The 229,313-nt window shown below is 40.1% G+C and overlaps 6 protein-coding genes across 10 annotated transcripts; 1 reads left to right on the plus strand and 5 right to left on the minus strand.

Annotated features, from left to right (window-relative positions):
• The first annotated feature begins 5,766 nt into the window (after positions 1 to 5,766).
• Positions 5,767 to 36,598, plus strand: phyhipl (phytanoyl-CoA 2-hydroxylase interacting protein like). The gene is made up of 5 exons (XM_022763689.1): positions 5,767 to 6,242; positions 30,299 to 30,495; positions 31,888 to 32,062; positions 33,621 to 33,738; positions 35,189 to 36,598. Exons 1-5 carry the CDS (start codon positions 6,137 to 6,139, stop codon positions 35,730 to 35,732), a joined length of 1,140 nt encoding a protein of 379 aa, XP_022619410.1. The 5' UTR covers positions 5,767 to 6,136; the 3' UTR covers positions 35,733 to 36,598.
• A 208-nt stretch (positions 36,599 to 36,806) lies between these two features.
• On the minus strand, positions 36,807 to 51,362 carry LOC111235280 (protein FAM13C-like). Of its 2 annotated transcripts, none has more exons than XM_022763687.1 (15): positions 51,254 to 51,362; positions 46,844 to 47,071; positions 46,578 to 46,650; positions 45,850 to 45,944; positions 45,031 to 45,088; positions 42,813 to 43,020; positions 41,717 to 41,966; positions 41,405 to 41,537; positions 40,884 to 40,965; positions 39,802 to 40,037; positions 39,477 to 39,560; positions 39,194 to 39,298; positions 38,507 to 38,721; positions 38,146 to 38,247; positions 36,807 to 37,690 (listed from the first exon to the last, which is right to left on the minus strand). In XM_022763687.1, the coding sequence occupies exons 1-15, from the start codon at positions 51,337 to 51,339 to the stop codon at positions 37,564 to 37,566; spliced, it is 2,082 nt and encodes a 693-aa protein (XP_022619408.1). In that variant the 5' UTR covers positions 51,340 to 51,362; the 3' UTR covers positions 36,807 to 37,563. The 2 variants fall into 2 exon arrangements, with proteins under 2 accessions (XP_022619408.1, XP_022619409.1); XM_022763688.1 differs by lacking the exon at positions 51,254 to 51,362 and adding an exon at positions 48,372 to 48,508.
• A 474-nt stretch (positions 51,363 to 51,836) lies between these two features.
• Positions 51,837 to 56,886, minus strand: LOC111235172 (protein FAM13A-like). Its single transcript, XM_022763507.1, has 5 exons — positions 56,710 to 56,886; positions 55,917 to 56,118; positions 55,583 to 55,804; positions 54,539 to 54,719; positions 51,837 to 52,026 (listed from the first exon to the last, which is right to left on the minus strand). The coding sequence occupies exons 1-5, from the start codon at positions 56,731 to 56,733 to the stop codon at positions 51,837 to 51,839; spliced, it is 819 nt and encodes a 272-aa protein (XP_022619228.1). The 5' UTR covers positions 56,734 to 56,886.
• A 436-nt stretch (positions 56,887 to 57,322) lies between these two features.
• Positions 57,323 to 65,570, minus strand: slc16a9 (solute carrier family 16 member 9). 3 transcript variants are annotated; one of them, XM_022763862.1, is made up of 6 exons: positions 65,424 to 65,570; positions 63,889 to 64,146; positions 61,983 to 62,126; positions 60,778 to 60,873; positions 59,198 to 60,076; positions 57,323 to 58,913 (listed from the first exon to the last, which is right to left on the minus strand). In XM_022763862.1, the coding sequence occupies exons 2-6, from the start codon at positions 64,085 to 64,087 to the stop codon at positions 58,729 to 58,731; spliced, it is 1,503 nt and encodes a 500-aa protein (XP_022619583.1). In that variant the 5' UTR covers positions 64,088 to 64,146; positions 65,424 to 65,570; the 3' UTR covers positions 57,323 to 58,728. The 3 variants fall into 3 exon arrangements, with proteins under 3 accessions (XP_022619583.1, XP_022619581.1, XP_022619582.1); XM_022763860.1 differs by lacking the exon at positions 65,424 to 65,570 and adding an exon at positions 64,919 to 65,229; XM_022763861.1 differs by lacking the exon at positions 65,424 to 65,570 and adding an exon at positions 64,256 to 64,396.
• Positions 65,571 to 70,360: 4,790 nt separating this feature from the next.
• ccdc6 (coiled-coil domain containing 6) lies at positions 70,361 to 84,782 on the minus strand. 2 transcript variants are annotated; one of them, XM_022763791.1, is made up of 10 exons: positions 84,438 to 84,782; positions 83,128 to 83,277; positions 81,198 to 81,326; positions 80,494 to 80,597; positions 79,282 to 79,442; positions 76,687 to 76,843; positions 75,381 to 75,481; positions 74,385 to 74,506; positions 71,776 to 71,821; positions 71,292 to 71,352 (listed from the first exon to the last, which is right to left on the minus strand). In XM_022763791.1, exons 1-9 carry the CDS (start codon positions 84,690 to 84,692, stop codon positions 71,780 to 71,782), a joined length of 1,221 nt encoding a protein of 406 aa, XP_022619512.1. In that variant the 5' UTR covers positions 84,693 to 84,782; the 3' UTR covers positions 71,292 to 71,352; positions 71,776 to 71,779. The 2 variants fall into 2 exon arrangements, with proteins under 2 accessions (XP_022619511.1, XP_022619512.1); XM_022763790.1 differs by lacking the exon at positions 71,776 to 71,821 and having other exon boundaries at positions 70,361 to 71,352; positions 84,438 to 84,692.
• An 856-nt stretch (positions 84,783 to 85,638) lies between these two features.
• LOC111235209 (ankyrin-3-like) lies at positions 85,639 to 180,162 on the minus strand. The gene is made up of 45 exons (XM_022763577.1): positions 180,040 to 180,162; positions 147,244 to 147,345; positions 146,847 to 146,945; positions 144,623 to 144,721; positions 143,982 to 144,080; positions 142,412 to 142,597; positions 139,951 to 140,049; positions 137,868 to 137,966; positions 137,602 to 137,700; positions 136,799 to 136,996; positions 135,842 to 135,940; positions 135,512 to 135,610; positions 135,275 to 135,373; positions 134,981 to 135,178; positions 133,285 to 133,383; positions 130,716 to 130,814; positions 128,424 to 128,621; positions 127,998 to 128,096; positions 126,961 to 127,059; positions 126,735 to 126,833; positions 126,509 to 126,604; positions 124,680 to 124,752; positions 124,426 to 124,482; positions 119,788 to 119,911; positions 115,792 to 115,894; positions 114,009 to 114,118; positions 112,015 to 112,239; positions 111,708 to 111,862; positions 111,133 to 111,344; positions 110,657 to 110,864; positions 110,196 to 110,292; positions 108,852 to 109,080; positions 108,548 to 108,673; positions 107,948 to 108,070; positions 105,732 to 105,813; positions 96,214 to 96,288; positions 95,701 to 95,832; positions 95,155 to 95,298; positions 91,324 to 92,794; positions 90,993 to 91,155; positions 90,546 to 90,626; positions 90,004 to 90,087; positions 89,764 to 89,877; positions 88,563 to 88,654; positions 85,639 to 87,697 (listed from the first exon to the last, which is right to left on the minus strand). Exons 1-44 carry the CDS (start codon positions 180,160 to 180,162, stop codon positions 88,583 to 88,585), a joined length of 6,747 nt encoding a protein of 2,248 aa, XP_022619298.1. The 3' UTR covers positions 85,639 to 87,697; positions 88,563 to 88,582.
• Positions 180,163 to 229,313: the final 49,151 nt, after the last annotated feature.

Genomic DNA, 229,313 nt, shown 5'->3' on the forward strand with positions numbered 1-229,313 from the left:
GACTCGCTTCTCTAGTTTAAAAAAAAAAAAAAAAAAGGAACAATGGTTACTCAGCAACACATCATTACATGTTCACAAATGAATTCATTACTTAATTACTGGTGGTTTATTTGTGGGACTTAACAAAAATGCTTGAAAAACAAAATGCCATTTACTGAGACTGGAGACTTTGTAACTAACAAAACATACAGTAGGCATCACTACTAATATATATCTTACTTTGTGATTATAAGAATTTAGCTTTTGAAATGTAGAGATTTTAGAGGAAATTGGGTGTGTGTATTTGCGTGTGTGTCTGTGACTGCATGCATGTTGACAAAATATAAAACAAACACTTTCCCAACCAGCATGTTGGCTGAGGTGAGGAAAGTGATTCAATTTTCCATTTCATTTATGCTCATATTAACTGCTCCAAACCTCAGCCACAGGCCTCTGTGGTTATGGCGGCAAATTAATGTTCAGATGGCACAGACAGAGCAAGAGACTCTCATCCAACGCAAATGAGCCCTTAACAGAAACAGGTGGTGCCACTGAACTATGTTCTGTGGCAGCTTGTGACTCACTCACTTTCTCCCCCTCTGTCATTATTTTCCACAGGAGCTTTTGCGAGGTGAAGAACACAGAACGCCTTCATGTTTACATAACACCAGAGCACTGAATAGGATGTAAATACTGGTATGTCATCCTGAGGAGTTCGGGGGTAATGTGTAGGAAGGATGTTAAGAAAACATTCGTTATGATGTCAGCTGCCAAGTCCTCATGATAAATAGATCAGAATTACAGTAACCTAAAATTCCAGTTTTACCATACTCAGAAAATAGTATGATTAAAGTAGATCTGGCTTCCACAGGAACAAAAAGAGATTAGCATTTTACCCCATAAAACACCCCCACGTGCACCAAATGTAATAGTAAAAGCTTTAAAATCACAAATATCAAAGTCTTTCTTTGTCTCACTTAGGGCAGTTATATGTATGGCACAGCTGGCAATCATTCTCAGTGGCCAGCATGACTAATTTCAATTTCATGTTCTATTGTGAGAGACAGGGAGAGTGAGAGCTGACTAAATTGCAGAGAAAAGAAGCGATGGGCTTTTTATCACTAACCAACCATGCATTTATTCAGTATCCTGGTGGCCTCCCCACTTGAAGACCAGCAGAGTCGACAGCATCACATATTGTTCTCATGGGCAGCTTGCTTCTGCAGGAAAGGTGTAAATGAGAGAAGCTGTGACTTGGTTGCTGCCTCACAATACCTGGCTCTTATCCAGTGGAAAATATGCTCACAGGGTCTGATACAGTAAGTCTGGCTCTTTGTGTCTGTCTACCTTCTTTTTCTTTCTTAAGCAAAATGACACAAATCTCTCTAAGACAGAAAATGTCCCTACTGTTTCCTACTGCCACTCTTAGTGCACTCAGTCACATGCTTTCAGTATGAGATTGAGCAGTAATAATGCAACTGATGTTCACTGAACACCTTAACACTGTGAATATGTACATAGAGGCTGACAATTTCTTTCTAAGAAATAAAGCCACAAAGCCCCAAAACTGTCTTTTTGTATTACTTTCATTTATTTGCCTTTTTTTCTTTTCAGCATAAGCCAGACTATTTAAAATATGACAGCTATTTTGGTTTCAGCCTTACAGGCATGTTTTCTTAGGAAGAAAAATTTTGGTCCAACCCCAAGTGAAGCTTAGTTCAGTCAGGAAGACAACTTTTCATAACCTTACTGTCTCTTGTTTAAGCTTTTCTTATTCCACTTCTAGTTCAGGTTATTTAATCCATTTACTTCAACTGGTCCAGTTGTGCCTCAATCTGTGTTAACCAGTCATCTTGTTGCTGTCACAATGTAAAACCTAACCTCTTTGGGCTGCTGTCATTTCAGTGTCTGACTGATCAACCTCCATCTCCAGTCTTCATTACAGCCAGAGATCCATGAGATCCCCAGTAATCCCCCTCCAGGTCTCATCCATCCACATCTGTCTATGCAGCTCATGACAAAAACAACAATTCCACAGTGAGGTATGATTGGCAAATACTTTTCATATACATATACATCTCTTTAGAGGACTAGATTAACATTTTGGGAAATATGCTTGTTCACTTTGTTGCTAAAAGGTGGCTGAGAAGATTGATACCACTCTTATAACTGTGCACTAAATATGAATCTAGAGCCAGCAGCAGCTCAGTTTAGCATAAAGACTGAAAACAGAGACATAGCTAACCCACCCTTACAAAACCCACCTACAAGGATCTTTAAAACTCACTAATTAGCACATTATATCTTTCTTGTTTAATGTTTTTTAGCCAGGCGGCCAACAGAGACTCCAGGATGTTATTGTTCCCAGCCAAGTAATAGTCAGGCACATAACTCTATGTTAAACAATGAGTTGTTAATTTTTGTACCAGTTAAACAAACATTAGTATATATATTATTATATAGATATTATATGCTAGTCAGTTAGCTTTAAAGATGCTGGTAGATGGACTTTTGTCACCTTCTGACAGAGCCAGGCTAGTTGTTTCCCCCAGTTTCCAGTCATTGTGCTAAGCTAAGTTAGCCAGCCACAGACATTAGCGCAATATTGATATTGATCAATACTGATGAATATCGATCATCTAACTTTATGCAACAAAGCAAATGAATATTTCCCAAAACCGTCATACTGTTTTTCTTATGTTGTGCACCCTCAGTTAAACTTGTTTTATTTATAAATCTTTCAGCCTTGCTTTTAATTAGTCTCCCTGATTAAAGTGTGTGCCATTGCTGCTGAATGCTAGCAAAACACTGAATTTCATTAGTCATTATATTTTACTGTAACAACAGGATGGATGATGAAGGTTTTTCATTCTTGAAAAGCTCAGATAAACTGGGATTTCATTTGGAGACTGAGGGATACACATGGCCATTATCAATCAAACTGGGGCGAAGCTAAGGCAGAGCTCACACTGCAAATCAATGACACGCTTCATTTGCTGCCCGCAGACAATTGTGTTTATGGTACGGAGTAACGCACACACAGACACACACACACACACACACACACACACACATACACACACACACAAACACACATTGAACCCTGGAGACTTGATATTGTTTGCTGCTAATGTAAAATGCTGTGGCCTCCATATACTGGGTCATAACTGACCTATTGGATGAGAAGTGATGTGTAGTGACTGCGGGGCTGTGTGTGTGCATGTGGGTGTGTGAGGGACGGAGGAAGACGTTGTAAATATAGTGAGGGAGATATTTGGATTCAGATCACTTCTTTTTCTTCATCCTTTTATAATTTTCAAACCTATTTGGCCTGTTTTACCCCACTCTCCTCTACACCTCTCTCCCTGCCATTTCTCCATCTGTCACTGTGTTCACGTGGTCTCAGAGCTCTAAGCACAGCAGAGTGAGCAAATCAGAGTGGACTGCCAATACAGGGCACACTATGACATATAGTATACACACACACAAACACACACACACACACACACACACACACACACACACACACACTGACACTGCAGAGTGATATACACTTCAGAGATTTGGACTACCAGAGGAGAGAATGTAGGAAAAAAAAGAAAGAAAAAGGAGACAAGAGGGTAGAGGTGACTGAAAATGAAGAGAAAAAAAGGGTAGAAGAGGTGAAGAGAAAAAGAGGAAGGATGCAGGTGAAGGAGGAGAAGGGGGGGAGGGGATGAATTTGGCTGGGTGTGTGTTACGTGGTAGCACAGTGTCTCTTTCCCTTGTCCTCCTGCAGTTCTACTGGAAACACTGACACTAACACAGGATGACTCTCGCTGGAGGGGATACGGCTGGGTGGAGAGAGGGATGGCAAAGAGGACGGGTGGAGGTAGGATGAGAAGGAACCCTCCAGAATCGGTCAGCCTCATCCTCCACCTCCTCCTCCTCCTTCTCCGCTCCCATACCAGATAAGCACAGCAGGCGGAGTGTGGAAATGGGAAGGGGGAGGGCGACAAAGAGAAATAGATGATGGCATACATGACAATGAGCTTTTAAATTTGGCGTACTTTGGGGCATTAGCTGAGCTCTACTTCTTCTTGTTTATGTTTCTAATCACTGTCAATAGACGTTTGATGAGCTTATTCTCTGTTTTGTGGAATTTTAGAGTCATCTAAATCGATGCTGTGTAATCAAGCTATCTTAGACTGCAGGGTAAGTCATATATAGTAAACATATAAAAGCATAATGCTACATATAACCCTCTTATAATGCAGCCACAAATAACTTTGGTTTCAAATTAGAGATCATTTCATCTGTTGACACTGAATCTAGCAGCATCCTCTGCTCAGACACAGATGGCCCTGTGTTTGCAGGGAGTGATCAGCATGCTGACCTTCACTTTTAATGACTTGTATTTCCCAGGCAGGAAATTTGAGCCAGATGCAGCATAGCCCTCATGAAATCTGAGCGTGGAATATATTCAGGCCTTCAGTGGTGCCTCTAATATGTTTCTCACTGAATCTGAATGCCACAGTGATTATGAGCTTACTAGGACTTTAATTCGCCTGCCCGCCACAACCCCATTTTCTAATCCTGCAATGTGCATGAAAATACTCACCAACTTCTAGTTTACTGTATCTCATGTATGGGCAGTTAAAATGAAATGTAGTTCTGTTACTCTTACTCTCCACCCTCCTCTGCTCCAAATTCAGTGGTGATGCTGAAGCTGTGTCAGAGATGAGTTAGGTTGGCTTCCCTACTATAATTCGTGATTCAGTGTAGACTATAGTGCGGCAGTCTCTCCTCTGCTGTTTGGAAGCATGACTCAGGGGTCCCAGGGGCGCAGCTGCAGAATCCGTTGACCGCTGAATAGATAAACAGTCTGTCGCTTCTCCTCAGGGCGCCTTGTATAACACTGAGAGAGACAAAAACAAATAGAAAGTGACACCACCCTCACTCTGACGCTCCCCTGTGGAGTATGAAGAGGAGATGAGACTACTTTAGGAAATATAACGATGAAAATGACACCATGATGATCAGAAGTTACTGCTGAATGGTTAAATAGTGTTTTAAAAGGGGCTTGCAGCCAGAAGAGTGTGTTAAGTCACAGTTTACCCTCGCACTTGACCTTTTGTGCCTTGGCAATCCCTCTCTGTGGGCCACTGATAAAGAGGGTGTAGTAGTCCTAAGGGAGATAACTGCACACACGCGCGCGCACACACACACACACACACACACACACACACACACACACACACACAGCATAAACAATGGCTTTCAGGCCATGAACTGACAGGGTTTTCCATTTTATTATGTGCCATTATGTCTGCAACGCAAGAAAGATCGTCTGCGAGACAGAAAAGCAGAGGTGCGGCTGCTCATTCATTATGTCGCTCATTAAGTCAGAGTCATCCCCCAGCTCATTATTGTGTGGTCCACTTGCACCTGCGCTCCTGCTAGAGAGGGCTACACCTCACCAAATAAGGACATGTGAGAGACCCTTGTTGGGGCGACGTTGAACGTGAAATAGGGAAGAACGGGAGTGTGTGTGGACGGTCTGCATGGAGACTTAAACCGAAGGGGGAACACCGGGCTAATCTGGTTACATAAGAAGCCATTGAATTTGCGGAACGTCTCTGCACTAATCCGCTGAACTATTCATGTTCAACTGTCCCGCGGCAGAATAACACACAACACACACACACACACACACACACACACACACACACACACACACACACACACACACACACACACACACACTTGTGGCTCTGAAAGGCACAGGGGCGCTGCATGCATGAGGAGCGCATGATCTAAGATAAACGCACAGACTGACTGGCATCTATGAGGTTTACAGGCTGCTACATTTCAACGCATCTCTGCAGAAACTGCTATGCTTCACGTTGCAAACACAAACTGTGGCGGCTTGTGCTGTTGTTCGCGCCCGTGACGATTCCGCTGACGCGCCACTAGCCGCACCACCCAGGAGACAGAGAGGAGAGCTGTGAGCGACGGAACGAGCAGGGGGCTGAGTGGAAACCCGTCTCTCTTTCTCTTTCTTTTCTCCTTCCTTGACGACCGTGGACCGAAAGCCTGTTGTTGTGCAAGTCCCGTGGACAATATTTAGCCAGCGACAGCAATTCACCAGTAGCATCACCCAGGCTCTTCTGCAGAGATGGAGGTACCAGGCTTGGCGCACAACATCACCAGTCCATTAAGTCCCTGCGAGGGGATGATCAAGGACCTGAGCTTAGACGCCATACAGTTATGCGAACGAGATGGTAAGGAGAGGTTTGCCTGCTTTTCACTGGGGAGATATTCGCGAATTGTATCGGTGCAGTAGGCCCTATTTTTAATGTCAGAGTCGCTGCAACACATACAGACTGTTTGTCATTGATTTTAGCTGCATGAGGTACCCTTATTGTGTGTTTGAAGGGAATAGGGGCCGGTGGCTCCGCCGGTTCCTTGGATGGATGGTGCGCTTGTGCGTGTGTGGAATAGCTGACCGTCTTTACAGTGGCAACAAGGTTTTGTTCATTCATAAGAGAGGAGTCCCCGCGCAAAAGAAATGCATATTCCTGCAAACAAAATACAGTACTCGCACAGACGAGGAAACAATGTTAAGCGATGAATGACTTTATTTCAGCACCACAGATATGGACAGAGGCCGGCAGCCACCCCGCCTATAACCGCTGCTTCTTCTCTTTTCTTGTCGTAGGGGAGCTGCCTTAATCAGTTTGTTTGCACATAGTGACATGACAAGTTATAGTTTTTTGTGCCCGTAAATAACTCTCTTTTTAATCTTATATCCCATCCTCAACTCACAAAAACTCTCCCCCTTGGTTTAAATATGTAATTTATCAAGTCATCCACCTGCATCTATGCTGAATAGTCTGTGGCTGAATCCAAAAGTTTTCTGGATATTTACCATCAAATAAGGAGTTGATATAAATTTGATCACAGATTAGAAGGCATCTATAAGCCAGTTTTACAATGTCAAAATGGATGAACAGTTTTTACATGAGCCAGGCTTAACCCTGATGCGAATATAATGGTGAGGAGGGGAAAAAAGCAAGTCATCATCAGGAGAGAATGAGAGGCTCAAACATGGCTGCACCCACATGTGTCTGTGCACAGGCGGTGCAGCCCTACACACCCATCAGTGAAATTACAACCCATTGATTCCACATCTGAGTCCAGACTCATGGTCACAGAGATCCCTTTTTAATTAAGATTGTAGATTGATTCACATCCATGACAATGAAATGAGATCACATCTTTTTTCATAGCTGAAAGGATTTAATTTTCTTAGCTACCAGATTTTCTTGATCTGTGTTTGGATTGGCCAGTTAAGGTGTCCATGGAGTCAGTGTTGTGTCTTCATTGAGCCTTCAAATGACCCCCAGCTTCTGATCATAGTGCAGTCATTGAACCACATTGACTCATTTTCTCATCTGCCAGAGCTGCTTCTCATAATGTAATACAGCAGGATGCAGTTTATATCCTCTTAGTGCTTTGCTGGCCTGATTCTAAAGCTGTAATTTTAATAATGGTGTACAAGCTGAGGCTGGACTGGTCTCTAATGGACCCCTGTGCCAGTGTTGTGCTTCCTATGCTGCAGGTTTACTGGGGAGCTTTTTTTTATAAGCCTGGTCTTTGCAGCACTTTCCTATGTGTCAAGTAGACTCCCCAGTGTAAATAGTGCGTCTGACACCCACATACTCTGTTTATGGAGCAACACAGTTCTCTAGAACAATTGGTAGTTGGCATAAAGCCGAGTAGTTTCTAGAAATGCTAGTTCAGATACATTACTTCATGTCCTCTAAATGGTTTACTTGAAACACTCCTATTATCTTCAGTGCAGTTTAAGTATCATCACTTCACAGTGCATGCCAATGCCATTACAATTTGCCAATATTGCCTCTTATGTACACAAAAATTCATTCATTCATGATGATGGGTGAGAAACGATTAATTTGTAGTAGTTGCAGCTTTCTATGCAGGTGATCTGCTCTGATTTTGTTTTGACAGACACACAATAGACACAATAACCTGATAAAATACAATCCAGGAAAGTACTTTTTCAGTAAACAGTAAGTGTGTGACATTAAATTCTGTTCAGGTTAGTGGTTGGATTATAGTCGTGTTCCTGCTATTTTGACCACCTCCTGAATGTTGATGTAGTCGTTTCTTATTTGACCTCCAGAAATATTGTATAGTTTACACTTTCCCTGCCACACCCCATGTAGAAGACTGCATAGCTCACGTTTAGCTTTCTTGGAAATGGACTTTTATTATCGGGTCAATATACACATTCTTCCAAGGACCATATTCATTTCAGTTTCACATAGCTTTCTAAATTTATCTCCCAAATCCATTAATATTTAATTGCCAGCAGGAGAGGCTTATGTGCCTATGCTGACCTAGCAAATGGAAATGCATGCAACTTCAGTAGTCTGTGGGAAAGAGCTCTCTCACACACACTGAGGACTGTTTGAGCATTTCAATGCACAAAAGGAGTGTGTGGGCTACAAATTGTTTCTGTGTGTATCTTGTGTTAGAGGGTGTGTTACAGCCTTAATGGTTCAATTTAGTGATGGGATTGTGACATGAATGAGTAGGGGGTAGGGAATGTTTTGCTTAGATTGGTAAGCAGTGGGAAAATTTCAGAATCTGCACTTATGAATAAGAAGTCTCTGCTACTCGTGTGCAGAGGTCAGGGGACACAGAGAACTACTTCTATTATGTTGTAGGCTACTAGATACAAATTTGTCACCAACGTCTGCAAGGCTGACTTGGACCACCATTTTGATTTTATATCCACAGTTAGCGCATACTTACAGGGGGTAATGAAATACACACAACATGTCTCACAAGACCTTTGCGCAGTGGCTGCTGACATAATTAAGTTGCCTTGATGGATGACTGCCATTTACGCAACCAAGTACTGTGTCTGCACTCTGTGAAATCTCTCTGCCCAAAATACTGCCACTCCAGCTGTGACATCCTCAGTCTGGCAGTTTGTGTGCGTGTGTGTGTGTGTCTATAATAAATAGATAGACAGATAAATAGATAGAAAACCACTCTGCCTTAAAGGTGCCCCCGTGTTGAACCTGCCAATTACTTATCGACGATGGCATTGTTTCCTGAATGCAGTGTCACAACACTTAAACAAAAGGCTTACTTTTTAATCCCTGCAAAACCACGGTGGAGCTGAGAAACACCATGAAAAGAAGTTTTGCAAGATTAAATAGGCAGTGGAAGAAACGATTATTCAGGGGCCTTTTTTTCTTTCACTGTTCCAATTGTGCTGCATTTCAGACAATTCTAGTAACCATTGTAGCCATTCTAGTAATGTGCCTCTATTGATGGCAATGTTGGTCTAATGGTCAGTCCACCACTTTGGTCCTAACTGAAATATCTCAACAACTGTTAAATGGATTGCCGTGAAATTTGATATACAGTTGATATCCAACAAAATATATCAACACGCAGATGACACCCAACTATATCCGTCGTTCCCGCTGGATGATGGTCTTGGCGTAGATCTCAGCTTGTCTCTCAGACATATCCACATGGATGAAGGAACACCACCTTTAACTAAACCTCTCCATCATAATCTCAGCGTCAAAATCGCCTCTTCATCTCTCACCCCAACTAAGGCCACGGGAAACCTGAGTGACTCAACTAATCTTCTCTAACTATGTTGCATCTGTCTCTTGATCATACCATTTTGCACTATAAGAAAAATCAAGTCTTTCCTGACTGAGCACACTACCCAACTCTTGATACAGGCCATGGTTATCTCTCTCCTCAACTACTGCCGCACAGTGAAACCCTTATCAAACATATCACTCCACTGCTCATTGACCTCCACTCAATCCATGGGCATCTGAATCAAATACTATTGCTTGTCTACAGAGTAACTACTGGGTCTGAACCCATCTACTTGAGCTCAATCATATATGCTTACGCTCCTTTTTAGCCACTGTGTTCCTTCAAGGAATATCGTCTGACACTGCAATCCCTGCACACAAGGCAATCGCAGTCCAGACTGTTCTCATTTATGGTTTTCCACTGTTGCAGCAAGCAACAAAAATCTATCAGAGCAGGGGCATCCCTCTCTATCTTCAAAAACCTCTTGAAGACTCATCTCTTCAGAAAGAACCCACTCTCTTAACACCACACCAACATGCCTAACTAGCATTTACTATGCACTTTCAGTGCACTTCTTTACCTGATCTCCTTGCACTTCACCTCAATGAACAGTAGTACTTACTTCAAGGTCTCCTATTGCACTGAAGCTATAGTGTTGTCCTTGACTTGTAAGTCACTTTGGATAAAAGCAAATGAGTAAATGTAAATGTAAATGCAAATACCTGCGAATGACATTACTATCAGCCTCTGTATGTTTACTGCTAATTAGCCAATGTTAGCATGCTTACATGATAAGCTAAGATGGTGAGCATGGTATACACTACCTACTCAACATTAGCATGTTTTTTAAATTGTAATTGTCAGTATGTTACAGTGCTGATGTTAGCATTTTGCTCAAAGCACTGCTGTGTCAAAGTACAGCCTTACAGAGCTGCTAGCATGGTTGTAGACTCTTAGTCTTTCATACATTGGTAACTCCTATGATAACTGTTACTTGGTGGACTTGAGTAGAGCTTATCCAATATGTTCCAACATGGTGCAACAGCAGGCCGGCCTTATGACATAAAGCATCAACTGAGTAAGCTGGCATTTTAGCTTGGCCAGTTTTCAATGTGAGCAGTTGTGCCGTGACTGTGCTGGCAAGAGGTACAGGTACCAAGCAGTCATTTATCAGCTGCTAATATGTTCACTTTCAATTGACTTTACTGTATTATTTTAGAATGATTGTGGTGTCTGGCCATGAAAATCAAATTTAAACATTCATGCTAATTTTCCTTTTTCCTCAGTGCCTGACTGCCGGAGCATAATATCCTTCTATTCAGAAAATGAAGACTTGTACTGCAAAAATAGCTGAAGGATTTTACAGCAGCCTTTTGTTTGAGAATTCAAATTCTATGCAAATGCGTAACGATGACTCATTCTACTTTTTGATCAGGCCTCCCAAAGGGTTTTCTCTTTCATTAATTTGTAAGAATAGGTATGGGTCAATTCTGAACCAACAAGCACTTTTTTCCACTGAAGTTTGTATTATTAAAGTGTGTCTACTATGTCTTTGTTTGCTATTCAAGAGCTTATTGATTTGTAAAAGGTGGAACACAGGCTGTGTAACCCTGACGAACAGTGCATTGTTTGTCTCACTCTGAGAGAAAGATGCTTTTCTTTTGGCAGCTTCTCTCATTCTCAGCCTGTGCATTGAGAGAAACAAAGGCGTGATTTTCAAAGGCCTGAAAACATCAGTGAGTGTCCATTGTTCTGCCAATGTTTACAGTTCCATTTTAGACCTAACACTGCAACTTAAAAAGTAGGAGGCTCGTCTGTCTCAACTGAGTGCCCACTTGTGCAGTCAAAGGCAGTCAGTGCTGCTGTCACCTGCCAGTTCTTTTTTTTCACATTGTACACCCGCCAACAATATTTAGCAAATTGATTATTCAACATTAACCTTGACTGAAAGTTGACTTGTTTTGAAATTAAGAAGCATGGACCTTCATATGGAGCACCATAGTATCACATGGTTGATGCTTTTATCAGCAACTACTACAGTAGTTGTGAGTATTGTGTAGATGGGTGGAATGGAAATCACTTGATTCTCACCAGTAAAGAGAAGTAATTCACAGCGCCAAGCCAGGTGTGACTGTAACAAATCCTACCACAGAGAGCCATTAGGATGGACCTACGTGAGCATGTTAACAAGATTTTTATTGATCCTTCTGCATCTATTATTATTCCACACTGGCATTTGACTGCACACTGAGTAAAAGGGCAATATACAATGAGGTCCATTTGATAAGGTTTAGCAGAATCGGCTTTCCATCTGCAGTAATGCAGAATTTTCCTGTGTGCTGCATTTTCTCTGCTCAAGCATGTACAGTATATACAGTGCTCTCATGTATCAAGCAGAATGTACCTATATGTCATGTTGCACTTATGCGCACAGCATGAGTAATCTGTGCCCCTAAGCTCCTAAGCAAGGTCTCAAGAGGTGACTCTCGTTTTGCTTGATCATGATTAGGCAAAAATCCCCCACCCTTTACCTCATGCATAGCATATCCCAGATAGCAAAAATTATTTGGGCCAGCTCTGGGCTGGATGACTGTTCTTTCATGGTGATCCTCCCAGATATGTACTGGATCTGGCCCAAATCTGTTCTGGTTCAGACCCAGATCTGTACAGAATCCAGCCCAGATTCATACTGGATCCAGCCCAGATCCACATTTGATCCATACTGGAACTGGCCCAGATCCATACTGGATGCGTAGTGGATCTCATTTTGTATGCATTTGGCTACAATATGGATTTTATAATTAGTCAATATTACTACTGAATCAAAGGGTAGTAGCATACATTTCTAGGATGTCAAGCTTCTTCACATATACATTATGAGGAAATTAAATGTCTTGTTTTCTTTAGCCACTAATACTCAAATGTGATAAGTAATCATAGGAGAATGTTTTGGTCTGGTACATTTTAACATGAAACCCTTGAATAAAAAAAAGTTTGTAATGATTTAGGTGTGTGTAGCAATTATGGAATTACTATACTGACATTTTTTGTTTATTGGCCAGCCAGTGAACGGATAAACAGAAATACAAAATTAAGCTAATTTATTTTGTATATAAATGAACAATGCAAAAACAGTGCTACGGCATCTTTTAACATTTCTGTAATTTTTTCATCAGAAGTCAAATGAGAGTTAATATTAATCAAAACACTTCAAGTCCCTACTGACTAGCTCATATACAAATTTACTGAGCTGATAACAGTGCTGAACAAACAAATGTCAAATGCAGGCCGTTGACAAACATATTCCTACTTGTACTACTGCTTAAAAAGTATATAACAAAGGACTTAAAATGCTGCAATGTGCCCAGAAGCTGTTAGATGTCCTTACTTTAATGACTCTAGCTAAGGAACAGTGCATTTCAGTAAATTTTTACAGATCCACAGTGCAAACTGGGTAAAAAAAATGCACAATTGTAGTTGTAGACATACGGTGCATTCAGAAAGTGGTCAGACCCCTTCAATTATTTCACGTTTTTATGTTGCAGCCTTATCCTAAAAACCCTCAACCCTCATTTACCCTCATCAATCTACACTCAGTACCCCATAAAGACGAATTGAAAACAGGATATTTAATTTTTTTTTTAAATATATTAAAAAGTGAAATATTACATTAACATAAGTATTCAGACACTTTGATATGACACTTAAAATTTAGCTTAGGTTCCTCCCATTTCCCCTTTAAGACTGTAAAAGGTTTTATTCTCTCTCTCTCTCTCTTAGTGTTTGACCTTCATCATGCTTGGCTTTGGCTCCTCCATCTTTCATCCTATGCTCTCAGACTCCCCAAGGAGCCAGAGCAGAGCTTAGCCACTAGATCTCACAAAACTGCTGTGTTTGCCTGCAGGCATGGCAGATATTGTATTCATATTCAGATTCACTTTCAAGTTGTAGTTAATTGTAGCCTATTTAGTAATTTTGATAATGAATTGGTTGGCATACTGCTTAATTTAATTCTTTAACCTTAGAATATTGTGTTTGTTAATTAAATTCATGTTTTTATTTTGTTTTCTCTTTTTTAAAAAAAACAGGGAACAGTGGTGGTAGCAGTTCTCTGACTGTCTCATGAGCATTTCTTTTGATTTCTGGGTGTAGGCATAGGTTTGCATATGGACGGTAAGGACATGTTCCTACCATTATTTTAGGAGGACAAAATTGTTCCTACCAATATTTGAGTGAACTCATTCACACTATGTTTTGAGTGAAGTCGTATAGATCATTCCAATGTGTGTGTGAGGCTATGTTTCCAAGACACATTTTGGCATGCTAGCATCTTTATTGACTGAAAGGGCGGGGACTATCTGAAGGCTCGCGTCATGTGAGAATATCAAAGTGGTACCTAACGTCACCAAAAAAAATGTCAACTGATGTTATTTAACCATGTTAACTAAAGTTAACCCTGGCTTATGCCTTATACGCTATGAGTCAGGTTGCTAGCAGGAGTAATCAGAAGATTGTGGATATATCAAAGTATGAAATGTCACAATGAATACTATTATTTTTTTTAAGCCTTGCTATACTATGACATTTTCATGCCTCAGTATACTATGACTTTTTTATGACTTTCTATATGATTACTTTTTATACTTTCCTTTACTAATGACTTATTATGCCTTATACTATGACGTTTCTATGCCTTACTATACTATGACGTTTGTATGCCTTACTATACTGTGATGTTTTTTTACATTTTTATGCCTTACTATAGTATGACATTTTTTGAAGTTGTTGTGCCTTACTAAACTTTGACATTTTTGACATTTTTATGCCTTACTATACTATGACCTTTTTTTTGACATTTTGATACCTTCCTATACTATGACATTTTTTGACCTTTTCATGCCTTGATATGATGTTTTTTGACTTTTTCATGTCTTTCTATACTATAATGTTTGTATGCATTGCGATACTATGATGTTTTTGACATTTCTATGTCTTACTATATTATGACATTCTTTGACATTTTTGTGCCTTACCATACTATGATGTTTTTTGGGTTTTGATGACTTACTAGAGTATGACCTTATTTGACTTTTTTATATATTACAGTACTATGACATTGTTATGCCTTATGTGCTATACGTTTTATACTATTTTATAGTATGACGTTTTTTAGCAATTTTATGCCTTACTATACTATGTCGTTTTATTCCTTACTATACTAACACTTTTTTATGATCTTTTATTCCTTAATATACAATGATATTTTTTTAATGTTTTATGCCTTATTATACTATGACATTTTTATGCCATAATATACTATGATTTTCTTTGGGCATTTTTATGGCTTACAATACTATTTCATTTGATGCCTTACCATACTATGACGTTTTATGCCATACTATACTATGACGTTTATTGACGTTTTATACTATTTTATAGTATGACGTTTTTTAGCAATTTTATGCCTTACTATCCTATGTCGTTTTATTCCTTACTATACTATGATCTTTTACGCCTTTATACACTATGATGTCTTTTTGCTGTTTGGTGCCTTAATATACTATGACGTTTATTGACGTTTTATACTATTTTATAGTATGACGTTTTTTAGCAATTTTATGCCTTACTATCCTATGTCGTTTTATTCCTTACTATACTATGATCTTTTACGCCTTTATACACTATGATGTCTTTTTGCTGTTTGGTGCCTTAATATACTATGACGTTTATTGACGTTTTATACTATTTTATAGTATGACGTTTTTTAGCAATTTTATGCCTTACTATCCTATGTCGTTTTATTCCTTACTATACTATGATCTTTTACGCCTTTATACACTATGATGTCTTTTTGCTGTTTGGTGCCTTAATATACTATGACGTTTATTGACGTTTTATACTATTTTATAGTATGACGTTTTTTAGCAATTTTATGCCTTACTATCCTATGTCGTTTTATTCCTTACTATACTATGATCTTTTACGCCTTTATACACTATGATGTCTTTTTGCTGTTTGGTGCCTTAATATACTATGACGTTTATTGACGTTTTATACTATTTTATAGTATGACGTTTTTTAGCAATTTTATGCCTTACTATCCTATGTCGTTTTATTCCTTACTATACTATGATCTTTTATGCCTTTATACACTATGATGTTTTTTTGCTGTTTGGTGCCTTAATATACTATGACGTTTTTTGACATTTTTATGCCATATTATAATATGATATTTTATGGCATTTTATGGCTTACAACACTGTATGATTTGATGCCTTACCATACTATGACGTTTTAAGGACCTTTTATGCCTTAATATAATATGATGTTTTTTTGACGTTTTGTGTCATACTATAATGTGTTTTTTTTTCATTTTTATGCCATACTTTACTATTACGTTTTTATGCCTAACTGTGTCAACATGATGGTGTAGTGGTTAGCACAGGTGTCTCTTATTCATAAGGTTGTAGGTTCAAATCCCACTGCCACCCCTTTATGCATCATCATATTATGACTTTTTTTGGCATTTTTATGCCTTATTATACTATGACGTATTTTAACATTTTTATGCCATAATAAACTATGACGTTTTTGGCCTTTTTAATGCCTTACTATGCTAGGATATGTTGATGCTTTACTATACTATGACGTTTTGTACATTTTCATGCCTTAATATAGTCTGATGTTTTTTAACATTTTTATGACATACTATAATATCAGATTTTATGGCATTTTTATGGTTTACAACACTATATCATTTGATGCCTTACCATATTACGACGTTTTTATGACCTTTTATGCCTTAATATAATATGATGTTTTTTTGACGTTTTGTGCCATACTATACTATGACGTTTTTTGACGTTTTATACTATTTTATAGTATGACTTTTTTTTAGCAATTTTATGCCTTTCTATACTATGTTGTTTTATTCCTTACCATACTAACACTTTTTTATGACCTTTTATGCCTTAATATAATATGATGTTTTTTTGACGTTTTGTGCCATACTATACTATGACGTTTTTTGACGTTTTATACTATTTTATAGTATGACTTTTTTTAGCAATTTTATGCCTTACTATACTATGTCGTTTTATTCCTTACTATACTAACACTTTTTTATGATCTTTTATTCCTTAATATACAATGATTTTTTTAATGTTTTATGCCATAATATACTATGACGTTTTTGACCTTTTTAATGCCTTACTATGGTAGGATATGTTGATACCTTACTATACTATGATGTTTTTTGACATTTTATGCCTTACTATACAATGACATTTTTATGCCATACTATACTATGATTTTTTTAATGTTTTATGCCATAATATACTATGACGTTTTTGACCTTTTTAATGCCTTACTATGGTAGGATATGTTGATACCTTACTATACTATGGCGTTTTTTGAAGTTTTGATGCCATATTATACTACGACATATTTTGACATTTTGATGCCTTACTATACTATGACGTTTTTTAAAATTTTTATGCCATACTATACTATGATTTTCTTTGGGCATTTTTATGGCTGACAACACTGTATCATTTGATGCCTTACCATACTATAACGTTTTTAGGACCTTTTATGCCTTAATATACAATTATGTTTTTTTGACGTTTTGTGCCATACTATACTATGACGTTTTTTGACGTTTTATACTATTTTATAGTATGACGTTTTTTAGCAATTTTATGCCTTACTATACTATGTTGTTTCATTCCTTACCATACTAACACTTTTTTATGACCTTTTAAGCCTTAATATACAATGATGTTTTTTGGACGTTTTATGTCATACTATACTATGACATTTCTTGACGTTTTATACTATTTTATAGTATGACGTTTTTTAGCAATTTTATGCCTTACTATACTATGTTGTTTCATTCCTTACCATACTAACACTTTTTTAGGACCTTTTATGCCTTAATATACAATGATGTTTTTTTGACGTTTTGTGCCATACTATACTATGACGTTTTTTGACGTTTTATATCATTTTATAGTATGATGTTTTTTGACATTTTTATGCCTTACTCTACTATTCCGTTTTATTCCTTACCATACTATGACGTTTTTTGACATTTTTATGCCATACTATAATATGATATTTTATGGCATTTTATGGCTTACAACACTGTATGATTTGATGCCTTACCATACTATGACGTTTTTAGGACCTTTTATGCCTTAATATAATATGATGTTTTTTTGACGTTTTGTGTCATACTATACTATGTTTTTTTTTCATTTTTATGCCATACTTTACTATTACGTTTTTATGCCTAACTGTGTCAACATGATGGTGTAGTGGTTAGCAAAGGTGTCTCTTATTCATAAGGTTGTAGGTTCAAATCCCACTGCCACCCCTTTATGCATCATCATATTATGACTTTTTTTGGCATTTTTATGCCTTATTATACTATGACGTATTTTAACATTTTTATGCCATAATAAACTATGACGTTTTTGAACTTTTTAATGCCTTACTATGCTAGGATATGTTGATGCTTTACTATACTATGACGTTTTGTACATTTTCATGCCTTAATATAGTCTGATGTTTTTTGACATTTTTATGACATACTATAATATCAGATTTTATGGCATTTTTATGGCTTACAACACTATATCATTTGATGCCTTACCATACTATGACGTTTTTAGGACCTTTTATGCCTTAATATACAATGATGTTTTTTTGACGTTTTGTGCCATACTATACTATGACGTTTTTTGACGTTTTATACTATTTTATAGTATGACGTTTTTTAGCAATTTTATGCCTTACTATACTATGTTGTTTCATTCCTTACCATACTAACACTTTTTTATGACCTTTTATGCCTTAATATACAATGATGTTTTTTTGACGTTTTGTGCCATACTATACTATGACGTTTTTTGACGTTTTATACTATTTTATAGTATGACGTTTTTTAGCAATTTTATGCCTTACTATACTATGTTGTTTTATTCCTTACCATACTAACACTTTTGTATGACCTTTTATGCCTTAATATACAATGATATTTTTTTGACGTTTTGTGCCATACTATACTATGACGTTTTTTGACGTTTTATACTATTTTATAGTATGACGTTTTTTAGCAATTTTATGCCTTACTATACTATGTTGTTTCATTCCTTACCATACTAACACTTTTTTATGACCTTTTATGCCTTAATATACAATGATGTTTTTTTGACGTTTTGTGCCATACTATACTATGACGTTTTTTGACGTTTTATACTATTTTATAGTATGACGTTTTTTAGCAATTTTATGCCTTACTATACTATGTTGTTTCATTCCTTACCATACTAACACTTTTTTATGACCTTTTATGCCTTAATATACAATGATGTTTTTTGGACGTTTTATGTCATACTATACTATGACATTTCTTGACGTTTTATACTATTTTATAGTATGACGTTTTTTAGCAATTTTATGCCTTACTATACTATGTCGTTTCATTCCTTACCATACTAACACTTTTTTATGACCTTTTATGCTTTAACATACAATTATGTTTTTTGGACGTTTTATGTCATACTATACTATGACGTTTTTTGACGTTTTGTATCATTTTATAGTATGATGTTTTTTGACATTTTTATGCCTTACTCTACTTTTTCGTTTTATTCCTTACTATACTATGATCTTTTATGCCTTTATACACTATGATGTTTTTTTGATGTTTGGTGCCTTAATTTACTATGACGTTTTTTGACATTTTTATGCCATACTATAATATAATATTTTATGGCATTTTATGGCTCACAACACTATATCATTTGATGCCTTACCATACTATGATGTTTTTAGGACCTTTTATGCCTTAATATAATATGTTGTTTTTTTTGACGTTTTGTGCCATACTATACTATGACGTTTTTTGACGTTTTATACTATTTTGTAGTATGACGTTTTTTAGCAATTTTATGCCTTACTATACTATGTCGTTGTATTCCTTACTATACTAACACTTTTTTATGATCTTTTATTCCGTAATATACAATGATATTTTTTTAATGTTTTATGCCTTATTATACTATGACATTTTTTGACATTTTTATGCCATAATATACTATGACATTTTTGACCTTTTTAATGCTTTACTATGGTAGGATATGTTGATACCTTACTATACTATGACGTTTTTTGAAGTTTTGATGCCATATTATACTAGGACATATTTTGACATTTTGATGCCTTACTATACTATGACGTTTTTTGAAATTTTTATGACATACTGTACTATGATTTTCTTTGGGCATTTTTATGGCTTACAATACTGTTTCATTTGATGCCTTACCATACTATGAGGTTTTTAGGACCTTTTATGCCTCAATATAATATCATGTTTTTTTGACGTTTTGTGCCATACTATACTATGACGTTTTTTGACGTTTTATACTATTTTATAGTATGACGTTTTTTAGCAATTTTATGCCTTACTATACTATGTTGTTTCATTCCTTACCATACTAACACTTTTTTATGACCTTTTAAGCCTTAATATACAATGATGTTTTTTGGATGTTTTATGTCATACTATACTATGACATTTTTTGACCTTTTATACTATTTTATAGTATGACGTTTTTTAGCAATTTTATGCCTTACTATACTATGTTGTTTCATTCCTTACCATACTAACACTTTTTTATGACCTTTTATGCCTTAATATACAATGATGTTTTTTTGACGTTTTGTGCCATACTATACTATGACGTTTTTTGACGTTTTATACTATTTTATAGTATGACATTTTTTAGCAATTTTATGCCTTACTATACTATGTCGTTTTATTCCTTACTATACTAACACTTTTTTATGATCTTTTATTCCTTAATATACAATGATATTTTTTTAATGTTTTATGCCTTATTATACTATGACATTTTTTTACATTTTTATGCCATAATATACTATGACGATTTTGACCTTTTTAATGCCTTACTATGGTAGGATATGTTGATACCTTACTATACTATGACGTTTTTTGAAGTTTTGATGCCATATTATACTACGACATATTTTGACATTTTGATGCCTTACTATACTATGACGTTTTTTGAAATTTTTATGCCATACTATACTATGATTTTCTTTGGGCATTTTTATGGCTTACAACACTGTATCATTTGATGCCTTACCATACTATAACGTTTTTAGGACCTTTTATGCCTTAATATAATATGATATTTTTTTGACGTTTTGTGTCATACTATACTATGTTTTTTTTTCATTTTTATGCCATACTTTACTATTACGTTTTTATGCCTAACAGTGTAAACATGATGGTGTAGTGGTTAGCAAAGGTGTCTCTTATTCTGTCATACTATACTATGACGTTTTTTGATGTTTTATATCATTTTATAGTATGATGTTTTTTGAAATTTTTATGCCTTACTCTACTATTTCGTTTTATTCCTTACTATACTATGATCTTTTATGCCTTTATACACTATGATGTTTTTTTGACGTTTTGTGCCATACTATACTATGACGTCTTTTGACGTTTTATACTATTTTATAGTATGACGTTTTTTAGCAATTTTATGCCTTACTATACTATGTTGTTTCATTCCTTACCATACTAACACTTTTTTATGACCTTTTAAGCCTTAATATACAATGATGTTTTTTGGACGTTTTATGTCATACTATACTATGACATTTCTTGACGTTTTATACTATTTTATAGTATGACGTTTTTTAGCAATTTTATGCCTTACTATACTATGTTGTTTCATTCCTTACCATACTAACACTTTTTTATGACCTTTTAAGCCTTAATATACAATGATGTTTTTTGGATGTTTTATGTCATACTATACTATGACATTTTTTGACCTTTTATACTATTTTATAGTATGACGTTTTTTAGCAATTTTATGCCTTACTATACTATGTTGTTTCATTCCTTACCATACTAACACTTTTTTATGACCTTTTATGCCTTAATATACAATGATGTTTTTTGGACGTTTTATGTCATACTATACTATGACATTTTTTGACGTTTTATACTATTTTATAGTATGACGTTTTTTAGCAATTTTATGCCTTACTATACTATGTTGTTTCATTCCTTACCATACTAACACTTTTTTATGACCTTTTAAGCCTTAATATACAATGATGTTTTTTGGACGTTTTATGTCATACTATACTATGACATTTTTTGACGTTTTATACTATTTTATAGTATGACGTTTTTTAGCAATTTTATGCCTTACTATACTATGTTGTTTTATTCCTTACCATACTAACACTTTTTTATGACCTTTTATGCCTTAATATACAATGATGTTTTTTTGACGTTTTGTGCCATACTATACTATGACGTTTTTTGACGTTTTATACTATTTTATAGTATGACGTTTTTTAGCAATTTTATGCCTTACTATACTATGTTGTTTCATTCCTTACCATACTAACACTTTTTTATGACCTTTTATGCCTTAATATACAATGATGTTTTTTTGACGTTTTGTGCCATACTATACTATGACGTTTTTTGACGTTTTATACTATTTTATAGTATGACGTTTTTTAGCAATTTTATGCCTTACTATACTATGTTGTTTCATTCCTTACCATACTAACACTTTTTTATGACCTTTTATGCCTTAATATACAATGATGTTTTTTGGACGTTTTGTGCCATACTATACTATGACGTTTTTTGACGTTTTATACTATTTTATAGTATGACGTTTTTTAGCAATTTTATGCCTTACTATACTATGTTGTTTCATTCCTTACCATACTAACACTTTTTTATGACCTTTTATGCCTTAATATACAATGATGTTTTTTGGACGTTTTATGTCATACTATACTATGACATTTTTTGACGTTTTATACTATTTTATAGTATGACGTTTTTTAGCAATTTTATGCCTTACTATACTATGTCGTTTTATTCCTTACCATACTAACACTTTTTTATGACCTTTTATGCCTTAATATACAATGATGTTTTTTTGACGTTTTGTGCCATACTATACTATGACGTTTTTTGACGTTTTATACTATTTTATAGTATGACGTTTTTTAGCAATTTTATGCCTTACTATACTATGTTGTTTCATTCCTTACCATACTAACACTTTTTTATGACCTTTTATGCCTTAATATACAATGATGTTTTTTGGACGTTTTATGTCATACTATACTATGACATTTCTTGACGTTTTATACTATTTTATAGTATGACGTTTTTTAGCAATTTTATGCCTTACTATACTATGTTGTTTTATTCCTTACCATACTAACACTTTTTTATGACCTTTTATGCCTTAATATACAATGATGTTTTTTTGACGTTTTGTGCCATACTATACTATGACGTTTTTTGACGTTTTATACTATTTTATAGTATGACGTTTTTTAGCAATTTTATGCCTTACTATACTATGTCGTTTTATTCCTTACTATACTAACACTTTTTTATGATCTTTTATTCCTTAATATACAATGATATTTTTTTAATGTTTTATGCCTTATTATACTATGACATTTTTTGACATTTTTATGCCATAATATACTATGACATTTTTGACCTTTTTAATGCTTTACTATGGTAGGATATGTTGATACCTTACTATACTATGACGTTTTTTGAAGTTTTGATGCCATATTATACTAGGACATATTTTGACATTTTGATGCCTTACTATACTATGACGTTTTTTGAAATTTTTATGACATACTGTACTATGATTTTCTTTGGGCATTTTTATGGCTTACAATACTGTTTCATTTGATGCCTTACCATACTATGAGGTTTTTAGGACCTTTTATGCCTCAATATAATATCATGTTTTTTTGACGTTTTGTGCCATACTATACTATGACGTTTTTTGACGTTTTATACTATTTTATAGTATGACGTTTTTTAGCAATTTTATGCCTTACTATACTATGTTGTTTCATTCCTTACCATACTAACACTTTTTTATGACCTTTTAAGCCTTAATATACAATGATGTTTTTTGGACGTTTTATGTCATACTATACTATGACATTTTTTGACGTTTTATACTATTTTATAGTATGACGTTTTTTAGCAATTTTATGCCTTACTATACTATGTTGTTTCATTCCTTACCATACTAACACTTTTTTATGACCTTTTATGCCTTAATATACAATGATGTTTTTTGGACGTTTTATGTCATACTATACTATGACATTTTTTGACGTTTTATACTATTTTATAGTATGACGTTTTTTAGCAATTTTATGCCTTACTATACTATGTTGTTTTATTCCTTACCATACTAACACTTTTTTATGACCTTTTATGCCTTAATATACAATGATGTTTTTTTGACGTTTTGTGCCATACTATACTATGACGTTTTTTGACGTTTTATACTATTTTATAGTATGACGTTTTTTAGCAATTTTATGCCTTACTATACTATGTTGTTTCATTCCTTACCATACTAACACTTTTTTATGACCTTTTATGCCTTAATATACAATGATGTTTTTTTGACGTTTTGTGCCATACTATACTATGACGTTTTTTGACGTTTTATATCATTTTATAGTATGACGTTTTTTAGCAATTTTATGCCTTACTATACTATGTTGTTTCATTCCTTACCATACTAACACTTTTTTATGACCTTTTATGCCTTAATATACAATGATGTTTTTTTGACGTTTTGTGCCATACTATACTATGACATTTTTTGACGTTTTATACTATTTTATAGTATGACGTTTTTTAGCAATTTTATGCCTTACTATACTATGTCGTTTCATTCCTTACCATACTAACACTTTTTTATGACCTTTTATGCTTTAACATACAATTATGTTTTTTGGACGTTTTATGTCATACTATACTATGACGTTTTTTGACGTTTTGTATCATTTTATAGTATGATGTTTTTTGACATTTTTATGCCTTACTCTACTTTTTCGTTTTATTCCTTACTATACTATGATCTTTTATGCCTTTATACACTATGATGTTTTTTTGATGTTTGGTGCCTTAATTTACTATGACGTTTTTTGACATTTTTATGCCATACTATAATATAATATTTTATGGCATTTTATGGCTCACAACACTATATCATTTGATGCCTTACCATACTATGATGTTTTTAGGACCTTTTATGCCTTAATATAATATGTTGTTTTTTTTGACGTTTTGTGCCATACTATACTATGACGTTTTTTGACGTTTTATACTATTTTATAGTATGACGTTTTTTAGCAATTTTATGCCTTACTATACTATGTCGTTTCATTCCTTACCATACTAACACTTTTTTATGACCTTTTATGCTTTAACATACAATTATGTTTTTTGGACGTTTTATGTCATACTATACTATGACGTTTTTTGACGTTTTGTATCATTTTATAGTATGATGTTTTTTGACATTTTTATGCCTTACTCTACTTTTTCGTTTTATTCCTTACTATACTATGATCTTTTATGCCTTTATACACTATGATGTTTTTTTGATGTTTGGTGCCTTAATTTACTATGACGTTTTTTGACATTTTTATGCCATACTATAATATAATATTTTATGGCATTTTATGGCTCACAACACTATATCATTTGATGCCTTACCATACTATGATGTTTTTAGGACCTTTTATGCCTTAATATAATATGTTGTTTTTTTTTACGTTTTTTGCCATACTATACTGTGACGTTTTTTGACGTATTATACTATTTTGTAGTATGACGTTTTTTAGCAATTTTATGCCTTACTATACTATGTTGTTTTATTCCTTACCATACTAACACTTTTGTATGACCTTTTATGCCTTAATATACAATAATGTTTTTTGGACGTTTTATGTCATACTATACTATGACATTTTTTGACGTTTTATACCATTTTATAGTATGACATTTTTTGACATTTTTATGCCTTACTCTACTATGTCGTTTTAATCCTTACCATACTATGACGTTTTTTGACATTTTTATGCCATACTATACTATGACTTTTTTTGGCATTTTTATGGCTTACAATACTATTTCATTTGATGTCTTACCATAGTATGATGTTTTTAGGACCTTTTATGCCTCAATATACTATGACGCTTTTTGAAATTTTCATGCCATACTATATAATATGACGTTTTATGGCATTTTTATGGCTTACAATACTATATCATTTGATGCCTTACCATACTATGACGTTTTTAGGACCTTTTATGCCTTAATATAATATGATGTTTTTTTGACGTTTTATACTATTTAATAGTATGACATTTTTTAGCAATTTTATGCCTTATTATACTATGTTGTTTTATTCCTTACCATACTAACACTTTTGTATGACCTTTTATGCCTTAATATACAATGATGTTTTTTGGACGTTTTATGTCATACTATACTATGACATTTCTTGACGTTTTACACTATTTTATAGTATGACGTTTTTTAGCAATTTTATGCCTTACTATACTATGTCGTTTTATTCCTTACTATACTAACACATTTTTATGATCTTTTATTCCGTAATATACAATGATATTTTTTTAATGTTTTTTGCCTTATTATACTATGACATTTTTTGACATTTTTATGCCATAATATACTATGACGTTTTTGACCTTTTTAATGCCTTACTATGGTAGGATATGTTGATACCTTACTATACTGTGACGTTTTTTGAAGTTTTGATGCCATATTATACTACGACATATTTTGACATTTTGATGCCTTACTATACTATGATTTTCTTTGGGCATTTTTATGGCTTACAATACTATTTCATTTGATGCCTTACCATACTATGACGTTTTTAGGACCTTTTATGCCTTAATATAATGTGATGTTTTTTTGACGTTTTGTGCCATACTATACTATGACGTTTTTTGACGTTTTATACTATTTTATAGTATGACGTTTTTTAGCAATTTTATGCCTTACTATACTATGTTGTTTTATTCCTTACCGTACTAACACTTTTGTATGACCTTTTATGCCTTAATATACAATGATGTTTTTTGGACGTTTTATGTCATACTATACTATGACATTTTTTGACGGTTTATACCATTTTATAGTATGACATTTTTTGACATTTTTATGCCTTACTATATTATGTCGTTTTATTACTTACCATACTAACACTTTTTTATGACCTTTTATTCCTTAATATACAGTTATGTTTTTTTGACGCTTTATGTCATACAATACTATGACATTTTTTGACGTTTTTTACCATATTATAGTATGATGTTTTTTGACATTTTTATGCCCTACTATTCTATGACATTTTTATGCCTCACAGCATCACCATGATGGTGTAGATGTTCGCAAAGGTGTATCTTTTCCATAAGGTTCTAGGTTCAAATCCTACTACCACCCCTTTATGCCTTACCATATTATGACCTTTTTGACATTTTTATGCCATAATATACTGTGACATTTTTGACCATTTTAATCCTTTACTATGCTAGGATATGTTGATGCCTTACTATACTATGACGTTTTTTGACATTTTTATGCCTTATCATACTATTAGTTTCTTTCACACTTTTATGCCTTAATATACTATGACGTTTTTTGATGTTTTTATGCCTTACTACACTATGACATAACATTACAACATTACCTATTTATCCCTATATCAAGAGTGATTTTACCATATATGTCATTTATAAGAGGCTATATTATTATGAGATATATCATATATCACATATCATACCTCTGAATATACAAGGATATAAGTTTTTAAGATATAAGTTACTCATAGTAAAAGGCAACTTCATTAAAACAAAATGTTTATTAAAAAATTTTATGTGATTTTCTTTACAATTTCTTATTAAACTTAAACATACATGTCTATCTTTTATACTTAAATATATAATATGAACATATACTGACAGGTTTTGGGTTGGATATATATTTATGTCACATGTGTCTATAATATAAACAGACATACTAAATTACCTGTTTCTATTATTTACACATCTATGTCAATATATCATATTGTTCCAATTTCTAATCAAGTTCATATGTAATTTTTACATATCTGTAATATACTTTATAGTTTAAATACAGACATGATTTTACTTTATATGTACATATATTTCATTTATGGATTTTCAACACGTTTGCACATATTACATTTGCATATGGGCATTCCTGAATATAAATTCAGATTATATATGTTAATAAACCGTTTGGTTTTGGCATTAAAAAGCCAATCTCTTTGTTTTGAAGTGGGGGGCAGGGTTGTCCCTACCAATGTTGAGACCGCACCTACACCCTTGATTTCTGCCTCCAGAGCTTCTTTTCCCTGATAGCATCAGTGTTAGCTTGACTGAGTAGCCTTCAGAGTGTTATGTCTGCAATATCTGACTCCATTTAGAAAGCCTTACTGTGCCTCCATTTGCAGGTTCATTAGGAGAACATTAGAGTAAGGAGGAGCTACGTCAGCATCGTGGCATCTGAAGGAGGTGGGAGGGCAAAGACCTTCATCAGGTCTCCTTTCAGAGTGTTGAAGGAAAACGTCGGTGTTGACATTAAACATTTTGTGGAGCAGAGGATAAGGAATTTACTCTGCTTCTACATAACAGCAACTGAGTTAGCAGGTTTTTCATCTTTGCTATTTGGTTAGGGTTTACATTCATATATGCAGGTATGAGTAATGAGGATTTGGAATCCAATGAGTAACTTGAAAGCTTGTTTTTTGATGAATGATCAGTGATGAATCAGTGCAGCTCAAGTGAGTGATTAATGATAAAATAAATTATGAAATAGTATCAACCTTTAAAATAACCATATGCTATCTGCTCTTTCAGGCCTGTATTACTCGCATTTTTGTGAAAATGAGTGAAAATCTGATCTTAGGTATTTTTGAAAACTTACAGAAAAAAGTCCCTGGCAATATTTCACCTCCTGTGGGTATATTTCATCTTTCCCTGACTTGGATGTCAGAGAGTGACAACAGGCCTCATCTTTTTCTTTTTGTTTTGCCAGAGGTCAGCAACAGTAAGTCTCAGGGGGAACATTACAGTGCTGAGATCACTGTCTGGTCCGTGCATTTTCTGACATAGGTCTGCACTGTCATGACCCCTCTCAGTCTTAGCCAAACTTATCCACTCAGTGAGGTTTAAGTACAATGAGATGGTCTTTAAATGTGAACCAGAAGCAGGATGAGATGTTTTTACAAATCGAAGCAGAGAGGTCTAAAAATGCCCAGATAATGTCTGAGAACCGAGCATAGTATAATTCGGCTGAGGATGTAACTGGCCTGTTTACATGTTTACATACTCATGAATACCCCCAGTGCCCCTAATATATAGTTGCATGTGCATTAGGTCCAGATAATATGTTTAAATACACTGACTTGCTGTAGTGTTAAGATTTATAACATTTATTTTCATCTTTCATCATCTTTTCCACATTAACACACAACTTTAATTTAGATTCAGCTCATCATGAGAAGCAGTATTGTCCAAGCATGTAACAATAAGAGGTCTTTCCATTTAGGTTAAAGATGATTATTTGCTGTAATCAGCTAGTAGTGATTAGGAACTAGTGATTAGGACAAAAGTAAGTGGGGGGTCTGGTCTGGTCTGGTCTGGTCTGGTATGGTGGTAAAGACCATACATTTGTCTCTTATGGACTTTATTTTAAGACAGTCATAAGTCATGATCTGAAAAAGACCCAAACCAGAATAAAATTGCAAGGCAACTCTCAAGGGCATGAAACACACTGAGTGTAGGAATGTTGTGTTTGGCTATTTCATAAAGTGAATATGTCTACAAATACTGCACTGGTAGATAGTTGTGTGGAAGCGAGACAGGAGAGTCGACACAGCCCAATTATGGGATTCCTCTTTAATCCCGCCCTCTCTCAGCTGATGAGTGGAGATGGATGTTCCATGCTCCACTGCTTCTGCCTTTGTTCACTCTCTATAGAGTTAAGTTGTGTTGTGCATTACTCCCAAATTCTGCATTCTTGTATTTTACTCACTCTCATGTTTAGACCCCAGAGTGCACACAGAAAACACATTATTGCCATGCCAAGTGGGCGTCTCCAAGTGTGACGCAAAGTCTATATTCATCCTAATACTACAAAGCTCTCATTCAACCATTGACATTTTCATTGGCCTCTTTGTGGCCTTGGGGTTGTACTCCTCTGCTACATGTTGTGTTACTCTTCAGGGGACCTGACTAATTGATTAGGGAAAACAATGTTGTAATAGCCTCTCTGTCCAGGCCAAGTGGGAATGGAATGACATGACAAAATAGTGTGAAATTGAAATTTACCCTACTTAATTGAATGGCTGAAGTTCTGTGACTTTCATCACTACTTTAAATTATATTACTGCTGATTATAAATGAATCTGCCCAGAGAGGAGGAGATTCAATCAGCAGCGTTTGAAATATATAATGCCACATATGCTCTGAGAAGCACACAGGTGTATGTGTGTAGTGAGGGACTGATGTGTTTCCATGGCAACATATATGGTAGCTGGCAATGCAGGCACTTCTTTGTGCATGGGTGATATGGTAGATATGCTACTGTGAGTGCTATCTGTAGAATAATTACTGAGAGACTGTATGGAGGTTTTATAGTCAGTAAGACAGAAAATAGGGGAAAAAATAATATTCTATATCAACACTGCTTATTGTTTTTTCAACTTCACAGGAAGTAAATCCCAGGATGGCAGCATCTCTGAGATGGAGGAGCTACCTGTTCCTCAGAATATCAAGATCAGCAACATCACCTGCGACTCCTTCAAGATCTGCTGGGACATGGAGGCGCGCAGCAAGGAGCGCATCACACACTACTTCATTGACCTGAACAAGAAGGAGAACAAAAACTCAAACAAGTTCAAGCACAAGGTAACGCTTGAATCAGCCCAGATAAACACCAACACTACAGAGAGATGACTCAACAAAAGGCCTCTTGTTGAAGTCTCACTGAGTGGAATTTGATGCATTTCATAAAAAGGAATGTGTTAAGAACAGAGGTTTTCTAGTAATGTCATTCACTGTTCAAATCACAATAAGCCCCTAGAGCACAAACTAGTGCCAGTATAAATCAAGATAAATCTTGAAGTACCCTTCAGCAAATTATAAAAAAATATGAATAATTCTCTCAATAATCCAATCCTTTATTTAGCAAGGTAAAAGTGCCCTTGAGATTGAAATCTCTTTTTCAGCAACTACCTGGCGTAGAGAGCAGCAAAAAAGTGTTACAACAATAAATACAAACAATATTATTCTCAGTATACAATCTCCAGTTCAGGCCACGAGGCCATAACTATTCTCCAGCATCATATTACTAATAATATTTCAGTGCTACAAAAATCTGAAGGTATGATGATCTTTGATCTGGAACACGTAACATAGATACACCATGTTTTACCTCAAGATAACCTTTCTTTTCACACTTGAGGCAAAAAGACTAATTTCAAGGTGGTTTTGTTCATAGACTCCAACAGCAAGCTGTTGCTCCATGCTCTAATAGGCTAATATCACTCACACAGCCTGAGAGCAGCAGCAGCAGCAGCAGGAAGACTGCAGCTCCTTCAGAGGATAGTCAGTCATCTTGATCTTACGGACTCCTTTTATCGGTCCACTTCTTTTCCTCCTGTAGTCACTTCCTGAGTGCTGTGTAGTTAAGGGTTTCTTCTCTCTGATAACCATTGCATCTCTCGTACTGTTTGTTTATTCCCTCAAGCACATGAGCATCCAGGCTGTTTTGCTCTCTCTCTCTCTCTCTCTCTCTCTCTCTCTCTCTCTTTTTCTATCCCCTGATGTTCTCCTCCCATTCTCTCTCTTTTCACTCACTGTGCTGGACCATTGTAGATATTTTGGTTCTGGATCTTCGTCCTCCAGGGGTCCCAGCCCCATCCTTGTCTCTTTCTTCCCTCTGTGTGTTTGTTTTCTACTCCTGGACTTGTTAATCATGTGCTTGGTTTTGCCACTGGTCAGTTTGTGTAGTCTGTCTTCTTTCCATGTCCTCATGGTGGAGCTTGTGTGGCTCAAGTCCTGTCTGTCAGCATTGCTCGATGTCCCTCCCAGATCATGTTCTTCATAAATGTTTACAATCTATGATGTTGTCATCCTGATTGTTCAAATGTTTCCATATGTGTGTTTAAAAGCAGGTGTCTGCAAATCCCCTCATGTGGTGGAAAGAAAGCCATAAATGGAGTATCTTTTTCTGACTCATTCCTTCCTGTCATCATTCACCTCCTTTTGCCTTCCCTCCTCTCCTCCTGCACATCCCAGGATGTTCCTACCAAGCTCGTGGCCAAGGCAGTGCCCCTGCCCATGACGGTTCGGGGCCACTGGTTCCTGAGCCCACGCACAGAGTACACCGTGGCCGTCCAGACCGCATCAAAACAGACTGACGGGGACTACGCAGTCTCCGAGTGGAGCGAGATCATCGAGTTCTGCACTGCTGGTGAGTTATACAGCTTACAGTACCACGAGTGCATACGTTTTCAGGATGTGTGACATCAGCGCTGCCTTTGATTTTGGATGTGACCAATTGAACCACAGAGGACAATAGGGTGGGTGTTTAGAGAGAGGGATACAATAGAGTAAAGGATAGAGCACAACACAGTATGAGGGTGAATATTAAAGAGAGGCTAATTTACACTGAGTGGATGGAAAGATGGATGGAGAGATGGAGGAGGGGATAGGGAGGAAAAAGAAGGATTAGAGGAAGGAGGGGAGCAATGCTGTATATCTTCTGATGCAGAGGTCACTGAGTTCAACATCGCTGGCTAGAGGCTTAGAGTGGGGGAGGGGAGAAGGGGAGAGGGATGATGGCATTGAGACTTGAGGATAGAATTTATCAGAGAGGGTGGGGAGGCTTGTTGCGGTCTAAGACAAACACCATGTAATCACAACATTAGCATGCTAGCATTTGCTGCAATTTAGCATATTAGTGGTACACCGACCGATTGACCGACTAACTTTGCCATCCCTAGAACCGTGGAGCTTGCATTGCTAAAACTGCTGGAAAAATCCAACTGGTGTGTGTGTGTGTGTGTGTGTGTGTGTGTGTGTGTGTGTGTGATGAAGGCATAGTAAGAGAATATGATGAAGGAGAATGCTTAAAGATGCTGCCAAGACCTTCTATTACTATAAAGAAAATAGGTTAAAGGTCTAAAAAAAAGAGAAAAAGCAGCTACACTGCTGAATGACTTTTTTCTTCAACATGGAGAATTTTGGAACCTGCTTGACATTACAGTAATAATAATAATCAACCTTCATTTTTGTTCAATTCAACTTTATTGTTGCAGTAGAGAGCATGGTATTTTTCTCTTTTACCCAAATCTTCCTAATCGGTGTGTTCAAGTGCTTGTGGCAATATTGGAATGGGGGAAAATTCCTGCATCATTCTGATTTTTTTTTTTACTATATGTTTTGGATAAACTCCACACCCATTTGGCAGAGCTGCTTACATGGTGGTGAGTGAAAGTAGATTATATTACAAGACTGACTGAAAATGATTTTGGTGTTAATGCTGAGTCATTTCAACCTATGAATATGGAGAAGTTAGGGAGGGAAGAGTCTCAGCGTCCTTGAGTACATTTTATACCCTTGATACTTAAAGAATTTAATTAAACTACTGACATTTTGTTAACTACAGACATTTCTAAATTTCCAATCCTCCTGATTATAACCCAATCAGGCAGTGGTCTTTTCGCTGTACCCAGAATTAGATCCAAGTCTGGTCAGGGTGCTTTCAGTTACTATGGTCCTGCTCTCTGGAACAAGCTGCCTGCTGATTTGAGGTCCATCACAGCTATTTCCACAGCAGGGGTTTCTATTTGGTTGTGTTAATGTTTTGGGGTTTTTTTAGTGCTCATGTGTATGCCTATATTTTTATATTTCAATGTAAAACATGTTGAGTTTACTTGTAATTAAATGTGCTATATGAATAAAATTGGCATTACCATTGATGACAGTATATTAATTTTCAGGATGATTTGTGCTGTGTCTTTTTGCAGATTATTCCACAGTGCATCTAAACCAGCTGTTGGAGAAGGCAGAGGTCATCGCTGGCCGGATGCTGCGTTTCTCTGTCTTCTACAGGAACCAGAATAAAGAGTATTTTGACCATGCCAGGTAGGCAAGTGATGACGTAGTTTTAGATGAATGTATTCCACTCCAGAGAAAGCTGCTTTTAGCCAGAGAAAAATGGAAATTCAGCTGAGTGCAGCTGCACAAATCATGTTGGTTAGTTCCATAAATCCACACATGTACATCAAACTACTGTAGCAGCAAGCTCTGCCTGATATTAATCTGAAGAGTCATAGACTGATTCTTCCAGTAACTTCCTCTGCACACTTCCAGTAGAGTACAAAAGAAAATACTGACATTTTTTTTCTTTGAAAAGGGCCAAAGCCTTGTGTAACTGTGCCAGACAATAGCAGACAGTTGTTAGGGGATGTAGGGGAAAGAAAAGAGGAAAAAACTTGCCTGTGGCAGCAAAAGTTGCACAAGCCTGTTTTGATGTTGGAGGAGTGACAGCCAGAGGAGAGAGAGAATTTAGCTGGAGTAGCCTGTTTTAGTTGTTTGCTGAAATACTGTCACAGTTACAGTGTGTACTGCTTTTTGTCTGTGATGATGTGAGTGCATTTTCTCTAACTTCCTGTCTAGTCCTCCTACTGTAATGGTGTTGTCTTTTCTCCAAATGGCCTCTCTCTGTCCTCTCCCTGGGAGGAAAAGCTCACCACCCAACAAAGCGCACACTCTCTGTACTAAAGCCACAGCTTGTTAGCACTCTTTTGTTGCTTTACAGCATGACGTCATCTGGACAGTCCTATCCCCTTGGCTGAGTAGCAGCTGCTACAGTATACTTAAAGCTTCTGTTTAACTGCTCCACCATGTGGGGAGTAACAGTACTGACATTACTACTTGATGAGGCCTCTGATCATGTGACCTGGGGTCAGAGCTGAATAATTTCATAATGCCCACAACAAAGCATCAATTATGGATATAATGACAATCTCTGGAGTGATAGCAGTATAATTGCAATTCATAATTGGAGCTTGGGAGCTCAGATTTACTCTGTGGGGAAGATATGCAGCTGCCACAGAGGCATTCACTGCTTTGAATGTTCATCTGTTAATTTGCTCTCTGAAAGCTGCTTTTGCTTTCTGGCTGTTTGTCATAATGATAAAGAAATATTGAGTTTTTCAGTTAAGTAATTTTCTCTCTTGAGGTTTCTGAGACAAACTGGACTTAATATGCTAATATGATTACAGCTCCAGAAATAGTGAAACTGCATCTGCATTCCATTCAGAGTTATCTCTGTTCATTGTGTTATGAGACTCAGGCTGCATCTCACACATTCAGACCATGTGTCACACTGTCTCATGATATTTTAAATAAAATTGATAAAGTGATGCCTCTGCTTTCCAGCTATTCCAAAATTATTTTGATTGGCTGAGACTGAGAGATTGGACAGATTAAAACAATGTGTAGCTTGTTACTGATTGGCGCTAAAGGGAAACTGATTACATGGCTGCTTTTTGTTCACAGCCTATTTTGTTATCTTTCATCTAAATTCCAGGGAGGTGCAGGGGAACCGAATGCTGCCATCAGTGAAGGACAACAGTGGCAGCCATGGCTCACCCATCAGTGGCAAGCTGGAGGGCATTTTCTTCAGCTGCAACACAGAGTTCAACACAGGCAAGCCTCCGCAGGACTCCCCTTACGGCCGCCACCGCTTTGAGGTTCGGGCTGATGCATTCTTCAACCCTGACACCAACCTGTACTTTGGAGACTTCTACTGCATGTATACAGCCTACCACTATGTTATTCTGGTCCTCGCACCAAAGGGCTCCAGAGGTGACGAGTTCTGTAAGCAGCGGCTTCCTGCACTCGACATCAGCAACAACCGTTTCCTTACCTGCAAGCAGGATGAAGAGGGTGATGGAGGTCTCGTCTTTCATCACGCTCAGGACGTCATCCTGGAGGTGATCTACACAGAGCCTGTAGACCTGGCACTGGGCACTGTGGCTGAGATCAGCGGGCACCAGCTGATGAGTATGTCCACAGTAAATGCTAAGAAGGACCCCAGCTGCAAGACCTGCAACATCAGTGTGGGACGCTAAGAAACAACAGATTGTAGGAGAGGAAGGGAAGGACTAGAGGTGACTGACCTCTACACACAGGAACACCCATGTACTGAAGAAGCAGACCAACACATGCATGAAGCAGCAGATTTAGTAGGCTCCCAGACATGCACACCAACATATCTCTGACACCGCTCTGTACTCTCAAGAGACCAACATTCCCAAAGAAGAGTGGAGAAAAATAAAGGAAGGTACACACACTCTGACACCTGCACCATTATTTCCTCATCTTAGAAGGGTTACCTTAAATGTTGAAAACATACATTAAAACATACTTAAGATATCCACATAAGGGACCGCCAGCTGAGAAATCTAAACCTGGGACACCAACAACACAAATTCATCCATCCACCCTGCAAGTCAACACTGGCGTACTGACCAAACCCTTTAAACTGTACTACAAAACATGGGCTGCTTCTTTTCAATTTCCTGTTTTTTTTAATTTAATCTGTTGTCCCATATTTTATTAATGACCTTTGCCTTGTTATTATTGATATGCTGTTGATCGAGTGTCCACGGTCTGTGTGGACAAGCATTTTGTTGTTTCCAGTTACTTTGACTGTTTGTCTTTCTAGAAATGTTTTATTCTTATTCCACAGTAGATAAAAATCAGACTTCTTTTTACCTCCTACTAGTGGCACAGACTGGTACTACAATTTCCTAGGGCTGCAGCATCAATAGTCATCTTTCTTCATACCAAAGGTATTAAAAACCAGACAGAAAACCGCTGTGGAATCTAAACCGTACTAATGCAACAACCTCTAAAATGTGTACTCACTGAGTCTCTGATGACCAAGTGTGAATTACCCATTAACTTGTTAACCTTTAAAAAAAAAAAAAAAAAAGCATGATGCAGTTCTGTACAGCATGAGTATGAAAGCTGTCAGTACCTCTACCATAGCAACCATATCTGCTACATTCGCTCTTATTTCATTGTAGTCAGTGGAAAGAAAGTAGAACCATAAACTGTGTTTAGCAGAATAAATGTGAAAAAATATTTATTTTTATTGATACATTCATATATATATATATATATGTATATATATATAGAAAATTATATAGACCAGAAGTGCACAATGTCAAAAGCTCTGATCATTGTCAACAACGGCATTTAGTGGGAATTAACTTAATATAGGCAAAATGGGGGGATAAAGACAAGTTCAACAGCAGATATAACTTGCACTACAATGCCAAAGTTCACCAACATTCACATATTTTCCAAGGTGAACATGTAAATTGAATGGTCACGATTCAGATCAACCATGAAATTCTTAATGCATATCATAGCACAATTCAGGATTAAAAAACTGACATGCACAAAAACTACAGGATTGTCTCACTGATTGCATATAAGCTTACACATTTTTTGCCAAGATAGCACTTTTTAAAAATGCAGTTTCCACATTAACTATGGACAAAGCTGTCCAAAAATTGTATTTTGGCAAGGAAAAAAGCAAAGTGCCATAATATGCATACAGTATTTAAATTACTAATATGTAACTAACACCAAGTTGTTACAGCTCTTCATCTTTGACACAGATTAGTGCTACATAACATACACTTGCTACATCAGGTTTATAATAAGATACGTCATATGAATGACATGGAACGTGTTTTGTGGACTAAAAAAACTCCGCAGTTGCCCAGCATTTCAGTCAGATCATCACCAACTTCCATCACTGTTTCCCCTCATGTAAAGTGCATCCACATAATGAGCATGGCATGAAAAAAGACCAGACTCATCATCCTGATTTTTTAAAGATATGATTGAGTCTTGTTAGGTTAGATAAAAGTCCCACTGTGAGTTAACTCAACTGGTCTTGGTTGAGTCCTGTTGTTTACTGAGCAGGGCCTCCAGTAGACGGACCTTCGCTTTGAGGGTCTTATACTGGCAGTACTCCTCTGCCATTGGTCCACGGTCCTCCTTCTGACAAGCCCTGTTAAAAATATACGGAGGAAAGAAGATGCAAACAAAAGGCAAAGCTTCTTTTTGTAGTTTCAAAACAACCTGCAGCAGCTTCCATAACTCGTTGATAGTCCCTATGTTGCCTTACTCAGATAGCTTTGTACAGTGTGTATTGTAATCAAACTCTTACTGTATTTACTTTGGAGGACTAACATGTACAGTACAAGGATGTGTACAGTTCAGAGCAAATGTCTTCTATCTCTTCGTCCCTTTCCTGAGCTCTCTGTGCTGTATTAACGTTACGTGAGTGTGCATTACACTGTCGTACCATTATGATGGAATTTCTTTTGTGGATGTTTTTTCTTTGTTTTTCACAAGGCATTGTTGAAAACCAAATGTTCCAAGTTTATTAAAAGACAAAATAAAATTCAAAAAGCCAAGTAGTTTGGATGTGCTGTGTATGTTATTTGTGTGTGTAACCTTTACCTGCCAGTCTGTGTGTAGAAATGGTCTTCAAACTCTCTTAGTGCTTTGTGAAGCCTTCGCTTCTCTAATCGAGCCATCCGGAGGTGATCCAGTAATTCTTGTCTGTATGAAGACAGTGTCAAACAATTTCAATTATTGTTTAAATTGTCTATTCATCTGTGAACTCAAATTAACTGTAACTGTAATAACAATTAAGTTAAAGCAAAATAAATGTGAACTTCCAGCTAATGATAAAAGATACAGTACTATAATTGATACAAAAATGATGAGATCATTTGATTCAACAGTTAATTCTGAGAGGTAAAATAAACTGGAAATCTACTGTAGACCTGTTGATGCTACATACATGCACAAACCATACCTGGAAGCTTCATGTAATGTTGCCATGGAGATGATCTGCGGCTGGAAATCCTTCACCTCCTCCAGCGGGGACACCAGAGGTGTTTCAGGCATTTCCATGGAAGACAGATGCAGCATCTCATCTGAGGACACACACCTGGGAGGTTTCATCCAAAGTGGCTGCGGCCTGGGGCTTTGCTGTTTGGGACACCCTTCATCTGAGCCCTCCTCTTCTTCCTATGCACACCCACACACACACACACAGGGATCAGTTTTCTGTCACAGTAAACACTTGACAAAAAAGATGAAGTGACCCATACAAGAGCAGAGAGCAGCATTACTTGTCAAGCCTTTATTGACCTGAATACAGCTTGTCTAGCCTTTTGTTTGATTAATTAGTACTGTGTAGTCAAAGAACAGCAAGATCTGGAAATGTTGAACAACACCAACTAATCCAGAATATTAGTTTCAGAGGTATCTGTCCTGTGATCAAATTATTGTCAAGTTTTTCGAGATAATTTGATGTAGCTCTTATATCAAGCCACTAGATGGCAGTAGAATAACACTCTTCTGCATTGGCCTCAGAAGCCACTGTCAGTTTTATCTTCATTGGTGAAATACAGAGGGTTTGTGTAGAGATCTCCTCATTTTCTACAAGACAACCCTCTATTTTTCAAAATTCAGTATTCAGTATTAGATGGTTACTCACAATGGTCGTAATGACTGTTGAAGCAGCAGAGAAAAGTAGGAGCTGCTTAAGAAGACGGTAACGATCATAGAAAGGTTTCATCAGAGTCCGCTCTTGCCTGGTACTCTGAGGACATACAGATAGAAAGAAACACAAACAGAAACCACTTTGTTACTGGTGGTAATATACAAATAGAAAGAAAGAGAAACCAATTATGTCAGGACATAGAGAAAAAAAAAAAAAAAAAAACTACTCAAGGGAGCCATAAACTAAGAAATAATAAACACAGCCAGGCTGGTCTTACCGGTCGGCCGTGCAGACTCTCAAAGTACAGCAAACACTTCTGCATGCTAGTCTTCTCCATAGTCATCTGGTAATGGGTCATCTCCTGCACATGTAGGCAAAGGGAAAATCGTTAACAGATAATCACTTACTTTCCCCCTGGGGATCAATAAAGTATTCTGATTCTGATTCTGATTCTCATCAGTCTGGCCAACAAATTTCATAAATGATTATGATGCTCTGTTTTCGTGTTTTCATGTTGCACGTATATAAGCCCAGGGAATCTGGCCACTAAACTTTTATAACAGCATTTCTGTGTGTTGTGAAGGCATTTCTACAATACCAACCTTAATATCGTCAGGCAGTCCCAGCTCACGCCGTCTTTCCTTCAGCCTGTTGGTTATAATGTTGACTGTTTCCTCCACATTTGGCTTGGTGTTGCTGTTGTTGTTAATTTGCTGCAGCTCAGTTCCTGTAAGCGCTGCCTCTCTCTGGTCTATGTTGGCCCTTCGTGTTTCAGCTGGTGGGTTAAAACGCCCCTGTCCTCTCAGCCCCCCTTCTTCTGACTGTCTCAGCTTTAGCTCTGAAGGGAGGATGGCAGTTCAGAAAAATATGACGACATGACAACATTGACCCTGTATATCTAAAATATGGACTCTTTGTAAACATGAAATGTATTTTCCATGTTTACAGGTAAAAAGTGGCTTTCATCAAGTTGATATAAGTTTCCTTGACAATGAATCATGTACATGTTGGTATTGTTGCAATCATTCAGGGACTACAACTTTATACTTCTACTCCACTACATTTCAGAGGCAAATATTGCACTTTTTACTCAACTACATGTATTTGACTGCTGTAGATCCTTTTCAGATTAAGATTTTACATTAAAAACATATGATAAGCTTATAAAATACAATACATTTCCATTCAAGAGTGAATTCTCCTTCATTTAAACCACCTGAGGGTTTTTTTATTTTCACAAAAAAGCAAAGATTATAGAATATCCGTTCATATACACCCCTAGGGCCAGACGCCTAGGTTGGGAACCACTCAGCTAAACTACCTGTTAATGAAAGAGTTCAAACTAGCTCCACCTCGACCAGCTACAACAAAGAAATGGTACTTACTCACTGATGCATCATTATAAACAATCTAATAATGTCAAGTATTATAACACATCAATCACAGGGGCCATTTTTTTGCAGAATGAGTACTTTTACTTTTGATACTTTAAGTACATGTAGCTGACAATATCTCTGTACTTTTAATTAAGAAGGATTTTAAATGCAGGTCTTTTACTTCTATGGGAATATTTTTTACATTGTTGTATTTGTACTTTTACTTGAGAAAAGATATTAATACTTCTTGCACCACTGCAATCAGTAATACATGTGTTTGACTGTGTCTCCATGGTTTTGTAACTGACCTTTAAGCTGCTTGCGACTCTTGATGAGCTCCTTCATTAGTCTGGCAACCTCTGGGTGGGCTGTCTTGTCATTATGGGCCGGCTGAAAAACATTAATAACAAAGTCTCATCATGAACAGAACAGGGACTGTCTTTTGCACTACTTGGTCCCGTATTCTGGGTCTAGCTGGCATCCAGGTTTACCAATATCCTGTGTGCTGCAGCAGCCCTATTAACCAGTTGATTGTGTAACAGTAACTGTAATTTTTCCAATACACCAGTAGAGGGAGTAATTCACTCTAGTATAATGTTTGTGGTTAGCATCAGCAGCATCAGTTTAGAACTAAAACATTAACACACCCACTCAGGCATGCACTGAAGACAATAAGAAAAATTGAACCCTTCCATTGCTCTGAGAGCTCTGGTTATTTGTTTTGGAGAAAGACAACAATAGAGTTTTACACAGTTTTTACACTCTAAGGAAATAACTTCCAGTCCAATAATGACTCAAGAGAATCCAGCTGTCTGCCTTCCTTCCACACCTTATAGTGCTTCTCCTGTTCAAAACGCTCCTCAAAATGTCTGATCCTCTTCCTTAGGGAGTGGATGTGTCTGTTGAGCATTGAGATGGACACAGAGCCCTCATCTGGCTCCGTATGGATGCCGCAGCGAGTCCTGAAGACAGAAAAGTACACATCAGTTCATATCTTGACATTCTGCACATTAATGCCTTACTATGAAATAATGACTCCAAACCAGGTCCAAAAGTGCATCAAGAACATAAAAATGTAGACCTGATCATATCTGTGAGCCACTATTTCTGAATAAAGTTAGTGAGAAAATTGTCGTCTTACATGCGTATGTGCTGTGAACAGGGTGGAGAAGGGGCTGTATCGGGGTCTAAGTTAAACCGCAGGCTGTGGCTGAGGTTGGGGCAGCGCGGGGAGGGAACCGGGCAGTCAGTCGTTGTAAAACGAGAGAGTAGCGTGCTGGTGTTAGGGCCTGTTGGGCTCGACGGGGTATCATCTCCTTTAATTTCCGTAGAAAGAGTGATAGTGGAGAGGACAGGACTGGATTCCGATGAATGAGGGGACGGCGTGTGTACTGTAAGAGAGTTAGCAAGGACAAAATATTAACTGAAATCAATAAAATTAATTTTGATTCTTTGTTAGGACAGATGGGACAGCATGAGAGATGGGAGAGAAGGGATAGAGAGGGGAGGATAGAAAGCAAGAGGGAGAATGAAAGAACGACAAATAGCTCTTTCCTAATCAAGCTACTCATATCTTTCCTGGGAATAATTTTTTTTGGTCTGTCTATTACAAATAACAGCACATTTAACAGTTATAATCCATATGGTTCTTGCAGTCTTACCCAGGACAAAGACATGAAAATAAAGGAGAGCAAGAAAAAAATCTACATTAGTGTCTTGATATCAAAAACATGATACATTATATGTACCAATTAATACCACAGGCAGCTGTACAGTGATTCAAGAGCACTGTACCTTGGTACGCTGTTACTCAACTCATCAAGAAAAGACACAACCAGCTCTGGGAAATGATGAAGCTCATAGCTCGCTGTAAAGCTTTACTGACTGTTGTTTTAATTGCACCAAAGGAATTTCAGCAGCTAGGAAGATGCTCTGAATGAAAACAGATGATGAAGTAGATACTATAAATAAAGATGCTAATACAGTATGTATGGTGTGGCTCTTGCATGGGTTTGATTTCCAATGTGATCTACTGGTCTACTGTGCTTTGAACAGCACAATAAATTTGTGACAAAAGTAGATAAATTAAATCACTGGCAATGTGCTATTTTACATCAACTATGCAACTTTTACATAAGTTTTCTCTTTGCCCCACAGTGCAACACTGGAACACTGGAAATTCAGGAACTTGAATATTATCAGTTCATTGTATCAGGATGTCATTGCCAATGTCTTACCAGGCTGTGATGAGTCGACCGTGTGATTATCCTGAGCAGGTGGTGATGGTGGCAAGTGGAGGAACAGCTTGTGGGTCAAATACAGGCTCTGCTGTTCAGTAGAAAGAGGCTGTTGCTGGGCAAGTAAGTTGTCCCCAACTTGGGGGTCTACCTGTGCTGGTGAGGGTCCCAAGTCAGCCTCCAGGGCTTGTAACTTGAAGGAGGGGCTCTGGAAACAAAAACAGAACATGGCTTCAGGCAGACAAGCGGGGACAGGAGAAGTCAGTAAGATGTGTCGTAGTTTGCTTGGAGGGAGTCTTCAGCATTTCACATGCTGATCAGGAATCTTGAAAAGTCCTGTAAAACCATTTTACTCGCTCCGATGAAAAGAAATACTCTGGGGCTGAAGCTTGGTTGGGCAGAGAGTTGCAGGATGAAGTGTAATGAGTGGATGCCTTGTCCTCCTGAGAAAGGTATGAGTCAAAAGGCAGAATACAGCTCTATAAGCAGGCTGCTTTTCAAAAATGGTCATTAAAAAAACTGTCTTTCCTCTGCTGTAGCTCTCCTCAGGTCTCTGTGCAGCTAGAAGCTAGTCAGCCAGCCAGGCATTCAACCAGCTAGATGTGACTCCCACTGACTTTTGTCAGTTAGTGAATCTGATTTCTAATGTGCATCAGCATCCAGCGTGGGATCCCTGATGAACAACGTGCTTTCCATTTAAAAGTATCGCTTTGATTTCCAGATCCACTGAACCGCGTGTTTGTGGGTGTGTGAGTGTATGAGAATATAGCAGGCCCCCCGAAGAGAATCCCTATATCCACATGATTTTCTTTCTGACTGGCATTCCCGGCACTTCAGCTGCTGAACTGCCTCCACATAGATTATTCATCATGCACGGAGGAAGGGAGTCGGCGGGAATACCGCTCATGTCGGTGCGTGTGGTGTGGGTGTGTGTGCAAGGGAGGAGAGAGGTACTGTATATGACGAGGCGTTTCCAAGGCAACGTTGTCAGACTGAGCTAAGGAGTCTATGTGATGGAGGTGCACAGAGTCACGTAGCTGTTTGGCTCAGTATGAGTGTAGGTGTGTGTAAGTGGGTGTATATGCAATGAATTCTGATGGTGCTATGCAAAGTGAAAAAAAAAAAGATTTGTAATTGAGCTGGACCAAAAACACCCTGAGCTCAGTGAGGGGGTTGGACTATCAAGCATATTGGTTTTGGGCTGTTTATTTTTGTTAATTTAGGCGCTCTGACATCACTTTCAGCATCATCATCAACAGCAGCAGCAGCAGCAGCAACAGCAGATAAAGGATCGGCTTCTCCTTTCTCACCCTCCTCGGTTGTTCATTCATAAAAAAAGAAACACTTTGTGCGTCACTGGGAGGAGGACGGATGGAAGGGACGGAAAGGAGTGAGGCCGGTATTACTGAAGCAAAACACCCACAGGCAGGCAAGCTCACACCTAGCAATACACACGCAGGTGTGCACATAAACACACAAGCGCACAAACACACAATCACTGGAGGTATCAGCGCTCCTGTTGTCATAGATACCCTCAACCTAAAAAAAGTGTGAATTTGTGTACCTAAAAACACTGAGGGGAAGGAGAACTTGCGTCACAGCTGTTGTTCCTGCCTCTGTAATCATTGTCAGGAGAACGACTATATCTTTCTCCTCCTCCTCTTCCTCCTTTTATCCCCTGAAGGAACAGACAGCATACAAACTGATGTCTCATTCCCAAAGGCCACTTAATGATACATACCAGTGTGTCACACATGCACACGCAAAAATGTAGGTTACAGTGACAGATATAGAGACATAATTCATTTATTTCCTTTAATCTTTTTCACGAGATAACTGTTTGAATGATTTCTTTAACAAAAGTCAACACCATTATATTTTCAAATTTAACTAATTTCCCCAGATTGGAAAGCAGTTACCATTGTAGTCATTGCCATCATCATCATCAGGCAGCTGCGTGTCCCTCAAGATTAAAGAGGGCGTTTTGTGTGTCTATTTTTAGCCACTGCTAAACAAAACCATCTATCATTACAGATATTGTAACCCCTTTGTACGCCTGGTGTCATTACTGAAAATCTGCTCAGCTATGCTACCAGCTCTGTCTACAAACACTCAAACCTGACTATCACAGAATGATCCTCACTGACTAGAATTTAAGTAGTTGCTCGTGAAAATTATTTGAAGATGGAAACCATAGGCTTAACAAAGGTTTATTTACCTTCCATTCAGATGCTTTGATTTTGTCTTCTGTCTTGTACTCTGTGCAGCATAGTGGACTGAAAAATAAAATTCTGTCAACAGGCAAATACAATAAAATCACATTAAATGATAGTAAAATATAGTATTTTCCTTCTGGTAAAATCACAGTCCATGTGACTCCAATACACATTGTGCTCTGTCAGTATTTATGATCAATAATGTATCAAATCTGCTCACAGGCAGGACTGCCAGTGCTCTATGTAGCTTTCGGGCCAGACAGTCATCTGGCTCTGCCATTAAGGTTATTGCTTATTCATGTCTGACACTAATGAGGCATAACTGAGATGAACTGTCCTGCGGCTCTCTGGAGGCAAACAAAAAGTCAGCGGGCCACCATGCTAGGTCAACCTAATATAGCTAGCTGGTTGGTCTGCTCCACGTGAGCCCCTGTGGCAGTCAGTGTTATTTGGACTGGAATCATATCAAAACCATGACTGTGAGCAGCACACTGCTCCGATAACCTACTTCCCAACTGACTGCAGGGCTGAGAGATGAGCTGAACTGAGAAACCAAGTACATGAGTGGAGGATGTCAAAAACAACTGTAACATCCAGAGCAATCAGATACAATTAAATCTGATACACTAACGGCTCCAAAACTACTACCACACCCCCTTTCACAGCAGCACTTCTCTTTGATTCTTGTTATTTAAATGCTATATGACAAGAACTAAGAACAAATGTTTGCTGTTATGAAAGCAGTACAAAGCAGAAACAAAGGAGAAAAACACAACTGCAGCAACATATTTGTAGTCTTAATGCGGCAGCTTTCCTCTCACCTCTCTGCGTGCTGCCTCTGCATTTGGGTTTTTCTCTGTGATTCATTCGCCATGCAGCGGTCTGAAATAGATGTCTGCCCTGCATCTGTGGAAGCCTGAAAAACAATTTAATCCATGTCATAGCACCTTATGTGCTAAAAGATTTTCCACTTTAAAAATCAGAAGTATAATTGCACACTACACACTCTAGCAAATGTATCTTTCAGCATATGTGGGAGGAAGCAGCTGTCTGTACTGTATTGTATTAACCACATTTCTATACACTGTTGCTCATAAAGCTGGAATAAAATATTTTTGACCACGTTCCATAAAATGATTGTGACAATGTGATTTACTTCATTTCACCTGGGTAATTGGGACACATAATGTAATCATTGCACCTGGTCAAAAGTGATTACTGATGCATTTAAATAGGAAGAAACAGAGGATTGTGTCTGAAAACAAAATTGTTCCAACTTTATGGGCAACAGCGCAGATGTGGAGATAATTGTGAAAGACCATATAAACAGTTGTTTCTGAATGATATTCACAGCTAGAGATGTCAGTGCCTGAGGCCCAGTTTAATGGGCTCAAGAAAGGTAGAGAAAAAAGAAATAAAAATATCACCAGAAAAGAAAAAAACAAGAATCAAAGAATATTAGAGCTAAAAAATATAAGAAAAAATCAACAATGCACACCATTAAGCAGACATCATTGATGGCTGAGGAAGGTGTCCTTCTATCCCCTACCTCGTTTACTTCTGTCTCCTCTTTCTCCATTGATATGGAGGTGAACGGTGTCATCTGTGAAAAGGTCCTGTTGCTGAAGAATAACAATGACCTTTAGAGGAGTTACACAATTACAAAATGTTGTATCAATGAAAACTTATTGTACATTTGGGTTTTGAGAAAGGCAGATGGGAAGAACTAAAGGGTCAAATGTTTTGACATAACATTTGAGGGGAAGATATCATCTGTGTGTGAGAAAAGAGAACACAAACAGGAAAGACACTCACCCATGTGTGGTATACAACAATTCCAGTGGCTTCACTTGGACCTTTTGAGACGGTCCACTCTGGTGCAGATGCTGCTCTGGCCCTGGGTCAGTGGGGCAGGACAGCAAACGGCCTGCCTTCGTACTTTCACCTTTCTCCTCCAAAACCTCCTGGTCTGAAATCAGTTTCTGAATGTCAGCACTGACGTCAGAGCTGGTTTCACAACCTTCGCACGCCAGTGTGTCAGGACTATGGAGAGACAGAGACACAGAGAGTGAGGCCTGGAGGAGAAGAGGAGAAAGGAAAATACACTTTCTAAGGGAATCCTTTATTAGTGTTTATAAGTTATTAATGACTTTCTAATAGTTAATAAATCACTCACTTCGGGTTTTTTTCTGTAGATCAGTAATAACACATAAATAAGAACTACTATTCTGTGGTTACAAATGTTGATAACATCATTAATAGGGCTCTTACAATAATTCATGACACTTGAAATAAGTTGATAAATTGTTAATAAATGGATTTTGTTCCAGATGCTCAGTGGCCTTTTATCCAGAAGACTTTTGTTGAACCGTCCATTGTAGAGGTCTTCCTGAAGAACAATAGGGCTACGTAAAAACAATGTCCAGTGTGACAAAGAAATGTCATACAGGAGGAGGATAATTACCAGGCAAACAGATTTTTCACAAACTGCCAAGCTCAAATTCGTTTTTTATTCATTGTTCATTTCTGCTTTATAAAGCATTAGTAAAAGATTTATTGACTATTAATAAAATTCACAATACAACATGTTCAAATTTATAAACCCTCCATAAAGGGTGCCTAATGAGAAAGTGTTATCAAAAAGGTGAAAACAGCCAAAAGGAAGAGAGATGAGAGAGATTACAGTGAAAATCGAATGAGGTAGTAGGCTGGACATCAAGAATCGCAAGGAACTTTTCTTATGACAAAACAATACTGATAGATAGACTTGAAGACAGTGGGGAGAGAATAATAACCCCAACTAAAGCAGCAGAATGTAAAACAAATACTTTGCTGCCTCTACAGCAGAAAACAAACATTCAGCAGGTCATGAATCAGCAGTGTTTCATCAAAAGGTGCACTACGACATGTCTCATGAAGCTCTAATGAGCTGCTCCCAGCAAAAACAAGCAACAAATAATTTGCCGCGATGTGAACCAAAAACAGCCCAGCAGTCACGTACTTGCTTAAAGTGGCGTATGACTCTAGAACTGTAACATACAGCATCAGAAACTAATGATTGTTGCTTAGGATATGAGTCAAAGAATGATCCGAGCAGACAGCAGGCAGCATTATCAACATTAATTACTTTTCTGCTTCAAGTTTCCCTTCCTCAAACATCCTTCATCTCAACAAAAGCTGGTCAAAAGTGGCAAAAACAAACTCTGATCATCAAATTCTAAGATGCACAAATTAGTCAAACCACAGATTTCTTTGTTGGTAGATACCAGCATGCTAAGAATAGTTTTATGCATTATTGACCCCTGCTGCAAAGCAACTGCCTGCCTGGCATGAGCTCACTCACTTGTGGAGAACTGTAGACCCATGGTTGTTGTCATTGATGCTGAAGCAGATGAGACAAGAAAACATCCTTTCCTGAAACGCCTAACCTCACAGCAGTCTAACATACGAATTACATGTAACAGTGAACAGCTTGCTGCTTTAGAGGGACGGAGAAAGCCAAAGACATAAAGAAAAGAGAGCACAGATGATAAGTACAAGATAGTCAACAACACAAGTGACACCCAGAGGCAGAGAGCTGACCCACCCCTTTCAATTACCCATGCCCACACACAAACACACTACTACACACAGGCACAGATATAAAGTCACATACAGCAGCACGTACTCATATTTGGGGTCAAGAATACCAGTTCTAACTCTGTAATATAGGTGGAAGTAGGCCAGAGAGGAAGAGACAAGAAAGCACACACACAAATTGGCAAATAAATACAACGGTGCATGGAGCTACATACATTCACACTCAAACACATCAGTTTAAACTCTGACTGATATGCACAATCAGAGTTACTGCTGTGAAGTTCAACACTGAATTTTAAAAAAAAAACAAACCGACATAGAGATTATTCATGTGTTATCTACCAACAAATATATTAAATATATTTCTTGACCTACAAATCAAGACTTCATTATTTTAGGAATGTGTGAAATGACTGATGTGAAAGGAACATTCATAAGTGAACCCTCTGTCTGTCTGTTGGAACTAAATCAACAATTTTGGAATATTATCTTGTGTAAATGGTAAGAGACAGAAAATGAAATCAAATCCTTTGCTGGTATAATTAGACTAGAATCAATATGGACTGTGACGTTAGTGGGAAGCATAGGGGTTCAGACATGGCCAGACGGAACAGCATGCAAACGGCAGACATTTTTAGAGAAAGCACAATACCGACAGTGACAAATCCCAGGCTACAGACATACAGAAGCAAATAACTGAAAAAGGCCCTAAAACATTTTGTAACAAAGGAACCATGAGAAATGTGGTTACTTGTTCTCGATCCTCTGCTGCTGCTCTTGTCACAGTATAAATAAATAAATAAATAAATAAACTGCACTTTTATACGCCAATATGTACTGTAGTTATTTAATCTGGACCCCTCAGTTGGAATGATGTAGCATCTTCTGCCTATTAAACAGATGAGAGTGGGAAGCTGTTAGATGAAAAATTATTGATATTTGTTTGCCCTAAGAGTGCTAAAAAACAAACACATAGAGGCGGTGAGAACACGCAAACCTGGCTTGGCACTCTTCCTTAGCAGGTGTGACAGATTTTACAGCTTAGAATCTAATATCTGTAAGTGGTGTGTCCACATTTTACACAGATGAACCTTTTCTTTCTCTCGGCTACATGGAGATATTGCCTCAGTGTCTGGTTTTAATAAACAGGGTGAGGGCAAGCTGATGGACGAAAACAGTCATCTGGCAGGTGGGTCCCTTCACCAAGTGTCGTGCATCAATGTGAGCTGTGGAAATAAATAGAGGGCTGTGTCTGCTGGTGTGCTGCTATGCAGAGACCTGGACAGCCACCAACCCTCTCCCATGTCAGCTGGGAAAGACACACACACACACACACACACACACACACACACACACACTACACATTTCATTCCACCTGTTGGACTGGTACAACTTCATCTACTGATGACTCCTCTTTAAACTGACACGTGACAGTAGGTTAATTATGGGCTGGCCAGTCTGACATCTGTCTGCCAGGCTGCTGCCTTTGAATATTTCTGTGACCTTCATATCTCATTTTACCTTCAGTCAGCAACAAAAAATCTTTTTCATCACAAAGTAAACAGAACCACAGCACTTGTCTGCTTAAAATCACAACAAGAAAATGTTTTTGTCTCCATTGGCGTCAAGTAGAACTCCCTTCAACACACAAACACAAATGAAGATACCAGACAAACACCTCTATTCACACATATGGCTGACAGCCACAAAATTAGTCAGTGAGTGCACGTGAATGCCATGTCGCATGCTGCCTGGGGGCAAAAAAAACCAGAAAGCATATAAAAGTAACGATTTAAAAATAGAAAATGGCACAGTAGCATTTACGTTGTGAGTGGGAAAATTTCCCCACAAGCATGTGGTTTTTAGTATGTTGATTCTGTCTGTAGGACCAATTTGTCATTGTTTCTACTTCTCTGGTCCTTCCAGCAACAAAAGAGTGATGCTATTTTTACTTGCCATTAGAATGAAAGGACAGTGAGCTGTACAAGCAACAGAACCTTTTCCTGTCGACTGCAGATACTGGGTGTCACAGCTTGTGTAGACATGTGTTGATCTCTAGCCAACAAAGTGTTGCTACCTGCCTTAAAGGTAACAATTTTTTTTGCAACTTGTCAGCCTTAGGCTATTAAATGAATGAATGAATAACTGACTTTTGTAACATCTCATTAAGCTTGTCTGAACCTTTGAACTTTAACTTCAGTTGTTAAAGTTTGAAGGATCACACATATGTTCTACTGATTGTTCATGTGCTTTCTAGTAAGCCTGAGGTCATGAGACAACAAAAAATACCCAAATAACTGAAATATTTCACAAGCCAGACAGAGGGGTCATGTCAAAAACAGAAGTGGTGTCCTTTGATTAGGTTTTCCCTTCCTTCTAGAAGATCATCTCATAAAATGTGTAACACTGATGAAAAGCTCTAGTTTCCAGAGAAGAAGTGGGACTGTCTGACACTGACAAAACAAAACTACAGTTTGATACAACCATCAACCTGATAACTGACTAAACAATGCTAAATATACAGTGAAATGCTACAGGAAAAAAGCACAGGTCCTAATTATTCCCTCAGGAAAAGATACAATACATAAAGGGAGAGCTATCTATCTTACGCAGTTACAGTTACTGCTGCTAAGCTAATGACAGTACCTGTTGAGTTGAGACTGCATCCATATTGTTTGGTTAACATCACTGGCCACTGAGGCTGAGGTGGCCTCTCCCTCCAACCTCTCCATGCTACTCTGTTCGGAGTGACAGCTGCTGGGTCGGATCTAGCAAGAACAACAGGAGTGAACAAAAACAGACCACAATAGAGAGACAATAAAACTTCAAAGCAATTTTGCATTATCTGCATTTACTATACACAGGGTTTCTGCTGTGTTCCCCAAATTAAAATTTGGCCTTTTACAATCTTTTTCATACTACACACAAATTTGACATCGTTTGACATCTAATTCATCAATTAGGCCTAATAATTTATAAAGAGTATGAATATATTCGCAATCCCTCCCACCTTCTTTTTCAAGGCAACTGAAAGACATCACAACCTTCAGATAACCTGTATATAATACGTGAGTTCAAAGATTGGCATATCTGTGGCCCACAGATAAAATTGTTCTATTTGTTGGTAAGTGCTGTGATTCCTTACTGCAATATTGATGTAATCAAAATGTACATATAGACAGACCATGAAATTGAATTAATGACATAACAATTTATGTTGAAGGGAATTTTAAAAAATTATATGTATATGGTTCACCTCAAAGTGTGAAAGAGCAGAGAGAGTAGGAGGAGGGGGTGAGGAGGAGGCCAGTGTGTTCTCTGCTGGGATTGGAAGGAGAACCTTCTGATGCAGGAGAAGATGGAGCAACAGGCCATTACACACAGTCTGCTCTTCTAGCATCCTGGGTCCTGCAGGAACACTGCATAAAGAAGAGATGGGACAAAAATAACACAATCTCACATGCACAATGTACCGTGTATTCAAAATCGGCCTCTGTCAAGTACTGCAACAACCATAATGGAAAATGGTTCCATCTAGTGGAAGGAGGCATATACAGCATTGAACGAAGATACTGGTCAGACTGTGTATGGTGAATTAAAATCACACTTAGGAAAATAAATCTTCCCATAACAAACAAAACTAACAGCCAAAAGTGACAAAAATAAACAGACAGGCAGTAAAAGCTTTTAAAGCTTTTTAAAGCTACATTGAAAACTTCTAAAAGAGATATGTGGAGTTTCTGGTTACAACATTCACAATACAATAGTAAGTGCCACCTCAGACCCAAATCTTACATGTTAACCTGGAAGCAGTTATTTGTCAAGTTAGTATGTGGTAGTATGTTTTGTTGTTGTTGTTGACATCACCCATTCTGGGTTTTATTTAGATCTTATCCAATGTATACATGGTAGGTAACCCTAAGCCATACACCCAGCCAAGAGAATGTGAAAAATCTGAGTATTAATAGATGTGTGTTTATGTGGCAGGCAGGTCAATTGGAATGGGCAGCCTGTCACATGGATTACATAACAGACACATACAGTGGCGGTTTAGAAATAGGCTTAGATGACAAATATGTAAGGGGGGGGGGGGGCATTGCCAAAGAACTTGTCACACATGCTGCATGGGAAGAGCATGTGCTACAATGTTTGTCAACCGTTGAAAAGGGAGTTGCTAAACATATTTTAGAGATAATGGCAGGAAACAATATATTCCAATCTAAACCAAAGCACAGTACAAAAACAGCCCTACTCAGAGTAAGAAATAACATCCTAATGAGTGCAGACACTGGTTATCTCACTATTTTAATTTTGCTGGACCTGAGTGCAGCCTTCAATAAAGTTGATCATATGATTCTGCTCTGGGTGGGAACTTGGGGTTTAGCTCTTCAACTGCTTCCATATGCTTGTCATATGGGTTCCTACAAGGCTCAGTTTTTAGCCCTATTTTGTACAGTTTGTATACTCCTCAGATCTAAGAATTACATGTTGTTAAAAGTTTCATGGTCCAAGCTTAAAGTAAAAGGGAACCATGCTTTTACTGTCTTAGCACTGTGGAACAAGTCAATGCTTCAGTTTAAAAAGCTTTTAAAAACTGTACAGACTTGTACACACTGGCATTTGGATATTTTTTAGGGTCTTTTCAAAATATTTATTGTTGTTCTCCCTGTTTTTATGTATGATGTTCTTTTAAATTTTTTGTTTTATTTCTCTTTTCTTCCTATTTTTGCACCTACAGTCTGTTGTATGGTACTATACTACTGTACTTTTGTGAAGCACTTGTAACTTTGGTTTTGAAAGGTGCTATAGAAATAAAGCTTATTATTATTATTATTATTATTATTATTATTATCATCATCATTAATATTAAATACTAGCTTTGTTCAACTGAATATTTTTTGCAGCATGTTCTCTCATTCATTCTATAATCATTTTCATTCAAACAATTATACCCTTCCTCTCTTCCGCTGTTGTTGTTGCAGGACTTCCTCCAACTCTCTGAAGTTACCACAACCCAAACCCACCCCCAACTTTTTCCAAGCCTCTGATGCCAACTCCACACCCCCTGACAAACTCTTCTTCCTCTGGCTATAATCATCTGACATTTTCCCCACATATGCAGAACAGCGTGACTAACACAACATTTCACCGACATGCCATTAACTTTCAGAAGAAAACAAGACTGACATACAGAAGATGAGACTGGGAGATCAAGGGATGGGAGAACAGTGAAAGGGTGTTGAATCAATAAAATAAGTCTTTTCCACAATGGCAGAAACTCAAACAACACAAATCTAAATGGTAGTGTGTCCCCCCTAGAGAGAATATATTTGTTTACAGTGAAAGCAGAGTTCTATAAACAGGAGATGAGAAGCAACTGACAAAATCCTGATGGCCTCTGTTATATCTGTCTGTCTTTCAGTGTGTCATGTTCTGTTATCAATCATAATCCACACCCATTTCCTTGAAGGAACAAACCCAACTCCACCCCAACTTAGTAGTGCAGCTTTGGAAAAATGGAGCTGACACATAACAACTGGGGCTTATGAATTGGGCCAGACATTTAGAAGGTTGCTCTCATAACAAACAGACAAAGTATTTTTTCTACATCTGGATCTGACAAAGACAAACTTGAAGAGAGACCATAACCATTCACTTCACCATTTGCACGCTCATGTGTTGAACTCCAGATTACTCTTGACCAAACTTTTAGAGAAATCTCTCCAGCTGTATCTCTTTTCAAAACTAAGTGTGGAAACCAAAGTTTTACAATGTATATACAGGGGAACTCTTTTTTTGACAAGTCACTAAATGTTTGTTCAAGGTTAATGTCAGAGTGTACCCAGACTGTACTTATTTGATTGGAGGAACCATTCGTCCTAGTACTGGTCTGGCGAGGATTTGAATGAGGCATTAACAACAGCAACTTACTGGAATATACAAGGCCCAAAGATGGTTGCCAGATTTTCCACAGGCATGTGATTTGACTGGCTGTGAGCGGCCACTCTGGACAAAAAGTGGATGAGGTAAGACAAAATAATGAGGTTGTCAGCAGGGAGGTGGTGAAGATTTTCTCTTAGAGACTGGTTCATCTCTGTGTCAACTGTATATCCTGAAAATAAGCAAAAACATCAAAGTAATATTTATTAACATACAGTTCAGTCACTAGAGTCTTTGGTATTTAGGAATATACAGCATATAATCTAATATATATTGCATTAGTTGGTATGTTTGATTACTGGACACATCACATTTTGACATTAAATATGGCATGAAATCTAAAAATATAATAACAACCTAATAAAAAAGGACCAAACCGCCCCATTATAAACAACTATAATACACACATAAAACATACAATTTGAGTTCCAATTAAGTAATTAACAGTAAATTAAATTATCAGTACTAGTTGCATTTTATTGAGTAAATATTTACCTGGTTACTCAAATCAAAATCATTAGATGAAGTTATATTTGAAGCCCTTGCTGTGTCTATTGTTACTGTACTACACTGAGCACAGGTGACTGAGATTTATACTCAGGAATGCACAAGACACTGTAGACCTCTCAGCTGATTCCCCTTAGCTTGGGTCAACACTATTAAAATTACCCAATGACTCCCTTGTAGCTTATACTGTAGTCTATATGAATGTGTTATTCTTTGGGACATGCTCACTTCCCTTGTCTTCTCCCACATGCAGGCTAGAATGCAAGATTATTACTGCTGAATCAGTAAGGGATTCAGCCACTTGCTAAGGGACACTTCAGTCAGGCAGATGCTTGCCAACAACAGGCCTAGACTGACAGCTTCCCTACAATGCTAATCTCCTGTCACAGCAGTTTAATGCTTGTACTATAGCTTTCAAATTGATGGAGCTCAGAATTGACATACTCAAATCTAAAGAACACCAATAACCGCATTTAATTATGCATACAATTATACTCTACTATAAAGTCCAGTATCATTTCCAAGTACCTTTCCTAGTACCCATGAGACTCAGAACCAGCTGTTTGCGCCGGGGTTCTGGAACTATGGGGGTGGGCAGCTCCCGTAGGAAGAGTTTGAGGAGCGAAGCCACAGTTGGGACATCTCCCTCAAGCTCCAGGTCCACCCTCTCTCCACTGTCCCACTGCTGTCTCAACTGCCTGGTCCGCGCAACTGAGCTACACAGACGGAACAGACCTCTGTGGTGCATTCCTATTGTTTTGCATTGGGAAAGCGAGTGAAAGAAAGAGGGAAGGAATTCAGAAGGTAGATGTGTAGGATACAAATGAATGAAAAAACAGCAGAAAGGCTGTGCCTCCATTACCATTCTTATCCAGGAACTCCACCATGTCTCTTAACACAAGGGGTATTCCACAGACCATCTGTCCTTCCTCTCTCAGTATTTCCAAGGCGACACCAAACACACACCTGGCGGCCAATTCAGGCTCTGAAACCAGGGTGGGAGCGATGAGCTCTGGGCTGACCTTCGCGCTGGGCTTCAGGATTCTCACTGAAGACGGGTCGTTCTGCATCGAAAGAGGGCATGCAGCCGATGACTCAAATACAGAAATCAAATAAGCTTATTCTAGTAACATTCCTGGATGACCAAAGGTGTTTTAAAAAATAGCGGGTGCCTGTCATGTCAAACCCTCCTTCATGTGATCTAGAGGTGCCCACTTGCTTGAGGATCTTTGACAAGGACCCCAATGATTCATGTTATGATGCGAAGACGTTAGCTGCTTCTCAAAATATACAGTCAGTCAGGACACAGTTAATGGCATATTTCTCGAGAAAGCAACATGAAATTGAATGTACATTTAACAAGTAAAGACAACAACATATAGCTAACGTTAACTAAGATATACTGTTCAACCAACTGTTCAAATACTGTTCAACCAACAGTTTCTTTTTTGTGTAGATAGATAGATAGATAGATAGATAGATAGATAGATAGATAGATAGATAGATAGATAGATAGATAGATAGATAGATACTTTATTTATCCATTGGAGCTACTTGATAAAACAGTGAGCGAGGTGCTCTGCCTCTCGCGATATTAGCAGCTAAACACAGAAGAATGTATTAAGATAGTAACGGCTACCCGAAGCTAAACTTACACAGAGCGATACTGATGCTCCCATTTTTCAGCTCACCGGACCGGGACAGCTCTCCATTTTTCACTCGTAAACGTGTTTTCCTTCCTCGACATGATGCTCCCCTCTCTGAAACTATCAGGAAGTCCGACGCAAGAGGACTAATTACTTCGATGGTCCTAACTCCCAACTTTAGGCTTGCAATAAGTGGAAATACCGTTGTCAAAATGGAGCAGCGTTAGCATACCTCTCACCCTAACGTTAGCTCCCTGAAAAATTGTTTATGTTGCTAGTCACGTGACGAATGTGTAACCATGGCGACCTGTGTGGCGTTGCCAAGAAAAGAAAAGATGCTAACCGCAATGTGTACCGACTTTATTTGCTATTTACTTTATTTTTTACTAGGCTATTATAGAAGAATATCAAATGAATATAGTCAGGCCGAAATGTTTTTCATGTTTTCATGGCAGCTTTGTTCGGGTACTTCTGACAAATATGATCGCAAGGTTATTTACCTTTAATTTAGGATTCATAATGCAGTTCAAACTCCATGATAAATATGTTACAAACAAACACACTCTGCATTTTTAATCCAAATACCTTTTATTGGCACTTTTTAAATAAAACAATAAATCAGAAATACAGACATAAATATTATAATACTGCAATAAAAAAATAAGAGTAGCTAAAAAGATGACAAACAAACATACTGTCTCTTAGTACTAATTGTACCTCATCTTCACCTTGTCAATATCCTCTACAAACACAAAAAGCAAACACTAATGTCCCAGATTTACTCCTATGCCTGAAACTGGAGCTATCAAAAAGACATTTTTAGTGGTCTATTTAACAACATTCAAGTGATTCTAAAAGTCTGTTGTGACATTTTCATTACAATTATCACAATAATCAACTTCCAACTTAAACAAAAATATTTTTACAGCTCTATGGCCGGTTTTGTGCATATAAAAGTCACTAGCACATAGAACTTTACAAATTAGTGCTAATACAAAAGTTTATCAAACAATGTACACACATAAACCTGTGCACGTATGCGAACATGCATGTGCAGACACATACACACACAATGTACAATAAACATACACATACACAACATGATGGAAAAGGACCAGCCTGGTCAAAATGAACGCCAGCAGAGGTCATGATAACCATGCCACAAGAGAGTCAACATGCTTTCAAGGTTGGAATTACAGTAGGATCTCTTCAGTGATTTTACATGTTTTTGAATCAGCCTAACTTATTCAAAAAGTCTCTGTCTGATCCATAAACAGGAGGTATGTGGAGCTCAAACCATTTAAAAAAAGTATAAATTGTGATGCACTTGAACATAAAAAAAAATCTATAAAGCAAGGCTTTTGTATTGTTCCAACAGGCATTATGTGTTGACAGGCATTGACTATCATTGATGCTTTGGTAAGATAGATAGTGGTGCAATTAAGATATATATTAAAACCAAAATAGAACATAAAAATATGCTGCTAAAATTATGATTATCAAAAAAAGGCTCCCTCCTTCATTCCAATCCCTGTATTCTCTGGGAGATTGTTGTGCATTTGCAGAGTGGTTTCAGATGTTGTTACTGTGTGAAATTAACCACCAATTTTACAGATGTTTTTCTTCCCAGCATTATGAATGGCACCATGTCTTTTTTCAGCGCTACTGTGAAGTTTACATAAACACAGTGTAGAATTTGGGAGTTGAACAGTATTGTTCAGTTTGCCTCGTAAAATGAGGCAATAATAAAAAATAAAATCAACACAGGCATCAGAGTCAAACCTTTAAAAAGATATGCAGTATATGGTTTGAACCTGAGAAATGCAGGCAAAGTACAGAGGAAAGGCCTGTATTTCAAAACCTCTGCAAGTATTTTGGTATATTAAAATCTGGCAGCAGAAATAAGGGGGAAACCCCTGTATACTCAAAGAAAGAAAATTCCTGCTATGTGGTTCAGGTACAGTTTATCAGCGGATAGTTGCTGGGCAGTAGGGGTGAGATCTGAGTCCTTTTGAAAGGAGCTTATATTCAGGCTACAGAGGCAACTTTGTCACAGTTGCTGGTGTAATGGACGTCTGGTCTGTCGGTCTCGGAGTGCTTCCTGTTCCAGCAGGGAAGGGTGAGCAGAAAGAGAATGAATGCTCCCAGCACAACACAACTCCCACTAAAGTAGAACGCCAAATCATATGACTGCGTCCAGTCAAAGAACCACCCTGGAAAGTGATGAGAAAAACACAAAGTCAGCAAGGATTCCTGCCAGATACAGCAGTCAGCTAAATAATGACATACTGGCTCCTAATTGAGGATGACGTGCCCTTTGACTTGCTCTGCCTGCCAGCCTAATTTAACATTTTGATTTTTTAAATGTCTCCGAAAACATGACCTTACAACAGAGTTTATTGCTACACAAATAAAAAAATATGTGTACCTCTTCTACCTAAACAATAATTTCTAGTGTAGCAATGTTTACAAATTAAGATAAAGACAACCCTCTTACCTACAACAGGGGGTCCAAGCATGATCCCAAATCCCCCAAAGAACATGAGGATGCCATGGGCTTGGGTCAGTCTGTCCAAGCCGACAATCTTAGTAGTGATGTAGGAGGTAAGGGACCAGTTTCCAGAGAAGAAACCCAGGACAGCAGACAGGATCTGCAGTCCCACATAAGTCTTAGTGATGGGGATGAGGAGTAATGCCACACCTCCTGCAAACATGGTGAATGCGTACAAATAGATGCTGTTGATCCACCTTATGTCCACGAGAACACCCAGCACTAGCTTACCCATGCAAGTGGCGATGGCGCCTATTGATACCAGAGGAATGACACTAACTTCTTCAATGAGTCCCTCGCTCTGCGCCACATCCTCTATAAAGAGCACAGGAGGGAATGCCCCCAGGCTGAACAGGAAGACAGCGATACAGAAGGCAACCATGGCTTGGTCCTGCAAGATCTCATACATGGAGTGCATATACCTGGAGTAGGCCTGCTGTTTCTTTTTGATGACTTTCATGATGGCAAACCCGGCAAGGAAGCTGCCTTTCTTCTTCTCTGTCTGAATGGCCAAGTCCTTAGCATCGATGGTGATGAGCAACTCCTTCACCATCAGATTTTTGTCTGGAGTGGTTGCACTGGAACCTGTTGTGATCTTCAGGTCATCTAACTGGGGCTTCTCGAAAAGCTGCTCCTCTGTGTTGCGCTCCAGGGCGGCCTTCTGTTTGAGGTAGTACCCCGGCATGTTAAGGGGCCTCATGAAGCCGGCGCACGCCATGAGGTTTAGTGCTACAGCACCGATGATTAGCAGGCAACCATCCAAGCCGTACAACACAATCAGCTCGTTCTGAGCGGTGGCATAGATGAACGCTCCAACACTTGTGCCTGGGTGAGGTAGAGGAGGACAGAAATTCAGTGCTTGTCCAAAACAGTGACAGATTAATCAATTGAAATTAAAGCCATTATGCGTAGAATCTTATATGAGCGCAGCACATTTCAAATTATTCTCATGCCATGAATTTTAATTTGTAGAAAAATTAGACAATCCTGATTAAAACTGGTGCAGTCTCTCTATTTTAACTCATTCATCTCTGTCTTCACATCTGTCTTTTTTGATACTGCCACTGGTGGAGCCGAGGTCAGGAGTAACCTTAAAAAGTAAGTTAACACGTGCCCTCTCTGGTTGAAAGTTTCAAGTCTATTTCACCTGTGACCGTACCGAGCATTACTGTTGTTTGTGGGTCAGAGGTGGGTTCTTTTGCAGCTGTAACCACATCCACACACTGATGTAACAGTGTACTGACACCATGGAGTACTTTTCTACATCACCGCAGCAAGGCAAGAAGTTAGGATGTTAAATTACACTTGAAAATTTAGACTGTCTAATACAGCATCAGAATATATAGTCATTACCATCAACATTTTGATTCTCAGCTGAACCAGAAGTGGTCACTGGTCACCAGTCCACGTCCCTACCTAACAGACAACTCTGCCTTTGCTTTTCTACAGATGTTTACCTCGGCTTCACAAGGCTCCAAGCAGCTCATACATGCAAGACGTATGGAGAACTGGTGGGGCAGCAGTACCTGTGGTGACAATGCCAAGGGCAAGGCCGCGTCTCTTGTCAAAGTACTGGCAGGTGATTGTCAACGTGGCTGCGTAGACCAGACCACAACCCAGGCCTACGGTAGGAGAGAGGACAAGGACAGACAGGAGAAGAATTTCCATTAGCTCAGGTGAAAGGGGTAAAGGCTTTTCACTTCTAAAAATATACCAGAATGGGAATTCAATTGCAGAGTACATAAAAGGAAACTGCATTATGTTTAATGTGTGAAGGGCACTTATGTTTCTTCCAAATTCTACAAATATGTATATTATCCTACTACTTCATAGTTTTTAGTCATGTAATGCTGCAGAACAACATGCATGTGTGTGGTGTATGCCCTCAAGAAACCATTACAAGCATGAATTTACAATTTACATAAATCTGTAAGTTCAGAGGGCACTGTGCACAAAGTGTCTTGTGCAATACAATTAGCAAAACATTAAGGAAGCATATGATGAGAAGTAAACAAGCTGCACGTGCATGTACAGTCACAGCCACCGTCTAAGAAGGGCATCTCTAAAAATAAATGACTGTCTTCAAATATGCATGGCCTCCCCTCTCCAGCGCTGCTTGTGCGAAAGACAGTGCTGACTGTAAGGGGTTCACCAGGATTAAGCAAGGCTGGGCTGTCACTTAATGCGCGATAACAGGTGGTGTTGGGCCTACGCAGGCAGACTAGTGAGGGTGCAGAGGTAATAAAGGGTCACATGGGGATCAGGTAAAGCAGCAATGTGGTTTTTCTTTCAACATCTCAAACAGTGCTGTCAAATAAATAGTGCAAAGCTCAAACGTTTATCTTGTCTCAGCGTTATTCTAAATACTTTCAGTGTCGATGATATTCATTAACTGGTAATTGATGAAACTGTCAGCCTTTGATGTTACATAATAGTTGGACTCGACATGTGCCCCTGCTTGTTTCAAATGATTATACAATGTGTTGCAAGATTGTCATATGATTGAGGGATAAGAAGCTTAGTTAACTGCCATGACTAAGAAATCATCAAACACATTTTTTTTCTCAGGCTGACAATTACTAAGCCTCCACCTTCTAGTCTGTCTGACAGTCAGGTTAATTAGGTCTCCAAACCGTTTGCAGCATTAACTTTGCAGGCTTGTGTCTTGTAGAGTACTGTATAAAACACACAGGGGGACTCCCCCCAGTGTTATCATCAAATGTTTCCTTACCAACCACAATCCCATAGGAAAAGATGAGGAACTGCACATTTGGAGCAAAGGCACTGAGCATCAGGCCGCCCGCCACCATTACGCCACTGAAGATGGTCACTGGACGGGCCCCAAAGTTGTCCACGCAGGCACTGCAGACAGGACCTGAGGGGGAAGAGGTAGAAAGGCAGACAGGAGCAGAGAAGAAAAGATGGAGAGAATCAGAGAATAGAAGAGACACAGAGAAGGAAAAGGTGAGTGACAGAGGTATAAAAATATTCAGGGAACAAAGGATAGTGATGATATTCTGCTGCTTAATTTGCTGTATTCTGGATAACAAACAGAGTTTCTGAGAAAATCAAAGCCCATCTAACAAAGCACTGCTGGGTCTGACCATGACACCGACGCATCACATTAGGTTCAAACCTGTCAGACGTGTTGCCACATCATTCAAGAAGATCTTGTAAGGTCCAGTGTTTATGTTTTACTTGAACATTTTACATAAATCAAATTAGTTCATAGTTTAACTGCTCAATATCCAGTTTCCTTTCATTTCCCTTTCAACTCACTTTAAAGTCGGAAAATTCAACTACGTGATCTATCATCTACTGTTTGTATTTATTTGCTTGTCCCAGCTTTTTCACTACAGGTACATTATGTATGTACTGAGTGTAATGTTCATGTTTTCTCAGTGCTTCCTGAATACTCCAATATCCTGAGGTTGTTTGACTCACAGACTGTGACATTTACAGTTTCCTTCCCCTCCAACCAGGGGGAAGACCCTGCTGTTGTGCAGCAGGAACTGCAGTGCTGCAGCTGTCTGATAGCTGGGACACGTGTCCACGACTTGGCCAGGCCCAAGGCCAGATCTGTCCAGTCATGATTTTCACTTCACTCCTTTGAGAAACAAGACAGCAAGAAGCCAGGCTGAGAGGCAAGCTGTGCCTTAGACAGAAATGTCAGCCAACACAACTATCTATCACTGATCTTGTCTGCTCAACACAGTCATGGAGCATAGCTTTATAATATCATTCAGACATTACTGAGTTTTTGTTTGCTTTGTTTCTCTTAACAAGTAATTCTTACATTCACACTCTACCATGCTGCCAAATTTTTAGACTCCTCGCTTTTCTCATTTAATTTATGACTGGGTTCATGTAAGTTTATATACACAACCTTGCTCAACAAATATGGTATTTGTTCAGTCTCTGTTTCTCTCCCAATCTGTGTCTCAATCGGTCTTTCTTCTCCTCCCTCTGTGGTTAGATTAAGGGCTAAGTGATCCTCCTACATTCATGGCATGGATGACTTGCACTTGCTTTGCTCTCCTAGAAAATCAATAACAGCAACTCTGCTAAGGGAGCCACAAAGTGCCCATCTTTGTGACAGCATTGTCTTTTTTTTCTCCATCCTATTGAAACATTACAGTAAGGAGAACTCTTCAACACCTGTTGCTATAGCAAACATATTCCTTGGGGACAGTTTGATTGCTGCTTTATATGGCAGTCATTCTTCAGACTTTGAACATGTATTGTTTCTGCTGTGTTATCAGTGGCATCATGTGGTATGATAATTGAGAAGGAGATGGTAAGAAAATAGGTGTAAAGGTGAGTGTTTAGTGCTCTACTTTAGAACTAAGCAGATATAATATCTCTCCCTCAATCACTCATGTCAGCAGATATATTGCCCATAATGATATCCAATGCCAAAATATGAATAATCAGATGCTAAAAACAATAAACTGAATGAGAAGAGTGCTGCAAGATTGCACACATTTTCCTCAATTTCCATCTCTCTCTCTAAACATGACTCAGTATCAGGATTTTCCCAGACCCATATCACTGATCCAATTCATCTGGCATTTAATTTGGCTTTTTAACCCTAATGTGGACCCATGTCAAGGATTATTACATTGCATGCTACTCACTGGCTATGAGTCCCACTCCAGCCACAAGGGAGCCCACCCAGGCCGTCATTCCCTTGCCCTCCTGGAAGGCATGCAGCCACTCAGGGTAGAGGACACCCACTGACTGGGGTGATCCATAGGCCAGGAGCTGGGCCATGAAAGAGGCGACAACAATCGCCCATCCCCAGCCTCCGTCCAGCACTTGATTAGATGGAGCCATGGTGCTGAGATTACTGCTGCCCTCTGTGATCTGCTACAGCTGTGACAGAGCAGAGGTTCCTGGAAAGAAAATAACAACAAACATGACAGAAATAAGGTTAACAGCAACATAATTCAAAAGATGATCGTTTGGAGCACATGAAGAGTCACTCACAAAATATACACTTACACAGAGCCTTGATGTAGTGAAGGCTGCTGCAGCACTTGGCCTGGCTGGACAGGCAGGTCACCTGTGTGAGGTCCTGAACACAGACTGACTGCAACTTAGACATAGCCAGCTGCCCTTTTTGTTCCTTTCTCTATAACCACACCTTGGAGGAGGAGAAAGTAAAGAAAACTACACTGCTAGGTGCCCCCCCCCCACCCCCCTTTTTTTTTGTACCTTTAACCCCCCTCTTCCATGATTCAGCTCTGGGTCTTATAAGACACTTGGAAGAGGCTTGTCTCTTGTGCTGACCAAGTTTTTCAGACCTCTTTCATGAATAATTTGTAGCCCAGAGCAACTTTATACATCCTTGCAGCAGCATTACTTTGTTTACAGTGAGGCTTCTGTGTGGGGGGGGGAAAGTTGGTGCAAAGCTCTTCAGATTTGTTTGCTGACAAAGCAGGATTCCTTCATGTTGCCAGTAAATATTATACTTTTTTTCTTTACCAAAATCTAAGACAATAATATCCTGAAGAGAATCACTAGGCTATTTCCCCATGGACTAATTTAAACAATGTCTTCTCTATATTCATCAACAACAATACCTGTCATGTATCGCATCTTATTATTTCAATACAAACATAAGCATATTTTGCTTATTTTATTGAAAACACATGCGACACTCACCTCAGCATCTACAAAAACAGCAGCAGGCGCGTGCAGAGCTGCGCGCTCCACGGGAACTTTCCATGTAGGATGGTTTCCCTATTAAAATCCCTTCTCACAGAATCACTTCAAATGACATAAACAAGAAAGCATCGTACACGGATGCTGGTCTGTCTGAGCTGGGATCTATGCTGCCCGTGTTTAAAGAAAGCACCCTGCATCATCTATGCGCATTTTGCGTCCGTTTCAGTCTGCTTTGTAGCCGGCGACAAAACCGGTTCAAAGCTGTTCTTGCTGGTCCAGCAGCAGCTCGAACGCAGCTACAGGAGGAAAAGCGCTGCTTCCTCTTGCGCGCCTGGAGCGCACAGCAGACAGAGGAGCACAGTCTCCCCCTGGAGAGTCTCTCCCCTCTGGATTATACTGTATATATATTATATTTTCTCTAGATACATCTAAAATTTTAAATAATTAAGAACTCAACGAGAAGCGTGCACACACGCACATGCACAAACACAAAACGATTTACCTGATAGGTGTCCGGGCTGTACAACACAAATTAGCCTCTTTTTATAAAGCACCTCTAAAAGCAACATGAAAAGTTAAAATAATAATAATAAATATATATATAATTTAAAATGAACCCACTCTGCTTTATTAACTTCTTTAAAATATCTTCCTGGTCAGGCTGAAAGTCGCGGGTTCACGTGTTTACAAAGTGGGTTGGGAGTATGGGCCACTTCTCTCCTGGAACATTGTTAATATTGCCATCAGGCCAGTCTGAACCGGTTGATGGATGGTAATAACAACACCACAGTGCACCAGCAGGGCGCAGTGCCTGTAGTTCTGTCCCTGGTGAGCACTGGCTAATGCAACACATGCACAAAACTCCTGAATCAAAACCTTATCAGCCTTCACATGACTGAAAAAACAACACGAGTTTGATTAAACCTTAAAGAATGTGAGAGTGATACACGATTAAGCAGCAACATGTAGACAGTCTTCCGCGCAGCTACCATGAGTTAAAAATAACCTGAAGGGAATCCTGCAGGAAGGGAGGTAGATGACTGCAGGATACGCTGAGTGTTTAATAAAGACAGCTCCTCTGTGAATATTACAGGAATAAAATACACTATAATAAATGTAAGTAAAATATTAACGAAGAGGCATTAACACAGAGTGGTAAAGTAAAATAAATGTAACCAAGGAAACAGGTGAATAGCCCTACAGAAAGTATTTATAGCTTAATACTCCAATTTCTAATTTAATTTCTACATTTTTTATTTTTTTTATAAAATCTACATTATCTGGTGGCGTTTTATCAGCTCTAACTTAATCAACATACCCTGTCTACTCAGAAAAAACATACAAGAACTGGACACAATTTGAATTACATTTCAATGAGCATGCATTTATACTGCTGTGTGAGAGCAGAGAGAATAGTTGTTCTTCCTCACACTGCAGCAGCATCATAAAGTTATATCCCCATGTGATTGCACTCATTCTCATAACCTCAGGTCAGAAAAGAATGTGGAGCCATCTCCACTCCTCTCCTCTGCTCTATTCCACAGCAGAGGAGAGGAGTGGAGAAAAGTGAATGGAAAGAAGAATCCAGAGAAAAGTGGACACAGAAGATGAAAGGACAGGGAGCAGAGTAAGAAAGAGGGGAGGGATGTAGAGAACAGACCAGAGGTCAACCTGGTTTTCACAATGAATGCACCTAAAACTCTTCAGGAACTTTGATGCTTTTTCCCATAGCTGAGGTCTGCTGCCAGGAAAGGTCTTACAGAACAGATTTAGGCTTTATAATCCCCTTCTGCTTGAAAAATGAAGGGAAAAAAGAACAAGCAAGGCACAGTTAATTGTGCTCTACACTGGCATTACATTGACATGTTGCTCTAGACCAGTTTCAACCAGACATAGTGCATGTAGGGGACAGTGTGTATGAATCAGAGGGAGGGCAGGGAGTGGATTACAGAGCGGCTATGATACACTTTGAACACTATTGACTACAGTTTGAATCAATGTTGGTGCTGTATTTCCCTTGCTTGCATAAGTTATTCAGTACATTTATTCGACACATTTCCGGGTTCTGTATATGGTTCACTACATCTACTGGGTTAGAAAAGTGGTTTCGTAACCTTGATTTTCTACCCTCCTTTTCAATTTACAGTGAAAATGACAGCAGAGACTGGAATCTATTATTTATAGAGGCAATATAACTGAAACTTTGCAAAGCCTCATTGTTTCCTCTAATCATGATATATTTGATAACTAATCTATGTTCAGTATCTAAGCTGACAGTTCAATATGTCAGGTCTGAGAGGACACAGGGCACATGAGGGCATATAGTCTACCAGAGAAAAGCCTGAGAGGAGACAGGGCACATGAGGGCATATAGTCTACCAGAGAAAAGCCTGAGAGGAGACAGGGCACATGAGGGCATATAGTCTACCAGAGACAAAAAAAACCTGGATCTGTGCCTTCTTTGTCATAATGATCCTGATATTACAACATCAGGTGGTACCACGGCATAAAGGCGGAGATATCGTTGACCTAAATAATTATTGGCCTATATCTAAGCTGTCAAAAATCATTGACTTACTAGTAAACTCAGAACTGTGCTTTGCTGGAGGTTAGTAAAGTCCTCCAGCCACAGCTGTCAGGATTCAGACTTTATGGCAAGAATGAGAACTGCTGCAACAACTAAATTATATATAATCAATAATGATAACAAGCAACAGAGTGCTGCACTCTTTCAGAATCTGTCGAAGGTTTTTGATACAGTTGATTAAAACATTTGGTTATATATGATGCATGTCTAATTTAATTCATAACTTGCTTGTGGATGTTTTGAATCAAGCCCCTGAAATGTTGATGGTGCCCCACAAGGATCAATTTTGAGGCCGATAATATTTGTTTTATATAGTAATATTTAATCAAATCAATAACCTAACCACATAGTGACTTGAAAGCCAGTGGTCTATGTGACAGAATATCACATGCAGTATATGCAAAAATTGACAGAATATAGTAAAATGGTAGTGAAGTTCAACAAAATGAAATTTGAACCATTGCAAAATAGATTAGTATAATCCTAATATCCTGTTTTGTGGACCACTTTCGGTCATTTGCCTGCCACACTTGCAAACGTGAACACTGAGATTTCATGTTCAAACATAACTGAGCAATGAATAGGCAACCTTGTTAGCAGTCAAATCCTCAATTATTACTCTATTCACTATGCTCAGGACAGTTTCTTTGGTCTTTATAAAACTCAAAGTCAAGCTCTTTAAGTTGGTGGTCCATACAAGACGTAAAAGCATGTGGTGTGGTACCAGCTGTTTGCTATTTATCATAGTACAGCTTTCAAAGTATCTTGATAAGTGGAGATAATCTAACCTTGCAAGATTGCTTTGCCCAGGAACACAGTTTTGGTCTTTCTTTATATGTCATGTGCCATCTCAGAATTTCTCGTCAAAATGAAATTTCAATGGGCAAACAGGATAAATTGTTTTATTTTGAACATACCCCATCAAGACATATTTGTTTACTTCTGCCCTAGCTGCAGGGCTCGCATTACCCATCCGCAGCCCATTATTAAACACACACTTCCCAGCAGTTTTACATGAGCTGACCTGATATTCTTTAAGTATCTTTTCTTTTTTCTCTCGCACCTTTGTGACACCTGAGAAGCAGCAACCTGCAGTTCATTTACGCAAGAGGCTTGGCAGGTGTAAACCCACAGAGGCACCCTGCAGTCTGGATAAATCTCTCTTGGTGCGGCCACCTAGATCCATAAAGCTGCAGAGGTGAAAGGCCACTTTAGCACCCAGCATGGCCACACTGAGCCTCCAGTCCAGATTCCTGCTTGGATTAGTTCAGGTTGCTGGCTTCAAGCAGCAAGAGAGAACACTGCAACATAGTAGAAAAACACAGGAATCCACTTTAGTTGTATCAGAACTCACAGCAAGTCTTTGGACAAAGATATACTCATGTCACTCTTATGATGGTGTATATTTTGATCTTGTTGAGTTTGAACTGACAGTATGTGTGCATGGGCTTCAGTTACCTGTAGGGACCTAATGGAAGCCTAATGTGTTGCATATATTGTCATCTCTTCACTGTTCTCCTCCTTCCACAGGTTATTGCACCCACATCACAAAGGTTTACCATGTTAAATGATCCTGGAATGATTGACTTATGAAACACTCCTCCGGTTCTCAGCCAGTTAGAACCGGTTAAAACCACGTAGACTAGGAAATGAAAGTTCGATATGGGCATAAAATCATGAGTCAGTAGAGCCGACGCGTTAGGAGGCTTATCACATGATGTAGTTGTGTTATAATAGATAAAGAGAGAACTGATTTGATTTGTTTTTGCGTTATGTGCTAGCAGCATGGCTTTATTTTAACTAGTATTAATTTGAACATACTAGATTATAATAAACCAAGGCCACATATTTGACCACAGGTTATAGGCTGAAGGCAGAACTGCATATGGCACAGAATGACAGGATTGTTAAAAAAAAAGAAAAAAAAAAAAAAAGAAAAAACATGGTGGTAGCATGTATTCACCATTTCCTTCTTAATAATGAGAATGCCAACATTTGCTAATTAGAAGTTAACTAAAAGGACAGCTCAGACTGATGATATTGAGATATTTCAGGAAGATATCATTTTAAGTCATGAAGACAACAATAAAACATCAAGTCTTACCAGTTCTTAAGTGTAGAGAAGCCTGGGACATCAGTTTCACATGTGTCCCGTCTTCAGATCCCTCCGTGCACATGTAACACTAATCGTCATGAAAGGTAATTCTTCCATTACAAGAAATATTAAAATTTTTCTGCCTTTCCAGATAGCGTGTGGGGTTTTATGGTGCAGATTTATTTAAGGCACAAACATTATCCATCAGTGGCTGTAGGAGTTTGGTGGGATGTCAAATTTTCCACAAGGAAACATTCCAGTGAAGCTAAATGCACAAAAAGATCAATCCAATATGGAAACTGTGCACCTGTTATGATCTGTTCAATTCAGCTTGTGGAACACATCTCAGTCTCCTGTCGGGAAAGTACGATCATTAAGAAAAGACTGTTACGTGCAGCAGTTCTGAAGTACACAAAGCTTACTTATCACATTACAAATGAAGTGCAAATACTATCCATAAATTTGACAATTAAAAACAGGAGTTGTCATCTCAAGAGCTTTAATCATACATAGAAATTTAGTTCAACAGTACCATTCATTTAGAATGTTTTAGCAGTATGTATATTTAGTGTAAAGAGCATTATGTTTTTTTTCCTTTTTCTGATGAGGAATATCCATAAGGATGATAGAAGCTTTCAGAAATACACCAGAGAGAGAGAGAAGAGCAGAGAAGAGACTGAGTACATGACTAAGTTGTAACACCTCAGACTACATTTTTAAACACCTCAAAAGGCGACATTTATCTGTGGTTTATGTACCAGCGTCCGTCCTCCTTGATGTTTTTTTTTTCCTTTTTCACTTTAACTGAAGAGCAGCAGAACCTTGAACGCTTTCAGAAACTAAAATAACTGTGGCACGTGCCCCATTTGATCAATGCCCTATAATGGAGAAACTCCTAGCAGTCTTTGATGACACCTCTTGCTGACCTAGCTGTTAAAACTTTGGGGTTGGGGTGAATTGTTGACACTGCTTCAGAGACAAAAGGAGGAGGGGTGAGCTGGAGTGGAGGACATTACTGCAATCGAGTGTCGTATTATAGGCTTGAAAAGAATCGACCACATCCATCTATTAATTCATCTGTTTCCTTAGCCATACATCCATCCATTGATCCAAACATCCAACCTATCAGAAAACACCACCATGAAACATACTGTATGTGCTGTTTGTGCTATCTTAGAAGCGCCACAACAACAATTCCAACCAGCTAAAGTCCCAAGCAAAGAAAACAAAAACATAACATGTACAAGACAGAAGGTGGAACAGATAATTGGCCTACAAATCCCAGAAGCGATTATTTTTCTGTCCATCCATTCCTTTTAAGAGTAGTTAAGTAACGCCACATGTGGATTTGGCAGGCGGCTAGCTTCACTGAGCTGCCATCTTGTTTCTTTCCCCTCTAAAACTTTTGAAGCTGCTTCTTTTGTGGAGTTGGTAAAGAGTAAGAAACTTGACTTCCAGAGCTGGTAATGATGGAAGCTGCTGTTGCGGTAGCGTCGTGGCATTCAGTGGGCGCACTCACGTGCAAAGACAGAGACTGTGTGTGTGGCGTTAAGGCTGGGAGGGAGGCTGCTGTGCTGCTGCTGCATGCTGCGACATAGCTGCCGGGGAGGACATGGACTGGACCATGGGCTGAGCTGGTGGGGGTAGCGGAGGCTGAGCCTGCTGTGCCCCTGAGTGCGTGTTGGGGGAGGGTGGGGGCGTTGGACGTTTGAATTTGTCAGGGCTGGTGCTTCTTCTTGGGGAGGGCCTCTGTTTGAGAAGGAGAGAGAAAACAAATGAGCCTCATCTTGTACAGAACAAGTGGATGGTAGCATTCTAAACATTTGGTACAAAAACTGGAATTTGAAGAAAACTGGGGTGTTTGTAGAAAGTTGTGGTGCTATTCTCATTTTAAGGCTGATACAACTAGAACATGCATTTGTATAACGGAGTGTTAAATAGAGGTAATTGCAACAATACTTTTGTTTGGACAGTGTTTTCTAGGTTACAAGCCATCGGAGGGAAAATAAGATTGAGTGGCGAGGTTACTCAGTCATGTTTCCCCCACTGAGCTATTGGTAATGACCTGACAACTGAAATTCCATTCAAAGGAATGAAAAGAGAAAAGAGAAAAGTGGTTTAGAGAAAAATTAATCTGTCTGAGGTTCTGATCTCCCAGAGAGAAATATTTGCCTGTTTAACTCCTGGGTGGGCTGCATGATGATGGATGAGATGTGGTCTGTACCATCCACATGCATCAAGAGAAAATGAAAGAGAGAAAGAGAAAACTACAGACACAGCTATACAATACCACGGAAGAGTGGGAGGAAAGGATTAAGTATGGAAGAAAACATTGGTCAAAAGTTTAAAGACAAATTGCTATAAAGTAATCAAACTGAAGTGGCCGCTTCAAACTAGTGTAACACTAGTAAACATAATTATAGCAGTGAGACAGTTCCTATTAGGTCACATATCTGCACATGGTGAATTCATACATATTATAATAGGGAAAAAAGTAATTTATGAAAAACTAGAATTACCACCTTGTGACTGTTGCAGGGAATATGGTCACAATCGAAATGATCACTTCATCATTTTATCATACTAGCAATATGTGTTTTCAATTGTGTGATAATTAGCAAATAAACTCTTGAGTTATGGCCAAAAAAGTGTTTTGTGAGGTCACACTGACCTTTGACCACCAACATCTAATCAGTTCATCCTTGAGTCCAAGTGAACCAAATTGAAGAAATTGTTGAACGAGAATGGGACGGACGGACAACACAAAAACATAATGCCACGGCTGTCACACAGGCACAAAGAAAAATTTACATTTGTAGGAAACTGTGAAATCTTAGCAAAAGGTTAAAGAATTAGTCAAAGGTGTCAAGTCACAGTGACCTGAATAGCACGTAACTGGCAGTATTCCCATGAGAATGAGTGAGACAGGTATTTCATAAACCCAGGAGTAATGAGCAAGTACAGAAGAGACAGGTCAAAGAGGACTCTTCTTCTGCACTGTTGTTTTTAATCACATCATCAAAATGGCTTAAAACCAACAGACAGCCATCTGACTAACAGCACTAGAGACTGTTCCTGCGAGCGTGTTTTTTCCAAAACATGAAGTGCTATGTCACATATCAAGATCAACATGGGTGACAGCTGTGTAACCTCTCCTTGGTGTTCTCTGGGTGTGGAATATCACTGCTAAAACAACACAGTGGCAGATCTTCATTTAAGCATGGTTTGTGTAAAAGGACACAAATTGCATGCAAGCTAACACAAGTTCAGCATTATTTGCACATATACTAAATTTTTTTTTCAAAAATAGGTGCGTTTCTCCTCCTGTCCAGAAATGTGGGCTTTTCTTTTGGGCCCTCCACTTTTACCTAGCTTTTCAAACTGTTGTCTTATCGGTTTGTGTACAACATACAGGGTGGACAGTAAACAGGCAAAAGGCTGTGTGTTGCAATCTGCTGTTAAAATCCCAACTGAGACACATATTTGGAATGTGCTGTATACACATCCAAAGAATGTTCATAAAACCTGAATGATATTGGTATAGCCCACATGTCTTAATTGCAAATTGCTAAATTCTGAAAAAATTTGGAATATCCAAACACAATATGCTGTTAACATGACAACAAATTCTGAATACTGTCATATTTGTATAATAGTGGAATATTATTGTACATGTAAACGTACTGAATGTCATTTACTCTCATATTTCATAAGTCCCCTTTTCCCTGAGAATACTACACTTATCATTTTGGTAGCACTTCTGCCTTAAATAATACTGTCAGAGAATTCAGGCTTATCACTTTACAAAGCATTGTGAAACCAATGTCAGACTGGTCATCAGTTATACTGGGAAAAATCCCAGTGGGCTATCACATCAGTGGGCAGGTGGACCATCAAAAAAATCTATAGTTTTTACTGGCCCTGTCAGCCTCTACTGGCCTTCTCTCTGTGCCTACTATGGGGCACGACTGAGGTCACAATTAAAATCTAATTTATTTATCATTTCTATTGGGACACATTTTGCTTTACATCCCTGGTAAAATATAATACATTTTGCAAGCAATTTTACAATATACAAGACTAAGTCACACCCTAGTATTTGGCTAGACCATGTATGGTTCAATGTGTGAAACTAAGGGCATAGTTAACAACTGTTGTGGAACCACGGTAAACAATTGATATCACTGCACAGTATTTGCCTAGTGTCATTCGGTTTCAGCACTTTATCTGTTTGTTTCTCTTCTACCCTCTCTGCTCACATATGCTGTAACTGAAACGCAGCCAGTTAAGACTACGTGTTAACCAGCAGTCACTTCTGGCTACACTGCAGGATTTAAGCACCACAGTAATAGAAACTGTTTGTACCAGTTCATTTTGAAAGAGCAACTGGAAAACTCGGCTGAATGAACGATGTTCTAACTTCATGACATAGTCTGGTGGCATTCAGCTGACCAATGGAATAAGTTGATCACTCAACTCTATCCTTCAGTCAGGCATGAATGACATTCACGTTTATAGGGCTGGCCGCTCTGTTATGGTCCAGCAAAAGAAAATTCAATAGAAAAATGATACTTGTTGATTGTTCACCTGTATTTTTATATCTAAACTGGAGCAACTAAAACTGTGATTAGATCTCTTTGAAATAAATATTTGAGCTTTGGGTTGCAAACTCCATCCAACAAGAAATCCTAGTAAAAATTGAAACAAACACCTGTGACATCTTGAAAAACTCACTATTTAAGAGATGTTTGGTCAAGGATGTGTGGGTGGATGTTACTTACCGCTACGGCGTGAGAGGAGCTTCCGTGGACGTGCAGGGCAGGAGTGTTATAGTGGGAGATGGCAGCTCTGGACAGTGTAGCTGGAGGGGTGAAGCCAACTGTGTGGCTGCCATATGAGAGACCTGTGACAGAGTGGGGGCAGACAGGAAGAGTAAGTTGTACATACTGTATGTACTTTTTTATAAAGTCATTAGATTTGACTGAGAGTCAAAGTACAGCAATTTCTCTTCTTAACACCAGTTGCATAATTATTTCATCCTAGACAGAACAGAAACAGAGGTGCTTTGGAATCTCAGGTCTGTTTCATCACTAAGCAAAAACATTGAGGCTATAATCTGACATTTTACTGAATCACACCAAACATGTCTTAATTTCCTCTGAATTGCATTTGCCATTAGGGCTCTAGGATTTAAACATCCAGGGCTTAAATGTATTTTCTAACTCTGTGTCTACACAGAAGGCGAAGAATGAGCAGCATGTTAGCTGAGCAGCAGCAGCACCTCTAGTGCTCCATCTGTGAAACCCTCTCTGACACGCTGTAACATATGCTCAGTCACTCAGTATTAACTTGCTTTAAATTGCTTTTGTTGCAGATATCAAACAATTCATTATTACCTGCAGTAATATAAACAACAGCAGGAGTACAACCGTTCTGAGTGAATCCTTTAAAGACTTTCTTAAATATCTGATAAATCTAAAAAAAAAGTAACCATGTTTTTGTTATTTGGTTTTGAGTTTAATAATTCAGCAGATGCACTGAGTCTGTGTCATTCTCTATTATGAATTTTAATCAAAAGAATGAACTTGTTAGGAGCATTGCAAGATATAATGGGTATTAATGGTAAACTTTGTAACAAAGATAGTGTGTGCTGGCAACAAGTCATATCAACTGATATGAAAGGTGCTTTTTATTATCGTGTTGGCCATTCCCAGTGACATAATATACCCTGTGGACTGCAGTATTACTTGGACAGAGGCCATCTCAAAAGTACCTACCAGGTGATATGGGTCGGCTGGAGCTGGGGGAGGGGGTGTAGGGAATAGGGCTGGACACAGTCCTTGCTCGCAAGCCCTGTGCAGACATCTCATTGAAGTACCTGAGAGGGTGAGAAGAGCAGTTTATGAAAATCAAGTATGATTCATGTATGGCAACATGAAAATAAGACACAGTATTATTTATCATTATATTATGTTGTTTTCATTCAGCTGCCATACCCTCAAATTTTTCAAGTCTCTGAAAAAGAGAAATCAATGAAGAATCCTACAGGTTTATGTACATGTGCCTTCAAATACCATTTATTTAAAACTGTTCTGTTAATATGGTGATGATAAGAAAAATCAAGCTTAATTATGGTACCTACGCAAGTGGTAACATGTTAAAATTATATTATATTAGTATTTTAAATTATATATATTACAAAACATCTTTTATAAGCTACAATATTACTAGGTGATCCAAAAACAGGAGCATAAACCTAATAATAAATGTTAAAGAGAAACAATACTGAACCCTGCAAGAAGATCTCATACTAAGGGGGAAAGAGCAGTTTTTTGTCAAGCTTAAGAGTCATCACAGCAAACACAGTCTTGTCTTGATTTTAGACAGGGGGACCATCTGGATACAACTTGCGCAATTAGGGTAATGACTACCAGTAGTAAAAGGGATCACACAAAGTTTAAAAAGGCTTTGGCGTAAATGATCCTGATAGCTTCTTTTCCATTCTATCAAGATAACACAGATCTGGTAGAATTAAACTATGCTACTGTTAATGATTTTCATCTTTGCCTATGTTAACACTGGTGCGTGAAGCAAACTGTATGGCAGTATTTAGGATTCACAACATTCATTTTATGATTGTAAGAAAAAACACAGAGTGGGTTGTGACATGCAGACAACAGCTTTGGTTAATGGGCACCATGTTGTTACCTTGCTAATCACAAAGAAAGCCTATACAACACTGACAAATACTGGCAATTACAAGAGTGACTGTTGCATGCTGAGGTGGCACACATGCTTGTTGTCTTTTGCATCTCTCACTCTTTTGTTCCTTCATCTTTTCATTCTGACAGGTTCAGGCCCCCTTCATCCAATCAGCCATGTCAGCAGTGTAAATGGCCAATGGAGCCAAATGCCTCTCCAGCCACTCTGCAACATTATACTCCAGTGCACAGGCCAAGCCATTTAACAAGATGAAGTCTCTCTCAGCCATTTGCCTTGATTTCCTAACACATGTGGTTTTGTACCCCAGTGTTATTGTGCCATTTTTGTAAATCTGCCCTTATCGTGTGTCCCATTCTTTACCTCTCATCGTCCATCTCCAGACTGGATTCACTCTCTGACAGTTGTCTGCACAGGGCCTCCCTGCGCTCCATCTCTCTCTGAAGCTTCCTCTGCAGTCGGATGTTCTCCTCCCTCATGTGTCGCTCCTCCTCTATGTACTGGGCACGCTTCTCTGTATCTGAGAGGGCACATGCAGAACTGACATCAGTTGAGATATCCACTTCGTGGCCACTGTATATCAACATAAACACCAACATTGATCTTCTTGTAAAATAAAAAACAAATAAAAATAAAAGGGGCTATCTAAAAACTTCAGATGCAGCACAATATCCTCCTAAGACCTACAAGCACAATTCAGTTTGTGCAGTAAAATGTTTGCTTTCCAAAAAAGAAGGTGAAAGCCCGTTGAAGACAACCTCTACTAACAATAGATCATCAGTAAAGCACCATCATGATGATGTAATTGTTTCCAGTAGCATTGCTGTCTTGCTACTTGTCTCAGCTTCTCAGAACATTGTGTTAAAGGTTAGACTGATGGCTCCCTCTAGTGGAAAAAACAAAGCATAGACTACACAGTGTTGAGGGACCATCCCAGACAAGTGTTTAAACTTTAAAATTTATCTCCATCAATTAATTTCTTGGCTTAAGCTGAATCGACACATCTGACTGTCTGAACAAATAAGGGTTATTAACTTCAACATAATGGTGTTTACTGCTGTGCTAGAAGCTGTTTTCAATGTGTCCGCAAGCACCGTTCATAATGCAATGGCCTAATATGGATTCCTCTTCCTAGTACCACATGCCTTCCTGAGTGGCCTCATGTTTTAAAGAGACAAAGTAGAGTGATGGTGGGAGGAGTATATTAAGACAGGTGGGACTAATCAGTGACATGTTCATTAAGAGGCACTGGGAGGAGATAGTTTAGTACATTGTGTTACATGCTATGAAAATAAGTGTTCAAATGTCAATGCACTGTCATAGACATCAATATAAAAAAACTGCATAACAGTTCTGATTCTTTTGTTTCAATTACTAGATAATTTTGCGAGAGGCAGGATCTATTGTGCCTGTCTATCGAGCTTCTTTCTGAACTAACCAGTCAGTCAAGTCAGTGGCTCCTGAAAATAAATTATTCTCCCTGAAATGTTAAAACAAGTTATGTCACCAGAAGGCAGGGGCTGTGAGGATCTTTTGGTTTTCTATTGTTCTTGCCATTCAATAATTTGCCCCACAGAACTCTCATGATCCAAGAAATGCTGTCATCACCTCACTGAACACAATTTAAACCTGAATTTTACATGCACTGAATTTTATTTACAATTTAATGTATTGAAATCTACTTTCATAGACATGAAACTTCTATAATATTGCCCATCAATCACAGAGAACATTTGTTTACATTTATGGTCTAAGTATCTTCTCAGCATATGATAAGAAAGGGTACAGCTGTAACTGTTTTGTAAACTCCTTCTTGGTGCATTAAATGGTAAATGCTTTTCTAGTCCTACCAACCACTCAAAACATAGTGCATACAGCAGGACACATGCGGACTGGACGAGCCAGGAATCAGGAACCAACCATCCTATTAGTGGACAAACTGCTCAACCTCCAGAGGCATAGCCGCTTGCCATTAGTGTTTAAGACAACCTAGTGTTACATCATCTCATCACAAATTTTATTAACCATCTATATTGTCACATAAAAACCATGAGACAAAGTGTCAGTAAGTGTAGAAGTCATGAAACAGATATTGTAAATATGGTAATTTTATGCATTTAAAATGTTACTCTTAAAATAGTCTCAGATGTTGGCGTGCTCTTGAATGCATCAACAAGATCACAGTTCACAACAATCCCCCAAAACATCCTTGAAGGCACCATGGACACGAATGGTGCCTTCTTGCAACTGTATTTCCACGCAGTATTAATGTAATATATAGTGCAGACTAGGGTTGAGAATTTTGTTGGACATTATCAGCACTTGAGCTCTTTAGAAAATGACACTAAATTTACCCTTAATGTTTTATCTTTAGTGTAGTAAGGTGTAGTATTTACATCTGTGTCGCTTGTTTCTAGTTCACAACTTTCTACAGATGGAGTGGAGGCGTAACTTGCTATATTAATAATTCTAATAATACTACTAATAATAGTAAGTAACAATGATAATACTCAATAGATGGGCTTTTCACAAGAAAAAAACCTTCTGCCTCGTCTGAGGCTCACACAAGTCAAACTCAAAGTAACAACACCAATAATAAATACTCAGAACAATGAGACAGAATATCTTCAGGGCTAAGACCTTTCAGAGAATCAACAACATCAAGACAAAGCTTGTCGCTGACCACTGTGTAGTCTTGGATGTCTTTGGGTGTAATGTGACCAGTGAATGACAAGGAGGTAACGAGGCTGTAAACTATGTCACCACAAAGCCAGAAAGTATCCAGTTCTTTCATGTCAATGTAAAAAAGCCAAGCCTGGGTTTAGGTTGAATTTGCCCTTCACTGCTTATCTAAGGATCAGTTTTACCAATCACATCCTTAATCAACACTTAATCAACATCTGCCATTTCAGAGCCCACACCCCCATGGATCATGTGACAAGTTGAGAGGCCACTTACGCTGCAGCTCAGTGGTGCGCAGGCTTTTCTTAAGCCTCTCCACCTCATTCTTCAGGAAGCGGATATGCCGCATCATGTTCTCTGGCGAGTCTATCTCCATGGAAACATCTCTTGGGGAGGGAGGAGCTGATACAGGCTGGTCCAACTTCTCCTGAAGGATTCTAGTTTAGGAAACAAACAAATCCCAATGTTACTGTAATTCATCAACTGAAATAATCGGCATGGTGACCAGCTATTTAAAATAAAATACATTTAAGATCCCTAGCTTTAACATGGGTCTTAACAAAAGCCTAGACTTTACAACTATAAGACAACCTATTTTATTCTCAAAAATGAAAACTTTTGAACCTTTTCAACCCTTCCTCTTTTACAGCAAATTTGGATTGAAAATGGCTCTGAAATTACCGACAATTTACATACATAATCAGGCCTTCAGGATGTTACTCCGCTAAAAACCATTACCCTGAAAATCTGTTACCTAGAACAAAAAGCTACTGTTAGTCGATCACTGGTAATTTTACTCTGCATCATTCTGCATAATAGCAGCTTAGTCATTTGTTTAGAGTGACAGACAGGCATTTTATGTGTGCCTCTGACTGGGCCCGTTTCTGTCAGACACAGAAAAGGGACATGAAATATTGGGTATACTTACACAGAAGCATTATCAGTCCAGTCAAGATAGACTGAAATATGACAACGATTTTGTAATTTTTACCAAAATATTGCTGAAATTTGCTGTTTGGCCATGTCAAGATATTGTGTCTACCCTAATTTAAATGGAAACATCTTTGGGAAAGCAGAGCACTGCAGGACAGCTTTAAGATAAGTTTTATAAGTTTTAAGCCAAGATAAAAATATTACACAGAACATGAGCAGAGCGTTTTTATAGACTATGCGTCACAGCCAACCCATCAGGCTTTATATTTTTAATAAGCGCTACTAGTGAAACTATTGACTAATTTAAAGATTTGTTGAGCAACAGATGATCCATTGATGAAAGCAACAAGATGTGGGTGAAAGCTATGGAAAATGTAAGTTAGAGTCTTTGACCCATTTGCTAATATTACTGAAGAGGTTTTGGCTTTCAAATTTGTTCAAGTATGAATATGGGTGTAAAACAAGCTTTGAATTCAGGCCCACAAGTAGCAGATTCTAAAACATCTACCATTTGTAGATACTGAATGGGTTGACACATATAAGATCATTCCACACCTTTTTTCAGCCTCCAGTTTGTCCATGCGTTTCCACAGTCTGTTGACCAGGGCTTCTTGTTCCTGCTCTAATGTGTTCTCAAGGTCGATCTTCTCCCGCCTCAACTAGAGAATAAAAGTATGAGAGAGGAGTGACGTTCAGAGATAGAAAAACCTTGACGTTGGAAAACATTCACAGGACTGCACAGAAGTACACTGTACTGCAAAACCAAGCTTTAGTCCCTATGTTGGCATGTGAAAGAGCCACATGGTAGAAAAACAACAAAGCAGCATAGTCTATATATAAAATAACCCTAAAAATAAAATAAGCTGTTCAGTATTGTTTTTTGTGGTGAAATTAGGTCACAGTTTTTGGTGAACATGTCATTTGGTTACATCTCCATTTGGGCAAAATGCACAGTAGCATAACATAAGCATCATTCAGACACATACATTCATGAGTGAACAACAATGAATGCATGCAAGCACATCTACAGAAAAATCCTGTCATCATAGCATGGAAATATTATGGTGTGGCTTCAGCACACACAGGTTTGACCCAGCCACAGACCAAAATGTTCTTTCCAGCTAACATTCAGTGGGAAAAAGTAAGGGTGGTGAAATTTTAGCGTCTGACACTACTACAACAACTGGACACACAAAGTCAGGGATATACTGTACCATACTGGATCCTGAAATCTTTTTACTCTACCATGTTAAGCATACCTGTTCCAGGGTTAGTTGCTTTGAGATGGTTTCATTCTCCATCTTCTTGATCTTTTTCATGAGCTTGTTAACCTGGAACTCTTGTTCCTGTTCCAAATGCTGCTCCAACTCTGCCTTCTCATGCTGGAGCTAGGATGGACAAGGGGAGGAAAGTGCATGGACAGAGGAAAAGAAGAGGGGGTGAATGAAACCACAGCGATGAGAGAGAAGGGAGAGGAGCAAGAGCACAAGAAGAGGCTCATGGTGAGTCATATAAAAACAATTTGATGACCACAGTGAACAAACACACTGGTGTCAGATCATCACATTTAGCTTACACATTGAGAGTGTAGCAAAATGGGAAGCCAATGTCACAATTCCTCCTGAATCATGGCTTAACTTCTCAGAGGAATAAACAGTGCAAAATAATGATTTGGCAACTAAAGTAACCACCTCTGGCAGCTCACCAATACAAAGAAAGGGTGCGGCTCAGCACTGATTCAAAACGGGACGGCTGTGTGATAGATTATATAAGTGATTACTCATTACGGGAAAAGGGATGCAAATTCATTTATGGGAAAAGACTGGAAAGAGAAAAAATAACAATTTCCATTATGCTACGACCAGAAACAACGAGAATACCTCAAAACAACACAGTTTATTTTAACTTACAATGACTGCATTCACATAGAGTTGAATGCTTGTAGTATCCTGACTGAAAGAACAGGCCACCAAGTTTTGCCACACCCAGTGCAGCCAAAATTCTTCTAATTAACAATTAGACAATTAATTAGAAATTGTTTCGATAATGTGCCTCCCTTTAGCGAATACAATTACTAGTTACTCTATACCAGGGCTCCACACCACTGTACTGTGAGTGGCAACTATGCCCAAGTGTGTGTGAAAATATATCTGTTCATTTTCAGCCTATGGACACCTTGCAGAGATATTTTATTCCACTTGGGTTCTTGTGTCCTTCAAGTAGAGGCCATTTGTAAGCAACACCAGCACAGTGGCAATGTGTGAATGTGTGTACATACTGTATATAATGGTAACTGTGCGAGAGCTTTTCCTTTTATTACTCCAACTGTAGATGACTTCAGTTAATAAGTCCATCTTCAAAAGTAATGGTGGGGAAAACGCAGGTCACACAAAATCATTTTCAAAAGTGTTTCCTCAGAGGAGCATTTCAACACCCAGTAAAATAAATGACCACATTTGCTCAATTCTTACTCTATCATCACAAAAGTAAAACACATGCCCATGTATAAAAGCATACACATACACACACTATGGGCCATATGTCACATCAAAGTCTACAGGCAGAGGCAGGCACAGGTTTGTTTCATGTTAAGTGAGAAGGCAAGACAACAAAAGTTCATCTACATGACCTTAACAAGGGTCTGCTGATGTCCCTTTCAAATTCCCACTTCTCGACATATCAACAAACCATTAGGATGCATACAGCTAGCCATTCAAAGTGTGAGAGTGTGCATGCATGTGCTGTGTGTTCTGCAGTTAGGAAAATAAGATGTGGAAAACAGACTGAACCAAATAACCGACAGACGCGATGAGAGTAATTTGAGAGTCATTTCTAGTAGCTAGCAGCCGCAGTGAAGTCATCTTGAGCCTTTCCAGGCTTCAGGCAAGTACCAGGACAATTGATGATAATGCATTAGCTGCCGCACGCTCATACATGAGGTGGTGTGCAGACACACACCCAGCGAACTTATGCTGAACATGCTTGACAATACTGCAGCCAAAAACTTTATAGAGCATAATAGAACAGTAGGAAAAACTCTGTACCACAGTGATGTTTGTTATCAATATAATAAGTCATCAAACAGGGTGAAGGTTCAAACTGATGTTAGACTATCTTCCATTGTCCCCGGTATAAGCAACTACAACCAGTGAGGTAAAAACTGGTATTTCGAATCTTGTTCCCACTCACTTGCATGAGTTTCCTTGACAGTTCATTGGTGAGAAATTCCTCCTCCTTCTCATAGTTGACTGCTAAGGTCTCCTTCTCCTTCTGGAGGGCCTGGATCTTCTTAAACAAGGTGTTGCTGATAAATTCCTCCTCCTGCTCTGCTCTTGCTTGCTGTGGGATGGAAACAAATGGGAAACAATGGTAGAGGCAAACATCAGTAAATTAGACTCTTAGGTCTTGCAGATCAAACTGTGATTTTCACTTTTATCCTGAATAAATTGTAACAGCCAAAAGTGCATTTAGATATACTACAAACACAAGTACACCACCCAACCAAATCTGCTGCAGTGAAGTGTGTCAGCCAAAGAGGAAGCAGAATTTTCCCTAATGACTCAAGAGACATTGCAGTAATGGGTGACTGACAGCAAGGGAAAGAGTGAAACATGGGTGCACTAAGGAAATGTGTTTGGGCAGCTACAACAGCTAGCATTACAGTGTGATGATACGTCTGTCCTTGTTAGCACCAGTCTCAAATTATCCACCCTCATTCTCCACTGCCCTCAAAGCTAAATTCTGTTTTGCAAGCAGAAAGAATATGTTAGTAGCTCAAAACAATGAGAAGGACAATAGAAACCGAACAACTAGTTAAGCCTCACATTAGGGTGGACTGGGTGCAGTGTGGCTGATTTGCCAACATTAGAGCCAGGTATTTAGCTAGCTCGCTAAGTTTGGCCTGCGCATCTATCCAACAGATCGGTTACACATTTTATGAAGCTGAGACTGATTAACCGAGCATGAAGACATATGACGCATCGGTCTATGCCAGTGCTGCGGCTGGGTTATTTATTTCATAGTCGGTTACCTTATCCTTGTTGGACATAACGTGGTGACAATGTTTAGCAGTGAGTAATCAGCTGACCAAATAGCTAACATCAGTCAGGTAACTTGCATCGTGAGGTGCCCACCTAATTTTTAACGCCTTTTAACATGACGTTCGCCGTGGAGCTAATATTAGCCAAGATTAGCAGCGGAAAACAAAACAAAGCAAACTAGCTGGCTATCTCTGCAAAAACCAGCTAGCAAACGTTAGCCCGCTGGCTAAATTAGCAACATATCCAACTAACGCTAGCTAGCTAATATTAGTGGAGCTAGCAAAACACCAGAATGTTGTGTTCATATACAGATAACCTTTCCATGGAATACATTAAATGTGTCAACATGGACTAGTTAGCACTAAACAAACAGCACCAGCCACAGTTAACTTACTGACAAATACAATATAGTAAGTGGCGTGATAGCATCTAGCTAGTTAGCCAGCTGCCGTTACTCACAATGGTGACGCTAGCTTTGCGGAGGTCCCGATTCTCCTCCTGCAGGGCTTTGCACTTGAGTTTGAACGTCTCCAGCTCAATTTTAAGAACTTTATTTTCTTGCTGTAGGGAGGCCAGGCGGTTCGTCAATTCCTCCAAACGAAACTGTGAAATGACTATGCTCGGTTTCCCCGAATTTGAAGCGGAGGACGACATCGGGGTGGCCGAGCTGCTCCCAGCTCCGTCGGTGTCGCTCTCGCTTGCGCTGTCCGCCATGGTTGTGCGACAGTGTGGAGAAGAGAGGGCGACGGCGGCAGCAGCAGCGTTTGAGGGGCGCACACAGCAGAATGGTACACCGTGTGACCTTGCTCACGCGTGCCGGCATAGCGCCACCGCCAGGATGTCTCCAGTACCGCCCAGTGCACCCATGGCAATCTGTAACACATCCTTATCAACTACATCCAAGACGGTGGGTTGCTGAACCTAAGAACATTTTAAGATGAAATGATAAGAGCCTTAAAGCGTCTCTTATATCACTACTTGACTTATCCACCTGTCTTTTAGAGCGGCCTTGTGTCAGAATTTACGTGCTGTGTATTTCCTAAATAGATTTATGTTTAATCAAAGTAAAAAAAAGACGCGGTCAGTAGGGCCCCAGAGAAGAGACACTCTTGCCATGACTCCATGACCTGATCATAAGGATGATGTAGAAATTTGCCATCTATGATAAATAATCAGTAGGTGGCTGAGCATTTCCCTATTGTATTCCACCTCTAAGAACACACTACCATTCTTATTTGAACAGTACCTTCAGTATTTATATTAGTCATTAGGACTCCAGTAACTACAAATTAGTGTTATCATCATCTGCATAAAATATCCACTTAAAGAGGGTTATGTGATGTTAATAAATCATAGAGCTTCATGAGAGACAGGAATGCTTTGAAATAACTTTTCTAGTTATCATTTAACTCATTCAACAGAAATCAGCAATATCCTCATCATGAACTGTTGTTGTCTGGCCACACAAGGCAGTCCAAGCATATAAACAAGCAGCCCTGGAGATTTTTGCTCAAGTACAGTTTGGTGAAGAAGAAGCACGTAACTAGTTGAAGGACAATGTCTCTCATGACATAACTACCCTGCTTCCATTACATTACTTACATAATAAAACAATGTTCAAGGACACAAAGACAAGAACAGAAACAATTGTACTGCAAAATCAATGCATTTTTATTTTTTTATTTTTAGGTTGATTTTTTTTAAAGACGTCTGAAACATTTGTGGTGGCATCATTGCTGCTATAGCCTCTAAAAGACCTTGAATAACCAAAGTGCTAGAATAGTTACATTTCAATGGCTTCACGCTGTTAGTAAGAATTGTACATCAAAAAATCTGCTCAGGTGAAAACACATATCAAACAAAATTGACAAAATTGATAGTTCAACCATATCAAAGGATCCTCTTCCCCTTGATTGACATAGTAGTATAAGGGGATGTGGTACAGCACCCTACCTGACTTTCTTCAACCCCCCTCCCCCCTCCCCCCGCCAAAAAAAAAAAAAAAGTTACATAGTTTTCATGTCCACAGCATAGACATCAGCATACTGAGCCATCGCACCAGTAGAACACCACACTTGAACTACATGGGCATCTAATGAAAACCAATACAAAGATAATTCCTAATGTCTTGTAAAGTAAAATTTTGCCAATGAGCTAGTGAAAACAATTCTATTCGACACTGCATATACAGACTCTCAAGCCTAAAAAGATCACACAGTTTCAGAGTTAAACACAATTTATTTAATGCTTAAATAATTGTTTTTGACCATCCAGTGTTTTTGTCATACAATATGCTATTTAGAGCTACAATCAAATAATGTCTTTATGTGTCCTTAATGTGAGTAGGATTTTAAATTAAGGAAATACTTCACCAAAAAATCCAAAATGAAATGCCCCCGTTTTCCTTTAATACCACAGCAGCCGTTAGAAAACCAAATTGACACACTGCTAAAATGATTACGAACAGTCTAACAGTGTACAGAGACTCCTACACCTTATAGCCAATACGCACAATACAGTTATAATTTTACAGCGAGCCAGCCTACTAGCATTTACATTCAGATTATTTCGTTCTCGTAGCAGAAGCTGCCCTCCGGTTTTACATACACAGACAAGACATCACACCCTCAAGAAGCTATAGAACTTTTTTTCATTCTCACCCCATCATGATAAATGCTTTAATGGTATCCTTTTTCAATTTAAAATATAAAATCGGTGACAAATGTTTGGGCTATATGTGTACACAGATAAAGGGTTTTTATTTGTCATTTGAATACAGTGTTTGCAAACTTGTAAAAATTGTACTTAAAATAATGTGAACAGCATGCATGAAAATATGAGTACTCTGAAAGGCTGCTTTTTGCAGGATTAGATCCACTCCCACTTTGGGAATTACTGAAATTTGATTTTCTGGAAATTTCTTCTGTTAAAATCAAACCAGCTTTTTTTCATGTACAAACATTATACCTGCTCTAATAATTAATTATACAAGAACCTGTGAAGTTACACTCAAATCTTTAAAAGTGGAACTGTTTCAATAAATTTTGAAAGCACTTGAAAAGGTTACTCTCCTCAGTGCGTTCTCAACCAGTAACTTACCCTTTTTTAAGAATTTTACACATTGTAATTTTATATACAGAAAAAAGCTTTTGTGTTAGTTTAAGTTTTAAAAAGGAAGAAAAAAATCCCAAAACAATTTACATCCTGACAACAATGGGTTCAAGAAAAAACCATAAGGCGAGTGTTGAAGTTGAATCAGAAGTGTTCCATTAGATTTTTTTGTGTTATTGTGTCTACTTCATTCTTTCCATCCACCATGTGGACTGAGCTCTTGTGCCATCTTTGGTCACAGTTGCACCTGTGTGGTTGTCAGTAACGGAGTCTTTTTCGTTTTCACCACAAACGATGCTCTTCAAAAGGCTCTCACTTCACCAGTGGACCGATGGCACGTATTGTCTCACACAAAAACAGGAAGCAGAATCATTGTCCACGAGTCCACCGCAGTCAGAGAGTGAGAACCTCCTGGGTCTTTTTGATTGACAGGAAGTGAGTTTTTCATGCTCATGCGTAAGTCAGAAGGGTCGACTCCTCTCACATGAAAACCATTTGTTTGAAGCAGATAGTTGCAGACTGGACCCTTGTCTGAAGGCCTCACACTGTAGCTCTTCAGCCCTCTGAACACTTCTTCCCAGGAAACATCTAACTCAGTTCCTGTACATCTGCAAGACACAAAACAGTTCATCACATATTGAAGCACATTTAATATATTAACAAGTTTATAGAGTAAAATTGCCAAGGATACATTTCCTTCTATCTAAAATTGTACAATATTTTTTGAACAAAAATATTCTCTTAATTTACATATTAAGGGTGTAACCTTCCTCTCACAAACAAAAATTTTTCTGTGAAAAGTCTTTTTAAACAGCAAAAACTGTTGTGATCTAACAAAATGACAACAAGACCTGATGGTCTGTGGGTTGTTATGGTGACCTCTGTTACCATAGAAACCCCTTGCCAGGCTTCACAGCAGTGCCATATTATTTCTAAGTCAGTTTTGTACAGATGGAGTGATTCACTGCAAACATAACATACGGGTGAACAGCAGTAGGGATTAACAGTCTGGCCAGTGGGATAACAAAGTCTTTTTGGATGCTACAATGCTGTTACGAGTTGGGGATTTAGTGAACAAAAACAGGCATTGAGGGTATCAGTGGGGCAATATAATGCTGAGGTGTGTGCCGTCCATCAGCCCTGTTTCCTTTGTAACTGTTCTCTATTCACACACACTCGTGAACACGGAGGGCAGAAATGTTGCCAGAGGATCAGTCAGCCTTTTGGAGTCTGTGGGACAGAGTAACTATCTGAGGAGGGGTAAATTACAGGAATAGTTTGACGTTTTAAAAAACACCCTTATTCTTATTTCTTCTTCTGAGAAGATCAAAACCACTCTACCATGTGTGTATTAGGTACCCGCACGTCTTAAGAAGGTCATTGAGTGCACTGAATAAGAAGAGAATGAGTAGAGGAGTGATTAACAAGAGAGGAGCTGATTGTGTTACAGAGAAAAGCAGTAAGCTACTGTACCTGGTAGAGCACAACCATCCCTATGAGTGGAACTTCTTATCTCCTGATCTTCTGTCATCCTTTCGCCTGCTATTCCTTGAAACTTCTCCTTGCTAGAAAACACAGACAAAGAAATATAGTTGAGTCATGGTATCATTTTCTTCTCATTGGAGGAAAACAAGTTGCAAACCAACACGCAAATGAGAAAGTAAACTACACACACTATAGGAATGTGAAACTAGCAAATGTTAGTAGTATAATTATTGTTAGGAATATAATTAGGACCCAAACCACACACCAACCAGACACCTAGAAGAGAAATTATATTATTATGTAAAGTGTTAGAAAGAAAAGAGGTACACTGTATTTTCACAACAGCCATGGCACTCATTAGCCATACTGTTGACTAATCAGTTAAACACTTTAAAACACCATTAAAACCATAGTCAGGAGGAGCATAGTCAGCATCCCCTTTATGTAAACACAATACACACCACACAATGTCAAAACATAAAATGCAAGGTTGCACTTCAAATGGGAGCATTTTTGCCCAGAAGAGAGATAATGAGGACAGTTTTCCCAAACCAACTAATCCAGTGTTAATCGAAAATTCACCTGCACCACTGGATATAAACAAGATCAGATCAAAACTGATTCCATTTTTGACTCAGTTTTTTGACTTAAAGCTGCACTAAAAGAACAGTGAGATGTAACTCTGAGGTGTTCGATACCTAGAAATAACGTGGTGTCAGTAAACTCTTCTGTTCTGCTACACCAAAATACATTTGAAAAATTCTGTATATGTTTTGTGTAGAATAGTACATATATTTCTGTTCATCATCACATATTTCAAATCATTAGGAACCTTATTAATAAAATATTGTGGGTTTGAGCAACGCTTGGCCAAAGACAATTACTTTCTGATGATGACCTGCTGGTGGGTCTCACAGGATTGAAGAGGTTGCTCATGAATGTATTTTCTCATTTAGGTAAGATACAATGTTTTTTTTGTTGTTGCAGCTCCACTTTGTGTTTTAGGATGGTAAAATTTGTGCTTTTTCACATGCAGTCTTTCACAGTGCAGCTTTAAGCCTAACGTCTACATTAGCTGTGAACCTCCCACATGCTGATTGTTTTCTGACAGGAGGGTAACAACATCCCAGGCCTCCCATCTAGATTAGACTTTGAACCCAGGCACACAGTTAGATATCTTCATGCCAACCTCAGACCAGTCTTCCTGCAGAATGGGACTGTGCTGAAGGTCTCTGTGCCACCTGTCGCCTCCTTGGTTTTCTGGTGTGGGAGTAGAAACCCTCCGAATAACCTTCCTTATTACCTGACCAAGGCAGAAGGATGTTGATAAAGGAAGAAAAAATCTGATCTGCTTTTGTGAAAACATCTCTCCCTGTGGTGGGTTTTATTTCAGAGCTGAATGGGAAATGAAAATGAAGTTGTACATTACTTTTCTACTGATGAGGTTACCGTCTTGGTCCATATAGTGTTCCTCTGTAACAGACTCGCCTGGAATATTCTTTGCCTCTTCTCCCTGGAAGCATTTGTGGTTAGGAAACGAATAAAGGCTCACAAAAGACGCATTCAGAACTAATAAAACAATCCGTTACCATCACCACACCGAAACAGCACCTCAAGAAAAACAAACATCCATGTCAGAAAGAAGCTGAACACTAGGTTAGTCTTCAACCATGACCTGAGACGGGCTCGGTAGTGCACGTACACAAACATATCTATGCATACACATATCCACACCTACAAAGAGAGTAGAACTATCATTAACCAAACACGACTACTATGATGCACACCAGAATGACCAGTCTAAACCAAGCCAAGCCAAACCAAACCAAACCAAACCAAACCAAACCAAACCAAACCAAACCAAACCAAACCAAACCAAACCAAACCAAACCAAACCAAACCAAACCAAACCAAACCAAACCCAACCAAACAAAGGCTCAGCCCAGCCTCTGCTCCAGGCTTTCAGGGTACCTTTAAAATGAGACGGCGTCTGAAGATTCTTGTAGTTACAGTCTGTTCTTCCTCTGAACCAGAATCTACACTAACCCGCTGCTGAGAAAGGTATTATAAGGTCATTACACAAACACATGGAGGGATTCAGGAGGAGAGAGAAGTACATGTATAGGAAAGAGAATTAGTTAGCTGTGACATGTAGCCTTTATGAAGGCCTACGTCATCTCCATGGTCTGCTGGATCAAAAAGAAGAGAAACCTGGGACCAAAGACTGAAGTTTGTTTCTTTAGCACAACTTCTACAATAGGTTTAGGCATTTCACCTGCAATAACAGAATCACAATGAAGTATAGTGCTGCAGTAAGTACAGACAATAAAGAGGACTAGATTCTTCACTGCACTACAACCACTGTTAAGGGTCTTTTCATTTGATTGTTCTCATTATTGTTATTGCTAGTAACATTACCTGGACTTTTTTCTCTGACACCAGCGCTCCCTCTTCTTTTCTGCCATTCGATGACTCAGAGGAGCCGCCCTGAGGTGAGTGCTTTGAGCTGTCGCCGTTCTGTCGGGACCTCCCTGATTCGCCCCTAGACGAGGATGTGATGGAGTCACTAGAGTTCTCCTGGCTGTTGGGTAAGATACAAATAATTAGGACTGTAGTTACAGGATACCGTAAAGAGCTGAAAAATACATAATCTGAGAAGATTTCTGAGAAGGATGCACAAGGAAAAGATGGATTTCAAATTCAGGCTGGCAAGAAATTGTGGTAATTCTGGGAGACTTAAGAGACTGACCTTTCCCGTCTGTCGAGCAGGTCTGAGCTGACACTTCGGCCTGGCGTTGGTGGTTCCACATTGACGCTTGATGAATCACTGTGCCAACCTGAAAGTGAACACATGTCTTTTTCTGCCTGTTCAACCTGATCAAGAATCTCCTGAACCCTGGCCTCGGTCATCTCTTTGTCCTCCTCCTTCTCCTCTGAGCCTTCTTCTTTCTTCACCTCCTCCAACAGAGATCCTAATGCCTCTTCTGTGCTTTGTTTGTCTCCGTGTCTCTCCTCCTCTTCCTCATTGGATTCAGACTCACTGGACTGAAGTTCTCCAAGTGCCTCAACCCAGGCCTGAGGGGAGAGACAGGCTACAGCCTGGTCCTTGGTTGCATGGTCCTCTTCTGACGTCCCGTAAATATCTCTTTCACTGCCACACAACTCTCCTTCATCCTTAAACTGCAGTTCTCCATCTGTGTCACCCTTGTAGACTCTTTCCTCACTGTCCCCATCCACCTTTTGCACCTCTGGTTTTTCATCAATACCCTCTGTGACAGTCACCGCTTCTATTGTGGTACAGTCTTTTCCCACTTCATGCCAAATCTCTATCAGATTATGCTGCTCCTCTGACAGATTCTGCACATCTCTCACCTCCTCCACCTTACAGGCTGTCCCCTTCTTCTCATCTTGAACAAGGACATGCTGCTCATCTATCACATCTTTCTCTTCCTCTGCAGACCCCTCCTTCTGTTCCACCAAAATGTTTTTTTCCTCTGCCAACTTTGACCTATCTTTTGTTATCAACTCACATTTTCTTTCCACATTTTTAATCAGGTCCTGCTCTACCCACTTTTCCACTAATCCATTGCCCTCTGCTACCTCTGTTGCAACCATCTCAACAACCTTCTCTATTTCTTCTGTCACTTCCATTTCACCTCCTTTTAAACCTACATCCTCCTGTACCCCATTGGGGGCACCCAACTGCACTCCTGCATCTACCACTTGTGCTCTGTCAGGCGATGAAGGGGTTATAGATGATACTGATGATAGAGAAGGGGAAGATGTGGAGTAAGCCATGTCAATGTCTAACTCACACATCGCTGGGAAAGAGTGAGACCTGGGCTTGTGGCTCAGCTCCATTTCATGACAAGACCTGTCCTCCTCTTCGCTCAAAAGCAGCTGGTCGTTCAGAGCGATGTGGGGCTTTCTGACCTTAGAAGGAACAGGGTCAGGGAGTTCAAAGGCCGGGAAGGATAGGGCAAGCTCACAGGGTCTGGGGGGGCTCCTAGGAGGGCTGTCTGGCTCTTCGCTACCAGGCTCTATCTCCGGGCTCCAGGGCAAGGGCTGAGGCTGGGAGTCGGCCAGCAAAGGGGTGTCTGGCTCTGGTTGATGGTGAGCAAGGGAAGGGTTGGGGGTGATGGGGAGTTCGGGCTCCAGGAAGTGGGGGTCAGAGTGCAGTGCAGCAGGGGACTGCAGCTCCGCTAGAATGCTCTGATAATCTGTAGGTGACAGGATGACAAATGTAGAGACATACGCACACACCAAAGCATGCCACAAAAGAATATAACACACCGAAAAACACACACACCTTAACACATACACCGTATGAGCTGACAATGGCACAGAGGTTGAAGTGCAAAGCATGTCTCCAGATAACCACTAGCTGAGATGGTGATTTGTCAGCGGCTACTGTATAATGGCAGTATGACTAATCCAAACTCAAACATATGCAGTAAAATATAATAAATACATACAATACATTTTACTGTATATTTTTGAAAATGTCGTATTGAACACAAATAAAAAATATAATGAAATATTTAAGATATATAAAGAAGTAGTAGTATAGTTATAATACTTAGTAGTATTCAAATTGACAGTAATCATAAAAGCAATGTCATGTTTGTCAGTAATGTTTCTGATTTTTAGTGAGTGTTCATTCAACAGCTGTGGTGAGGTAAGACGTCAAAAGTGGCAGAGCATTAGAGACATAAGGCCATATTAATCATGTAGCGTGGGATGTTATGAATGCAGGATATTACTTAATTATTTGCCAGGGTGTTCTGTTACATGCTCACATGAATAAGTTGACAGATGAGAGATGTGGGAAGGAATAGAGGAGGAGAAGGAGCAAGATAAAGGACAGAGGATGCTAAATGAATATTTCCATTGTGGAAGGGTCAATGGGAGTTCGAGTGGGAGGTGGAGGGATGGAGGGCGCACAAGTGCACTGGCAAGCAGGACAGGGGGACAGGGAGCGGAGGGGAGGGGAGGAAGGACTGGGGCTAGGACATCGGGACCCAGAGGGAGAGACGGGAGGGAGAGTAGACAAGGAAAGAGGGGAGACAGGGCGGGAGGAGGAGGCCAGCTGCATCACTATAGACTCTCTGCTTGGAGAGGCCGTGACAGAAGGTGAAGCCCTACCTAAGGGTGAGGAGGGGTTGGTGATGGGTTCCGATAGGTCAGGGATTGGGGTGGGAATGGTGAAAGTGGGGGAGGTTGGGGCAGAGGTGGGAGAGGATGGAACAGAGGTAGCTAAAGAAGGAATGGGTGATGAAGAGTTAGCAGCAGGTGACAAAGGTAAAGGTGAGGTGATGAGGGGGATTGGGGAGGATGGGTGGGGAGAGAAAGGGAAGGCAGGGGATTGACGAGGGTCAGCAGGGGGACATTGAGGAATGGGGGAAGGAAGGGGAAGGAAGTTGAACCTTGGTGGTTCAAATGGCGCTGGAGGTGCCAAGTCTTTGAGCGAAATGGAGGACTCATAACTCGGAGAGCGGCGTGGGGGAAAGGGACGGCAGTGAAGTGCTACAGTAGGTGAGAGGGGAGTGGGTGGGGGAGTTGGGGTCTGTGTTGGAAAGAGGGGGCTGGGTGTCTGCAAGATGAAGGCAGCTTCATTGCTTCGGGGGGTTAAGGGGATAATAACGCAAACTATGGCAAAGGGATAAGGCACGACATGCAGAGGAGATGAAAAGGAACAAAAGTGCATTGGAGAAAGATGGAAAAAGAACACATGAAACATGGTTTAATTTGAAACATGCTTGCACAACAAGACAATGAATGAATAACATGAATGAGGGATATGTGGAGGAGGAGGCATGTGAGGGACGGATAAGGAGAGGGCACATGTAGATATCAGCAACTATGACTCTTAACTTGTTAAGAGCTGTTATGTGCTGTTATCAGCAGTGGATACTGCTGTGGGGAGGTGATGGGAGGCAGGAGGAAGAAGAGGAGGAGGAGGCAGTCTGGTTTCACAGAGGAAGAGATTCTCTCATCTATCCAAGGAAGGCTCAGAGGAACTGGAGGAGAACTAGGAGAACTAAACTAAATGCAGAAAGGAAAGCAGACTCTACAGGATTATAGATTATATTTCTAGTCAGACATAATTGAAAAACATTTAAATAAGTATGCAGCATGCACTTAGAATGGGATTTTAACAGTGGATATTGCTCATTTGTGACAACTGGATGCACTATGGTGATTTGTAGAGTGGTATTCACCCTCTGCAAGACCTGATTAATATGAAAATGGTGGTTAATTAAATATAAGCCAATTCACATCAGTATGTTCAAGTGCTATTAAAACTTATTTAAAATTGATTGATTTAAAAAAAAAAGCAAGGTGCATTAAAGTAGAATACTATGATTATTTCATTGGCATATAAACTGTAAAATATGAAAATCAGGAATGCATTTGGGAAACAGCAGGAGCCAGTTGTCCAAACAAAATCCAAATCTGACAGTAAATCAGTTTATCTAGAGATTTGCACTAGGACTATTTGCATGTGATCCATGCATTGGCACAACAAAAATGGTAGCAGGGAGAGGTAAGAGGTCAGCTAGACAGAGCTAAACTTTACCATCAGCCTGATCCCGGAAAACAGCGTTATCATCGGCAAAACATCTCGTGCCTGAAATGTTACCATAGTCAAATATTGGGCCCTCCAGTAAAGTCACAATATCCATCCGATTGACTTTGGTCAGCACTGTAGTTAAGGCATCCGCTGTGGAAGAGAAGATGATGACAAAAAAATTTAATTAAGTTTTCTGTAAAATTATGAAACAAAGTTTGTAAATTTGAGCAAAACTGCTTATCTCAATGGTTTACTAAGGAAAAAAAAAATATATGCAAATTTGGGTGTTTGATGTCTGAACAGGGAAGGGATGAGAGTGATTAAAAGACAGACAGAAAGGGACTGAAGAGGATACACAGGAAAACAGGCAGGGAAAGTACTCAGACTAAGATGGACAACACAGATGCATGTGAAAATACCATCAATTTTGTGAGCTAGCATTAGAAGTTTTCTTTGCCGTAAATCAAAAGCAGAAAGACTGAAAAGAGAGAGCAGACGAAAGACATCGAAAGAGAGGAGAAAAAACATTTTTAGATATAAAAATAGTCTTACTTGTGGCGTTTTTCCCTTCCCGACTGACCCATTTCTTAAGTAGCATGAAGCTCTGTGCTGTCAGAGAGTTGGGGTTCTCTAGTCTGATGTGGTTGATCTCATCCACTGTGAAGTTCATCTCCCGGGCCAACTCTGTGATGGGACAAGAATAGCAACTCTTCTAACTTTAATGTACAGTATTTAATTGTCTGTCATTTTATTCAGAGTGCAAACACACAAATTACACAGAAGTTAAATAACAATATAAATATATGTATTTCAAAATCATTAAAATCCTGTTATAAAACAGTTTCAACTTCAGTTGCCTCATCACTAAATTTAAATTCCACTTTTTTTTTTTTTTGTCCCCATTAAATGACATGACATTTTCAGGGCCACATTTAACAGTATGATCCTTTGTAGGATATTCCGTTAGCCTGAAGATGGCAGTAAATGCCAGGGTTTGAGAATGAGAAAGAAAGCAACTCAGGTAAAAGGGACCTGAGAGCTAGAGTAATGTAGAATGTGTCCCACCTGTCCAACTGAGTCCCAGGTGATCTGCAACGATGGCCATGCGCAAGTCCGTCCGCTCACAAGGACTTTGGGGACCTGGGAAGAAAGAGGATAATGACTTATCAATACCGTTCACATTCCTCTTCCCCTAGATACTAATCTAAGAGAAAAATAAACATGTACATATTTTTCCTTTTCTGGCCACTTATGCATCAGAATTAACAACATCAATCAATGTAGTGTTCAAAATAATTAAATTACAATAGTGAGCATATCACTGTAATATAGCTGTAATCTAGGTTCAATTACTCTCACAGGATGGCAAGAAAAGGATATTTCACACTAGAGACATTATGGGCAACTTAAATATGTTCATAGATTAAGTGGTGTTCTGTGACTGTTTGTGGTATGTATCCTCTGAGCAAGCAGTAACTGTCATGAGAACCACACAAAACAAAGCATAACATGACTCTCAACAACAGACTCGTAGTTCTACAAATCTAGGGTGGAAAGGTCTATGTTAGAATCTAAAATGCTGACATGCGAAGACGCTTTTTGTGTGTTCTTTGCCAACACTAGTTAGTTTAAATGACAATTGAAAACATGAAAAATTCTGTAAGAACAAACTACTACAATAACTCAGTAGCCACCCCGCACAGACAGACAGACAGACAGACCAGGAAGTTGTCAAACAAGGGACTGGTTGTGCCAGTGGACCAGTCACTACTACTGGCATGCTCACGCTACCAAACGGGGGTTAAAAAGGGTTGAAAGAGGGGAACAGAGGAAAGAGAATCTTGCAACAAGGACAATACAGTACACAGTACATCAATGACAAAAAAAGAAATTTAAATGACAGCTACTGTTCTGAAGAGAATATGTAAACACGCCACAGGCATTCCAGTCAATCCATTAAACGATCACAACGATGTCATGCAACTAAAAGTGAAATATATAAATATATAGATGTATTTTAAACATAGTGTGAAAGTTTTACAAACTAGGCTTGATCTCCGCGATGGGAGGCGTTCGAGACCCTGTGAGTCCCTGACTGCCCTCCTTCCCACCAGTCCGCCTACTCCTCCTGCTCCTCTCACTGCCGGAGGCCCTGTCCGTCGTCGCCACCTTTGCCCTTACGGACGCGGCCCCGGCCTCAGCCCTCGAACCTCTACCAGACCTGGATGAGCGGGAGGGCTGGGAGGGCTGGGAGGGCTGGGAAGGCTGGGAGGCGTCCGACAGAGAGGTGCTCCGGGAGGTGCTGTCTTCCTCCGACTGCTCTGTCTGCGTCTTTTTCTCTTCGTCTGACAGGCGGTCCACCAACTTTAGCGTCTCCCCGCTAATGTCTTTAAAGTACTCGATGGTGCGCTTACAAATTTCACTAGGGTTTTCCTGCCTGTCCTGTCTACATGCTCCCTCATTTGTGACATTGCTGACCTGATGCCTGTCCTTCAGTGGGAGCCTTGAGGGCAATTGTATGGCTGTTCTCTCTGAGTCCAATGCCCTTGTTGGCTGTGAGGTAACCCGAACTGAAACAAGTGAGCTAGCTGCAGCAGTGGGGCTGCTCTTTTTAACATCCTTGATTGGTATTCTAGACCTGGGCTCTACTTTGGCTATGGCTGGCTCTCCCCTTTTCCTGACCTCAACCGTTACTGCTTGTTTGGGCTTCTGTTTGCCAATGGCAGTTCCCTGTGTGTGAAATGACCACCCTGATGCTTTAACTGGAAGCCTTGACCTCGGCTGCTTCACTTCACTTTCTTTAACTGTTTCACTTTTCTGGTCCTGCACCTGATTGCTGCTGTGTAAATCCACCCTCTCTTCTAAATCCCTACAACACAGTGTTTCTATCCTGCTAGCTTTTTGAAGAGTGGGCTCAGAGGAGGACTGCAAATTAAACACCACACTACCACATTGAATGTAGTTGGCCTGAACACTTGAGGACTCGAGGTTGTTGTTGTTGTTGCAGTTTTCAGAAGGATAATCTCTACTCTCTAACTTGGACTCAGTGTGTCTGCTAGACTGACTCTCTGTACACTGACCCTCTATACTGATGTATTCTGGCACCATCTGACCCTCTGACATCTCAGTTTTACAATCTGTGAGATCCCCTGAGTCTTTTTTCACAGTTATAGAGGCAGCTATGCCCATCTTAATAGGAGTGCGTAATTTGGGATCAACCTTAGAGGCTGTGATTGTACATGACGAGGCGGTCTCAGCTATGGCTTCACAGGAGGGAGCATCAGTACTGGTATAGCCAGTGTCACTGCCAGGCTGCGCAGAGCTGCATTTTGCTGTTGTTGCTGCTGGTGTTGTTGGTGTAGTGCTGCTGTCTGTGGTAGTATCTATAACCTTCACATTCCCATCTACTGTGGCCCTCTCCCCTGTTTTTGACTGAGAGGAAATTACCCCCAGGATCTTGCCCCCTCTCCCCTTTTCCCCTGTTTTAGGGTCAGAGGAATGCTCACCAATCTGGAAAAACTGAAGCCTCTCTTCAACAAAGTCCCGCTTGCTCATGTCAATAGCACCACTGCGGGTCATCTCAAACATCTTCCCTTCATGGAAAGGGAAGGGGTTAGGCTCACTAGTCGGTGTGCTCTCATCAGTCGGTGTTCGAGCGGGAGTTGTGTCAGGTGTTGTAGCCTGTGATTTGTCCTCCACCGATAAACCAAAGGGCTTGGGATCCTCCTCTTTTGATTTGGGCTCAAAAACTCCATCATTATCACCCCCTTTGGTGGACCAGGGGTCAAAGTCCAGGCCTTTAGTAGCAACAGTTTTGAAGGTTGAATTCAGCTCCTCTTCAAGTTGGTAGGCAAAGTAGTTTTCTCCAAAGCCCTGCCTATCTGGATGTCTTCCTTCTAGGGTATAATCCTTTTCATCTCCACTGCTTTTTGCTGAAGATGTGCTGGTTTTAGACTTTCCATTATCCCCCACTTCTTCACATTTCTCTTCCTCTATCACTTCAAGCTTAGACTGACTAAATGAGCGGTCAGTTGTTTTTCCATCATTAGACAGACTGGATGTTTTAGGATCCTCACTCAGTCCATCATCCTCATCCTGAAGGTCATACCCGTCCAAAGAGTCTATTTCAGTTGCATCTGTGTCATGGGAGAACTCAGCAGTGGTTGCTATAGAGCAGTCAGTGATTGACTGGTCATTGCCATTTTGTTCAAAGTCAGCATCCTCCCCCTTTACTACACCATTGATCCCAGACTCCTTATTATTTCCGTTTTTCTCTGTTCGTTTGTGTTTTGGGCGTTTATCCCCCTCCTCTTTCATTTTGAAGGTGTACCTTTTGATGGGGATGGGATGGAAGACAGACTCATCATCACTTGAATCGCTGTTATCAGCTCCAGGGGGTATAGGGGATGGAGGCTGTACCCTGATGATTGGCTCAGCTAAGAGGTGCCTATCATGTTCCTCTTGGAGGTTCACCTCCATCATCTCTGTCTCTGCCTCAGAAGAGGCACACGACCCCCTTTTCTCAGGGTCAGACTGCTCTGTCTCTAAAGGAGGAGGAGGTGGAAACTCTATATAAGCAACTCTTTTCTCCTTTGACTTCTGTCTCTCTGTATCCTGTTTTCTACTGTGATTCTCTGAGGAAGCTGGTTTAGATTTTTCCTTCAAGGGCTCCTTGTAGATGAAGGTCTTTCCTTCTTCCTCCTCAGACTCCTCTGGGATAGGGCTTGGCATGCCTGGCATGAAGCCTATTACAGAGTCTGGTGTTCTTGAGGTCAGACTCATTTCCTCTGAGCTGGGGGCCTCAGGGGTTACAGGACTTTTCCCAGAGCTGTCCATGAAAGTCACTTGTTCTAGAGTGTCATCTTCCGGACTTCCTTGAGGAGATGGAGACTGTTTTTGTTTGACAGTGTAAAATGCACCCCTAGTTTCATGCACTGTCCTACTCTCATGGCTTACTATCTTTTTGTATGTTCCCAGCTGCCCCGAGGCTGTTTCTTTCTCATACTGCTTTCCTACTTGGATGCTAACATACACAGGTAAGGGTTTAATATCTTTGAAACCCTCCGTGACAACTACAGGAGTTACTTGCTCCAAATACTCTACTTGGTCAACACCATTACATACTATGTTTGACTGGCTACCATCTGATGAGTCTGTGGATTTTTCTACTGATGATCCACGAGTAGACTTGTTGGATTCAGAGCTACTGTGTAACCGATTACTAGCTAGAGTAGGAATATGAGACCCTACCTTCTCATATGGTTCAACAGAGGCATCTAATTTTAGAGAGGTGGATTTATGATTTTCTGAGAAATTAGATGGCTTTTTAACAGGAATTTGTGATTCCGAGTTTTTTTTTAGACTATCATTGCTATTCGGGCTTTCGCGAACAACAAATTCTGTGTAGATTATTTTCTTGGTTGTTTCTTGTCTTTGGGAATCACTATTATTGCCATCTTTCATAGAATCATGGATTAAAGAATGAGATAGTTTGGGAGATTGGGGTTTATAGCTCCCATACCCTTGACTCTCCCAAGTTTTGAATAACTTTTTCTCCTCCTGATCTTTTCCACTGGTCTCATGCTTGGGTGAGAACTTACTTGATTCACTATCTAGACATCTCCTCTGGTTTCCTGGACTGTCTGGTGTTTTTGGAACATTTGAACCAGCAAACACCTGATACACAGGTAATTTACTTTCCTGGAGTTTCCTAATAGGAGGATTTGAGTTTTGGCCACCCTGAGGACTCCTATCTTGCCTCTGAGCCTCTTGCTCAAACTTTAGCCTTACTGCACTCACTTTAGAGGAAGACATTTGAAATGGTTTAGAGCCTTCACCTGTGCTTCCCTGTGATTTACCATCTCCTTGTTTTCTTGGGTCGGATTCACTGTACTGCAGCAGTACTCTCCTCTCTGGACTGCTGGGTAAGCTGGCACATTTCCTATCATTCGAGCTGAACCTGTCTCTAAGCCTCTCTCTGGTCCACTCTTCCCCACTGCCCCCATTCCTGTAGGCTGACCTCTCTGGACTGCTATGTGTAGAGCTCGGCCCTGATCGTGATTCTCTGAAGTCTGGTCTGCGAGATTTCTTCTCTGGAGATGAGAGCTCATCGTTGAGCTGTTCTGTTTTGTCACGAAAAAACTGAGAAACCTCACTGAGTTTTTCCTCTGCCTCCTTTACAGTCCTGTCCACTCTGTCCTCATACATAAGCTGTTCTCTCTCCTTACTCTGTGTGTCATCTGACACACGCATCCAAACAGATTGCTTTGGGCTACCAGGTTCAGAAGAATACTGCAAAAGTGTCAATTTGTCAAAGTTATCATCAGCACTGGCCATTCTTCCAGATTTGTCAAACACATTTCTCGGCGACCTGAAGACATACTCTGTCCTTGGCCCAACTGATCTACCCTCACTATGACTGCTTCTGTCTGGTGAGTGGAAACGAGACCTATCTCTCAGATATTCCTCTGTGTCAGAATGAGACTGGTCAAATTTCTCAGAGAGTAGCATTTTCTCGGCAAAATTATAAGATTCTCCCCTAAGCTCTGACGATTCATCTTCATTGTACTCTACAGATTGCTGGCTAAGTAGCTTTAGAGTTTTGTAAGAGTCATCTGCCATGAGCTGCGCTGAACTAGGGCGACTGTCTTCCTCTTGTGACATGGGTGTGTTCACTCTGGGGGAGTCAAGGTACACTGGAAGTGATTCCTCAGGCTCCTCCTCTTCATGTCTATTCCCTGGGTAGTAATACATTTCCTTCTCTGCATGGTTTTTTGTCTCTCTGATGATGACCTCTGTTGGTTCTGTTTTATTTCCTTTTTCAATATGAACCTCAATTATTCTTTCAACTTTAGGTTTGGAGTTGATGTCCTCAAGAACTCTTTGTGATGTTTCCTCATTGCCAGACTTGTGTTCAAACAGTCCAGCCAGCTCTCTAGATGGGTCCTTGCCTGACTGAAAAGCCTTCATTATGTCATGCACAGACATAGTTTCCTCACACCTCTCAGATGCAGCTTCTTTGCCAGGTGGTTTGTGGTACACCATCCTGGTGGTGGTAGTGATGTGAGTCTCCTCCTTTACTCTCATCCCTTTTCCAATTGGATCCTCATCAGGGCTGACTTTTATTGAATAGCATTTATTCTGCTCTGGAGTTGATGTAGCTTGATTGAGATGCCCTTTAGAATCCGAGTCAATATATCTGACAGGATGTGCATCCTCCATTGCAAGTTGTTTGTTATCCTCTGGGGCCTCATAGCTCCTGATGACATGGACAACCTCAGTCCTAGTCTCAGTGATCACTGGTGGAACTGGGATATCCTGAAATAGGGCCTTGGGACCCATGCCTTCTGCACTCTGAGGGGCAGAGGGTGTCCTTTCACTCCTGGTCTCAAAGCCACTGTCTGAGAGGGGGCTTTTATCCTGTTCATGTGAGATATCATCAGGGGATTCAAGCACAGTGTCTGCTCCAAAAAGCGCATCTGCTACTTTACTGATCTCTTTGTCTGAAGCTGAAGAGCGCATGTTTGTTGGAGGCATTTTGAGCTTATGCTCTTGAACTGCTATGGTGGGTTTTAGGACACGTTTCTGTTTCTCCTTGCCCTCTCCTTCTCTCTTGCCCTCATCTGCTTTATGCTTTGTGTCATGCATTTTGGAGAAAGAGCTGCTACCAACATCATTGGCCAGGTAGTCAACCACTTTGGAGAGATTGAAATCTCTATCTGGTATTGTTTTTGATTTTGTTTGAGGAACCACAGTCTCATATCTTGGCGGATAGCTCCAGTTGCTTGGTGGTTGTTCAACTTGTACTTTTGAGAAGTGTATGTCATCCAAAGAACCCCTTGCCAGAGAAACCCTACCATCCTTCACAGCATCTTTAGTAAGGATTTCGCTCACTTTTACCAAATCTTGTTTTACTTTCTCCACAATCCTATACGGCTCTTCGTCCTCTATCTTAGCCTCTTTGGGAGAATCAGACTGAAATCCTTTATTGGCTGTGGAATTTGGGTCTGTCTGCAAAATGGCTGACATTCGTATCAAGTCCTCTTTCATTTCAGCTACATCCTTCAGAATCTCTTGGCTGGATGACAGTGGTGATGTGGTGTTTGATTTCATGCCAGCAGAAAAAAGAGGGGCTTTGATGGGGGAAAGAGTTCTAGCAAAGGAAGACTGCAACTGAGCATTCACCTCAGCCGACACAGTTTTCCGCGGGGACAGGAGGGCAGCAGCTGACTTGGACACCTCAGGTAACTTTTTAAACTGGGGCTCTGGCAGGACATTAATAACGGAGTACACTGGAACAGTCATTGTACTGGACGTTACAGCAGTGGTGGCATTTGGAGGGGTTCTTAGAGAGGCATAAAGGGAACTAGAAGCTGAAGATCTCATGGACTGATATGAGGAGGATGCAGAAGAGGACAAGGACTTCAAGGTGCCATAGCCTGCAGAACAAGAATTAAATGTTTTTTCAACCTCATCAAAGGCTGCATTGACACTTGTAGTTGCAGCATTGGTGGTTGCTTGTATTCTTTCTTGCAGACTGCTGGTGAGAAGAGATGTTGGGGATGAAGAGCGGTACTGTGTAGGTGACACAGTTCCATTGATCAGAGCTGCAGCACTTGGAGAGGGGTTGGATTTAAGTGGTGAAGAAAGAGATGAGAACAGGTTTCTTGCAGGGCCAGTGACATCTGAAGCAAAGGAACGCACAGAGGAGAGACCAGGGACTGTTTTTATGGGTGAGGAGGAAGATGCTGTGCCACTAGAGCCCCCCATAACAGTCTTGTATGGTAGGGGTGAACTGAACATACTCAGAGAAGACTTGGGAGAGGTTGGTGGGGTCATGCCTATAGATGTTCTCTCAAGAAGAGTGTTTCCTCCTCCAGAGACTGTTATTGGAGAGGTCCTAGCAGATAATGCAGCCAGTCCTTTCATAGATATAGGGTCTGGGGCACTTTTCCCTGGTGAGGCCAATGGACTTGGGGACACCTGGGTTGGGTACTGGGCTTGTTGGACTACAGTTTTTATAGGAGAGGAGATGGTTCTGTAAGATCTGATGGGAGAGGCCATGTCACTAACTGACTTAACAGAGGAGGCAGGTGATCCAGGGATGTTGGTCTTGATTGGGGAGGCAGAGTTGATGGACCAGACAGACTTTAATGGAGAGGCAGAGGGTGTGTTGGATGATGAACTGGAGAGGGAGCCAAACCCAGACTTGGCTTGGCCAGGGACGGCGACAGGAACAGGCGACCACGCCTGATAAGATCTCGTTGAAAAGACAGGTTTGTGAGGGTAGCTAGAAGGCTGTGTTCTCGGCGAGCTTCGATCAGTTGTTTCTTCAACAATAATTTAAACCAAAAGCAATAAGGAAGTAAACATAAAATGTAACGTAAAATAATTTAAAATAAAACATAAAAACCAGAAAGAGAAATTTGAGTCAGTCAGAAACAGCATTATTCACAGCAGCAAGACAGAAGTTTAAAATAACATAACAGTTGAAACAGGGAGACTTTTTGTCAAAATGAAATGCAGGACAGGCCCTTGTTCAAAAATCCAGAATGATATGGAAAGTGATGGTCTAAAATCAGTGACTAATGGCAAAATATACCTGATAAAAGAATGGAGTGTGTATAGGAACAAAAAATGCTTGACATATGATAAATGTGACAGAAAATGACATGAAAACCAAAAAAAAATTCCATTGACTTTTGATGTGTTCTATTCTATTGTAATCTATTTGCCTCCTTGCAACAGTGCCTTTTACTATACATGTTTTATTGACATGTGTTTTTGCTTTCATTTAGTTCATTTCCAATGCCAGAGATGACCCCACGAATGTATACCATTAAAAATGACCACTTTACTTGTTGGTCATAAAATAAAATATGAGGTTGCACTTTACAAGAAATTAGTCATCATAGTTCAATTGTCAACAACATGATTGTTTTCATGTAAGATTCAGATGGACAAGGCTGGAATAATAAAACAAAACACAGACAGTACTGCAAAATTTGCACAACTTCTGTGTCCTGATAATACAAAGTGCAGTATGAAAACTGTACCAAAAATATATAATGGTCAACATTTTGTAAATAGCAAAATGCTCACTCTAACATAGTCTCAATGTAGGGGAAATCAACTATAAAGTGCAACCTGTTACCACATTAATATACACAGCCGCACACAATCATAAAGCCAATAAGAGTGAAATGGCCACTAAAAGAATGAGAACAATTCAAAAAAATATTTTTATTCAACATGAATTGAAACATTTTTTGTTCAAATGATAAATGAACAGACAGACATTGATTCCCAGTGTTTTCACAAATGTAAAATAACGTAACAGTAACACTTTTTTGTCAACATGGGGTGGGTAAGCAAAGCGTAACACACAGTAAACCATGCAAATGTTTGATGAATGACAAATGATCAAAGAGTATGTGTAAGGTGAAGTGAATAAATGATTGATGAACATGTCTTGTCAGAACTCGTTCTATACTAAGGGACCTTTAGACACTAAAAGTGATTAAAATTATGTAAATATCGAAAATCAATTGAAATGTTCATGAAAGTAAAAATGGGAAACTCACTCGCTGCTGGGTCGGTCAAATAGCTGTAGCGCTTACGCAAAGCTAAGGAGGCAAAGGTATGACGTCGTTCTGGCTTTTCAGTCTGAAACAAACAAAAAAGAACAAAAGATGCTTTAACATAAAAAATATGGTGAAATGTAGCTCTAATCTCTCAGAATTAGGTCTAAATAATCTTGTTAGGGTTAGGGTTAAGGTTAACTTGTTAACTGATAGATACTGTATTGCATGGATAGTGTCCTGCTTTTAGTGAATCAGTACATGCTGTTAGTACTGTCACAAGGAGGCACTGCAGGTGTACTGTAGTGTCTCCTCTGGAGAGTAACGGACTGTTTCTCTACATCTCTTCACTCATTGCATTTCTCAATGTCACTGCAATGAAATAACTACAAACAATATGTGTTTTTTCTGTATTGCTTGCTACAGTAAGTAGTAAGCATGGGCAAAATTCAACTTCCACTTATGTACACTAGCTAGTTAAACAAATGTCCTGTTATCATGAAGATGACTTCCTCAGATCATCATCAAATGTGGTGATATGGTACACCTTATTAAAATGACAAAAATAGTAGCAGTTGTGTCAATTTCAATTTTAGGACAGTGACACATATTCAGTCCAGTCTGCAGGAATTATGTTCCTATTGGACAATTCTGCATTTCATGACTTACAGTATATGCCAACATTCAGTGCCTGTGTAGATAATAAGAGTGCCCATTATGTAACAAAGTGAAAGCAATGGTGTAGATTGTAGGTTGTCATGATGAATGTTGGTCTGTTGTTGTTGCCAGTAGTTTGTGTGCTTTGTGTGTGTCCCTTTCAGACGATCACTACAGTCTTTTGGAAACCTTAAGCATGTCATTTGCCTAACTGTAGTTGCAATGTGTGGTTATGGTTGGAATACTTTTTTTATGTTGGCACTGAACATTAAAAATTCTGCCATTGAACAAAATCTGGATTTAATACTCTGGTTGCTGAATTGCCCAATGTCAACAGTCTGTCTGACCAGTGGATTAATATATTTATGTAGAAAGAATATAACACACATGGTCACTACTTATAATGTAAATACTCAAAGATAAAAACAGCCTTATCTCCCTTTGATTAAACTAACTTGTAAATGTTTTGGCATGCAGCTCAGAGTGTTAGTATTCTCTGTAACACACAAGCCATGGACAAGAGTGAGGAAGGGAAACCCCAAATACAACAAAACAATGACTAAGTGGACAAATGATAAGAGTTAGAGTTTCATCTTTAGCTTCCAAGAGATACCATAGTCCTGTATGAAACGCTCTGGTTAATAGGAAGGATGGAGATATGGTGATTTCCTGCTGAGTATGTATGTAAAGGAAGATAGAGATGAAAAACAAGCCGAGGTGTGGCACAGTAATTGGCTCCACTGGACTTGAGATGAAGACAACAATAAATAAATCCTTGCTGATTAAAACAATTGCCATTTCCACTCATGCACTACATGGGGTCACTTCAGCAATGATGTAGCTGTGTAAAAAACGTGCAGTCAGAAGCATCTTTCACACGCAGGTGCTGTACAGAGACAAAATATTTGCAACGCGCATATTTACTTCAGCATCTGCAGTATAGCAAACAGAAAGGACGACAAAGAAGAAGCAGTTCCATGTGATGATGAAGAATCTGTTTACCTCATCATCAGGATCAGACTCCATATCCTGTGGTATTCCAAGATGCATTGCAGGAGAGGAGAGAGATGACACAATGGAGAGCAGGGAAGTTATAGTGAGCAGGGCGGTGGAAATAAAATTCAGGGGATGAAAATGGAGCAGCAAAAACAACAAAAGCCATCAGAAAAAATCTATGAGATTAATAAAAAAATAAACAGCAAAATAACAAAAGCAGAAGCAAAATAATTACAGTTTCTTGTGATCAATCAACACCACAACAAACAAATCAGAAGTGTTTTTTTTTTTGCATAATTCTTATGTACCCACAGTGAGCCAGGCAATACAACAAAGCACGATGTGCATGTGTGGCTGCATGTGTACGTTGTGGGGTCTTATGACTGGCACAGGCTTTAACACTTATAAAAGACACAAGCAGCAGGCAGTCACTTTTAGACCAAATGAACTTCAGTGGCTCCTCTTGATGTCAGGACAACACTGCTTCCTGTTTCTTGAATGTAATTTACATGTAGATGATATGATATGGCCTATAAGGATGACCTATTCAAACATGGTGATCCTACCTTCTTGTGGGTTGGCAGTGTGATATTCAAATTGCATATGGCAGTCTGTGGAAGGCCTTTAGTGGATTTTGGCTCTCTCAGGAAGGAGAGGCGGCCACATGGCTCCTGGCCCATGTCTCTGATCTGTAGAAGATAGCCAAAAGATCATGAGTTGACTGTACAAACAATTTCAAGAACAACCCTGCAGAATTTAAAATTTCTGTATTTTTTTCTACTTCAACCTATTGCACTTTCATAAATTGGAAACTGTCATACAGTATATAGATGTAAAGATTTAACAGGGAGAATGCATTTCATTTGTCAGTTGGCAGGAGGACAAAAATTACCAAAAAAGAATAAAAAAAAATCACAAAATTAACAGCATGTACTTCTGATCTGTGGGAAACTTTCAGTGTGACACTGTGTCATTTAAATTTTCCTGGAACAATGCATCAGTCACAGCAAAAATAAAACTGTTATTGTTATGAATGTCAGCTAATTAGGAGAGGATGATCATTTCTGACATGATTTAATCAGCAAGGCACATTTACAAATTAGCTCAGAACATGCACAGTAAATGCTGGCAGAGAGAAAGGGTGATAGGAGGGATAAATGTTATACCTTCACATTGAAAGGAAGTCTGTTTTCCTTGAAGGAGTAGAAGTTAAAAACCAACTGCTGGCCACTTTTGGTGAGAGGGGACAGGTTGCCATAGCAGTCCACATGGATAGGCTTGCCCTCGAGAACCTGCAGAAGTGCATTGACCAAAAATGGAGTATCACGGCTTAAACACATTCTTCAGATGAGGTTGATGAATTGCATTTCAATAACATATCGTAGATTTATAAATTTGTCTATTTGTTCTTTTTGAGACTCTCTTACTGCAGTACAGTGTTTGCAAGTCTACATGAACACACAACCCCACCTCAATATCCTTGCTCCGCGCCACTTCCTCAAAGTTCTCCTGCTGCTCAAGGGTCTTGTCCACCTTGTCGTCTGTCATGCAGAAGCAGCGCAGCCGAGCCTCAACAGCGTCGTTCATCTTGGCGAACACCACAAACTTGGCCAGGTACGGCACGCAGATCAGTTCCCGGTATAACTGAGACGCTAGACTCACCGTCTCAGGAATCTGGTGACAGTCTGCGAGCCAGAACCTGTGGAGGAGAGATCAGAGGAGAGAGGAGAGGACAGGAGAGGAGAGGAGAGGAATTTGAAACTCTGCACTGCATATTTAAGCCATTTTTGTATCAAACCTTTCATCGTGCTGCAACACTGTTGTGTAAGTGCAATAATCAATCATTTACATAGTAAATCAAACCAGCTGGGTCATGTCTCTGAAGGGTCAACACAGACACATGACAGCTGTGTAAAAATCAACAAAGGGCGCTTTGTTAATATAAAGCTGCATCCTCGCCACATGATCCCAATCTAGTTAAGATAATAGGAGGATCACTGGCTGAGGTCAGCTTAGCAGTCTTATAGCTAGGCATGCCTCAACAATATATTGCTGACATGACATTTTACCACTTGGGTAAATGTGTATGGAGCTGTAACCCTGTTAGTATACAGGGCCACAGAGAAAAATGTATATCTAAATACTAAAGACAAGATCAGGAGGAGAAAAACTATCTAATGCCAAATCATTTAATCAACTCAATAAATCAGTTGTTATGTTATTTAGCCAATAACATGTAGAGTCAAACAAGAGGGGAACTCGCTTTCTTTATGCGTGTAGTGAAAGAAAGAGGAATGGGAAAAGAGATGCTGAAGTCAGGAGAATAAACGGCTGTGGATTTAAGTGGCAGATTTTCCCTTGTGATAGATTTTAGGATTCACTGCCAACTCACGATTCATGGTACTGCACTGCACCTGCTGAGATGTCTTCTGGCAGTGATAGGTAGTAGGACAGAGCTGCAACTAACATTTATTTTTTATCGATTTATGTGTAAATTATTTTCACAATTAATCCTTTGGTCCATAAAAATGACAGAAAACTGTGTGTATATATAGATCTATAGATCTATATCTATATGTATGAAAATTTCCCCCATTTTAATTTATAGTATGTTCTTGTATTAATATTTCATATTTACTGCAATTTGGAAATTGGCTTAAAAAAATCAACAAGTTATTTAATTATGTGGCATTCAAAATACTTATTATCTCCAGCTGTGGTTGACTATGTGTATTTATTATATCCAACTGGGGTCTGCTACGTGCATGTAGTATGTTTGTGCACTATGTGTATATGTATATGTGTGCGTCTCACCTGGCCGACACATTTGTGGTGAAGGAGACACAGTCGGTTACAAAGGACAGTGGTGTGGTCCCTGTGATGTCCTCCCACTGGGCAGGGGACGTCCCTCCTGTATGAAACGGGGCAAAAGATGAGCTCACTGCCTTTCCACCAGAGCCAGGTTTTTGGCTTTCATAATCCTTATCCTTTTATCTTCTCAGTTCTTCATCTCCCTCTATCGACGAGTGGCCTTTGACATCAAAGTAGCCCTGATGTGCCAACTGCTATTCAATTCATAGTGATTCTGAGTCACTGACTCTGTTTCATGTATAATAAATGGATGAACAACTATGTCTGGTGTCATAAATAACATTGATTATCATCTAAGCATACAGTGACTGTAAGACTAAACTCAAAGCTAGCCCTGGAGAGGCATTTTGGATGGAGGTACCCCTACAATTTTTCATGCTCTAGTCATCTGCAGGTCGACTTGCCTGTGATGCTGCACAGCAAACGTAGGCAGGGTGCAGAGTCGCCTCGGTGGCCACTGGGATGGCCTTCTGCCGATCTAGGTGGAACGGGGATCGTCATTGTGATCGGCTTGTGGAACTTCCTCCTCCTGGGCTCTACAGTGACGATGGGGCTGAAGGTGGCTCTGTTACCAAGGACTGCCCTCACCATGTCATCTGGTACAGGCTGGGCCTAGACAGGAATGCAGGATGACAAAAATGTGTAAAGTGCAAAGACGCAGACCCAACGTTTGTTGATTAAATTTTGAGAAATGCTCGCTTAAAACCTTTCCTGAACTTTCTATTGAAATAATTGGGCCAGGCGTGTCAGACAGAATCATATATTCAACCAAAACTAGGTCAGGTATTAATATATAATACGCCTGTGGACAGTATTTGCATCAAAAAAAGCCAAGTCATGAAACATTCAATATGAGCTGATCAAAGGAGTCTTGCTGTACCTGCAGGCCAACACGAATCCTCTTGGTGAGCGCCCCCTGTGGGAATGATGCCTGGACCATGGGCACAGTGGTGCTGGACAGCATGCCTCCATCAGGACCCATGTGGTTAGACTCCTGCTTTATCCGTGACACCACAGCAAAATACTGAGGAAAATCTCTGGTGACAATGCGGCAAATACGCTTCTTCTCCAACTCAGCAGGGCTGTCCAGCTCTGTGACAGAAAATAGTTCTTTATAAATGTATTTTTATGAAACATTTAATGGGTGTTGTCATTTTCCTAAGAAGTCGGACTTTAAATGCATTTAAATGTTAGACATGGCATTTTGGTCAGTGTCACTACGAAAAAGGACACTAAATAGGCTAAACAGATTGAATAAAAAAATTTAAAAAAAAACTTCTGGAGTGAAAATCAAATTATCTAGGTCACCAGCTGACATAGCCCTGGGTTATGTAGTATAAGTTTTCCTAATGAGTTCAGTTCACCTTCACCCATTCAGTCATACTGTGGACTAACAAACTGTTATTGCAGTCTTCTTGATTAAAGTTGGGCTGTACTGAATAAGCTTTCCTTTACCTTCATCCATCCCAGTGAGCAGGTCAACAAGGTCCTCTGGTCTGGCGTCAGACTGGTGCTCCTTCCATGTATCACCATTGTCACTCCTCAACACGATCAGCTCCCTCTCTTTCCCCCGCATGGAACCAAAATGAGGGATCTCCACAATAACAGGACTGAAAGAGAAAAGAGAGCACAATAAACCAGTCAGAACAGCTGAGAGTCATGATCCTTTAAGTAGATATTAGGAAATATCCCCTTTGATTTGTAAGTGGCCATAAAACAGCAACTCATCAACACAGGAGAGAGAAAGCGCCACGCGACCTACCCGAGGAACTGAGCCCCGGCTGGACCGACCTCCACCAGCCGGCTGACCAGACCCTCTCCCTCCACCATGGGAGGGGGGTAGGCCAGCTTGTGCCTTTTGGCCAGGCGACAGGTGATGCGTGTGGGCGCTGTGCACTTCCTGGGAGGGATGATGATGCGCATGCCATTGTGGCGGCTGCCTCTCATGGAGCCGCCACGGGCGTCCACCATGAAGCTGACCAAGAACCTGCAAGATGAAAAAGAACAATGTTACAGGAGGAACAAAACACAGACAGAGAGAAAGATAGACAGAAGCCATACCACGGACACAAGTGAGGAGGACGATTCCCATGCTGTGATCACCGTACACCCAAACAAAGTAAGGGAAAGAGAGAAAATGACAAAAATAGAGAAAGAGCAAGAGACAGAATGATAGAAAGAAGAAGAAAAAAAAGGTGCTTTGAGTTCTGAAAGTTGGAAGTTCTCACCTTCACATGCCTCCATTTAGAACATTAAACAATGAAACTAAACAGGGTGCTAATAAGGTGCAGAAAGTTTAGTTTCCAGTTCTGAGGCTAAAGGTGAGATGGTTGCCAAAGTTTCAGTTCCTCTAAAGCAGCATTCAGTGATCAAATATTAAACACCTGCACAGATGTTTCACCAAGATAGGGTTAATGTGATTAATATGTAATGTGCCCCATTCTTCAAATCAAGAGCACGTTTTTGGCATCCCATTAGTATAATCACTGACACAAGAAAAGAGTGAGGATGGTGTGGGGAGTGCCCTTCTTTTCACTACGATTGTTGTGTTATGTACCGTATAGTTGCTTTTCTCTATACTGTAAATAGCAGAATCGCTGTAAGGTTTTATTCTTAATGTGCACTGTGAGAAAGGAACTGTGTGAGAGAGACAGAGATGGCATGTCAAACTCCAAAAACACGTTGACTATACACTTCTAACGTCTAGGCAGTGCAAATGAAACACCAGACCACACGGATGAGACGAGCACAGACTGGAGGGAGGCTAAGAAGAGAAGAAACAGTGGCGAGATGTGAGGGAGACAGAGGTGGAGGAGTGAGTGACATCACTGCGGCATCATGGGTGAAAGCAGCAAACTCAGTCATCACCTGGAGTCATACTGAGGGAGCGGGGAGGAGAAGCTGCAAAATAAACACATGGAGACAATGCAGGAGGCAAACCCCCAGAACCTAGTTTTAGTATCAAAGTTTCACAATCACTGTCAGGATCTGTAATAACTAATGAAGATGAAAGGAAGGTTAAAAATAAAGGGAAACAGAAAACATCAGAGACACTGAGGACAAAATGACAATGAATAAAATAATACATAAATAGACAGACAAACACACAAAGCGTAATCATGAGTCAAAAATAGAAAAAGAACCAAAAGTGGATATGACAGATCCCGGTACTTCATTTCTGAGTATAACAACAAAGTTAAGCTCTGTGCAAAGACAGCACCATTTATTTATTTAGATCAGACTTAACATTTTATAACGTTGTATATTCAAAGTATGTGAATGACATGAGAGCAAAATCTTATCAGGTTTTCTAAATGAAACACATGAGCCACTGTGCCATGAGCTCACACAGAGCCTGTGCTTTGTTTCTGCGGTGATAGAAGTAGAGCATATTCATGAACATGGGGGTGACTTCTGGACCATGTCTCTAGACTTATGGTATGACATGAGAGCATTAGAGGATGGACTGTGTTGTTTAGTTGTTGTAATGTATGTGTACAGTAGCAGCACTGCAGAAATCCCACAGCCCTGCCCCTTGTCTGCATCAGTTCTGCAGGGCTTGTAGAATATTGACTCTTAGGGAGAGAACAAAAGACAATACAACAGATTTGTGCAGTAAGCATATAAAATGTGTGACTCCTGCAATAGTTACATGGATGTACATGCAGTATATGTATCCTGAGTACACGCATTGAGTTTGTGTGTGTATGCTGGTAAATCTTGACAGACCAGATGAGACAGTACAACTGTTCTTACCCAGAGTGAATGGGGCTGGACACAGTGTTGTGGCTGTGGTCCATGGTGTCTGGAGTCCAGCTGTAGCGCCGCATGCACTCTGAGCTGTAGTCTCTCGTCACAGCCAGATGCTGGAAGAAGACATAGGTGAAGAGAGGAGGAAGAAGAGATTTAACATTGGGGGATTGGCAGATAGAGATCAAGGTGAAAAAAGAAGAAGGTGAAGGATGGGTGAGAGGAACGAGGAGGATAAAAAGGGAAAGAGTTGAGATGGAGGAGATGACAAAGATCGGTAGCAGATAAATCGAGCAAAACAGAATGAAGTATAGAAACCAGAAAAATAGAGAATGGAAGGAATGAGGTACACTAAGAAGACAAGAGAGCTAATAATCACTGCATGGACATAACTGGTAACTTTGATCATCTTTTCTTTTTTCATAGTCCTCAAGACATGTATGTTATGGAGCAATGGGCTTATAACATTTACAGCTTCTTGACTCATCTTTCAACACCATTTGTCACTGTTACCCAAAGTCTCACAACAACAAACACAGTAAATGTGCTACTATAACTTTGCAGTGGAAATACACTGAAACATGCAAATATAATGTGCCACAATTATAATGCTTGAAAAACTACAAAACTGGAAATCAGCTTTTATCAAATCATTATGTACGTGAACACTGATTCATGGGAACTTCTGTTCTCTAAAAGAAGCATGGGAATGACCATTCACTAGACACAGAACAGCAGTAATGAATGAGATGAGAATGGCATAGACCCAAAACAAACACAATACAAAGACCAGAACTCAGGAGAAATGGGAGCTGAACCATTGTGACTGAAAAATAACAAAACTGACGGATGGGTCAGACATCCATGAACACTTTATACCTTATTCAGTGGGTCAACCAAGTAGGAAATGTCTTTACAGACACTCTGAAGCTTAGGGGAGAAGAGAGACGGTTCAAAAATCACACTTTGTTTCACTAAAGGTTCAATTTCAACCCAAAAAAAGCATAACCTTATCTCTGTGAGGATGAGATGGTACTACGATTTAGGCATCTAAATTCAAACAATCCCACTGTATCAGATGTCACAGTAATTGAGATGGCATCTACCAAATATGGCAGATTATAGTACGATAGCACTGAAAAGAATCACTAAGGAGAAAAAAACAAATTGAGCTCATGTAAGGTTTCAGGCAGATAAAATACCAATTTAATGGAAAGCTCTTTGGCATAAGACAAAGAGGAAGACCAAAACAATGCATATTTTGACCATGTAGAGTTTGAGATCTTGGGTGATGGTGTCTTTGGAGTTGTAGGTCATATTACTAATATTGTTTATAAAGTAAGAGGTTACAGTTTCTGTTTTTCCTCCTGACCACCAAAACAAGCGCTGGACAGGCACGGTGAGCTGTGCAGAGTACTGCAGTTTTCCATGAGAAAGCAAAGGATAAACTCTTCGTCAAGGTGCTATACACTCACCCTCAGCATTTTAGCAAAAGCAAGCAAGGCATCAACACTGTTTCTGTTATGACCTTTATGCTAGACAAGTAAAGCTTCCCTGCTCCACCCTAATTCCACCCAGCCTGTGTTTTTTACCAGGCCGTTGACAGAAAGACAGAGGACAAAAGTGTAAAAGAAAATAAGAGCTGTACCAGGAAGAGCCGTTTAAGCTTGAAAAACAGACAGCTAAAGATACCAAGGAAAGAAAAGGCAAACACTGAGATAAAGAGAAAAAGGGTTGGATTTAGAGGGTGAAAAACAGGATGATGAGGATAACAAGAAATGGATCTTACTGTGTCCTTCGTAGGGGCCAGAATCTCTTCAATCATCATGCTGTCTCGTGCAAACGAGCTCCGGTTGAGTGTGTTGGACCTATCCGAACTGAAGGAGCGGAGGCTACATGTTACCACGCAACCCAGCGCCGCGGGCAACAACAAATGACGGGTAGGGGAACACAACATAAACAAAAAGCAAGGAATCCATTACTACATGCAACCTCCAGGGAACCAGGTTTTTACTTACTGGACAGAGAGAGTCCAAAAGTAGTATGTGGAAAATAGAGAGAAATGGTAGAGTCCGCAGTTGAACAAGGATAAGATACTGCAGCAGGTTATTCAGAGATGGAAATGAGAGTGCGGTCAGTTTGTTTGCATTAAGAGATAGACGGAAAGAGGAAGAGGAGAAGCGGGCAGACCGCGAGAAAACACAGACAGCTGCTGTGTACATTTCTATATGAAGGTGTGGTTGGTGGAACACAGATGTAACTAAGTGTGTCTAAATGATGAAGTATGACAGATTAGGGGACTGTACATATATACACCTGGCTGGCAGGTGAGAGTCTGAAAATCTCTGTGCAAATCTTGTATTAATGACAATGAAAGATACTCCAAAGTGTTTCAAACTGCTTAATCTGACTCATGCTCAGAGACTGACATTGCTTTATTCTAAGATTAGCAGCTGACCCAGACCTGTTTCAGAGCAGCCTAATACAAAAGGGAAGCTGGTCTTTTCTATCTGACTTGCTGCAGTCTGCTTGATGGCTGTGTGTATGGTGACGTGTGTCTATTTTTGCAGCCTCTCAGGCTCAATGCGGTGCTGTAGATTCCTTTCAGGGTTTTTGTCTTGTGCTGTTTTTCCTACAGGGATTTGATCAGCACAGAAGAGCTAAAATGTTTGCGTAAGCACATAGTCACTGTACAATCACTTAAAATGTACATTTGTGTGTATAGGCAGGTAAATAACATATATGATGATGTGTGTTTTTGTGTGTGTTTGTGCACTGTAAGGGGCTTGTAAAGTGACCCAATCCCAGTGACAAAGCCAACAACTCCTGCCTTAGTTTGTCAGGATGTGTACTGTAAGTGTGTATTGATGTGTCGTGTGTGTGTGAGTGCAGAGGGGTCGGGGGGAAACAAGCGAGCGAAGGGGAGAAAATGCAGAGCTCAGCATGTTTGAGTGGGCACACTATTCAGCACAGAGAGAAGCCCTTTATTCAGCACAGCCTGCTTACCCCACCATCGAAGTTACTAAGCAACTCTGTACGGCCTGAATGGACTCGCTGGTCCCCCCACCCCCACCCCACCCCACCCGCTACCCCCTCTGCTCTCACCAGGACTCTGTTTGTTCTTCACAGGTCCTTCCTCTTTCTCATTCTGTCCATCCTCCTCTCCCCCATAGACATCTATGCTTTTCCATTTCCTTCCTCTTGGTTGTCCTCTTTATTGTCTGTCATTTTTTTCTGCATGTCATGGCACCTACCACCACTCTTCTACTGTATATAATGCTGTCCCATCATCTCTTCCCCTCTCTACCATCCCCATTCACTTTACTCTGCAGTTTGCCCTACAATTCCCTCAACTGAACACTTTTCTTTCACTTTTTCTCTACCATGCTGCATGCTACTGTTGATCAAACAGTCTTTACTGTAAACTACACTTCCACCGAACAAACTTTTTGTCTTTATTTTTGTCATCTCCATGTATATAGCAATGGTCCTATTTTTTTTTTTTTTTAGAGGCACCTGTATTGACTCAAAGAGACAGCTGTTTGAGTCATTGTGTGTCCAAGTGAGTGTGCGTGCATTGATGTGTCAGTGTATGTGTCGCCAAGTGTCTGTCTTTGATGTATGTGGAGGATTTCTAAATGCTGGACCAAAATTCCCAAGCAATCTCAGGCCACAAAGTTTCCATCTCTGCAAACCATGATTTAAAATCCAGAATCATCCTGGATAATACTGGGGTATCTACAATTACTAACATGTAAATAGGGTGAATAAAATGGATGGATTATGATGTTTTTTAATCCCTGGAAGTTACACTTATGGCACGACAAAAATAGAGATAAAGTGCCATTTAAGAACAAGCGACATCAAAAAGTTAGGGGATTATTTTCTCATTCCCAGCAACACTGCCTCTTTTCCACACCTGCAGTAAAAAAAATAAATACATTTTCATTTTGCAGATATGATGATTTTTGTTAGATGGATGAGAAAATAAGGCGAATGGTGATCGGCTAAAATGGATCTCAAAATACAACACGTTACAGCAACAAAGTGACAAATCTGCTACCACAGACAGAGAAACGGCAACACTGGATGACACCAATGTACAATGGATGACTCATGGTTAGAAGTTTTATGGATGTAGGGTTGGAGTTAAACAGTAGTTCAGGGTCACAAGGGAGGGACACCAATCACAGCTAATGTTGCCTAATACTACTACAACTACTACTCTTTTCTTACCTGATTCTAGGGCTAGAATGAGGGAGAGGGTGCAGGAAAAACAAGGAAAAGAACAAAATAGAAGAGTGAAAAGCAAAGCATTTTGAAGACATTGAAGCATGATGTGGCTTTCTTTTTTTCCCCATATGACATTGATGCTGTGCTTTTGCATGGTTGCAAACAATTTGGCTCAAATGTTTCAAGGTTTACATGAGTGTGATTGTGTTTGAGTGTATGCAGCCCAGTCAAAAAGCAAACCATGCAATGTCGATGTCATAAACAGAAAGATAAGGAAAATAAAAGAACTTGCTCAGCATCATGCATTCACTGATCAATAAAATACTTTATATTTTTCACAGCATTACACGCACACCCCTGCAAAGAGACATGTCAACAATTTTCAAATCTATTTCAGCTTGATACTGTATATGCAATTACAGAAAAGCAGCAGTAAAAAGGGAAGTTTTAGTAACTGTAGTTGTATTTCTAGTAGATTACCACATGAATAATTGTTTCAATCTGTCTGATTGTAAACATAGCAGTAAATCATAAACACTGCTGTTAAATGGAAAGATAAGTCCACAGACATTATAATTTGAACTCAGAAAGGCCCACATTTTTGCAGTTTGTGCAAATCACTCAAAATTCAAACTCTTAAATGTTCTCACCAACCTCTTGTATTTCCTTACAATGTTCTTATTCTGAGCTAATAACAAACAATTCACATAATTACATTCGTGAACTCTGTAAAAACTCTTTCCAATATCAGAAGCCTCATGAAACAGGCTTGTTTACATGGAATCTCTCCATTTAATTCAGTGTTTCCCTTGTTTTGCTGTGGCCCGCTGATGTTAGCAGCTTCCTGTCACTGTTAGTGTAATTGTTTTTATCAATTCACCCATCAGAGTGCATCTGCCATCTGTCAGTGTGGCGACAGAACACTCTGGGGCTGCACAACACTTGTCCTGTGTGCCGCTGATGTGTTTTCAGTGGAGCCTGCCAGTTTTCCACTACATACTTTGTTCAGCATTAAAGGCTGTGGCTAGGCCTGTGCTGAATCTCGCAGTGCAGCTGTTCACTGAGAGTATCAAAGGTAGCAAAGTTCAAAGATACATCTTATATCTCTTGTGATATAATATGGGCCATTTGTAATCTTTGCATGGGTTTGAATGAGGTCACACAAAACGCTGAATCATTTTGTCAGGTTGAATCATTAGATGGCAATTTTCCAGCTGCTTTCTCTGGCAATTTCCATTATTCTGTTTGTGTGTGTTTGTGTCTGAGTTTGTGTGAATGTTGAAGGGACTGCCCATTATAAAGTCTCTTTCAGTCAAACATACACTACACAATCTACAAAAACCATATCAGATATATACGGCATCAGAAATCAGTGTACATAGGGTGAACAGCCACAGCATCAATGGCAAACATGATGTCACCTACTTCAGTTAATAGAAACACAATCTGGCCTCAGTGTTATAGAGACAAGTTGGGCCAAGTAGTTGACAGCACTGCACCTGAGTACATTAATGATTTTCATATGTATCTAATAAAAATGAGAAGTGCTTACCTGGCTGAGCGGGCTCCTATGCTGAAACCCATGTACCCCTCCTGAGGGAGAGAGTCATCCCCAAGCTCTTTGAGGTCCTGAGGCCGCAAGTATTTGTCCGTGTCCCCGGTCATCGCATCCTCACCTGGTGGAGGGATGAAATCATAAAATCCTCCAGTTAACTAAGAAAAGCCAATCCGGACGAGAGAGGCGATGCGGCAACTCAGGGAAGAAAAACAAGCCCTCACTGCCGACATCAGTCTCTCACTTATTTGATTATGGTACTTAGAGGAGGCCTTGGATAATTTATCAGCATCACTCTGTCGTTAAACCCAGCATACCTCACTGCAACTGCATAGCCCACTGCAACTTTTCTTTTTGTCTATTCATCTGACTGTGGCACAACAACAACAACATGAAGCTGAAACCCTGAGCAGCGCCGATGTGTGACTGTTTTATAGGTTAGACAGTCATAATAACAGAGAAAATGCCATCAGAGGCAGCAGCAAAGCCACTTTGCGGTATATCAAGAGCTCTCCTGTAAAACCAAACGCAGCTCCTTTCACAACAGTCAAAGGCAGAGCGCAGCGGAGGGTTTGACAGCCACCAAAGCCTGAGCACATTAAGCACAGAATACGCAGAAACTGCAGAACCCGCAGAACCCCACCGCACCTCGGTCGGCGGACCGGTGGACGATGACACGCCGGTCAATGAAGCCGGCGGAGCGGCTACAGTGCTTCTCCTTCTCCCTCATGTCCGGCTCTGTCCTGCCTGCAACACTCTGCTCCTTCACCGCAGCCCCTCCCCCTACCTTCAGTACTGCCGCACTCCGATCAGACACCAGAACCACTGTCAAGTTAGACTACACTAAGAGCAGGCGTTTCCGGCGTCACATTTCAAAATAAAACCAGGAGTGATTGGGATTTACTTGTCGAAACTCATATAAGACAATGAAAATAGCCAACACCTACTGTCCAGACAAAACCCATGGAACCACGTCACCAAATCAATATTCACCAAAAAATTGAGGTTAGAGAACTATTGTGGTCATGGCTACATTTTCATGCTTGCAATATGTTTTAATATATGCTGCTGGTTATTTAGACATTAATACATTTACCATGACTTAGCCTACATCCCTCGTTCTTGTTGCAATGTCTATGTCAGCAATTTAGGCCAACAGAAAAGTAGCACGCAGTTGTTCTGTGCAGCCAAATAAATCCAAACTTGAAACATAAATTTTTATTTCCAGTGCATTCCAGAGTTGTTTTATTCAGAAGTGTGTAGTAAATTATTTAATAACCCTGCTCTTCTCTTCTCTCCGTTTACCCTTAACTACTTTAATTTCCAACTCCCAAAATGACTCTCAACTAATCTGCAAACCAGTATTAGTATAAGACAGTGATGACAAATGCAGAGAGTAACGACAATTTACCAATGTTTCCAGTTATGAAAACACTGACATTAATTGTTTAAGAAACTGTTATCTCTGGACATTTAGTGTATTATTTTTTCATTCACTGGTGGATGTCAGAGTAAAATGCTGAGTCTGGTGCTTTTATTCTAAAAGACTGACACAGAATAACACACTGCTGCTGCCACTTCAGCCATCAATTTCAAATACTTTAGTTATCCACTCAAGAAGAAGGAAACAAACATATATGATAGACATTTTTCTGAGGCATGTTACGCTTTTATTGTGATGGTTAAAATGATCACCTAATTGTGCCTTTCTAGCCGTTTCTGTCTGACTTGACATAACTGGAAAACAATCGGCCCCTCACTGCTGTTACACACACACACACACACACACACACACACACACACACACACACACACACAGTATATTTTGAACCCGGACCATGTTCTAGGTTACAAAGTCATCGAACGACTCTCTGTCTCTGACATGAGTAGTAAATAAAAGACTAAACACCAAAATACTTGCTGAACTGAAAAGAGAAAAAACAATATCGAGTGGCAACATTTCACCTCAGCTATTATGACACTGTCGGTAGATCCTGTGTCTTATTACACCGCTGCCTTCAAAACATCAAACTCCGGGCACTGAAACTCCTGATTCTCTATCAACTTACCTTTGACCGGCTCAGCCATATTCACAGATCACAACTCTTCTTATATTCCCCGAGTTATTTCTATGTTTTTAAAAAAAATCCACACAACGTTGCCAGGATGGAAAGTAAATCCAGAGAGAGGTGAAGACTATCAAGTAGTCCATTCAGTGCTTGGTGCTGATGGAAAATGTTGCCCTCTTTTCACCCCACGCACTTAACTCCACTCAGACCAACTTGCGCTTTTGTTGCTGGTGCGCACATCTCTGCCGTCTCCTCTCCGCAAAGAAATAAAACTCAAACTCTAAGTTCGGTGCCTCCTTGCTACAAAACAACACACAGAGTTGAGGGGAAACAGCAGCTCTCCTAACCATCTGACATCGGCGGCCACGCCGGGGTTAATTCTCCTGCAGGCTGCTCAAAAAAGCTCATCTCATTGGATTTAAAGAGAGAAAGTCTCGGCGCGTCCCTGGCTCAACGGCATCGACAACAAACTCTGCGCTAGAAGTGTTTACCGCTCTGTGGAGAGCACAGTCAGCTGACAGGTCGTTTGAGCGAATGCTTGGGAACCTCAGTGGAGGAGACAGTGACGGAGAAAAGAAAACCGTCACTGACAACTCCTCATACTTTTTTCCTCCCTCAATGGTGGAGATCACTGAGAGAGTCTGGCTGCATGTCAAACTGGGAGTGGGGCTACAATAATGATGAAATAACCACATCATAAATCAGTTTTTTTTTTTTTTTTTTTAAATTCTTGAGCAACATTTCTCTGTCTAGTTCTTCCTTCTTCATGTTGCACACAATGACTAAAACTTGCACAAGAGTAAGGACATTTAGAACAATTATGCAAGAGGTGTTTGACAGTTAAAGACTTTAAGAGTGCATAACACCACCTGTAGTAATAATACCCTCTAAGGCCAGCGCTGTAAGGATTATGGAGATACTCTTAACTGTGATGACAGCAGAGCACAACAACTTAACTCCTTGTTAAGTTGTTATCTGATGATGATACAATTAGTGGCCATAGTAGTCTATAGAAAGCATGAGATGAGTGTGTGATTGCACAGGTAGGCCACACACAAACACACAAACACACACACACACACAAACACACACACACACACACCCGTCACACTCACTTCAACGCACAGCTTAATAGGATTTGCCTCCCCCATATAGGATTAAAGAGAGAAGTGGAAACTCCTTACTGCTTCTTTCACACACACACGCATGTGCGCGCGCGCACACACACACACCCACACACACACACACACACACACACACACACACACACACACACATCAAAAACATGGGCCACTAAAAAAGATGAAGGAGTGCAGGTTTGAATGCAGCAGCTAACTGAAGCCTGTCTGGTGCTGCTACTATTGGTCAAAGTGAATATCAAAGCTTCATTGCACAAGTGCAATGTGGATGAATTATGCACACAGTATAAACTGTTTATGTTGAGCACATGAGGCCATGGATACTTTTATTTATAATTCCTGCATGGTGGTGATAATACACTAAATCATAGATATGCCAATGGAGGCTCTCATACAGCTTCATTACAAACTCACCCTGGTTCACCTGATATGTGTGTGTACGTAACTTGTTGAGTCTAGCTGTATCACCTGACATAGAAACTCCACACCCCCCCTGACTGTCCCCTAAGCAACAGCCCATGAACAAGCTCATCAATTTTACAGGCCTGTTGTTGGTTCTGTGGTTCCAAAACAAAGGACAGACGACTGAATTGGGCAGCCTAAAACAATGTGACTTGTACCATAAACTTGACAGTGCTGTTAGGCTCTGTAGCACTACAGCAGCTTTTGAGCGGGTGACTTTGTTATATTTAATGGTATGTAGGTTTTGCATACAATAGGACATGATTATTTCATTGAATGTATGCAGATCTCTTCATAGTCTAACATCTGAAGTGAGTCACATTGTCCTTGTTTTTCTTTTCTTACAGCAACTTCTTTAAAGAGATTGCAGGCTTGAAGTGAGGATGATACTTCACAAGTTTTCTTTGATTAAGAGGCGTGTGAGATTTATGGTGTGCAAGTAGTTAAAAATAACACTTTTTTTAAGTTGCAGTGAAAATAGCTAAATGACATCAGCAGTGTCAGTTTGTGAACAGAAACATGACACTCAAACCTGCCAGAAAACCAAGACCAGATTCAAGGCTAAAACAGCTCAAACAATTAATGTTTGCCGGTGGATTTCTTACACAAAATGGAAATAACTGAGACTTTATTCTTTGTTTGAGGATGGCAGGCTTTGAATTACAGAATAAAAAACAAAAACAAACCTCTCCTCCACTGTCTGACCCTCTTATTGGCTCTTGAGATGAGAACGCAGTATTTCTATCTGATTCATGGTACTTTAAACAGCATAATAGCAAAAGTGAGCAATGTTGGGTGAGTATATTTTGATTTTGCCTGGAGACTTTCTAGTGAAAATGAACAGCAAAGCTGAATGGTAGAATAGCAAAGGTTAGCTCTTCAACAAAGCAGGTTAGTTCTGCTACATCAGGTTAGAGGACAACAAACAAACTACAGGACGGTGGAGGCAAACTGGTGACAAATACCTTCATCAACATCAGAAAAAGATTCCTCATCGAGAATTTCTGGCACATTGGCCCGGACTGTGTGATTTGGATACACATACAGTGAAACATGCACATGTTAATGAAAATGACATCACATAAGCTCACTGTCAGAAGTATGTGTAAATCATGCAAGGTATTGATATTAAAAATAAGTCAAACAAGTATGAGTTGATTTAATTTTAATACCTAATGGTTGAAAATGAGTAGAATAAAGAGAAGCATTTTTCACATACCTTCATCGTCTGACATGTCAAGGAACTCATTCATGGTCTCTGGGACATTGATTTTGTGTTTTTCTGATGCACTCTGCAAAGAAAGGGACATCTGAACAATTCCCTTCTGCCAGAACAATATTATAAAATAAATGTCTATAGTCTAGACCAAACAGAAACCCTGAGTTACAATGCCTTAATAGATTTTTAAAAGAATATTGTCATTATATTATAATATATAATATCATCAGTTAAGCTCACTGCTGATTCTGAACTATCACATGGCATAAGCAGAGTTTTGTCTTTTCTGCATATTTACACATCTTGACATCTTAAACCTGAACCTTAAAAGTATGCTTCCTGTATTGTTAAAGTGCCGAAACATCACCAGACTTCCTGCCACTTCACTGTTGATGTTTGGAAACTCAATGCAGTTTACACTGGACTTCAAAAAAAGCAGCACTGAGCTGCAGAGATATTTTTGTATATCTCTTATATATTTTAGAGATAACTGTAGTCAATTAATGAAAATTTCAGGATTTACATTACAACTAGTGTGAAGTGTGACCTTAACATGTATTTCCTAATGAAGACATTTAGCTGGATCCTAGCCGTGACCTCTGTCACAATAATGATACAGTATGTTTGATTAACCAACATAACTAGCTGCAACAGGTTGAAGACGCAGGTTCAATACAAGCATAAACAACATCAGAGAGCTCTGCACTGTAAATAATACATCAATCACACAAAGGAGTGGGGAAACGACCTTAATCTTTAAGTTACAAGTTACGTCCCTGTGGATAGCGACAGCTATGACTAATACACTTTGCTGCTGATTGTACAGGATCCTCAGTGACCTTTCTGTCCGTCTCTTCACTCACTGTCCCCCCTACCACTCCTGTCACCTCTCCATCATCACACTGCCTCTCTTTCTTTTGCACATTCTCCCTCTCACTCCTCCTCCCAGACACGTGTGTGGATCCGATCACAGTTAGTGACCTGGGCTATTTGAGGAGAAACCGTAAGCTCCAATCTAAGCCCCCTCTCTCTCTTAATCAGGACTTCACACGTGACATAGCGTGGCTGACTGACTTTCTGGCTGATTTTGTAGGATTCACTTAACGTACAGTATGCTGCTAGCTGACTGGCCAAGTTTTAATTTGGGCAAAGAGTCGGTCACACAATTCAGTTCAATACAGCTCAAGAAGGAACACTAGTGGTTTAACCTGTTTAAGTCCAATACTGACAAATACTTAACATTACTGCAGACCTCTTCTAAAGCATATCCCAAGTTCCTAGCAAAAAGCAACCCTCTTACACCCACAATTATACTATTTTAGTCATTACTTGCCTTGTAGTTTTTGGCTGCAAAATCAGACACTGTGCTTGCAACTGCAGTAACATGCCAGAATATCCAAAAGTGACAAAACACAAACAGTGTTGAAATGTTCACTGAGACTGATTAACTTTTCTCAAACTAGGTTCAAGTTGATTTTCATACAGTTAATAAAACTGTTAAAGAAAATCAGTGGCTGTGTGGATGGTATGAAATCAATAAAAAAAAAAAAAGACTACTTTTTAATTGTTTTTATAGCGCCTCATAATGTCTGGTACTAAAAATTAAACCTCAAAAAGATGAGATACAACTTTTCAATGATAAGCATACTAATTTCCTAAGTACCACATGCTATTATTGTATTGGCCTGGCTCTAGAATTCAACCTATTTTCCAAGTTACAGAAGTAAGTAATATTCATAAGAATGAAATTAGTTTGGAATTTATTGGTGACATAATAGATACTGCCTTTAACCATATGAGATGCCATTGACAGGAAGACAGTGTCTCACCATGGCAGTCAGGTTTTCATCCGTCATGGGCCTCAGAGTGTCCACCACAGAGATGTACCCGAGTCGATGGGCGATGGATAGGGCAGTGTTCCCATTCTGACCAGTTACAGACCAACAGGAAGTTATTCACAGGAGGCGCATAGAAAACACAAAGAGCAGTCAGTATTTCATCAAGCTTCAGTAGCTCTGTGTGTGTATGTTTGTGCCAGTGTGTTTGTGCACTGACCACGGTGAGATCGTTGGCCGAGGCCCCGTGCTGAAGCAGCAGGTTGATGATGTGGGTGTGGCCCTGCTGAGCTGCCTGGTGGAGAGGAGTGTATCCGTTCTAGAAAGAGACACAGACAAATAAACACAGGCAGGGAAAGAGAGGAAACATTAACTTTGGATGCATAAGTTTGTATTTTAAGGAAAGATCTAAGTGCAGTTGGGTGAGCAAGCATTTATTTGTCTACCTTGGTTCTGCCATTGACTCTGGCACGGTTCTGCAGCAGGAAGTTTGCCATCTTTGCGTTGCCATAGTGACAAGCCACGTGCAGCGGAGTGTAACCCATCTGCATGAAGGAAAGTAGATGGAGGAACAGACACAGACATGAAAGGGCGAATAGATGAAAAGAGAAGGAAAAGACGGTTTCATATGCTGACTGGAGGCCTCGTCTTGTTACAGAACAGGCTGTTATTTTGAAAAGTGCGTTTGTAAGAATTATTGTGCAAGAAAAACCTATTGGTTTATATAGGAAAAATGTATTTGTCTCTACTTCTTAGTACGGCGTCTCTGATTCTGAATATAAATTCAAAACTGCATCATATTTCATGTCCCTGTTGAATTATGTGCACAGTGCATAATGGTAATGGAGAAGATCAGCGAGTGAATAACCTATTCGCTGTAAATAATCTGTCCTGTCAGCACAAATACACACACACACACACACACACACACACACACACACACAGACAAACAAACACACACACACACGGCACATGACACACACCATATAACCTTGTGTTAGCCCAACCTTCAGCTACAGCATGCTTGTCTCAATGAACATGGGCAGTGTGTTATGTGGCCTGTGTGTGTTTGTGTGTAAGTGAATGTAACTGACAGAGTGTGACTGAATAATAGATCATGTGCGTGTTCATGTGCGTGTGCGTGTGTGTTTGCTGCAGTGTGTGGTGCATCCATAAAGACATGCACACCTTCCACTCAGGTATCAATCCTTTATTTATGTAGCATCTGAGATGATTGCGGACGAATGTGTGGGTCTGTGCCCAAGAGTGTGTGAGTGTGTTTTTCCAATGCCATAAATAGACAAACTACACAAGAAAATCCGTTCGACTGGCGAAAAAGACAGATCATGCATCAAACCTCAACTACAAAAGGAGATTTAAAGACCCTTATCTGTGTATGTATTTATAGTGTATGTGTGTCTGAGTGTGTGTGTGTGTGTGTGTGTGTGTGTGTGTGTGTATACACTATCTGAAAAAGCTTTACCTTTGTTTGTGGGTTGACATCAGCCCCGTGGTTGAGGAGAACTTCTGCAACATTGACCTTGTCCTCCTGAGCTGCCAAGTGGAGTGGTGTAAGTCCACTCTACATATGAGGAAAGGACACACACAAACACATGAGAACACATAAATTTGTTTTGGTGGAAGCACATAAGATTGAAACATGCTCTCGTCTCTCAGGAAAAATTATGCTGGAAACTAATTTGAAAAGCCTCAAGACCCTTGATTTTCTACTTGTCAAAGAGTGATCAGGTAAAAATTAGTATGCCAGTGATGAAACTAGTGAGAAGTCATTAAGGTAATGCTAGAACAGATTACAGACTGGGTGTCTGTGCATGTGCAAAGCAGGTCTGCATCTGTGTGCACAGTCTGTGTAAATGAATAAATATTGTAGCTATGGGACTGAGTTCACCTTATTGCACACGTTGACATTGGCATTCTTGGTCAGCAGCAGTGAAACCAGGTCCACGCTGCCCTCCTGCGCTGCCAGGTGAATGGGGCTGATGCCTTGCCGTGTCACCGCGTTGGTGTCTGCGCCGTACTCCAGCAGTGTGGTCCCAATGTCCATTTGGTTCTTTTTGGCAGCAATGTGGAGTGGGGTGTAGCCATTCTGAGGCAGGCAAAAGATATGCAGGGGTTAGGAGGTTGGATTGAGCTCTTCTTGGATTTGATAGTTTGGGTATTATTTTTTATTGTACTGAGAAATGGTGGTTATGCTCAGTGTTACATAAAACAGGGACTGTTTTCATTAGGTGTCTTCTTCTATAATGTAGTTTATTCCATTCATAATCAAAATGGAATTCACATCATACATTATAGACCAAAGTGTGTATGATGAACACTTTGGTTAGACCAGGCTGTCCGACAACTGATTTCTGCAGTCGTGGCTGTGGACTATAAAGACTTAAACTAAGAACCCAACATAGTAATCAACTGGTGCCAAGAAGTTCAGAGGGTTCAATCATTTCATTTCAATCATATGCTGCAACAACCACATAAGTAATTAATAATAAAATCTGCTGGCATTAGGTGCGACAGCGTCAATATATAACAGGAATTGTTTGGGCAGATAGAGGTCGTGCTACAGATATTAAGGCAAAAGTGATAAAACTCAACAGTCATGGCAGCAAATATACAGTCATGTAACCTGGTCTCAGCTGTGGATTGACCCACAGATGCCATATATAGATATTATTAAACATTAAATATTAATATCACCTCCATCTCGGCAAACTTAAAGATGATTTCATATTTATCATTGGTTGTGGACTACTGCTCCATGTAAAACTTGCAAATGAGATCATCTAAGACCTCAGACAAAAGGTTTGCCTCAGCCGACTGAACACATACACAATAGTAAAAAAAAAAAAATCAGGAGGCAAAAAGAAGAGACAGGGAAGCAGCTGAAAAGGGGAGAAGTAATATTCTTCATAGACAGCATTAAAGATGGCATTTAAATTCATTTCCCTGTTAGGAACTCCATCGGTGGTAATGTGAGCTGCAGGTGAGCTTTATTCAACACCCTGGGAAGCCTTGAAGTCCACAGAGAGGTGAAGTGACTTTAGCTTAAATAAGAGTGAGTAAAAGCAAGAGGTGAGTATAGTATGGGAAAAACTGTCACATATATTTCTATGTCACCATGTTACTTAAATCTGGTTATATTTTTTGGATTGTTTACAGTGAAACTTATTTCCTGAGTTAATGTCGCAATTCCAGCTCCTCTTGTCTGTGTGCAGAGATGTGACCATGTTTTATGCAACTTTGTGAACATTCACTGCTCACATTTGTGCACAAATGCTTGTAGACAACTCCTCTAGTACACACAGATTGATCCATTTCCAACACACCAACTTTAGCAGCCAAATGAAAAATTTATAGAAGAAGAGAGGAAGAAAAGAGGCAGGGAGAAATGACTAAGACGGTGGGAGGGAGGCAGGAAAAGTAAAGGAATAAATAGAGACAGATACAGATTAAGGGAGAGAAAGCTAGCATGAGGAAGAGCCACTGACAAAAAGGTGGCGTCGCACAAAGATAAATTAGTCTTCAAGCTTTGGTCTCCTCTTGCCGGATGTCTGTCTTCAATGTCAGTCAACAGCCAAAAACATATTTAGTTAGTTGGCTCTACCATTCTGCTCATACTTATTCAGTGGTTTTCACAGTCAACCAAAGCCTAGCAGGAGACAAACCACAACTTGACCATATGTCAACGACAATGTGTGTTTGTGTGTGTCAGACATTTCAACAAGAGCAGTAATTAAAGTGTTTTTTTTTTTTGCTTTTTTTTTTTATTATTAGGAACACACAAGATTTATAGCTCTGGAACAGACTTGGGTGGGTGGATTCTGGAGAAATTTATGATATGTACAGTCCATTCACATGTGCTCTCCAGTTTTGTTTTATGAGAAATATGAAATATAGCATCCTGTAAACCACCAAGCTCAATATGCTGATGGTATAAGCTAAGTTCTAGCTAGTCGAATAGTTTCAAAAACTTTGCTGAGGTCCAGGAAAAAGCTGCACATTCACTCACAATGTCAAAGAGTAGACAAGATGGAATGGGAGAAAATGGGTGGGTATTACACCTTCATACATACACATGTATATTACATGAAAAAAACACTGTTAATGGTCTGAGATGGCACTGAGAGCATAAGCCAGGTGGAATCATTTTAGTACATGTGTTTATGTGTGTTTGTGTGGATACCTTAGCGGCAGCATGTGGGGAAGCTCCCTGATCCAGCAGCAGCAGTGCCACTCGCTGATTATCGTAGTGAGCGGCTACATGCAGTGGAGTTAGCCCACTCTAAAACACACACACACACACACACACACACACACACACACACACACACCGGACACACACACACACCGCACACACACCGCACACACACACACACACACACGCAGGCATGCAACACAACAGCAAGTTAGAGGATCACTGAACACATACAAGCACAAACACTCTGATAAGTAAAGTGAAACAAACAGAATGTAACAGTATGAAGGGAGATGGACATCAAACTGATGGAAGATATTTAGTACAGGAAAAAGTTTAGACTTCATGCTGAAATCTTGAATAAGAAGGTTATGGGAGGGTGGCATTATCAAGAGACATGATGAGCACATCCTTTCTGTCCCATGAAATGTATCTCCAAAATGTCAACTTCCCACCAAATGTTTTTTAAACGGTTTATTTAGCTTAAGAAGCAGGATTTTTTCTCAGCCCATAAAGGAACACTTACAACAGTACTTCACTGATGTAGCATTGCACTCTACAACACTGTATGACACACAACAGACCAAAAAGGATCAAAATCGATGCAGCAGAACCAGAGATATCGCCTTTTTTATGCAATGCATTCATCTTTTTGGATGCAGCATTTGTTGTCATTGATTTGGTGTAAAGATCCCCTGAAGACATTTTCAGAAATAAAAATATGATGCTTAAGGTAATAATGTGTCTGATGGTTTTTAACACATAAAAGAAAAATTACCTCGTTATAAAATATAATAAATATACGAAAAATCCAGAAACTACAAATATGCAAATACTTTTAATTTCAAAAGTTTAACTTCTAGGCCGTAGTTGTCTCCTGTTTCACAGAAATGCCCATTCTCAGTGTGTGTGCACTGGAGGTTTTTCAGTTTCCACATCACACTTGGTTGTGATGTCACAAAATCATGCTCGTAGTCAGATTTAAGGTAAGCACAAAGAAACATTCCTATGATGAATGTGAAAACAGTCTTCTGGAGTCAAACACTGCACAGGGCATCTCAAACATCCAAGGGAAGTGCCTACTCATTTTTGAGAGGAAGGGGCCTTTATTTCTGTTTTTTTCTCGTGGCATTGGTAAATAAAGAGCTGTGAGTTGGATGATGGCACCTTATGCTTCTGAGCTACAGCCAAAGCATTCCAGGCACACAATACACAACTTATATCCCACTCAGCAACCAGGACTGAGTCAGCAGGATGCTCGCTGAGCCACTGGAATGTCCCACTCATTCAGCAGACACTTGAAGTTACTCAGAAAAAAAATGTCCAGAATACATCCTGCTAATCTCATGAGCTGTTACAATGTGTAGTTACAGCTGTGATATTATGGTGTCAAAATGTGAGGAAACCAAATAAGCGTCTTTGTCTCTTGTCTTTCTTCTCATCTTTAATAAGAAAATAAATGTCATTAAACTGCAATAAAGGCCTGATTTTGCTTTGTGTTTAGACTCAGTGTTACAATGGGACTGATTTTAGTGTGACACCAACAAGCAGCGTGGAAGCTTCATTATCATACCTGACTGCCATTATGTTAAATGCTCTCAGATGGTGGCACACACACACACACACACACACACACACACACACACACACACACACACACACACACACACACACACACACACACACACACACACACACACGCTTAGCTAACATTATAATCAGTGCCAGTAGGCATGTGCTAAGTAAGTGTGTCAATATGTGTGTGTGTGTATAAAAGGGTGCATGTGGAGGTGGAATGAGTGCATGTCATCGGGGTAATAAGAGCAAATCTTCACAGAAGGTTTTTGCAACAGGACAAGCATGTGTTGGCCGTGTTGTCTTGGGATCAGTCCTAAACATGACCCTCCTCCTCAGACAACCCCCGTCAACCCTGTGTCACGCTGCAGCTTGGAAGATACAACTGAAAAAGGTTCTGTTTACTCTCTTAGAGACAGGTTGGGTAAGGGCAGGCGACAGAAAGACTCTATGAATGATAAATGGGCACAGAACCTGAATGACCTCTTGATTTTGGCCATTTGTTGGCCAGATCTCACCAGAAAAGTCAACTGCTGCATGTATAAACTCTTTGTTCATGTTTTACACTTTGTTATATAAGATTATCTTCTATATACATCTGCTAATAATCATATCAGCTGTTTTTACTTTTCATTTCTTCACTATTCCTAGTGCTTCTGCTTTATGATCACAGGTATCTCTAAGGATTATTTGAAAACTATGGCTCTGATCCTGACACACCTTGCTGCTATTTGCATGTGTTGATGATGTCGAAATTTTAGACAATTTTATTGTCTTCATTTTTCTTTGTGCAGGAGTGTCATCTATAGATATAGTCATTTCTGTGCCAGGCCCCTCCCTCAGCTCATGTTTTCCAGTAGCAACACATCTGAAAACATACTTAAATGTTGGTCAAGATTAAGATTAACTCTCTAAAGTGTGTTGTTAACCAGGCCTCTCTTCTTTCTTTTTTTTTTTTTGTTTTTTTTTTAAAGCATCTCACCTTTCCAGCAGCATCAGGCACAGCTCTCTTCTGTAGGAGGAGACTGGCGACTTCCATCTTGCCGTATTTTGCTGCCACATGTAGGGGACTGAACCCTTTCTGTTGAACACAGAACAACATACATCATCAAAATGACTGACAGTGGGAAGATGGAGAGCATGGAAAGAACAGAGAGGACAAGTAGAGATGGGTATTCAAACAGGAAGTGAATATTTGCAGTGTATCAGGTCAGCCCTTGCTGAGCTGGGGTCAATCTGCTCTTCATAATAACATAGTTTCTCACATAGTTGTAAAGAGGGTATCTGAATTATTAATGCAATGACACAGAATCTGTTTTTACCTAAAAATAAAAAATAAAAAAATGAAGATTTGAACATGGGTTCGTAGCAGCACCACTGAAACAATGTTTGGATCACCTTTGACACATGACACTATCATTCAGACTCTGAAAAACTCTAAAAAGTATCAGTAGTAGAAGAGGCTAAACATTCTGATAAAGGTTTATGTTGAATTAAATTAAACTTGATTTTCAACTATCATAAATCATATTGTGTGTGCATGACTAATTTAGTTATAACAACACATGAACATAAGATTGTTTTAAGGTATCTGATACACTGAGAAACTAAACCAAAGGCCCTTAATTCCTTATGCACTCCAGATCTATAAATGGCTTTTGTATAATGTGATCATGTTAATCTTGGCTTCCATCCTGTGTGTATGTGAGGATATTTAAAGACATTAGGTCATATTTTCCAAAGGAATGTGGGACTCCCACAGATTCTTATTCCATGCTCTGAAACACATGACCTGATTTGTGTGACTGTTTACAGTCAGTTCTCATACAGTTTATACTGTAAATTATAATTTTAGAGAGAAAGCAGACTGCTGGATAGAAAAGCTAGTTTTAAATGTTTGCAAATGAAGACACTTTAAAGATACATAAAATTATGTAAACATCAAAAATGGGTCAATTCATGATTCTCTTCCCAGGTTGGTATGACATAATTTCCTCGAACAGATTACTCAGGTGATATCCCAAAAGATGTGTGTGTGTGTGTGTGTGTGTGTGTGTGTGTGAGCAAGTGAGCAATGACACCATAGGGTTTACTCTTCATTAATCTGTTCCACTGACAGAGGTCACCTTGAAAGACGGCCCCCAGCAACATATCACACACATGCACAAACCGGTTCCATAAAGACAACTCCACAGTTCTGTTTGACCTTGATCTGTGCTGTTAGTGAGAAGAAAAGTGACAGAATCGGTGCATGGTTGACTGCATGGATGACAAAAAAAACTCCTGTGGTAAAAGTGTTTTAAATTACTGTGCTAACAGTAATTCTACCACCAACCTGAATGTGAACATAGTAAAATTAATGAGACAGAACCTAACATGGTTGAGCTGTGTAAGTTAATTGTAGGCAGGTTATGGGTCTATGAATGCGTTTGTCGTGAGGACAGCATATATCAGGAGCAACAAACTCTGACTAATAAACAGGATAAGAAGGTATAGGAAACAGAGACTGGTGCCCACTAGTGGAGATACATGGCACTGAAATAAGTTGACGTGATGCTGGGTTCTCCAGATGCGTTTGTCCATGTTTGAGTGTTATGTGCTATCATGTAAAAAAAAAAAAGAGAAATATTCAATTCCATCACATTGTGCAATCATGTGACACCCTCCATCAGACTTACTTTAGTTGAGGAGGAGAGCGAGGCTCCATTCTCCAGCAGCATGGCAGCAACATCTTGGTGTCCTTCGCGGGCAGCCAGGTGAAGGGGGGTGTAGCCTGAGGTGGTGGCAGCGTTGGCAGAGGCGCCGCACTGCAGCAGCTGCTGGACGATGTCGACTTTCCCTAGCCGACTGGAGATGTGCAACGCAGTCTGGTCATCCTGTGGAGAAGGAAAAAGTGACTTTGGGCCTAGTATTTTATCATCGTTTGTTTCCCCCCCGGCACAGTGAGTGATAATGAGTCTCAGTGCTCTAACCTTGGACTTGGTCTCCACCTTGGCTCCGTTCTTAAGCAGGTATCGGACTACGTCTGTCTGCCCTGCCCTGGCTGCCATGTGGAGAGCTGTCTCACCGCGCTGGAAAAAACACAGAACTGGGAGTCAGTGGGAGCTTTTTATATGCAGTGATGTAAGACTTGAACTCTGAACAGAAGCAAAAACTTTGAAAACTCAAGCACTTCTAACATGTAACTGCATCATAAATTATCCACTCACTACGTTGGTGGTGTTGGGTGATGCTCCATGGTGTGTCAGAGCATGGACAATGTTCTCATGGCCCATGAAGGCTGCCACATGGATGGGTGTCAGGCCAGACTGCAGGGAAACAAATATGATCATTACAATGAAACATTACTATAAACACAAAGCTGTGAATTCCAAACTAACACAAGCCCCACTCACAGGAAAGCTAGACTGTGTATTAAATGGTAGAGCTTAGAATATCTAAAAATCAGTATTGTTTAAAGAAACCACTCCGTGGGCCAAGTCCTAAAGAGGCAGTCAAGCAGAAGAGCAGAGTAAATGGGGTCCCGTGTGGTGTAGTACCTCAGTGACAGCCTGGATAGAAGCTCCATGTTTAAGCAACAGCTCCATCACTTTGACTCTGTTCTTCTTGCAGGCGATGTGAAGTGGAGTGAAACCATTCTGCACACGGACAGAAAGGAAGAAAAAAATCTCAGTGTAAAGCCAGCACTAGTATCTTCACTAAGTATAAGGGATGGACTCTCCACAGCCACTGTGTGACTGCTTTTACTAGGCTGACGAGGGGAAGCAAATTATCTGCCAGGAAAGGAATGAGTGGTACAGAAAATGTCAGATGCAAACAAGAAGAGTGAGGCGGAAACCCTCTCTCAAAGTTATTCTTACTTCTTCAAATCCTTTTTGTTTCCCTTTGTGTAAGTGGAGTGAAATCTAGATCTTGCTTCATCCCTACTCTCAATTCTCTGCTTCTCTACACTCTGGCACCATCTAACATTTTTTTATCACTAGTAACTAACTAAAGTTTATCTGTACAGCACATTTCACAGATACAAACTCACACAGCGCTTTACATCAATAAAAAAGTAACAAAAGTTCCAAACACTACTATCAATTCTCCCTTTTCACACCATCATATCAATGCAGCATGCAGTGTATCCTGTTGACTGGCTCATTTTGCTGCACCTACAGTGTGGTCCAAAAGAATGAGACTACTAGGAAAGTGTTCCCAGACTTTTGGACCTTACTGTAAATAGTTCCTCTGTAACCAGATAAGCTACACTGTGGTAAAACAGCATTTTCTTTTCTCATTGCCTTTATTAATCTAATACATAAAACAATGAAAAAATGATCAAATATAAAAAATATTCATTCAAATAACATATATTTTGTTGACTAATGATATGACCAGCTATCAGCCCTCAAAAGCCAGTATTTGCTCATTGCTTTTGTCCAATATGACCATGCCACATTTCACTTTCACTCCCTGCATCCCTCCAACCCTGTCCACCCCTTTATCCCTACCAGGGCCTTGGCATTCGGGTTGGCCTTCTTGTCCACGATGAGCTTTGCCACCTTGTAGTGACCACAGTGGGCAGCGACGTGCAACGCCGTTAGGTAGTCGTTGGTGACGTCGTCCACAGGCACGTCATGCTGGAGTAGGAGCTGGACGCAGTTCAAGTGGTCCCCCTGAGTGGCCATGTGGAGCGGTGACAGGCCGTTCTATAGTGGGGGGAGAGAGGGAAAGAAAGAGAGAGAGAGAAGGGGAGAGAGAGAGAGGCAGACAGAGAGCGAGACAAAGAGAGAGAGACAAACACACACGCAGACGGACACATAGACAGATGGACAGACAGACACAGTAAGTTAGGGCGTGGCCATGCGCTGCACAGAAAGACTGTGAAGGAAGTTGTTGAGAAGGTTACAGAAGCATTGTTATAACGAGGTCATTACAACAATGTCTATTTTGTTACACTGGTCGTCCTGCGAGGTCAAACTGTGGGGCTACGCAGCGGGGACAGGCTGTTCTGGAGAGGTCGCACAGACGTTATGGAGACAATGCGACAACACTACAGCAACAACAACAGACCTGCTATCTGATTGGCTAACAGATGTCAAATGGTTCTGTGTGATTAGGAAATCTAGTTTATGCAAACAACTGTATTGAGTGTTATTAACAAACTGTACCCTGTTGCAAGTGAAATGTGATTTATTCTATTCTGTTTTATAACAGCCAGTGGAAAAAATGAAAATGTGACATGCATTTGTGACCTATCCTTTCCTATTCTGAATAAAGCAGTGTCTCCTGAATTAATTGCCCCAGTAGCTACCTTGGTCTTGGATAGGATAGGTGCTCCTCGGTCTAGTAGGATTTCTACCACCTGCTCGTGTCCGCTCCTCGCCCCACAGTGAAGAGGTGTCAGACCGTCCTAAAAAAGGAGAGAGAGAGAGAGAGAGAGAGAGAGAAAAGGCATAGATAAATCACAGGAAATTAAAAATCCTGGTTGCTGCCTTTTCTGCAAACTTCACACTATAAAATGTGACAAGAGTCAAATCCAGATGAAGACACAGCAACAAATGGGGTCTATGATCTCACCTTGGTCTTTGCATCAATTTTGGACCCTCTGTCCAGGAGCAGCTTGACCATGTTGCTGTTGCCCCTTTTTGCTGCCACATGAAGTGGCGTGATGTCATTCTGAACAAAGAAGAAGTAGTAAGTGTTGTGAGTCAGCTGTCAAATCAGAGCTAATGGTTTATTATCTACACAAAAGCTAACATCATGCATGTCCATCTAAATAGTCTATAATTAATTAAAATTAATTCATTGGATTACACATGTAATCGTGTGGACTGTAAACAGATTGCAATGTTTTTATTTCTAGTCAGCTCTAATATAAACCATACACTCTCCTGATTAAGGATACATAGTCTTTTATCAAGTAAACGGCTCCATTCTTGAATCCCATCTATCTCCCCTGCAGTAGCATGTCTTTCTGGACCCAACTTGTAATCAGTGTCAAAAAGCAGCACAAACGCCAACACTCCTTCACACACAAGCTGATATAATTACAGGCCACTGTTGACTCTGGTTAACTAGTGTTTACTGTGGCCACAAACAAATTTTTAATTGTAATTTTCAGTTTTAATTAGCACCTGCTCTAGACCACAATGTAAATATCACAGTAAATAAATACTAATTATACTCTGCTTATGTGTTTCATTATATCAAAGTATTTCTTAAAATAAGAATGATACCGGTGAAGAGATGCACCTGACTGAGCAGCTTATAATACAGCTCATGTAACATTTATAATGCTCTATATGCTTTATTAATGCTTTGTTTAATGGACAGTAGGGGATGTATCATTTATTATCATTTCAAGTGGGCACTGGGAGACCCCAATTCCCACTTAAAATAAATGATAATGATGTCCCTTGCCGTGTTTACAGTGAACACACACACACACAGTGAGAAGCAAACCAATATGAGCTTCAACGCAAGTCCATCAAAATTAAAACACATCTAAAAACATTTTCAACTATCTTGTCTTCGTCGAGTGCTGTCTGATGGTTTTCCTTATATACAGTCCAGTTGACTAGTGGATCTCCATTTTTAAAGTACAAAGTCTGTACTCTTTCAACCTTGTTCTTTTAAAAACTAAAAAAATCTCTTTCATGTCTGAGTATCCTTAACTAATTTCAAGGGCAGTCTGAAGCTGAATTAACACATCCACTCTTTAATAAAAATTTAATTTTGTTCTTAAAAACACTTGCTCTTTGAAAACAAATATAATCCAGTGCACTGTCTAGGTCCTCATTCAACCCTCTGGGGCTTAAATTATGCAATTCAAAAATCCTGAAAGCTTTCCTCTTAGGGAGTAACATCTCTAAATCTCCCACTGTATTCCACAGTGATGCCTTCTCAATCCCTACATATTTAAGGTAAGAGAATGAATGCTCATTTTCATGAAATATGCTGCAACTGGATTCTCTTTTTCTCTAACTGTATAATGTACTAGAGAAGAGTTACACAACATGTTTTAACTTTGACTCTTTACAGTGTCTCCACTGTCATTATTTGTTAAAAGAGAGGGATTAACAGCTCATCACAGTTAATGTGGGGGGCTCTGGTTTCACATAGTTTTTCTTTCTTGTAGCAGCAGGTGCCTTCATCTCTAAATGCCAAGTCTACTAATAATAATACTTCTGCAAAAATCCAACATTTTACATTTGTGTCTTCAGTTGACGCTCTTAACCTGAGGGGCTCATGCTAAATAATAACTGTAGAGTGAGTTAGCATTCATGAATGGGTTTTGTTTGCAATGAGCCTAAAATGGAGGAGTGTAATGACTACAATAGGCCTTTTACACAGAAGACCTTTTGACATGTCACAGAAGGAAAAGCGCAGGTGCGAATAATAAAATGAATGGTGGTTGAGTTCCAATGAGCTGCTACATTTTCACTGAGGCTTTCAGCTTAATGAGACACTTGAATCAAACTGAGACATTGTTAATGTTATTAGTAACACTTGTGCTTTACCTACTATGAAAAGTCAAAATGACTGCTGCGAAAAAGAACCATTGTCCCAGCATAACATCATACTATAAACACTTTTACTCTTATTTACCTTTAATGTTGGTAATACCCCTCCCAAACAGCAGATGGCAGAATAAACTCACCCGAGCCATGAAGTCCACAGCAGCGCCTCGGTTCAGCAGGAGTGTGGCCACGTTAATGTTGCCATAGTGAGCCGCGATGTGGAGAGGGGTGAAACCACTCTGAGGATTGAAGAAAGCCGTACAACACGCACATGCAAACAGACAAGCCACACATTACATCACAAACTATGAAACACAGTACTCATGTACACTTCAGTCGTGACACTGAGCATTTACAGCAGTCTACAAAGGCCTATGGTTCACATACAATCACACTTCATCAGACAAGGACACATTTTACAAAACACTGTTAAACTAACACCTGACTTTTCTCACAGTGGCAGAAAAAGTCCTTTAATAGAAGCATCGAACATGGGGCCATTGGTATGCTGACAACTAGAGGGGTTTTAAAGTCAGTATACCATGCGGGCTTCTATGTGCTTTCATGATACTGAAATATCACTCATCGTTACACTAACACACTGGGCAAAGTACAGTTTGATTATGTGGGCCTGAGTGTCATATACAATTCAATTTTGACAGATATTATTTAGAGGTAATTAGTATGAATCTCACTTACAACCTGATAGTGTGCAAAAAGTGTCCTGCAAATGAACCTGATGTCCATTTGTTAGCATCTTAAATGAGAATCATTTCCCGGCAAAACCCCTGGCTTAGTGAGCAACAGCTGACAAAGCAACAAAAGGACACTGGAAACAATCCGTCCAATGACGGAGGGAATCTCATATTAAGCTATCTAATCACTGAAAATCCCTGTTTCAAATAACCAATAATCGTGTGGGAAGCAGGTGTCTCAGACTTGTGTATCCACATATCTGCTGATATCTGGTGTCCCAAACCGAAAACACTACTACAACTATGAACAATTTCAAAAGATATTCTTAGACTTTGCAATCATATTAGAAAAGTATGGTAACCAAAAAATTAAATGAACCACAAAAATCTGCCTTTTTGTAGTCAATCTGCAGAGATACAGTAGTTAATCTCATCTTCTTTTTATCAAATCTGCAATAACTTTTTTCCATCTTTGATCAGCGTACTACGCAAATTTGTTTGCCATAACACACGCGTCTCAGGTGACAAAGCCATTTTTGGATGAGTCATACCAGATAACTAGCAAGCCTGCCAAAGCCAGAAACAATGCCAACCAAAACAGGCGCACCCAGAAGGTGGCCACCTGACTTTGGTGTGACGAAGGGCTCCTTGTTACCATAGAAGCAGTGTCGAGCTAGCTTATTGCTTTGGTCCCATGCAAAATGCTTTAGGTGCAAGGGTTGAGGATTAGAAGTACTAAAAACCAACATGGGGTAGACTAGTTAACTAATTCTACTAGCTGTCTGTTGCTAGAAGGCTGGGTTCCTTTACAGCTTAATGGGGATTTGGTTGCCATGCAGGTTATGGACAAACCGCTGCTTTTCAATGAATGATAACCACTTTCCATGCTAACACTGGTTATCATGTTAATCAGTTTCATGGACGGACTGTGTCAGGACACAGTAGGACAACATTTTGTCAACAGTCCCAAAGAATTTTGGCAAAAATAACAGCCGAAGCTTAAGCTTTGGTCACCATGAAACCATTAGAATCAAGGAAAAAACCTTGATACCCAAACCTCCAGCCTCAGGATTAACTAAATCAGTATTAGTGAAACATGCGCTACTCTGACTCTCTCCATGACTAGAGATATCCACTACATGAATGAAGCGATGAAGAGGAGGAAGACGACATTGAGTTAAAATGGAAAAGGGGGAAGTGGAAGGGCTGCAGAAACACTACTGCATCAAGTCAGGAGCACTAGAGTGTTCTTTTTTTTTTCAGAGTTTTTATGAGCTGCGATGGAGAGACTACGTAATGTACAGAGTAGAGGTGTACCTCTGTTGTTCTATTCACCATCATCTACAAAGTCAAGCCAAGAGAGGAGAGAATGGGCAGTTAGTCAGAAAAAAACAGAGAAGGGCCTCCATTGACATGAAGTGGAGGAGCAGAGAGACGGGAGAAGGAGCTCAGTACAAAATAATTTATGTTAAAAAAAAAAATGATGAACATATAGTCACTATACTTATTTAAGATGTAAGTTTGAGATATAGATAATCTCAAACTTAAAATCCTCTTCCAGCATGATCATACAGTACATTCACCAATAATAATGTCTTCCATACAAAATTTTACAAGCATACAGTAATTGTTGTCCTGTTAATATGTGTTAATAATGTTTTTAAATATATATAAACTCAAAATGTACTTCTGCTCGTTTCCCCTTTCTGCCAAAAAGAGCATCAAAAACAAATTCAACCAAGAAAGAAGGAGAGAAAAAGGCAGCAAGAAACAGAAAAACACAGGAAACCAAATACATCCATAATCAAAGAAACAATCACACAATCAAAAAATCAAAGAGATTAAAAAAACAAAGCAACCAACTGAAGATCCACCAGCAGAGACAGACATCAGCGTTGTCACTCACCTTAGACTCAACATCCGCGTTGTGGTCGTTCTGCAGGAGCAGGGCCGCGGCCTTGGTGTCATCCTTGCGGGCAGCGATGTGCAGGGCAGGCAGGCGTACCTTGCCCTTTGTATCGTTCTCCAGTAGCAGGGAGACCACCTGGTCATGGCCCTGCTGGAGGGCCACCGCCAGAGGCGTGAAGCCATCCTGCATATGAGGGGAAAGAGGGGTCATTGCATGTGGATGATAGTGGATTATTTTTTTCTTTCAAACAAGTCAGAGATAACTTTACGATTGTAGAGGTGACCATTTTATATTTATGTCACTATTATCAAATCGTCAAATCACTTGTTTCAATCATTTGGGAGCTCTGCAGAAAATGACTCATCTGGATAGATAGAAAACCAATATAGAAGAATATGGAGTTCAAACTTAAGACAAAATGAGAGTTTAACCTGCTTGTAGTGTTCAAGATATTAAGTTATAACTTAAAATTCCATGTCTCAAACAGATGTAGATTTCTGAGCCTCATCTCCATATGGGGCAGCAATGTAAGTTACATAATGAATAGATGTGGTGGAGAAGGTTCCCATTTATCTCCCACACACATTATCCTTATGATGCATAATTCAGCTGAAAGCTCCTATCCAATGTGTCATACTGTGTATCTCAATATGTGTATGAGCACATATATATATGCAATGCATGTGTTTGCATCCATATATCAAGTTCACGAGTACTACATCTATGTGTGCGTGTGCACATGTGCAGGCACAATCTATGTGTATGTGTATGCACGTCCTGAAGGGCATCCCCTGTTCTACCATGTAGCCCATCAATATAAAACAATGGACTGCAGACTGGCTTGGGTATTCCATTAGCTCCATCAGCTGTTCACGTGCTTGTGTGTGTATACGTGTGGTGACTGGTAATTATGTGTGTGTGTATGGTTTCCACAGGCTGAGCAACGTAAATCAGAGCAGTAATGGCAGCAGCAGCCGTGGAGGAGAGGCAGCGAGCGGAGCGAACCTCGTGTGTGACCCACTCAAGGTCACTCTGCCTCCAACACCATACACTACCAATCAATGAAGCTCTGCCTAGTCCCTCATGAAAGAGATGGGAGAAGGGAGGGAGGGAGGAGGGGAGGTGGAGAAGGGGGCAGGTTGAGGAGGAGGGTGAAAAGGCCAAAGAGTTGACAGAGCAAGAATGTGAGACAGAGAGGATGAGAAAAAGACAGAGACAGGGAAGTAAAGACAGGACAGAGAGAAGAAGACAGAGATGGAGACACAGGCAGATACAGAGTGAGTATCGTCGGGGTGACAAAAGGAGGAAGGGAAGGAAACAGAGGGAGAGAGGAGATGAAGGTGGTTAGTACAACAGATGTTAAGACCACACATGACTGAGGCAGAGAAAATGCATGGATACATAATGATATGACTATAGAGAGGTGGACAGGACTGGCACACATACACATATTAACACACACACACACACACACACACACACACACACACACACACACACACACACACACACACACACACACACACAATAAAACACAAACACACAAACAAACACACACGTACAGTACCTCAGTGGCCATACTCTGGCTGGCGCTGTTCTCCAGAAGGAACCGTACCACCTCCAGGTGATTCTCCTGGGCTGCCATGTACAGAGGAGTGAAGCCATTCTGCACACAAAACATGCACGCACATTTACACAAATGTTAAAACTTTAATGGCAGAGGCTTTTTCCTCTATTTTGCATAGAAACCGCAAACCGCATCATAAAAAATGTAACAGGTCCCAATACGCCTCAAATGATGACACTTTTACTATCAAATCATATCAATGTAAGTGAGAATGTTGAGAATGAAAAATACCCAGGCAATAAATCTCATCTACAAAACAAAATGAAAGAAGCCGCTTGAAGTCTTTCCTCTCACCTTGATCTGATAGAGTTAAATATAACATGCAAGGACAGCAGTTTCCTTGGGAGGCAGAGGCCTAGTTGGCGTGATGCCAGATTCTGTCAGTGAGGATCATTGCACTGAGTGATTCCCTCAATGTCATCGACTTTATGATACAGTATCATACAAACAAATGTGTGCATCACAGCAGTGTGAGTGCATTTAAGTCGTTTCAGGGACTAAATGTAGACCAACAGCAACCTTACTGTCATTATGACATTGTGCGCATGTGCGTGTGAGCGTGCATGCTGAGTATAACCCACCTGAGACTGTGCGTTGACATTGGCTCCATTAGTGACCAGCTCTTTGACGACTTCCGTTTGGCCAGCCAGTGAGGCTATGTGCAGAGCAGTGTTTCCTTTCTGGATTACATGGAACAACCACAGGAATGTGTGTTAAGCTCTGCCCCACCTGTCCCACCGTACTGCTTTTATGTGTGTGACTGTGTGACTGTTTGTCACTATAGTCTAACATGTCAGTATCCATGTGCCCCGGTGAATCCCCTCACACCAACCACACTTTTGTACCGCCTGCGTTCCAGCTCTGGCATCTCCCTGCCTGCACTGCCAACAATGTGTCACTTCCGATGCCGCACGTCCAACACATACAGTAAATGAGCTCTCGCTGAGCCTCGGCCATAAATAAAGGCAGGATAACAGGAGGCTTTTTATGAACCTGTACTGGTCCTTGGTCCCTGTGAAGGCACAGTCTACCCCCAGCCTGTTTCCTGGCCATGTGATACTGGCTCTGTTATTTGCAACAAGTGCTGTTGTGCAATCATGATCATCCGTCACTTGACTGTATACTACAGATAGCCATGTTTGCTAAGGCCAAGGCAGTTTAAATAAAGAGACAGACAAGACTGTTTGGAATATAAAGTTGCTGAATACAAGAGCTTGTGTGCTTTACTGAGCCTAAAAGCTTTTCTGGAGTACAAAACATTTAAATTGTAGAGATGCTGACTGCAGTCTTTCTCACCATTAAACCTCTGAACATCCAAGCAAGGTAATCCACATGTTAATTAGCAAAGTATTCACAGACAAAGTATTTCATTCATTTTCCCAACAATATCCACTCTTGTAAATCCATATCTGCTCAAAGCAACTAAAGCATGATTAAAGTTTTATAGGATTATATTTAGGCACTGAAAGCACTTGGTTAAAGTTAGGGAAAGATCGTGGCCTTGGTTAAATATTGAAAAACTCAATGACAATCTGAAGCACAAGACACAACGTAGTTAAATAACGTTTAACATCTTGTGGAACCAAACCACAGCAATTCCTTCACTGGAGCATTTCCAATTTCATTTCCATCAAATATAGCTGGCAAAATAAATTAGTAGTATACAGTATAAAAGTAATTTCTGGGTGATAGGGTTGCACCATGAACTGCTAGATCAGTCCAGCACGACATCACTACAGACTAAAGAATTAGGTTGAACCATCTCTCTCTGACTGTTTCAAAAAGAAAAGTTAAAGATTCACAAATCTAATGCAATAAAAACACCACAAACTGCAGCCACTGAAATTACAACAGAGTTAAATCAGCTTCTCTCTGACAGTCTCAACATTGTAAACTTTCACAAGGGTAGCATTTGTTATTGGGGCTAATGAACCGAGGACACGGCCTCCTATTTAATTCTTCCCACAACAAGAGCACTACAGCATTAGAGGGGCGGATACACAATTAACTTTAGCATCAAACACCCCCACACAGCCTAAATGAAACACTCTGTGTTACTACATGTTGGTGTCCTCGATGGCACCACCCCCCCTGACTGCATAACATACAAATTGATTGCCATTAGGGTGCAGGCAGTGGATTCCCAAGATCTCAAACTAATCCCTCAGCATCCTCGGGGTCACAATAGAGAGACGCTTTAATTGGGGAGATTTTCTCCTTGATCTTGAATATTTCATCGTGTCCTGTGTTTATGTCAGCACTAGGCTTATGGCCTGTGGCAGAGAAGCTGAATGAGACGACTAAATGGGAGTGAAAGCCTTCTGGGTGCAAATCTGGATAATATTTTCAATGGCTCTCCCTCTCAGCTCCTTTTAGCATCAGAGTAAAGATGCTTCAGAGGAGGAGGCCCTCCCCGGATGTATTACACTAAATGATATCATATTGTACAGTCCATGAAATATAACACTACTACTGCTGCTGCTTTTGTGCACCTTGTTTTTTTATTAGGTACAATTCCCATTAATACATTCTACTGTTGCAATTATACTGAACTCCTTTTGCTTCATTCTGACATGCAGTATATTTAATTTTTTCCTCCTTGATTCTCTCACTATTTCCAGCAGTGATCCCCACAGGGATCATTAAATATTGATCCAATATTGAACCCTAACAAAGGCTGCACAATTGCAGTACTCATACTGTAACTGCATGTAACTGCTATACTGCTGCCATTCTTCGTGCTGGATCCAAATATAGTCCCCGTAACATCAGTTGAGCTACAATAGGTGTCAGGGTGGGCTTTACCTTCGTGGCTGCATCCACAGCGGCTCCAAGCTTCAGCAGTTCAGCAACAACCTCTACATGCCCCTCCTTGGAGGCAAGATGAAGAGCGTTCAAACCATTCTGAGAATAAACATATTTAGTGAGTTAGTTTCACTCATGCACTTAAACATATTATGACATAATGTTTGACTGTGTTTAATAAAAGGGTTAAAATCATAAAATATATAAAAATATTCTGCTTGTGCAGTTAGACGTGAGCCCTCGAGCCCTGAATCTGAAATTTAGCTGATGCAGCAGTTTGGTAAAGGCATGTTTATGTGTGTAGAAAAGAATAACTCAATATTCTTCTTTAACCTCAAGGAGGACAAACATCCACACGAACATTTAAGTTTCTTAATAACAGTCTCAGAAAACTTACCTGATTGCAAATGTTAATTTCAACCCCAGACTTGAGGTAGTCAAGAACCTTTTCGAGGTTCCCTGCCCGGGCAGCTCGCAGGTAACTGGCATTACTGTCAGACTGCAGAGGAAAAAAACAAAGACAGAAAAAGAGAGGCAGACAAGAGAGAGAGAGAGAGCGAGAGAGAGAAAGTGAGAGGAGGTGAGTATGTCAAGTCAGACACTGGCCACATGTTCATCTGCATCAACTTATCACACTGTTACAATTATGCACACAGAACAACAAAAGCACATACAAATGCCAAAATGTTACTGTACCAGGTAGAACTCTGTCATATTTTCTCAGACAACCAAAAAACATCTTAACGAGGGGAAAAACTGAGCCAGTATCCACACATACAGTGGGTCCATTGTCCCATTACAATCAATCTATAAGTCCGTTAAAATGCAAACATCTCAAAAAGTAAATCCATGAAAAAAAGCCAACAGAGCCACAGCATATCATCCAAACAGTTCGAGTCATCCTCCGTCATCCATCAGATCCCACTGGACTGTTATTTCAGCTTCGTTAAATCTAAATGTCTCTGATTCCCAAAGGTAGGAAGTTCAGTGACCGGGTGGTCTTTACAGCTGCTACAGAGACCTCCTCTCTTCGAGAAACCTCTTCTGAATCCACAGCGACATGGACTTCTGTGAGTCTATGTTGCTGTGCTACGAGAAGCAGAGCATCTTCTATTCTGCTTGGCTGTCCTTTATTTCACTACAGAAATAGAGCTTTGCACACCAAAATAAAATGATGAGGCAAGCATGTTTTGCTCCTATAACAAATATGGTGTGCATGTGTATGTGTGTGAGTGTGTGAGAGGAAGAGAGGGAGGGGGAGAGACCAAGAGAGAGACGAGAGTACACAAAGGAAAAGAGATGGAGAGAACTAAAGAGAGAGAAGAAGAGAGGGAGGTTGTTTTTCTTCTCTGTGTTCATGGTAGCTCCTAGGACATTGGGTTTGACATAAAATGACACACAGCAAACTCGGCACATTTTGTCTTCCTTCTTCGCAGCAGCCTTGCAAAGAGCATTTTGTAAAACTCAGCACTGGAGCTGCTGAGAACAGGAGGGAGAGAAGCTGTGACATGCTGCTTCATAATACAAGCTCAAAAACCAAATTCCCCTGAATTATCAAAAGCCCAGACCTGCTAAATTTAGCCTTGCGTCCAGAGACATTTAGGATAAACTCAGCAGGGCCAAACGGTATGAGCACTTATCCAACATTGTGCTCTCCACCTCCCCCTTGGCCATGCTCTTCCAGAAATAACTCTGACGAACACAGAGGGATCTGACCCACAGCCAAAATGTGAGTGAAGACATCCAGCATCAGATTGTTCCACTGATAGGCTGTATAGAACCGTGAGAGGAAAATATTTGTGTGTGTGTGCTGCATGCATGCATGTGTGGACAAAAACATAATGACGGATGAAGCAATGGTCACTTGAACCCGCGTCATTTCCTCATTACAAGAGACCATTGAGCTAAAGCTCATATCTCTGCAGTTGATCAGCTCACATCTAGAAATGTCTTCTTCCTTTTTTCCATAACCCCAACTCCCAGAGGACTGTTTGATAGCATTGAACCACTAATGATATTTCTGTTCTTGTGGCCTTGAGAAAAGTCATGATAGAACACAATGTTAGAGAGTGAGAACCAGCATGATAACTGAGGAACAAATGTGAGCCATGGGTCAAGAACAATTATAGAAAATATATGAACCACTACCGACATGTGAAAGTAATATTACAGAGGTGCTTATAGGCTGAAAGATGCTTCATGAAAGCTAAAGATAATTTCCCTAAAAGCAGCTGCAAAAGAATCACTGCTGCACTGTTCAGTGAAATAGGCCACTGACTGTGAAAACACATAAACAACCAGTACAGTGGCCTGAATCTCCTAACTACAAAAAGTCTTAGAAACACTGTGGATATGCAAATCGGCATCAGAACTCAATTGCTCGTGTACTAGATCGTGTTATATTATTCTGGATGTCGGGGGCGATGAACAGTAAACCGATGAGACAGATCAAGGGACTATGGAATTCAAAAGCACACCAATAAATCACAACAGCTGATCCAACAACACAATTCATCATCTAAATATTGTTTAGTTATATTAAGCATTATAACTAAGCATAACAGTAACCAACAAAGACCTCTATACTCCCAGACTGAGGTCTTCTACATGGACACCAAGAGACAGTGTCCTTCATGATGACCTGTTAGAAACACTCTGGCTCCCATCCAGTCTAAACGCAGCCAGCCGACACTCTCCACCAGCTCTCTGTCATCACAGTGCCCCACCCTGACACTGCCACTGAAGTAAACTCCTGGCAACTTTTTCTATGATAATTCCTCTGTCTGCTACGTTATGTCTACATGTTGTATGGTATCAGCATGATTCATAGTGACAGTTGTTTACAAGTGGTGCCCTGCAGGGATGAAAACAATGTCTTTCTGGTGAGAAAGCATGATGGCAAGAAGGGAATCTAAGACCATGGGGTCATTTCCCCAAATGAAATTTCATACACTTCTTTAAATGCTTATATTAAGTTATATATCTCACAACTTCTTTTCTCTTTCTCTCCCTTCTTGTATTGGGATTTTGATAAAACTGTTGGCCATGGTATATTCTTTGAGAAGCTGTAAATCCGCCAGTAAATAAATCTGCCTAACTTCTGTTACAAAATTTAGCTTCCTTATTTTATTTATCTAACCTTCTTCATAAAATAAAGATCTATTTAAACAAGTCCAGTCCAAGTACTGTGTAATTGTTATATTTAGTCTCCCATGGTTTTTGAAAATAGAAAGACTTGTTTGAATACAGCCAAACTCTGCATTGCTGGATTTATTTTTTATGTGCATTTGAAACTTTTGTATTTACCTATCTTTATTTCCACCTCCCTGTTAGAGCATTTGTGTCAACATTTGTCCTTTTTAAATGTTAACTATGAATAAATTTACTTGACTCGACTTTCTGCAACAGTTTAAATGACTGAAAGCCATTTAATGCCAAATATTTCACTCTGAATATCACCATCACCCTCAGCTCCATCATCAATTATTTGTCAAATTATATCCACATAATAGAATATCTGTGCAGCATGTGTGAGTCTGTGCACGCCGCCATGCTCATACACATCCCAACAGTTGTCCTGTATCTTACATAACAGACATGTGTCCTTAGTGTGTGCAGTGCTGTGTACAGCATGAGTGTGCGAGCCATGACTCTTAGGCTTTGTTGAGTGTCACCAAATGCTTGACCGCTCTAAAACCTCTGACATGAAAATACACGAGTGACACTGCTGTGGACAGGCAGCATGCATTACAACCACTCAGTGATATTATGCAAGTCAAACATGACATCCAATACTGTAGTCTTTTTTTTAATCATTCATTGCAGATATTCAACAGAAGACAACTGGTGGCTTTGTACTGGCAGATGTGTAGCACAAGCAACAATGAAATATTAATACACTTCCAGAAATACCTACCTACAACATACATGCTCTCACTTTAGATAAAGATACAGTACATCTCTAAAAATACTGAGGTCTAATAAAATTTTCAAAGTTAAAGTTTTCATGTTTTTTTTAAGGATACTATTTTGCACTAATCTTTTAAATAGTGCTCTTTGCTTCTCCTTCTGCATCTGCCCAAGTGTAAGTGCCATTAGATTAAGTAGTCTTCATCTCCATAAGTCACTCATTGCTCTCGTCAGTTTATCCCTTAATGCCTGCACTGAAAACCGGTGACCAACATGTCCAACCTTCCATCCACATCCCATCTACGTCCAACATGAGGGACCTTGAAGTCTTTGTGAATGAAGCATTACAGAGGACAGGGCGAGAGATTAGTAAGAGAAATATCATTAAGCCTCCTCAGATCAGAGGTTCAAAGAAAATGGGGCCATTAAAGACTAGGTTAAGCCTGAAGGAAAGCATTAATCTAATGTTAGATAAAACGGTGAGGAAGAGAAGGGGGGAGAGAGAGAGGGAGTGAGAGAAATCTGACACACAAGTGAAAACTGGAAAAGCTGTGAATTATACCATCATTCCCAATTACAGTCTTACAAAGTCAAAAATGCAGCTTATTGTTGGGTAAGTCGCTGTTAAACAACAATTAATCATCTCAATTCTAATTAAAAATGCCCTGTGGTAACTGACTGGTGTCTTCACATGCTCTTTAAAAGGCAGAGGGAAAAACTGAAATACTACACAACAATCAAGCCTAAGCGTTGCAGCTCAACCTGCTCCATCAACAAAATGCAAACCCTGTAATAAAGCCCACAATTTAAAAGTTGAAGATTTAAATTATACCAGAAAGAATCCCCCAAAATTCGATTTTTGAAGAATTGTGTGTACTGTGCAGAGCATCTTCAGATGGCCGATATATCAGCCTGGCTAATTTAACAAGGTAACAATTCTACACTACAGTGCTGTGAGCACTCGTGACTATCTATAAGTATTACAGCAAAAACAAATTTTATACTAAACATATGCCCAAGTAAAACTAGCTACCATTACCATATCAACAGTAGCTAATTAATGAGGAATTTCTTTTTCTAGCCTGGAAAGACTGAAGCTGTATCACAATTCAATATTACGTATTCATTTTATCATTTTAAGCAGGTTTTAATTACATAGTGTGTTCACAATGGAGAAGTGACAAAAATTAAGCGTGCTTAGCATGAACACAAAGAAAAAACACACGCACACTTTTTGACTGTGCTGTTGATGAACACGCTGGTCCCAAGATTAATTAGACGAAGAGTAAAGAAGAGTAATGTGTTCACACAGCTCCAGGAAGATTTTGGGACACAGTATCCAGTATCCAGAGCCTGGGCAGCCAGGTTTTTTTGGGTGGTTCACATCAATCCTTCATTCTAAGTATGGAGATTCATGGCATGCTGGATCTGTAGAGCATTTGTTTTCATTCTGCTGAATCTGTACTTGGCACTTCTTCTCCCCATGACATCAACACACTGATAGTCTAGATGGATAGAGGATATTTAGTTGTATAAAGACCGATACCCCCGGGGATGCAGACTATGATGATGTCAGTCTGGCACTCTGCACCGAGCATGTAACAAATACAGGAACTCAATAGCATTTTGCACTGTAGCCATGTATAAGAAAAATAAGAAATACACATCTGCACACACTTTTGTGCGTTATTCACATACAGGTAAAAGTATCTACATACAAACACAGACAAACAAGGTACGTTGATGTCATCGCCGTAAGCTCTGGGTGAACTGAGCAAGCTTAGAAGAGGAGAGCCAGACCAGCGGCAGCTGCATTGTTTCACTTTATCCCCTGCTCTCCTGACAGTGCTCCACAGCTCTATGAGTACAAAGGTGGTGGGCCACAACACCCACCAGTGCCAAAGAACCTCACCCCACCAACCCCCGCATACATTTTTCTCATCTTTAAACTGTCATATTTCCCCCAATCCCCTGCTCTGCTTAGTCCCTCATTGTAGCTTTATTTCTCTCTTTCTCTCAAGGCTAAATATAGAAAAGCTATTGATGAATTAATGCCCCCATTTCACTGTCAACATGCTCATGCCAGAAAATCATTAAGCCTCAGAGAGGTATGGATGGAAAGCATGTTATTGGCAACACAATGAATGGTAATCTATAACAGGAGTGTTAACATTTTAGAGACTCCTCAGATTTCAACACACAAAATGTCTTATGTTCAGTGCATCAACATCTGCTTCACAGCTCTCATAACGGTACATATCATGTGCAGTTATCTTAAGCATCAACATCACTCTAACACATCTTTCTATTGGAAGGCACCACGCATTTGAGGAGCACTATAAAGAGGAGTCAAGTGGTTTAATGCCTCCTAATGGCCACTAGGAGGAATGACTGTGAATTGCAGTGTGAGTAAGGAGGTAAGTGAATGAATGAATGAATGAATGAATGAATGATTGAATGATTGAATGAATGAATGGATGAATGAATTAATGCATGAGCAAGTGAGTGAGTACTTTCTTGTTTGACATCTAAAAACATACCAATAAATAAATGGTTGTCACAGCGATCTCTGAAAGAAAGCTTTACTAAGAAAGAAACTCACCACATTATCTATTTCTACAAAAGTTTTTTTTCAAGTGTGACTTAGTTCACATCTTTCACTTTGTCTTATAGAGCCCAAAGTTACTGGTACATGTGCAGTACATGCTTCAGCAAGTACTTGCGAGCCTCGCTACCATCTTAAAGGATCAGTTTGACATTTTGGAAAATATGCTTTATTCACTTCCTTGCTGGGAGTAGGATGTTTAGACTGATAACACATTCACGTCCAGAGCTAGGAGATGGTTAGCTTAGGTTAGCACCAAGACGTGAAGCAGGGGGAAAAAGACCAAAGGAAGAAAAGGAAAAAAGCACAATGATTAACATGCATGTTACACCGTTTGTTATATCTGTGTCTGGGGAAGCGAATAAGCGTATTTTCCAAAAATAATTTATTTCCTTAAAGAAAGCACATAAACAACATGAATGCACACTGTACAATGTGGATATGCAGGTGCATTGGTGACTACCTGTCTAAGTACCATATACCTTCATGTGTGCTGAATCCTGTATATTATTGCCATGAAGTGTCAAACACTCCCTGCTTCAAACACAGTTCATCTGTGTCTGAAGTGCAGCAGATCAGCTAACTTTCCAAGTTCATACTCACCCAAACACCCATTCAGTCATAATGCATGATACAGGACTAGTTCATTCACGTGGTTTGGTTCACCACTGGATTCAGAACATCACCCTCTGAGACAGTCAGTAACCTCTCTCACATCAACAAATCTCAACACAAATCCAAGTTTTCAGAATTAAACATTACAATTAAAAATGTAAGTATAAACCCAAATGTCAGCACTACTCACTTGTGTTAGGAAGACAGCACCCTCTTCCACAGCCATGCTCACTTTCTTTCCCTCTTTCTTTCTCTCCTCTGTATGAGCAGAAGTGAAACCTGAGCTCAGAGTGGTCAGCCAGCCAAGCAGCCAAACCGCCAACCGGTCATCTATTCAGTCAGTCAGCCAGCTCTGTCCTTATCTTAACCTCATGGGCATCCATCCCACTCAGAGGAGAGAGCAAGGTGCCAACAGCTCAGGTAACAGAGTATAAAAAAAAAAAAAAATCAAAGCACACCAAGAGATGCTAGAACTGGAGGATGCAACAGCTCCTTCCGCTGTCTGGTCGATGACCTGCACTAGATAGAGGGATGGTGGGAGGAAAGACGTGAGTGGCGGGGGGAGAAGAGGATGCCGGGTGGAGAGGAAAGAAGAGAAGGGGTCTATCTAACTCTGCAGTGGTGAGTAAACAAAGCACTGAGCGTCTTGCAGTCTTTCACGCTGCAGAAAGGACACACTAAATCCCCTCTGCTGTCTCTCTCCCTCCCTGACCCCTCTCTATCTCTCGCTCCCTTTTTTTTTTTTTTTTTTTAAATGTGTCAACAACGGGTAAATCCCTGCTGCTTCACAGAAGCTGGCCCCTGCCCCAGAAAGCACCTTCGAATGGGGAGGGTGCAGGAAGAGCACCCTGACTTACCATAGTAGCTGAGGCTTCTCCCTCCCTCTCTGCCTCCTTCCTTTTCTTCCTCACCTTCATTTACTATGAGGGGTGGGGTGGAGGGGCTGTGTGATCTTGATATGGTGAGCGGGAGAGGGGCTGAACTGAAAATAGCAGCTGAAACAAATACTTGAGCCAAAATGATTCGAGTGGGATATGGTTAAACCCCCCCCCCTCCCCTCTCTTGCTATCCCACCCACTCTCTCTCTTTCCCTCCCACTCATTCTCTCTGGTTCACTCCCCCTGCCTCCCTCCGTCTCTGCCAGCACACTGCTCTTTATTGTCATCCTGCTTATCAGCTTTTTTTTTTTCCTAACAAAGACAACTGTGAGTGTGTGTGTTGTGAGTGTGTGTCAAGGCTGGGCTTGCTCTACCTGGTTGGAATGAACCAGGGGGGTCTCAGTGCATGGGGGCTGACAGCATTGACTCTACGTGTGTGTACTGGGGGAGTTTACGAATCAAGTAACAGCAGAGAGCAACAACAATAACACCAGACGCTATTTTGGGGCAAGTGGACCAGTGGGGCCCTCCCAACAATCAATGGGGACACTTTAACAGAGGATTAGGGGCTTTTCCTCTGGTATTAGGGACACCCTCTGTCCTCCCACCTCTCACCCCTCAGCAGACACGCCTCACTGCAGTCAGCTGAGTGGGAACTGGGGATGAGAAGCTCACCCCCACTGATTTCTCCTCACAAGTCCTGCTCATAGCTGAGCCTCAGCGCAGGAGGATAGCAGCCAAGTATACTCTCTGCTCTCCTGGAAAATGTGCATAAAGAGCCTGGATCTGATCTCTATCTATATGAGGAGAAGGGAAAAGACAGCTGAGGTTAAGCCTCACATGGAGCATAGTGTATCCCAGTTATATGTTTGATCTTGGGTTGTTACACTTGTGGGTGGTATGTGATCTGATTATCTTATCTTGGAGGACCACCAACAACTGTAAAGTGCTCCCAAAGCTCTATTTTCATGCCACAGGATTTCTCAGTTGCTCTGAGTAGACACATAATAGATAATCCAGAGACGAGACAGCATGTTAATATTGGGCAAATTTGAAAAACATTATTTTCACTGGCAATTTTTTTAATGCTAAAGGCCAACATTTCTTCAAAGGACGAGACAGTTTTTACTCCATATTTTTCTCGCTGTCAACAAATCCCACAAAAAGAACAAAACAAACAACATGTTAGTCCTGTACTTTCTCACATCCTTATCCTGTCTGTGTTCACTGGTAAAAAAAACAAGGCTCAGTAATTTCCTAAAACAGCTGGGCACTGTAGTTTTAGCAAATACTCAAACAAGAGTAAATAGCACATTTGCTGGGACTATTTTTAGACATGGATTTGATGTGATAGCATGTACTGTATTAACGGTAGCTGAACAGTGTACGTGGGATTGACTTTAGAAGAAATCTCTGTCACTCGGTGCGACAGTGTGGCTCACTGATGTGCTTTTCATAGTTTTTGGACAACAGTGGAGGTCTACAGCACAGAGCAATAAGCTCTATCAGGTTTTGACTACACAGGAAATATTTGTCAGTAGGATCAATTGTTAGTTTTAGTCTTTTCAAGGGATTTGTTGACAATAAGAAAAATAGAACAGAAGTTTAAAGAAAGTTAACAGTTATGGCTAATTAACTATGGTTAAGAATGGTTTGGCAAATAAACAAAACATCAGAACCGCCTCGACCTCTACACCTTTACTGTAGTGCAGTGTGGTTGAATATAAGCATAATTCCTCAGGATACTTGTCTAAATACACATTTTTGTTGTTGGTGGAAAAGCCGCTCTCCACAGCTGAGTAAATAAACGCTGTGGTCATTGACTTCCATATGGAAAATCACTGGGACTGCTTTGTGGTCACTCTGTCCGTCTGCCTGCATCGTTTTGATAATAAAGAAGTTCATCAGCATCACACCCATGCAAGTTATTTATAGCAGGAATAATACTGTTCTGGCAGCACTGCCTGTAATATCACACACACACTAACATACAGGTTCACACAGGCAGTCACATGCAGCTCATCCATCCCTCAGCTACTGCTTTCACATTCTGTCACCATTCCAGAGGAATGGCACCACTTGCATTATGGGTATTTTCCAGTGCTATCAACTTTCAGATGGGAGAGAGAGAGAGACAGAGAGAGAGAGAGATTGAGAAAGAGGGAGAGTTAGAGACAGTCAGGGAGAGTCGGAGAAATTCAAAAGGAGAACGAGACAGAGTGGTGTACGTGAGAGCTGACAGAGGGAGTGACAGATGCTCTGGACCAGAAGAGGCGAGTTGAACATGTGATTGGTGGATCACAGGCCCCTTCACACTAACACTGCAGTGAGCAGCTTGGAAACGGCGGGGTTACCATGGCTACGGGGGAGGTTACAACAGAAGAGGAAGAGAGTCAAGCCTACTTCTGGAAAATCATCTCTTTTGACACAGTTGTGTTTCACTCTTGTGTTACCGCCTGTCAATAATCACACACACAAAATGGCTCGATACATTATCTGAGAAAACAACATTGCAATTAGATTCTGAATAGATATTTTTCTTGTGGAGGCATTTGTGTGTCATGTTACGTTGTATTTGTGTATTCATTTATTTGCACAATTGAGTATTTGAACATTGAAATAGGGTGTGAGAGGGAGAGATGGTTGATATGGATAAAATCTTCTCCCATCTATTTGTGTATATATGTATATGGAGGCACATGAATATATTATTATATTCACCTTGTAACTGTTCAACTTTTTATTTCTTATTGGTGCCTTGAGGAACCATTTATATATACAATTGCCAGATGGGAATTAGCAATAGGTGATAGTGAGTGTGATCTTTATTAGTGCTTTAGAAAATAATGTGCGATATCAAAATGATGACCAAATAAGTAGAAAAGATCTACTGTTCATTTTACTGAGCTAAGGCACTAAAATAAAAGAGAGAATCAACTGTAACATAGACAACATTTACTAACTCTTAGACAATATTAGATCTTAAATCAAGACAAGTTGATTTTTACTGATTATTTCTCATGAACTTGTGTAAATATGATCAGTGTGCAATAAATTATAGCACAGATTACCAATCAAAAGCTACTATAATATTTCCTGGAAGTAGTGCTTTGCTCCAGAGCTGTTTTATGCTTGTGACACACAACCCTAAAAACTCATATATGCTTATATATTCAAAGGGAACAGAAATGGCTCTGAGCAAATCCAGTTGTCTCTTGGCTGGCTTTCCTTTCCTACTTTCACAAACATAAAAGGCAAAATCAGCCATCTCAGAGGAGCTGTAAAATATCACACCATCCTCATTCTGGGGAGTATCCTCAGTATTTGTAGAGAAGATACAACACACTCACACACACAGCAGACGAATATTTACTGCTCCTGCTGCACGGAGCTCGCTCAAGGGCACAGCTCCTCTCTGTCACCTGGGACATGAGACCGTCGGGGAAGGAGGGGAGAAGGAGAGGAAGTGAGGGAGGGAGGGAGCTAAGAAGGCAGAGAGGAAGGGTAGAGAACAGAGGAAGAGGAGGAAAGGAGGGAGGGAACTTGAAAAGGAAAATAGGTGAACCGTTCAACTTGAGCAGCAACTGAATAAGCAAACCTCAGATGTCATCATGCATCAACACCATATGTTCATCAGATTCATTATCAAATTATTACTTTATCAGAAAAACCCTACGATGTAGACCTAAATAAAATATCTCTGAAATACAATTTAAATCCTACATTCCTATTTTTGTGCTTGTTCTGAGGCTGCTGGAGGCATGCTGAGGCGACAACTGAAAGAATACCATTATTTCCCATCTTATTACCATTTTCTACTACTTCTGCACAAATGGAGTCTCCTGTCTCTCTACTGTCTAGGACCAGGGACAAGAACGCTGACCCTGACGTGGGGAGAGCTTGAATGTCGCATTGGATTTCATCCAACTGACTCGTCAGCTGTACAGGTGAAACCTACACACTAGAGCACGATGCTGGATCAATAGATGTCCCGCCAAAAAGTCACCCTACAACAGGCTCCAGAAGAGCAAAGGTGGGACAATGAAACACATACAGGGGAGGGGGAGTGGTATAAGGAACGTGCAGGGGGTGGGTAGGGTTGAGAACAAAAGGTCAGAGGCTGAGGAGAGACAGTACAAGAGAGGCAGAAAAGAATAATAGAGCGGAAACGATTAGTATATGAGTCAAGTCACAAAAAGTATCTCTTCTGATTCATCTTTTCAGTCATTTTTCAAGGAAAAAAAGACAAATATTGTCTGGTTGCAGGTTGTGAAATGGCGGTATTTGCTTCTTTTCTTTGTCATATATCTCTTTCTAAATATCTTTGTGTTGGCTGAACAAAAGACGACATTTGAAGACATCACTTGGAATATTTTACACTATTTTCTGACATTTTATGGACCAAACGATTAACAGATTCATCTAAAAAATAATCCAGGATTAATCAATAATGCAAATGAGAGACATTAGAGGTTGTGAGACAGAAACAGAACAAGAGAGGAGGACACACAGACAGCAACAGAGGCATAGACAGGGAGAGAAAACAGAAGGACAGGGCTCTTGGCCAAACAGTGACAAGAGATCAAAGAAAAACTAAACAACATATCAAAGTTTAGTTACATCTGGCACAAAGTCAGAGGCATCAAACTCCTCCTCCTCCGCCTCTCTCTTCTTTTCCTCCTCTAGCCTCAGTTTGACCTGCAGCAGACTCTGTTCAACAGTCAAACACTGGACTCTGGTGGACAGTCTCCTACATGACAACTGTATAAAAAAATCCCGAGCCTCACTGTGTCCACATCTGCACTGTTGTTTTGTTTTTCTTTAACATAGGAAGAGTCTTTTGGTCATGAGAGTACACGACCAAAATATAAGTCATAATATACAATATGCTTTACATTATTGGCTCATGGATCCAATCGTTTCTCTTGTTCATTCAAGCAAAAATTAGTTCAGTTGACAATATTGTTTGTACTGAAATATGGTGAAATTCTTCATATGCATGCTGTGGCCTGTAGAGGAGCGTAGGCTGGACCTCTCTGTTGTCAGGGGAGACCTCCACTTGTTTGTATATATTTATAAAGCACTTCTAGGAAAACAAATTCGTAAAAGAGCTTGTTAAAAAAAAAAGGCCTTTAAATGTTCCACAACGTCCCACACATGGAATGGTTAGATCTCACTCAAATGTGGGTCCTTCATCCCATATTTTTGGGTTTAAACTTTATCTAATGCTGGTTTGACGCCCTTCTCTGTATTCTTCTTTCATCCTTATCTCTTATTGGCGGTTTTGTAAATGTTACTGTTTGTGTAAGTGTTTTTGCCTTTGCTTGAGAGTCCCGTGATAATTCTTTGTCGGTTTTTCACTGAGCAACCCATTTCAAATTACACACAGTGACTTGTTAGTATAAAAACAGATTATAGTTTATAATTATAAGATGTCTATTATAGATTATAAACGTGTCCTCTGAGGGGAGAAGCAGAGTTTGAAGCCTTGGGGGAAGCCTCACTCATATCTCTGGCAGAGGTCTTTGATGTGGTCAAGAAGCAAGGTGCCAGGCGTGGATGAGATTTGCCCTTAGATGCTGAAGGCTCTGGACAGTGCCTGTGGACTGACAGACTGGGGTTGTGGTTCCCATATTAAAAAAGGGAGACTGAAGGGTGTTGTGAGCTCCAATGCAGCAGTATGGGATACTGGGCTGTTATTAGGAGTCATCATCAGGGGTATATAAGTCGTCCTTATATACCACTGGGAGGAGCTGGAAAACCTTGCAGGGGAGAAGGACTGGACTACTTTGCTCAACCTGCTGACACTGCAACCTGACTCCAGATTAGCGGCAGAAAATGGATGGGATGGATGGATTATAGTTGCTTAAATTAATATTGTAAATTACTGAATGAAATTGTGAATTTCTTTGCATCATTGCAAAAATCAGTAATCAGTATAAAGCACAGATGTAGCATAAAGATCACGAGTTTCCGAGCAGAAAGTAGGAATTAACACAATTTAAATATGTCTTGTACAAATCAGACCTCCAGGTTATAACTGTCCTTTGTATACTTTCAATAACCCATAGTTCACACTGCTGAGAAGTGAAGCCACCTCAAGGTAATGACTAAAAAGAAGTCCATAAACCATCTTAAAACACCTTTTGTGTCAAAAAGGGTGTGAGTTTCCACTCTTTGTGACACAGTAATGGGACATAAAAATGCAAATGGCTAACCAGTAGATGGACTGAAATTACTATTCCCAATAATAAGGGCCAATCTAGTGTGAACAGCAGGTAGCATACATGAGCTGCAGGAGCTGAAATTGAGACGAGTTGTTCTGTAAGTGTGTGTTGCTATATGGAGGAGAGAAAGAGGAACATGTGATACATACATTTTTAAATTTCACTGAGAGTGTGGGTAAAATGTGACAGAGGTCAGTCCATTGAAAGGACTTTAGAGGAAAGACAAAGTCTTATAAAATTGATAACATCAAGTCTCTGAATCACAAAGCTCAGTTCCTACCGTCCACCTCTTCCCATTAAAAAAAAAAAACTAAAAAGTACTTGATACTAAACTTCCATACAAAATACTCAAAAAGAAGGATTTTTCACTGACAGTCTAATTGACTCGATATATACACATGTACGCACCCACGGAAAAGGAACATGGATCAATTCTCTCTTGTCATTTTTTTTCTCTCTTCTGTTTCCGAGGGTGTTATATAAACTTGAGCAGGCTGAACTGATATGACATAATTAATCTAATCACATGATTGACTTTTTCCTCTGTGTCAGTTTGTAAGAGGCCTGCGGCAGTTAAGCTGCCTGGTATCTGTTACCAGGATGTTAGATCTGCCACTGATCCAGAGAAGGAAAAATGTTCCAGTAATGCAGGAGACAAGAGAAATGGCTCTTCAAGTCTCTTTCAAAACAGTATCCAAAGGTGCATGATTAAACCACTTCATCAGCTGCAGACATCCATTACTGATGAGCGCCCTCCCCCTCAACTTGTTCAAATTAATTTCTGCTGGGAGAAGAAGTGGTAGCGATGGATGGACAGATTTGAAAAAGCTTTAAGAATCCACTTCTTTCCTTTCCATCCACATTCTCTTGGGTCCTGTAGGTTTTTTCCTCCCATCCTCCTCCTTATCTCTCTCTCCATCATATCTTTACCAATTTCCCTGCCTCCTCTCATCCATCGTTCCACCACTGCTATCCATCTGTTCTGTATGCATTTCAACAGACGTCAACAAGTTACCTTAGCTTATTCTAGCCTTCTACAAGTCCTATCTGTTCCACTGGATTAGCACCACAGCTGGGCTAAAATAAGTGAGAGTGCTTTGGACAGAGTGAGAGACTGAATGTCCATCTGGCTCCTCAATTCAACAGGGCATGGTTAAATTTGAGTCAAGAGGACTTTCAGAGTTATATAACCAAGTCTGAAGATGAAGATTCAGAGGAACCAGCGTATCTTGGAATACCAGCTTGGCTAAATAACAAACCAAGATAATTCAAGTCAGTAATTAAGTCAGTAAATTTAAGTGAGTAGATTAAATTTTTATGTGTGTATGTGTGAGGATCTGCCACAGATACAGTGTATCTACAGTGGGTGTATACGTGGTGGTGATAAATATCTCTCTGCTGAGACCTCTGCAGCAGATAAGTGAGGCTGTTCTCCAGACTTTATGAGGAGGAAAAGGCCAAGTGTTAAAGATTCTTGTCCACATTATCACCGTATTATCATAATCACAGAGAAATACATTGCTTCCATCCATCCATTTCCTTAAAATGGAAATGAGGGAAAATATAAAATACTGAAAATCAGTATTGTTACAATTAAATACATCAATATGCAATTCAATATATTAATACTTTATTAAAGGAAAGTCTTGAATTTTGAAAGATGGCAAACACATGTCTCTGTCAGTCAAAAACTATGTTGTAATCTTCAAACTAAACATTTCCCACAGCAAAGAGCCAGAGACGAAAACCAGGCTTTCATCGCCAAATATAGTCTGTCATTTAAACAAAACAAAATCTGCTGTAAATGTCATTTATGTAGCTCCTACTATAACATTTTGATAGCTCATAAAGCTATCTATAAAACAGAAAGAGGGCTGTTATTTTAGCCTGTGGAGCAGGGCTGAATGAAGCAGAGAGTGCTGTAACTGTTTTCGCCTGATCTTTGGCAGGCAGGGAGCACCAGACGAGAGCAGACCACGAACCATCTGTCCCCCCTGAACCCCCCCCCAGTCTCCACACAGACACAGACACAGACAGACACACACACACACACACATACACACACACACACACGCAGGCAGACGGTCACGAACATGCACACAAACCTAAACTAAACACAGGCACAAGGATGGCTCCGTAAACATGTTAAATTTAGGGGGCGATATTCTAATCCTCCATGATCACCCTTTGACACGAGGCCAACAGGACCAAATGCTCCATGCAGACATGGTGGATGTCTGAGAGACGAGGAGAAGTGAGGATGAAAGAGGAGAATGAAGTGAAGCATTGTGAGGAAGTATCAGAGTAGAAGGGGATTTACATGTGATTCATCCAGTGTCCAACATGCTCACCAGTAAAACTGCTGATCTTTCATTTATACTTCTCAAATCTGTGTATCCTCCTCCACTAATACAGAGGTTATTAGACATTACAGCATCCTATACTGGAGAAATGGTCTTTCAGATCCTGGCATTTCTGCTTGGCAAACAGGAGGCTATTAGATGCTGAAACGGCCAGCTGCCCCTCAGGCAACACAAAGTAATAGGCTGTTGAATGGGGAGGCCCAAATCCATAATAGCAGCACTCTCCAAACATGGCAACAAGACTAGGCAATGAGAGTGTTGAGAGTAAAGAAATTCTCCTGTGTTTTGTTGCGATGAAATGGTCAATATCCCAAAAGACAAACCACTACAACTACAGGATATTTTAAATGACAAAACTGCATTTTGGCTCGTGGGACAGCAGCAAAAACTCCATATAGTATCAGTCCCTTTATAGCAGAGACGATTGCATGACCGAACCACAACATCACTCCCTGAGGTCATGAGAGTTTAAGGGGCCAACTGGGTCAAACGTGGCCTGAAGAAGGATTTCAGTATATCTAAGGGGACAGAGTCGTGGAATGATCATTCAATCTGTCGGCTAAGAGCATCACATTTAGATTAATAACACCAGCAGATGTCAGTGCAACAATCCTAACCACTACACATTAGGTGGAATGGCCCCAAAAGTCACATCATGTGACTTTCTAAAAGAAAAAAAGGAACAAAGGAGAATAAAAAAGCTCTCTCTGTTGCAATCTCCCTTTGTTAGGCAGGCTATGCTTATGAGCAGTGTCTCTCTATCAATTGTGCTGTGTTTAGCACAGGACATGGGACACGGAAATCGATAGAGGGAGGGGTACAGGATGATCCAGAATGTCTCTCTCCTTCTTCTCTCTGGGTTGATTTTGGTTGCTATTTTCTTTCTGCGGGACACTGCAATATGAATCTGATCTACTGGTATATAGTAATACAGTAACCTGGACTTTGCTTTACAGTGTGTAGCTCAGAATGCATGAAAGGATGGATATTTTGCAAGCCAACATTTAGTTGTTCCTAGACCTTGCACAAAAAAATACCCAAGAAAAATACCAAAAAGAATGGTTAGATGATGAACAAAAAACCTCCACTGGCGCTTTATGTATTCTCATTATTATCATGCATACCTGTTCACAGTCAGATCAAAAGTTGGGTTAAGAGTTTCCTCTGTAACACTGGAGAACTACCCCAGACTAAAAGTCAAATCAAGCGGCACAATATCCAACAAAAACAAGCTTTGGTTCAATATAATGACAAACTACTACACTGGTATAATCTTGGTCTCTCTGTGCACTCAGATGTGTTGTATACATAATGCAGACATGCACTATGATGTTGTTTACCAGTGCTGTAAGTCATTAGACCCATTAACTAGAATAGTACAACATTTTGGGAAATATACTTGCTTGTTTTCCTGCTGAGAATTAGATTAGAAATTGATACCACTTGTATGTTTGTACATGATTATGGAGCTACTGCCAGCAGCTGCTTAGGTTAAGCAGAAAGACTGGAGGCAGGGAACAACAGCTAGCCTGGTTCTGTCCAAAAGCAGGAATACCCACCTACCAGCCTCTATAATGCTCATTAATCAACACATTTTATCTTGTTTGTTTCATCTGTAGAAAAACTGAAGCACAAAAATGAGACATTGTGGTTTTAAGGAGTGTTATATGCCAGACTTTTTCTTGGCAACCAGCAGAGCCTCCATGTTCATCTCTTCCTTTAATGCATCACAACACAATGAGTCAAATATCCGGGTGAGAACTTGATGATATACTGTGGCTTGCATATCACAGTGTAACTGTCAGAGTAGGTAAAATGCAACAAGCAGTAAATGACTGCTGGCAGTTGGGACTCAGCCTATTGTCCTGCAAGACAGACAATTTTTTATCGTGGGCGGCAGCACTTTTACTTTAGACCAGCATTAGTCCTGTAGCACTAAAATCTGTGACTGGCATCCTCGTGAGCCTTCCCCACCCCCTCTGTACAAGGGCCTGTTTGCTGACCCTCTCTGACCCCCCCGTGTCCATCCATCCATCACACACAGCCAGAGCTGACTGCTCACCAAGGCTGCAGCCACGTGTGCTCTCACACACACACTTAAGGACAACACATATACATACGGTAAGCAGTCTTGAGCAGATATTTTGTGCAGTGCAAAACACTCAGTGTACAAAGCAGCCTAGGTGTACATACATACACACGCATTTATTTTGCCTACTATAGTACATATGCATGCTCCAGCAGCTAGCGTCAAGGTCGCAGCTGAGCAGAGAGACTAATGACCTATAATAAGACATAACCTTGACTGATGGGTACAGTCAGTTAGTTATAGCAGCCAACAGAGCAGCGCGCACACACACACACACACACACACACACACACACACACACACACACACACACACAATCACAGAAACAAATACACACAGAGTGCCCTGTTCTCTGCAGCTCAGCATCATTGTTCTGTATCTGCTCTCTTCAGGTGGATTCTGATCTGCCATACTTAATTTTACCTCTCGCTCACTCTCATCTCATCTCTCCCTTTGTACTTGAGCGTTTCTGTTTTGTTGTCATCCATACTCAACTTTGGCCAGCAGAGATGTCCCGAGAAACAAACTGTGAATGGATGATTTCAATAGGTGACATGTTTGTGACACATTTCTTACATGTTGGCTACCTTGTGGTAGAATTGCATGTATGTTCCCACACTACAGGAAGTGGAGACATGCATTTTAATAGCAGATTAGGGGTGGTATGTGTTGCCATAAGGACACTAGGCGGCTATGACGTTGTCAGCAACAATACAAATGATCAAGGCACGTTTGTATAGCCTCCACCCCCACACTCAGCTCACCTTGAAGTGTGTCCTATATACACATTCAGAAACGTATAGCTATAAAGATTCAAGCACAGACACATACATGTGCAAAACACACATATACTGTATACACACACAAAATACAGTTATACAAACACAAACACACACACACACACACACACACACACACACACACACACACACACACACACACACACACACACACCTCTACCTCCCAACCCATTTAATCAGCCATTTGCGCCATAGCCCCTCACTGCACCAGTTGTAAAATGGCCTGTGTCTGACTCATAATGGTGTCACGTTGACATTGAATTAAACTGTTGAATCTCAATTCTGCCAACACATCATAATGTGATATGAGTGATGACTCTTTGCAGACATTTTATTCACTTGATCACCAAACAGACTAATCAATAAGATCTTAAAGGCCTTTGAATCAATTTAAGCCAATACATTTCATCATAGATATCAACAAATTCTAAAGGTTAAGCCTGTAATGATATAAAAGTCATGCTGACCATGTGAGAGCTTGAACAAGCTCAGCTTTTTCTGTTGCTGTCTACTCTGTGTCATTTCTGCTTAGTTCCAACACTTCTTCTAATTGGACACTTCAGCAACTCGTGTGCTTGTACGTGTGTCTGTGGTTTTTCGTAACGGCTGGAGCGGCCATTTGGCTGTCAGGAGGAAAGGTCCCAGAAAAGTTAAAAGTGCACTGTGGGTGTCAAGATGGCTGACAAACAGCTGACAGCATCCTATTCAGCAACACACACACACACACACACACACACACACACACACACACACACACACACACACACACACACACACACACACACACACACACACACAGTGACATCAACCTAGTCAGCAGCAACAGTAACAACAATCTGACTCATATTGCTGCGTCTCGTTGCATCGGATCAAGCCTTCAAGCTGACAGTTTGCAAAGTGTGCAATTAGACAGAACGTCATATAGACACAGGGGCCGATGTAGAGTCTAGCTTGTACTACTGTAGTGTAATTTCTTACCGTAGGATAGTTTTAGTGCTGTGTAGTAGGATAAAGTGCTAAAAGTAATTGATATTGAAAGTTATCTTTAATCTGTTGATTGTTTGTTGACTATAAAATCCCAGAAAATTGTGAAAATCACCGGGGCCCAAGTTAACATCATCAGATCCCTTGTTTTGTCCAACCAACTAAGGGATTTCGATACCTAAACTCAGGCTACCTACAGGTACCGAAAGGTAATCCGATTCAATTGCTCTCTTTTTCCTAAAATTCAAACCTATAGAACAGCTACCTCACTGTGTAGAAGTCATTCTTATAAATAAGACAATGTTATGCACTAGGGATAGCTGTGGTAGTAAAAATAATTGCATTGACTGAAATGAATGTGACTTACTGCAAAAACAGAATTTTATCATGACATTGATGAAAAAAATGTATTAAATACTTGATCTTAATTTTCCAAAATATAAAACTTAGAAAGGTAGCTAATCCTCACATTTGGAAGCTGGAACCAGCAAATTAGTAAGTGATTTCAACAATTAATCAATTTTCATGAGGCTGAGGATAAATAGTTCAAATTATACTTAACAAAAGGTGCCAATACAGTTGTGTTTAACTTTAAAACCTAAATACCCTAACAAAGGATTTAGACTCTAGGAGTCCAATCCATGTTTGTTCTAAAAGGGACACAAAGCAACAACAAACAGGCTGCCAGCATAATGTTACAGCTCTTGGTATTATTACTCACTTCCCTCCGGGTAGGAAATGGATAGGTGGGAACATACTACTGCTATAGATATATGATGATCCTTATGATGATATCTCCGAGTAGACCTGCTTTTAAAACAACAGCCAGAAAGGAAACCAAAAATATCCAGTGTGAGATTTACAACATGGCAATACACATCACAGAGAGAGCTGGCTAGAAGTTGCTGTAGGGCTGTTCTATTTTCAACATGATGGGTGTTTGTGATAGTGTCTGTAACCAAACAGAAGAGGAAGAAGAAGGGATGATGCTGAAGATAATTTGCTAGCTATCTGCTTGGTGATGGTGCAGAAAAATTACCAATCACACAGGGAATAAAAGAAATAATCACTACTCAGTTATGAGCGGGCTCATGTGATGGTGATGAAATGACTGTGTGAGGTGGAAGCTGATACCGCAAAGATTAAGTTTCACCGTCATCATCAGTGTAATAATAGTCTTCTTTCTTGCTTGATGTTTAACAATTTACAGCATTTCACTAGTGAAAGATCTTTCTTCATTTCATTCAGAACACGGGTAAAATTTCCTTCTTTAACAAACAATTATTTTCATTAACAATGAGTTTAGTGATTACTTTCCTGATTAATCGATCAATAGGTTTATAAAAAATTTCCGACAATAGTAAAAAATATCATTTTCCTACAGCCCAATGTGACATCTTCAAATGTCTTGTCCAACTGTTAAAAATTTAAAGATATTAATTTTGTATATTAAGCAGCAAGTCCTCACAATGGATAAGCTGGAACTGAATTGTCAGGCAATCGATCAAGCTATTATAGACTAACTGGTTCAGCCGTTTCCCATCCCATACTCCACTCCACTCCTCTCCTCTCTCCTCCTGTGTTTTTGTCCTTGCTGTACAGTATTAATGATGGATTTCTGGCAGGAGCAGTGGGCTCAGAGGGCACCTAGAGCCAGAGCACAGCATCAATCCTGAATTCCTCTTCTGCCCTGAGGGTAAACTCATATCACAACATGTACAGACAATTCCCCTCGTAGCACCAGTCCTTTATGGTAATAAAAATGTTATTTAGGCCTGCATGTAAAAAAAAAAAAAAAAAAAAAAAAAAAAAAAATTGGTTCAAAAACAGAGAACCCGGTTCAATTACACATTCAATAAAAAGAGACAACAGAAAATTAACACCCAAAGATGAAAATAAGCCAAGAATGGTCTTTAATAATTCTGGGACACCTACAATAATGTAGCAAGGTTCAAGCAAACCTTAGATGTGACCCATACCGATTTGTAACATTAAAACCCTAATGGAAACTTATAAATAATCATTGATGGTTGTTGGTGATCAGTACCACAATAACATGATGGATGAGTGGACCAGAGAGCAGAACAAAGCCCAAACTTCCTTTCTAACAACTCCTGGCCAGGCATTGATTTCCCTTCTCTGATTAGTCTCAATGAGAACCAGGAGGAAGGGCAAGAAGGGAGGACAGAGGGAAAGATCAAGAAGAGGAAAAAACTCAACAGACTGTGGGTTTGAAATTTGGGAAGAGCACAAACACAAGCGTGATATTAATCATCACTTTGCCCTCTTCCCTGCCTGATTCTTGAATTTCAGACATAGTACAATTTGATACAGTGATTCAGTCAAACCATAGCAGGAATCCTCTGCAACCTTTCTTACAGTAAGTCTATGGTAAACCAGGCTGTGGTATCATTTAGAATTTTCTGCTGCTCCAGTCATCTCTCAGTAAGGAGAGTCTTCATGGGGATGATAAAATACACTTCCATCCCACAATATGCTGTGTGAGTCCTGATAACAAACTGCAAACATGTTTGGCAAAGCTGCTTGTGAATAATTCAGTATTAAATGATAAGTAGATAGAATGCTTTGCTGCTATTCTGGCTGTTCACACAACTGTTAATAAAAACACAAGAAATGCAGCCAAAGACTGTGTGTGTGTGTGTGTGTGTGTGTGTGTGTGTGTGTGTGTGTGTGTGTGTGTGTTTGTAATGTAATGTACTGTCTAAAGGTCTATTTATCCAGTGATCTGACACATAACCATCCGAGTAAAAGAATACCAATGCCACCTTGGAGCTACAATCAACCTTTCCCCATCAGCCAGCATTATACTAGATTACAGCATTCTGCACAGGCTTGCTTTAAAGTTGTACACTACTGGCCAGCAGATGACAAAAGATATCATTTCACTTCTTATTTTACCTCCAAATACACTGCACGGTACACCTAAGGCTACGCACACACTGTGAAAATGCAGAATTTCCATGCTAAGATTACAATGCAATTAAGACTGCAACCTTTTCACACTAAATTACCTCCTTTAAGGTGCAGCGGAGTCTTCCCCTCAGGGCCAAGAGCAAAAAAAGAAGAAAAAAAAACACATTATATGTTGAGAGCCAGTCTTGTAGCTGAGTCTATTAGCTGGACATTGCAAGAGGTTTATTGTGCTTCAGAGGGTAAGATTACACATTTCAGAGAAGAAGAAACGCAGCAAACAAGGACCATAACAGCTTAATCCTTTACAGTAAAAAAAAGAGCAAAGGGATAGAGGTATGGCTGGAAGGATGGAGGAAGTCTGGACGTATAAAAGCTAAAACAATCCTAGCACCAGTTCTGACAGAGGGATGCATCCATGTTTAGGAGTTGGGATGGGTAGATGGGATGGGAGGGGGTGGGGTGAATATTTTTTCTCTAATACTGAATCTAGGCTTTTTTTTTCCCAAGGGGGCCCTGAATACACCCCTTCTAACCCCCAACCGCGCTGCCACCTCCTCCTGCTTCCCCCTGCACACCCCCTCTTTCGCTCTCCTTCTCACCGTCCTTTCCTCTCCCTCCCCCCATGCGAGAGAGCTAACTGTGAAGAGGTGTGATTACCATCGATCCGTCCTAACACAGCCCATTTCCTCAGCTCCTGAGCCTCTGAGCTCCAGCCTGCGTGGCGGGGCTGCCACAAGGCCAGGACCACACGATCCTGCCCTTGCCCAGGGACAGAGGCTTTTTCTGGGGGAAAAATGTGAGAACACTAGGTGATGAACGCACAGCTGTTGACAGAGATAACGGATATACAGTCTGAGACATGATATTAAGCAAATATTGCTTGTAAGTGTAGACTGTTAAAAAATCTTGGGTGTTTCCATTGTTTCGTCTTTTGCTTTCAGCGCTGCACTAGGACTTTGAAGCCTCTAAATTGAGACGGTTGACAAAATTAATGACGGCATGATTCTGGTTATCGCTGCACGTGATGGTGGCGTGGCAGGTGGTTAAGTGGAGGACAGGGAGACAGCGTGGTGGTGGAGGTGGAGGCAAGCAAAAGAAAGTAATTATCAGGCCGTACAGGCGTGAGTCCCAAGGGTCAACAGAGTGGTGCGTGTGTGTGTGTGTGTGTGTGTGTGTGTGTGTGTGTGTGTGTGTGTCTGTGTGTGTGAGTGAGAAAGGCAGCAAGACAGCACCATTTCAATAGGATAAGCTTTATCTGTGAGTGTATGAGGAGCACCTGCCATATATGCATAAATGTACACACACACACACACACACACACACACACACACACACACACACACACACACACACACACACACGTCCGTGACACACCATTTGGCGCTTTTAAGAGCCTGATGGAAGAGGTCTGGCATTGATGCACAGTGGGGGATTAATAAGTGTGATGTTGTAGGAGTGGGGGTGTTGTCTCTCACACACAGACATACACTGCTGCTTCACTGAGTTGTGACTGACCTAAAGATAGACTTATGCATCACATGAAAAGTGAGAAAACACAGAAGCAATAGGTAGCATTATGTTTTTAAAGCACAATTAGACATCACACTAACAATGGGTGAAAGAAAGGGAGAGCTAATCATCACTGTCAGATTCTGTGGATACATGTTTGAGTGCAACGCCAACTGTGGCATTGCCTGACATCCAGTTTCCTATTCTTGTCTCTCTTTTCTCTTACGCCCTGTTTTCAGAGTCCCTCTCTTCTTTATGCATCTCCTCCACACCTGCTCCACCTTGGCCTCTCTTTCTCTCCCTCTGTCCTTGCCCCATCAAGTCTCTGCTCCCTTATCTCCTCCTCTTTCCTACTCTTCTGTCTTCTGCCCCCCCCCCCACATATCATTCAGCCCTGTAATCACATCATTAAGCAGCATTAATGTGTGCGAATAATCTCATGGTGAACTGCACTTGCTGCGTTAAACTCCTTTTCTGTCTCACCCTTCAGCATCAGTGGTGAGGTGGTCCTGTTTCAATGAGACGAATGATGAAGAGGTAAGTCTATAGTAGACTTGCTCAGAGAGGAAGTGGTGTGGTATAATTTGGTGTGGTTTAAGTTGGTGTTGTTAGAGATGCTTCTTTCCAACATCTCATCCAGTGAATCTTATTATCTGCTCATTTGGCTGCTTTATGTGTTGGCATCAAAAATGAACCATAATGTTGCCTCCTCATTGGACATCTGATGGCCCCCGCTTTTCTTTCTAAGAAGGCAAACTGCAAAATACAATCCCGTATCCTGCTGAGAGGACTTTTAACCCTCTGTTACTAAGCAGGATTGGAGAATCATTCATCTGATGCCAACAAAATGCATAAAACACATGAACTGTGTTGCATTAACATACAGTTCATTTGTATAGCAGTACAATTACACCACAAGCACTGGTTTACATATTTACATGCGTATTATATTCTCTGCTCCCATAGCCGCAAGCTACAGTATAGTGTTTCTTTGCTTACATTAGGGCTGCAACTAATTATTTTAAATACTAATTAATCTGCTGATTTTTTCCTCAATTAATCACGTGGTCCTTAAAATGTCAGAGTAGTAAAAAAAAAAAGCCCATTACAATTTCCATTACAAGTTTTAGTTTTGTCTGACTAAATATTCAGGATGCTGTCACATAAAACAAAGAAAGGCAACAAAGGCTCATAAATCCCATACTGGAATAAGAGAAACTTTTATATTATGAAAACTGAGTAAAATATTTTTTGATTCTAAAAATAGTTGATTATTTTTATGTTGATCGACTAATCAGCGAATGATTTCAGCCCCTAGATGCTTTAATTCTGTCAGCACACACCAGTAAAGCCTGCCAAATAACACATCACACGTAAAACACACCATTTCCCGTGCACAGTCTTCACATTGTATAGCCACATGTGATTTGACATCACGTGTGAAAACAACAATTTCAAATGTAATTAATGCAAATAAATGTCATTTTGTATCATATAAAATGATTTTCATGTGTCATTGTTGTGTTTCTCCATATTTGGATATTTTCAGTGAAGGATTACATGTTCCTTTATGTTATGGGCTGATATAATTCTCCTACATAAAATATAAGACTCTAAAAACCTACAGTTATCTGCATTTTTTGTAGATGTAAGGTAGTGAAAGACTGTGTGTGTGTGTGTGTGTGTGTGTGTATGGCAGCCGCCCATTTAAGTGGAGTCAGCAACGAGCACTGAAAATGTATGAAATGTGAATTTTTACATGTTATAATGTGTAATGTAAAATCACATCAAGTAGTCCCACACACTGTAGGACAACACATCAGAGAGAGCAGGAGAGAGGAAGAGGAGGGAGGGTGCACATGGATTGGAAGAGCGGCAAGAAAGACGCCACTCACCTTCAAATGACCTTTAGGCTTACGATCATGCTCTCTCTCCTCTTTCTCCGCCTGCCTCTCTAATTCTCTCCATTTCTCCTTATCTCTCACTCTCTCCTCTCTTTCACACACATGCTTTCTCTCTTCATCTATTAGTCCTTATCCTCTCCTCTCTCATTCTAGCGCTCTCCCTCATTCTCACCGTTTTTCTCTCTCTGACTCTTTAATGCACACACACTTCATTCAGCTCCCATGTGACTGGAAAGAGGACGTCAAAATTTCGTGTTGAACACAACTTAAATCACCTGATGCACAAAAAAAGGAAAACGACTGTCAGATGTGCCAGACTAGGAACCACAACGAGACAACATGGATTTTTTTTCCCAGTGGTAGGACAAACAAATCCCCACATGCACTGGTTTTCAGTTACGAAGGCTCCCTAAGAAATCCCATCACCACAAACATAAACACAAACACACACATAAACACACACACCATCCCCCAGCAGTACTCTCTGTGAGGACCCTCAAAGTGGTGGATCAATAATTAGAACAATCCTTATTACACGCTCTCATTTCCCCTTAGAGACTGAAGCTAATCTAGAACAATAGCAGCATACAGTAGAGCTTGTCGCCCATTGGAGGATCCCGCACGTTTCTGGCCATGTGAAATACAAGGGTGGGGATTAAAAATGGACTGATCAACTTATTGTGTGCGTGAATGGATAATATGATACAGCCACATAGCAAAGAGTGGAGGGAGTGTTATTCTTGGATCTCAAAGACTTGATATGATCTATAGATCTACATCTGATATTGATCTAGAACCTGATTTAGGTTTGATCAGTGTGACAAAAGAAAGAACATCCCAAGATGGTTCAGGGGACCAGAGTATTCTTGGTACTCATAACATTTTGGATTTGAGTATAAATCACAAGATGACAAAGTGGAGATTGGGGAGCCCCGGTAGCTCAACCTGGTAGAGCGAGTGCCATGTGCTAAGGCTGAGTCCTTACGGCAGCAGCCCGTGTTCGAGTGCCTCTGTCCCCTGACTATCTCTAATGTCTCTATAGAAATAAAAAGCAGAAATGCCAAAAAAAATCTTTCCAAAAAAAAAAAAAAAAAAAAAATTTTTTTTTTTTTTTTTAAAAACAAAAAAAAAAAAAAAAAAAAAAGTCTTTATCTTGTTTTTTGATAACCAAACACAAACACATTGTATTTCCTGTTTTTGCTTCACAATAAAAGCTTGTTTCTCTGGTGGCATGCTTTTAATGTGAAAGAATGGCAGCAGAAAATATTGTGTGTGCTTTAGCAATAAATAAGTATCTATTTAAGTAAGCAAAGTTTATTTATTTAGCACCTTTCTAGATCAAATGTTAGAAAATGTGCATCACAATAAAAGATAAAAAGACAGTGAACAATAACCATCTGCAAAAACTACTATATAGAGAGGTAATCAGTGAATGTCAATACATTGAATGGTAAGTGGCGACACAATGCAGAGCAAAACTAGTATCAAAATGGGTCATGATTTCATGAAAGAATTGTGAATCATTTAAATTTTACTACAAACTGCCTCTTGGTTCAAATTTCATACATCATATTCCCACTGAGGTAATAAACACACAATATACGCTACATCAGTTGTCATTATTTCCAGGAACAGAAGCTTGGCAGTCTCACTTGCCAGACATCCAATTGGTGGCCATCTTGATGGCGAAAACATTTTGTAATACTGGGAGGAGTTCCCAATGCCAATGCAATTAGCTGAGGCACGCATGAGCACTGAATTCATTAACCTCCATCTTTTATGGGCTAGTGGGGAGGGGAGGAGGTGAAGGAGTAGGTGGGGGGAAGGAGGAGTGAAACAACATGTGTGCCGGCTTTGTTTCAGCCATATCAGAAAGTGAGTGGAGAGAAATGAGAGAATGAAATGAGACAGAAAGAAAAGAAATAAAGAAAAATAGGTGACAAACCTATTAAAATGTGCAATGATATTATGTATCCTCCCTTCATGCCTTAAGCCTGATGGCTCTTTTCCCCACGGTTTATTTTTCCTCTTAGGGCTGGGCAGACTCTTGCCTTGCCACTGTTGCCATGGGCTTGCTCTGAAGGCAGCACAGGGCTGAAATCCAATTTCAACACTGCCATTCGCCTTCCAGCAGTCATTGCAAAGTCTTGTTTTAGATTCACCACTGTGATCCGGATTCAGAGCTCTTAATGAAAAGTGATGATGGTGATGAATGATGATGACATTCAGCTCTGATGAGCGGGACGTGCCAGTGATCTTTGGAATCTTTAATGAAGTGGATAAAATTTTCTAAATGCACTCAAAACGTTTATCGTTTTATCGTGCTTACAGTTTTGGAAAATGGCAGAGACGACTTCAACGACAACGTGGTTAAGACACAGGTCCACAACAAACAGGCACAGAGTTTCCTTGGAAGATAAAAACACTATCAGATTAGACTGTAGAAAAGCGAGCACATGGCCCACATAAGCCCTATGAGAAACAATAGGTACTGTACCGACGCACATTCTGTGTACCGGAACGGTGTGTAAAATTGGGACACAGCAGTAGGAAACCTGCTTAGCGCTCTCCCTCTCTTTCTCTCTCTCTCTTTTTCTCTCTCTCTCTCTCTCTGTCTCTCAGGGAATCCATTGGGGGCTCCTGGCTCTAGATAATGTCATTAGAAGTAAAGCAGCTTGGAGAATTTATGTAACAGTGTAACAGGGGTTTCCCATTCAGATGACCACTGCGGCTACTGAGTTTCCACTTGTTAGATTTTTTTCTCACTACCTCTCATACAGCACAGAAACATTAATGCGTGCAACAACACTCAAACAAAAACACAGATACAAAGAGATGTGCTCTCTTCTCAGTCTCTCAGGTTAACATCCTGTGTCTCCCAGGGTGTTAAGGTTGAAACTTTATCTCCCTCTGTGCTGCTTTCCTGACAATATGCACCACAAAAACACACACACAACACACACACACACACACACACACACACACACACACACACACACACACACACACAGAGAACACTACACTATGTTGTTAGGCATCTGTAGCAGGGATTCCTCCCCAGACACCCTGGACTCCATTAGACCAACACTGAACTAAGTGGTGGCTGATAAAAGCAGCAGGCCTCATGTCAAACTATTTCTCAGTACCCTCACGTGCACTTTGTTGATCTCTTTCGACAATTTGACAGTTGTTTGCTCAGGCTGTGTCCAAAATCACTCCCTATACAGTACACTATGTCTATCCACCACCAGTTTACTTGAGTGACCAAATTCTGAGTGTGAAATTTATACACCATGTAGTGTCCTGAAAGATTCCCACAACAGAACAAACAAAGTGATGTCCATGGCATGTACACAACTTTCTTCTAACAATCCCACAATGCAATGTGTGACATTTTATAGATGTGAAGATTACTGCTGTGTGACTGACTACACCTGTGAAAGATGATGAGACCAGAATTGCAATTTCTGCTCACAAAACTATAGAGTGTTGTTATAAAGCAGTGCATGTGTGAATGAGGAAGGGTTTTCTGGACACAGCCTATGTTTCAATGGACTGCATATTCATTTCTGATATAAACCTGAACAGGATGGGAGATTGCAATATAAAGACTATATCCTGGTGACCTCACAGGTACAATCTGTGATACACATGGCAAAAAAAGTCCAGTCTTCACTCCAATAATGCTCAAAACACCAGAGATTGGAATCTACACAAAAACACAGAAATAACAATCAAACCTTTAAGCTGATTTTAAAAATTAAGTCACATTACTGAAGGGTGTTTTAGATATTTATATACACCTTAAATTAATCATAACTCTCAGAATATTTTGCAGCGTTTCACATAAACTCTACCTGTTTGGTGACTAATGCAAAAAAATGCACCAGTGGGAGGACACCACTCGGCTTTTACAAGTGTTCTCTACTAACAGTTTTGTACATGCTTTACCTAAATATAGCATTTGTAGAGCTCTGGAAGGAGTGACTCAAAGCAGTTTGTTGCACAGAACAACTATATCAGTTTACAACAGTAGCAACAAGGCAGATATAAAGGGTTTGAGGTTGAATAATGGAGGCAAACTGACAGTGTAACTTTAACAGGATGTGACATTTTTCAGTTATTACTTGGGCTGTGCTGCATAGCATTTAAAAACACATGGAGAGAATTGTCTTATTAATTACAAGTTCAATTTTGTCTGTCGTTCTTTCTCTTTGTTGCTGACTGTGACTGAAATATGTTTTTATCTCTTATATAGTCCTTTTCACTATTTTGTCATGTGTGTCTATGACTCTGACACTTCTCAGGCAGTCTGTTTACATGTGTTATGGACAGAGTGAAAGAGTTGGAAAGCCACCAACAGGGGTAAACAGCGCATGGCCAAGGGCAGCCATGGAATGAAACCACAGGAATGAAACCACAGGAATGAAGACAAGAGAGCACTTGGTGTGTGTTCAGAAATAAAACTGCTGTTCATCTGTACGTGTGAGGGAGTGAGAGTGACCGATGGGCAGCGATGGCCTAAAGTTCACATCCCTCAAGTAAACAACAACTGAAAAACAAATTAACTTTTAGTGTTGAACTGAGTTTTTTGTGACAGTGTATTATTAAAAGGTAGAAGCAAGAGCCAGACATCAGCCAAAAAGTGAGGAGACAAAGACCCAGAAAAACAAAAGGACAAAAAGAGTTAGAAAGACAGAGAAGGGAGAGAAGAGTAGATTGGTGTGAGGACAGAGGGAAGGACACAGGGCACGGAAGAGAAAGCTTATTATACTCATGGACGGCAGTGTGCACAGTTCAGTCAATACAACCCTCTCCTCTCCTCTGAAACATGACCCATCATAAGGACTATAAAACTCCTATACAGATCAACATCTCAGACACATTTTCACACACATGTACACAAAGCACAGAGGAGAGGAAAAAGTAATGATCACTTCTAGATTTAAAACGTACTTGACTTTGTAGAGAAGTAGAAGTCTCTTGACCTTATGGATCTTTTTGCTTTTCTTTTTTTGGTTGAGAAAAGATTAGGCCGTGATAGCTTGATTCTTGTTTATGCTAAGGTCAAATAACATTGCCAGCAGCATAATTCAAAACCAGGCACCCATGGGCACAAAGTACAGTAAATGTCACTGTTATTGAATAGATCTCTCACGGTCAAATCTCCCCACATTCAATACGCCGATTGCAATGAATGCTCTCTCCTCAGACAGTGAAGAATTATTATTATTACTTTAATACATAACTGGATAGACAACAAGTAACCCATTGTTTTTGTTCCTGTTTCCACCAGTTGTAGCTTTTAATTTACTTGCTCATCCTACTCAAATATCTCCTTGTTTGGCATGAGTTTCTCCCACTGGTCTGTCCAAAGTGGAGAGCTGACATGTAAGGGAGGAAGGGGGGGGGGGGCACGTGCATTTCAGTTCCTTCTCCATCATATGAAAAGCTTTGTCATCAATAAATCAGTTGTGTATGCATTATACATGGCTGTCTGTGCATCCAAGCACACATACACAGACATACACAAGCCAGAACCCACAAAAACCCACTAAAGCACTCACACACATATCCTAAAGCATGATCAAGTGAAAAGAGAGTGAGAGGTGGTTTTTGTTTTTTTTCCCCCATCTTGGCCTATGTTTGTCCCATTCGTTAACAAGTGTTCTTATTTGCCATTTTAACACAAACATGACCTCATAGCTTTCACAACTCCCAGCACACATCTTATTTGAAATAAGTCCCACATGGTTGAATGACATCTGACAAATCACACTCTGTGCTGAATGATCATAACAATTGACCACCTAATTTCTTATTGAAACAAGGTAAAATGTGCAGAGACTGAAGGAAGCCCTGCGTGACGTAGTTTTGCTAAAGACAGACAATATTAGGAAACACAGAGTCAGAGGCAGGAAAACAAAACGCTCCATGTGTCCATGCGTACGGCGTTGACCTCATCTAGAGACTGGTAGCTAAGATCGTCACGCATAAACAGGTGAAATTATTTTTTGACTTTCAGCTATAATGTGTATGAAGACACACAAACAAACATACACAAACAGTTCACATGCACAGCAACAATAAACACACCTGCTTCACCACACATACACATTTAGTATACAAGGTTAGAGATGCTGTTTAAAATGGACAGCATGTCTCGAGTCTCCACGTGTCTTGCTTTATGTGCAGATATGAGCATGTACATGAATGTATGTATGTGAGAGGGGACAACCTCCAAGCCCAGTTGATCTAGGTAGTCGAGCTGAGATGCTGAGATGCACACAGACACGCACAGAGTCACGCTCCAATGATGCTGGCGGAGCGGAGCAGATGAAGCCACCAGCCAAGCCAGCCAGCCCTCGTCTGTTACCTTTCTCTTTTGTTCCCGGGACGTTGCTCTCCTGCTCTTCCTCCGCTTCTCCTTCTCGTCCTCTATTGCATTCACATCCACTTCCCCCCGATTCTTCTTCAATTGGGAGGCCGCGTGAGCCATGATAGGTAATAAAAAAATGAAGAAGCACCACACACTACACACGCGTGCCTCACCTGAAATCCCAGAGAAGTTCAGGGGCTATAATTGACAAAACCGGGATCTCAGAGGAAAAAATCGGGGTAGAAAAGGAAAGGGGGGGAAAGGGAAGAAAAATGCCCTCCTTGAAAAGGAGAATGGAGAAGAGTAGGGTTTCTTTCACGTATGTATGTATATCCTGTATGTCCTTTCTTTTGGTTGTTGCTCTGGTCTGGTCTGCTCTTTCCCTCTGTCTCTCTCTCTCTTTTTTTCTTTTAAAGTGATGGAAAGATGGGAGAGAAGAGACAGCAGCTTCTCCTTATCTCCTCTTCCTCCTCCTCCTCCTCGTGTGTCATCCACTGGCAGTGTGAGAGGAGCGCGCCCAGGAGAGGTGAGGACAAACCGGATAGAGAGAAAAGAGACACGAGCATCACCAGCACAGAGGTGGAGGGAGGGAGGAGAGACTGAGAAAGAGGGAGAGAGAGAGACAGAGAGAGAATGGAGGTGGAGGGAGGGAGGGTGCAAGGGGAATGGTAACCATGGAAACCACGCTCTGTTTCGGTCTGTCCTCTTAAATGTTTCTTTCTCTTTCTCCCAGCTGCTCTACCTCACCTGGTGCTCCACCATGCAGACGTGTGTGTGTGCGCGTGTGCATGTGCATGTGCATACACGTGTGAGATACAGTGTGAGAAAGAGAAATTGTGTGTGAGTGGATGTGTGTGCATGAATGAAGCAAAGGCACCGGGTAAGGAAAGTAAAGGACATGGTGGCGCGGAGCAACAGCAGGGTGAGTGTGTGCGTGTGTGTGTGTTTATGTACCCCCCACCTATCTACTATCACACACACATACGGACACACATTACCAGCTGGAGGTAGCCGAGTATAAGGTTGGGGAGAACATGTAAAGGACACGGGAGAAGGCAAAGAGGGAGGGAGGAGAGACTGGATGATCCTGATCACACTCACACTCTCTCTCTCTCTCACACACACACACACACACACACACACACACACACACACACACACACACACACGCACACAACGGATGATAATCAGTAATGGCAGTTTGATCGTTTAAAGTGCTACAACAAGCTTGATTTATTCATGTTCATACCTGAAAATGAATGAGTCAGTGACTCAATGAATGGCAAGTGAATGAACCAACCAGACAACAAATGATAAATGATTTAGTAAATGAGTTAATTAATAATTGAATGACGGCACAAATCAAAAATCTGAGAAATACATTTTCAGTTCAGAAACACATTTCTCAGATCCCAGTCCTGTGCCTCTCTAATCTCAGTGTGGTCATCCCACCATCTGGGTTCATTGACATCATGATGGAGAGGTCAAACAGAACCAGGGGAGCTTTTGTTTCACCAAATCACTCGGGTCTTTGTTGAAAACAGAGGGACAGAAGAGGAGGAGGAAGAGGAGGAGGAGGAGAAAGAGGAGAGAGACAGGAAAGAAGATCTACACAGAAAGTGAGAGAGGGGCATACAACAAAAGATCCTGTTTGATTTTCTGTAACTGAAGAAGTGAATGAAGAGAAACAGAGGAGAAGAAAAAAGAACAAAAAGACAAAAAAAAAAAAAAAAAAAAAAAACACCAGACGTCTTATTTAGGATGTCCTTCACATCGGCCGTGCTCACGTCTGACATGGCAGCGGGAGACAGACAGAGCACGCAGCGGCCATCTTTGTGTTTCTTTCCCTGCCTGCCTGCGTGTCAGAGGCACCTATGAGCCAGGCTGGGTCCTGTTGATACCGAGAGGCTGCCTCATCACATGCCTGTCTGCCTTTAACAAAATCTACTATATCTGGTCATGCCTTCAACTGTACGTATGGACTAAATGGGAACCATATGGAAAAAAGCTGAGAATGAGAGAGGAGATGATCGGGCACTGCTGCTACAGAACAACCCTCAGGGGACAGATGACAGGTTTAGCTGGTGGACACCAGTCATGTAACGATATGAGCGTGAAATTCCCTTTTCTCTTGCTCAAATATATTCATCCTCTCTGCTTCATTTTTCTTTCTTTTCAACCACAAACACCAGCCACCGGCATAAGGGGGGATGAAGCTGACTTACAGCCCCCATCATGCATCAGGGGGTGTCACATTATGCCAAATTATCATGTGGTTGCTAGGCGAGGGCCAATCAGATGGCTTTGGGGAGGACAGGATGGATGGATAAGGAGCGTGGAGAGGTAAGAAGAGAGATTGGGGAGCAGGGGGTGGGTACATGTGCACGAGGGTATGTGGATGCATGGAGAAGACATGGCATATGTGCACATGATAAACAAACTGTTATCCTGAAAAAAAAAAAAACCTTTGTCAGAGGAGAGATATGCAAAGAGGAATCATGATGAATGAAGAGGAAATGGAATAAAAATACTATGAGGCAAATTACACTGTGCAAAAAAAAGCATTTAGTAGCTGCCACTGCTAATGGCTTTTTAACAATTCATTCATTGATAAAAGTCCATTCACACTATGATAGCCAAAAGAAGACGGCAACCTCCCATAGCCATAGTAAAAGCCACTGCCAAGGTGTCCTATATTTCAAACACCAGCATTTTGCAGGCAAAGAAAAATCACAGCTACTACAACAGAGCAGAGTTGGCTGGTGGCCGGTGAACTCTAGAAGTGGACGATTATTGGACGTTTTCCACCGTTTTCCAGGCACTGTGCCACACAGATACAGGCACAATGAAACAACCACCAATGCACTGATAAAAAACACACAATTAAGAATATGTTATGTAAAGTAGTTCTACATATGTCACAAAAATACTAATGTTAACTCAGTTCATTATTAGGGTGTGTATCCATAGTAGTAGTGGTAGCTACTATTATAGCTGAAACATTTAGTTGATTAATCCATATCTGCAGTTGATCTACAAAAAAAGAATCTGCAATTAATTGGTTACGTCATTTTTCAGCAAAATTGAAAAAAATAAAATAAAATAATAATAGCTCTGGTCCTACAAATGTTAATATTTACAGGATTATTTAGTCATCTCTGATAATAAACTGACACTTTTGGTTCTGGAGCAATTTTAATTTAAAAAAATTTAATGAAAATAATTGAAGTAGTAGTAGCAACAGCGGTACTCATGGTATATTGGATCTATCAATGGTCTTTCCGGAATATGATCAGGACTTCCAAAATGTTTAAATATAAGTATTGTATAAATGTCACATTGAAAAATAGAAGTTCAGAAGCCAAACTCTCTAAATCCTCTTCAGATGCCCCTGAGACCATGTTGTTTGGGTCAGTCTCTTATCTGTTTTGAGTTGCAACTCCCACGGGTGCAACATGACCAATCACAGCATCAGTGTCATTGGCCTTTTTGACCTCTGTAGCGTTTCCCCCATACACTGACAAAAACAGACAAAGCAGACAGGATCTGGGGGGTGTGGACCGGACAGGTCACTGTGGGGTTACAGCTGATGTGACAAGCTTTCACCTGAATTGAACTGCCCTTTTACTGTCCTGCCCATGTTATTCACAAGTGCCTATCAACTAGATACTGCTTCCCTGTGGTCATTCAAGAGCCTTATTTACATTATTATTTTGCTTGCACAGCAAAATCATTATGCTGCAGGAATTGTCACAAACTGTGCTGTCATGTATAACAATGTATAACATCTGTTCTGAGCTTCTGAAAAAAGAAATGATAAGCAGTGTGTCCTCTTTGGTCCAGCCAGACTGTTCTTATTCTCTGTACTCTGCTGCCCTCTAGTGCTCAACAGCACACACGTCCTGGAAGTGCACTGCTCGCTTTGTACTGGATACTACATAAAAAAGGAGTTTGTCAGTGGAAACATAAACAACATGTCGCTTAAAACCAAACTACCATTAAACAGCATCACATGTGTCTTACTCACAAAAGGATATCTATTTTCAAGATTTAAGATTTCTATTTTGTCGCTCCACTTAACACTTGAACACTCGAAGCACCAGATCACTGCCAAGCTTCAGCTCCATTTCACAGAAAAGAAAGTCTGTATGGAACTACATTTCTGCTACACCAGGGCGGACCCGTCTGTGAGTTAAAGCGTTATACATTATGAATCGCATCCTTTCCCCTCACTGCTGCTCTCCATGTGTGAAGAAATCTTTGTATGCTCTGACTGGATTGGAAACGCCTTGAGGAAGAAGAAAGAAGAGTATGAAAGGTGCAAGGTCATATAGCAAGTGGTTGGACTGACAGGAAACAGATCCACCCACAGAGAATGCCCCCTACACTTGCCCTAGGGGCTAATGCATCAATATGGGGGGGATGCGGTGAGAAGAGGAAGTGGGGGTTGAAACAGGGAACTGAGTTTGAAATATATCAGAAGACCACAGTATTCAAATAGAAAAAGCCTGAGAATGGAGGTGAGAGCAAAATCTGGATGGAGTAATTTCCTACAAGAGAGGAGAGGTGAAATGCAAGAGGGCAGAAACAGTCTAGAGACAGTTAAAAATCAATTCAGGCTATGCAGTACAGAAAACATAGATCAAAACAAATGAATCATCAAGTATCAAATCATATTAAATTCCTCTGTAGCTCTGCCAGCCACATAGAATCAGACAGTGTTGAAGGGTGTTTGCAGCCGGAACATTAAGGCCACAGCTGAAGGCAATAAACGGTTGTTGTTTTCGTGAGTGTTTTTTTTACTATCATCATCATTTACATGTCCACTCTGGCTAGAACAAACTAGACACACACACACACACTTTATTTATCCCCTTTGTTCCTCTACTCCATCATCTAAATGATTTTAATGTCTCCCCTCGAGATAAGCAAGACGTACCCTGAGACATGCGCTTTAACCCACTTAGCTACCAGTAACCTACCTAAATGTGTGTCACGACCAAGCGGTCCCCTTCAAACCAGACCAAAATGTCCTTCCATGGTTTCCCCACTGAGGGGCAGACAGACATTCATGGTGGAGAAGACAAGCACACTGACACACATATGCACACATATAGAGACACAGACAAACAAACACACACACACACACACACACACACACACACACACACACACACACACACACACGCAGGCAGTGTATACTTTAGTATTTGAGGTGGGGTCTTAAAAGGTTGACTGACTGTAGGGGGAGGTATGTTCTTTTCAATTTGCTGAGCAGAAGTGCTTCACACTGAATGGTTATTTTTTTTCATATGCAGTTAGAGGCAGACAGAAAGATGACAGGGAGTTAGACACTGTTTACGCTCACAAAAAGAGATTATGTGGTTCATATTGAAGCAATTAAATGAATTAATCAATAGTAAAATTCTTTGTGTTACTGAAAATGTCGTCACAATGTGAAATGAGACGATAAGTGCGATTAAAAACAAGCCCTGATTTCACCCTCCACAGAGACTACAAGAGCTACAGAGCTACAATTTCCATCAGCTCCAACATCAAAGCATGTTTTAAAAAAATATGAGTCATGCAGGGTTAACAGTGGAGCATGCAGTGTATCTGCTGCCCACTGCTGTATGTTATAAACATGCTTCACATCACCACCACAAAAAAAAAAAAAAAAAAAAAGATGAAAGAAGCTGATGTAGAACAGCAGGTTACCCCAGGATAAACCACTGGGGGAAGTAGGATTTACATTTGAAACAAAAGAGATTGGATTTATGTTTCTATGAGCTAGGTCGCCAGGTTTCACATGACGTTACCGAGCCACAATTCTCAAACATTAGCCACATTTTCAAGCATTTTAAAACCAGTGTGTGGTGGAAGCAAAGCAATCATATTTACAACTCAGAAACCTCTTGCAAGCACAAACTCCAATGTTTTCATTCTGAACAACCCTAGAAAATATTTGTTTAACCTGATTTAACCAATGTGCAGATACTAGAAAAACTGCTCACATCTATATTCCATCATCTGTCTTTTCACCATGAAACTAGTCTTGTGGAACAAACCTAAGTCAATATGAGGACTAGGAGAAATATAATCAATCATTTTAATAGGCTGAAGCTTTTTCTTTCTGACAATATCTCCAGGCTATTGCGATGACTTCAGTGACTTATCCAAATAATAACAAGAACAAACACAGTTGCCTGTTGATTAAGAATTTCCAATAAACAATGGGGAGTTAATTTCTTGGCTGAAAGTGGTGGCCTAACTGGGACGGCGGTGCAGTGACTGAAAGTGATCCCTTTTCCGTTTTACACAGAAATGGCAGCACGAGAATAAACAATTTCACGGTCTGTTGGCAACAGTAATACATGGCCTCGCACAATCACACCCGGTGTCCTCCTGTTTTATATCAGCATACCGTACTGCAATAAGCCATTTCACCAAGGCTTTGAAAAATAGGCAATATGTTGTACAGAAGAGTGAGAAACAGAATTGGTCATCTTGGTGCTGGCCGTGTGTAAAATCTGTAGGGAAATTATTTAAAAGTGATGCATTGTGATATATGTTGTTCTCCTGTGCACTTTTCTATTAAATGCACCTCTTCATTCTCAATACTTCACTGCTGGTTTACAGTAAGTCCAGTTATGTAATTTGTTGTGGACAGAATAATTATATCTGTGTGCTGAGGAGGAAGTTCAATTTGGACATTAATAAAACACCATTTCCTGATGGTAACCATTACGAGGCAGCCTGAGTGCTTTTTAATTGAAAACATAAAGCAAAAACCTGTGGTGGCTTTTACTTTGATATCCTGAGTGTAATGGAGGGGATTGGCTAAAGGAAAGAAAACGACACAAGACAAATAAGGGTGAGATTTATGGTGATGGTGAGAAACAATAAAGAGAAAGAGAGACAGGTGAGTAGACAACCTGTTGATGACTGGATATGGAGGCCTCACAGGTCATGACCTTGTCACTTCAGCCAATCACAGACACCAGATTCAGCATCAACTTCTCAGGAAATGGCTCGTCACCATGGCAACGGTTTTCTCTGAAAATTTAGTCCCTGAACAGTTACTCTCTGGTGGGCGAGGTGGTGGGATATTCCAGGAACTTCACACACAGGACCCATCAAGAAAACAAAAGTTGCCATGGTAACTGTAGGTTGATTTTGCTGACGTGGGAATTAGGAGGATGTTAACAGACTGAGAACGGCAACAGTTTTCTGCATAAACATAACACTTACACACATAATGTTGAAGTCAGTGCATGCAAATATAGTTCAGAAAAGGTGTCAGTAGTTTTGGCATTATAGGTGAACTATCTATTGTATCTGAAATATTAGATTGATAAAAATTCTTCAATTCAAAATTTAAGTCAATTAAAATGTTTGTTTGTGTTTGGAAAACAAAAAAAAAGTTTGACACAAATTGCTGGTGTCTTCATAAGTGTATAGGTTTGCAACCCATGGACTCTCTCTTCCATGAGACAACTGTACATTTTGTACATGAAAAAGGCAAATTATATAATAAAATTGCGCATAATACTGAATTATGAAAAAGTGCAGTACTTGGTTAATTTTTTTAATATAAATCCTGTGACTGCAAATTCACAAAAACTGAAGGGAGCTATAGGAGGCATTGTATTTTTTTTTTTTTTTTTTTTTCAAATAATGAGACAAAATGATGCAACCCAAACAGTTTGGGATTTTTAGGCTGTACTCTGTGTGCTGTGCTCTGTGATTTGGAGTCTGATCAAAGGCAAGCACACTGCCTTCCTCCCATGCGAAGCAGCAGAAGCCACCAGCACCATATGTGTGTGCCCATCAGTGGGTCCACATGCCATATGCCTGAATGTGCTGGTGTAATGCTTTCTCTGTGCCAATCATCTCACTGCCCGCTCAGAAATGGGGGGTGTTCATTCGTGCAGTCCTACGGTGGGGGTGTGTGCATGTATGTGTAATATTATATATACATATATCGTATGTGGGGGTATATATATATATTATATATGTGTATATACGTAGTTTTGCATGCTTCAACAAGGACTCTGTACTGTATATGAGTGACAAAGTGCAGGAGTGCGTGAAGCTGTGTGCTTGTGCAAGCATAACCTCATCAGACCCTGTTACTGGAATTGCAGGAGCTGCGTGTTTGTGCAGCCCTGTTACTCTCCCTGAGCTGCTGGGCAGTGGAATATCCTCCCTAGTGTCGAGTTTCCCCGTCATGATGGGATCATAGAGATGTGCCAAGAAGCACTGTGTCTGGGGAGTCTCGCTCACTCTCGCACAGTACACCGGCCCCATATCAAAGTATCAAAGCAACCAGCTGGAAAGTGCTACCGGACCCACTAAACCCCAAAGTCCTGTGTTACTGTGTGAGTACACACACATCTAAGCACAGACAAATCCATTTACACACACTTACACACTCATATGCTATTGCTTTTCTTCACAGAAGAAAGGTCAACTGCCACCTGAGCATTTGCAGGCTGTATTTTTTGAGCCTGGAGATATTTACCATAAAAGTGAAACTCATAAAAGTCATTTATACACCCATCACTCAAATGTATTCAGTATAAGACACAAGTCTATCTACGTCTCTTAATGTTGCGCCAGTACACCTTAAGGCTTATTGGCAAATGTACAGTACAAGTATATCTAACAAGATAATGTTGAGTGAACATGTAAAGACCGTCAATCATTTTCAGTGAATATCAGCTTTAGCAATAAGATTCATGTCAGAGGAATACTCAATAAAATAAAGCCATATAACCAACTTTAAGATCACTGCACCTTTCTCTATTTTGAGCAGTATCCTCAAATCAAGGGGACATGAACACTCACTATGATCAGTTCTCAGTGCTATTGATTATTTTGTTTTGTCACTCATGCAAGACAGGTTGAATGGATGAATTTGGGGAAAAGTCGAGCAGACAGAATCTTCTGTGAAAAGTTTGTCTGCCCCCAAATCGATGTAGAAAAATTCCAGCCAGCCAAAATTGTGTTTTCACACATTTCTATTTCCAACACTCTCTGTGACCAGAGATACTTCCTGGATATGTTTCCTATCAAAACATACACATGTAGAGTGCAGAGAGGAATAAGACCTACCAACTGAAATTAAGCCTGAGGTTTCCAGTAGTACCCTCTGGCCTAGTAAAAGTAACAGCTCGGACGTTTGGTCACATGCAGGCTTCATTTTCAGTCACTGGAGAGAAGAGGCCGAATGTCGGCCAGAGGTTCTAGCCATCCAGACAGCTGCTGCGTGTGACCGACTCTTGATAATGGAAATGTAGCGCTACTACGCTTAGCTCATTCCATTTCTCATATTAGCTTTGCCAAAAGGTCGAAATGCCGTCTGATATGGTATCTGGAAATTAAAGAGCATGGAAAGGTTACAAATAGAGTTTATTGAAGTTTTAATTGGATGCAAATCAGCTAATTGTGTTTGCACAGTGAGAGCAGATCAGCAAACTCAGTAGACTACATGTGCAAGCATATATACTGTATATGTCTGGGTCACAAGCATCCTATCACCTCATCTTTCTCACACCTTAGCAATGATCACCACGCTCAAACAGACTGGATGGTTTGGATCCCGGGCACAGGGTAGGGCAAGATCGCAGTGGTGTAAATGTCAAGTCCTCTCACTAACTCACACATATTACAAAGTTCATCCCATGTAGTGCCTTCTAACATGCATGCACACAAATAACATATGAGAAAAAATGTATAAGGAAAAGTATAATTAAATGTTTAGACAAGTATATCACATACAACAGCTTGAAAACTATCCTAAATAAGTCAGTGGAACACTTCAGGAAGAGTAAAATGGTAAACAATAAACAGCAAACAATATTTACTGAAATGCTGATGTGACCACTTAGAGTACTCAAACACAAACTCTCTCTCCTGACCAGAAATCCATCTATATTCAATGTGCTGATGTAGTTTCATAATTGTGGAGCTGAAAGCATCATTTATCTCATCTTAGGTGGCTCAGAAAACAAAACCAATGTCTTTCAATTATGCTGCCAACATCACAAAGAGGCTATCATTCGCTCTATCTCTGAAAGCAATAACACATGGAGACCGAGAAAGAAAGGAGGAGAGAGAACTTATCAATGTTCTCCCCCCATAAGCCATAAAGCTGCAAGATCTTGCCAAGTCTGATAAGCGACATCCAACACTCTTCTACTGCGCTCTCTCTCCTACTCATTTCACCCCACCAAACCCCTCCCTACTGCTCCATCTTGACAGCTGGGGCCCCAGTCCCACATCAGTGGAAATTTCCTGAAATGTCACTCCAGCCGACGGCCTGAGTGATTGGATAACATGGGGAGTATTGCTGCATAGGCCATACACAGACATACACACAATGGTCCCTCAGCCCATTGTCCCTGGTCCCCACATGATGGCTGTCACCCCAACTTCAGCACTTCGAGGCAAAATTTGTTCAGCCATGCGTGTATCTTTCTGTCTCAAAACCCCACTGTGCCTCGCCTTCCTCAACCCCTTCATATCTTGTCCTCACCTTCTCGTCCTTAGAGTTCAACCTGTCATAGTAACTCAGCCAGGGGCCAGGATGAAAAGGTGATGGGTCAAACGAGAAGCAGGAAGTCCCTTAGGCCAGGATCTATCAATCTACGCCTTAAAAGGTTAATGTAATGTAACACTGGGAAAATGACTTAAAAATTGGAATTCAATCAGACTTACCATTTATAAATGCTAATTAGGAACAATGGTGAAGTCTTTGAAGCTTAATAAATCTACACTGACTGTATGTTGCTTCGAGAACAGTGTACAGCTATGCTAGCAGCTCTGTGTGTTTAGAGCTTAAGGTAACAATCAGCAATGACAACACATACATTCAGATATTCAGTAGGTATAATGGTTACCTTGTTCACTGTCTTACTTTGGTGAGCTTCAGTAAACACTTGTCAATTAGCTCTAAACAGTAGTTTTTAGTTGTAAACTAAGGTATTGGACAAAAGTGTGCCCCAAATTTCATGGTAATCCATTCAATTGTTGGTGAGACATTTCAAACAAAACCACAAATATGAATCTCGGAGTGGTTTGAGAGACAAAGTCAGAGGATCACCAAAGTGAGAAGGATTCATCCTCTGGGGAACATGAATGTCTGTACAAAATTTGCAGTTGACAAACAAATTGACCAACAGACAAATATTTCCATCCATCCACATATGGCACCAAGAGGGCTTAAAATGAGAATGTAACAAAGAGAGAATGACGGTGACAATGCACTTTTACTATCTTACAAAAATATACATATTGGAAAACTAGATCAGTTATTGCAATAGTGTTTCACCACATTCGCTATCAAGTTAGTGGCAAAGGAAAGCTACATGTATCCTGCCTAACTTGACCTCACTTTTTCTTAGATTCATACTGACTTATCCAACTCGGAGATAAAAAGGTTACCAGTGTAATTTATTTAGCTAAACCACAGCCATATTAGCCAAATGTTAGCCACTCTGTGGGAGCGCTCATACAGACGAGTAGTGACATGTAAAAAACATACAAGTCCATGTGACTGTGCTTTTAAACTCACCCTTTCAACCCTTCGCATCTTCAGTTAATCCTGACTGTCTCTGACATTGTCTGCAAGTGCGCCAGGTGCAAAGAGGGAAAGTGTATCGAAGGCCATGAACCGACTAGAGACAGTACAGTGAGAATGTGTATAAAGCCCTGCCCAACCCACTTCAGCTACAAGCAGCAGTAGGGGTTACAGGCAGTTAATCAGACAAGTGCTAATCTAGTTAGGAGATCAACAAATGAGCCTCTCAGCGCTGAAAAGGAGGACACAGACACACAGACAATAGAGTGGGTCAATGCCATTGTGTAAGAGAACAACAGGAAGGATAGAAACGGAGTATTAGTGTCATAATTCAGATCAAAATGAGGGTTGAGTGTAGAGCAGGAGCATTAAGCTGTGCCTGCTAGTGGGAATTCCTATTGGAATAATTTGTACCGGCCTAATTTTTGAGGTGACTTCCTGTCTGAAACCAACACATTTGAAGTTGTCTGAAAGTGACAGATTGGGACTGATTCATTTATCTGAGTGAAAGAATAATATCTGATATTTTAGATGTTCTAAAATTATGAGTAATGGTCCTGGATGTGGGTCTATAACTGGTACAAACACCTGTTCCTTCTAATTAGCAATGTCAAGAAATTGTGCCTTTGCACAATTTGTGTCCGGCTGTGAGGGGCTATTAAAGGTAAGTGGCGGCGGCTGGCAGTACATATGACAAAGCCAGTGACCACAGAAGGGCTTCAGGATCTCCGCACCTCTGTTGGTCTCCATGGAAACAAGGACAGGAATGTTCGGGCACACAGGAGCCGCGAATAGACCATCGCAAGGGAAGAGAAAAACATGCGTCCTGCTACTGGCATTTCACAGACTCCAGTCCAGACGTTTTCACACCCCCTGGAATCAAAGTGTTGTTTATATGCTATAATTTCAGAGTAGGCCATCTCACTGCACACCTGATGCCGCTTGTCTTCACTGTTTGGCTGCTATGCTTGTGCTTTAAAAACAAAAAACAAAATATGTCAGACCCAACGGCATCTGTCATATTTAACCACTATAGGGCTGTGCTGCCAGTCATTTTAATCCATATCTAACCCAGCAGATTCTTCTTGAAAGGATGGTTGATATTATTGCGTGTTTAAGCACATTTTGGCTTCAGCTGGGAAAATAAATTTTTTCTTTTTTTTTTTTTTTTTTTTCTTTCTTCAAACCAGGATATGCACATAGTCTGGTGATGACTCAGTGCTTATAACTGTTTTAGTTCCCATAAAGAAACTGTTATGCTTCCACAAAGAGCATCTGTAAACTGTTATAAACACACTAAGACAGTGTTTGTTAAACTTTGCAGTCACAAAAGTGGGAAATGGCTTTTGCTGTCAAACACATGGCAACAGTGGCTGCTCTGCAAAAACCAAAGGAAGGGCACCCATCCCTGGTTTAAATGCATCAGATTAAACTGTGCAGTTTTTTATCTTTTTTAGCCAGATAGACAACAAACAGTTGGCCACATTGATAAAGTATTTTTAAACCACATCATTACTAGTTCAAACATATTTGCTAATTTATTCAGTTTTAGGCTTTGTTTCCTGCAGTCATATACTGTTGCAGCTGCAGAGATATACAGTGATGAATGTTCTGAAAGTGAGCAGATGATCAGTATCAGGGGCTGACCCAGACAGAGGAGGTGAGTGACTGAGCCAGGGGCACAGACGGAGAGAGAGAGAGAGAGAGAGAGAGAGAGAGAGAGAGACTGAGGTCTTTCCTCGTCAACAGCAAGAAACACCATCCTCTTCGTCTGATCTGTATCAGTGCTAATGCTAATGCTGTATGTCAGAATCAACATACAGCAGTACAACAGCAGAAACTGTAGAAGTGCACATTTGCAGCCCATATGGACATTTTCTACATCATACACGTACAGTAACAAACACACCACGCACACACACTCTGGGGGCCTTGTTAGAGTGTGCTGGCTGGCAGGCAGGTTCCAGATGCCACATGCTGGGCTGAGTGGCCGTTGGCTGTGCCAAAGGAGGAATAAGACATAAGACTCAGCATTACACACATACTTTTCCTGTATAGCTTCGTCAAGCACAGACAAGCACATATGTACATACTGTGGTGAAGCCCAGACATACAAAGATAAGAACATTTCAACAGTGATCTGTATGTTTTACATTCTGTCTCCAACCTCATGCTCTCCACACCTTGTACCTCTCTCTCTATCCTGGGCTGCCCAGTGATCTGGCTTGTCGGCAGGCAGAGAGCGATGTGAGCTTTGATCTTGAGGGTGTGTGTGTGTGTGTGTGTGTGTGTGTGTGTGTGTGTGTGTGTGTGTTACTAGGCTTCTTGGTCAAAAATTCTACCCTCCTTCAGGTTTTCACAGTAACTCACCATCACTCTGAGGCAGCTGTGAGAAAACGGGCAGGCTGACAGTAAGGGAGGAAACAGAAGAGAGAATAAAAATGAAAGAAGACAGTGACAGAAAAAGAGAGAGAGGGAGAGAGTGGTGCACCAGGAGGCAGCGACTGTGAGGAGAAAAGGAGGTCAGACAGTGGATAATGTTTTATTGCACTGAGCCAGAGAGTGTGAATGCCTGAAGCTGGAAGGTTCTGCTTTGGTTTGAGAGGCAGATGAACATGGACGGATGGATGGATGCATAAATTGATCGAAGGAAGTTGGTACAATGTCACGAAGTAACTCATGTGACTTTAAGATCATTTTAAGATACTTCTACTTAAAGACATCAACAAAATCACAAGACTTTTCTATTGTTTGGGCATAGAGCCGCAGGCTGTCATCATTGGTCTTGGTGGGTTTTTTTTTTTTTACGCAGAAAAATTGTAGCTTTCAAAAATGTTCAAACGCAAGATGAATAGCAGAGGAGAATTCTTGAATTACCAATCAATTTCATTACATTCTCTGTCAGACAAACCGCTGCTGGGCTTGGCCTTTTCACTCACTAGCTGCATGATTTTCTTTTCTTCTTTCTGCCTCTCGTATTCACACACACTCACTTCCTAATCATCTCTTAGAAGTGTTGAGGTTGTGCAGTCCCTTTTTGAATAGCACACTCTAATACAGATTATCAGAAGCTTGACAGCTCCAATTAGCTCGTATTATAGATGTAATAATAAGGTAAAGCCCCACTGCAGAATGTAGATCATTCCTCCTCTCCAATCTCATCCCAGATGACACTGGAGAAAATCCCTTCAGAATTTCACATGAAACACTCTTCAAGCTAAGCTAATCTAACTACAAAGTTATATGGATATTTCTTCCAACAGAGCCACTAAAAGGGCAACTTCTTGCCTTGGCCTCACATGCTTCTGGCTTTTTTTTTTCTTGTTTGCTGTGATTTTTCAGACCCAAACAGTTCAACTGCTCTTGAGCATAAACCCATTTAGCTGATTTCAAAAGTGTTGCAGATGTCACGTTAACTTCATTTGCCTCTGTCTACCACACTGTCAGTCACAGATCTTCAGCTCTCAGCGCATTAGCCAATCACAGGCCCATGTAGGGTCAATACTAATGCTGTCTTTATCCAATTCTAACTGTGACTCTGCTGGTAAAGCAGACAATTAGCTGCCAGTCTCACTTAGGAAATAATATTTTCTATGAAATGTATTGGAAGTTTAAGCACACACAGAATCCCTTGTACAGAGCCATTATTACAATGATGCTAATCAGAGAACTATCTGGGCGCCGATGTTATTAAATTAAACACAAGCTTCCAGCAATGCAGCTTTGCAGCAGATAGTAATCTGGAAGACGACACTCCTCAGAGATCACCTGATAGATGATATGTGGGTAATTAAAATATGCAGCTTTAAATGTCTTTCTGGCCACACTTCCTTGGGTAGCAAATACATTTTTAACATTTTTTGCCATCTGGACGAATGAAGTGGGGCACAAGGGGAACCCTGGAGATACATCACCAGTCAGTTGCTCAAGAGGATGCTTTAAAATTCAGCTCATAGTCAGGTACAGTAAGTCATGTCCAAGACAAGTTCATGACTAAGGGCCATTAGATGATAACAATCCTACAGGCTTACTGCATGTAACACAGACTTGTTTGCAATCTGTGTCAGGCACATCAGATGGTGCAATGAATACCGTGTAAGTCATTACACTAAGATGTAAATGGGAAAAATAACAGAGACATAAGACGAGACATGTCAACAACTTGCGTCATCTATTTGCGCCTTTCTCGTGTTTGGAAAATGTAGCAAAAGAATAAACAACCTGACACTTCAGTGCATCCAAAAAGCTTCCCAGTGTATTCTGACATGATTTCACACACAAAGTAAAAACAAAAGCATAAAACAGCCTGTAACCTCAACCCACATCATCCATTTCTTTCTCCTACCGAATAAAAAAGAATTACATTGAAATTCTATTTATTTTTGTGAATATGGAAGTTTGCTAATATCAAGATCAAAGTTGTAAGAGGAAAACGTAAATGATATTTTTGAAGGAAAATCCTGCTTAATGTTACTGAAACGTATAACATATCAAATATTAATATCTTGTCACTTTATGTTTAAACTGAAGTACATCAAAGAAGCTTGAACACTGCCAATAGAACAGAAGAAATATTAGAGATATCAGAGAGATTTGTGTCTTTGCTATTGACCTGTCTTTGGTTTGACAAACTCTTGTATTACTATCATGGCAGAATGACAAAAGCAATCTCATGGGAGTTTGTGGAGCTGTGGTTACTGATCAATACAAAATCATGTGTTCGAGTGAACTCCAGAGGTTTGAGGCCTAAGTGAGTGATACTTGATTACATGTTTACATGACATTTTGACTTGAAAACAGATATTTTATCTTTCGCTCTCAATTGTACCTTATGCTATTATACTTTCTGTCTTCTTCTTTGTGTTTATGCTTTTACATGCATCTGTAATAAAGAAGCATACAGACACACAAGCCCTGACGAATAACATTATTAATCACAGCTAAAGTGAAACATGGGTCTTTCCAGAACCACTCAATCCCTCTCTGTCTTGGTCAGCGAAGAGGATGTCTCCATTGTTTAATGACACTGAGGGAGGAAATGGTTTCTCTTTGTTCGCTTACAACTCCATTACTTTCTGTATGGGTGTGCAGTACTGTACTGAGCTGACAAGACTACATCATTTAGTAATTTTGACTCAGTTTTTTTTTTCTTTTTTCTTTTGGCGCTGATCTGGTCTTCCCACTCACTTTTATATAACACCCTCCTCTGCAACTGTATTAAAGAGGGCAGTGATTTTTAGACGGACATTTTATGTTTAATGTTCAGGTACATGTTCTAATATAGTCGACTGCATATACATGTTGGTTATTACTTGGCTTCCCTCCCCCTCCACTTCTCTGAGTTATTTGTTAATATTTGACAGTCTCATCCATCTTCCCTTTAACATTTTTTGTCTGTTGTTCATGCAGGTAATATTCAATACCAGGGATGTCCACATTGTTAAAATCCCCTGCATACTTTGGAAGTGTTTGACTTCAGTTCTGCTGGGTAATTGATGATGGATGAAGCAATCATAAAGAGTCCCCAGCTGGTAAATTACGACTTGGCTTATTCTCTGTGGGTAAACCAGGCCATCTGGGATGAGCTATAACTATGAAAGCATACTGGTCCATGCTGGACAGCAAGGAGATCTCAGCAGTGATTTATTCATGACACAAGTGGGTGAAGACTCAGCCCTCCTCTCTCCTCTGTGCTCCCTTAGCTCCCTCTTTCCCCTGCTGTCTCCTAGACACCATCATATCATCCTTACATCCTCTCTGCTGTATCCCACCACATTAGCCCTCCCTTCCTCCCTTCATTTTCTACCTACTCATATTAATCATATTAAATCACTAAGAGTGGGGGCAATTCATTTCCACTCCCTCTGCATGCTCTGAATGTGTATGGAGACACTGATGAGAGCAGAGACTATTTTAACTGCATGATCACATACAGTTGCTGGATTTAAATATATAAATATATGTATGTATGTTCAAATTAATTCATTCAAAATTGACTTTGTAAGGCACAATACTATGTTTAAGGAAATAACTTCAAAGGAAAAGTTAAACTTACATGTAATAAACCCTGAATTTACCTTTTAGTTATACTTACCAATTTGCTTTGTTATTCCACTAAAATAATAAAATCTGCACACCTGTTTTGTGTGGAATGATCTTTTTATAACCTCTTGTAAGATGTCCATGTTGTTATTCAGGTTGTTTCATTAACACACACATCCACACATACAAACAGACACACACGCACATACAGGTCCAGAGGGTATCTCATTAGCAGACTCACACCCTCACAGCTGGAGGTTGTCACATCTTGTGTACTGTCAATGACCACAGGGCAGGAGAAACCCTGTGACTGTTAAAAGAAACCAATCCACACACCAGCCTTCTGCAGAACCGCTAGGTCATTCAAAAACATCTACACACTCAGCGAATGGAAAAACACAACATACACTGTTTGTACTGTGAAAATCACCATGCTATCCCTGTGCAACTCCCACATGCCTCATCTAAGCCTCAGGCAATGCTACTCTCACACCTCAGCTTATTGCGAGCCCAGTAAACACAGTTCAGTGTGTGTATACAACAATGGCAACTGTGGCTGGAAGGCACTCGGCACTGCGGCCACGATCAGTAATCAATTTCAGAATCAATAGTTTCCACCATGTTTCAGGTAACTATCCTAAACTGGTGCTTTCCAACGCAGAGAATGTTTTAAAGTTTTAAAAAATGTTCTCCAGATTTGTAATAGAAAATCCCAGTGTCGTGTAGGGTCAACAGAGCTTTTCAAAAATGCTGATATGTCTGTCATCCTTCACAGACAGAGTTGATCTGATCTTAACATTGACCTGAAGCCAACTTTCTGTCAAGGTTCTCAACACAGTTGCTCAGGAATTACTGCTCGTTATTTAACAAGAAGCATGTATCACTTCCAATCAAATCACTATCCAAGTTGTCTAAGAAAAATATGCCAGCACCTTTATTCTGTGTTCAGCCTTATTGAGAAACAACTTAAGTGATAAGATAGCTTCATATGATCCTGGACAGTGAAAGCCATTCCAGTGGCATCTGGCTTTTTCATTTAATGGGCCATTACATAACTGTTGTTTGTTCAGTGGACATCATAAATGTGGGTCCTCAATCAAACAGCAATAACACCCTGGGATGTGTGTTGCTGTGCAAAGCAGGTGAAAATGACGGAACACATATTACCACTGCCAGCTCCTCATTAAAGTCAATGATGTGGGGAGTGGATGGTGTGTCAGATAGAGGATGTAGTAAGACAAACACTGCAGGTTTTCAACATGGCAATAAAGACTGAGATTGCCTGATAATTAATGATTAAAGTTTCATGCAAAGTAACTGGCTCAAAAAAAAAAATGTCCAAAATGTCTCACAGCAAATGGAAGGGACAGATAAATAGCAAGCAGACAGGCACCTTTTACTCCATCCCTCAGGGAGCATAGAATATCATCAAATCAAAAACACATTGGTCTGTCTGCAACAGAAATTGAGTTATCAATATCAATAGCAAGCAAATCCCATCTGTCTGGCTCCTCCACTCTGTAACTGTGAGTGGAAAGGAGTGAGGAAGGCAGTGTGAGAGAAGAGATGAGGGGAACATTTTTGTTCTTACACTGAAACCAGGATGATTTCTTGAGTTACGCAATACTGTGATAGAGAAAACTAGTGCCATCGCTGTCACTGAAGCCCCATGGGAATGTGGATCTCATGCATGCCTGTAGGGGTTTATTTTAGGTTCACATGTGAGCATTCACTTGCATACATCCTTATACTCATGCACTTCTCCTACAGCTCCTCTCCTCCCACTCTTTCCTTTGCTTAACAGCTCATAATCCCCCGTGTTTCACCTGTCGTGATTTCCTACACTTTGCTCTCTTTTAAAGATGTGATTCTCCCACTCTTCTCCTGTCTCTCATCCATCATCATCCTCCGCCTTGCCTCTCCATACCTACTCATGACTTCAAATTTTCTTCCCTAATGCTACTGTACCTTGGGACTCACATTACGCTGCTGTCATCCCTGAAGTGAAATCTTAAAAAGAGGTGCATTTAACATGGTTGTTGCAGACGGCATACCTCCCTCCACCCCCGCATCTTCCCTGTGCTGTTTCACAAACCCCACTCATCGGGTTGGCCCTGTAGAAAGCCACCAGACAGCCTGGGGAAAACCATTAAACCATGAATAAGGAAAATGCAACATTGTGGAACCCCTGCTGAGGGCTGATGGAAATCCTGTTCATGCAAAATCAGATATGCACATAAGAGTATTAATAGCAATTGTTACCCAATGTTTTATTGATCCCCAAAAGGAAATTCTCTTTTCACAGCAGGGCAGGTGTTTGACAAGAGGCACAGAACAAAGGCCCAATATTTTGGGAAAAAAGGAACCTTTTTACCTCACTAGGATTCCAGTTATTAATTTTAACAAACTTGTCCTCTCTGACCCTGTCTGAACAACTCTGTCTTCTAGAAATCACAGTTTTATTACCAGTTTGCAATAGCAAATCATTTCTCTTAGTCACACCAAGATTACATTTTTGTCCACATAATGAGGAAACGCTAACTAAAGTATTTTGCAAGTTGCAAAATGTTAACACTGAATGTATCAGTGATATGATCAATGACACTGGATTTAATCTAGTTACTTTGCAATAGAATATCTGCCCGTATTGATTAAAGCATAATTTAACTCTGTTACGGTTATGTTAGCACTTGGTTAAGGTTAGGGAAAGACTCTAGTTGGCTTAATACTGAAAAAGTCACCAGTGACTTTAAACACTTTATACACATGTAACTGAAACCATCATATTTCCTTAACCATAACTAAAGTGCTTAATGGGTGCCTAAACCTAACCACACATGGGACTCAGGATCCTCTCCTGAGGGAAAGTGCTCTGCTTTCAATAGCCACCATCCATCCCAGTCACCTCCCTTTGACTTCCGTGCAGTACAAAGACAATAGTCCCCACCGAACATAATCCAGGCAGCAATTATGTGTTCGTCAAAAAGCATCAATGAATGGCACTGAAAAAATATTGCTTAGGAGAACGTGTCTCCAGGATGTCTCCCTCACCTGTTTTTCTGGCAACGGTTTAGCATGGATAGTGCTAAATTGGCAATCTGTCCTTGCCACACCTCAAAACACAGCCTCAGTTCTGAGGCTATCTGTCAGACATTTTGAATTTCAGAGGAAGCCAGATCCTGCTGTTAAGTGCATCTTCAAGCTGAGAGCCAGCTCAAGGGTCTTAACACATGGCCTGTTTGAAAGAGACTGCAGCCATCTCCTCTGTCTGGGATTACAAAGTTCATCTTTCATTTCATTTACCTATTTGATTCACTAGCAAGCTTTCATTCTGCATCCCATGGAGGAAGCAGGGGTGAGCCATCTGGCTTAGCTCCACTGTGGATGTATTCCTGATCTAACAATACATCATCTGACTCAAATAAACAACACCTGAGAACCAAAGGGACAGTGAGGGACAGAGACCCCCCTTCCCTCCATTTCAGTTAATACAACTGTGTTTAATAAGTTATTTTAATTACAAATAGCATTGGATTTTCTGTCACTGGCACCATTAAGGTCCTGGTGGGGGTACGGTTCTGAAATCTGAAACTGACATCTAGACTGTTTTCACCCACCACACCGCTTGCTGTACGCATTTATTGTGAATAAACACAATAAGTCTGCACATCCAATATGATAAACAGGAATTTAGGTCACATGATGTCTTTTCCCTTCAGCATTACTGTGGGAATTAGTGTGGGAATAGTGTGATCTTTGTCAATTCTCAGACAATAGTCTGGATGTTATATTCTCTGCATCGTGACCTTGGCCTTAACAGCTCATGCATCCATTTCTGTGGTGATAATTGTTTGTGAAGGACAATTAACAGCCAGTGCATCTGTGACTTGGTTCATTTAGGTATGGACTATAAATAAACCAGTGACTTTTGACTGTCAGTTTTCATACATGAATACGGGCATTCAGTAATGCCACTGATGTTAAATAATTGAGAAATAGGGTAAGACAGTGCTGCGGTCACAACAAGGTCGGCAGACACCACAGTGAGCATAAACCACTGTTATTGCTTTTTCTACAGAACAAAAGCTTTTGTTATCCCGCTCTGTTGCATTTAACAGTTGCTATGGCGACACTGAGCCAGGAGAGGCTTAAAGAGGATCCCAAACTCGATAAAAGGGGTTTCTAAACCTGACAGTGGAACTCTCTATTTGACTCTGTCTTTTTCACTCGTTTTTCATTACTGACTCGTACTGTGCAGCCTTTTGAAGAAGAGAGGAAAAGAGAAGAAGAGGAATGGAAAAAGCACGACAGAGCAAGATGTAAAGAGCCTTCCGGACGAAGCTGTGGGAAACGGAAGAGGTTGCAGGGGTTCAGGCAGCAGTGACTGCCAGCAGAGGAAAATACCAGTAGAGTGGATATGAAGGCACACATTATTACATTGTAGACGTCCCAAAGCAACGCCAGTCTGGGTCACCAGGCAGCCAAAGATGGAAAATGTTGAGCTTTTTTGCATTCAAATTTGGTAGTGAATCAGCTATTTTATTCATATGAATAATGTTTTTGCTGTATTATGATTAAAAATACATGCCAAAAATATTATTCCGGACTCAAGATAATAAACCTTCAGACTCAGGCCTGACCTTGTTTTGATTACAGAACAGTTTCACATGTTTGATAGATAAAAGCATTCTGATATCAGACCAACACATGCTCTAGCCATTTTTTAAATGGAGAGACTCATTTTAAATTGCGTCAAGCTCTCACTGGTATCGATTCATTCTCATCAACAGGGCGTTAAGAAAAAAAAAAAAAAAAAAAAAACTCATCAAGGCATTTCTCAAATTGCTTGCTTTCGTTGATGGATTGGGGAGTAAGGAGTTTGTGCATGGATGGAGTGAATAGTGGCGAGCCCTTGTTAGGCCTTTTTCTTCATTAGGTCTGGTTCAACAGCCTTGTTAGTTGGCCAAGGCTGCTCTGTAATCTGTATGTGCATGTTTCTCTTTGTGAACTGTATACTTGTATTCAAACTAAAGCCTGCATGAGCGGATAAATGCATGTGTCTCTGTCTGGCAACAGCTGCATCAGGTTTATATCCAGAAAGCTGACTTGTGATTACACCTGCAAGCCATCAGCAAATCAGTGAAGTAACTGGTCAGCCTTTAAGCCAGTCAACTAGTAAGACACTCATTCACGCAGGCCTCATAAAGACCAGGTTACGCCTGTAAAGTTTGTACGATGTACTGTATCTTCTGACCACATTGGTAGACAAAAATATTTATAGCTGTTCCAAAAGGCCACAAGGTGGTTATAACGCTGCACATTTCATACACTCTCCTGAAAGACATTCATAGTGTGGCACTTCTTGACTAAAGAATGAAAAAAGAAAGCCTAAGGGAGGAGTTGAAACCCTGTTATCTTTCTCACCTCCACACTCCTGGACAGTCACTTTGTAAAGTGGGTGTGATGTCAGATTGTTGGTTTTGGTAAGTTAAAGAAACCGTTGGACACAACGTCCCAAATTCTGACATTGGAAAAATGTAGGGGCAAGGGTTTCTCAAGCTGTTTGATCATCTGAAAGGCACTTCTAATGAAGCATACTGGCCCCTTAAACCTCCCCTACACCAAGCTGGAGATCAAGCGAGAGCTCCAGAGCTACAGAGTGAAGAGAGTGAAACACTCCTCCTTTACACTTCCTTCTCCCCTTCTTTTCCATCACACCTCACTCACACTTCTCTGTGTGTCGTTCTTTTTAGCCTTCTCTATTTCACCTCCTTCTCTCCTGTGCATATCCCTCTCTTCCCTGGCTACTCTCCTTCTTTTTCACCTCATCCCCCTCTCACTCAGTGGAGAGAGCGGAACAGAGACAGTTCATCAGAAGTGATGGAGCTCTGACAGGCTGATCCCTCTGCCCTCTCCCCAGGGCGTGCAGCTGTGCCCGGGCTCGCCGACGCCTACTTCCCCAAACACACATCCACACAGAAGCTGCAGTAATACACCCACCTACACACATGCATGCATACATTTATAGAGCTACCGAGGGAGTACACATGTGCACGTATCCACACCTCCACACTCCAACTGATACAGCACATGTGCATGTGTATGTGTTCAGCTTTATATAAGTCATTACATTTCTATGCTGCACCAGGATATGATGCAGAAACAAGGAATGTCAAGGAGGTGATGTGATGGGAGGATCACAAGTTAAAGATTTTTTTGGCCTGATACCAATATCAATCAGGTTCAATTTATTTTTCTGGTGTGTTATATGTGTGTCCTACTGCAAACGGTTGAGGAAGATGCATGACTTCTTACCTAAAACAAGTTTTATAGAGTTTAATATGATTCTAGATATTTGAAAAGGTTTTTTTTTTTTAAGTGCCAATACTTTGACATTTTAGCATGTTTCATTCTTACAATATCCTCACACAGAAGTCAGAGCATCAGTGACATATATACATATTGTGGCCGGTAATTAAAAACACTAACCAATAGGGCTGCAACTGATGATTCATTATCAATTAATCTTACAACTATTTTTTGGAAGAATTGTTTAGTCTATTTTATGAAACTGAAACCACAGAAACATTTTTACATCAAATGTTGGCATCTTACTTTGATAACCATTAATCACTTATCAAAATATTTGCTAATCATTTTCCTATTGATCAAATAATCGATCAATTGTTTCGGCTCTTCTTAGCATTATACTGTATTTACTGTATTTTCTGCCTAAAGCACACCTTTGCTTCACATACTCTTTCCCAAAGCAGCTCATAAAGCATAAGCTATCCCTCTTAAGGGTTTGATCTGTGCCAAGTCCATTAGCCTAATCTGAAAAACAAAAGCAGCACTTTGTTTGCTCTCTCTCCCAGTCTCCCTTCACACAGACATGCACACATGCACATGAACACACACACACACACACACACACACACACACACACACACACACACACACACACACACACATACACACACACTTCACATCTTCCATCAGCACATTCACCAGTGCCCTGCTGATATCTGGAGGATGTGATGTGCCATTTTTCTTTGAAGGCACTGTCACAGAACGGCTTATTTCACCAGTCCTCCAGACGCGGGGCTATCTGTCTCTGGCAGGGTTTTTCCATCCAAGACAAAGAACAGAGCTGCCCGAGCCTTGCTGCCTGACTGACTGGCTGACTCATTAGGAACAAGACAACAGAGGAAACACAAAAGAGAGATGTACACAGTCCAGTGAAAAGTGAAACAATGGGGAAAATGAGCTAAACTCTTCTGTCCCTTTTATTTTTTTCTTTGTTCATTTTTGCTGCTGATTTATCTACAGTACAAAAAAAGTTACATTTTTTTGCAGGCCTATAAAAGCTTGTATGTCACTTACAGAGAAAATACAGCAACAAGTAAATCTACTCTATGTGTTGCTTGGAGTTGTATTGTGAGTGTGAAATATACTGTGAGGAGTGAGCAGTAGAATATACTGACTGTGGAGAAATATGATCGGCTGCAGTGGCTTGTTTGTGACAGAATTTCGGAGTATCAGTCATACCACATTTCTCAACTGTCTCCATTCATCAGCATGTTTGACAAAAATACTGAAAACAGCTCTGCTTAGCTTTGTCTGACAGAAACACCATCGTTCTTTACACAAACATCTTAAGTGTAAACATACAGCACATCTTGGAGTTTGGAGCAGATTATTTTTGGAAGATATAAATCTGGTGAAACCGAACTGAACTGAACTGAACTGGTGTGTGAGCATCGCTTATATAACATTATGTTTACTTTGCTGAGATTTATTTGGAAAAAGCCATTGATGTAGGCAAAGTTGTACAGTTATGCTTAGCACTATTCTTTCATCACATAGCCTGTCCATTGTCTAAATTTTAATTTAAATTTAAGTTTAATTCACAAACTCAGACCAGATCCTTTTATAATCTGCAACCTCCTACCTTTCAGTTTACATCTATTGTACATGAACATGTTATGCAAGTCTCTAGATCAGGGTAAATGAAACATATTTTTCCTGATAATCTAAGCATTTCCTTTCTCACTTTAGTCAAGCATTTAAATTTTGTTGAGTTTAGTTATAGGTATTAGGATTCTGGAGGGGAGATACTTACACAGTCCCCTGGGGACTTTTTATCTTGCAGGCACATTTTTCTCCCTTATTTCTGTCTTCTTTTGAGCTAGGAAACTGTTCTGTGTGAAATTTTAGCAGCTAAATTAACTATACTGAAACCAAAAACACAGCACAGAAAACTAGATGTCCAAAGACAAGCATGCACTTCAGGCATACATGCACACACAAACCCACAACCCACATGTACAGATGTTCGATAAAAGGGCTTCACTTGACCCAACAGCAGCTTCTGTGTGGTGGGAACATATGCAACTGAATTCCTCTTAATAATGTGCATGTGTGTATATATATATGTGTATTTGCGTGTCTGTGTTGTTATGTAAGCCTCATTATCTCTATCATTACATCAAATTCTTATCATTAAGCCTCTCTGAGATCATAGAGCATTTGGAGAAACAGCAAAATGCTACACAAACTCTGTCACTCACAAATACACACATGCAGTAGACACAGAAGACTTAAAACACACACACATAAACTGATAAGCACAACCATAAAAAGGCAAACACAACATTGTGTTTGGTGTTGATTTACGACCCCCGTCATCAATCATGATGAGTCTGGGACCTTGAGTCAAAAGATATTTGATTGTATCCTTGAGCTTCCCCCGTCACAGCAGCTGCCTCATGAAAAATATATTTCTGTTCTGGCCACCAAGTTCACCAGTCCACCCCCTCTTCACTCTCTCTCTCTCTCTCTCTCTCTCTCTCTCTCTCTCCCGCCTGCTCTCACCCTCGACATCTTTCGCTCAGAACAGAAACTAGTTTCCATGGCTACAATCATTAACACATCTGGCATAGTGATCTTGCGTGCACATGTGCACAAAGTGAAACACAGACATACAGGACACACAGACACACTTTTGCACATGTACACACATAACAAAGAAGCAACATTGATATGTAAAAAGCATTAATATGCGGCAATATTTTCAGTTTCATGGCTGCAGCCTGGAGCTTGTGTGAGAGAGATAACAGGCTGAGGCTTGTTGGGGAAAATACATCAATGGACAACTTTGGGCCTCAGTGATAATCCTATTGGTGAATTTAACCCAACCTCCTTTATCTTAATCTGTTGGGAAATGGAGTTGGAGATGGAGAATTGAATCTTCATAATATTGGGACGCTCCAAACTGATATTTCTGCTTAAAATCATAATTAAAATTTCTTTGCCTCTGCATACTGAAGAAGAAGAAGCCTGACACATACTTAATTTGCAAGGCCTGTGAGACACCAATCTCAATCTCAGGAGTTTAAAAATCTGGTAATGTTATATTTGCTGATATTCTCGTTTTTAAATACATAAATACATTTGATGACTGTGACCAATATATGTACTGAACAGGATATTTTACAGTCCAAAAATCACCTCGTCAGTGTGACGAATAAATTAATTAACCTTAACCTTAGATTTGGTATTTCTGTACCAGTACACAGTTTTTGTCACTTATCAGATGACATTTATGCCAGTATGTTAAAATTTGATATCAGCCCAGCAAACTTGTTGGTTGGGCTTGAATATATTATATTATATTATATATATATATTTTTTTTTTTGTTTGTTTGTTTGTTTGTTTAGTTTTTTTGTTCCATAACATCAAAGAAACTGCGATCATAAAAGATATCCCCTGATGATATATATTTTCATTTGACACTGTGTTCTTTTTAACAATTTGTTCTTTTTTAATTCAACTGTTATTCCACATCAGTTTGTTGTTGTGTTAAACAAGGTTCAGTTTGATCACTTTTATTAATTTTCAACAGCCTCCACAACACTAAACGTATGATATTCTAAGTCAGTAGTTTGAAAATCTTGTCTTTTGCTGTTATTAAGGAACCAGACTGACAGTTTACCCCTGATAAGGGTGGCACATATAACAGCAGCTATAAATTATTCAATGGGAAACACAGAACACATTTCCTTCTCAATAATAGACCCACTGAGCCTTGTAAAGCATATAGTGGTAATCTGCTGTAGCTGTGCTCATCTGCTTTGCTTTGGTCTTTCACCATCCTACAAACCCCTGACATCAAGGGGCCGCCGCGAATACAACTTCAGCCCCAACTCAGCTCACAGGGTGGAAAATACCCTTTTGTCTGTGAACATGTATTTTTTGTGACACTGTTTGTTTGTGATCAATGGCTTTCACCACCAAAACACATTTATCATAGGTTAGCCACTCTGACATAACAGCATGGGAGTAATACACATACCACAAAACAGACATGCTCAAGGTGTCTAACTGTCAACCACAACCTGAAAACCACCTATAAGTATACACATGTAAGTACAAGCACACAAACACACGAACCAAACGTTCCGCTTCATCGTCAAGACATGTTTCTGTGGCTCCAAACACCTCCAATTAAAAACCATAATAACAACTCCTGAGAAAAACAGCAAGGCACTTATGCATACGTTACATATAGTGTGTGTCTCAGACACACACACACACACACACACACACACACACACACACACACACACACACACATAAAGAAACATGCACAGCTGTGGAGGAGTTTGACAGTACTGCCTATGCGGTGCGTGCATTCTGCTGCCCCCACCCTAACCCCTGAGGACATCCCCTTGCCTCGCATTATGCATAGTCTCTCTCCACTTTACATAGCACTGCTCCCTCAGTCAATCACCCAGAGCAAAACAACCAGACCAACCAGTCACAGCGTCAGGATTGTAATAACTGGTGACTGACAGATGGTATTTCAATGGGCTTTAGTAGCATTCCAGGTGAGGCTAAACAAATATTTCTCCCTCATGTCAGAGACACATGCCAGCTTAGGGAAGAAAATGCTACACCTGACAGTAAAATTCACAGAAAAACAACCAAGTGTACAGGCTGTACTTTAAATCAATTGGCTCGTATGTAACAAAAACCGACTCAGAAAATTGCTGTGGTAAACCAAGACTTAATCAGAATAAATGATCAAACTAAAAATAATTTATTAAAAACCAATAAAACACGGTGAAACACACCTTCAGTCACTTTGTAATGGGTTAATCGACCTCACCCATTCATCTCACCTCATCCAACAACCTCTTACTTTCCATACAAACACATAAAACATCTTTTGCTGAGCCTAAACAACTGAGCAAAAGGAAGCACACCAAGACAAAGAAAGCTCTTTCTCTCTCTTACCTTTTTGCCTTTCTTCTTGCGATGGGCTGTTTTCCCGCCGCCTGTTTTCTCCTTAGCTTCCTCACTCATGTTCAGAGATCTCCCCCTGTTCCTCTCCTCTCCTCACTTTTTTTTTTTTTAATCCAGCATGAAGGAGCTTGTGGAGTGGAGCGGCAGCAGCTGCTGTCTTCACTGGTGAAACGTTGCCACAGAAATGTCCATTTAGAAGCAGTGAAGGAAGGATTGTTCCATGCAGAGTGGGAGTGCGCGTGAAGAGAAGAGAGACTGGGAGGACTGTGCTGATGCTCTCCTCCTCCTCCTCCTCCTCTCCTCTTCCTCTCCACGTTCACAAACACACACACTTGCAAGCACGCTCGTCGAGGTCCACTCCCACTTGCTGCCTTTGCCGTGCGCAATTGGCGACTCTCTCCAGCGCACTCAGAGACAGGGTGTGGAGGCAGGAGGAGAGTGGAGAGATAAAGGCGAAGGAGGAAGATGAGGAGGTGGTGGAGGAGGATGTTAGGATGATGATAAAGAAGGAAAGAGAGAGATATATTGAAGGAGTGTATTCCTGGCTGGATGTGGTCCTCCCTACCTGAGGCTGGAGATTGGAGACGCTCTTCCAAAAGAGAAAGAGACAAAGACCCACAAAAATGGGAGGAGAGACACAAAAAGAAACAGAGTTAGGAAAAGAAAGGAAAATGGGTTGGTCAGACAGGAAGAAAAAGAGAGAACGAGGGAAAATAGTGTGAAATGGTATTACTGGTGTTAGTGAAAGAAGGAAAGAGCATAAAGCTGAGACAGAGGGGGGCGTGATCCACACAGTCTCTTCGACCTGCTGGCTGGATTATTTCTGCTGTTGCTCCCTGCACAGACGTTGTGATATGAAATGAGACTCTCCACTCCTCTGACAGGCCAATAGAGAGAGGTTAAAAAGAGAGAGAGAGAGGGAGGAAGAGCGTGACAGAGAGAGAGAGAGAGAGAGAGAGAGAGAGAGCGAGAGAGAGAGAGAGAGCAGATCATTAACACGATGCATCAGGTCCTTCCAGAAAAGGAAGTCTCCCCACTAGCCTCTGCCAGCAGGATCAGCTTACTGGAAACTGGAACAGAACAGAACTGCACCCGGCACTGACTGACTGACTGACTGAATGACTGACTGGTTGGCTGAGTTTATTGAGGTGTATGTGTGTAAAAGTGTGTGTGTGAGACAGAGACAGGCAGGCAGAGGGTGAAGCAGAAAGGGAGACATGCACACATGGCTGATAATATTCAAACAATATCCAACCAATAACCACCTATATGTTGAAGTCACGACTCAACAGACAGAGAGAGACTTTGAAAAGACCACGTCTTCCCAGCTTTCAACAAGCTACAGCTCTCCACCAATGAAACATCTAGGTAATGAGGCAGGAGGAGAGCAAGTGAATCGGCGAGGAGGAGAAAATGGGAACAAAAAGCCCTGGGTGACACAGAGGGAGAGATCAGAGGGAGGGGTGGGGTGAATAGGAGGGTGAGAAACAGAAAGGAGGGAGAAAATGACAGTGGGAGATGGGGAGGGCTGAGACAACAACAATGTGATATCAGTAAAACAGGCAAACCAAGAGGCATGGAGAGGATGAAAGAACAAATGAGAAGACAAATGAGGAGCAGACAGGGCACGAACAGGCAGGGTTTGTTGTGATTACCCTCTAAACAACAGGTTCTTTATTCTGGGGGTATATTGCTGTTAACCATCTCTCCCTCCCTCCTGCTCCTGACCAGCTGTATGCCATCACCACCATGCTGTTTAATGTCAATTAGGGCCCATATTTTACATTTTCATCGCATTTTATTTGAAATTCTGATATTCATAAGAAAGTATTTGTGGTTTTAAGAGCCAAAATCCATCTCAGTGTAGTTATATAGCTCCTTTCACAGGCCTCTCTCTGGAGTCAGCTGACCTGAGTGATGCACAGCCAGGCCAACCACAACAGGTAACGGATTGTAGCCTACTGCTATAACTTGATAAAGGTCACTGGTAAATACAAATGGAGATGGTCAGTCAGTGCTGAAATGACATTGTTGGAGCCATGGTACTTTGAGTTTTTAAGTTAAATAAGAAAAATCTGAAGGATGCAGTATTTTAAGTTTGATTTTAAATTAGGTTAATTTGAGTTATGAAATATTAATTCCAGAAATCTGGCCATAAGGGCCCTTAAGCAGAATATGGTTGATGAATGATATGATTACCTGATATTCACCTGTGTGGGTGCTGATTAAATGATCCTGCTGTGTTCCTTCTGATCTGAGATCTATAAGTAGGTCTTGGATTTGTTGGCTTTCAGGTTAGATGACGGAGAGCAACAGTTTTCTGACTGCGCACATGAATTGAGTTTAATTATGTCAAAATCCTGTGGTGGATCTTATTGTTTCACTTGGAAAGTCAACCGTAGTATATTATTTAATAAATGTAGTTTCAGCTATTGAAAATATTTGAAAACCTTTGTGTGAGCTTTAGAAGTGTGTGTTGGTCACTCCACCTAACCTTGGGTGGTTTAAAGTACTTTTAATTGATTAGCCATTACAGAGATGAACAGACGGTCACATTCAAACTTGGTGTGGAGTTATACACCGGAGCCTTGGGCCTGGTTCTGGTGAAAACCGCTGGATCATCTGGCTACATCAGGGTGACTGTCTACAGTGTTGCACGGTTAAGGTCCAGTGGTGGAGCCTAGACTACTATCGCCAGATTTTTCTAGAAAAATATTGTTCCAATGCAGAGACACAAATGGACACAAACAGATGCCAGGGCGTATCTGCTCAAATTAAAAATGTTTCAACTTAAGCAAAAACTATAGCTGTACCCTGAAGCTGTGATGCTAGAACTCTGCTACAGACAAAGACTGGAGAAAACGCAGCCAAACAAATAAATTCCTGGTAGGTGCTGAGTTGAATCAAACACATAAACAGAGTTGTTACGAGTTGTTAGAGCAAGAATCTGAATCATGTCTATGTACTGGTTCTGCCCAATAAAACCTGACAGCAAAAACACTCAAGTAGTCAACTTCACACAAAGAATAAGAAGAAAACAACAACAAAAACACTGCAACAACATGCTTCACTTTTAGTCTAAACACCCTTACAATCTTGCAGCTAGCACTGACTTACTTGAACAATGACAACTAGAGACAGGGTGATAAACTGGATAGGCTAACATACTGGCTGATATATAGTTTAGTGCAGATATGTGGTTATCAGCTTATATAAAGAGTCTTAATGATGTCACTTTGAGCAATTAAAATAGATTAATTGGTCACTTTACTGACACGAGGCTGCACAGTCCATAAACCTTTCTGGCAGTTTCCAAATTAAATCAAATTACAGTCAGATATGCTCTAATTCTAAACTCTAGAATTAGAGCTCAAGATTATTGTTTATTACCACAACCACTATGTACTGCCACTGAAAAAAAGATTTACTTGTTGAAAAAATTATTCATTTATCCTTCCCTAAAATAAGTTAAATCCACTTTGGCCAAGAGACAGACGAAGAAACGACAAATGTGATAATAACTACTTCCATGTGATAACTGTTCAAATGATTGCAAGCTTGTTTGGTAGCCAACAGAAAATCTCATTAGGAAGGAAAATGGAGGGACTGTGAAGAACTTACTTCAATTTAGTTTAGTTTCTCATCACCACTTGCTTTGCTGCGGTCTTTCTGGCAAATGCATAAATTTAAACTACTAAATTAATTAAGATTGCACAATTACATAATAAATAAATCAAACCAATAAATAAATCAATCTAGTTAAACTACTTTTCATTTTCATTGGGTTTCATTGGGGTTTTACAATTTACAATATAAGATCATGATCTTAATTCAGGTAAGACAATCAGGCTAAGGAGATTACATGACAGTTACCATATACATAGGGGTCTGCCTAACATGCATGTTGTATATGTACAAATTAAATCTTGATATTGTAACAAAGTTATTATATATATCAATTAATTTGACTATTTCAACAAGTGGGCAGAGTTTAGAACAAGGATTTATCTTCAGTGAAGGTTTCCTAACCCTAACACCGTGCTCTACCTCAGTGAGAGCTGACAACAGATTACTAGCTTTAGCTCCACTGTCATATGATGTCCTCCAGTCAAGACCATCATCCTCCACTTCCCCCATCTATAACACCAAGTCCTCAGTGTGAGAGCAGAGAAGGATTACACACTGCTTCACATATTAATCTGTAGCTGGATACGTTCTCTTCACTCCATTTTGTATGATAGAAAGTGTGTATGTACCGAAGCTGAAAGGTGCTTACAGCAGATGTACACCATGCACATTTGTGTGTGTGTGTGTGTGTGTGTGTGTGTGTGTGTGTGTGTGTGTGTGTGTGTGTGTGTGTGTGTCTCTGTGTGTGTCTGTGTGTGTGTGTGTGTGTGTGTGTGTGTGTGTGTGTGTGTGTGTGTGTGTGTGTGTGTGTGCGTGCTTCGGGGCGTGGTCCCTCTGATTTGGTGCCAGCAGTGGTTATTATTGATTGTGCCAGGAGGCAGCTCCATCAGCAAGCCATTTATTAGGATTTATAAGCTTCACACCTCACACTGGGAAACACCACAAAGTCATTGAGAATTTAAAAGTTCTGTTTATGGCAACATATTCCTCCCACCATGAAGGTTTCTCATTATAAAAAGACACTTTCAATATAATTTTATGTTCAAATAAATTGTTATTAAAACATACTGGCTCACTATGCTGTAATGAGATAATAATTTAATTGCCAGTTTATTAAGTGCATCAAGACTGAGTGTGAAGAGTGTTACTGCCATTAATCCAGTGCTCAATGATACAAATTGTGTGGATAAAATAACATTTTTGTCAGTGAAACAGTGTCAGTGTTAGTGAAATCCTGCTGTGGTTTTTAAATAAATAAAACTCAATAAATTGTAACCTAGCTATGTAAAGCTGTTACTATTGAACAGTCAAAACAATCTTGTGTATGTTCAGCAGATTTATTACATCAAATCTAGTCTACTGGCTTTGTAATGTTTTTAATTTTTGTTTTTTCAACTCAGTGCTTTATTTATTGCAAAATACCAACCTAACACGTCTTAAAAATGAACAGAAATATTATGTGACTGTGTTTTATATCCACTGAATAGTACTACCTCTTTCAGCTTTATTTATCTTTGGGCACATTTAGGTTGGCTTGCTTGGTGGCTATAAGTGCTGACCTGACTTACTGTATAAACATGAGTACTCACAAACCCAGCTGTACTTTTTAGAGGGAGAGTTATATTTGGTAAGAGTGTTGTATTTACATATCAAAAGGAGCGTTTCTCTTCTTGCAGTGATCTACAAAATGGGCTGTCGTAGCGTCCCCAAATCTGTCGTATCGTCCATGATAATACAGATGAACAGAGAGAAAAACATGTACAGTGAAATGCAGTCTTGTATCTGCACTATTTCTGCTCTGTTCCTCTCAGCTCCTGATTAGATTATTACCAAAAACTCTACTGAATGATTTTTGTATGCAGCCTAGACTGCTGTTACATTTTGTCTTAGTAAAACACACAGAATAAAAAAATACCTCACTGGTCTGTCTTTTATTAGTCAATGGCAAGAAGTGCTCACAAATACAAGCCCCATATTCTGGATATAAGACTTACAAAATACCCCATTCTGTGTGCACTGTGTGTGTTCTTGCCTGCAGTCTAAGGTGGTCGGTAAGTTATCACAGTAAGGAGACACTCACAAGGTTATCTCTAGTACGGTAGGTTATCTGTAAGGCTATCAGTCACTGTGGTGATCCACGAGTACCAATGCATATTAAGAGGGTTACAGTTACCATGTACCAAGCTCTAATGAGCTGCTTGTAATTAGTCTTAGAAAAACTGCTTAAATATACCACTGTATTGTATAATATTCATATTAGTACAGAGTGTACTGATAATACCATATATTTTGGAGAATGAGGAAATCTGTACGGTGAGTGTAAGAATAATTTGATTATGTAAAATGTTAATAAGGAAATAATATTGTTCCTGGTCCGTAATAACATTTTCTGATTGATCATACATTCACAAGCTATTCATATAAGATGTGAACATTTTATGACGATGGTTCTAACAGTGTTTACTGAAGAATTGATAGAGACAAACATTAAGCAAATGTACAGTCTCCATTATCTGTCATAATTTGAATCCTGTCCTTGTGCAAAGGACCAGACAATGTCATAGGATCAGACAGTGATCTTTTGGCTGCAGTTACATTGGCCATTAGTGTGACTTTGATCATCCAAACGCAGTCAGACATGAAGTGATGCACAGAAATCTAATTTTTGTTCTGACTGCTTTCAGACATCCAAAACCAGAGATGGGAGTGGTCAGCCCAGAACTGTGGGAGATATTCACACTTCACCAGATGGAGACAAAGAGTACAAAGACTTTATAATGATGTAAATAGTCCTAATGGAAACAGTGTGGCCATACAGAAATCTGATGTCAGGAAATATTCTCTTTGGAACTGCATCATAAAAATAACAAGTAAGCCACAAGTCACACTAGCAGCTCTGAGAGTGTACTTTGAGTTAAACGCTAGCAACAGCATGCTGAGATGATAAACATCTTTTTTTGCCAATTATTGCTAAACACAAAGTATACCTAACAATACCCTTCCTTTTTCTGGTATTTGGTCATAAACCAAACTGTTCATCTTGAATGGGGAAAGAATAAAATTTCTTGGCGATCCATCCAGTAGTTGTTGAGACCCTTGGATAAAAACCCAAGATGTTAAACTTATGGTTGCACTAGTTGAAAACTCCCCAAAGTCATTAGGATTCATTGTCCATGAACCATGTATATTTGAAATCAGATTTCAGTAGTCCACATTAATTCCAGAAACAACACTAATAGAAAACTGCCAGTGAAATGGCTTAGGCTTTGCTAATACATGTAAATCTGGAGAGGAATCTTCATCACAACTGGAACTCAGACATGTCAGCTACCCAGACTGCCATTAAAGCCACCCTGTAAGCCTCCTCAGTGAAGTGTCTTTTCACATCCATCATGCTCAGGATCGAAGGGTCTCTGATCAATGTGCTGTGTGCAGAGGCCAGATAGGGCCTGACAGACAGCTCTACAGGGGGTTCCCATCCCAGGCTCATGAAGGGAGGGGCTCCATACAAATCAAACAACCCCTTCACTAGAAATCAATCATCACATAAGATGAATGCTGTTCCCTTCATGAACACAGCCTTCCAATGAAGCATACCAAGCTTAGCATCAATTCAGTAATGGCCTTATTGCACAAATAACAGTGGCTACAAATATCTCATTTGAATTGACATTTCAAAATTGACTGGTGTATTTATCAGGAATCAATAATTGCAAGCAATGTTATTATTACCCCAATCAGTGTGCCTATGACAGCAGCTCTTGTTTTATTGCAATAATCTATAGATAAAATGCCAAGTAAAACACTGCACCATGAGAATTTATTTTCAAGACTTTACCAAACAAATTTGTAAAACTGCATTTTCATGCAAAGATCAACATGTTTAGTAATATCAATGTCCTACTGGAATGCTGCTTTGTTATGACCTTTGGCAGCAGTTTCCTGGTCTGATGAAATGGACTGCACTGAAATGCACTGATGTGGTACAATAACTTCTGAGCCAGGACAGGTGAAATGATATTATAAAGATATTCTGACTAAAATGGAGCAGCACCCCAAAAAATTAACTACAGATTCATCTAAAAATTGCTATTGTCCATGTAGTTACACACATGCGTGCGCACACACACACACACACACACACACACATACACACGAACCTCTAGCCCACATTAATCAATGTAATTAAACATTTCAAAATTCTACTTTTATTAATCATTCCAACAGACCCATTAGCTTGAGTAAAGCTTGGTAAAATTAAACCTGAGAACTGAATGGACATTTTGAAAAGAACCAGGTGCACCCTAGTTATTACATTAGTTCTGATCCAATCAGATGCTTTCTTTAAATAATATAATATATTGCAACCAAGGTAAATACACATTAAATGTATCTTTATACCACATACTATACATGTAAATGTATACCAGAGAAAAGTAAATGCCATATTCAGTATGTGAACTGGATTTAATAGCACAGCAGTAAACATGAGGTTAGGCATTAGACAGTGAAGCACACATCTTCGATCTCAAGCCTGTCAAACATCAAAACATGAAAACTCAGATACCGCATATTAGAGCACTGGTGGAGAGGTTATTCAACATAGATCGACTGGAGAGCTGGGAAAAGCTTAGACACACCTACATGCACATGTATCTTGTGCTTCTACCAATGAGGACCCTACATTAACTCCAGCCCATTCCTAAGCCATAAACAGCTCTGTGAAAAACTGGGAGAAAATTGCCAATCAATTTGCAAAACTGTCCAAATGCTGAGGATCACACACAGTTTCCTTTTCACTGTACCCAGCCTGTACAGTGAAGAGTGAGGGTCTCATTTTCAGCTGTTTCCTTTCAGGTAGTCTGACAACAATGAGGGTTAAATTCAGACCTACTTTTCTCAGAAATGAGGTCAGGTCCAGACAGGTGCTCTCTGACTGATAAAGAGCTGTGGGGATGGAGGGCTCCATTTTTACTAATGATTTTACTCAAACGTTTAGGGAGTCATTTATGCTACTAACCAATATAAACACACAAAAGGAGCTTAACAGGCAACCTGATTCTTTTCAGCAGGACAGGAGAGGAGAGACCACTAGCTCCATTATTGTCCTTTCAATCTTTTTATTTTTAAGCAATATATAAATAAATTTACTAAAATCTTAACTATCTTTTTTAAATGACTGAGAAAACCAGAGAACAAAAACCTTATATTTGCAAAGCTTGTACAAATAATAAACCTACTTGATACTGCACTAAGCTCACATGATTAGTGATTAAAAACAAAACCTTCAGAAACCTATTGGTGACATAACGGAGGCAACACCCATCTTTATATACAGTCTATGGTTAAAACACACTGAGTGTCAGCTGGCAAGGGGAAACAACAGGCCTATCCATCCACCATGACCTCCTGCCAAACTGGACTTTATGGCTCTATAACAATGTCACCACACTTCCTCCTTTGCCTCTGATGGAGAAGAATCATAATTCCTACAGCCATTAAAGGTATTTGTCACCTGAACGCAAACAAATGTTTATGTGGATTTGCTGAAACAACCAACGCTGACATTCTTTTTCAGAGGACAGTCACAAAATCAAACATGCAAATACAGAGATGCAGGAAAATGCGTCTCTGAATTTCAACAAATTCATGTTCAACCTACAGTATTTTTTCCCTTCACAAAATTATTTTTTTTGCCATTTTGCCCATCTGTGGAAGTGTGTCATAATAGCTCACTTCCTCACAGTCAGTTAATCCACTCTGCAAATAGTGTAAAGCATGTACAAACACATCAACCAAGAGCAAATAAATGTGACGTTTTTTAATTGGCAGAAATACATCCTTCTTTGAAGCAAGCACTGCTCTTAAAAATCAGTACTGTTATATTGTATTATTCAATGTGTTGTTCCTGGTACCAAGCACTCCCATCACAACTGGCTGCTTATTGTGAAAATTAATGCAGCATGCAATGCAAACATGACAAAGAGCCGACTATTGATTTTTACATTTTGATTTTCCTCTTGAGGCATCTTGCAGTTTTATGGTAAGAGTGCTGATGCAGAGGCTTTTCACATGTCTCTGCAGACATGTAGAGTATGCACTTACAAATATCTGTATTCATCTTTCTCTCTATGTGACAGAGGGGAAGGGGCTTTAAGAGAAAGATGTGTATTCGTCTTAATATTTGCCTGTATCTAGTGTAAATGGTAGAAGTGCTGAGAGGTTTTGCACTTGCCTTGCTGTTGCTGACACTGCAATGTCTGGAGGCTGGCTGATCTCTCCAGTCAATCCAGCTGCCAGGGGAAGCAGAGAAGGGTGTTACTTAAAGTACAAGAACAGACAGACAGTACACTTCCCAAGCCATGATGGTACACCAGAAACTGCTCTCTTCATAAAATATTATTTTTACAGTAAAGTGTCCATTCCGAAAGCAAAGCAATGACAGTACTGAGATGATGAGATGAAACCCACATTTATCCTCAAATTTACAGTCAACAGAAAGTGTAAGCAGGTGAGGTTTTGTGCCTTTAAATTAAAATTTAAATTACACTTTTCCCTGCAAGATGTGATGAGAGATGACAAGATGAAAAAACAATGAAAGAATCTAACAAAAAATTTATAAACAATCTACTTTTAGCATTTTTTTAACATAAATTTTTTTTTTCGTTAATTTCAGACGCGTGATGAAACCTGATTAAACTTGAATTTCAGGTCAGGCTTCACCTCAAAACAGCCATAGGTCACTGAGATGTTAAATACGACTAGAGGGCTTTGACAAGAAACAAGTGCCTTTGTGATCAGCCTATGATTGATGATCTGGCTCAGTCAACTGTTGCAGTGAAGAAAAACTACTGAGGCTCTGTTATGGAAGTTGGTTCACTTCAAACTGACACTGTTGATTTACATGAGTGTTTGAGTGTTTCAGGTAATCTCAACGGTTAGTTTGTAGTAATGTAACTAAAATTCAAGCTGTCATGTGTTCTCTTCTTCAGCCTACAGCTCCTGTCAGTTAGCAAAAAATACACCAAACAACACTTTCTAACTGATTTAATTAATCAGCGGTTTAAGGTGCAGACCATGACATGATAGAAATGGTGTGGGTCTAAATTTGGCTCATTCCTATTGTTCCATATGACCTCTCTTCTCTGCCCCAGTTTCCCAGTTGCTCATCTTTATTTACTCTCCAGTGATGCAAAATAGTTCTGTAAGTGGACACTATAAGGTTTGTTTTGGGCTTGACATCTGTCTTTAATTAAATTATAGTATACAGTATAAAATGCTTTATATAACATTTTCCACACTCATGTAATGAAAACTGTGCAGTGGGGGAATAAATTACCAATAAAACTTTTTTTCTAAGACAAAATTACAATTATTAACTTTTATTATTGTTAACTAGCAGTTCCTGTCATAAGGATACTCAATGTGCTAGATGTAAATAATGTTGATAATCAGTGCCATTTCATGGTTGGTTTGTTTGTTCTTTATAATTATAATTGTAGAGTCATGGTATGATTGCATGAGATTGCATCTGGATCGTGCCACCCTATCCAGGGAATCAGATGATAACTTATTCCTGTGACTCAGCACACAGCAGCATTATCTACCATTACAGCTTGACGTAACTTTGTTTGAAACAGCATGGAATTACATTTACCAGCTTAAATGGGTCATTAATGTCAGGATGGCATTCCCAGAAGATGGAGAACCGGCGTGAGAGAGCTCTTTATTCTAAGCAGGGCAGAGAGAGTGAAAAACAAATGTAACACACATGAGAGAGGTGATGAGAGGAAAGATGTGAGGTAAGCCGTGTCAAGTGGGACCAAAATTGGCCGATACAAAAAGATTTAACTCAGATGTTAAAATAGAGATTCCATGTGTAGAATTTTAGAACTAGAGAGGAAAAATAGTGTTTTTTATTGAAATACAACTACAACTACTCCCCTTGACTGACTCCTGTTTTGTAAATACGAGATCTGCCTTATTATACTCATTAAAATGTCATTTGTTTTCCCCTGAGGACCTACTACTACATCACTATGTCTTCATGCTGAAGAGATGTGTTGAGAAATCTGATTATGCTATAAGTCTGTTACCCCTCAAGCTCTAAATGTCAGTCATTGTTGTCTTGGTTAATATCATCATAATCTATTCTGCTATGTTATCTCCCTTAGCAACCCTTCGGCAAAGGAGTTCTTTTGCTGTGCTAAGCCCTCTACACGTGCTCACTCTGGCAAACAGGGAGTTGAAGGCGTAACCAGATCAAAGTCATTGCTTGTAGAAGAACAAATCACTTTAAATACCTGCCGAACATCTTTAAAGATTACACCTGGCATGATGGTTCTTGGCATGGCATGCCCATAAGCCTCCAAAGCATTGTTTTTGCCACAGTCAGGAGTGATGATCAATGCAAAGTCTAGTGATGCCTTCTGTATCGCAGAGGTGGACAATTTTTTGTCCCTGTGGAAAACCAACAGACAAAAGGACAAAGCAAACATTTGCATTGTTGACAATCAAAGACATTGATCAATCTGTTTCTATTGATTTCTTTTAACTCATTTGAGAGTTTTGAAAATGCAAGCATTTCTCAACAGAAACAACAAAACAGAAGCAAACTGCCTTTACAGGCCCTTTACACCCAAACAGGAGGTTTGTTTTATTCTGTCTGATTCGTCCTCTGCTCAGGTTGGAATTGGGCAAAAAAAAAACTAAATGTACCAATAACAGTGCTAAAGGTAAAGCTATCCCTCTTTGAGAGAGACAATTGGAGAACACACACCCACATATCCCTGAGAAGAGGTCCAATCAGGCCAAAAAAGCAAAAACACCTGTTGCAGTGAACCATGGATGTGCAGGGCCTTTAAATATCGTTTGGCCAAAACTAGTGTTGGATTGTGTAGTACTGGTTAGCTTAAATGAACACTAAACCCTACCATTACTGCTGGGGGGGAAGACTCAGGTGCTATGTCCCATCCTCCATACTATATCTGTTTAATACCTTGCACTAGTTAACATAGTAGGCTACTATTTTTGCAGTATATAAAAAATCGATGTTCTTTGCCTATTCATACAAACAGGAAAATATACAATATTTACAAAAACAGACATAAATCACACTGATTTTTAATTTTATAAAGAGGAAACAAAACATTCCTTCCAACCTTTTAATTTATTTGTTTTTTTTTTCATCCTGCAGCTATCTCACTGCGATGCCTTAATTGTTTTAATATTTTACAGTGGTCAGTAGCTCCTCTAATTTCTTTGTGCTTTGCTTTTTATCATAATAGACATCTTTCACAGCAGGCATTTTAACATGTCAAAGCATGAAGAGCACAGGTGTGATTAATTGCAATAATGATTAATTACACCTGGGTTTTTCATGCTTTGACAAGTCTCCAGTAAAAAAAAAAAAAAATCTATATTGTACCTTAACAGCGCACACAGCTTTTTAATAGTTTTGTAACTTTTTCAGTGTAAACACACTTAAGTAGGCTACTATTCTCTTTAAACATGTAATTAACAATTAACCTTACTATCTTGTACGAAATTGGTACATGGCTAATGAGCATTTAGCTTGTTAGAAAGTTAACGTTAGCTAAGAAAACCAGTGGAAATAAAGAAATATGTAGCTCATGGTGAAAGTAGGACTTGTAGGTTACCTTCAACGACTGTGACTGCTGCTGTTGAGGGACTTTTTTGCTAATGTCTGCTCCATTTCTTTGGTGAAGAAGTCGCGAGATCCCTTCAACTTTCAGCTTTCAACAAAACTGTCTTTTCCCTCGGTGGCAGCAAACGGGAAATAGCAGATAGCAGTCCGGTACATGAGCTCTCTGGAAATTTTCCTCTTGACATTTCACCACCATAAACACGTAAATTTTACAAGTTGAGTGCAGACGCAATTCTTACGGACCCATAGAAAAGGTAGACACTTGCCCAGCCACCATATAGCTACAGTTTACCCTGAACGCAACGCTCTCCTCAAACAAGCTCACCTTGTCTCGGGCCAGGTAGCTAATAAATTAGCCAATCTAGCTAGCTAGCTTCAAAAGATTATCCAACCAGCCTGTTACCCTCATTTTGTTAAATTACCCTCTGTCTGTTTAACACTCAAGCCGGCACAGTCTTCCGTCTCCTTGATCTTGCTTTAATTATTTGTCAAGTTAATTAATACGCAACGTCCCAACCTCCCCTTCGTGTGTCTGCTAAGTTACTAAAGGAGTTGACGGCAACATCCAACTTGGCATCCAAGTTGCCACCATATCACTGACTTATGAATTATAGAAAATACAAATATTTATGAGTTATGGGTGTGCAGCTTTCCCCTGCTTTCTCTGATGTCCACCTGCAAGCCAGCATTTCACTTTAACAGTTGTGTGCTTTAATATGTTCTGGTAAAAAACTGAAATCTGAAAGCAAGTTTTCTCCAAAATTCTTCTATTGTAATGTCTTATTCTTTTTCACAACTACAGGTGGTGCAAAACAGAAAAGGCCATTAAATATCACCTTTAGTATTCAACTTAACTTTCCTCTTAACCTCAGTGTTGAAAACTGCAAATTAAAGGCCACTGTCTTACTATTGGGGCTAAAGTTTTACCTGATACAGTAAAACAACTGCTCTTATAGAAAGAACCTTTATTTTGCATTATGAAAATCTTCATCTCTACCTATTCTAGTGTTTGTTTATATAAGGAAACCATTTTGTGCAGGATTTTGTTTATTTGTACATAGTACGCCCCACACAGTAATGTTACCATGATTAAGTGACATGGTATTCCTTGCAACTATAACCAACCCAGCGATTGACCAGTCTCTGCATCCTCATCTCCAGCTGAGTACTATTCACTCATGTCTCATTAACACACACACTTCATCCTAAACAATGACTAATAGCCCCCCACCCCACCCACCCCCACCCCCTCCAAAATTGCCATTAACACCTCTCCATCACCATGGCATCCAAAGTTTTGAGCTTAATTTTAGTGAGGTGGGTTCACAGCAGTTCAACAGAACAAAGATGTTTTCAGTGGCAGACAAAAAAGCCTGTCCCTCTTTTAATGTTGACGCAACACCTGCATTGTACCACTGAATCATCATCATCATCACTGTCATCTCTATTGTACTTTATGCAACTGCAAACTCGTGGCATTTTGATATTTAAAGTAATTATGGATTTAGCATTCAATTGAAAACTTACTGTGACTAAATGCCATTCCTTCTCTGACAAGTACACAGGTATTCACTAAACTTCTGTATCAAATCCAGTGCGCCACACAGTCTACATCTTAACTGTTACCAGAAATTCCGGTTCTGTAGACATGTAATTTGCTCTAAATATATTATTTAAGTATCTGAACACTACTATTAACTGTCATACCCTTTTTCCCCCTGGTGAGAATGTAGCTGGATTCTCTAGTTCCTCTCAAATCAGCCCTCAGACCCATCACTTCAACCAATATCCATTTTAGATTCCAAAGAAGTTGAGATGGAGTCGAGCCGTCATATTGACATTTCAGCTTGAGAGCTAGTTGTTAAACGTGGCTTTGTTTTTCTGTGTTGCTACCTATAATCTCTATGTGAGAATGCGAGTGTCACAAGAAATTGGTTGTGCTCTCTGCTTGTCACAACCTGTGCCATCAATCAATGGTGAGCACGGCGTTGATTATCAATACAAGCAGTTTGTTTTTTTGTCCCTGCATTTGACAGGTCACGTAGTTATCCATCTGACTGAATATAACTAACCTTGCGTGCAGTGCCGGACAACCAAATTACCCTTCTTTTGAGAAGGAAAATATAATCTCGCTCTCTCTCTCTCTCTGTTTGTCTCCTGTATACACACACACACACACACACACACACACACACTGAAACACATGGTTGATTCGGGACTGCTGTTCTGCCAGCAACATCATCACTCTCCTTCCCACCCTTGTCTCCATGGAGACGAGCTTCCAGAGCTGGCTGGTTGCAGACCGTTGTGAATCAGCACAGACTAAAAAGGGAAGGGGGGGGGGGGTTCTTTGTGCTTAAACATGACTAAAAGAACACCGTGAGCTCTGTGTTATCTTACCCCCGACACTGAGGTGATCAAAGTGTCCAACCATTCATGCATGCAGATGTGAAAAAGAAAGACGATAAAAGATATAGATAAAGATGAATATATTTGAGACTTTTTTTGTCTTCAGTGTAGACAACAGTATTCACATGGCACAGATGACAGCATCTTTCTGTGTATATATTGAATATTCCTCAGCTTTATTTCATTATTTTTTATTATTATTTTTGATCTGGTGATGATTCGCCTCGTCGTTCATTTCAAGCACATTAAGTGTAATTTCCTCTTTATCTCCTCTGCTCAGACAGAATTGACAACATGATGAAATACAGTCAGTGAACTTTGTTTTATTGGTTTTATCAGGATGGTTGACCTCTAGTACAGCAGATTGGATAGCTTTATTAACAGGATACAGTTGTTTGAGTCAGTTACTTGCTTGTTTCTGCACTCTTCCTTTAGACTTTGAAATTTGAGATGCAATTAAAGACCAGAGAACCAATATTATCACATGGCATACTCTTCTCACTGCAACACATACTGTATGTGCAGGTCAAGCAATGAATACGTAAGCAAGCTATGAAACTACATGCGTGCAATATTTGACTGTTTGTTTTTTGTGTATGTTTTGTTTTTGTTACGTATGTAACAATATTGTTGTCCCAGAAATGTCCCCCCAATGTTGTATCAATGCTGTACATACTCTATACCATGTCTTTTACATGTAGCATTTAGCTATGGCATCTAATAATATAATAAAAGGACCCTGTAAAAACCATTGAGCATTTCCAAATTCAAGGGTCCATAAGGGTCCATTATGACCCTTATATTTGTAAAATCCATCCCTCCAAACAAAACCGATGTCTAGACATGCTGCTTGCTGAAGTAGCTGATGTACTCAGAGGCTGTAATGACTGTAAAGGATGGTGAGTCTATGAATTTTAGACACAGGATGCCCAATTAGCACTACTTAGAAAGCCTGATGGAGCACAAAAACAGGCAGGGTAAGATCATGAGTAGGCAGAGAGCAAACAAGAGTGCAGAAAGAAGATTGGTCTGCTAAAAAGGCCTCCCTCAAGGTTGTTGAGTCAAGTAAACATCTTCCCGCTGTGTGTCAGTGGTGCAGAAAGACAATCAGAATCAACTCTAAGCCTCCATGATAAATGCACCAACAGCCGGGTGCTTCCACAGTCAGGACAATGTCAGAAGTATTTAGTGAAGCTGGTTTTAGGCCGGATGTAATGGATCTGCTCGAACGTGCGGGTATGTGTGTAAAGTTCACTTAAAAGAGCAACGGAAGAGAAAGCTTTCATCAGCTTAACACCTTCACCTTAACTCAAAGCCTGAATGGGTACTCTGTGCTCATCACATTTATAGACACACACACAGGCATGCACACACAGATGCATAAAAATAAACACACCGACACAAGAAGCATGCGTTCATGCCATACCGTATGTGTGTACAATTACAGAGGAAGTGAACCTCATTAAAGGTCAGAGGACAGAGAGAGATTCCTGGCAGTGTAGTGAGGGCTGTACAGGGGCTAGGAAAGAGCGAGGTATAGTTTATGGAGGAGGGAGAGAGCAAAGACGACTGTTTCCACTCCTGTCAACGTTCTGCACATTTAAGTTTTACTGTGAGTGTCTGTGGTGTATCAGAGTTTCATCTGTGTGAGAGAGAGCAGGAAACGGAGTGAAGAGAAGGGACAGAGAGAGAGTGTAAAGGCCACATTAGTTAATTTTTCTGATGACACTTTCTTGGACTGGGGCCAATTTTTTTTCAGATTTTGTTTTAATCTGGTCTTTAAATCATACAATGGTGGCAAAAAAGACTTAAATGTGATTTTTATTTCAACTGTTTTTATCTAAATTTACTTAGGATTCACCTCAAATGGATCTCCTCCGTCAGTTCAACACAAACAGAGGTGGAAATCATGCCTCTGTCTATATATAAATGCTGTTTATGTGATCCTGATGCTGAAAGGACAGCTTCTCCCAAAGCTTTCATAATTTGTAGGCGCAAGGACAGGCATAAGTTTGGAGTCAGGGATAGCTGATGGTCAAGAGCGATGGCTGCTTACCTCATGGTAATGCTGATTAGAGATTTGGAGTACAGAGTGCTTTATAGGAGATGTTGGGGTTGCAAATGACTGTTTTCCAAATGAGTGTCTTGTGGGATTGTGGGTTTCTTATAAATGGGCTTGGGCAGGTCTGGGTGCAGATCTAGTGAGAGATGTCAACAAACAAAAGGAGGGGAAAGGAAAGAAAAACAAGTTGCCCATAAACAAGCTGTCATCATTGCTGGAAGATGGAAAAACAGGTTGAACAAACCGACAAATCCTGAAGTGCACCTAGCCAAACCATAATGATTCAAGAAGATTGCTCTCCTTTTGATGTAACCGAAGCAACAACAGACTAAACAGACCTCAAGTGGCATACAGGAGCCAGCACGCAATGGAAGTGAAATGCCAAAGCCTTGAAAGGCCTGAAGGCAGGTACATTGTTGTGCCCCATTAACTATAGTTCCTCTGAAAATGGCTAGGGGAAAACATCAGTGGCCTTTGCCGCTCGCCTTCTGCCCTGAGAATGGGATGCAAACATTCCCACATGTGGTTCACAGCGCACTCAGACACACGCGCATACAAATGGACATGAATGAACACATACATGCAGTACACATACAAAGGCACAATACCATGTGAGTGTGAAAGACATGGACAGACTATTAGAGGGACTCAACTAACAAATGTCATTATCCAAGCACATTGGCTTGAATATTATTACCATATCAGTGGGAGGCGTTTGGCATTCTTGCTTTCCCTTGCTACGGACTCACTGGTGAGAAAGAAAAAGAGATGGCATTGTTCTGAATTTTTCTCATACAGCTGACATTTTCACTGTCAAACATGCAAAGTCAGAGTGTCAGAGAGAGAGTCATTCAGCTACTTTGGTATTTTTGCCATCCACTGAAGCAGCACCACGAATACCTAGGCATGTTTCTACAGAAGGCAATCCCTGAGGGCACTTCCCTGTGCTGCTCATGTTTTTTTAAAGCATTAGTGTACGGGAGGCATACAAATGATCATGCAGAAACATGATGAGAGCAGGAGGAGGGCTGGGATACGGGGTCTCCATGGCAACCACACAAAACAGCATGCACTCACCATAGCAACAGAGCTGGCGAGGGAATATAGCGAAGACAGTGTTGGAGCTGGTGCTGGCCTCTGGCTGTTTGAAGTGATACATGCACACCAGCAGCACAGCATCAGCAAGTAATTCACTCACACTAAAACATGAATACTAATATATTACATCTGTGAATAAATACTGGAACTGACAGTGACATGTACATTTCAAAACATGGAAGATTAGTCTGTAGTGGATCTTAAACTTAACATTCCACTAATCAATATTTTCATATTAAAAATGGTCAAATGATTATGTGTAATGTTAAAGTCATTTGTTGATACAAACCCACAAAGAACTAGCACCCAAGTCTGGAGTTTCCCTAAACTGAATGGAGCATTTTAGCATTTTTCAGCACTTTGTTTTGGCATTTCTGTACTGTTTTGGCTCAGTCTCATCAGCCTGGTTTAGAGCAGCAGCAGACAGCTAAATGAAAAAAAATTAAAAAAGTAGATGAGCAAAATTAGAAGCTAGCTGGTGAACAGAGTGGAGTATTTAGCAGCCACAGAGCCTAATGTTTTTCACAGAAATGAGTGGGAAGTCTGGGCTTGCATTTGGCATGGTGCCTTAAACATGACCCCATGTATATTTCCCAAAAAGTTCAACCATTCCTTCAAGCATTACCTCAACATTCATCACCTAACCCTGATCCTAACCTTTAACGAATACATATTTTAACCTTTGGCCAGAGGTTAATTGGCCCTAAGTAAAATAAAAGTTTAAAACTTCTGAAAAGGATAGAAGTGCAGGAGAAGAAACACACACAGACACCACTTTGTTCCTATACAGTGGCAGTATGTCATGGTATAACGGTACAGTAGGCCTTGTTAATAGAGCCACAAACGGCTAACCTGAGATGACAAATGGCCCCACACAACTGCTGATGCAGGCCACAGTCAGTTGTACTGTAAACGATAATGGTTTCCCTGCCAGACAAGGAGAAACCCCCAGAACATACATCATCATTCTGACACTGCTGTTGCACAAAGGGATATGCAACAAAATTTTTACACAGTGGTTTGAATATAAAAAAATGCTGGCTCACACATGAAGTCACAAGTTTCACCACCCATCAATACACAATTTACCCTAAATAAAAATGACTAAAACCTCCTCCCAAAGCTGGAGAAATCAAAATCATTACCCCCAAACGAGGCATGATTAATGCTGCACATTAAGTGTGCATTTGACAAAAGAGTCTCTCTAATGAGGTTGGTTGTCAGTGACGTTTTTTTTCTTCAATCATTGTCTTTAATTAAACACTGAAACACAAAGAGACACACAGATATTAATCACTCTGGTTTAAGCTGCTTTTCAATTCAGCAGCCATTAAAAGTTGCGCCGCTTGACTGGATTCGACGTCAGCTGAGATCGAATTGAATTGTGTCACTGTGAACTCTGGAGACCTTAAATAAAGACCATGTTTTTTTTTAGTGTCTGTGGGAGTTCAGATGAGATCTCAAGTGCCACATA

Source organism: Seriola dumerili, unplaced genomic scaffold (assembly GCF_002260705.1).
Source record: "Seriola dumerili isolate Sdu_G_001 unplaced genomic scaffold, Sdu_1.0 BDQW01000478.1, whole genome shotgun sequence".
Classification (NCBI taxonomy): Eukaryota; Metazoa; Chordata; class Actinopteri; order Carangiformes; family Carangidae; genus Seriola; species Seriola dumerili.

What these genes read in the sequence shown, in the direction of transcription:
- slc16a9 (XM_022763862.1), bottom strand. Translation starts at nt 64,087, where the DNA reads ATGGCTCCATCTAATCAAGTGCTGGACGGAGGCTGGGGATGGGCGATT. An exon ending in TGGAGTGGGACTCATAGCCA is followed by an intron (nt 62,127 to 63,888) that starts GTGAGTAGCATG and finishes CTTCCCCCTCAG; the next exon opens with GTCCTGTCTGCAGTGCCTGC. An exon ending in CCTTGGCATTGTCACCACAG is followed by an intron (nt 60,077 to 60,777) that starts GTACTGCTGCCC and finishes TACCTCACCCAG; the next exon opens with GCACAAGTGTTGGAGCGTTC.
- LOC111235209 (XM_022763577.1), bottom strand. Translation starts at nt 180,162, where the DNA reads ATGGCTCACGCGGCCTCCCAATTGAAGAAGAATCGGGGGGAAGTGGAT. An exon ending in ATGTCAACGTGTGCAATAAG is followed by an intron (nt 128,097 to 128,423) that starts GTGAACTCAGTC and finishes CCTCATATGTAG; the next exon opens with AGTGGACTTACACCACTCCA. An exon ending in TGTCAGAGAAAAAAGTCCAG is followed by an intron (nt 90,627 to 90,992) that starts GTAATGTTACTA and finishes TACCTTTCTCAG; the next exon opens with CAGCGGGTTAGTGTAGATTC.
- phyhipl (XM_022763689.1), top strand. Translation starts at nt 6,137, where the DNA reads ATGGAGGTACCAGGCTTGGCGCACAACATCACCAGTCCATTAAGTCCC. An exon ending in CATCGAGTTCTGCACTGCTG is followed by an intron (nt 32,063 to 33,620) that starts GTGAGTTATACA and finishes GTCTTTTTGCAG; the next exon opens with ATTATTCCACAGTGCATCTA. An exon ending in GAGTATTTTGACCATGCCAG is followed by an intron (nt 33,739 to 35,188) that starts GTAGGCAAGTGA and finishes TCTAAATTCCAG; the next exon opens with GGAGGTGCAGGGGAACCGAA.
- LOC111235280 (XM_022763687.1), bottom strand. Translation starts at nt 51,339, where the DNA reads ATGGAGAGGTTGGAGGGAGAGGCCACCTCAGCCTCAGTGGCCAGTGAT. An exon ending in TTGTTGTATACCACACATGG is followed by an intron (nt 46,651 to 46,843) that starts GTGAGTGTCTTT and finishes GTTATTCTTCAG; the next exon opens with CAACAGGACCTTTTCACAGA. An exon ending in GGTCGACTCATCACAGCCTG is followed by an intron (nt 41,967 to 42,812) that starts GTAAGACATTGG and finishes ACTCTCTTACAG; the next exon opens with TACACACGCCGTCCCCTCAT.
- ccdc6 (XM_022763790.1), bottom strand. Translation starts at nt 84,692, where the DNA reads ATGGCGGACAGCGCAAGCGAGAGCGACACCGACGGAGCTGGGAGCAGC. An exon ending in CAGCCGACCCATATCACCTG is followed by an intron (nt 74,507 to 75,380) that starts GTAGGTACTTTT and finishes ACTCTGTCACAG; the next exon opens with GTCTCTCATATGGCAGCCAC. An exon ending in GCTCCTCTCACGCCGTAGCG is followed by an intron (nt 71,353 to 74,384) that starts GTAAGTAACATC and finishes CTTCTCAAACAG; the next exon opens with AGGCCCTCCCCAAGAAGAAG.
- LOC111235172 (XM_022763507.1), bottom strand. Translation starts at nt 56,733, where the DNA reads ATGGGAGCATCAGTATCGCTCTGT. An exon ending in GGAGTTCCTGGATAAGAATG is followed by an intron (nt 55,805 to 55,916) that starts GTAATGGAGGCA and finishes GCAAAACAATAG; the next exon opens with GAATGCACCACAGAGGTCTG. An exon ending in TCTCATGGGTACTAGGAAAG is followed by an intron (nt 54,720 to 55,582) that starts GTACTTGGAAAT and finishes GCTTATTTTCAG; the next exon opens with GATATACAGTTGACACAGAG.